Source organism: Colius striatus, chromosome 1 (genome assembly GCF_028858725.1).
Source record: "Colius striatus isolate bColStr4 chromosome 1, bColStr4.1.hap1, whole genome shotgun sequence".
In the NCBI taxonomy this organism is placed as follows: Eukaryota; Metazoa; Chordata; class Aves; order Coliiformes; family Coliidae; genus Colius; species Colius striatus.
Window position 1 is genome coordinate 78,166,740 of NC_084759.1, and position 288,358 is coordinate 78,455,097.

Consider the following 288,358-nt stretch of genomic DNA (forward strand, 5'->3'; position numbering starts at 1 on the left):
GAGGTCTCACCAGGGCAGAGTAGAGGGGGAGAAGAACCTCCCTTGACCTGCTGGCTAGATTCTTCTTGATGCATCCCAGGATGCCATTGGCCTTCTTGGCCACAAAGGCACATTACTGGCTCATGATTATTATCAGCCAGGACTCCCAGGTCTCTCTCTGCAGAGCTGTTCCCTAGCAGGTCAATCTCCAGCCTGTACTGGTGCCTGGGGTTGTTCCTCCTCAGATGTAAGACTCTGCACTTGTCCTTGTTGAACCTCATGAGGTTCCTCTCTGCCCAACTCTCAAGCCGGTCGAGATCCTGCTGAATGGCAGCACAGCCTTCTGGGGAATCAGCCAGTCCACCCAGTTTAGTGCCATCAGCCAACTGGCTGAGGGTACACTCTGTCCCCTCATCCAGGTCACTGATGAAGATGTTGAACAAGACTGGCCCCAGAACTGACCCCTGTGGAACACCACTTGCCACAGGCCTCCAATATGACTTTCTGCCGCTGATCTCCACCCTCTGGGTTCTGTCATTCAGCCCATTCTCTATCTACCTCACTGTCGACTCATCCAAGCCACTGCCTCAGCTTTCCTATGAGGATGTTACAGGAGACATTACAAGAGAAATTTCTCTTCTACTCTTTTTACAAGAAATTTAAAAGATCATCATCAATTCTTTTGATGTAAGTTGTGACAATACATTATACAACAACAGAGCAATACTTTCCTTAGTTTTATGAAATTTGTATTTCAGCTCAGAAGCTTAAGACTTCAGGAGGATGCCAGATTCCCAGATTTAACTAGTTCCTAGTAGTTTGAAATCTGTTTAATTGATAGACTCTAAATATATGAAGCCACTGCTCATATTTCTCCGTGAAGATTTGTAACTGGAGTCCATATTGCTTCTGAGCATCAGATTGATGTGCAAACAAAAGTCATATGGGAGAATGATATGGGTTATTGACTGCACTGCAGGGAATGCGAAGGCAGAAAGGAGTGCATTAGTGTTTACATACAACTGAGCTAAACAAGGATGCTAAATGCTCCCTACTAAGAAGTATTTGAACTATGACTTCTAACTAGCAATTTTCATTCTAGTCAGCATATTCTTTTTCTGTTTAACACAGATCACTGCTAAGGGCAAGCCTTATTTCTTTCCTGCTCATTTTACAAGTTGGTTAAATACCTGAAACATTTGAGCTGCTGGAGAAGCGCATTGAGGGGAAAAAAAATCAGGCAAAAAGTGTGAAACAGCTGCTTCGAATACTTTGAGATTGAAAATCAGAGTTACTTCTATGTGGAATTTTCCTCCCTTTGTAAAAGCTTTATAAAGTATTGCAAGGTCACTCAATTCATTGTCAAAGGTAAAATACAGCTGCCTAAGTACTAGTCTTTCATGAAAAGATGTCGAGAGCACTGGTTCAAAGAGAATGTTTGGAGCTTAGAAAGCATATTTTGAGAGATGAGTTTACTTGCTCCATCTCCTCTCTGTTGGTTTATTTTTATTGTTGGGAAGAACAAATGTGCTTATTTTACCTCAGTGTAGAAAACAGAGAACACTTGGACTTCATGCAAGGATCACTGTTCACACACACACACAATCATAAGGGCTGGAAGAGACCTCAAAAGATCATCCAGTCCAACCCCTCACCAGGTGTAAACAAGAGGAAAAACATCAGAGGAATGGATTTGGGCTTTGCCTCCCCTGACACTGGTTCAGCAGAAGACAACTGTAAGAATATACAGCACAAACCTCAGGGCCTGGGAAAAGGGAGAAGTGGGACTGGAAGCATGCTTGCATTTGAAAGCAATCTGCCACATCAAGCAGAAAGTGGGGAGGGAAATAGGAACGAGGAACCATACCTGCTAGAGGTACTTAGCGTGGTTCTTTAAACATATTGTGAAGATCGTGACCTTGGGAGAGTATCTCTTCTTCCTTGGGGAGTTTCCAGTTCACCTGGAAATTGTTCCCTGGGAATCACACTGGCAGAACTGGAGACAGAGGGGAGGGAAGGAAGAAGGAGGGTAATTCTTGCCTATTTCATGGGCACGGGATCTTTGTTGTATACTAGGTCAACAGAATCATAGAATCATAGAATCATAGAACGGTAGGGGTTGGAAGGGACCTTTAGAGATCATCTAGTCCAACCCCCCTGCAGAAGCAGATTCACCTAGATCAGGTTGGATAGGAACATGTCCAGGCGCGTCTTGAAGACCTCCAAGGAAGGAGACTCCACAACCCCTCTGGGCAGCCTGTGCCAGGGCTCCCTCATCCTCACAGTGAAATAGAAGAACTGAATCCCTTCAAGGAACTGCCATTTTGGTTTTCTCCTAAAAGCTGTAAAATCTAACTTAATCTCTCCATGAGTTTACTGATGGGGAGCAGCTTTGTTAGTAGCTTTAGATAATTGTCATATTATGGGAAATATGTAGAATCAAGTCTGATTCTCTCTTTGACAGGTTTCTGTCACTATATCCTAGTTCATATTTCAAGTGTGTCTTGGGAAATCACCAAGGACAAGTAGAAAAAAAGCATAAATCTTCACAGTTATTTCAACTTCTCTTTCTTTTTTCAACATTATCTTAATGACATTTGCCTTAATTTTGCCCTTAACTTTTATCTTAGTGTCTCTCAGTGGGTACAGGTTTTTATGCATATGAGTTATGTACAGGAGCATCAAATCAGATTGCTTGTGTTTGACAACTATACTACATCTCAGAAGGAGTCATCTCACTGAACTGGTCCTGGGGAGCCCCAGCTTTTCATGCTTCTTTCATTTGCTCATGTGGTTTATTTGAGTACTAGAATCTGTAGTTAATATATCCTTTGTCAACAGAAAATGAGGCAAGAAAAAGGGGAAAATTGCCTCCACATCACCAACTGATTGAAGGTGCTCAACCACAAACAGTAAAATCAAGTTGAATCTTCACCACTGGACAGCATGTATTTTGTAATTCATTATAACTAAAGATATGTGTAACTAAATATGTATTATATATATTATAATACAGTATTTTCATATACTACATATTAAAAGACTGTTATAATTACCAACACTTGATCTTGCTGATGGTAAGAAGAAAGAAAAATTGTGTAGACAGATTTTTCTCTCAGCCTCAGAATAGTGACTAGTCTGACTAGATTTGGTTGCACTCTAATCTTCACCAAACAGCAACCAACAGCACCTGCTTCCAGACATCAGAGCATCTCTTTGACTGGATAGATCACAAGAGGTTATGCTTTGTGTCTTGTCCAGGCACTACCTGCATCCCCAGTTCCTCTCTTGCACTGAATGACTGAGCATCCACAAGGTGTGGGAGATAAACGCAGCAGGGAAGGAAGCTTAAGATGATCTCATCCTAACCTCTTCTTCCTTAGATAACTATTGCAAATGCACGCCTCAAGGCAACACATTACTTTTGTTTTTCTAAATGTTTCTTGATTTTGGAGAACATGTTTTAGTATGCAACAATACTGATAACAGAATTCTGGTTGAATAAGCATAATTACAAAAAAAAAAAGAGTGAAAACTTAAATAATGGAAAAGCAGATTTATAATAGACATCATAAAGCTAAGAAAGCTTGTGCACTGGTGATAACATGAGCACTGACTGCATTTTGACATCTGATATATATTATTTAGCAGATTTAAGACGTAAAAAAATGTTTTCACAAAGCTCAGACCACAGCAGTAGCTATAGCAATATCCTTAATTACTTCTTTTGGCTTGTATTGTAGAATGTCCCTCTGGCCAAAAAGTAACCAAGTATATTTAAAAATGTGAAACATGGATGTAATGAAAGCTTTGAAAAATAAAAACATGTAAAATATGTAAAATATAAAATATGTACCAAAATTGGACATGATAACTTGTTTCATAGTCAATATAAATGTAGTTTGTTCATCTTATCTATCCTAACTGTATGTAAGAGTATACCACAGCACTAAACCCTTTTGAATTTGTGAATAATGTTTATCTGTAGAAAAATGCTGCCATTAAAACAAGCTTTTGAGCAGGAAGGTGGAATTTCCCCTTTGGATAACACTACAGAGGTACAAACCTGCCCATGTACCTCTTTTCATCATTGTCTGAATTAAGGAGTATAATTTCATTCAAAATTTTGGATTTAAAATTTGAATTTATTGTTGTAAATCACAAGTAATATCTCAAATTGTTTGAATCATGAATCGTTTGAACATTTTGGTTAAAAGAAAAGGATGTATTGTCCATTCTTGAGAAATACTGTAATTCATTTTTTTCTCCATTTTGGACAGAAATAATAAATTCTGACATTGCTTGGGCTTTTATTCTCAAATTTGACAAGCCTGGGATCAAAATACGTCCAGTCCAACTTCAGGAAAAGCTAGATGAGGCACTCTGAATTGTGCAGAGTACCTGTCAGTTACCAAGACAGTATGTTTTCAAAGGTGTATGTCCCAGAAGTGCTCAGGTTACCCAGACTTTCTAACTATTCCCAAGGAGATTCCTTGGATAGATATGCAAATCCAACCTTCATTGAAACCAATGGCTTCCTGGTTTCATGTTCTGAATCTGAAATAAGTGCACATAAAGCAACTGTGTGAATGGCATGGTGGTAGGGTTTCAGCAGCCATGACATAGAAGCACTAATATGTGGTTATGAGACTTATTGTAGTATGTTTAATGGAGAGAATTCACTGGGAGATCAGTTTGTGGTATGGACTGGCGATGAGCTAACAGGAAGGAGTGAGCTCAGGCTTAACCTTCTCATAAGCAGCATAAGTGAACTGAAGTTAAATATTTCCTGAAATCCGAAAAACTATGGTTAATACAGTGTTTCTTTTTCCTTTCCTTTCCTTTCCTTTCCTTTCCTTTCCTTTCCTTTCCTTTCCTTTCCTTTCCTTTCCTTTCCTTTCCTTTCCTTTCCTTTCCTTTTTTTCTTTCTTTCTGGTTTGATACCAAAACAGAGACTTTGCAGTACCACTAGAGATACACCAAGTTCACCAGTTAGTTTGCTTCTATGGGAAGAAGGTATAATATTAGAGCAGGAGTGGCCATCAGTGCAAACTCTAAGGAGTTGTTGGAAATTATTAGCCTGGGTGGGCACCAGCCAGGCTTCAGCAACTCCATAATGATGCTTCAAAGGCCCCCTTTGATAAGTATTTCTTGAGGAAACCAAATGCAACATGAATGTAACGTTCCTAGGGAGTCATTAAGGAAAAAGTCTTAATTGGCATTGTGATTAGGATGAATCTATAATACATAAACAACTAAAAAAGCATTTGAGAGAAGAGAAGAGAAGAGAAGAGAAGAGAAGAGAAGAGAAGAGAAGAGAAGAGAAGAGAAGAGAAGAGAAGAGAAGAGAAGAATCCAGAAGGAGAGCTCCCTGTGTCCTTCCATGTGCCATGAGCACTTGACTAACTCAGGGCAGAAGTGCTGGGGATGAAAAGTCGCTGACTGCTGCATTTCAGCCCAAGCCCCCACCAAATAGCCATCTCCACAGACAAGCTGACCTTCATTGCTATGGACTTCTTACCTTGCCACAGACAGTGTAAGTCTGCAAAGCCCTACAGGGAGATGCTTATTTGCTTTTTAAATACCCATAGTCTCAAAAAGTATTGTTTTCTCTGGCTTCCAGACTCCAAAAACATGTTTATGGGACAATGTGCATTGCAAGAATATTTTCAGAATAGATCAACATCTAAGCTCTTTCATAGAAATCAGAAACTGAGCAGGGGAGCATTATGTGGCTCCAAACTGCAAATTAGAGCCCTTGAGTTGAAGTCAAAGAAGCAGGAAGGAAGGAGTAGCCTGTGATAACAGGCTTCTGCAGTCCCTGTAGTCATGGGACTGGAGGTAAGCCTGCTGCAGTGTTTCCAGACTTGTGCCTGATACAACTCCACACACTCACTGCTGTTTATCTCAGCCTGAGCCATGGTGATGAGCTAAAGCACATGTGAAATGTGGCTGAATGAGCTGATACTAAACAGTATAAAACGTCAGTTCTCAGCAAGGGTAATAGCACTGCTGGGACATCATCTGTTGGGACACAGCCAGATAGCAGCAAATTGCAGGCCTAATAACAGAAAACACATGTAATATATGGCAGGTGTGATTAAGTTTCAGGGCAAATATCTGCCAATTATGATGGTAAGGACTGCTACACAGAGGACAGAGTAGAACAGAGCCAGCGTGAGTAGTGAAGAAGAATGTGACTTGCAAAGCTGAGGTGTATTTTAATCAGTGAGCCATCGCTATTCTTCAGTTCACTAAAGGAAAGAGACAGCTGAAGCTGCGGAAGGTGGCTCTGGAGAGGCATAGCTTCAGGAAAGCAAAGCCACTTGGCTTCTCACAACACAGGCTGCAATTTGGATTGTCAGGAATGCTGGCAGAGATTCCAGCTGTAAAATGAGCAGCAGGTGGGAACAACGTGAGCACGATGTTTTCCACACAGGGTTTCATCTTGTGACTCAACTCACCCCCTGGGAAGCCAAACATCATCCTAATCTGTGTTCATTGTTGCAGAAATAAATAATTGGCTGAAATTCCCATTTCTCTGTGAGGATAGGTTAATTGCAGGCCAGAACAAACCTCATGCCTGCTCGCTTGCAGGAAAGCACTCTCCGTGTCCTGAGCCGGTGTCCTGTGGCCAGCAAGTCCTTCTTCTGACCATGTGCTTCACACATCCCATACTCTAACCCTCAAAGTCACTGAGCATCTCCCCTAGGAGCCTCTTCCCTGTCTTTGCAACTCATGGGCAGCAGTGGTGGCAACAGTTGGGCATCCAAGGAACCTCAGGGTCTGGGAACTCCTTTGGGAATGGAGCAGTGTGAGCTGAGGCACTGCGAGGGAAAAGCAGAAAGATCTGCCGAAGGCAATGGCAGAGGGAGGGAGCACAGCAGAGGCCTCCATTCAAAGCAGCAGGAACCAAGGGAATTGCCTTTTTCTCAGTAGTAAAACCCTGCAAAAGGGTCTGTACTGTTTCAAGTGCTGCTGCAAAACACTCCAGCTAGAGCTGTTACCTTTGCTGTTACATAAACAAGAATACTCTCTTCTAGAGGGTAACATGGGTTGCCTCAGTAAATAGTTGCACTCTAATTTCCATCTGACAGTTGCACACCCTGACCACTGAGCAGCAATACTCTGTAATGTAAATTCCATTCCAGTAGGAATTTTCATCTGAAATAATCAAATCTGCATATGTTGACAGATGAATGTCTGACGTACTCAGCTTTATAAATCTGATTAAGCCCATTTTTCAAGGAATATTTTCAGAATTATGCAGTTGCACATCCTACAGCCACTATTTCCTGGATAATTTTTAAGACATGAAGCAGTTACATCACTTTCAAATTTGGAAATCACATATTCAATTAGAGATTAGACAAATACGGTGACTTTAGGCAACAAAACTACTGTCTTCTTGTCTTACCTTTAATTCAGCATCAGGGAGACTGATGAAGCAAGATGGGAAGGGAAGGGAAGGGAAGGGAAGGGAAGGGAAGGGAAGGGAAGGGAAGGGAAGGGAAGGGAAGGGAAGGGAAGGGAAGGGAAGGGAAGGGAAGGGAAGGGAAGGGAAGGGAAGGGAAGGGAAGGGAAGGGAAGGGAAGGGAAGGGAAGGGAAGGGAAGGGAAGGGAAGGGAAGGGAAGGGAAGGGCCATACACTGTGTACACAAATAACACTTTAAGTTGTGAAGGATTACTTATTTTACTTTCTTCTGACTATTTCAATAACTCACTTTAAGAATGTTTTATTTCTGATGTGTGCTTTCCATCTCTGTTGAAGATTCTTTCAACATCTATGGGCAGAAAAAAAAGGAATCTCAGGACACAAGCTAGCAGGAATTTTCCAAATAAGACTCCTTTGAAACATGCATATAGCTCATTTTAATCATATAGCTTGCACTTTAGCATCAACGTTCTCACAGTATTAACACCTTTATTCTATACAGACAGTGTTATGCAGGTAACAACTACTTGCTTTTGATTTGTTTGGAACCACTATTTAAATTGTCACAGGATTTTGGCTCAGTGATTTAAGGACTTGTAGATTCTCTGAAATACAGAAGAGTGAATTTAACAGAAGAATCACATCACAAATAAGTGTATTTAAAATAAAACCTTAAAAAATGCAAAACAAATAACATGAGAAGGAAATGTGTAGGAATAAATCCTTTATTTAATGGAGAAAGAATTTTTCTGCCCTTGGTTGTTGTGCAGCCCAATTGTCAGGGTGGCTAGACTATAAACCATGTGATGTAAGCATGCTGATTATGAACTAAATGCGACATTTTAGTTCACATCCCTTATATACAAGGATATATATTGACTTTGAGTGCACACAGAAATATATTAAAAAAATAACCCCACAGAGACATAACCTTACATTGTCTTTAAGACTTCCAGTTGTTGTCATACAAGAGCTACAGAGGCTTCAGCAGAACTCAGATATCCAAGCATGAAAGTGCTCAAGCAAATTTGACTCATAATATGTGGAAGTCAGAGGTTACAGTGTTTTACAGACTTCTGTTATTCTCCCATATTTGACAAGTGATCCTGAATCTGTTCAAAAAAATACATGGTTGGTTTCCTTCCCCCTTTCAGTATTAAGTGGGTTTTTCCGTTCTGAGTGACAGGTAATTTCTTTAGTAAACATGTAACATGGTAGAAAAAACAAGTAAAGTAGATAAACTGAAGTTTTTAATTCTAAATGAAGGATTTCTTTTTCTTTTTCTTCTTGTTGTGTTGGGCTTTCCACTACATGTCATCATCCATGAAAACTAAACAATGCTAGTATTTGAAAATGGCTTTCTATCAAGGTCAGTTTAAGAAATCAAGAAAAAGCCAAATGGAACACAAGTAAGAAATAATAACTGTTTCAATCTCTGCTTTTTTTGTATGCCTCATTTTGAAGGACTTCTAAGATGGATTAGAGAAAACTGATCCTCAAAAATGACTGAAGTATTTTATCTCCCAAACTAGTGTTGAGCTCTTCTTCAGACTGTCATGGATCCAATGGCTTACATATGGGAAAAGTTACAGTTACAGGTTCTTCTTGGTTTTGAAATAATCTGGACATGTCTGTGTACAGACAAACTTTGTGAAAGTTTAAAAAAAAAAGTAAAGCAGTCATCACAAGCCATTCAAGGAGCTGTGAGGCCACAGGGCAATTACTGAAAGCTCTTAAATCTGATTAAGTTCCCCACTTGCACCTATACCTTCTCTCTCTCCATTAGCACACACTCCAGAAACCCTCTTCTCTGCAGAAGTGCTGCTACTCTCTACCTCACTCCTGCAAGGACAACCCAGGTTTCATTACAGGCTTTGAGGCTGCTTTCATTCTTCCCTCTGAAGAGGACCTCTTTTGCTTACTTACAGAGGTGAAATAAGGAGACTCAACATGAGGCAGGTGATGGAGAAGTATTTTTTGCTCTATTTGGAGGAACCTTTCAGCTTTGTTTTTTCCACAGAAAGGGGTTTCTTGGGCCCTCCTGATATGACTGAAGCTGCTATCTTCTCATTCAATCAACTTATTACCAGTCTGGTGTTAATTGTACCTCCAGCTCCTGGTTATACAACCTGCAGCATGTAAAGCTGAAAATTGCCCAAGAGCTCTCAGAAAATTATCTGATATATTTGGAGGTATAGCTTTATTTTCTTCAACTGTTTTCTGAAAAGTGATTTTAAGCTCCAGCATTTGAATAGAAAATGAGTATCACATTAGTTCTTGAACAAAATCTAAGGCATTTAATATCCCATTATCTTTCTCAGTCAATAGAATCTCTTTTTTAAAACCTCCAGGAAGCAGTTCTTGTGTCTGAGTTTGGTGAGATATTTGTTAATGTATTGCCCTGTAACAGTTATAGCGACTGGAGAATTCATCTGACTTTTTGATGTTACTCTTCATGCTATCCCGTTAAAAAAGGGAACAGGATATAAATTAAATAAAACACTGTTTGAAGAGACCTAGTATAAATCTATCAAAAGAGATGTATTTCAAGTGTTTATGTCACTGGCATGAAATAGGAGTTAGATAAAGAAGCTTAACATTTCCCTTAAAAGATTTTCCAGTCTTTAGGATTTGAATGCTATAGAGAAAGTTCATACTGAAAAGCTATTTAAAGTAAAGACTAGGTTTCTTTAAGCAGAAGAAAATCAGAAGAGACGTTATGAAGTTCAATCTTTAAAACTTACTTTATATCAGTTTTAAGATATCCTTTACATTTCTTTCTGTTAAAAAGTAATACACTCTAACATATCTTTCTTGTAGTCAAGTTTTTCCTAGCCAAGTGATATTTATTTTCTTAGGATAAAACTTCATCCATTCCTGTGTCAGCTCCTTATCTGTTTAAGAGAAGGTGTCTGTTCCTATAAGGTAGCTGCTGACTGTTTTCCCTTTCAGAGAGCAGTTCATGGCTGATGCTCTTCCACAGGAGCTGTAGGTGATCCTCCCAGCCAGCATGCGATGTACAGCACCTTTGGCAACCCAGTAACTCTCAGGGGATGTGAGAAAAGAGGTAACTCCTACAGACAAATCAATGACCAATGTATCTGTATCAAAAGTTTGCATGTCTAAGCAACATTTTATATAATAAATTTGAAAAACCCAAATGTCCTAGATTTCTGAAGGATTCCCTGCAAAAGAGTATAAAACATTAAATCCCAAGAACACCTTTGAAAGATTTCTGTTAAAATTTTGTTTGCAAAGATTTACAGTTTACAAACTGAGCTCATAAAAGGGCAAATGGCAAAGCAAGCTAGAGCATAGAAAGGCTGAAGATACTTAGCAAGTACCTTAGCCTTAGCAAGTATTCTATGGCTAAGGGTGTCATTATTTTTTACTCTTGAGGTTTGTTTGTGGATGACAGAAAACATCCTGTAACCTATAACTCTTTTGATTAGTCTCTCATTTAATAAAATAAGTACCTAAAACAGAAAATGGAGGTAAAGAGTTTGTGATCTCCAGGCATGTATAAAAGCAATTGTTACTGGTTTTTAATACATAAACGAGTTTACAATGATTTAGCAAGGAAATGTTGTTTGTCAAGAACAATTTTATCAAACCAATCTAATTACCTTCTATGATAAGGTAAAAGACTTTGCAGAGAGGAGAGGAGGAAACTGGATGCTCCATATGACTTCACTTTTGAAAAGTTTTTGTGGTAGCTATGAACTGTGTGGATGAAAAATGAGTTGGAAAGCAACATTCAGGATAATAAGAATTCAGAATAATTCATTGTCAAAGAAACACCAGCGTTGAACAGGACTCTCTTTTAAATATGGTTTTGCCCAAGACTTTCCATAATAACTTAGCTGATAAGACAGTGCACTTAAGAAGTCTGCAGAGCACACTACTTTAGGCAAAGCTGAAGGCATATTTGAGTGCAGGATTGGACTTCTGAGTTGCCACCATGACCAATTGGGGAAACAGTCTGGAAAAATTGAAATGAAATTTAGGAGGACAAGCTAACTTACTTGTCCTACTAAGGCGGAAATTTCCTTCAAGGTGGAAATTATCACAAAGCCAAGACAAAGAGCTCCTGGACAGACTGCTTTTCTTCAAAATAAGATCTAGTGATGGCAGATTTCATCAACATTTTTAAATTCATCACTGGAGGGTTTTTTTTGACATCAATTTAGGCACACATTGGTTAGAAAGGGCATAAATGTAGCCGATACCATCTCTGACAGAAGAGTAAGTGGGACAATCTCTTGAAATCTCTTAAAAAATACCTATTTTTCCATAATTTCAGTATGAGAATGAAAACCAATATTAACTACTCTTGTTCAGTGCTGCAATTCTCTCTGTTGTACTTTCCTTTTTCACCTACTCTTCGCCTATCATCCTGGGAAGCTCAATGTAAGGAAGATACTTTCTTCCTTCTGCACTCTTTACTTTGGTGGCATGCTGTTTTGTCTTGATCTTCTCCAGCCTTTCACCCCTGCTGTGTCTTTCAAAGACCCTTCATCCAGAATAAATCTGCCTCTTTGTAGGGGCCTGGTGTGAAACAAAGAGCAACCTCACAACCGTGTGCATCTTCTGCTTAAGAACCAGTAAAACCAATCAGATGCTGCATGCCTTGGTTTTTTTTGGTTTTTTTCCCTTCATCTCTTGGCATTTTACAACCTCTAAGTGAGCTGTTAAATTACTGCCTTTTATGTGGTGCACTTGAACACCTAGGCAGCCTTAGAGAAGAAATTTTCAATGTGTTTACCTTTTCCTTTGAAGCTATGATATGCCTGACCTTGCTGCAGTCCAGAATGGGAAAAGTTGTGGAACAGTGAAACATGGTTGCTGAAAAAAGATGTAAAAAGAAATCTAGGTTTTGCAGAGAGATTGGCCTAGCCACTTTAGCTAATATGCATGCAACAGTCGTTTTTACTTCTGCTAAATAGTTATGGAGATTCAACATGCAGATGAATCGGGTCAAATTGAGGCTGCCAACAGGATTAGTGCATATTGTGGTCTAACAGTTAACGACTGTTACCACAAACAAGACACTGAATGGACTGTAAGGAATTAAAAATTAGATCCACTTTTGTACATTTACAACCAGTTTGCAGGCTTTTATACTAACCTGAACATGTAAGAAAAAATTATTCTTGCCTGATACAACTGATTTCATGTACCTTCAAAATGACACTTGGAGCATCACAATTTTTTTTTTGTTATTCCAGTCAAGGTATATTTTTTCATAGTGTGTAATGCTATTCCTGTGCATTTTCCATTTATCTAATAATATTAAAAAGCAGCACTTCAAGCTTGGCAAGATGATCACTGTGGACATTAGTGTCACCTTGATAAATAGATATTTCTGCAAGAGTTGAAATGTAGATGTTTTGTTTAGCAGAAAAGCTGGTAGCAGAAAAGCTGGCATTTAGCCTAAGGAGTCTTCCTTGCTTGACATGCTTAGTAGCTTCTAGCTCAAACACCATCACAGGAAAGTTTTTTGGATGCAGCTGAGACCAAAATTTGGCCCAGTTACAAAAAGTAGAAAAGATGATTACTCCCAGCAGGTTTTCATTCCTTACTAGAAGACGAATTGGCTCAACAGGCTGCAGAGACATTTCCAGGTTAAATCACAGCTGCTAAGTGGACTGCCTTAGACAGGAGTTTCTGTGTTTCAAATCTATATCAATAAAACAAATAGAAAACAGAGGAAGTGATCCAGAAAATTGTATCAATAGCTCAGTGTCTGAAGCAGCTGTTCAAAGGAAAAAGACAAAAGTATTTCCATTGACTATTTGCTTTTCAGGAGCCAGAAAAGAATGAATTAATCATAGGTTGGGTTTTTTTCAATATAATGTTGTGCATAAGGATGAATGAAAAAAATTATTGTAAAGGTTAATCTTAAGCAATGCCTGGGGCAAACCAAATGTTTAAAAATACAACAATAAAAGCATGTGAACATCTCTGAAGAATTTGTAGGTCTGCAGACAGAGGCTACATGAATGCCAATGGTAATTTTTATAGACTGTGACAACTTGATGGTCTCTAAGGGCCTCCCACTGGTCAAACAACAGAACTACATTGGTATCCTCTTAAAATAACACTCCCTTCACTTTGGAATTAGATGTGTGAGAGCTTTGACTTCTCATAGCAGACAAGGAGGGCTAAGACAAGACCTTAGGGAATGGAAAAGTTTCCCAAGATGATTCAGAAGAGATATTCTGATGGAATTAGGTGAAAGTAAGCATAATCTTCCAGCCATAAAACCATTTTCAATGCCAATTTAACCTCTTCGTTCTCCACAGAGTTCCCCAAGGACGGGTTACCTGTTTTTGCTGTATATTATTTTTCAAGTGAGTAACAATTTGCATAGAAAAAAATATTTTCAAAAAGAGACCTACATACTTGAGGAGGGGGCAGAGACATAGTGGACATGGAGAAAAAGTTATATTTAAACATCAGAAAAAACTATTTCACTGTGAGGGTGAGGGAGCCCTGGCACAGGCTGCCCAGAGAGGTTGTAGAGTCTCCTTCCTTGGAGGTCTTCAAGACCCGCCTGGACATGTTCCTATGCCACCTGATCTAGGTGACCCTGCTTCGGCAGGGGGGTTGGACTAGATGATCTCTAAAGGTCCCTTCCAACCCTACCATTGTATGAGTCTATGATTCTATGAATGAGGGAACATAATGAGAATAGAAGCTGGGATTCAAACTTGTCCTTAGCCTGTTCTTCAAGCTTTCCTCTCTAGGATGAGAAATAGTCTCTGTCTCGGTCTACAGCTGCAAGGTACTGAGTCAGTTTCATGAATACGGTCCTCCTTCCCATAGACTAAGAAATTTGAACGACAATTTGGTCTCATCTGTAAATTTACTGAGCATGCACTTAATCCCCCCATCCAGATTATTGATAAAGATAATATCATAGAATCCTTTTGGTTGGAAAAGACCTGTAATCACTTGATGATCTTAACACTGCCAAGTCCACCTGTAAATTGTGTCCTCAAGCACCTCATGTACACGTCTTTTAAATATCTCAAGAGATGGTGACTCTACCAACTTCTTGGGCAGCCTGTATCCCACACCTGAGCCGAAGGCTGTTGAGCTTTAGCTGCGTGTGTCCATTACTCCCAGTGAGTTCAGAGCCATTGTGCTTCCAGGCTCATTCTTTGTGTCACCTTCTTGCACACAGTAAAGATGGAGTGCGAACATCTGTCTGCTCTCTGTTAGGAACAGCTCACAAAATCACTTACCTACAACACTAAGCATGGGAGCAGTCCCACTCTGTTTTGGGCAGGGCATGCAGGGGGGTCCTGGCCATCCTCAAGTTATTTGTGTTGTTTTCCTTGGTGGGATCTCAGCAGTCCATTGCCATTTTCTAAGTGATGCCCAAGGGCTGACAGTACTATCATGAACACAACAGAGATGAAGTCACATCCAGAAAAAGTAATTCTATTTCCTAAGTTTTGATACCTCAAAATTTGCCTCTACTAGTTAGAAATATAGACACAATGTTCCTCTGCAAAGAGAAAGTCCTGACAGTCTAGCCCTGAGGCATTCTATCTGCTGAGCTGTATTTGTTCTTGAACACCACAGGTATCAAAGAGCAGACAGGAGCATCAGGTGGCTCTTTTCTCCCCTGAGTTCCAGAAGATTGTGATCAAAAGAATAATTACCAAATAAGTACCAAAAACAACACTATGTTTTCCTTTTTTCAGACCACTGTTAATTACTGTGTGAAATACACATCCCCTGTGTTCACCTCCTCTTGCAATTGAATCTAATATGATTCACATCCTGGCTGTGTCTGCTGCTCTCCAGTGACTATAAGGAAAGTTTAGGTTAGCAAAGTGAAATGTGCAGAAAAGTCCAAACTGAGACTGAGAGACACAATGAGAGAACAGATGTACTTGTAGGTCAAAATGGATGGATAGGAGACTGCCAAAACAGCCTTTGCAACTGAACAAGCTATGGGAAACAAGTCAAATGCTGTAAGTCACCTGCAAATATGGTTGAAAGAAATGGTAATAGCAACAAACACAATCAGCAGCTGCCACCAGGAACGTGTGTGCTGTATTTCATTAAATCACCTCACTTGAAGAAAGAAGCAGCTATTTGTGTGATCCTTAGGCATTGATACCAGACTTTAAAGTAAATGACCCACTTCCCCAAGTCCAGATATATGGTTGCCTAAATCAGGAAAACTCTAGTGTCTTCAAAAAAATCTCATCACTTTACAGTATTTGAAGATGTAGTCCCCAACTTCTGTCTCTCTGAGTTTGCCTCATGTGTCTATCATGAGAGTAGTTCAGAATTATGCTATCTATAGAAAACTCAGTCACATGTTATGAAGTGACTATATGTCTTTCAACTTGTTCTAGATACTAATAAAACATGTAGAGTCCTTGAAATTTAATCTGTTGTCATAATAGCATTGAAAATAATCAAAATGTGGAAATTGATTTCATAGTTTCAGCTCTCAATGACTGGATGAGAATAACGTTGTCTGTTACCTGGTAATGGACAGGTGAGATCATGCCTTTCATGTTGGCTGAGAAAAATGCTAAAGAAAATTATGTAGAAAAAAGAATGAAGGCTCAAATTCTCCTTTCAGAACCATCCCCTTTGTCTGCAGCCATCATTCATGTTGCTTTTCCCTCTGGCTTAGTCCTCAGTATCACAGGGACATCAAAACCACTGAATCACAGAATCTCAAGGGCTGAGATCTTCATGGTAGTCCTAGTCCACAGATAAGATTAGCAGAGTTAATCCTGCTCTTAGATCTATTTTTAAATAAGGCTAAATGAGAGCAAAAGTTCTTCAAAGAAGATGTAAAATTTCAGAGACCTAGGACTACCAAGAAGATTAAAGAACTGGAACAACTCTTTTACGAGGAAAGACTGCAAGACCTGGGGCTGTTCAGCCTAAAGAAGAGAAGACTGGGAGAGGACCTTATCAAATACCAAGAGGGCAGGTGTCGAGAGGATGGGGCGAGTGTTTTTTCTGTAATGCTGAGCAATGTGGTAATGTGCACAAGCTGGAACACAGGAAGTTCCACATAATCATGAGGGAAATTTCTTTCCTGTGAGGATGAGGGAGCCCTGGCACAGGCTGCCCTCAAAGGGTGTGGAGTCTCCTTCTCTGGAGGTTTTCAAAACCTGCCTGGACACGTTCCTGTGTGACCTGATCTAGGTGGACCTGCTTCTGCAGTGGGGTTGGACTAGATGGTCTCTAGAGGTCCCTTCCAACCCCTACCACTCTGTGATTCTCTGATTTTGAAATTCTGTGAAATATGCTCCCAGGCAGAGTGGACAGTACTCCTCTCCCAGGCAGGAATTCCTTCCCAAAGCCTTACAGCCTCCAATCAAGGCAACCTTGGGGACTGGCAGAGACAGCCTTCTCCAAGATGATCTGAAGCTAGGTAAGGAATACATCATGGAAATTATGCAAGTGGAAAAGTAAGAAGCTACTCAGCAAATGCCCTGGGAGGAGGCCTGCCAGCCTGAGCTAGCAAGAGAGCTTGTCCTGGTTGCTTGCAGGTTAATCAGTCAGTAGAGAATATATAATAGAGCAAAAATGTGAGACATTAAGTTTTCTGCAGTGAGATGTGCATTTTTATCTCCGTCTCTTCAGCCTAATCAAATGGCCATTGAATGTAATGGAAGGACTTGCATGCTCCCTCAGGGCCACTAAAGCAAAATCAACTTGACCTGCTTGCCATGCCAAGGACATCTCAGCTCACCACCCATGTGGGAGCCACTGTGGGTCTGGGGTTGCAGTCAGAATCTTGTAGCCAGGTACCAGGAGATTGATGCTGAAACAGCCATACTGTCTGTAGAAGATATTAGGAAAAGGCAGTGGCCAGGAGCCTGCCTCAGGGCTAGTGAGCATTGATGGGGATGTAGCACCTCTTCCAATAAACTGTTTTAGTGTGTTTAGAAGACATGCATTCTGCTACATTAATCTTTCAGTCTTCTCACTGCCAGTCTAGCTTGAAGGAGCTATTACACAGTCTACAAAGTTTAAAAGAATAAAAAAAGCTTATTTCCCCATGAAACAGTTTGAAGCAAAAACTTCTCAGAGGGTCTTTTCTGCAGCAGCCACACAGCCTAGACATAGGAGTCAGAAATGGAACTGAGGCCGTAGCTAAGAAACACATTTGCAAGAGAAGAAGTCAAAAATGTCCAGTTCCAGTTTTTGCTTTTTTTTGAAAAAATACCAGATTTCCCAGCCTGGAAAATAAGGCTGTCAGAGAAATAAACCAACTTTGGAGAACGGTCACTTGTCATAAACGCAACCTAAATAGCTTTGGCTCCTCCTACAGAGCCAGGGCAGAGGCATAACAAAACCTACACTTGGACTGATGGGGATCTGAGTGTTTCAGTCTACCACAAGTGCACCTCCCTGTAGAAACAATAACAAAGTCAGAGGTTTACCAGCATGAAAAATTCTCAAAGCCTGGCTCTGTGGTTGTGTATATTCAACCCCAGGAGAGGTAAGCCCCACAGCAGCGAGTGCTGTTCCTATCTCCACTTTTACATGTCACAATGATTTAACAGGCATGGGTAGATTATCAAAATAGATGAATAACTAGAACGATTGCTGTCACTTTCTGGTCAAAGTAGAAGTGGAGAAAAGCCTCTGTGGAATCTGCTATGTATTAGACTTCAAATTAGAGCAGTAGGAGTAATTCATTGAGAATAATTTAGCTGATGATTTAGCTACTTCCCCTGCTCACAAATCATTCACAAGCAGATTTTGAGTCTCTCTGCTCTGTCCCTCCAGTAATTTCTTCAGGTACACTAAGGCAATGCAAGTGTATATGCAGGTGTAAGGATCACAGGCGAAAGGTAAGAGCACCGACAAACCCCCAGCACCATTAATAGGCTTGCCTGCATCACACAGCAGAAAAGTCTATGGCAGAAGATCTCAAAGTAAAATGTTGTTGAACAGATTACTAAACCCAGGTGAAGGGGGGAGGGAAGCTCAACACTATCTCACTTTGTAGTTGTGCAAGGAAGAATACAAGTGGCAGGGAAGGATTGCAGCTGGCACTGTGGGAGAGAGAAGCCATACAATCAGAAAGCAGTAGGGGGTGGATAGGCTCACTGCAGCACAGGCTGATTCTGCCCTTGGGGATAAATCACTTGCTGATTTATAATCAAATGAACAGCTCAGTTCAGGATGGAGAGTGTGGCTGCTTTGATCAGGCATGTGAGGCTTTGCAAAGGCACTCATATTGTCCATGTGCATGGTCGTCTGTGGGGACTCTGCCCAGATTCACTGCCATGCCTGCACGTGGCCACTGCCTGTTTCACAGAGAGGCTGCCAGGATCAGGTTGTCATTTGTAGCAGTGATTTTCTGAGAAGAAATTTTGTCCCAAGAGGAGCCAGCGAGACTCAAAGACCTGCATGTAGTTACGCTAATAGAAGAAATCCTTAATGACCATTTTAAACAATAGCCAAGGCACAAAAGCCAGTGGAAAGTCAAATAAATACTGATGCCAGTGCCCTGAGCCTGCAGTTTTTGATATTAAGAGGTTGGTAACTCAGTGGTTAAAAACAAGCAAGATACCTAGGTTGTTGGTCACTTGGCCTTTATTAATACATCCAGAAGAAAAACAAATGTATCGAATTAGAGGCTTATCACCAAGAGGAACTTCAGCCCAGATCTTTGTGTTAATAACAAACAGGGACCTTTACATTGATGTCAAACAGCATTAGGAAAAGTATGACTTCTTAGGAAATCCTACAAACAAAGGCATCAGAAGAGGAAAACAATACAGGATCTGGCAGGTCAAGCCTCTCACTACATCTCTTGCAATGCAAACCTGGACACACCTCTGAGACACAGCAAAGCAGGGTATCTTACCAAAGAGCTGGGAGGAGAGCAGATGCCACAATTACTTATATGGTTGAAGTACTTCTGCAGCAGCTGTCTGGGTTTCTGGAAGACTATGCTGCAGGAGTGAGAGACCAACATACTGTTTCATCATTTTAATCCACAGTGTTGTGAACAGCATGTTTTTAAACATACAAAGTGGGGATATTTTTAGGTAGGTTTTTTTAGCACTTTAAATAAAACCTCTAGAAAATTTGGCACTTTTTGGTTTTCCTTGTTTCTGTCATTTGAGCAATGTTTTGTTCAGCTTTTTTTAGACTCACTAAATTTGAAGACTATGACACAAATTTCTGTATCTTTTTCAAAACAAAATCCAACTTGTCACTCTAACAGCAGAAACTTGTATGTGATTGAGAAATACAGACAGCACTGAACAAATACACATCCTATAATGAAAGGATAATGAAGGTATCTGAGTTTCTGGTAGGACAATTTACTTCAAATTCTCCAGTGCAATGAATGAATGCTTGTATAAAAGTGTCTCTTCTGTTCTCTCAGAGTTGTGCCTGACAGTAGCCTCTCATTTTAATCCAGGCAAAGGAAAATAATTTCTTCTTCTTAAATTCAGCTGCTGATTTCAAGTTTTCTAATAGCTTTGCAGATTGAGTGTCTGGAGTTTCTTTGTGCAGGATGAGAAGGTATTCCTGTGTGTGATGCTGCTTTAATCAGTAATGAAATTTATTCCTTCTAATAACACCACTTCTTCTTAAAAAGCTTACCTCTGCTGCACTGAGTCTAGGAGAAATTTCAAACTGTTAGTACCTATCTATAGAGAAAAGAATAATGTGTTTCATAACAAAGCTATTTCTCTTCCTAGTCATGTTTGTTGTGGAATAGGAAACAGTGCTCCTGTTTTCTACCAAGAATATTTCAAGCCATAATTTATAATAAAGCATGGAATTGATTCACCACTACTGTTGTTCCAGCCTACGCTGGAACAGTCAGCCTACGCTGTCTGTAACATAAAGCTATGTCTACATGGATACATTTTTAACTCAAAATCATTACTATAAATACAGAACAAACTGATTGCCAAAGAAGCTTATTCCCACGTTAATTGAACTATCACATGAAACTCTTACAGATAGAGCATTTAAAAAAGAGATCACAAAAATGTCAGTTCTCTACTGATTTGTTCCACCTCAGATTAGTTGTTAACATGGCTAATTGGCTGGCTAATTGATCCACTGCAATCCAGATAGAGCAGCAGGAAAGGGCATATTAGCAGTGCTCTGAAAAAAAAAAACAACAAGACCACTCCTCATATTGCAGCTAATCTATAGTTCTACATTTCAATTATCTACTCCAGTAATAGAAGGCGAGATCCTTGCTTGCATTCAGTAACAAACCACAAAACAGGCAGCTTTTCTGACTGTGGGACCATTTGACAGCAGCTATAAAACCATTCTAAAATGTGACATGAATTAAAAGATGCAGGTCTCACCTCCTTCAACATTGTTTAAAATAACGTAAGTTAAATATAATTTTCCAAATAGGAGGATGCCAAAGTTTATCAGCAAGGGTCCAGTACCAAAGAAGCTTTTTGGGAATGTCTGAAATCTGCTACGAATGCTGGTATTTTCAAAGTCTGATCAGAAATAGATTTAACCGAATGGTAAATGCAACATAATACATGAACTTTCCAGCACTTCAGGGAGGAACTCAACAAAATTAAATTAATGTACTAAAATTATAGATTTATTTATAATGTACCTGAAAGTATGCTGGTATTTCAGAAGATTAATGTTTTTTGTCTATTTTTTTCTAAAAAGACAATGCATTTGAGGTGTAGCAACTCTTTAGAGAATCCCTATTTTGATCTATTTATCTGTTTTCATCTTAGATGCCTAAACATCTTTACTAGTCAAATTTTTAATATTAGATGCTTTGACTTTTTACTACAGTAATTTTGGAAATTAAACAGAAAAACTCGGAAGATATTTGAATCTTTTCCTGGGTGTTTTGGTTTTTTTTATTGTTGTTGTCTCTGTGTGTTTTTTATAACTCTAGCAACAAAAGGAAGAGCTGCAAGAGAAGGCAATGAATTATTGTAAATATTTATCCAGTTACCTTCAACTTATCTCCTGATACCTTTTTTTGTTCACTTGTCATTGGAACTAAGCTACCTTTACGATCAATATTACTTTATATCTTCTATCCACAGCTGTCTTCCTGCTTCATCATACTTTCTACAACTAACTTGTTCCACAACAAACTACAGGGTCTCTGATGGCTTAAGGTTTGTGATGGGGCAGTCACTTCATGAAGTGAACTGCATAGTGTTAGAACTGCAGACTAGCTTTATTTTCCAACCAAGAGAAGCCTCTGAAAGATAAAAAGGACCTACCTCTTGACTCCACACTTTTCCCCAAGGCAGAGTTGGGCTGAGAGAGGCCTGTGCAATGCCAGGTATCTGGACTCATGAGCTGGCCATGCTGGGAGAAGACCATGGTGTCATTATGAAACCTGCAGTGCTTTACTGTACCTACAGCTATCTAAAAGACACAGCCCAGACAAGTTTTGCATTTGCAAGTATACATTTTATTAGATTAATTGAGAAACTGCAGAAGCTCTTGAGTGTGCAAAGCTAAATAAAAGTTGAGAAAACTGTTCAGAGTTTAATTGGATGTATATAAGCTGAATCCATTAAAAGCTGAGAAGTACGGATGTGAGGTCAGGGAGAGGTGGGATGGGTTCTGCCATGACAGTGGAAGTGCTGACAAGCCCCAATATGGGCACAGACTCGCTACAGCCAGCACAGTGCAAACCATGAGGAGTTGTAGACTTTGCTGAAAGGCAACACAGCTGCTTCACTGGTCTGTTTGGCAGCTAGGATCTGTGAGTCAGGAAAGGTGACCCTTAAACTGAGCATTGAGGTGAGTCAGGAGAGGTGACCCTCAAACGGAGCACTGAGGTCAAAGAGTTATTTGCTGGTGTTAACCTCCTTCTCTGTCAGTTTTCACTGTCAGGGGGCAGGAGGTTGTCATATGACAGAAATAAAAAACACAGTAGGCACAAAACCAGTGTCAAGGAGAGGCAGGTAAGATCTCATTTCCTTGGTTTTGAAAGCCTTGCTAGGAAGCAAGGTGCAAAAATACTTCCACTGCGTGGTACCCAGTAGAAATAAGGGATCTCAGAGGATCTGCTTTTTCAAGCATTGCTGTTAACAGATTCCTGTGGCTCATTTTTATTCCAAAGTGGAGGTTTTGTGGACTTCAGAGGAAGTAAAATAAAACCAGGTGAATGAGCTCTGGTAGTAATGATTTTTCAGCAGTGATAAACTACAGGGATAAAAGCATGAAAATTGGAAGAAATGCTTTGATGCATAGTAAGAGCCTACAAGCGGTGAGCATCATTTTGTACAGCTCACTGGAAAACTGTGTGGCAGCAGGTAGAAAAAGTCAGATGAAAATATAGTCTGGCTCACAGCCTGAGACATAAGAGGGCCAGGAAAACTGGTAAAATAACAAGAGTAATGATATATTGGTTTATAGCTTTAAGTATACTGATGTGACTACAGCTAGAAGCCTGTGGCCTTTAAAAATCTATGTCTGTTATCTCATAACCTCATCCAGCCACTGTGTCTTTTGGTAATTGTTGTCCTTTACTTGCTCTCAGTTCAATTGTGAGATATCAAGTTATACTCAAATGCTACAGCCTACATTTCATCCAAATTCAACATCTCTCCTGTCTACTGGGAACTTTAAATCCTTCCAGTGAGGCTAAAAACCTTCACAAAGCGTGCAAGTTGTTACTACACTAGAAATGGGGCCATGCACACCACAAGTTAAGACAGTACATCTACACGGCCAGAACAACAAGATCAGACGTAATGAAGAAAACAGAAAGGATCAGCAAATCTGGAGGACCATGTGCAAAATTAAAACTGGACAAGCTGAAAAAAATCTGAGGAGCAACTAGCAGAGGGAAGCAAAAAAATAGATTAAATCCATTCTCAAATATATGAAAAGAAGAATTCATGGTGGTAACTTGTGCTCAGGGTATTAGCAACCTCTCAGAAAGGATAAGGCAGCTGCACAGCTGTAAGGAATTCCTTACACTGGAAGAAACTGTGATGATTGTCATGCCTCCACTCCCTCTCAGAGATTCATCAAAAGATCTCACTGAAAGTGAAGTGAGAGAAATAAATGGTAGTTTGCACACCAAAAGAGGACTTCTGTGGGGCCTCTGTTATGACCTGTGATGTTCTACGTATCCATAAAGGACACGGATGAGGAAGTAAACAACAGGTAAGTAAACAACAATAAGAATTTCATCAAAGTAGTGAAAAGGAGAATATAATTGAAAAATATGAAGGTCTGTCAAGGTGAATGGGATGTGAAATGTGTATAGATAGATGCCATGAAGATGACACTCAGAGCAGCAGGCCATATACTCTGCAAGGCTCCTTGACAAAAGATGTTTCAGGTCATAGAATCATAGAATCAAAGAATCATAGAATGGTAGGGTTGGAAGCGACCTTTAGAGATCAACTGGTCCAACTCCTCAGCAGAAGCAGGTAACATAGGAGCATGTCCAAACAGATCTTGAAAGCCTCCAAGGAAGGAGATTCCACACTCTCCATGGGCAGCCTGTGCCAGGGCTCCGTCACCCTCACAGTGAAATAGTTCTTTCTTATGTTTAAATGGAACTTTTTGTGTTCCAGCTTCATCCCATTACCCTTTGTCCTATTGCTAGATACAATAGAAAAAGGAATGTCCCATCCTGCTGACACCTACCATTTAGATATTTGTAAATATTAATGAGATCCCTCCTCCAGGCTAAACACCCCCAGTTCCCACAGCCTTTCCTCATAAGGAAGATGCTCCAGTCCCCTGATCATCTTAGTGACTCTGCACTGGACTCTCTTCAGAAGTTCTCTGTCCTTCTTGAGCTTGGAAGCCCAAAATTGGACACAGGACTCCAGATGAGGCCTCACCACGGCAGAGTAGAGAGAGAGGAGAACCTCCTTCTACCTGCTGGACACACTCTTCTTGATGCAAGTTCTCTATTTCTGACATTTCAGTTATGAGCTCTCCTTAATAGGAATCTTTACTGAGTTTCCCATGAAGGTAGAACCTATCTATACCCAGGAAAGGCTGACATCGGTTCTACAGTTTTTAAAACAAAATGTTGTAGTGGTGTATTGCACACACCATTTGAAGACATGCTAAGAATGTCTCATCATCAGAAAAGTTTAACTCAAGTACTGAAGTTATGGTGGATTAGGATTTGACATTTTCTAGAACTGAAAAATCCTGTTTGGGAACTGAAGTCAGCTTTGTGTTTATGCTTCCCTACTGTTGGCAACTTCCAAGACAAAAAAAAAGAGAGAGGAAAATGGATACACAGGAAGGAAAAGCTAGAAGGGCCCTTTAGGCACTCTCGCAGAGCAAAAAGGAAAGTTTTTAGAAAGATTGTGAAGCTTAATAGAGCTGAATGCCAAAAGAAAGAAAGAAAAAATTAGTTAAAGTGAGAGTTAAAATACTATAGAGATGATAAATGTGATTCAAGGCCTAGAGAGAATGGATTGACTAATCCTAAAACAAGGTCAAGCCTATGTATTGTGAGTGTCGAAAATGAAGTGGTGAGCTGAGGGGAGGCACAGAATTGAGCACTGAGATGGAGAGTGAGACATAAAGGATGAGTCAGAACTAGAAAGAATAATAAATGCACTGAAGGTCAAGATAGATCAACAGAGATATCAAACTAGATGAGAAAAAAAAAATAAAGTGTTTAAATCTGGTTACCTGTAAAGCTGCAAATCCAGAATGGCTGTGGAAAGAAGGATTGTGATTTGTTTAACTGAGTAAAAGTCATCCATCCAACTTCAATGTGTGCATATAGGTGTGTGTCTGGATGCACTCACATGTCTGTAGGCTCACAGGAAGCAGAGGGCGTGAAAGGAAGACCCTTCTTGCTTCAACTCTGCCTTACATTTGTTCTATTAGTTTATCTTCTTATATTCTGGTCTTTGAGGAGGATGGGAATTATTCCTTTCCTGGAAGTCAAAGCCAAGTTGAAAGGATGTTTCATATTCAGGGTATGTAGAAGACAAGTACTACATTTTGGAACTTACCTCATCCCTAAGAGCATAGGAGTGAATGTAATTTTATTTGTATTTTCCTACTCTTTTCCACATATATCACATATAATCTCAGCCCTTAGGAATTTTTTAAGACATTCAGTTTACAAAGAAAAAGCAGCTACTGTTTTCAACTCTAAGTTTAATTAGGTGTTCTGCATATTGCTTGCTTATTATTGGATCACCATGATTATTTCTCAGTCATAGCACTTCACATTTAGTGGTAATATTACTGCATTTATGTTTTCTAGTTCGGAAAGACTTTGTAAGATCAGTAACTGTTGTAAAGCAATACTCAGAATTAGCAAAGGCAAGAAAAAGCAACTCCTCAAGCAGTGGTACAGTTAGTGTTTATGAAAATACCACAGAAGTCAGTGACGACTCAAAACATATTCATCTGAGATCATCCATTTGGCAGGTCTTAGTTTGAAAGCCCCTGAGAAGAATGTCTCTTGGCTATTGGGCAGGTTCCTGATCAGACTCTTCCTGTGGAGAGGAGGCTGGAAGCCTGGAAACACTGGAATCATAAGCATAAGGTTCAAAGTCACCCCAACAGCAACAACACTTCCACTGCCAAATGCAGACAATTGTAGTTAAGAGGCTTTGGTATTAACTGAGAAGAGCTAGTGCCATACAGAGATGTGTAATTCAGAGCAGAGCACCCAGAAAGCAGGCATGGCAGAGGCAGGTCCTTGGCAGAACCCATACTTGAGCCATCAGTGAGAAAATGACAAGAGCCCACTGAATGGGAAAATGGAGCAGCCCTTCCATGAGACTGGAAACTGCAGAACAGTTGCAGGTAACAAAGGCAAAGCTGGCTTTTTTTTACTCTGCAACCATAAGCAGTGACTGCCAGCCAGAAGGAAAACAGTTAAGTTATATGACAGCAGGGGACAATGAAGTGCTGGAAGCGTTAATCCTTTTTGGGAGGCTGACAGTTAACTGTAGAGCTGAGCTGAAATACTGAGTTCTGTGTAACACAGGGAATATGTGGGAAACGCATTTAATCAGAGGCCAACACAGAAAACAAGACTTCCTTGTTCAGAGACTGGATGGTGGCTGAATATCCTGCCTCTGAAGGAACAATCCAGAACAATAATGGGAAGTGATCACCCAAAGAATACCTGAGCAGTGAAAGAATATCTGAGCATCTCTCCTAATGAAACAGAGATGAAAAAAATCAGAAACTATTTAAGAGATTCGTGGCAGCAGAGCATATATAGAGTTTGGTGCTCTAGTCCACAGGGTCCCATGCACACACTGAAGTAAATGTCACATGATGAAGCAATTTGCAGCATTTGAAACAAAATTAATGAAGGACATCTACACCAAGAGGATGGGTGAAAACAGGCAGTAGGGCTGGCTCAGAGGAACTCCCCCTAACCAGAGCTACACTGGCCTGGGGAAGACCTTCAGTCTGAAGCAAAGAGAGAAGTGAGATACAAACCAAAGGCTGGTTGTGGCAACTTTAGTGGTGAAACTAGAACTGCAGGAAAAGTGAGGGATAAAAGCTACAGAGCTTGTGATAGGAAGCTGAGACCATAACATGTTGTGGAAATAAATCCAACATCAGGTTCAGGTTTGTACACCAGTTCTCCTGTTACAGATGCAAAATGGAGCAAGAAAATGAAAATATCTGCACTGGGAGGAAGAGCTTTCAGAGCAGCAGAGCTGACACATCCCACACACCTCATACTTCTTTTCCAGAAGGAAAGGAAGACCGTGTGACTGGAGTGGCAGAGTGCTTTGGGAGAGAGTGTGTACAAGGTACAATGTTTCATTGGAAATGCTACAAACCGAGCAGATTGTAGGGATCCAGGTACGTAGAAGCATTTCAGGGATTATTTTTTTTTTTTTAAGAGTCAAATAAAAAGAAAAACCATGAAGTAATGCAGTGAGTCACACTTGCCCATCTCTAGCCATGAGGAGGTGTGCCAGCAGGCAGAGGAGCCACATCTGTTCTGCATCTCCTCAGCCCTTGGAGTGTTAACACTGATGGCTTTCAGGAGGCTGGGTCTGTCACAGCCAGAGCTAGCTCAGACAGTGCAAAGCTGTCCATGAAATCCCCACGTTCATTCATCCCACACCATCCTCTGAAGTATATTAGTGGTCACTGCTATCAGCTTCTTCTATCACCCAAAGCAAATCACTATGCTAGTCCTCCTCGATGCAGTGTGGCAAAGTCCAGGTCATTGGAATTGCATCAGTCTTTGTGACTCTGTGTACAGTGCAGTTCAGAGAAGACTTCATACACTAAGTTTCCTTACTGCAAGTTTCCTTTCCTATCTTCAGCTTCCTGTATTACCAGCTCTATATCATGGAGTTGCCAGAAAAATTAAAAAAGAAAAAGAGAGAAAAGAAAGAAAGACTCCTGCTACTCTCATAACACGATTTTCTCTACTTGCTTGGTCCTTAAAAGCTCATGTGCAAGCCCATCTGCAAGCCTCTCCACCTCAGGGTGACTGTGCTCAAAACCTTCTCCCATCCAAGCATACAAACATCATCCCAAATAATCTACTTCCTCCCCTCAGGGCCAAATGAGATGCATTACCATTAAAAGAAAGATAAATACAGTTTATTAAGACATCTAAGTGTCCTTTCCCACCCCCCACCTGGAAACTCTTAGTATTAATCAGTTTTTTATTTATTTCAATTTACTTTCTTGGTGAAATATTAATGCCATATGTGTTTGTTGAGGGCATAAAAGCCAAGGCCAAGCAAAAGGAAATGTATTTCAATATTTACTTTGGAGGTGACAGAAAACTATTGGTGAAGACTTCTCTTCCAATTAATGTTATCATTGCTGTTGCAGTTGCTGGAATACGGTAGTGCTTTCACATGCTATAAAGCCTGAGTCTCTGACAGAGATGAATTAACACTTGTGATCAACTCTTAACATCCATTCCTTGTAAATTATTAGAATAAATGTGACAACGAAAAATGACAAGACCTTCACCAGGTAATGAAACTGTGAGTGATGAGCAGCCCATGATACCGCTTGTCACACCACTTTGATTGCTTTCTGGATGAATTAATAAAATTAGTAGGTAGCAAAAAAGCAGCAGGTGTCATGCTTAAATTACAACTAGGCATTTGATAACATGTCTCATAAATACTGTGTTCCAAAGTCACTTAGATTCATTTGGATGTGAGTGCTGTCCCAGGAGTCGCAAAGCAATTGCAAGGACACTAATAACCAAAGGAGGGGAAAAGTCAACCAAGGGAAAGTGTTTAATAAAGCACCAGAGGGAACCACCTTGGGCTTTATGATAAGCATGGCCCCACTGCATGATGTGGCCACTGGCACATATTTTCTGTTCTTGCCTTAGAAAAGGAGAAGGTGAAGTGAAGGAGGTGCCTCCCTCACTGTCTTAATCTGCCAGATGCAAAGGCTCTCAGGGATTAATTCAAGAGAGAAGATATATTCCTGGCCTTAAGCTTAAATTTTATCATACTTTGGTTTTAAATTTCCTTTGATTTTGCCACAAAGCATTTAGGTATGGTCTTACATTAAGAAATTGCTTTCATTGAATCATCAAATCGTTTAAGTTGCTTTCCTTTCACTCCTTTCTTTTTCAGAGCCTATGTCTGCACATATAATATTTCAAGGTGAATTGTAAAAGGGAAATTTAATTAAAGAGATATTTTATGAAAATTGGCTTTGATAGTATCCTCTAGCCTTACACAGGTAACATAGTTATACTCAACAAGGTTTAAATAATATGTACGATGTTTCAAAATCCTTTGAGTTCATACCAAGAGTAAAGCACTGGAGGTTATTTTAAAAGTATGATTAAAGGCCTTAGCATAAACATGAAGTTACAAAGTAGTTATCTTAAACATAGACACATGGCCAAAATTATATGCAAATGATATACAATAGACATAAGTTTATTTATAATCTACAACTTGCCCTTTTTGTAGAAGTCTAACTATTGATGGCTTGTACTAATAATCTTAACCTGTCCACATTTTTTTCTTTTTTCCCACCTACTAAATAATTGTAATTGTTTTTTAATAGTGGTTGCATGGGAAAAGGCCAGGACATAATAACACAGGTGATTCATATGTATCTGACATAGATTGATGTCAGATACATGTCTGAGAAGATTTCATAAATAGACCACTGAAAGTTTGATGCTTTGCAGCTAGTCCTGAATACTATTTACACCAATAGCCACTCTAAATATATTCTGATATATTTGCCCCCAATAGTAATCATGGAAGTCAAAATAAGCTGATAAAACAGCATACCTTATGCAATCTCAGAAATGCAGCTTAGAAATGCCATATTCTTCTCTTTTTTTACAACACATGACAGATATTAAATTATTTAACTGATTTGTGTGTCCTCAAATGCTCCTTTCTCATCACCAAAACTAGCTGTTGACTATAAACATTATTGCTATAGTATCTTTAATTCAGGAAAATTTTTAACTGCCTTCAGAAATATTGAATCTCCTTATTCACCTTTTTCTTCTTTAGCAAAGGAGCAAACACTCATCAAATAGTAATTGTTTAAATAAATTGTATAACTCATGGGTAGCTCTCCCACCAGAGCAAAGAATGCAAAACCTAGCTGCAGGGAAACACATTGTCATCCCTACAGATGCTCATTTCCTCCTATGACTTGGTTGGGGGACTTATGATGTTTGATTTCTTTGCTGTTTCTGCACCCATGCACAACACTGTCTAATATTGCCTTTCTGGTGAGGCATTCCTAAGATGGAGAAATCTTTCTGTGTTTAGTTTCCTCTATCTTTTCTCTGTAAGGCTGATTCTTTTTATAGTGCACAATAAAGCCAAACTTTCCTTCTTCTGAGGTGATCAAACTTTTCAATCACACTCTACAGTAAAACAGATCCTAAGGCAAAAATTTTGCTCATGAGCATGCAATGTGTTTCTTCATCTCTGCTTTGCATTTATACGAAGCAAAGTCTTAAACCTCTCATCCTGATTTACACAGCAAGCCATTGCTATTCACAGCAACTCTGCATAATCCATAGTCAGAGGACAAAAGCCGATTCAGAACATGGAAAGTTTGCTTTGCCTGTATCCCCTTCTCCTTTGTAGACCCAACATTATACCAATTCATAGTGGTATATGAGAACTCACAGATGAGTCAATATCATCTGAATAATATCCCTCAACATTTGTATGAAGTGTATGGTGTGTTCTTCCCTCTTCCCAGCAAAGCATCAGAGCAGAGCTGCCAGGGGTTTGGGTCATCAGGACCCTGTACACCCCCAAAAGGAAATGAGAAGGCTGTGCTGCCTAAGGACATCCTGCATTTTGAAGGCTTTCACCATGAGAAGTCCTCAGGATGGGTCTGTCTCCACCTATGAGGTCAAATGGGTCAACAACTGAGTTAGCAACATGGAGAGAACCTGGTCTCATGTGCAGAGTCCATGCAAGAGACTCAAATGTACAGGGGGCTCAAGGGCTTCAAATGGTCTCACCCATCACTCAATTGAATGTAAGATTCTCTCAATCCCCAGCAATGCATGGGTAATGTGAGGATAACTGTGAGCTTAAAAAAACAGGGATAAAATTGCCACTATGAGGCTAAAATACTTCTAAAACTTGCACCTTCCAACATGTGAAATATTTCTCCCTGAGACTGCTTTTATGATTTAGTTGATATTTGTGGAGTAGAAATCACTTGCTGCTGCTGTATTTCAGTGAATATGTCAGTAAAGTGTGCCAAGTACTCCTGAACCTTTAATAGGTTGTTTCTAGAAATAAAAGAGCATTTTGTGTCTTTGGAACATCACTGCAGTGTTTCATCAGAAGCAATTAAGTCTAAAGAAGTGCAATTATACTTTAGCAACGAATGAGGAAAATCTTCCTTGCCAGGACAAACTGAAAAATTCAGTGTAAAGAATAAAGCAAGGTGGGCTGGAGCAGTTAGAAGAAGCATCTTTCAGTGGAAAACAAACTCTAGAGAGTGGATAATCTCAAGATGTTTCTCTGTCTCAAAAATGTCTGTTTGAAGCCTCACTGCACAGTTGTGGGGTGCATGGATGTTTGGCAATGACCAAAGGACTAAAGCAGATGAACCTTTGCATGGTCTAAGAGGCAAACCCAGCACTAAGACTAATGTTGGATGCAACTCTCCCTGTGGCATTTCATCCTTATTTGATGGTACAGAACATTCACAAAGAGTTCTAGTTTCAAAAAGGTAGGAAATGTTGCACTGTCTTAATGTACATTTTTCTAGCATGCATAAAAGTTATTGTGATCAAAGCAGACTTGACTCATAGCTTTACACTACAGGAATAAGTTGGAATTTACTGGAACTGAGCAATACCAATAAAAAGCAACTGCCATATTAAGACTCTGTGATAGGGCTCATTTAGCATGCTGACTTTATTAAATCTGTCATAGTCTACATTATGCAACATGCAAGGAGAATTTTTCGGATTTTAAAGAAATGCTTTTAAAAAAGGAGAAATAATAAGATTAGAACATTTAAAAAGTGATGATTTTTTCACTTAAGAATCTTCTTTTAGGAGCTCTGGCAAACTGCAGAAATCCAAATGCTTTTGCAGACTCATTAGATTTAATTGTGCTTTTAACACATTCCTACCTTCACTGAAAAGCTCAGGTTTCCTACATTGAGAGAAAAATCTAGCTTCCAATTTTGATCAATTTTCTAACTCAGTAAAATCCTAGTTTTCAGAGTGAGATGGAGTCAAAACATCAATGGAAAGCTATGGCACGGAGCAATTACCTCATCAATTCATGCTTCAGCAGATGGTGCAAAAGGGGCAGAGAGATAGTCAGCAATGGAAGGGATATTTCTACACATTTCCATAGAAAAAACAGTTGGACTGGAGAGTGAGTTCACTAGTCACAGTACATCACAGAATCACAGGGTATTTATAGGTTTATAGGTCATGCTTGGGGACAAGCATATGGGTTTAAAAGTCATGCTTTGCTTGAAGGGTGCTATAGCCCTTCTCCACAGAGCTGAAAAAAGCAGGTGCAAACATCTACAATTCAAGGAGAAAAATCAAGCCACAGCAGCATTACAACCTTTTGCACATCAGCTTCAGGCTGACCCGGAGCCATGGGGAAGTCCATCACCTCTGGAAGAATCAAGAAGTACAACTGTCATGGGGGCAGAGACACCTGAAATTACCACACTGTATAGGCCTGTCTGGAGGAGTTCCTGGAGCACAGGAGACAGGTAGGGCTACAAAGCCAAAGTAGCATGTTACTAAAAGAGAGACTAACATCACATCAGAGGGCTGGTGACACTCTGGTTTTGGTTGGAGTAATGGGAATCCTAGATCCATGTCTGGGAACACTGGTGTAAAAACTGGAAAAGTTTTTCTTGAAGATGTAAGCAGAGCAGTAGGGAAGAAATGGTCAGTTTTCAGGCTACTTCTCTGATAGCCTGATGAGGAACCACTCAGGTGAAAGTCCCTGCACCAGTGGGCAGAGCCAGAAGGACAGGTGATGCCTGCTGAGCGCCAAAAGCAGTGGAAATCTTGTTTGGGTCAGCTGTTCTTACCAGGTGGTATTGCTTGGTCCAACAACTTGCAAATGTGACAGTGTTTGGTGCTAAACCAAAGGTCCCCCATCTCACACCTGGTGACACTCATTGTTTTCTGGATTTCATTCTGCTCACATTGGTTTCAAACCCACTGGCACAAATTAGCGCTTATGCATTCATTTCAAACCAGAACTGCTTCTGCCAACAACAGTGCAGAGTCAAGCAAAAATAAATATCATCAGCTGGGTGATGAATGTTCATCATGTTCATCTACTATTGTCAAAAAAATAACCAACATACTCATTCCTCATGTAGGGCAATCTACACCATGTGAAATAAAGTCCAGTCTAGAACAGGGGATAGTCTCACCTCAAGCAGGAGCAGGGGACGGAAGACCTCCAAACCCCGCTTACAACCTACTCATCTGATTTCATGACCATGGAGCCTCTGTTGCCTGTGCAGAGCTAGCAAGGTGACATGAGAAGTCCCCAGCCAGAGACAAGATTGCTGCAGGAGCAGCATGTTGTAGGGGTTATGGCCTGGGGAGGACAGTCACAAAATGACAGTCATTCAGACTGATAGGGATCTCGAGAGAGCTCTACTCCAACTCTCTGACCAAAACAGGATCAGTTCTCAAGTTAAACCAGATTGTCAGAGCTTACTCTAGTAAGCTTGAAAACTGCCAAGGATGGAGAATCTACAATCTTATGGAGCCCTCAGAAACAAAATCTATTGCACAAGGTGGTGGTCTAAACCATAGTCAAGAGCCATGGCTGGTACATCTCCAGTTTTGGGAACCATGTAAAAAGGTGTTGTGATACCCTCCATGCACAAGGCATGTGGGAGTGTCATACACTGTGTGCTGAAAATGCTATATGTAATGTGTTTTTTTCCCTACTTCTAGTTACGGTGCCATCTACATGTGTAAAAAATACAGTTCAGGGTTTGAAAAGCTACTTGACAATGTCATCCTTGCTTGTGCAAACCAGACTCCACAGACTTACAATGCATTACTAACTGGGCATAATGGGAGATGTTTTAGGGAAATAGGCAGCCACAATCTGAATTAGGGGCTTACACATAGGGCGTCATGGAATGAGGTCCATTTTAACCATCTGTGTCAGACATGGACTATCTATGTCTCCTGAGTTTTTCCTTCTCCTGCCCCAAATTCAATCTCTGAATTCCTAGAGAAATCATGTCTTGTCTTCTCCATTAGTATTTAACCAGTCTACAGAGAATGAAAGAACTACAACAGAAAAGGCATAAGAGCCTGCAAAGGCAACTGGGGCTGGCTTGGCAGAACCACCAGCCCAATGGGCTGTTGAGGCACAACAGACAGGGAAAAGAAACAACCAGCAACTTTTCTAAGAAAATTAAAACTTAAAACTCAACATTCAGATTTGGGGATTTTTTTTTTTTTTTAAATATGTGGGGCTTCCGAAGGGACCTGTACCATGGACAAATCAAGTATGTTGTCACAGTATCACACAACGAGCCAAGCTGGGAATAAACCAGCTGGTTAGATGACTGTAGAGTGGGTAACCTGGAAATAATATTCTCTCAAGGACTAGACAAGAAGAATGGACTGACCAACTCTACTGACATCCAATCTCACAGCTTATCCACAGGGGCATCCTTCTATATAAGCATAATGAAAAATCTGCTGCAGAGAAAATATGCCCATAAACCCACATTGATCTAAAGTTAATGTACTTGTGAAAAATTGCTGTCTGGGGGGCCAGTGTAAGTGCTATCAGCACACTGGGAACAAATACTGAGAAATTCATTCTGTTGGCATCTTGGAAAAGAGAAAATACATAAGAAATATGCTCTAGTGATATGCTTACAAACAAGCAGTGAGAAATCTCTCACATAGGTTCCTGACTGAATACCTGTTAAAAAAAAGTCAGCAAAGAATGAGAGTCCATGGAGTACTTGTTATATTGAATGTTAATGTCTCTAAAATGCCCTGAAAGCAGATAGACAAGAAATACATTACTCCTAATTCTTTTCCACATAGAAACACAGTTGCTTTGTTAAATGAACTGAGACTGTCACTCGAACATTCTCAAGCATGTTTGTGCTCTCCACTGAAATGCTCATTTGTAAGACACTCACAGCAATCCTCAGTCCCCTGTGACAGCCCTCCATCCCCTCCAAGCCAAAGGCACAGAAGTCCCTCAGAGAAGCTGGGCTGAGTCAGAGAGCAAAATCAAGTTAATAGGAGCAAAAACTTAGAGCCAGCAGAGCAGTCTAAGCTGGTAGCTATATAGACGTATCTTGCACTAGTTTCAGTGGAGTGCATCAAAATGAAATGGAGATCTTCTGAAGAAAAGAATATATATTGGAGGCAAGAGGAGAGTTAGAAAAAATGAAGGGACAAGAGGAAAGAAGAAAGAAAAAGGAAGGTGTTTGGGACTGGTTTGCTTTGGAATCCACTGCCATATCATGAACATTTTCTTTAAAACTTGAGCCTCTAACAATCCTTTTCTGAAGCCTGTGACCAAAACAGCATCACACCTTAAAGTATAAGATCTCTTTGCTGTGAAATTCTGGCAGAGTTTGCACATCCATAGAATCTAACTGGTGTGATAACTTGGGCATTTGTTTGCCTTTCAACACAGAAAATTCTTTGATACCTGATCAATAGATATTATTTTCTCCCCTTTACCTGACTTTCCATGCAACTTATTTGTAAATGATTCCTATTTCCTAGGTCATTACTTGCTGCTTTTTGCTAATGTAAGGCTGTAAGTTTTGCCTAACAAAAAATATTTGAAATGCAGCTCTAATTAGCACATATCTTCATTTTCTCAAAGCAGCAAAGATCTAAAACCCTTATGTAGAATAGCTATATGTATTAGATTCCTTAGTTTGGACAATGCTTTGAACACACTCAATTTACCTTTCATTTCATAGGTTTGCTCATGCCTGAGAAAGAAATAACTTGACAAAACATTTGCAGTCATTGCCAGCATAAGCAATGAACAGAAACATTTTGTTGATGAATGGAAGTTTTCAGATTATTTTTGGTGCCATGACATACTGCTGTATATAACCCAGCCTGGAAAATAACTGACAGCTTCTGGCAGCTCAGAGATAAGCAGTATCAGCCACCACAGAGTAGTGGATTGTTTCTCATGAGTAAAACAGACTCTGGCAGTAGATTTGAGAGAGAAAAACTGAAGTTTTTTTCTAACCATCATGCTATTAATACATTTTTAGTTTCTTTTGACACATATGCAGTCTTTGAATGACTATTGGCTTTTTTTCGGTACTGGTCTTTTCTATTGACACATGAGACATCACCATCCAGTGTATTTGGAGACTTGAATGAAAAGGTGGCTAGGAACAAAAATTAGTTCATAGAATCATAGAATCATAGAATGGTAGGGGTTGGAAGGGACCTTTAGAGATCATCTAGTCCAACCCCCTTGCAGAAGCAGGTTCACCTAAATCAGGTCACATAGGAACATGTCCAAATACATGAAGCAATTTATTGGGTCTAGTGGCTCTCTCCTGTGTCCATCACCTCGGGGTGAGCAGCAGCCCAGGGTGACAATGCAAGAGCTGCTCTGCCCAGCAAGCAGCTAATTTCCTACCACAGAGCCATTTCAGTATTTACTCTCACCCAGCATCGTCTTGCAGTACTCAGCATGGGGCCTGCTACAGCATGCAGAACAGTGCAAACCATCTGAAACTGCCAGGTTTGCACTATGTCCAAAGCTACATTCGATACTTGGCGCTATTTGTCAAGCGGCTGAAAGATATGGATCCGGGAGTCCTAGGTAACAAAATGATCCAATGTGACAAGACACCTGAAAGAAAATCCAGAACACTTTTCAGAGCAGACTGCATTCACAGTGTTGCTCATAGTAACAGCACATCAGTTGAGATGTCTTAAGAAGGGAGGAAAATGAGGACTGGCATCTGCACCCTCTTGTCTTAGTTTTTTGTCCTATTCTCCTTTAGTACACCGATGTCTCTCCACTGTTGCTATGTACTTGGTCCAGAGGAAGCCTCCGGCTCCTTTAAGTCACAAAAAATATTACAGACACAGTGTGTGTATAAGTCTGTCAGATGATATCAGCAATCACAGACATCCACTCATTTTAAAATGTTAAGTCAGGGGTAGAAAATCATTGCAATCACTCTTTTCTGGAGATGTTAGCTGTGGGTGACGAACATATTATATGTACCTTTGAAGGGAGACCACAACACTCTCTCATTATAAAGTATTTTCCTTCCAAATCTGATACTAAAACAAACAGAAAAGCCAATAGAAATTGCATAAGTATCTTTATACAACATAAATATGTAAAAGCCACAGAATCACACAGAAACACAGAATCTTAAGGGTTGGAAAGGTCCTCAAAAGATCATCTAGTCCAATTCCCCTGCCAGAGCAGGACCACCTAAAGTAGATCACACTGAAACTCTTCCAAGTGGATTTAGAATGTCCTCAGAGAAGGAGACTCCACAACCCATCTGGGCAGCCTGTTCCAGTGCCCCATCACCCTCACAGTGAAGAATTTTTTCCTTATGTTTCTTTGGAATCTCTTATGCTCTAGCTTGTACCCATTGCCTCTTATCTTGTCCTTGGACATCATTGAGAACAGCCTGGCTCCATCTTCCTGACACATGGCAGACTATCTTTTCATGTGTTGAAACTCACTGGATGGATGCTATCGGTCCCTAAGGAGAAAAGTCTTTCAGATGACATTCCAAGAGCATAATGATTTGAACCTTCACACTTTTAAATATTTCTTTTCACATGTCTTTCCATGTTGTGGGCACTTTCAGAGAGAGCGCTGTGGCAGTCCTCTCCCTAGCATGACATTTTTTAAATGCTTTGAGCCCACAAGAGGCAGCATGGCACAAAGCAGCTAAATCAAGTTAGCATCTTATCAGACACACAGACACAAGCTTGCTGCACACATTTTAAAGCTGCCAAGCTGTAGAGGCATAGACTGTGGCTGTACTCCACAGTCAGTTACACTTCAGCTACCTCTATGAAGGCCCTTGGGTTTGTGTTTCCATGTGGAGTTACCTAAGATACTGGGATGTGACCTAACCTTGAGGACTCTGCAAAGGGCAGCAACTCAACCCAGAGCTCAGCACCAGCATGGGCCCAGACAGAGATTGATGTCACATAGAGCAGCAGACACCTTACCATACCCACATGTCATCTTCCAGGAGAATCTGGACATAACCTGGCCTTCTTCCTTATCTTGAGCATTTTCTGTATTTTAAGCACATTGTTAATCCCAGAGTCATCTGAAAGTTGAGCACATTCACAAAGGCTTCCTTAAATAACAGTACACATAGGTAGTTGTTTCTGATCTTTTGGAAGACAAGCAGCTTGTCTGCCATGGCATCCTGGAAAGGGCTGAGTTCACATAAGTAACAGTGCAGTGAAAGGGCTGTAAAGACTAAAATGGATCTAGTTTGAGATAATATTATTACTTTGATACAGTACATGCAATTGTCTCTAGGGGAATGTTTTAATTAAAAGGGGAAAAAAAACCCTTTCTTTTCAACTTCAACTTCCTTCTACCTCTCATTAAATAAAATGCAGATGCTGCAGGATAATTAGTCTCATCGACCTTAGTAGTCTGTGCTCAAAGTGTTTGTGATAATATCCTGCTTTACTCTTTGTCTTTTTACTACCCATAGAGTACTGTGGAACATCAGGCCAATATTGAACTGTATAAGTGTAGGCAGCCTTGGGGGCTCATATCTTAATATATGTATTGACATCTGGTCCATCTTTAAATTTACCATATTGATTTACGTGCTAGCATTATGAAGAGCTCTCTCTTGCTACTGAATTGTGTGTTATTTGGGTGTACAAGGTCAGCAGTAGCTTCTACGAACCAATCCTTTGTGGTTTAAGACAGAAATAGATAGGAGGCAAATTTTGCTCCTCTTGAACGTAAACTGAAAATACTCTTTACAGAAAAAAAATAATAAATGGCCATTGTACACAAAAGAGGAAAAATTGTATGAGGGAAAATAGTGTGCAGAGTGGAGAATGTCATACGGAAATTAAAGGAAGGCAGAGCTGTATGGTTCTGAATGTGAACTTCAAAATAATCACATTTCATCCTCCAAAAATATCCTTCCAGGTAAAAGCAGTACATGAATACCTTTGACTTTCCAGACCACAAGTTCTGGAAAGAAAATAATGAGACAGAAAATATTCGATATTCATATGGAAGATCTCTGGCAAGTAACACTTGTGATTTCTTAGTATCTCCAAGTAAAAGAAACTGGTGATGAAGTACACAGTAAAGAGAGGTGCACTTCTTTTTATATATATATATCCTGTTTGGAATGTTTGGAGTTCCAAATTCCTTTGCCAGATGTATTGTTTTATTTCTTCCTTACACCAGGGCAGTTATGGTTTGAAAAAGATATTTTCAAAATTTATTAACTTTTTATTTGAGATTTTTGTTTGCTTGTTTTAAATTTAAGAACTGTTGAGATATCCCTAACTAATTTCCAAGTCCATTTTTCTTCTACTTTGAATTGTGTACTCTGACACTCCAAGCTTTTGCGTTGAAGTTTCTGATGAGGAATTACAGCAAACTCATTGGAGTATCTTGTTAATTGCTGTCTAGTTGCTTATCAGAGGCTATGACTTGGCAACTTTCATTGGAAAGCACTTTGTCATAATCTGACAAGACAAATTAATTAGTGTAAAACTCCACCATGCATTCATTACTGTTGTCATAACTGCTGCTACATTGATGAGGAGCACAGTGAGACCTATATGTGAGCATATAGCATTCAGTATTTAAACACCTGTGCCTTTTAACAAGGACATTAATATTAAAATGACTTCCTGATGTTGTCAAGGTATCATGTCCATCATTGCTGAAAGAACCAGCAATAGTGTTTATACATCTTCTCTGCATGTGTGCAAAGATTTTCTTTCCAGTACTTTAAAGATCCTTCAAGTGCTTTATGGTCTCTCTCTGTTTCTGTCAATGAGTGAGAGCATTGCTAATTTTCCTCAGTAAGCATTTATCCTCATTGTATAAATGTGAAAGGCTATGGATTAAGCAGGCAGACTCTGTTGCAGGACACTTTATAACACAACTGAAATAAGAACATTTTCATTTTAGAAAGCTAGGACTGTTGAGAGGATTAGAGATTGTTGTAACAATGAACTTCAATCTGAAAGTGGCTTTGGACAGGTAAGAAGGTTATGTGGGTAAAGAAACAGGACTGGAGCCATAGGAATCAATGTCTACAATTCATTTAATGCTCCTCTAGTCAAATCAGCTATGATAGCATATGTTTTAGGAGGAAGAGTAATGAGTATAGGACAGCTCACACTGCATTGTGCAGAGGCAAACAGAGGTCCTGACACTGACTTTGCTAAGTCAATAAGTAGATTCTTGCTGACTTCAGAGACCAGTAGATCAAACCCTTCTTGCCCTTTTCTACAAAGAATAGTTATTACTAACTTGCAGAAGAATCAAATTCCAAACAGGAATGTACGCTCTTGTTTTGTTCTTTGTCTGTTGCTTTTAGTGTCTAAGGCAGAAAGCAGACCTCCACCACAATGTTACCAGCAGTCATTGTTAACCCACTATGATTATGTTCCTGCATTTCAAGTGCACAGAGAAATATTGATTCTCTAAAAGATCCTTTTTTATTCTCTTATAATGCCACAGAAGAATAACCCATACCAGAAAGAAAATTGCAGGTTTTTCCATTCTGGCTGATCTACAGGCAAGTCAAAAGCAACACAAAAGAGTTGTGGTCCGTAATCCAGACTACTATTTTCCCTCTGTATACAGCAGAGAAGAAAAGTGTGAGTGGCTCTTTCCTGATCTTGCCCTTTAGCCACCTCACTCCTGAGAGTAGCCTTTTCTCCACTCCCTCCTGTGGGGGCTGTACAGCCTGCAAGATAGGTGTAAGATGAGTGTAGCAGCCACCGCAGCACAAGCAGAAAGTAGGTCTTGTTTAGGGTCTTACCAGGATCCAGGTTCCCAAAATCAAGAGGTCAAATCTTTACCTTATTCTGATGATAAAATTTCTCATAGTTTTCACTTTTTATTTTGTGTCATCCATGATGGTTATAAACAGCAACACAACTCAGATACAGCAGTTTGCAGTACCCTGAAGTCTGTATAAATCGCTGAGTGCAACTCTTCCTTCTGTACACTTAATTTACAAGTATTACCCAGCTGTTTAGTTTGTGTATGACACTCCAATTTCTGATAAAGATGTGATGTGATGAGATGATGCTAGGACTTCATAGAATCATAGAATGGTAGGGTTGGAAGGGACCTTTGAGATCATCTAGTCCAACCCCCCTGCAGAAGCAGGGTCACCTAGATCAGGTCGCATAGGAACGTGTCCAGGCGGGTCTTGAAGACCTCCAAGGAAGGAGACTCCACAACCCCTCTGGGCAGCCTGTGTCAGGACTCCCTCACCCTCACAGTGAAATAGTTTTTTCTTATATTTAAGTGGAACTTTTTGTGTTCCAGCTTCACCCCATTACCCCTTGTCCTGTTGCTAGCTACTATAGAAAAAAGGGATGTCCCAACCTCCTGACACCCACCCTTTAGATATTTATAAATGTTAATAAGATCACCCCTCAATCTCCTCTTCTCCAGACTAAACAGCCCCAGTTCCCACAGCCTTTCCTCATATGAAAGATGTTCCATTCCCCTGATAATCTTGGTGGCTCTGTGCTGGAAAATGGATTTTGAACTATGTCAAGGTGAGATGTCTGTGGGTGATAGGAAGTCCAGAAAGAAGGAAGAAAAGATACCCTTACTCAAGGAGCATAACGGAGTGTATGATGAAAATCTATCTCAGGAGCTGGAAAGTGCTACAATATAGTAGGGGTGCAAAAGATCAAAGGAAAGATGTACTCCTAACAAAAACTCATGGCATTCTCTTAACAAAGATAGTAAGAAGTTTTCAGTGTTCATAACAAATCAAAAGTCTAAGTAGAATCGAGCTCAGAGAAGGGAGTTTGGGTCAAGAGGTATATAGCATGGAATAAAAGACTTGGTACTTGTTACTTTCATAATAGTGTAAAGCTAAAAGAAAAGCAAGTGAAATAGGAGCTGCAATATCTTTTATTGCTTAAGTGTTGCCCTTTTGAACGCCGATATGCCCAGAAATCTTGTTTCTTTTTTTTGCAATACAACAAATTTGAAGCTCATTCTGGGTGAGGAAAATTGCTGGATTTTCACATGATTACATTAATCCATTAAACAGTTTGAGAGGAAAAGAACAGTTATCCCAGTGGAACAGAGCTAGATGCAAGCAAAAGAACCAAGTTGTAAGGTCTCTATGGGATAGAGATAGATTATCAGCACCTGCAGAAATTCGGTGTTTTCATGGTAACTGAGCTGCTTTGCTGATGAGTTGAATTTGACTTGCCACTTAGTACTCTGTTTGAAGACCAGAGAGGATATTTAATGATACAGAAAGGAATATTCTTAAACTAATTACACAAACCATAGTAATATGCAAAGTAGAAATGCACTAAAGTAGATCTGGCATATTATAGGAACAGCTGGTAAAATGGTGACTCCTGGATACATCACTTCTAAGTATCTCTAAATGAGGATTCGGGTCTGAATTTTCTAAAGAATATTAATGCTTAAAGAATCATCCAAACTAGTTTCAGGGATGTGTAGAAAATGAGCTTGCATTGACACCAACTGGAAGTGGGTGTGATAGCACCTCTGAAAAGGACATTGCTTGCTTATGAAATAGAATTCAATGCATTGGATGTCTGTCTCACACCTTTAGACATCGGAAGATCTACCAACATCTATCTTTCCTCAAGTCTCTTAAGTCGTATGTTGTACAAGAGGACATGCTCAGCTGAGGCTAGACCGGGATATCTCAAGTTATTCCTTATCCTCAGACACTTGCCAGACCTCTGTGGTTGCTTCAATGCCTTTTTAATGCCAACTAAAGATATTTTTGAGGTTGGAAATTAATATTTTGCTTGTGATTTCTTACTCATTTTAAGTAGGAAAAGCACATTGTGTTAAGTAAGTGTGTACTTAGGATACTCTCTTTGCATTGACAGTGCCTGTTAGAACTCTGTCTATCAAATGTGATGTGCTACTACAGTTTTATGGAAGAAATTTTAAAATATGTTCTTTGGACATTGGAAAGATTTTGTTTGCTTTTTATGGAGGTCAAGTAGAAGTTCAAATCAAACTAAAGGGCATCCTCACACCTATATGTTTTTTTGACTTCACATTAAGCATTAAACCCATTCTGTCTTTTTCCATTAGGTAACTGATGATTGTCAATAATATATTGAGCATTAACTAATGTTAAAATTAAACTCTCTATATTTTTTTTTAAAAAGTAACTCTGATTTTGTACAGAAAATGAATTAATTCTAAGCCATCCCGCTCTCTCGCAAACTATTTTGAGTGCATTTTCCCTTTGGATTAACTAGATGTAGAAGTGATAGTCAACTGAACAGACTACCAGGGAAAAACAAATATATCAGCAATAATGCATATGGTTTTAGACAAATGCTGCCAATAAACAGATACATTTATAACGAACCTGTCTTTCCATTCTTCTGAAATGAATTGGGTATTTAATATAGCATGTAGTTAGCAATGAAGCACCATTAGTCCTTACTTGCATAACTTAAAAAAATAGCTTTTTAAAGGTTTCTCTAAATTTCGGGGCTATGGGACAATATTTCTTCTTGAAGCATAACATTTCTCGCCATTTCCCGACTATCATAAGGCAAAAGGGAATCAAGAACGCTTAAGCAAACTGCAAGCCAAAGTACTGTAGAAAAACAGTGAATTGGTTGATTCTGTAAAGTTGAGTAAACAACCAATAGACTCTTTTTACGTAGCATCAGGATTAGATGGTTCACGAGAATAAATATCATATGTAGGAGAAGTCAAGAGAACTCTAGGCTAAGTTAAAAGACTAAAAAATGTCCGAGTACTATAAACTATGGTATATTTTAAGCAAGAATAATCTTTCTCATCAGCTTATGAACCCATTAAATTCTTTCTATCTCTGATTTCCAGTGAAAGGGTGCCAAGGTAGGTCATAAATTTCTTACACAGGGAGATCTTTCCAATAATGCAATCTACATTTTAAAGTCTGCTGAAATAGCTTTTATACTGTGGCTTTTCAACCCTTTGTGCTTACAGATAGCACAAGAACAAAAATCGTATTCCTTATGCTGCACAGAGCATTGTGCCTGCTTGTTTTCCCCACCCTCCTGTTTTTAGCCATTGTCACTGGAACACCAAAGGTAAGATAAATAATAAAAGAAAAATATTAAAATAATTATTTCAATGGCTAGAGAACTAGAAGATTTGGCTGGGAGCTTTAAAACTCTGAGTCTGATATTAAAATCCTCACATTAAAGACAGAGCAGCACCTAATTATTGCCAAATTAGATCAGCGGCCTTACAGGCTCTTTCTCAAGGGTAAGTTTGGCCTTAGCTGCTTCCTAGGCACCCGATTTTACTTGCTTTAATGTCAGTGAGATCAATGAAAGTTTTGCACTTACATTTGAATAGAATAGGCCAGAACATTTAAATCATTTAATTCAATACAGTTGCAGATTTTTGCATCATGGCCCTGATAAAATGCATTTCATTCTGTTAATTTTAGAAAAAAGGTTTTTCCCAGTTTCGATATTTCCTTTTTCACTTGTATTTAATCTATATAGTAAGAGATAAAAACTCAGGGTTTGGGTTTTTTAATGCCTAGAAAACACCGAGGTACACGTTACACAGAAGTTTAAAGTTAAATCTCCATGTCCCTCTTATGCAGGCATTTGCAGGGTTAAGTGTCCAGCAAATTCTTACTATCAAGTCAGCGATTTGGATTACAGCATAGTTTCAGAAACCATTTTATTGCCACTCAAGATGGAGTGCAAAACTGCAGCTTGAGTACAGCCGAGCAGCCAGAAAAGTTAGAAAAGCATTAAAGTACCTTTTTTTTAGGGCTGATATAAGCTTCTTTTTGTTCCAGTCCCGCAGCAGGCACAAGAATCAAGTCCAAAGACGTAGTCCCAAGTGTTAAACTTTCTCCAGGAACTGATCAGCAATAGTAAGGTCTGGTATATAATTTAAAGTTCATGACACTGAAACACTGCCTAGAGGCTCTACCCAGGAATCTGGGAAAGTCACACCAAGCTTTTTGGCACACAGAGAATTAAGTTTTCCATTTGCCAACACAATTCAGTTGGTTTACTATGCAAGATGTAATTAAAGGGTACCTCACCTGCTGTCCAAGGCAGCTCTGACAGGAATGTCTGTTATTTCAATTCTTTACAATGATACTTGGGTTCACTCCTGATTTGGGTGACAACCACTGGGCTTCTGGAAAGAATGCAGGCACATCTATCTGTGGCTCAAGATGGAAGAAGAGAACAGAAAAGCAAAGAATAAGATCAAACAAAGCCAAGTTCAGCAGAACTGGAATGAAGGAGTCTTTCCTTCTAGCATCTTACAGATCTTTCTGTCCCATACAAAACACATTTGCTGAACTTGCAGCAACTCTCTTCCAAAAGCATGTTGCCAAGTAGTCTCCCCTTTCCAAGTATTTCTCTTTTCCATTCTCTTCAAAGCATTAGAGAAACACACACAATAATTTTGAAGAACAATAAATGAAGTGAAAACTGTCAAGTTTACTGTGTAATTGCATTAAATCCAAGCAATTATGTGCAAGAATAATTTAATTTCTTTTACTGATTCATTCCAGAGTTAGAATTACACAGGATTAATGATAATTTTTCATACTTGGAATAATTAATGTGACTCAATTTATTTGTTTGGGGGATGATTAAGGCAGGAAAACACAAATCATTCAATAGTTAGATGATGAACAATTTAAAAGCATTTATTCTTGGCAGTATATGGCAGTATATGATGATACAGGGCTTTGTGCAAGATCAACACTACACACTAAAATCAGTGCCAAAGCACCTTTATGACATTTCAAGATAGTCCTCTCACTTTTTGCTCAAGGATTTAGTGCAGGTGCTAGAGGGTTGATTTCTCTTTGGTCATAGTTTTGCTCACCAGAAATAGAGCAAAGAGGTTTATAGCCTTTTTCTTGGACAGCTCCATATTCTTCCATTAGCCCTGTGGTTATTTTCGGGATGTTTTCCTGCTTCATATTTAGTGCTGCAAACAAAGCTCTCAGCTGTCGATGGATCGTAGAATCGTCATAGAATGGTAGGGGTTGGAAGGGATCTCCAGAGATCATCTAGTCCAACTCCTCTGTTCAAGCAGGTCCACCTAGATCAGGTTTCTTAGGAATGTGTCCAGGAGGAAGACCTTGAAGACCTCCAAGGAAGGAGACTCCACAACCCCTCTGGGCAGCCTGTTCCACTGCTCCCTCACACTCACAGTGAAATAGTTTTTTCTTATAATTAAATAGAACTTCTTGTGTTCCAACTTCATCCCATTACCCCTTGTCCTGTTGTTAGACAGTACAGAAAAAAAGGGATGTCCCAACCTCCTGACATCCATTATTTAGATATTTGTAAATATTGACAAGATCCCCCATTGGTCTCCTCTTTTCTAGATTAAATAGCCCCAGTTCCCGCAGCCTTTCCTCGTATGAAAGATGTTATTGAGCTGAGGACCACAGAACTGGACACAGTTCTCCAGATGAGGCCTCACCAGTGCAGAGTAGAGGGGTAGCAGAACCTTCCTTGACCTGCTGGCCACACTCTTCTTGATACATCCCAGGATGCCATTGGCCTTCTTGGTCACAATGGCACATTGCTGGCTCATGTTCAGTTTATTATCAACCAGGACTCCCATGATGTTCATTCCTAAGTAACAGTACAAAGAAAATGCATGGAGAGATTTGGGGTTCACTCTGCATGTGTATGAGGACCTGGGATATGTATTTAAGCAGAAAGATAGCCCTTTCCATCTCATGCTGTTAGAACTCTGTATAAGGCAACTGCCAGCCACCACTACACAGTTTCAGAGGAAAGGAGGGAAGTCCTTTTACAGGACCATCAAAAGAGCTTTTGCCACATGCTTTTCTTCAGAAATTGATTCTTAAATCAGTGGATATAAAGTTACCTAATAGACTTCTAATTTCTCAGGGAAAAAAGAGTTATTTGGAGGAACAAATGAGGCTAATGTAAAGAAGGAAAAACACAAAATAATTCTTTCAGAGCCAAAGTACATGATAAATGGCAACCATATTTGATTTGTCAGGACAATTAAATACATGACTGAGCAGTCCAGTAAGACAATGGGCAAATCATTCATACTATCCCAGTAGAATGGAGAAGAACAATAAATTTATGAATACTTACTTCACTTTCACACTTTCTAAGAGACAAAAACCCCACCAAAAAAAAGTAAATCCAAACGTAAGCTAGTTTCTGCTTGCATTAGAAGTGACATGTGTGAGATCTATTTCATACCCAATAACATTGATGTATTTTTTTAAAGCCTAGTACAGACTGCTCTTGTATGTGCAAATTTCCAAAAGCCACTCTTAAGTCTTCACATCCCCACCTATTATCCTCATTGTATTTTCCATATGAGGCTTTATTTCCTTCTTGACAAGATCATTTTTGCACTTCTTTTTTTCGTTTTTCAGAAAATTTTGTTTGAATATTCAAACTTTTTTTCCTCAACAAGAAAGAGGACAGAGAGCTAACAGCAATGTAGGAGGTATTTAAAGAGATGAACTCAAGGGAAAATGTGGGCAGGTAAAAAAGGAGCCTTGCAGTGTGCAGACACCTTTGAGAAGGAATTTTGAGCAACTTTCTGTGAGGCAAACCATATTAGCTGTTTGCATTTCTAAGTCACAAAGGTCAGAACAACACCAAGAAGCTTTTCTTTAAAGAAAACAAAACGGCAACACATTTGTCATTCATAAGTATGAAAGTGAACATGTAAGAAATTTAGCAACAGGTGTGTGAAATTAAATTACCCCACATTTTATCAAGCTGCAGCTTTTTCAAGGCCCTGTTGCCACAGAAATGACCTTTTGGGCAGTCACTTCTCCCTCGGAAATGTTACATTTACTTTCAGCTCCGTAAAGGCTTAATTTTTTTCAAGTATCTGAGTTGCAAAGGCTAGGAGTTTAATGTCAGAAGTGCCTTGAAGTGCTTCTGTGGGATGACACTTTAGACTTTCTCTGGGTTTAGTGGGACATCAGAAGGTTAGAATGTGTTGTGTCACTTCTACAAAGCAGTAAGTCACAGTGCACTGTTGTGGTGAGACTGGCACAGCTGTGTAGTTGGGGAAAGCAAACAGGAGAGGTGCCAGATCTGCAGACAGTCATGCAGATCACAGGAGAACAGATATTTATTTTTTTTAGATTTACTGTCAGAGAGACAGTGAAGTAAAGAGGTCTTCACTGAGCATACAGCATATTCCACTGTTTTATTTTCATCCTTCTTTATCCTTCCACCTGCCACTTTCAGAGTGAAAGGAGTTGGTTTTTTTTCTCCTGGGAAAGCAGATGTGAGAGTCAGATATTCCATGGTCATGTACTGTTCTAGACGTCCTCTACCTGTGCCCTCTGTCTCTTGTTTTCTTCCTCCTCTCAGGAAGGTCTGGACAAGGACAGAGTTTCAAGACAGTTATTGCCTTAAAAAAAAAAAAAAAGGACATAATTAAAATCTCCATCATTACCCTGATTGAGCTGAGAGTATCATTACAATGAACAGGATGATAATAGGTACCTTTAACATTTACATTAACAATAAAAGATAACTACCAATGACCATGTGTCTCAAATAGTATTAACAGAATGTACAGTTCAGTAATGAGCTAATTCAGTTGTTAATGAGAGTGAAGTACTGGTATAATTTAACAGGCAGATATTGGACAGATGTTTGCAAAGCACCGTTTCTTGGTCCACTCCTACCTGCACACAATGCACCCACCACCTCCATTGGCAGGGCTTAGGTGAAGAGCACACATCCAGTGGTGAGAGTAGATTCATAAGGACAACATATGGTGATGGCCCCATGGTGCTTTTCTGCATTTAAGACTTTTAAGGCATTTAAAGCCTTCTTGGGAAGTCAGATAGTCAGATAGCTGAAGCTGCAGTTATGGTCCAAAAAGTACTGAAATAATTTTCTGCTTCTAAATCTGTCTCATCCTGGGAGGGATGGAAAGAAATCCCTTCTGTCTGTGCTTTGGGCTCCTGCCCCAAAGGTGGCCACACAGGAATGAAACTAAGAAAGACATTTTGCTTTGCCCTGCCCGTAGTAACCTCTGGCACAGATCGTACTCAGCTATGCTGGCACATTGGTCTGCAGCAAAGACTGAATCTTTCACAACAGATCAGGTGCTGCTAGAGTCTGGTCCCACTTTACAGTCATGCCCACCATTCACATCTATCCATTTTCTGATGTGTCATGGTTTAGCAAGGAGCAGCTTTTGCTTGGTAACAGGGGGAGTGGGTTGCAGTGAAGACCCGGTAAAGAGTTCTCAGACTCTCCCCTGACTCCTGGGTTCAGACCCATCTCCGGCCTCATTGGGCCAATCTGACACCTCTGTGATCACTATTTAGGGATGGGAATTTGAAGTGCTTGAGAGGAGGTGTAAGAGTGATACAAGATGGAGGTGACTATGTGGACCCCACAGACAGAGAAGGAGGAAGGAAAAAGGAGCACCAAACCAGAGACCCCTCTGCAACCCATGGTGAGAACGCAGGCTGTGCTTCTGCAACCTATGGAGGACCATGGCAGGACTGAGAGCCACCAGCAGCTCCGTGTGAGTGCACCCGGACGGGAGAGAGACTGTGTGAGGAGATGGCCATGGCCCAGGCCGTGCTGGAGAGCCTGCACGCCGCAGAGCAGCCCCACACGAGAGGCAGAGAGGAGCTGCAGCCTTTGGGATGAACACACATTGGAGCAGCCCGTGCAGGGCTACCATGTGCGTGAGGAACCCCACAGAGGTGCAGGGAGGACTGGTGTGGAGCCCACCTGCCCTGAGGAGAGACAAAAGGCAGAAGCTACCAGGAATAGATTAACTGAAATCCCCATTCTCTGCCCCCCTGAGCAGTTCAATGGGGAGGAGGTAAAAACACCAGGATCAGGGCTCTGAGCCCAGGAAGAAGGGAGGGGTGGGGAGAAAGTGGTCTTAAAGGGCTGGTTGTGCTCTTCATCGTTGTACCACTCTGAGTTGTTTTGTGTTGGTTATGTTTTGGAGATTTATGGTTATGTTTTAGTTGGCGTTGTATTAAATTATTTTCTGTTTTCTTCCCCAAGCCAAGTAACCTGGTCTGTTTTGTCTGGGACCATAAATGGCAATTAAGCTCTCCCTGTTCTTTGGCAATCCTCAGGTCTTTGGTACTTGAGGCTAATCGTGGTCTTTTGTCCCCTGATGGGCCTAAACCATGACATGATGTCTCTGATTAGCCATCCAAAAAGGATGCCAGGTTAGGCCTAGCAAAAGAGCAACTCTTGTGAGAGGTGGTGAGAGTGGGAGAAGCTGCTTCCTCACTGGAGCTGCTTTCCATCCCACTTGGCACATTTGGGAGCTACTGAAGGACCAAAGCATCAGCTGGGCTGCCAAACATGGTGCTGACCAGCTCTTCTCCTGGGAAGCACCATCCACTCCTGCAAAACAGAGGCACTCAGTGAGGAGCTCAGTAGTGAACTTCTGAAGCTTTGTTTGTCCTCAAGAAAGTATTAATATTCAGTCAGGTGATCAAATCATAATCAGTGGTTGTGCAGTGAATCCCTAGGCCTCCACTGAGGACTATATGCAGTCCACTCTTTCAGGGATTGCTTCACAACCTCTGCCATCTGGGAACAATAGGGGCTTTTAAGAATAACAAGGAAAGAAACAGAAACAAATAGCAGAGAGAAAGTAACAAGGGAATGTGTCTGACAAAAGTTATGACAAAAGATCTGAAGGCTGTTTCAGTTGATGCCATGAAACCTTTATTGTCTGCTCTCTGTCACATTTCATAGCCAGTTTGCTCTGGTCAGTGGCTGCATAGCTCTTCTGAAGAACCACACCAAGTCATACAGTTGGCATCATATTTTTCTTTATGACTCTTCATAAAGGTCAGAACATCTCAAAAAGGCCACTGAAGAGCTAGAAAAGGTGCAGAGGGGTGCTGCAAGGATGATCATTGCTCTGTAAAGAGAACAGGACCATATGGAAAGAGACCAAGATCCTTCAAGTAGGAAAATTTATAGCAGAAGATAATTAGAATAAGAATTGGAGAAATGGGCAGTAAAGGAATAATTGGAGAACTGAGAGCCCTCAAATGAGACTATTACATAGCAGGCAGATCTGAAACAATCACAAGGCCAAATTACCCAATGTAATTAAACTATTGAGCTCATTACTGCATAAAATTAGGAACGTAAAATTTAAAAACAATCAGGCCAATTAGTAGAAAGAAAGGGTCTCATAACATAAACCCATACCTTCTAACTGAAGAAACTCCTAAGCAGCAGGCCGTGGGTGAGAGAGTTTACTGAGCAGCATGACTGTAAACATTCAATGCGCCTATTCTCTGCTTGAGTGCCTTTCCTATTACGAGGTGGTGTCTGCAGGAAGGGATGGAGTCTTGAGGCCACATGGGATCTGTAAACCCTTCAATGCATGTCATCAGTATGGCTCTAGACTGACCAAAGAGAGATAGAATTTCACTTCTGGAGTAGAACAATAGCCATAGGTCTGAACTGCCCTCCCCATACAACAAGACTTGGGGAGGGAAACCTGGGATCTAGCAAAGACGCAGGAGGATAGGTCATCTCCTATCATTATTCTCTTTGGCACGTGGTCCTGGGGAACAGTATCAGTCTGTAACAGCAAGCCCATTCACATCCACCCTGCCTCTCAGGAGGGATGAGAATGACCAGAACACCCAATCTAAAGGTCATATTGCAGGCAGGGTGTTGGTGGTACTTAATTAAATGGTACCTTCACATTTCTCAGAGCTGGAGTAAGATTTTCTCCACCTCTGACTCAGGACTCAGCACTGACAACACAATTGAGCCCCATACAACTGATGAGTACAAGTTATGTGATGTCACGACTGATGCAATGACATCCCTGGCTAATCACTTTTAACATATTCCAGACCACATCATTGTAATTCAAAACAAAATATAGCAAAATATTCAGCAGAAGGGAGGAATTAAATTGAGACGGATGGAGTAAAAACACGTCTTCATTGCAGGAGGTAAAGAAAATTCAAGTTCTTTCATTATGCTGCAATTAAAATGCAGTTTGTAGAGAAGGAAAACAGAGTATCGTTGAACAACTGTAAGGTAGGTGAGCTAATCACTAACTGATTCTGTTATTCTGCCATGTCCCAAAATTAAAGTGATTTCCCTCTAATTAGAATGAATTAAGGGTGTATTTCTCGATTACACCTTATATAATGATGTAGGGGATGGTGTTTCTGTTTACATTTCCTTTCTCCTTTTACAAAACATACCAGATAAGAAAATTAGGTAGCTGTTCCCATCAGCCATTTTGAAAACATTGTATACCACCCTCAAAATAGGCAACTGGTACATTTTGAAGCACAATCAGCTTTGATCCCATCACAAAGGGGTTTGATCTAATTGATACTCTACATATTACATCCATTTCATGAACGGATGGGTGTCTATGCATTCATGCCAAGAGGCAGTTTTGCTGAGGATGGAATTTAGATTTGGTTTCAGAAGGTGCTCATCTACCAGATTTTTCTTTTGACATCCCTGGTAATTATCCCAGCTCAGAATGTTTTACAAAATTCAGGAATCCTCTATGCACTCATTTCTGAAACAGTGCTGCCATTGTCTAGAAAAGGCAGACTCTGAATAGCAAGAGAAAAACACATCTGCTCTTGTACAGCCCTTTCCTTCCCATGTTGTACAGTGCACTGATGGCTTGTGGATACCCTTTTGTGCTTGTCCATGGAGCTGTGTTTTCCCACAGGGCAACACTGGTATTCCTCTAAAGGCTGCAGTGTGCTGTGGCCCAAATTGCAACGCCCCTGCTCCAGAAATAGCAGCTTGCCTCTGGGAGAGGTCAGCCATTGCTGACTGGTTCATGTCAGTTAGATCCACTGTGGACATTTCCAAAACTGTCTTCTCTGGTTGCTCATTACTTTTCTCATCTTCTGGACTCATTTCTCAAGAAGCTCTGCCTTATCTCCCCACAGACAGGAAACAGTGCCCGCATGGAGCTGTCACCCTGCATACCTTATAGTCCTGTAAAATCCTGTATGTGGGCAACATTTTCACAAACGGACAACAGGTCAGTTCTTAGACATCCTTATTTCAAAGCATGTGGCTCTAGTGAGGAATAAACTTGGGATCTGAGATACACCACAGTGCTATAGGCAATTTCTAAGAGGGCTTTTAGGAATATAAACACATACAGAGCAAGGGTCTTTGAGTCTAACAGCCTATTTCCAAAAGATACTCAAGAACAGAGTCTAAAAATCAGCCCTCTGCTCTTACAGATACTCACAGACTCTAGAAACCATCATTTTAAGTAGTTCTTGAGCTAGAGGTCACATACATGTTAGTGTATGCAGTATTTCTTTGGTCTATGAGCTCCCATAATTCCCCTTAACCTCATTGTTCTGTTTGGCTAGATCCATGAATCTTTTGACAGTGAAGTCCGGATTTTTGTTTGGTTTGGTTTGGTTTCTCATTTTGCTCATGTTTTGGCATGTAATTACAATGAACAGCCAAGATGTGGGGATGGCAGATTGTACTGGCAGGCTGGAGCTCAGCTGCAGAACCCCAGGACCGTTTCAGTCCAGACACATACTCCATCTCTGGGACCTGAGTCCATCTCATAAGCAAACATCCTGCTCTGCCATGGCTGACTACTCCTGATCTTCCTTTTCCCAGTTGTTATGGGGTAGCAGCAAGGGCAGCAAGTAGGGAAATAGAGTGAGCCCTGTGTGAGACAGGTGGGTAGTGCTTTCAGGAACAGCTGGGATTGATGTATGTGGTCCATGTGGCCTGAGCCAGAAATGTAACTGCCTGGGGAGGTCAAACATGTGGGGTCATTTACCAGAAAGTGAAAGCAGAGGCAAAATGCTCCATATTCTCCTCAAGACCTCTTCTCCAGAGTGCCTACAGAGTTCTACTCCTCTGCCCTCTCCAAGCCTTGCCTGTCCTATCCTGATGTTGACCAAGACCTGGACTCCTATTTTCCCCCAACAGCTTCATGGCCCTCCCAAGCAGCCTGTGTTGGCCTTAGGTCATGATGGGATGGAAGTGCAGGTGTGGATGGTGCTGGGACACATGGACGCATTTGCAGGAGATGGGACTATTCTGAGAGTCACTATTGATTTTGCTGCTTAGCCATAGTATAGTCAGTCCTGCTGTGACTGGCATGGCCACTGTGTGCTTTCCTCACACTCCTTTATGCTGTTTGCATGGTGTAGGGTCTGCTCATGCACTAGCTTTTTCTGCTTTTTCTGGTAATTCATTTTCCAGAGATGTCATTGCAGTACCATTCATGACCCTAAATGTCACTTAATTCTTTTAAAAATTAAAGATGGGCATAATTAATGCAAATTATCATCATATATATTAAGTATCATGAATTCTTTCCTAGCTGAAGACCACATTTCTCTTTAACTGTTGATGTGGATCCTAAGGTTATCATACAGCACCACAAAGGCAAGTACTCTTTTCATGAGACTAAACACCTGCTTTGGTAAGTGCTAAAAAAAAGATCACTTCTAAGACAGCGACAAGAAGTATTTTAATTTTTACATACTCCTAGTCTTAACCTGGGGTCGCTACAACTGGCAGAGTGCAGCAATAGACTTGTTTCACCAAAGTACATAGTCAGTTGCACTACTGTTGTTTTTATAGCTTGTAGTATGTGTTATTCAAAACATATGGACATAGGTAATTAACTAGATGGACAGACATGTAAAAGAAAGCACACAGTAAGTGGTTTGGAATTAGTGCCTGAGTAATGAAGTGAGGTATCCAGTATTATAATCTCTTTCTCCATATGTACTAGTGTATACTACCCCAGTCATGGATCAGAATTTCATTTGGTTAGATGATTTACTAGTGGAAAATTGAAAGAAAATCCCAGCCTTCAAGAGCAGTCCTCAAGTGTGTTCTTTTGGGGGAAAAAAAAAAAAAGTCTACTCTCCATTACCTGAACCACAACTTTGGCAACCATGTTTACCTGGAGTAATAGCAACCACCTCTGAAGCACCTCAGATCCAAGAGCTACATAGATAGTAGAAATCAACATGGCAATTCCATTAAAAATAATAATAGTCAATGTGTGGAGACTATAGTTGAAAGTAGCATATTGGACCTGTAAGAAAAGGAAAAGACAAAGACTGAATAAGAATCTGGGAGGACATTTGGACAATCATAGAATAAAAATAGCTAGATGTAGAAAGCCCCCAGAAAAAAAAAATGGAACTGGCAAAAGAAAGGTGTATTTTGAGATGGCAACAAAAGACTGAATTATGCTTGAGAGCTGAGTAGCTGAATGAAAATATCAAGGTCAATGGAATGGTAGACAATGGTGAGAGGAGAAAGTTAAAGGGAGCCTAGTCATTTCATAACTCAGCTATAAGGAAGAAAAAATGAAAGATACAGAGAAAGAAAGAAGGAAAGAAAAATATGAGAGCAAAACACAATTATTTTTTTACAACAGGTAGAGTTTGGTCTTGGAACACTGAGGAAGCTGAAGAGAGAACAGGAAACAGGGATAAACAGTACTACAGAAATCAAGAAACAGCAAGGTCTGCAAAACTAGAAGTATAGCAATCTGAAAGTCAGAGTATCCTTATTTTTCCCTGAGGCACAAGAACTATTTGATTTTGCAGTTGGTTTGAAATGCATATGAGATAAGATTTTGCAGGATGAGAAATGTTTCAGTTGCAGCTTGAGAAAAATACCTGTGTTTCTTAAAAAAATGTTAGAGAAAATATCATTGCTGGAGAGGCAAGTGGCAGTGAAAAGGGAAAGAGATCTGTATTTGTGATGATCATTATACATTTTGGAAACTAAAATTTATTCTTCGGGACATACGGGGAAATTAATGAAAAATAGTATAGATACAACATCAAAGACAAGTAATCGAAATTTGCCATTAAAAAAACTATTGTCTCATTGTGAACATTATTTCTGAGAAATACATAGCATAAAGGGATAATAAAAGAACGTTTTTTCTCTGAAACTCAAAAATATCTTCTAAAATAAGCTATAGAGAACTAGAGTAGAAGACAGATGCACGGATGTGCCTGCCTTGAAAATAAGAAATTCACTAAATGTTCAATTACTTTCAACCAGTAGTTTTAATACCTAAAGCACATTGTAGGCTATTTTCCTCTAGTATGAATTAATAGTGTTCTGCTCACTTTAACTGCAATTCCCAATCACTGTTTGAAATAGAAGAAGATGGGGCAGACCATGGTGTGACCATGGTTTCTACTGGAGAAAACCCTGCACCCTGTGTTTTAGAGTGCAGCTATCCCTCCAGATTCCTGGGAAATGTGTGAACTCAGGCTTCTACCCAAAGCAAAGCACTACTAATTTGCTGGTGGCCATCCCCCTATCTTTCAGGAGAAGAATCCTTAACCTGTATCACCTGTTGTATTCTGGTCTGAGCAAGCACTGGCAGATACTGCCTTCCAGAGAGGAGAGAGTTCCCTTAGAGTCATAGAATCATAGAATGGTAGGGATTGGAAGGGACTTTTAGAGATTATCTAGTCCAACCCCCTGCCTCCACAACCCCTCTGGGCAGCCTGTGCTGGGGCTCTCTCACCCTCACAGTAAAATAGTTTTTTCTTATATTTAAGTGGAACTTTTTATGTTCCAGCTGCATCCCATTACCCCTTGTCCTGTTGCTAGCTATAATAGAAAAAAGGCATGTCCCAACCTCCTGACATCCATCATTTAGATATTTGTAAATGTTAATAAGATCTCCCCTCAATCTCCTCTTCTCTAGACTAAACAGTCCCCTTCTTAATATAGCATGTGTAAAACAGTGAGAAAGACATAAATGATGGCTTTGAACATCTTACATTATGGTTTTGAATATCTTACATTCTGGAGCAATAGCTTCTATTTTTGTGGAAATATGGAAAATTCAGTAAGTGATGGCAGCCATGGTGTACAGAGATAAATGAATCGCAGGATGATGTTAAGTCTACAATCTTTGTCCTTACCTCAATCAAGAAAAGACCTCTCTCTGCTGCTTTCTGCAAGATGTTCCCAGGTGCAAGAATACAGTTCCCATCAGCCATCTCCTGTGGCTTTGATCAAGAGGATAAGAGTGACACCCTTGTCTTTGTGTCTGTGAGAAGCAGCACCCAAGCCACTCAGATTCTGTGGCTCCAGGACTTCCCTGCTGGACCTTTGTGGCAAGCACAAGCAACTAGTGACACCCAGCTCCATGTTTGTACAAATGGGTTAAAATAGAGCTGCACCAGGCAGCTGAATCTCTCCAGGACTGCTGCTAGTTGTCCAAGAGAAGTTATTTCTCTTCTTCAAGAGTCATAGTCCATCTGTAAGGTTCTGAGTCAGCCTCATCTTCTAAACTTACATAGAGCTTTGTAGCCCAGGGATTTCAAGAAGTTGATGAAATACCAGCAAGCCTGAAGCTGTAGATTCACCATGCCCCTTGTGGGCAGCCTGCTGCAAAATTGGATCAATCATTGCAAGAATTGCATTTACTAAGGAAAGGAATTTGGTACCATTGTTCAAATCCTGTTGTACAGTTTACTCCTGACTGCTTGGTTTCATAGCTTCTTTTCTTTTTCTGACCAGAGACAAATTCATACAAGTTCAGATCCTTCATTTTCTTCTATCAGAAAGGTGAATCATTGAATCTATTGTCTGCACTAATAGTGCCAAGTATTCACGCAGTCTCTGAATACACTCCAAAAAACATTCCTGAGTGCATTAATTGAGAAACAGAACAGCTTCCATCCTGTTCCATCTTTTATCTGATCACTACAATTCCAGGCGATTAATCAATAAGCCTGAAGTGAGAGGGAGCCATGCCATCACCTTGCAAGCCAGGAGGTCATCCCTTTGAGGGCATCATAGAATCATAGAATGGTGGGGATTGGAAGGGACCTTTAGAAATCATCTAGTCCAATCCCCCTGTGAAAGCAAGTTCACCTAGATCACTCCACATCCCTGTCATCTCTGGTGCCAGCAGTCACTTATCAGAAGGGCTGTGCAGATCTGAGAAGTCTGTCAATGTCATGTTGAGCATCCAATGTTATCTCTGGTTTATGTTGCTTGGGATAAAAGTCTTTGCCACCCTTTTGACAGACTGATGTCCTTAATTTACTACTGATGCTACCTAAACTTTCAGATAGTACTGACATTTTCATTATTGGCAAACTCATCTTTTATTCTGCACTTTGCCTCTCATGCAAGCTCCATAAGGCTTGTGTATTATTCTAAGTAATAGCAATGGAATACATTTTCTCACCTAGAGAAATCTTTTTATCTGCAGAGATCAAATAACAGAGTACTTGTACAGTAACAATTCAACTGAAGATTGAATTGACACATTCTCACACCATTCAAATGAGTAACAGGAAATGAACAGAAGGTAGACACGATTTCCCAGCTCTCTTTTTTTTTAATCTATGAAAAAGGAGTGGACAGAAAAGAAACCACAGCTCAGGAGGCAGGGATGTCCCTTTTTAACATTTTCCCCAGGCTCGAGTTTTAGAGATAGACAACAAAGACTTTTTCCTGCCTTTGCTGGTTTACAGACATATTTGAAACACAGTAATTGTCATCAACAGTTGAAGATGAAGTGAAAGCCTTTATCTTGACTATGGGAGAGCAATAATAATGGCAATAATGGCCCTTTTAAATTTTCTTTCTCCCATTCTTACATAAAGCTACACTCTTTCTGTCTTCAGTTGTTCTCCTATGAAATAGTCTTTCAGACCCAAACTTCAGATGCCTTCATATGCACGTGGGTGGCAGAGGGAAAAAAGTACAGCCTTGTAAACACAAATGACAGGATGTGAACACGAAACCTTGTCAGAATTCTGTAGTTATGCTAAGCTAAAGGAAAACTAGGGAAATTTGAATTCAGACAGCAAGGAATACAGTTCAACTTTCTGTTGCTTTTCTTGCAAATGATGATGTTGACTTATTTTTCACAGAACAATTTTTCCTGAAGAGCTGAAGAAGCAAAACTATCCAGTGGAAACACCTTAACTTGAAAAAATCTTTGTTTTGACATTTTCTGTTTAATTTTGTCATAAGAACATTTAATGTGCAGAGGTTAAAAATCTTCAGTGAAATGCTTCAGATTATTTTTTCTTCATAAGGAAAATCCATAATTTTAGCTTTTAACTAGACAAAAAAAGAGCACAATGCAAACTCTCTGCATTTCTCTTGGGTTGGATTTTACAGCCTCTCTCGAGAATTGTTGTAGGCTATATGAGTAAATTGCAAGATGTGCAGTGGTCAGTAAGAGAGGTCAAAGTATCACGTGCTGTCCTTGGCAGGTCTTGAGCTCAAGCACAAGCCCAAGTTGCAAACCCATAGCTTCTATTTCCATTCATTCTGCTGTTATCTATGGGTTGGGTGAGGATTTTTCCCCCCCTGCACCCCTCCTTGAAGATGGCAGCATCCTTCCTATTGTAATATTGCCCTGTTCCCAGCACTACGCTGATAAGATTTTGAACTGTTTTTTATAGAGGCTCTTTCATGTCTTTTGTCCCAGTTTGTCTTTCATATCGTTTGAACAAATAGAGTAGGAATTTGCCTGATATGCATAAGCTTTACAACCTTTTGTGAAATATTCAGCCTCCTATGGATTAAATGTCTTTGCTTTTCTTTACAGAAATCTCTACATCTGACTGAAAGTCTGCAAAGCCCAAATGTTTTGGGGGTTTTTTCCCCTATTTCATTTACAGAGAGCTATATGGCCTTCAGACAAATACAGAAGGATATTTTTCACATTGGGTCTTCCACAAGAAGGCAAATTGATTGATAACAAATATGGGAAAGCAGAAAAAGTACAACAGTGTGAGAAAAATCATTCATCCCAACAGACTCGAACCACTAGGGAACATATTTGTATTTGCAATGTGATTAGCAGCTTGCAGGGAGAGAAGGGAACACAATATACTCCCTCTTCTAAGAGGAAAATGCACTTCTTTTTTCACAGCACCACAACTGATGTGCTAGTGTCAAAACTGACACATCTGTCTTGACATAAAATTTCTGCTGGATGAAAATAACTGTTTCATAGATACTACCGTGAAAGAGACACTGAATGTCAATGAGCACCAAATTCTAATGTATTTCATATGACAGGCAGGGAGTGCCCCACTTCAGAGATCAAATATTTACTGTAGCACATTGAAAATAGAGATGCAGTGCACCCAAACTGAAACTAAGCCTCAAAAATAAATACCCTATGCAACTTGAGTGAGCTAAAGCAATGCACCTTATGTGCAAAGCCAGAATGTGTTACTAGTCATTAGACTACAGTTGTGAAAGTCCAATCAAAGAGTCATTACCAGACCAGATCTGACGATACTTAAAGTTACTGTTCAAATTCTGTAGTTATTACAGCAAAAGCCTAATTAATAATACAGACAAAATTGTGCCGTGTGAACTCTGTCATATCCATCCTTCCTGTGGTACATTGCTGACCTTTCCCTTGTCCTTCTGGTTCCTAAGGTCAGTGGCACCAGTCTTCCCCGGGGTTTTGACATGTCTTCAGCATCCTGCCTCTGCCTTCCCTGGGGAGAATATGACATTGACAATGGAGGTTATGGTTACATACTAGCTAACACAGACTGCTTATCTGCCTTTTCCTCATTCATCTCATTTCTCCTTAGATCTATTTACTCTGTACATATCCTGGATGCTCATTTCCCCTGTATTATCCCTAAAACCTGTTTTATCCAGGTCCCAAGACTTAATACGTTCCTATAGTCACTAGCAATTGACCCCTTTGGACTTAAATATATAGATCTTGACCCACTGTTGCAATCTTGTGCCCACACTTTCAAGGCCTCTCTCATTTCATTCTTGTGCTTTTTGGAACCCTTTTTGTCGTCTTTGTTTTCTTCAATGGTCTTCATGCTCTATTTTCCTCCTAATATAACTGATATTTAACAACATATATATATATATAATGCTCTAGGAGCATTAATAGTTCACTCTATCTGCTACAGGGCAGCTAGATGGATAATTATATACAGATAGAATGGTCTGTTAAGTATCTCTGATGAATATTCCTTATAGTAATATCACTGGCATGTTATCAAAACAGCTTTCCAGCATTTGTGATGCAGAGTCAGTGCAACCTGACTGGGGCAGGAGGCTTGTGCAGTGCACAGCTTCCTTGTGACTACTGAGCTTGAGTTGTGCATCGCTACATCTGTAGATCTGTAGAGACCAGTAATTGCCCTCATTCACACAACTTCTGAATTACCAGTTTCTACTCCTTGATGTGGGTTTTCAGAGGGGCATTGAAAATGGAGTTGGTGCAAATGGATTGCTGGAGGCTGTATTCAGCCCACTTAATAGGATGGTAGTAGGGCTAGGAAGTCCCTTTAGGGATGTTAGGTGCCTGAATGAGCAATGAGGTACCAGTGGGTCATTCAAAGCTTTTTAAAGGTCCTTTGGTTCTTATGTCAGGTATATAATCTGGAGTCCGATGGTATCCTTTGTGACCTAACAGGCTTTATTTAGGAAGACAGCAAGCAATTCAGAGCACTTAATGTCCAGTACTTAGACTCAAGCTCTCTGTACAGACACTGGAGAGAGGCAAACAATGCTCACCTTTAGAAAAGGCAAGAAGGAAGATCCAGCTGTTGGCCCCATCTCTGTCTTTGGAACAGCTACAGAGGCCTGTCCAGGTATGTAAAGAAAATGAAGGATTAGCCTCCTTTCTTGCAGATGTCCAGTATGAAAAGTATTTGGATAACAGTTTTGTCTCTTCAGAAAAGTTGGGCAATTTTACAAAAATGTAACTAAGATGAAACACTGAGCAAAGAATAAGTGATGGGATCAAAGCTTTATGATTCCATCTAGTGTGCATACTACACGTTACCATACAGATTAACATAATTTTCCAAAGGCTGTATCTTTTAATCTAGTCCAAACATTCAAAAATTCAGTTTCCAGATAAACTACTGAGAACTGGATATTGCTATATAATTTCCATCTTGAAACACACAGTTGTGTGACACGCATATTTATCTAGTTAACCTACATGTATGTACATATATGCAATGAAATTCTCTCTGGTGGGTTGACCACAGCCAGCAGCCAAACACCCACTCAGCTGCTCACTTGCTCTGTTTTCATGCAGGATAACCAGAAAATAAAAGGAACACAAGACCCATAGATTGAGATAATGGCAGCTGCAATAAAAATTGTCTACAGAAGAAGCAAAATACATAGTTTACTTGTCCAGCAGCTTCCTTGAAAGCAGAGCCTTAGCACTTGTTATGATTCCTTGGGAAGACAAACATCATAACCACAAATGTAATCCCCTTCCTTCTCCTTTTCTTGAGCTGTTCTTTCTAAGCATAACATTCGGTATAGTATATCTATTTTGTCAGTTAGGTCAGCTGTCCCAGCTGTGACCCACCCAACCTCCTCCTCACTCTCAGCCTACGTGTTGAAGGGCAGAGTGGGAGAGAGTCTCGACACTCCATGTACTGTTCAACAATAGCCAGATTTTCCTTGCAATATGTCACACCCTTAGTACCTTCGCTTAGTCCAAAAGATTATTAGAGATTTTATTAGAGAATTTAGAGGGCTTCTCCTGGTAAGTCCTCATGATGAATTTCACACTTGAATACTGGATCTGACACCCTGCTGGTGCAGCCTTGGAATGGGTCTGGACAGGGTGTTTGTTCTTCTGAGTCCTTAATTTGGTTCTCACCTTCTCATGTGGAGAAGGGTCTCTGATGAGACAATGGCCTAGGATGGACCAAGTTGGGCCCAAGAGTAGCTGAGACAAAGTGGGTATTGGGCTGCCCGTTATCATTGGCTCTCCCTGGTCCCTTGTGAGTGCACAGATTAGCTTTTATTACATAATCTAACAGATTAAAATTTCCAAGTTACTTCTAAATGGTTCTGGCAACAGCTCTAGGAAGACATTGAGCATGGATTTAACATACACGAGCATGCACTCTGGTGAACAGAACAATCGTGTTTCCACTGCTCTCTTGCAGCCTACATAACTAACATTTGGAAGACAGGTTGAGGTCTGTCAGAAAACGTCTGGTTGGTCTTGCAGCCAAGGGTTTATTCAATTTAGCCATTGAATAATGACAGCTTTTTTCTGGTAGCATGAAAAACTTCACCTCACCAGCTGCAGACGATTTCAGTTTGTCCATTTGTGTGCCACCCAGCAGGCTACAAACTGATAACTGATATCACCTTTCTTCATCTTCTGCCCAGCCTTGATAGTCAGTCTCTGGGATTCTTCATGCTGATCCCCGTCTGTGGAAGAGACAAGCTATATAAGCCAGAGATAACTCTAGTTCACAGGACCTCTTCATTGGAATGTCATATGGCAAGCAAAAGCAAATCTTTAACACATAATCCTCTTTCTACTGCAGCTGTCTCCATTTAACTGAGAGCTGTATGTCCTCATCTGTTCCCATGAAGGAAAATTAAAATAAGAAATTAATTAATTACATTGAGAAGTCTGAGGAAGAGAGGAGTTATGTTTCCAAAAATAATCTTCTTTCATCTCCCAGCTTTCTGTCAAGCACTTGTAACATTAAGATGACCAAGACACCTCAGACTGTCCCTCTGCTCTTTAACCTCCGCTGAGTGTGTGCATATTTAAAGTTTCTCTCACATTTTCTATTAGACGGAAATGTAAAAGAGATCAATTTTCTTGAAAACTCAGCCTACTGCCTTTTGCATTGCTGCCTTTACAGGTAATTCACTGAGATTAAAGCACAGACACAATTTAATGACAATGAACAATATGATATCTGAGAAACTAAATTAAGAGCAAATTATGCAGATAATAACTTTTTTAAACCACACTTTGAAAAAAAAAATTGTACGGATTTCTCATTATATCTTAAAGATGTTTCTACTTGGATGTTACCCCTATGTGGACCATAAAGTTTTCAGAAAAAACAACAAAAATGTTAAACTCTTCTTTTTAACTATCTTTATCTATAGTTTTCTCAGATGTGTGAGTTTCAGAAGGTAGGAGGCTTAGGAGAGCAATCTTTTGTGCTATTTTTTTTTTTTTGTATTGGGAGAATCAAATCTGAACAGTGTCTAATAGAACAGAAGACCATCATTTAGGTGAAAAGACAGGAGTTTTGCCTCTATTTTCCAACAAGATCTCTTCACCAGCTTCTACTGTCAGTGCAAAACAGAAGCTTTGAAGAGTATTTTAATCACACAGTGAGAGTTAGACATCTGGACATTCAGTGTGCCTTGCAAAATGTCCCTTCCAGTCTCCAAGATATTCATAATGAAGGATAAGGTAAAGTGATAGAGTGAGAAAAGGGAACATGTGGTTCATTACATGCACCATCCTGCTTTGTACGAATGTCCATACTAGCACAGACCAAAGCTTGAATTTTGTACTATGGACATTCTTTAACATCTAAGTAATTAGTGATCCTCAACATGATTTAATGTTGTTTATAAAAGTGTTCCATACATTCATACTGCATGATAATATGTTGATCTCAGAGGTTCTATGTGAGCCACAGTCACAACAGCTCAGAAAAACAGTACCCAGGTAACTCTTCTTGACAGAGAATTGTCGCAGTAACAAGTTGTTACAAGTTGGCAAGGCAAACCATAATACTACCTGCACTCAGGCAGTGAAAGATGGCAGAAGTTACTTTAAGAAGCTCAAGTTTAGAGTTGAGTTAGAAACATTTCCCTTGTCCAATGTGAACCTTGGAGGTGCATCATTGCAAATCTGAATGCAAAGTCAGATTGCCAAGTGGGATGCCATACTCCTTCTCAAGGTGGACTGATCTAAATCAAATATTTTGTGGAGATCTTTTAGAAATGTTTGTTTCTTTCTTTTTTCTCCAACCTTATTTTGCTTGTAACTGTGAACACAAAATCCTCAGTCTCAACTTTCTTTTAAATAGCATAGTATTTGATAGCCAGCCTTCAGAAACACTAAACCAGTGCCAGGGTTCCTGGAAGAAGTACTGGAGAGGAAAAAAAAAGCTTCAATTACAGAACCTCAGGTTTTTTTAAAGAGTCAAAGTCTAAAGCTATTGATAGAAAATTGGGATTATTTGGTCAATGAATTCCATTAACTTCAGGTACTTCATGGAAGTGACCAAGTTAGGATCTCCCCGTCCTTAACTTGGACAACAGGAACTGTCAAGGAGGGAAGCTGGCACAAGATGAGGACAGCTGCCACACTGTCGTGGTTTGGCCCAGCTAGCACAACAGCACCACGACAGTTTCTTGCTCGATGCCCCCATTCACCCCCACCCTCGTTAAGATGGCGGAGGACCCAGTGAAATGGGAGTAAAAAGATAAGCAAGATTGTTGTGGATTGAGACAAGGGCAGGGAGGGCTCACTGCCAGTTATGGTTCTGGGCAAAACAGACTCCAGTACTCAACTTAGAGAGGAAAGTAGGAAAGTTTATTCTACAAGAAACAGAACGGAATAAAAGCAAAAAGGGAGTAGGATGATGAGAAAATTACAACCAGCACTTTAAGATCTCCCTCCCCCATCCCTCCTTTCTTCCCGGGCCCAGCTCACTGCTCCCGATATCTCTACCTCCTCCCCCCGCAACAGCTCAGGGGGGCAGGGAGTGGGGGATGTGGTCAGTCTCTCACAGATGGGCTTTGCCGCTTCTGTCTTCTCAGATGAGGATGACTCCTGGCATTCTTCCTCTGCTCCAACACGGGGTTCCTCCCCTGGAACACAGTCCTTAACAAACTTCTCTGGTGTGGGTTGTTCCCAGCAGCTGCGGCTTCTGCCGATACAGGTTCCCTCACACGGGACACAGTCCTTGGTGAATATCTCTGGCGTGGATTCTTCACCGCGGTTGCAGTTTCTGCAGTTGCAAGGTCCCTCTCTTGGGACAAGGCCTCTTCTGGGCATAAGTTTAATGAGCTGCTTTGTCGTGGGTTCCTCCCCACAGTTGCAGCTGTGGATATTGGGTCCCTTCCTCGGGACAGGGCCTGCTCCGGCCATAGTGATAAAGGGCCCCTCCTTCGGGACAAGGCCTCCTCCGGCCAAAATCACTGTCCCTGGCTCGGGGCCTTTAATGAAGTGAATCGCTGCCCCTGGTCCGGGGTCAGCTTTAGCAAAATGAGTTTCTGCCCCTGATGCGGGCTCATTATCAGAATGAGTCTGTACCACTGATGCGGGGTCTTTAAAGAAATGAAAATAAATCTCAGCTTCACCAGTTCTCTCCATAGAATGCAGGGGAGTCTCTGCTACAGTACACCTCCTCCCTTTCATCACTGACCTTGGAGTCCGCATGGTTGTTTCTCTCACCGTTCCTACTCCTTGCACCACCACCAGCCAGAAGAAGAGAGAAGAAGGGGCAGAAGAAGGAAAGAAGATGGAGGAAGACACCTCCCCTTCCGGCTTCTTCTTAAAAAGTGATCGTGGAGGCGTCTAATTGGCTCAGCCCCAGAAGTGAGCCTTTTCTGAGCTGGGGAGAGTTGTGAGCAACTTCTTGCAGGAGCCATCTTTGCAGCCCCTTCCCCCATACCAGAAAAGGCTGTCATGTCAAACCATGACACACACTCATACAGCAGCCTCTGCTATGCATACTGGAAGCTCTTCTAGGTACAGTCCAGGCTTTCTGAGAATGATGGCCAAGCTGAGGTGACACAAAGTGGGCAAGGATGCTTCCCTTGCCACAGTGGCCAATGTGGAGACATAGTTTCAGAAGCATGCAAGGATGCTTCCATGGCTTGTAGCAAGGAAAGATTGAGTAGACATCAGCTTTGGACCAGGTTAGAGCTCTGCAATCATGCTGCAAAACAGCTTCTTCTGAGAAGTTTCAGTCCTAGCACCAGGCCAAAGCTACAACAGCTGAGACTAGGAGTAGTGTTTGGCTTATTTTTTTCTCATCATAGAATAATAACAACATAAATATGATTAGAAAAGTCATAGTCAATACACAAAAGGTGACTACAGTGTATTGTTTTGGTAAAAACACAATAACTACCTTGGTTGTTACAGAGTGCCTTGGTATTCATGATGTATCTCAAGGTTCACTAATAAATTCTTTACCTTTCATAAATTTTGAACAGTATTTTCACTGCCCTCAACATTACACAGTTATAACTTTCACAAATATAATTTTGTTCTTCAACCTGTTCTTATGTTTCTTTTCTTTAGAAAAGACTGACAATTGCACTCAAATTAGCCTATGTGATTTATGGGTTTTTTTTTATTCTTGAGAAAATTTTGTTCTGGCTAGTCCAAAGGATTTGTGTAGGCTGAACAAAAATGTCAGTGAAGTTATCAAAAAGTATTCTACTCACTGCAATGAAAATGGCTGCAAGCATATTAAACACGTTCCATTACGTCTTCTTCATTTACAGTATGGTGATCGAGAAAGGGAACTAATTTCATATCCCTTCAAGCCTTCCCTGTCACTAAGCAGTTGATAATGTTTGATTCCCTTCTCCTTGGGTGATTAATTTTTACTGCCAGTAGAGAAATGTAATTTCCTTCATTCTGGTGTAGTTCCAGGCTATACCTTGTCTCCCAAACACGTCAAGAGCATCAAAACTACCTATTGCAGGAATTTTAACGTACATATACTTTAAAATTGTATATTACATTCAGCAACTCCTTCTCCCCTAAAGCAACAAATCCAGCCTTTGTGAGCTAGTATTATATGAAAAATAAGCTGTCCATTCAAATGCAGAATATTCCTTTGCAGAATTGAACTTTTTTGCCCATTCAAAATCCATTTTCAGGCTATAATACCAGAAGTCAAATTATGTTGAGGAAGAGTATTGTACTAGCATTCTTGGAACTCTATCTCATTATTGCACCCTGCCTATATAAGATGAACACTTTTCTTTATACACAAGTGTCAACCTATATTGATGAGATTCTCCCTCTGCTAATAGTTAGTGTGAAATTGTTCAACAGACTGCACAGAAATGCATAGTCCGTTCTGTAATGAGCCATTCAACATCCACATGAAAAGCTAGCAAGGAAACGACTTTCTCCAAAAGCTGAAATTGCATGTTTTGATACAATGATGGTATTGTATTCTAAATTAGAGAGTTCTCAAAGACTTTGAGCACGGCAGCAGATGCAAAACCCTGTGTGTGTGGTACCTTACTTTTCTGGTATGATGTGAAGGCCAACATTTGAAATTGCTTGTTAACTTTTTTGCTTACAGAAAAATCAGGTGAAACTGTTCAAGACGGTACAAGGTCTATTTACAGTGCTCGAGTTCAGAGTTTGCTCATTTTTTACCTCAGAGCACCATTGTCTTCAATTGATTGTCCCTATTTTGCTTAGCTATTGTAACAGATTGGGCCACTTTCATGGGAAACCACTTGGAAAGACTGCTATGGACCACCTACAAAACAGAAATTCAAAAGGCCATCTGTTCCCTGTCCCAAGTGGTGGAGATATGCCCCTTTGAGACATCTTTATGTAAATTGTAGGAGGAATAGAGAGGCTTAATTTCTGTCAGTGTTCCTTAGCAGTTATGTGTTCATTCACATTGAAGGAAAACCATATAATTTCTCTTAATGGAAAACTCAAAATGTTTCTGCTAATCCATAGGGTGAAAAATACTTATTGACATGAAGAAATTGTAGATCTAAAATTACAGCTTTTAATTGAAAACTGTCATTGATATAAGTATGTTACTGGAAAGGGAAATAAGCTTTGTGATACTAGAAGTAGTGGGCTGTTATTTACTAATGTTTTTATATATACAAAGTATACACCCATTAGCAAGACACTTCAGTAAATAAGTAGGGTATAATTGTAGTTAACAATTATTGCAACTGAGTCAGTACTGCATAAAAGCTCTTCTCATTTGCACTCAAACATGCCAACTTTCCCCTTTAAACTCACCGCTTATGCCTACATGTGAAAAAATAAGCTCTGGTTTTTTTATATGATTTGCCTTTCTACATTATCTGCAGAATACAAGAATAGCAGCAGGGCTGAAACTCATCAGCATGACTCAGAGAGCTAAGAATAATGTGATGAGAACCCACATGCAGAGATGCTAAGTGTTTCTCTGCAAAAAGCCTCCCCAGTGCTAATAACATCTCTGCTCACTGTCTTCCTCTCTTGCTTTCCATACATATATATATCTACTATATACATACGGTGGAAGCAAACATATCACCAAACCAGTGGCCTCAGTGAAGTCAATCATAATACTCCTGGTGAGTTAAATAGTTTGCCTCAGGTCTTGAAGTCAATGTGGCTGTGTAAAATTACATCTAAACTGCAGGCCTGAGCATAGCATGAGGTGTTTGGATTTTGATTTACCCTGGAGGAAAACCCTGAAAAGTCAGCATGTCAGAAGTTTGACATAGTCTCCATATATCATCAGTGTCCTGGTTGAGACATGAAGGAAATGCCCTCACTGCAGTGATTCATGCCCAGCTCGCATTCTCAGAGTACTGCAGCCCAGCCTTTAACCAGATTTGCTGTTCTAGTAGGCACAGGATCCCACTGTGTCAGCCCACCTTGTAACCTGGTTTATTGCTAGACTCATCTAAAGGAAAAGCTAAATCATATTTACTGTCACAGAAGACAAGGGTAATGTAATTTATTTATGAGAACAAAGTTAACAACAAAAAAAAGAAAAAAGGAGAAGAAAATCTAATGATAACAGGCACCTGAAGTGTTTCTCTGTCCTCATCTGCTTTGTCAAGACTTGCTTGCAGATGCTGCTGATCATATGCCATGGATGAATTCTCACAAGCCTCTTCCCCTGCTCACAGTTTCCTGTTAATGAGCTTTCTTAAGAAAAAAATAAAGCACACACAAAAAAACCACCCAAACCTTTAAATAGTAATAACCTTCAAAATTTAGCCTATCTCCCCAGTATCCCCCTTTTTAATTATTAATATCAGAGTTTGCATTGTATTTCAGCTTTGTTTCTTTTTTTTTCCCTCTTGCCAGTCTGTGCAGACAGGTCCCTTAAGGCCAATTTGATGTTTCACTACTGCTGTGCCAGCTGCCCAGAGCAGCTATGCAGAGCCCAGCTGATGTTTACCCATTGAGGTAAATGCAGTAAAGTAAGTCATTTTACTGAACTTTCACATTTCCACTACCACTTCATTCAGATTTGTGGTTTATTGCAAAACTTCAAGCATTATGCATTTATTGTTCTTTAAGATATAATAGCATTTACAAACATCCAGTTCAGTAGGGCTTCCACCCATATAACAGTGCCCAAACACACTGTATAACAGGGACAGACAGCAGAGTGGAGGCGAGAGCTATGAACTTATTGTCTTGCGCTCTGTGCAATCTGATCTGGGTAAGCATTTTGCTCAGGGTGAGACTGAAGAGGCTCAGAGGAGCATAAATGAGCCCAGAAAAAAAAAAACCAAAAAAAACCAACCCATGATTGCACTTGGCAGTGTGCTTTGACATTAATTGCCAGGGGTGCCTGTGCCCTTCAGATCCTTACATGCCCCTGCAAAATCCAGCTCTGAAAATGGAGAGCTTTAGCACAGAGTCTTAATCCTCATTTCACAATGTTGTCAGTAAAATCTTGTCCTCAAGCACCCAGTGGCACTATGGGAGGTCACATTGCTCCTCTGTACCCAAAGATAAAACACACTCGTTCTGATTCAGAGATGCTCACAGCCCAGCCAAGTACCTGGATGCCCTCCCCTCCACACTGCTTTCCTGCTCTCAGTGCTGACCAGGAAAACACAGCAGATCAAAATCCAATCCTTACTGCAGGCAGCATGTGTTTCTCTAATTAGGGCATCTTCCTGACATATCTAATTTTAAGTGCTATGGCAACAGGAGGTATGAACATTAACAAATCGAATGGGATGGGAGAGGGAGGCTCTGAAACACATTACTCAAGTGGACTGTGCAAAATGATGCAAAAGCTACTGAGTGTAGAATTGATGTGATAAGTGATGTGCAACAAGTACAAATATATTGTGCCTAGAGATTAGGGTAAGAGGTGTAAAGACTTACCAGATGAATCCTGTGTAAGTTGTCTCCCATATAAGTACCTTGACATCTTGAAGTACAGATGCATTGGTTGAAGTAACCAGCATTTGTTATCTGCCTCAAACCTAAGCAACTGTTCTTCAATGTAAGAATGTCTTTAAAGCAAATTCAGGGCAGTGCAGCAGTGTTAAAGTGGTTTCAGTTTCTCATGGTCACAGTGCTTTCCTGAAGGAGCTGTAATGTCTGGCTATCTTCATCTGCCAGGACCAGTGTCACTCCAGTCTTCAAAAAGGGCAAGTAGGACAACCCAGGAAACTACAGGCTGGTCAGCGTTACCTCCATCCCTGGAAAGGTGATGGGACAATTCATCCTGAAAGTCATCACTAAACATAATGAAGGAAAAGGTGGTTATCAGGGGGACACAACACAGATTCACAAAGGAAAATCCAGCTTGACCAACCTGATAGCCTTCTATGAGAGTATAACTGGCTGGCTAGATGAGGGGAGAGCAGCAGATGTCATCTACCTTGACTACAGCAAGGCTTTTGACACTGTCTTCCATAACATCCTCATAGGAAAGCTCAGGCAGTGTAGGTTGAATGAGTAGACAGTGATGTGGAACAAGAACTGTCTGAATGAAAGAGCTCAAAAGATGGGGATCAGCAGAGGAAAGTCAAGTTGGAGGCCTGTGGCCAGTGGGATTTCAGAAGGATGGGTTCTGGGGCCAGTCTTGTTCAACATCTTCATCAACGACCTGAAGAAGGGGACAGAGTGTACCCTCAGCAAGTTGGCTGATGACATGAAACTGGGAGGACTGGCTGATTCCCCAGAAAGCTGTGCTGCCATTCAGCAGGATCTCAACCGGCTTGAGAGTTGGGCAGAGAGGAACCTCATGAGGTTCAACAAGGACAAGTGCAGTGTCCTGCATGTGGGAAGGAACAACCCCCTGCACCAGTACAGGCTGGGGGTCAAACTGCTGAAGAGCAGCTCTGCAGAGAGAGACCTGGGAGTCCTGGTTGATAATAAACTGAACATGAGCAATGTGCCCTCGTGGCCAAGAAGGCCAATGGCATCCTGGGATACATCAAGAAGAGTGTGGCCAGCAGATCAAGGAAGATTCTCCTTCTCCTCACTTTCTGCCCTGGTGAGGCCTCATCTGGAGTCCTATGTCCAGTTCTGGGCTCCTCAGCTCAAGAGGGACAGGGAAGTGTTGGAAAGAGTCCAGTTCAGGGCCACCAAGATGATCAGGGGACTGGAGCATCTTCCTTACAAGGAAAGGCTGCAGGAACTGGGGCTATTTAGCTAGAGAAGAGGAGACTGTAGAGGGGATCTCATTAATATTTACAAGTATCTAAATGGTGGATGTCAGGAGGTTGGAATACCACTTTTTGCTATAGTATCTAGTGACAAGACAAGTGGTAATGGGATGAAACTGGAACACAAAAAGTTCCATTTAAGCATAAGGAAAAACTGTTTCACTGTGAGGGTGAGGGAGCCCTGGCACAGGCTGCCCAGGGAGGGTGTGGAGTCTCCTTCTCTGGAGACTTTCAAACTTAGAGTTCATCTGGTCACGTTTCCAAGTGACCTGATCTATGATCTGTTTTGATAGGGGAGTTGGACTATACGATCTTTAGAGATCCCTTCTAACACCTACTTTTGTATGATTTTACGAAAAGGAGAAATTTTGCTGTTTAGAGGTTTAAATTCATACAGCATATCTATGAAAGACAATGCTTTAGTACTTTCAAACGTGTTCAAACATGTTCAGTTTTCTTTTCCAAGTATATGAATCCTGTACTTAGACGGTTCACTACATGTAGCTTTCTAAATCCCTTTTAACAAACAGAAATAACTTTATTTTTAGTTCACAGTGTACCCAGTTTTATCAGCAGAATACTGTGTCTTTCAAAGTTGAATCATAAACACATGCTGAAAATAAACTCTGCTTAGTAAGAGTGAGGGAGACCTGGCACAGGCTGCCCAGGGAGAGAGTGGCATCTCCTTCTCTGGAGGTCTTCAAAATCTGCCTGGACATGTTCCTGTGTGACCTGATCTAGGCAGACTTGCTTTGGCAGGGGGCTTGGACTAGATGATTTTTCCAACCCCTACTATTCTGTGATTCTGTGATTAGTTTGCTAGCTCTACTTGCTGGGACATTCTTGCCTACTTTTCTAAGTCTAAGCACTAAGCTTGGAATTACAGTGATCTACAGTCCTCTGGAGGTCATGAACTTGAACTCTCCAGAGTTGGAAAGCTGTCATGAGAAACCTGGGCCCCTAGAGATGACCACTAAAATAGCTTTTTGTGAAGCAAGTTATGCATATAGTTTACCTATTCCTGCTCTCAGATTCAAAGAGTTTATTCCCCAAGCATGAGCATCAATAACCATCCACGTATGTACAGATGTAGGAGGAAAGCTTGATCTAGCTGAAGAAGCTAGACCTGTGGCTGAAGAGGAAGAAAGGTATAGGGAAAGAACATGGTCAGAAAAACAACTTGGCTTTCCAATTGTACCTGTGCCCTGCAAGGCTTTGTAATGTCTCAAAAGGGAAAAGCAGCAGGTTCTTACTTTCCCTCACATTTTTCCCTAGGATTTTTTAGACTACTGACCTGCATCAATCTCTGTTCAGTTCTGCCACTTTTGGCCCTTAATTCATCCTTTTTATAACAGATTTTGACTTTGGCAATTACCGATTTCTCCACAATTCCCAAAACAGTATATAGAGTCTCTTGGAAGCTTCAGGGTACAAGAGCAACTGGACACAAGGTTTAGAAGTGAGATGAGGAGCAGTTTCTAAGAGGTTGTGAAGAAGAACTGAGAGTTTTTAAATCAACAAAGGAAAAGCCTTTCTTATTCCACTAGCTGCTTTCTGATCTCAGTTGTTCCTGACTGCCCACGAAGTTGATAAAATTACTTTTTGCTCTGCAGTTCACTCGCTCTCACTTGGTAAAGTCCTTCATCACGCTGTAGCTACCTTCACCAAGCAAACTCAGCCCCATGCCATCATCCTGTAACCTGCTTTCCCCAAGCCTAACAGGCACGAGTCCTCTGTGACAGGAGCAAGGGGAAATCAAACCTCTTGCAGCTTGAAGCTCAAAGTGAAAAGGCTATTTCCAGGCTTTCTCCAACATCCCTCCTACTTCAAGCTAAACTTCTCATTTGATGCACTCCAGCTTCCAACAACCCATTTCCCCAGGCAGTGGCTGGAGGAGCTGGTAAATCTGGCCTCAAGCTGCAGTCTCACTCTCACCTCAAGGCCCACAGGCTCCCAGCAATCACTAGAGCATCTGATGGCTGCTTACAGTTGGATAACGGTTCACATGGCAGCACCTCCTCTTTCCTATTTTTAAACAATACTCCAATTTCTGAATGCTGCTTGAGAAGCAGAGCAAGGCCCTCAGAATGGAGAGAGAACATCTCCTGAGCTGGCAGTGTGGGAAGACATGGGCTCAGGGCAACCTCACTGAACCACAATGTTGCATCAGCAAGGATGACCAGATGATCCCTGCTTGAGGAGTCGGGGTCAGAAAATCCATTTGCCTGTTTTACAGAGACTTGGCCTCAGGAAAGGGAGCAGTGCTTTAAACATCCAAGATCTGTGGGGAGAAACAGGACCAGCCTGTGGGAGTGTCCATGGCGCTAGGGTGAGGAGAGAGTACTGGCAATGTGCTGTGCCTCAGGAGAGGGTAGAAGTGCATAATAAGATATGAGAGCCAAGAGATTTGATAATATATCTTCCAGCTATGAAAAATGACAATGATGGCAGGTATTGTATTGATAAAATAGCCATTCTCTGGAAAAGTATGAAGGCTTTTCACTGGAAGGAAGCTAAAAGAGACCTAGAGAAGATTTTCTGCTCTCTGTTAATCTCTGCATGGTTTATGGTAGTTTCTGTTCAAGTCTGTTTTCCCCATAGTTTTAAAACTTCTCCTGCAGAACTCTAGCTACAGTTCACCCTTCTTTTGAAAAGATAAATGGGTTCAAAAATTCTTTTCAAATATTATAATTTTCTATTAGGACTGTTAGGGACCAGTCAGAAAATCCATGTAGACATAAACTTTGGTTACATAAACAGCAGACACAGCTCTTTTGCAGTTGTGTATCTATACATAATAATTCATATTATGCAGGTTTCTCAAATCAAACTACCCATGAGAGGGAATGGAGAAATTATTTTCTCTACTGAATGCATTTTTTTCACTTATTTTGGCATACAGAAAGTAAATATCTTAATATGAATCATTTGTTCTAAATAAACACAGAAATTGACTTCTTTTCTACATCTTGAAAATACTATTCATTATCATCAGATCCTGCCACCTCATACAAATTAATTCATTATTTTATAAGTAGACAGAGTCAATGGATTTAGATAACACCCTGATATGTAATGGATGAGTTCAGCGTTGCAGACACCTTTGAGTTAAATAGCTGTACCAAACTACTCCAGCCTGACTGAAGAGGTTTTTAGTGAAATGTCACAAAAACATGTGATGAATTATTGCCCATCAAAACTGTAAGTTGCTTTGCTGATTTTCACTAACTTGAATTACATTGGTGCAGCTGTGATGTTTACAAAAGCACAAAAAATAATCTTTGTTTTTCGTTAGTAAGAAGGAGGTTGGGCTTGGTTACATGCATCAAATACTCATACTCATGTCTCAGGTTTGTTCCAAACTTTCTTTTCAAAAAATCCTAAAGGTTCTGAGATTTTCTTGCACTATTAAAAGGTATGAAGTCTCCCAGATTTTACTCTGAAATGGAAAGCAAAGGGAAGGAGCAGAGGAAATAAACCTTCTCTTCCTACTCCTTCCTGCCATTCCCCAGAGCTCTCCCCATCTCCCCTGAAGTTTAAAAACCAGATGCAGCTGCTGCAGTGGTGGAGGAGGGTAGGGACAGATATGGTGTCTGAGGAGGCTTTGATATCTCCTTGACTTTATTCCACTTACACCCTTTGTCATGCAGCACTAGTGGGTGTATACTTTCTGGCCTCTCCAATGCAGCCAAGGAACAGTTGAGGATTCACAGGTCCAGCTCCTGCTTCCTATGATGGTGGTTCTGAGAGCAGAAGGACAGGGCAGGGATGCTCTGAGTTGTCAGCATGTTGGATTTCACATGGGCAGGAGTTCAGGGGTTTGCCTAGTGGTGGTGGTCCTCACAACCACTCGGAATTTCTCCATTGTCCCCATTTCTGGGAGCAGGAAGAGAGAATCAACCCATCTGAGACATTTCTGATGTCACTGGCCAAGTCTGTAAAGGGAAATATTCTTCCACTGGTAAATCCTGACTGCATCTGCTATAATGTAACATGGCACAGAATAAAAGGTATGCTCCTGGACAGTGTAGAAGGGAAAATAAGGTGAAACTTGTGTGTACTGCAAGACATCTCCTGTGGAAATCCAGGCCATGACTGTGGATTCAAGGTGCACCAAATAGACCTTTAGCTAGTACACTGGAAATATTTTCCTAACATCAGCAATCCCTGTTTCCAAATCCTCTGCCAATTTTTCTCCTATGAAGCCTGAAATTTAGCTACTACAGAGCAACACAGAGGCTCTCACAGCTGCAGGCTGGAGGGTTTTTTATTTATACTTAGGCCCTATTATCAGTAGTCATATAGAAAAAAAGTAATCTTTTCTTTCTGCAGGGCAAGGGTGCACTGCTGGGTGTGACACAGGCCAGGTGCAGTCCTTTTGCAGAGAAGCAAATTTGAGTTGAATCAAATGGAGTGAGTGAAAATCACATAAGACACTCCACACCACAAGAGTTGGTCACTTCTCTTGAGTAGGGCAAAGAGTACACTAAGACTAAGTGCAAGTTCTACCTTACCGCTGTTGGCTCAGTTTGGCCTGACTAGTGTCATTTGAAGCAATTGCTCCACAGTAGCCCAGGGAGAATCCATTAGGTTCACCAGGAACTGGTGAAGTGTCATGAATCAGATCCACATTCATTAAACTTCACTGGTCCTTTCTAAAGCAGTGTTTGCTGTCACCCTGTCCTGACCCCTAACAGTCAAAATTCTGTAGAAAGCCTCCTGTGGTTATCCATCTTTAAAATGTTACATTTCTCTCACTTCCACTGGTAAAATAAAACATCTGAGAGCTGTTAGTACTACGAGTGTGGGAAATGTGAATACCTTTTGTCAGCAGCACAGCAACAAACTGACAATGACTTGGCTTTGATTTGGAAGGGATGGCAATTGTATCAGTGAAAGTAAGTAGATGTTTCAATTTTTACCTGTAGCAAGATTTATTCTGATGAGTTAAAGTCCGTTCTGACACCTATGTACACACACACACATGTGCACACATGCAACACAAACCCCTGCCCACATATTAGCATATTGGAACATTTTGTCTTTGGGTTTACAAACAGCGCATCCATGCATCGACATGCATTATGTAATATAGAGAATTAAACATAAAAACATCTGTACTGGCATTACACAAGAACAGGTACTGATACTGTAAACAGTTGAGCAAGAAACTAATTCCCCTTGTAGGAGCAGACAGGGTTCTGTTTTTTTCTCTTGATGTCATATCTGGCTCTTTTTAGGGTCCTATACATTCAATTCACTTGGAGCCCTTTCATTCCAAGAGTGGGTGTCACACAACTTGCCACACAGCTGTTGTCAATTAATAACAAAGGCACATTATAATAAAACAAATAGCCTATTAATCCACATCCTGGTTTATTTTCACATCTCACTTTTGAGAAAGCTATCGGGCAGCTGCTCTGTGACTTTAAACTAGTCCGTATTAATTTCCTACGGGGTGTGCCCGGACACTGAAATGCATTATGTATTACACACATCAACACAAAGGAGCCTTCTTCTTTCTTTTTCTTTCACAATAGGTTGGATCTGATGGTTATGTAAAAAGCAGTAATTATTCAGAAAACAGCCCATGTTCCCTTGGTAATGGCACCTCATTAATTTTGCTGAAACCTCCTTAAATTATAGCAATGAATTCTGCTGTCAGGTTTTGGCTTGGATTTTTTTGTTTGTTTGTTTCTCCCTTTCATGAGCAAATTGTCTTGTGTCATAGAAGAGTAAGACAGGAATGTTTCTGCTGTGTTTCAGTAGAAAAATTGCCCATCAGATAAGATAGCAGTGAGAGAGAAGAGCTGTGATGGATAGTATACAGTGAAATCGTGCTTGCTAACAGCTGTAAAGAAAGTATTACTTTGACAAAAAAAAAATCAAGAAGTAGTTCCAGCAGTGATCGAGCCCAGTTTCCAATGGGTTTGTCTCACAGGCAGCTGAATTGCATGAAGGCTGCAGCATGAACTCACCATGTTAGTAGACAGGAGAGAACCCTCTGAGGAGAAAGAAACAATATGAAATTTGAAGAAAACGGCCATTAGCCAGGTGGTGGGGAGGGGTGTGTTAGTAGTGGTAAATGCTAGATAGTCTCCTTAGGAGCCAATCATTGACAGAGGAGAGGATTCTTCACTTGTTACTGACTCTGTGCCTTGTGCAGTTGGAAAGCAGTCATCAAACACAATTCACCAGAGGCCTTGAAGACAACCAATACATCCCTTAGGTTTCCATGTGGATGCTCTGGCAACTAGTATGATTTTAGCTTAGAATGGAATATCTTTGCTTCATTAAGGAAATGAGTGGGAATGCAGTGTCCTTGAAGCCTTCACCAGTCTGTAAAATCTGGTAAAAGCTGAACCACAAGTCTGAAACTTACCGAGAAGGGAGTTAATGGTGGACATATGTGTGCAGTAATGGAGAGTGAACTTAGTCTCTTTGGCAACCAGGCTAATAAGGAGGCATGCTGCCATCATTGTCACTTTTCTGGTTCCCACAGCTATCTGATAATAGTGTCACCAAGCTGATGACCTCCACATAAAAGTCTACATGTATCCCTCTCTGCAGGTCCAGGCCTTTAATAGATGTAATTATTTCCAATGACAAACACCAGAGCAATAACCTTCTACTATCTAAAATGAAGCATTACATAACTTTTTGCATCGAAAACTGCTCCAAGTCAATGGGTAAAAGGAGTGATCGACATCAGGACAAGACACTGTTGGCAGGTACATTGTTAGAGATCGATTTACTTGTGTACTGAAACACTCAATGAAAATGTAGCTCAGTGTATGTAGCCAGTGTTTACAGTGCAGCATAGGAGCAGGAGGTCACAGAGACTCCTTTCTCCTCATGCATGGAGATGGAGCAAGCAACTACTGACCCAGTGATGTTGAACTCAGCCCCATTGCTTTTGAAAACATAATTAATTCAGTCTTTATTCCCACTTTCAAAAGTCTATGAAGAGGCTTCTTCAAAGGCTGAGAAGATATTCAAAGCTATTTTAACTACATTTTCAAAATATTGGCTAGATAACTAACTGCTTATAAATACTCCACAAATCCCAGATGTGTGTGAAATTTTGTCCCGTATTGCTCTTTGCAAAGTTATAAAGAGGGTTTCCTTTGGTTTGTGTTTGAGAGGAGGGGAATTGTTATTGTGGAGCCTCCTATACAAACTTACATTGATTGTCAAGTGTTTCTAACGCATGTCTTTTTATTCTCTGTACTACTGGCTGCAGTAACAGGAACAGCTAATTGGGTTAATACATTGGGTTTGCCTTGCTACACGTACAGAAGCATACAGATTCAACTGCCAGTTCTCAAGTTTGCAGTTTGCAACTTCAGTTAATTATCAGTATGTTTCTGATACGTATATTTTTCCAATCCTTTCTTAATTTTACCTCATTGAACCTTGTAACTCCTGGTGAGGAAAGGTCCCAAAGAGTTCCAAGAATCAATTGTATCACAAGTTTCCCTCACCTCAAGTTCCATCCCAGCTTTTACCCTGTCTCTTTCTCTTAATTGAAAGTGTTTATGAATGCTTTATTACTCATGTATGCTGTGCTTTTCCACCTCTTGTGGTCTGCAAGCTGCAGCTACACAATGTCACTGTGTTATTTCATTATGGCTTATTCATTCCTTTCATAAATTGCATGCTTGTGATATGTTTTCCCAAACACTGTTCAACAAATATGACTGCTAAAGAATCTTAACACAGTAAATAATTAGTAAGAGTGCAAAAACAAGTATTAAAATATTATCTGGGAAAAAAAAGAAAACAGAATCTGTGTAGATTAATTAACTGGCAGTTACCAAATACCAGTATGTGGTATTTCTAAAAAAGGCCAGTGAGAAGTTTGGAGAACAGTAGGGAAATCCCTGGGCTAGTTCTGCTTTATAAGGCACTGCTAGAAGTGTACTGCTCATTGTAACAAATTCCCCTGTACAGCCAGGTCTTCACTTTCAAACTCTGACATTTAGAAATACTGAGTATATACAGACTGTCAACTAGAGGTAGGAGTTCTCAGTGACTGTAAAAAAAACCACAGTGTTTTCCAAATTAAATCCCCAAGTGGGAAAAATATCAGTCAATGTCTTTCTTTCTTACTATCTGTTTCAAACTATTCTCCTACTTCATTTTATTTGGTTTACCTGGCAAGGCTTTGGTAGCAGGTGGGCTGCTGTGGGAAGAGGTTGCCTCCATGTTGGACAGAGCCAGTTCCAGATGGCTCCAAAACAGACCCTCTGCTGCCCAAAGTTGAGCCCATTGGCAACATTGGTGGTGTCTCTGTGGTAACTTATTTGAGAAAGGGTAAGAAATGCAGCAACTGGAACAAAGAAATGGGAAAATGTGAGAAAAACATCCCTGCAGGCACCAAGGCCAGTGCAGGAGGGAGATGAGGAAGTGTTCCAGGCACCAGAGTAGAGATTCCCTTGCAGCCCATGGTGAAGCAGGTTGTGCCACTGCAGCCATGGAGAACATGGGACAGCAGAGATCCACCTGCAGCCCAGAGAGGACTCCATGCTGGAGAGGGTGGATGTGTCCTGAAGAGAGCTGCAGCCTGTGGAAAGGAGCCCACACAGGAGCATGTTTTCTGACAGGACCTGTGAGATTATGGTGACCACAGGTGAATCATGCTGGAGCAGTCTATTCTCAAAGGATTGCACCCTGTGGAAAAGATCCACGCTGGAGAAGTCTGTGAAGGTCTCTATCCCATGGGAGAGACTCCACAGCACACTCCACAGGGTAAAGCATCAGTTCATCACAAGTTGTCTCTGCCACTATCCTCATTCCCAGTCCCCCTGCACCTCTCAGGAGGCAGAAGAGTGAGACGTGAACTTGAGCTTGGGAAAAAGGTGTCTAGGGGGAGAGAAGGCAGTTTGAATTTTATTTTGTTCCTCATTATCTTAGTCTATTGCAATTAATTGACAATAAATTAAGTTAATTTCTCTGAGCCAAGTCTGTTTTGTCCATGACGTCAATTGGTAAGCCATCTCACTTTCCTTATCTTGACCCATGAATTTTCTTCATAGTTTCTCTCCCTGTCCTGTTGATGAAGGGGATTGGTGGGCACCTGGCAGCCAGACAAGGTAAGCTCACTACATTAATTTATATAATGTTTACTCTTTTTCAGAGATCCCTCTGTTAGTCTCCCTACTTGATACACTTTATTTTCTCTCTTTTCTCTTGCAATGTTTCTTATGTAAATACATAATCACTCATGTTTTTGCTAAGCTTTAGTTATTTAAATTGCTTGCTTTTTATTCACAAGATGTGCCACTTAATAATTTTATTTTGTTTTACTTGACTTTTCTAAGTCCATATTCAGTCTTTGATAGTGCAACACATTATTCATTCAGGTCCTGACGTACACATAGTACTTCCAACAAATGCAACAATAGTCTGCCCTCTAACAAGCTTACGGTTTAAGTAATAGATGGCAGAAGAAGCCTGAGCTGGGGGCAATCAGGAAATGATAAGATTTGTGCAGTATACACTTGAGAATGAATTGACCACGGGATATATATAGATCATCACACCCTTGGTGGCACGTAGCCACGTAATCAAGGTTTGATAAAGGCTTCAAGACATCAAAGCAATGAGGTTTTAGAACAGCTTCTTGTTAGAGTTGTGGAGACAAAAAAAATAAGTAACTCTTAATCTGGAGCCTGGTGTGTTTCTGAAAAAAAACTGTGTGATGCTGTTGCCTGTAACATCAGAAGACTGGAATTTATTTTAATTATTTATTTTACTGTTTTCCACGGTATCTTTGTATTTGCTTGTTGTGAAACGGGAAGGGGATAGTGTGTAGGTTTACAGGTGAATGTCAAAGCTGCATGCACGAAGGATAGCAGGCAGGGAGCAGCACTTTGTGGTTGGATGATGAATTGCTAGCACAAGATCTAGTGAGACAGCAGGCTCATTAAATGGCCTTCCAGTGGCTTTCCCTTCTGTTCCCTTGGTAGCTCCTGTTCATGCTCAAGAGATGAAAGTGTTGGGTCTATTGCACAAGAGATGTTGTGCGTCAGGCATATTATTGCTGTGGATCCTCCACTCACAGACTAATCCAAAGGTGGCTCCCAACATGCTGTGAATGTGGCACCAGCTCTGCTGACTTGACTAATCACATAAAAATAAACCATAAGCTGCTTTCCAAATAAGCAGTGGCTCTAGCTTTTAAAGAGCTAATAAAGGCAGAGAGGAGAAGGAGAGTTGTCTGCTAGGTGAGGAAAAGAAAACAATCTCACAATTGACTGTGATCTGTTCTTCAGAAATAGTTTCCAGTCCATCTGCAAACAGAATATTTCATAAGAAATGGCACTGCTGCTAGAGTGGCTAGATGTTTTAAGAAAAAATTAAATGGTTTATTTTATTATATGGGGATAAAGCATTTGCATAGGTGAAGCGTAAACACCATGTTCTCTACAGCTCTCAGAACACTGCTGCAAGGTTAAGGTATTGTCTTGTTTCCCCTGTGCACTGATTACTTTTTGCCTACACACAAATACACAGATAAACAGTCTGTCAGCTTGCTGTACTTGCTGGGTTTTCCCTGATTTGAAATAGTCTTTTCCTATTGGAGAAAATACTTTTATATCACTACTGGTAACTTCCCAAATATTGGTAGCATTTGGGAAGCAATGTCAGGGAATGGTTTATTCAGCCTGTATGTTTCTGCCATCGATCATATGTAGAGTCTATATCTTGTTTAGAATACAGCTGTGTTTCCTGACTATCTAGAAAAATAGATGTTTGAATGAAGAAGGCTAACTTAGGGGAAAGGTGGGGTGTGATTGCAGCCTTTAAATTTTGTAATGGATTCCAAGTAGAAAGAGTTTTTTCTACAGTGACAGATGACAGGGAAATCCAGGAGCTTCTGTTCAGCATCAGCTTAGTGGTTTTGGAAACTCAGATCCCAGGAGCCATACTTGCATGCAGACAGATTTCTTATTCCCTAGTTTCCACTATGACTAAGCTACCTCCACTGGATGTTTCTTTTCTGCCATTGCAGAGAAGCCAGGCAACGTTGTTTTGTTAGAATTTTTCAAGTACCTCTAGGCGCTCTGGCACATAATCCTACAAAACTTTCTTCAGCTTCTTCATTCTCTGCCTACTTCACTCTCCTTTGCAAGTCCCCTTTTGCTACATGACTGCTTAAACCTTGGCACAGGAAAGGTACGTACCATTTCTGCAATTGCTGTCTGCCACCCTGCCCTTCCATCCATACCTACTCATGGAAGTTTGTTAGCTAGTTATACTGTCTAGCATGAGGTAAGGATGGTCTTTTGGCAGCACCCAGTATGCAGGGAACATGCTCTGTGCCTGCATCCCCGAGCAGGACAGCAACACAAAAACATTGACAAAACAATACTTGAAATAGAAATGGACTCAACCACAAACACTCTCAAGAACTCCTCTCCCCTCTCTGTTGTTGTGTGAATAGGAGTTTGATCTCTCTCCATGCATTGTCTTCACCAAATATCTTCTGCAGCACACTGAGAGGGTCAGTGGGCCTGGCTTCAAACCAAAGCAGTTGCCTTTAAGAGCATTCCTCTCTGAATGTATATCTTGAACGTAAACACAAAAGGAACATATCCACTGTGATTTTCTTGAAGAGTTTTGTTATTTAATTTCATCCTGTTTTGACTTGCTCTCAATCCTAGGATTCTTTCTGTCAATAAAGATGTACCTGAGAGAGTGGAGAGTGTTTATTCCTCATCTCTGTAGATCTATTTCACCTTGTTCCATCTGTTTCAGGACAAGCATCACTAGGAGTGCTGGGGAAACAGTACACTGAACTTTCTGAAGCAACACAGGTGCGAAAAAAATCCTGGGTTTAAAGCATGGAGTGTCACAATCACGGTCCTGGTGAGGGAAAAGAGAATTCAGCAGTGCTGAGGCCCTCAAAGACACTTCTCACTTGAATTTGGGGGTTGACATCCACAGCCTCTCCAGAAGACCACTGATGGTTGCAAGCATGGTGAGCTGTTGCATAGGCCTCTTAATTCTTGAGGAGAAGTATTCAAAGGCTCTTGCATAGAGATGTAACACTAACAATTTCTAACTGAAATTATCATGAATATTTTGCATCTAAAACATATTTCACACTTGAATTTAAAAACAATGGAACAAAGGGTTTAGATGCTGTTAGCCAAGAAGAGACCAAAACATGTGCTAAAACTGAGTTTCTTTAGCACCTTCTCTGAGCCTTCAAATCTCTTTTCACTTAGTAATAATTTGGCATATTAGGAAAAACTGATTCACACGGTTACTCTAGGCAACTAAAGAAGCATTACCATGTTTTCACATTTTTTATATCCCTGGCTTTCACTTACTGAAGCATCTTAAACCACACGTAATTCATGGTACTGATAACATCTGTAGTTTCCTTGGGAATACTTCACTTCTCAGAAATTAAAATTCATTATCACTAATGAGCTATTCTGATTTCAGATTGCCATTTCCGATGCTAAATATAAAAATAATTACCAGCACATACGACCCACATAATAGAGCAATTTTATCATCATTCCCAGAAGTAACATCAATACTTCTGTTGTTTCTTGTAAATGAAAAGCCTTTACCATAATGACCCTCTGATACTCAAGTAGAAGCCATTACATAGATACAAAGGAAGTAAATAATGGCATCAGTGATCTAGCAACATTTTCTACTTTAAAGAGCAAGAAATAAATACAAAAGGATGGTTATTGAAGCTCTTATGTACAGTTAAATAATGCAGCTTTTGTTGTTGTTTCCAAACTCATGGAACAAAATACCCAAAATATGCATTTAAGACACTGAAAACTGCAGCACCACCAGGTAGTGAAAAGAAGGTGATGTTACTTGTAAATCTCAATAAATAAAATGACTTTTCATTTCATCACACCAATATCTCACTTTGGTGTTTGCAAGAGGCCTTTTAAAATACAATCAGCAGATTCATCAACAAGCTGTATTTCAGGGATAATTTTGTCGAGTACAAATCCCTCATTTTTTCAGCAGTAGGCAAATCTTTCTGTTAGCTTCACCATCCATCTTATGATTTGGCCCTATCAGCCCTGTATGCTCTAGATTGGATTTCCTATGTTTGATATAGAATATCACAAGATATCTAAGAAGAGAGTCACACAAGTAAATAAACATACATGGGCTCTCATTTTACCTAGTACTCATAGTTAAGACTATTTAAATAACTGCTGCATTCTTACATAACCTGTTCCTATTCTGTAATGGCATTGAGTATCCCTGCATATGTCCAGACTCTGTAGCACATCCCTGTATAGCCTCATATACGTCTTAAAAGTTAGATTTTTAGACAAGTAATATTGAAGAGATTAAGAACAGTGATTGATTACATAAGTTTATCAGGAACATTTCTTCGTTAGTACTTCTTAATGAAAAACTTTTTTGTACAAACAGTTCTGTTTTAATCTAATAGGAAGGTCTCTCAAAATAAATTATCATACTGGATATCTGATGAGATCAATACTTAGACATTCATTATGTCCCCTTTTACCATTCCCATTTCATACTCATTTGAAAGATATGAGAACTTAGTGGATTTTTACCCAAATTCTTCTCCTTTTCCTGAGGAAAAGACCATTGGAAGAGATGGATTAAGAGAAGAAGAGAGGAAGAATCTTTTTGGATCATCAGATCTAGTCTTCTGTCATCTCTGTTGGTGAAGGATCTGGAGAACAACTCTGATGAGGAGTGGCTGAGGGAGCTGGGGTTGTGTAGGAGGCTGAGAGGACATATGACCACTCGGTAACAGGTGGGGGTCAGTCTCTTCTCCCAAGTAATAAGTGATAGGACAAGAGGAAATGGTCTCAAGTTGCACCAAGGGAACTCTGGAATTTAGGAGGAACTTTTTCAATGAGAGGGTTGGTAAACACTGGCACAGGCTGCCCAGGGAGGGCTGTTGGAGTTACACTTAGATGAGGTGCTGAGGGACATGGTTTAGTGGTAGGCTTGGCAGGAGTTAGACTTAGTGATTAATGGTTGGATTTAACCTTAAAGGTCTTTTCCAACCAAAATAGTTCTATGATTCTACAAACATTGGGTTCACTTCCACTTTGGAACTATTGTTTTCTGGTTTTATTTCAAGTCATTTTTTAATCAGTATTTAGGTCTATTAAATGGAGTGAGGTCCTTCAGTTAACAGCCAGAGAAAGCGTTTTCCTTTCTTCTGATCCTCCCCTCTCTCTTGCTCCCGTTCTTAGTCGTCTTCAGAAAGAATGGATCATCACAACTATGTGCAGTGCTTTTGCTGGGAGCTTACCAGTGGTTCACACAGGGTAAAAAAGACTTTTCCAGTCTCTGATGGAAGTGATCTGTCTGATCCAGCTAAAGGCCTTTCTGCAGCTGCCTCTCAACTTGTTCACCCTGCAGCTTGCTTAATATAACAAGGTCTCATTTCTTTCTCCTTTGCTTCCAGCAGATGAGTTCCAGCAGGAATTTTTTGCTACTTAGCAACCTTGTAATCTTGACTTTTATTATTTCTCTGTTGTGTCAAGATTAAGGTCATCCTGTTGTTCCAGTACTGTTCCTACCACCCAGCTGTTACCACCAAGAGTTTATCAGCATATTGTTACTTTTTTTGCCAAACTGACATTTCTAAGTGAATCCCACATTCAGTCCCTAAGCAATTCAGACCTCCTCTTTCTTCCACTTGATTAGTTCCCCTCCTCTGCAAGCCTCTTGCCATCCGCTTATTGGCTATTTCCTTAGCTTTCATATATTAACTAATACACAAAACTCCAGACTGATTAATCATTTCCAGTGAGAAAATGATTTACTGAAGCCCAGACAGATTGGAGCTATTTCACTTCCCTTGTATCAAAAATTAATTGACTCATGAGAGATAAGTATTAGGTTAGGCTGACAAAATCTACTGTCAGGAGATGATAAATCTCTGTCGTATTTTATACCATGCCCCATCTATTTCCTTGCCTTTAATTATTCTTTCAGATTTCTGGGATGAATATTGACTAACTTTCTAGTTTGACTGTATTTGGCATTTTGAGTTCAGATTTGTTTATGAGAATCAGTGTATTCTATTAACACGTTCCAAATTACTGAGTTCACATGAAAAATACGGTAACATTTAATTATTTGTAAGGCTATTTTTCAATTATGTATCTACATCTCTTTGGGAATCCACACTGCTGAAGAAAATTTTTTGCATTTGCTTGAAAGTTCATTACAAACCCCAGATGAGTGTCATTTTTCTGACTTTGGTCATAATCCTGTCAATTTCCAAATTGACATTTTTTTTATTGTTCTACCTCTTCTATTTTTGCCTATCAGTATGACAAGCAGCTGTCTCTCTACACAGATTCTAAAGAGACTCTAGGTGGCTCAGATGTGGCAAGTCTTTATCAGCATTTCAGATGTCTGAAGCCAGGAGAAATGAAAAGCAGCCTGAGATTCTTTCAGAATGCATAACTAATTCAGAAGTCATGGACTTGACACATAATACAAGGCTCTGAGGCCTCTGTTGCAAAAATCATATATATGATGGTAATGGTCCTATTGGATTTTTTTGTAGGTAAATTAATGAGGAAGATTGTCACTAACCACATCTAGGAAAATTGTGCCCCACTGTTATCACCATGATTCTTCATTCTATGCCCGAGAAGGCAGTTTCCTCATTCATATGGCAATTCTTAACATGTTTTAACTTGGAGAAGTATTCAAATATTAATGTACTCAAATGCATTACTACAAGCCAGCATGGAGATAAACACTGGGGAAAAAAAGCCAAAGATGGATGTGTGTGAAATAATTCCACAGCACACAATACAGGAGTATATTTGTTTTAGTAGAAGTAGTAGAAGAATCTCTCTCATTGCCATTCTTACTAGCATCTCTGTAATCACCTGAAGTGTTTAGTTTCACAAGTATTTCTAGCATAGTAGGAGAAATAGAGGATTTGACCTAGTGACTAGATTTAAGAGAAATTAGAGAGACAAAGGAAGAAGACGGAGGTTTTAAACATAGGATGTTGCCAGGGTTACAGGAATTTGCTCGTGCAATGCTCTCCAGCACACTTGAACTATTCCAGGGCTGTTTCCTGGGCCCATACACTGAAACAAATGCATTTGCACAGGTCTTGAGAATGTAATTTACAGACAGCAGGAAATAGAAGATGCTGTGTTCAACATTGCTTTCAGCTCATTTTTGTTCCTTATTTCTTATCTAAACAAATATTCTGTGTCCAAAAGAGAAAGAATGAGGTGGCCTTGGTTTGAGTAAGCTTATTTGGATTGTCAAGATGTTTTGGTACAATTCCTGGAATAGTATCATTTGAGTAGACCTTTAATATTTCATAATGGGCTTCACAGTAGTGCCAAAGAGTTTCAGAAAAGCAAACCTACTTTTTAAGATTGTATTGACACATATTTCACCTTAACATCGTCTGACCAAAACGACGTTGGTGAATCCTGCCACTGTCACCAAGCTGCCCCTGCTCAGACCCTGCAGGACAGCACCTCTGTGGAAAGGGCAAACTAAACCCAAACTCCAAAGGCAGCAGGGCTGAAAACTCAGGACAAAGAAAGCACAATCCCTGTGGGAGCTGCAATGAGAATGAGTTTTCCCATCTCTGGTTCCTCTAGGACACTCTGATTTTACAGGCTGAGGATCAGTCCAACCAGGCACAGCCTGGCTGAACCCTGCCTACACTTTTGCTGCAGCTCTTCTTTCAGGCTATCCTCTGTGCAGAAAGGATTATGGTATTATATGCAGTAGTTAGCTTTCCATGCCAGCAGAGAGTCATCTTCTGCCTGTAAAGGTCCTTCTCTTGCCAGATGACACCCACCATACCATAGCAACTAACAATTGCACTCTGTAAGGTCCTCTGGGGATTCATAGGGCCCATCAGAACACAGCAGTATATGAAGCTGGATTTCATCACAGAAATATCCAGGTATCTCTCTGAATGCTGATTGCTACAGATTCTTACCACACTACAGGGTGTTTGAAATTAATCTTGGTTTCCATGAACACTCTGTACAGTACTCCTTTTTTTCTAAGAACATGCCACTCCTGGTCCTTACTTCATTTTTCACCAATAGTCACCACTAATTACCCAGTGGATTGTTGCAGGAGGCTGTGAGGACTAATTGCTTTTGACATCAAACAATTTTTTAAAAAGATCTTTGCAAAGGAAAGGTGGAGATGTGGATTGTCTGAGGCCCATATGGATAAAGCCAAAGGACCTGTTAGACCCCTAAGCAAAGTTTAAGCTAGAATGATCTCATGGCTATGTTTTCATTAACAAAATGCACCCTACCAAAGGGTTAACATTACTTGAGCAAGTCTTACCTGAGTTTTTGTGAGAACACTTAGTGCACTTCCCAGTACACCTTAGGCTTTGAAGTACTCTGCCCTCATGAAGAATGGGGGCAGAGGCAGGAATGGGTTCAGGCTGCTAATGAGTAGTCTGCCATCCTGAATGCTTTATGGTGTTACACAAATGTAACAGCCACAATGCTGTTCAGGCATGTATTCACAAATAAATGCAGAGTGCTTGGAATAGAGGCATTACACCCTGTCTTGCATCACAGAGCACAGCCCAGCCCAGACCAGCCTTTTGTACAACCCAGGCCCAGAGCCTCTCAATTCCTAACTCCACAAGCATCTCCTAGCACTCAGCAATAGAAAAGAGGAGCAGAAGGCGAGCTATTCTTTCCCCAGCTGTCCCTAAAAGCAGCATTCCTGGCTTCCAAACCTGCCTTAGAAAGGAGCAGTATTCCAGCAGAGCACAGAGGAAGGTCTCTGAATCTCTGGAGGAGGAGGAAAGGAGGGGAAAGATTATGCTGGAGTGAACAGCTGGGGCAGGAGAAGAGAACTTGTGTGACCTTGAACAGCAATATTCACTGTGGAGACACGTTCCAGGCTTGTCACCTCTCCTTTGTTCCAGCAGAACACTCAATGTACCAATTCTCCTCTAATCAGCATCACCCTTTGTGAGCAACACAGGAAGTTTCCCATTTTGTAGATACAGCAAAATAGCACCTTGATTGAATTTCCTCCCTGGAGAGAGGCAGAGGGAGAAAGACTTTCTTCCACCTCTGCTCCTACACTAAAAGCCCCTTAGTGCAGCACTATCTACAATACTCAGAAACAAATTTAGCTCGGTGCCTCCAGAAATGAAAAACAGGCCAATCAGGAATAGCATAAAATCTATGCTGTTGCTGCTTTAAAACATCCTTTGACTGACAGCTCTTAAACCCAGCATCAGAAGAGGCATGTCCAGGCACTGAGTGACTTAAGGTGCACAAGTGACTTAAGGTGATGAGGTTACAAAACCTAGACTCCTCCATTTCGTTTGTTCCAAAGTTTACCTCAGTAGTCTTTGACTCACTAAGTAACTCTGAACACTCACTACAGCTAAGTTGTCTTTTTTAACTGAGAGTCTAGCACTGTATGAGCCTCAGTACTGGTAATACCATGGCTAAAATACCTTCATTGGATATGGGTGGTATATGCCTGCAAGACAATAGATATAACTTTGCAGGCAGTTCCCTGTGGGAGTGTTGCAACGTTGTTACTTAAACATTTGTCTTAGCTACCACAGAGAGGTATTCAGATATAAAAAGACAGCAGCAGTTTTTAGGAAGTTTGTTGTGTGTTCTTATAGTCCTTCAAGCATCATAAGTGAAGTTGTGTACAAAAAAAGAAGAAAACAGGCAAGTAGGTAGTGGTCCTGGCAATGGCATAGTCATTTACTCTAACAGAACTAAATTATAGGAGTCACACAACAAATCTTTCTACAACCAGCCCAAAAAATCAATACCAAGGATTAATCATAGCAAATTTAGTAGTGCTGTCTTTTGTGAAGGCAGCTCGACATTTCCTATTAGAAGACTTGCTTTTGAGCTAATTATTCCTTGCACAACTTGCAAAAAAAAAGTCCTGCTCTGGACTGAAATTTTCCATGTAAGATATCTAATTTTGATTAATTCTTTTGGAAAATTTTATCAAGAAGAGTTCAGCCATTTTCAAGAATGAAAATAGTAAATAGGCTACTGCTTGGCCTTGTTACTTTCCAAGACTTTCTTTCCACCTTCTTGCCATTTGCTTTGGAGGAGGTGTTTTGAAATGCAGTAGAAAGTGGAAGCTAGCATCCGGAGCCAGGCTTGCACCTCCACATAGGGTCTAGGCAAGCTCAGCTGAGCTTCACGGTCCTCAGATACTCCACAGATGCTCTGGAAAGTTTGATAGATGCAATGCCCAGAGGCCCAGCCCTCCCTGAGGGTACTGCACTCAAGTCCCTCACCTACACAACTCAAGGACTACTCAAGGACTACTCAACATACAAGAGGGGTTGGAAGCTCCCCTGAATTGATGTTCTCAGCCATTCTGGACCTACCTGGGATAAGAAAACAATTTGTACTTAACTGTAGCTTTGGTGGCAACCACGAAACCTGAAGGAGAATCCAGTCCCACTTTGGATAAGGAAGGGATGCAACTCAAAACAAAGAAAGAAAAAGGTTGGTCAGCTACAGTGGATTCAGGCTTAGGCCTGAGAAAGGAAGAGAAGGAGCCTTGTGTCAAAAGGAGCAAAAGGATCACGTTGAGACAAGCATCCAGGCAACGGCCAAAGTCCGTACTTTGTGGAGGCCTGGCACATATCAACATCCTCTCCAAGGTGATTTCCATGAGGAGAAAGATCCCTGGGTGCAAGCCAGAAAGACATTTCCCTGCAGTAAAAGAGGAGTCGACTCATTAATGAGGAAAGCCAGGCCAAGGGGAAGAAAGAGGACTGGAAAGAAGGCGAAGATATGGCACATCACCAGGCAAGAGAGAATGCTGCTGTGAGTGGGAGAAAAAAGACAAATGGTTCTTATAAAGTCAAAGTAGACTTTGATGATCTGTTCTAACCATCTTCTCAAGCCACTGGGAAAGAAGGAATACAAACATTTTATTATCTGACTTGCCATGGGTTTGGACTTGGTAGTTTTTTTTCATTTCTCATCCAAGAAATTCAATCTCCAAAAATTTTCTACTCACTTGCTTGGTTGGGAACTTGGAGGCTAATGTAACTGTGGTCAGATGTGCTCTGCAGAAACAACTTTCTATCCAAACTTTATCATTTCACTGCTGGAGGTGAACACTTCTCCATCTGATTCAGGAAAATCGATTGTCAGAGTTCTCCTTAACCAGTTCTGTGCCAGCTGCTAGGTTGACTCAGTGGAAGGCCATGGCTTACTTTGCCCTGATGTGGACAAAGAGGCCTCATATTTCCTCCACCTGGGGGAGCAATTGCCTCTGAAATCATCACAGGTATTCCAGCAGGAATCATCTGCCTCCAGCCTCAATTTCAGCTGTGCAAATGCTCACCTCCAATGTTATGTCCCAGAGAACCTGTTTGCCGCCACACTTCAGCCCACATAACGCTGAAAAAAACAAGTGAAGACAACCCAGATGCTGCTGTACCTCAGCAGCTGACAAACATTTGGGTTGGAGGTATTGGCAAGGTGGCATACAAATGCCTATAGATGAGCAGAGTAATCTCACCCTTTCTTCATATTTGGGTTTCCTACAGTGTCTGTCGTGGAAGAAGGCTGGCCTATTCCCTGTATCTCCTCTGCTGTGAATCTGAAAATACATGACAAGTAAAGGCAATTGAAAGATGCATCGGGTCACACTTTGGGAAAAAATTACATGAAATTGCATGGTTTTGTCAAAAAAGGCCAGACATAGGTAAACCATCTAAATGAGGCACATGGAGGGGCAAATCTATCTCTGATTTTCAAGTCAAAATTATTTGACTTTGTCATTCTTAACAAGCAGGTGGCATTGTACTATACCAAATCAGATATATAAAGTTGTGACTGATGAGAAGATCAGCCAGGGGTCTAACCTGGCATTCCTGCTATTTTGCTTCATCAGACAGAGACACAGATGTGACTGCTACCTGTCTATACCAGTCATGGAGACAGGCAGGGTGCCTTTGTAAGTATTACATCATCTACCTTCAGCTTCACAATCAGCACTGGTGGGAAAGGAGCTATGAAACAACTGGAAACACTCTTAACTCTTAGGATTCCAATTCTTTCTTTTCAAAATTGGTTGAAAACCTCAAATCTTGTTTCAATCTACACCAGATATCAGGTATTTTGATTTTTTCAGGGCAGATTTTGAACTGACTTGTATTTTGAGGGAAAACTACAGTGCAAGGACTGTCCCCCATCCACCTTCAGAAAGCTGTTGTTGTGGTTCCAGCCACAGCAAAGGACTAATCCCTTTTCAGGCAGGTATAAGGAGAGAGAGAGAGAAGAACAGAGACTCACTTTCTTCATCTCAAGTCACAATACTTAATGATGCCAGCAGTCCAGTGGTCAAGTCTGGCCAGGAACCCCTCATTTAAGTTGTTCCATGGAGAAGGAAACTCAGGAGGTAAAAGCCCAGGCAGGCATCACACCTATGATACTCTTCCCTTGGCAGACATGTCTGGCTTTAGGCAGAGTATGAGCATCCCCAAGGAGAAGTACTAATAACACTTCTTCCCCTGCATTAATTTATTAGAGAATTGCTGCCAGTTTTTTATTTGGGATACTGTTACAATTCTTTGATACAATCAAAAAAATCACTGAGAGGAGTTGGCCTGAATTACCCATTACAGAGATTACGAGAAAAGAAACGATAAAACAATGATTACGGCATAACCCACTACCGTGATACTTTGTGGTGCTCAAATTCTCCTCAGCCTTCTTTTTATTTTAGTTGTTGCAACTTATCTCCATGTGGCCTTCTATGGTTCCTTGCTTCCTTGCATCCAAAAGGCACAATATTTAACCTCAGAACTGTGTTAGGCTTTTTCCTCCATGAACAGTTTCCAAAAGAAAGATAAATACAACAAATTGCCAACTTTTTTATGTCAGTGCATAAACTTACCCTCTGGCTTATCATACTTCCAGTCCCACACTTCTCCTATTCATGTAAGAATCAAATAGATAATATTCTTGTTTTCATACAATGTGTCTTTCTGGTCTTATTCCAATGGGCATTTATTGTCATCGTTGTAGAAATAAAACATGCAGCTGTTCATAACAAGAACATGATATTTTAGCAAAAAACCCCTCATTGGGCTCATATTCCTCTGTTCCCTCCAGTCCTAGTCTTCTACTAAGTACTAGTCTTCTACTAAGTACTAGTCTTATCCTAGGGATAAGAATACAAACAATTTGGTGATTTGAAGGACAATACAACCTTGTCAAACCTCAAGTTCTTAAATTGCATACCAGTTGATGCCTTGAGAAGTCCTTCCTTGCATCTGTCTTGATGCTGATTCTCTCCAGAGCTCTTGTTTGCTGTCAACAAGACAGCCATGTGGTCTTCACCACCACCTGGAAGCCAGCAAATGAAATCAGGGCAAGTATTTCTGGAGAGAGTCCAGCGCAGGGCCACCAAGATGATCAGGGGACTGGAGCATCTTCCTTATGAGGCAAGGCTGCGGGAACTGGGGCTGTTCAGCCTAGAAAAGAGAAGACTGAGGAGGGATCTCACTAATATTTCCAAATATCTAAATGGTGGGTGTCAGGAGGTTGGGGCATCACTTTTTTCTGTTGTATCTAGTGATTGCACAAGGGCTAATGGGATGAAGCTGGAACACAAGAAGTTCCACTTAAATATAAGGAAAAAACTATTTTCCTATGAGGGTGAGGGAGCTCTGGCACAGGCTGCCCAGGGAGGGTGGGGAGTCTCCTTCCTTGGAGGTCTTCAAAACCTGCCTGGACACATTCCTATGTGACCTGGCCTAGGTTGATCTGATCTCTAAAGGTCCCTTCCAACCCCTACCATTCTATGATTCCATGATTTTATGATTTGGATATTTAAACAGCACACACTCTCTAACCCTAAACCCTATGAATAATGAGGAAGATTAAATGCCATAGCTCTCACAGCCTCATGCCTATGGCATCATGAACTATTTCACTTTGACAAGCTGCATTAGTACTTCTGTGTCTCTAGAGGCTAAAGCCAGCCTTGATCTAAAGACCCTGTAACTGCTTTGGTGACATCCATGCACAGATTTTCACACTGTGCTAACTCTTTGAAATATCCGGTTCCATTTACATGAAAGAGGAGATCTGGCCTCTTAATGAGTATATCATAGAGAGACTAGAGAATGTCTAATGAAATCCATGCTGGGATATTTCATTATCTTGCCAGCAACAAAGCCATCAAAACAAAGCCATTTATTATCTTTCCTATTGGGGAAGAAAACAAGGGATCTACATCATTTAGATTATCTCATGGTCCTCCCTGGTCAAAAATGATAGTGGCATAACAAACACTCAAGAAATCAATGTATATTATTCATTTGTTTCCCTCCACAGTAAGAAAACAGTGCCTTAGAAATAAGAATAAGCTTGAGGGCTCAGCTGCATAAAAATCGTCTATTTTACAGATCATTGCGTTGTTAAGTAACATTACAGTGTAATACGGGCTTTGGGATGCAGCTTTACAGAGGGTAGACTAGCACTTGCAGATTTTTTTTTAATGACTCATTCTCCCAAATACATTACACACAACCAAATTCAATATTTAAATTTCTAGATCTGCACTCAATGGAAACGATTACGAGCACACATGACAGCAGGCTGCTTCTAGACTCCAATTCTGAAAACATAATTGTTTCTAAAGTGAAACAATTGCTTGTCTCTGTTGTCTATCTTGTTAAAATAGATTATAAGGTCTTTATGGTAAGAGCTCTGTCACGTTAACATGCCATAAGGCTGTGATCATAATAAGAGGTTTGGGACATTAAAAAAAAATACAGTGATAGTAATAACAACTGCTCTATTGTTTCATAAAAAACAGACTTCGATGACTGCACCATTTTCCTCCCATCTCTTCCTCAGTCTGTCAGTGACCTTTTCAGAGCTTTTGGGAAATTTCCAATCAAGTGTAAGAAAGAAAGAGGGCTGTCAGAAATGTTAAGTTCCTTCAAACTTTGTAGAAACATAATAGAAATAACTAGATAAAAGGCAGGTATTACTGCTAAAAAGCACCAGGAAGCTGCATCAGCTAGATGCAGGCTGGGCTAACCTGCACTGCAACCAAGGCAAGCCTTAGCAGGAGCTGTTGTGGCCTGGAGTTACAGGCAACTGCTCTGGGGCTTAGTCCCTCACCTCTGATGGTAAAGAGACTACTCAAACAAGGCCCATCATGCTCCAAAACAAACACCTGCCACAGCTGTCTAGAACACTTGGAACAAACAAAAAATAGCACCTCAGCTATTGCAATGTTTATTAGACGTGTTCTGCTTAAGCAGCAGAAGAAAATGTGCTACTGAGGTATTCTCCCGGGCTATATCTTTCTGGACCTCCTTTGTTTTCCCTGGTATTTACTGCAAGACAAATTATATATATGCAACTCCTATTCTTGCTTTATTCTTCCATATAAATATTTGTTTAGAGAGCACTATATTGTGCTTATAAACCACACTAGCTTTTGAAGACTTGTTTTTCAGGTCACCCTTTAAAAAAAAAAACCTAGCCACATCCAAGGGAGTACCCATTGTCAACCACGAGATCCTAACATGCAGAGTGTGTCCAGTCCGAAATGGATAGCTCTCAGCTTTCTATGCTTAAAACAGAGGAGACAGGGGAACCTTTTCCACATCAGAATCACCCTTGGTTGCATGTGGAAGACACTCAGCATAGACACTGTATTTAATGATGATTACACCAGATGTAGATCAAGGCAGCTGTGAAATAAGTTCATTTAGTATTTGGATTCAAGAAGGTTAGGATTTTACATCTAATGCTTTTTCACAGGTTTTATTTCAGTTCATCCAGGAAAAGATTCCAATTGCCTTGGCTCTGGGAAGCAATCTGAAGACGAAATATATGGCTTAGAGGCAACACTTGAAATCAAAGAGAAATTCAGAAGAATGTGTCACAATGATTTTGCCCATCTCCAGATGACTAAACAGCATCTAAAAGAGCAGCAGCATATCTTTTACTTACAGACTGGAGTTTCCTACACAGAAATGGCAAAATAAAACCTCTGTTGGTAGCAAATAAAATCAGACCATGTGAAAGCAAGAATGTTCCAGGTTCTCCCTAACAAGGAATCCCCTTACAAAGAATATGACCAGAAAACATAATTTTTTAAAAGCTCATTTGCAATAAGATTTTTTTATTTAGCAAAAGAAATTAAAACTAGGAAGAAAATAGAGATATTTCTTTTCATGAGCAGAGGGAAGATTCTGGATTGTGCTCTGGAGTTGGATTCTTGATAAACAAACTCATTATTAAATAGTTATTTGTTCAAGAAACTCAAATGGTTATCCTTGTAGTTATGCCTCAGCTCTGTATTGCTACATAGAATAAAAGATAGAAGGTCATTCTCCAAAGTTGGAGTTTCATTTTCAGATTCACCATAATGCACAAATCCTTAATTATAGGTCAGGAGTGGAAGATCCTTTGTGGTAATTTAGCTTTAATGTAATTAAGTTTTTAATGCCACTGTAAAATAATTTTTCCCTACCATTTTCAGCTTAGCTGAAAGGAGAGGGCAAAATGTTGCCTTTGGGCATATTGATGTCTGTCGCAAAGAAAGATGAATGAACTTCATTTGGTATTTGAAGTTTTAAATTCGCATTTGAATCCAGAGGAGCTGTATCTGACTCTGAAGCTGTTATCTGAAATGTATCTCAGCTTAGGTCATAATGTATGAAATCACGATCCTTCTTAAACAAAGTTTTCATCTCACCAAATATTTACTTTTCATTCACAAAACTTTCCAAAGGACATCCCTCTGGGTAAAATGAGACACTAACAAATTCATTCACCTATGGTCTTGTTGTGAGGAATATAATCCCTGCTCTCAATAGTCATTTCTAGATTCCAGCAAGAAAGCATATCCTCCAGATATATTATCATATATCTGTCCTACAAACTACAATACAGGTCAGGAATACTAAAGCTACCTTTAGAAAGCATCTCTCAAAAGCTGCACAGACATGGTAATAAGAAGCAGTATATACAGTGATACTGGGAATGAATTACCATTTTCACAGAAACTGTGGACCAAAAGGTATCATTTTCTTCACTGTAGGTTGCAGTTTTACAAAGCAATACAACGAAGAGACGAGGCCAATCTGAGAAATGTGAAACAAAGCATACTAGACATCCAGTTGCAGATTCATCACAGACGCCTTCAAACTCATTTTAGAGGGAATTACAGCTAAAAGCCACTGGGTAAAAGAAATTAGAAACAACATATAAATAAGCCCTCAGACCGAGCCAGCTGAAAATCTGCAATGAGGAGTGACAAAACTCAGCAAGAATATTTTGCCAAATGTAATGCTCATCTGTTAAATCATACAGGCTTGTTCTTTTAAAGTTCTCCTCTACTCAGCGATGGTGAGAGCTGAGAAACCTGAAGAGCCTGACAGGAGATAAATTAGGAAAAAGATAGCATAATAGGCTATATTACAATGCAGTCTTTTGGGAAGCAAAGACTCTCTAAGTCAAATATTTGAACACTCTATGAGGAAGAATATGAAGTAAAAGAATGTTTTCTGTATTTGGGTATTTTTATCATTAAAAGGAGACTAAGCAGGGTGTCCTCCTCTATTCTGTTGTGAGTCAAAAATAAAGAAGAGTATGGCCAACCTCATGCTGAAAATAGCACCCATAGACTTCACTTCACATCACTGAGGCAGTTCTTCAAACCAATCTAACCTGAGCAACAGAAAACAAACTCAGCTCTAATACCCAGCACATTTTCTCAGTTTCAGATGTGAAAAATGTCTTTGCTTTTCAGTGTAAAGTATCACTGAACCTTCATGTCTCCAACCCAGAACAGCCATTCTGTTGAAAATACCTATGGACAACATTTACTGGCAGATTCTTAGCAGACCATAAATTAAGGATTAATACTCAGTGATTATTTTTGTGGTATATTATAAGTCAAATAATTTTCAGGACCAAAAAAAAACCAAACCCAAACAAACAAATAAAAACTCATCTAATCTTCAACTGCAATAACAAGTGCAAATATTTAGCTTACTAAGGGAGTATCACAGAAATATGAATGAGAAAATTATCACAGATCTGTTTATGGGTTTTACAATTAAGTACCTAAAAATTTTCAAAAACCTTCTGATTACTTCTTTAAAGAATAAAAACAAGCTAACAGAGTATCACAGACCACTGGAGAGAGAGAGAAGTACAGCAGAAAAATATTGCTAAATTGTTACAGAATTGTTGTCAGAGTAACAACAGGTAAAGTGAGGTATGATTTGTGGGGAAAAGTAGTACTTTAATTAGATCAAATTATGGTGTTGGGAAAACCAATTTTAGGTACACAAGCGCTCCTTCAGATGACCCAAAAACTTGTAAAAACTCTTCTAGACAAATATTTTCATTTCATGAAGACTGTTACATTTGCCTTCAAATGTGCTTCTCCTCTCTAATTTCACAGTGTTAACTAATGTGTTCAAGAAGCAAGGTATTAGCTCAGACAGCAGTAGACACCTGCCCTTTTATCAGGTTCATGCTGCTGAACGCTGCAGTAAATATTATCCCAATTTTTGTGAGTCTGTACAGTAGAAACAAAATGTCACAAATTATGACCTCTGTAAATTAAGGCTCCTTACTGTTAAAGAGCAGGCAAGCACAGCAGATAACAGTCTTTTATCCCTTTCATACTTACATATTCCTCTGCCTCACACAAGCTGATGACCAATGGATGTTGAAGACATCATCTTAGAAAAAGTAGTTTCAGAGAACTGCCACCAACAAATTTTATTTTGGACCTAGATTTTTACTCTACATCGTCATACCTTAAGCTATGCACAGGCTATTGGTTAAACTTTTACATTACAGGTATAATCTCATTCCTAATTCAATTAATTATGCAAGTAGCAAATCTTTTAATTCATGCCCCACAGGAGGACCGATTCTCGCAACACTGTGCTGCTGTCTTATTTCATGTAGCCAGCACAGCTTTGTATCTTTAATTAGTGGGAGAGAGAAGTTTGTAGGTCAAAACCTTCCTTTCTTAAATCTTGTGTAAAAGTGAAAGAAGCTCCCAAAAGTGAAGTCCTTGTAAGAATATACATGCAATTTTGGCAATAATCATGAAGTCAGCAGGGAGGTACCACACACAGAAATAACTCTTAAGTTGGGAATCTGCTTTATACTCAACTACAAACTAGCAGTGGCCAAACTTTGTAAAAGATGTCACCTTATGCTCCCAAGACTAAACACAAGAGAAGTAGATTTGCCAGCCACAAGCCTTAGAAGTTAATATTTTGACTGTTCAAAACTCTGGATGCCTATTCAATTTCTCAAACCTTGAGACTCAACCACAGCATATTAACAGGTATGTTAACAGGAGTTTAAGCTCTTCCAGGGAGTGTTTGCACTGCAACTACGCTGAGAACAGTTTTCTTTTATGTTTACAAGCTTCCTGTAATTCCTTTTGGAATAAACTAAATTAAAATCCTGGGAAGGACAGATGAAGGAGTAGCACGTCCAGCAGAGGAAAAGATAATAAGCACTCCTCAAGCCTTAGGCTGGCAGTAGCAGAAGCAGAATCTGGCACAGGCTCTTATGAATCACCAGGGATAATAACTGGATGGACAAAAAAGCAGTGATGCAGCAAGTTCCAGCCATTAGAGAGAAAAAAAGAGGGCCGTCACTTCTTCCTGATGAATCTGTGCCACCCCAGAGAACTGACTTCAAGACTTATTTGGCCAAGGAGAGAAAGCAAGAGGGGTTCTTTGACCTATTTATAATGTCACTGGTTTAGCAAATGGGTTTATTGTGCTCTGGCTCTTTTCCCCACTATTTCTGTCTTTTGCTCAATGACTACTTAAAATATATACACAGTCTAAAGACCCGGGCTCAGGTGCTATCCCTGCCTCCTTCCCTCTCAAGGAACCTGCTGCTACCTCAAACATAGAATCACATACTTGCTCTTCCCCCCATGCAGGTCCATGGGGAGGAGGTTCAGGTTGCCCTAATGTTGTTAAGACAGCAATGAACACTGGCACTGAGAACCGATTCTAACTTTGTTGAGTGGCAGCAGGCCCCAAAAGAGAGGGGACGTGGCCACCTCTGAAACTCAGGAGGAAATTGCATTCAGAGAAAACTCATCTGAGTACCCATACTGGGAAGACACTGGTACAGGGCCCTGGCAAGAAATGCAAGGGCTTGACTAACATGGAGATGGTTTGAGGCACACAGGAAGGATGTGAAACATTCTGGGAACGCTTAGGCTACCCTGGGGTGAGTCTGTTTATGTGAGCCCCCAAAAACCTGGACACTTGTTAAATTTAGCTGATTAGAAACAATGAGATGATGGTAGTGACTAATCCTCAGTTTGGCATCTATAGATCGGCAGTATCTATGCATCTGACCAAGCACAGATATCAGAACCATTTGGGCCAGTCTCTTAAGATTCATGACAAGAATGGATTCATGCAATCTGCTAAGGATGACTGAAAAGCACCTGTTTTTTCTGATGATTATAAAAGGAGACAGTGGTAAGTAGCTCATATATAGGCACTGACATTTAGCTAAACTGACAGTGTGCAAGCGCTTAGATGAGCATGGTTCACCCACTCTAAAACAGAATCGCGGTGCTGCATTTTGTATAGTGCCCTACCACTCAAGTGGAACACTTGGTAAGTTCAAAGAGGACCCAGATCAGCCCATCCAGTGTGACTCAAGCACTGTGCTGCCTGGTTTCTGGTTCCATGTGGGAATACAGCCACAACAAATGAGAGCAGGATGTCTCTGTGGAAGTTTGAGGAAGATTTCAGCAAAAAATCCGCTGATAGGAAGGTGAACACAAGGCCCATATAGGATAGGAACAATGTTTGGACTCACAGGAACACTCAGTGATTTGAAAGCCTTCTATTGGCACCTATTCATTAGATGCCTGTTGGAGATACTCACAGCAGTGTGCTTCCCCAGGTGCATTCAGAACTGAGTCACGGCAGCATTTGGAATGAATCTTCAGTATTATTTCCTCCAAAAGGAAAGCAAGTCTGGTGCACAACAATTGCCATGAGAAAAGAGTCACATGTAGTAGAGGGTTTGCTTCCAAACTGCACCGTATCTCCTAATTGCTAATCTAGATTTAGGCAGAAAAGCACATTCTAAAAGTGGAAAAAGTGATATTCAAACTGAAAGACATTTGAAGTGTTATCTTTATTTCTCAGATTGACTCTGTGAAATCAGGAGTTTATTGAAGCTGTTATTAGATAAGGTTATGTTATGCAGAAGCTCAGAGCAGACTATCCTAACTATTCCTCTAAATTCATGGAGTTTTAGATTATGCTTTAATCCAAGACTTGATTATCCAAACTATGCTTACTGTTAACTTCACTAGTAGCCTCCAACTGTAAATTTCTTAAATTATTAACAGAGAGCCTACAGAGGCAGAAAAGACAGGCTTATATCTCCAGGAGGACTCCTGAAATCCTGGTTGTTGTCTACACTTCAGGAATAACTGGTTTTCTAGGCTCTGATCCAAAGCTATGAGAGCATGTTACCAGGAGTCCAATAAGGAAACCAATTTTCTCAACTGAACTAGGATGCTACAAGCAGAGAGAATATTTCATATACAAACAAACTATCAAAGTGTAAAGATTAAAGTACACAGTTTTTATGAGAGGAATGACAGTTTAACAGACATTATTCTACAAGCAGGTCAGCTAGATCAGACCAGGATGTTAGATCCTGCAATCCATGGGGAATTTAAAGGAGAGAATAACCAGACAGTACTGAAGATGTCTCACTTATATACGAATAAATAACCTCTGTACTCTGTGAAAATTTAATTCCCCTTGAAAAAAAAATCCCACATTGTTCAAAAAATAATAAAAAGAAAATATGCTTACGGATGAAAGCAAGAAAATCAACCTGCTTGGAAAATGAACATTTCCAGAATTGCTATTCAGAATGAACTTCCAACTCAGCCAACACAGACAATGTTGGGGTTTTTTTTTAATAACTAGTAGATGCTTATGAAAATATTCTGAGCCATTTTAGGGGAATTATACAAATATGATCCTCCTACATAGTAGAAAGTATTCAGATTCTTTTAGATGAGCCCTTAATTCATTTTACCCTGTCAGCACTGGTAATTAACAAATCAGATACAGCTGAATATCTGAAAAATCTAGACACCACTGAGAACCTGATACAGAGTGGGATATCTTGAGATACTAAATTACCTGCCATCAAAAATATAAAGGCTGCTAATCGAGAAAATGAGTGAAATCCTTGAACAAAGCACTGACCGTATCAACAGTGGCAACAGGGTGGACTGGTAAGAGAGATTTTGTCTGGAAATTACCACAGAGCTAGCAGCTACCAATTCATTATGCTGGCAGGGAGAAACTAAGTCCTATGTGGGATAAAATGCTGAGGTACAACAACATATCACGACTCTCATGGAAATGTTCAAATGATCATAATATTTATTCAGTGAGTCCCACCAGGATGCTAAGGAGGCTACATCCTCTCCCAAAAGCAGTTATTCTGATTTCTCCTTTGACCCACCATACTCCCTTTCTCAGAAAATTTCAGTCACCTCACATTTGTAAACAGTGAAGCCATGGGAAATGAGTTTCAGCCAGTCTCACAAAGGTTTCCACAGCCCCTGTTCACTTCCATGTGCCAAGCTGGCTTCACTGACAGCTGGATCCAAGATGACTCAGAAGTCCTATCTGCTGTAATTACACTCCCTACTGTCACCAAGACACACACAGAATCCAGGAGAACCTTTCATTTGCATCGCTATGGTAACTGTAACATAGCTCCTATGAGGAGGTTAGCTCAGGTTGGTAAGTTACTTGTTGCTCTTACACTTGATCCTCCCTTAACCTCCTCCATATACTTTTGGGCAGCAAGTCCCTACCCTTGTGATAATTGCCAATCTGCCTTTTCCTTCCTGAAAGCTTCTTTTAGCTTGGAGCTGCAACTCCTCCTTATGCAAGTTCTTGCAGAAAAATCAGTCTCTACTTTCAAGCTGTTGCTCAAATCATCCAGTGTCTTCCTGGCAAGCTAGGGCCCAAATGCCTGAAAAGAAATTCAGAACTGTGCCTGAATCCCATGAATCTCAGGTGACAGTAAGTCCTTTTCAGTATCATCCTGTAACCAACAAAGTCACACTTTGTGTTGTAGGAATATGGCATCACTTCAGTGTCTTCAGAAAAACAGCAAGCTAGTTCACGATCTGGTCCATCCTCTCACAAGTACTCCCTAATGAGGAATAGTCTGGTTGGCCAAGCAAATCCTCCTCAGTGTCTCAGGAAAACTTAGATATATGGCTTTCCATTAGGTTCAGCCTTTGCAGGCATTATATTAGCACATGAAGGTTATGTCTCCAAGCTGCTAAATAAACTAGGAAAGAAATCTCAGCTTCAGGGTAGTACATGTTTATGTTGAGCAGTTGGTAATGGACTTCACATGCAAAGCTGACAGTGCAACAGGAACATATACTGCTGAGATGTAATAATGACTAGAGATATTCAGTAAGATACAACTCTATCCACGGAGTTAAATGCAATACCTACCCCACAGCCACATCCAAACTTGGATGTTGCTCCCATTGTTTACAAACAAGGATAACCTCTGGTCCAACTCAACCAAGCTACCAATCTGAGAGAGAAATGTAAGCATACCTGGTGTATCAGCACAGGACCACTTTCTGGAGGAGGTAGGCATAGACTTTAAATGTTATCCTCTGACACATCCACTGTATCTTCAGTTAGCTTTTCTCGGACACAGCGGTTTAGCAACCTAGGCTAGTGAACTACACAGGCCCACAAAACACACCCAGGAAGAGGTACATGATCATACACTCTGCCAAAATACAGCACAGCTTTGTTCCAGGGTACCTAGCACTCTCTTCCAGGCACCTTTATGAGAGTTAACATGAGGAACAGTGAGTATTTCTGAGAGTTAGCACCAGGGACCTTTCCCCACAGTCAGCCTGAGTGTGGCCCCTTTCCTTGGAGGTAAGCAAGTTTCAGAGAATGACAGAATAGGTGAGATTGCCAGGCACCTCTGGAGATTGTCACCTGGCTGAGAGCAGAGTCAGCTACAGTTAAGTTGCTCAGTGTCCAGTTAGATTTTAAGCGTCTCCAATGGTTGAAACTCCATCACCTTTCTGATCAACTTGTTCCAGTGTTCAGTCACCTGCCCCATAACAAAGTTCTCTCTTATCTTTAAGGAGAATTTCCCATGTTTCAGTTTCTGCCCATCGCCTATTCTTCTGCCACCGGGCACTACTGAGAAGAGTCTCTGCCTTTTTTACTTCTCTCACGTCAGGTGTTTATAAACATTGAGCCATCTCTTCTCCAGACTAAACAACATCAGCCTCTTATCATATGCTGGGTGATCCACCTCCATGGTTTTTCACTGGACTCAGTCCATTACATCCATATGAGTTTAGCTGTATGGAAGCAATCTCAGTCATTGAAGTAGGGCTCAAAAGGGAGTATTGTCCCTGTTCTAATTTACTATTACAAAGAGCCCTTGAGCCTAAGCAATGGTCAACTGAGCCAACGTAGGATGGAAAATACAGATTTCTGATCTTGCTGTACTCTGAGTACATGATAAAGGTGAGTTTTAACTGGTGGTACTGACTTAGATAGTTCAGTACATTAGGTCACCTCCTCAACAGTTCATGCTTCCCAAGGAGGAAGAACAGATCCAAGTCTATCAAAATATGATCACAAAACATACAGATGCAGATTGATGCTCTCAGAGTAAATACATCTTTCTTTCTACATCTCTTTTATTAAATACTCCATTTTGGAATGAAAGGACCAAAGCAAATTGGTTTATTTCATTGTAATCCCTTACAAGAATCCAAATTACATCATTGACGTGCCAATGAAAAAGAAAGTAATCTTGCTGTGTTAAAATGTGGTGTGTGTTTCTGTATTAGCAGAACAGTCCTTACTTTAACAGCTCAAGAGATCTCAAATAATGCAAAAGCGTGCTTCACAAGCACTTTGTTCAGAAGATGATGGATAGATCATTTTCTATCTATCACAGAGATGTCCTCTACCCATGCTTATGAATTATTTATTCAGTCTTTGCACTGCGTAAGGTTTGGCTTTTTAACATCCTTCTCTCTCTTTAGTGAGAGAAGCCTAACTATAGGTTGGTTGTGACAATTACACTTACTTTCATAGAATGGTTGAGGTTAGGAGGGTCTTCTTTAGGTCATCTGGTCCACACTTACTGCTCAAGCAGGGTCATCTAGAGCCAGTTGCCCCGGACCTTGATCCAGGTAAATTTGAGGTCTCCTAAGATGGAAACGCCATAATTTCCCTGGGCAATCTCTGTTAGTGCATGGTTAGAGATGGAGCCTACCATTTCAGTTTATGTTCATTGTCTCTGGTCCTGTCACTGGATACCTTTGAGAAGGGCCTCACTCCATCCTCTTTGCACTCTCCTTTCAGGTATTTATACACATGGATGAGATCTAACCCCCTTCCCCTCTGAGCCTTCTCTAGGCTGGACAGTGTTATCTCTGGCAGGCAGGTGTTCAGCCATCTTAAGGAAACCACCACTTCACCACACGTAACTGTGACTCGGGAAGACAAGTGTCATATTTCCAGACATCCTCCCTTCCTTCTTCTTCCCTCCAGCTGTCTATGCTGAGCATGATGTTCTATGGTACCTGTTCAATATCTACAGATGTCCCTTTGGTCCCAGTTGGGGTCAGCTGGCCTGGATGTGTTCCCTCACAGCTTCTCATGCCCTCTCACAGCCCACTCGCTGGTGAGCTGGAGTGAGGAGCAGAAAAGGCCTTTATAGCACGCAAATGCTGCTCAGCAATAACAAAAGCATCCCCATGTTATTGGCACTCTTTCCTGCCCAAAACTAAAACAGTCCTATAATGATTACTGTGAAGAAAATTTACTCTCTCCCAGCCAAAATCAATATGTTCTCAGCCTTTCCCCACATCTAGTCCTTCAACCACCTTAGTGATATTCACTGGACTCCCTTGAGTATGCCCATGTATCTCTTGTACTGATTGACTGAATGAAGGGGAAGGATCACCGAATGCAGCCCAGGATTTAGCTGGAAAAGGCTCATTTGCCTTCTTCCGTTTTGGAAATGGCATGTTGCTGCTTCTGGCAGCTCAAATAGGAAATGGATCCCGAGTGGCAGTGATGTGTTTGTCTCCAGGATACTGCTTTGTGTAGCACAGTTGGCAGGAAGAGGATTTGTAAGGACACTGGAACATCAAGGTGCTGTTTCCAGCTTCCCTCCAGGATGCATGTCTTTTTGTCCCGTCGGTTACTTTTGATGCATCATGTAGACAATACAACTGGGATGTAACTAAAAGAAAAACTCCTTCTGTGACACCACAGTCCACGATTGGCACAATGATTCTTTAACACAGCATCTAAGCACTTCTGAATAATCCAATTTAATACATTTGAAAATACATTTTGCACATTACAGACAATCTTAGGAAATGCTTCACCTTCCACAAACCAGTGACCAATGTCTCTCATTGGAAAGGACATACAGTGACACCAATTCTGTCGACACCTGCTATTTCTAAGGCACGCATTTGCAATTCACTTCAGATAAACATCACCGTAGGAATATGTTTTATGTTTCATTACCATTTAAGCTTCTTTTCATGAAGAGATAAATTGGCTGTGTAACCTGAGATCTTCTAAAGCAATGCAAAGCTTTTAAACTTACGGTTCTACAAGGCTGTAATAAGGGACATGGTGCTTTCTGGTTTTGTACAGGTACAAAATACCTTCAGATGAATTAAAAAGACATTTTGCCCAAAACCAAAACGAAACACAAAGCTCAAAACTTAGAAATTTTCTTTATGGGAAAGGATGCCCCAGGCATTTGGAGCCCACTAGTTCCATAGCTCAGGTTCATCTTCTGTGACAGGTCTGATGATGCCACACTGCTAAGGGGCTGCAGTTCTGGCTCTGCAGGGGTGCCTGCAATTGTTGTGCAGTAGAATAACTTATGATTTCTAAATTAAAATACATCACTCTATTCCATTGGGGGATGAGTGTCGTGACCATGCAGTGGATAAGGGAAAACAACAGTGAACCTTAATTCACCTTTATATTAATTTACTGACATGAACTGGGTGTCGCACAGCTGGAGCCCAGATAATGTTCCAGGTTTATGACTGGTTCTTCTACAACTTTCATACAAGTGTTCAAATTACATTTTAACATAAGTGTATTTACCGTCTCTCTTACAAAATAAAAATACAGAACTGCCTTCTAGTATCTCTTCTGTAATTTTGTAGGTCAAAACTGTGTTCAATACTATCAAACCTTCAGGAGAAATAGAGCAAATAACTTTGAACTTTTGTAAAGTGAAATCACTTATAAAACCAAAGCAAAAAGACATGTATTCAAAATCAATTATTATAATCACAAAGAACTGAAATACAGCAACAATTTCTCATTTGTACACATTGCACAGCAAAAGAGTAAAAAAATATGTATATACAACAAGCTTAACAGGGTAACATGAAAGAGGTCTCTATTGCTTATGGGTAAGACAACCTTCTCTTAGATATTGTAAAGCATTCCCTCTCATTCACAAGAATTAATGCATTTTATCTTCCTGTTCTAGGGCAAACTGAAAATAGACAAAAACCTTCCTTCAAATCAAGAACAGTTGTCAACTATGTATTCACCTGAGACCACTCTGGAATATAAGACAAGATCAATAATGATTAACAACTAAGTTTAGCACAACCATTTTGTCATTTTTAAAGAGAAACAGTATTTATACAGAATAGTTTTTGCTATAGCAGAGTAAAGTTGTCATCTGTAAAGAGAGTTATTGAAAACAGTATAGGAGGAGGCACTATGAGAACCATAAGCAGCTTACTCTTCTACTTTCTTCTGGTCAATATTATCTCATTTCCAACTTTCTGTAACATAAAAGAGGGAGAGGAAGGAAGAATAAATGGGGGAGAAAATTAATGATTGAAAATATTTCTTCTGTAACTTGGTTTATTTCATGCTTATGTCAGTTTCTCTTAAATCCATTGACTGACTTAAAAGTAGTCCTATGATAAACACTACAAGTAGATGCATTTCATCTAGGTCAAAGCATAAAGGAAAATCACAAAGCTAAGTTTGGTTCACATGCATATCCAGCTCTGATTAACAGGTAGACTTAACCCCAAGATAAAAATACATGAGCCAAAACTTTTATCCTTCTTTTCTATCTGGAATTAGGTATTTAATCCTTTCTAGAATAATTCTGTTAATACAATTGGTATCCACTAGTGACATGTTCAAACAAAATCAGCTTGACTACTTAAAAGCACCACAAAAGTACATTGATCCAAGCAGTGCAATTAAACCAACAAAGTTGCACCTGCAATGGTAAACAGAGAAGCATCATTCATAAATTCCATTGAGGAAAGCAAAAGCCAAAGCTAAAGAGGCTGTCCTATACTATGTGTTGGTCTCAAGAAACAGAGCCATAGTGATGCTTGTAGATAGGAAAGATCCAGGAAGGATCCAGGCAAGAAAGAAAAGGAACATTTTGTCTACTTATTCTTTGGTCACTCTAACCCATGAATCAGTACTGTGTCTGTATGTCCCAGGTCACGAAATCACTTAATGTTCTCTTCTCCACTCTCACAATTTGGGGATGTATTATTACCTTTAATATGTGGTACATGAGAAGGAAAAAGAAACAGATTAAAAATCACAGAAGAAACCTATTCTGCAACTAAGGACTAAACTCCAGTTTCTAGTGCCTCATGCCAGTATTTTCATCAAGGGACCATCAGGAAAAAATGCATCATTCACATCGAGTCTTAATCATCTGTTTGGCACAGCTGCTTAGTGATTACACCATGTGTGAGGAATAAAATCAGATTAGAAAGTTGTGTCCTGCTTGCAGAAAGACATAAACACTGAAAAGCAGGAATGTATACATGGATCAGAGTAGCATACCAGCCACAACTCTGATGAATTTGTGTAGGCACAACAACATAACATAGAGATTCAAAACCAGATCCAACACAGATCAGGTATCTCACAGGAAACAGAAGGAAATCTGTGCTTACCATGTTTACAGGTGAATATATAACCAAACCCACATTGCTTTGGCAAAGCCTATAGCAAATAAAGCTATGATTTTATAAAACTTGCTTGTATTTTTACCACTCTGCAGATCAAATCCAAGTATTTATCTTGGAATGTCTTCATTGTATCAACGCATCAAAGGTAATTACAGGTGAATATTAATGCAAAATAAAATTCACATCAACACTGTGCACTCAAAATGATCCAACCTTGCAAAGTGAAGTAACACAAAAAAAAGAGAAAACATCATTTTGAAACTTATTTTCACTGTATCTTCAAACACAATTTGATTTTTGTACAGCATCCTACATATAAGCTGTACCCAAACCACCTAGCAGACTTAAATACCACCGTTGCAGAGTTAAGCAGCAGAAGAGGAAAACAATTAAGTGCTGCAGACAAGGAAGAAAACAAGCTCTCAGATGGGATTTGAAACCAAATGGAGAATCAAGATAAATTTGTCTCCTGTTTTAAGCCTAGAAGAAATAAACGTCATAAAGCAGTATCAAAATTATTCCGTTTACCTCACCAGCATCATCCATTTCTGTCATCTCATACAATCATTTCAGCTTGCTTCTGAATTAGGAAACTCTTTTTCTGGAGAGCTATCATCACTGAGGTCACTGTAGCTGTCACTGTTAAAAGCAATACACAGTCAGAAGGATCTAAAACAAATCATTTATGTCAAACCCTCCAACCCAGATGATGCATATGACCAACACTTTCCCCAAATGCAACCCACTTCCAGAAAATTACATTAAGCTCATGCTCAGTTTTGGTATTTTAGAACACCTTCCTCCACAAGAATGGGCTTAAGTTTGGACTCTAATACCTGATGAGAAAAAAAATATTCCTCATGATAAACAGTCTGTTCAATTTCTTTTTGCTTGGTCCCTCTACATTCATTCTACAGCTTGCTGGTGCTGTGTGCCTATGATCATGATTAACAGCATGGAGAATAATAGGTATTCGGAGCAAGACCAAAAGAAATCTCTCCTTTAATATAAAGAAAATTATTGTTTTGACCAAAGAAAAAGACAACTTTACCTACTCAGAATGATTGAATTTATACTTAAATTATAATTCTTGCTCTTCCAGTTAGAACATAAATAATTTTAATTGCATCAAACAATATCTTGATGGCTTTTTCCTGAGGTTTTGTTCCCTTCTGCTGTTTCCTGAGAGAAGCAGACTGGTTTTCACAGAACAAATTGCCATGCAAGTGATTGTTTTATAAGTGGCTAGAACATGGAAACAGTGAAGAGCAGAAATCACCACAGCAACTGAGAGAAAGAAGTGCCCACAAACCACATTTTAGGTCGGCTGTGATGTCTATTGGATCCAACAAGTTTATCTTAAGTCTAAGTGCACCTCCTCTGAAGACTCTCCAGCACCATCCTCTCCCTACTACTACAGTCTGTTTTCCAGATACTTGAATTTCCCAAGACCAGTAGCCAGCAAAGGGATCCCAGGAAATTGACAAGTATGTTTGAGCAGCAATAATTCTGGTCAGTTCTGTGATACTTCAGAGCACAGGTTATGGTTAATGCAGTGTGACCCTCATTTGTGTGGGGACATCAGTGTCAGCCTCAGGTACTAATCCTGCTCCAGCCACTGCACTCCTGTTTTGTCACATCTCTTATCCCATACACATTCATCCTCTAGCCAGCAGGACCTCAGTCATGTCACACTCCTCATCTCTGGGCTTATGCCCAGGTGTCTCTGACTGAGACATCAAACATACAGCCAGCCCATGGCCCATCCAGACACAATCTCATCTGTAAATCCCCAGTGACTGCCTGCTGTTCAATGTTTCAAGTGGAACTGTGAAATCTCACAGCTGGAGATCTTTGATCTAGGCTGCAATGTGGAACAGTGAACAAATTGCACTCAGCTATACTGGTGCTTGTTACTGAGAGCTGCTTTGTAGCCTGAATTTCACCTTCTCTTCTTTGCCAAAATAGAGAGTAGGAGAGAAGAAATAGCACCAAGAGTCATCTCATTTAATTTCTCCCTTTAACTGTTAGGAAAGCCTCCTACAGTTACAGCAAACTGTTGTACTAAATCCTGTATAAAATGGCCTTGACATTCCCACTTTTCTAACTTTAAGACTTTGCCTGCAGCACTCTGCCCTTTCTTTGCATGACACTCTTGTTGTTGATGTGGTTATACAGGGTGCTGTCATATTGGGCTAGTGAGAAATGCTCAATTGGATCATTTCACCAGCTGGCAAACAATTACACAGGTCAAGTGAGGAAAGTGTTGTTAACAGTACAAACAATCATGCCAGACGCACACAGACAAACACAACATCACTGACATTGTACTTACTTCTTTCTGAAAGTACCCATGGAAACATGGAATAAAAATTCAGCATTATTAAAACAGGTTTGCATTGTCACATCACAGCACAACAGTGAAAATTGTCCATAGAACAGAAGGTAAAACTGTGACTGCAGAGAGCTGCATAATCTTGTGATAGCTTTGGTTTAAGCCCAAATCCTTCAGAGAAATTTTGTTTTAATCCACTTTTTCTGCTGCCCAGTGAGAGTCAAAGCCCAAAAAACATATGCCAGAGATCTCTATACAACATAGTATGGGAGACAGATGTTTTAAGTGTCTCAGGGACTAATGAGGAATCACAGAATCATAGAATGGCAGGGGTTGGAAGGGATCTTTAGAGATCATCTAGTCTGACCCCCCTGCAGAAGCAGGTCCACCTAGATCAGGTCACATAGGAACATGTTCAAGGCAGGTCTTGAAGACCTCCAAGGAAGGAGCCTCCACAACCCCTCTGGGCAGCCTGTGCCAGGGCTCCCTCACCCTCACAGTGAAATAGTTTTTTCTTATAATTAAGTGGAACTTTTTGTGTTCCAGCTTCATCCCATTACCCCTTATCCTGTTGCTAGCTACCATAGAAAAAAGGGATGCCCCAAACTCCTGACACCCACCATTTAGATATTTAGACAGAGAACTGTCCAGCTTCATCTCTTGATGAAGCGATATCCAAACGGCCCTCTCATCATCCACAACTCACCCCCAACTCAATGACAGGTTTTAGAGACATTCACCCACAGAAGCAGTGACACAACACAGGGTGCTTTCAGCATTTCATTGACTCACCACCCCAACTTTTCAGGCATGTTTCCAGTTTGCAGAAGCTGAGGGTCACTTGCAGAGCCACTAGCCCAGAGACTAAAACACTTACTCAGATAACAACAATTTTGTTCCTGTTCCCACATTGCCCAATTTAGTTCAAGACTCCTCATCCCAGAGAAGGGCTCTTGACATCACATTCTTGTCTTCTGCGGTAGCACTTCATGGTCTCCCCTGCTTTAGGGCTGTTCTTATTGGGTGTAAGTCAGTTTCATCTCTGACAAGCAAGCCACAGTGGCAAGAAAGTTAGGGTTAGACTCAGGTAACTGTCTGTCTCACAGTTTCAGTTGCTTGCATGATATCTCTAAGTACTCCCACAAGCCATGGTATCATGGTATCAAGAACGGCTTGGGCTCCAAGGAAACCTCAACATCTTCAAGAGTTAAGCTGCCAGCAGGCTTGAAAGCAACCACGGACTTTTTTGGCATATCTGCACCTGGATATTGTAGCTTCAAACCAGTGCTGATGGCCAGTTTGTAAGACTTACTGTGATATTAACTGTATTCAACTGATGAACAATCTGAACTAAAACTTCAGGCAGTATTAAGCACAAATGAGTCATCATCTCTCTTCAGCATAAATGTGTACTTCCTTCCAAATTAAACTGAATTGGTACACAGATATTAAACATAAAAACCAAATGGATATTTTGTGCCCACAGTTACTAATATTATGTAACCTTACTGAAATGTGCTGGCTACAAAAGTAGTCGTGAGAAATCAAATAAGCCCAGCTTCTCCTTCATGAAATTCTTTCTTACACTGAGCCCTCAACTGAAAAAATATGGTTGTATTTCCTTCAACAAGTTTTCTCTGTTTGTGTACAAATTAACAAGTAATCATCTTGAGCAAGAACCTGACACCCACTTCATCTTGTTTGTAATGACTCTTACAAGAGTGGATTCCAACAAAAAGGAGCTAGTGAGCAGATCTAAGGCCACCACGGCAGTTCTATACCTTTTTTTTTTTCTTCCATGGTATTTGGAGTATAAATATGTGGCCAAGATAAGAACAAAATTCAAGAGTATGTAGTGCCACTAGATCTAATTAAGTCACTTCAGTCTTCAGGATGAAGCATTTTGGTCACTTTGATCCTTACGCCTGACCTACCTGTATCTAATGGAAATATATTCACTGCAAAGTGGAATATCAACCAGTTCCTAGGTAGTATTGTAATTTGCAGTGAACTGTAACATATTTCTTGACTGGGGCAAGGAAAACATCCTCTGGTGAAAATTTAAATTACAGGATTTGTTTTGTTTTAAAATTCACCCATCCTCAGTTCCCTGTCTTTTCAAGTTGTAAACAATAAAAAGAGCTTCCCCCTAGGTGTGCTCCATTATTACCAAACTATTTGCCATTTCAGATATCTCTGTCCTGCTGACACAGTCATCACCATCCCTCTGCTATGCATCAGTCTAAAGCACAGAAGAGAGACAAAATGGGAAGATTCCCTCTTGGTTTAGTACAGAAGGCAGCTGATAGACAAAATCACACGGCAAGAAACTAGAACACATCACCTCAGCAACCAAATCGCAGCTAGCAAACCACTAGGCTCAAGATCAATATTAAACCTATACTACTCAAACAGCTACTCAAAAGCACCAAACTGCAAGCTTTCAGAGCTTTTATTAAGAAACACGTACAACTGTAAAATAGGTAGTTCTTGAATGTTCTGCCTGTTCCATTTGAAAAATGCAGATGAAGTGAAAGTTTCAGAGTAGCTTTTTCCAGCCTTTTTTAATGTATCATTGACCAAAAAAAAGAGTCCTTTTCCAGAAATGTAAGCAATTTAAAACAATTATTAGAGTAATGCTATTCCTTGCAAAGGCAGGAGCTAAGCTAAGCTCATTTCTTCCTCAACACAAACTAAAGATAAATGTAATTACATTTGGTACAAGTCACATCTGTTTAAAACAAGCAATCGTTAGAGCTTTCAAGAACTTAGCAAAAATAAATCTGTTAATTACTGTTATTTATTTCCCCCACATAAAGTTGAATAATTAAAATGACTATAGTCATTAAAATGTTTAAAATAAATGCATATTTGATTGTGCAAGTTACAATTGCAGTGACCCATATTTCTCAGGGCAGATTTTTATGATCATTATCGTTGTAATGATATCATTTACTATAATCACAAATCTTGTAGGATCCTCTGCTTCCATGAAACATCATTTCATTAAAGAATCCCTCAGAACACACCTAAGACTCCGCAGTTCCAATCTGCCAGACATCTACACTTACATGTCTGGATTTAGGATAATGGTTTCGTTGAGACTCAACATTACAAAAAAATACAGCCAAGATGTCAGAATGTATTTGTGTTATAAAAACCCCTCATCTGAGTCTCATAAATGGAATTCAACTCATATAGCTTTAGACATTTTCATCTGATCTAGTTACCTCCAGCTTACCTCCAGAGAGAAAGAGGTAGTTGTAGGGCGCTATGCTTCTGACCCTCTCAACCATTATGATAAGCTATTTGGCTCCTTTGAAGTGCATATTCACCTAGCAATCACAGAAAAAGACTTGGGGTGTGTAGCTTAAAAGAGTCTTCACTGTAAACATTAAAATGACAAACTTCCATAACTAACCATTACTAAGTACCACTATGGTTGAGAAGGAATTTCCTTTAAAATGTCTTCCACAGTTTTCTGAAAAAGCTCTGAGGGTGTCTACAAGTATTAGTTGTCCTGACCATCCTCACCTGGAGCCTCTACCGATGGGCCCAGGAGCCTGGGCTCCTAATCCTTGCCTGAGCTATGTCACAGGCATACCTGTACCCATCTCTGTAGTTCTGTAGTCATCTGTTGACTGGATTCCCTAGACTGACCTCAGATCTAACTCATCTTTTGTACTTCTGCACTAGACTATCTGTAGGACATGGTAACTGTTACTGGAGCCACGCCACTTGCCTTTTTTGGCAACTGTAGTACTGACTCAGAAGAGTGAGGACACTGCTCAGTACAGTTGTCACGTCTGGCTCTTGGACAGTCTTTTGTGGAGTAGCCCCTCTCTTGCTGTTCCCTTTATGTTCTTCAAATCACAAAATTTCCTTTGCTTTCCTCTCTAAAGTCTGGATTTGGCCAATGGCAGAAATACGACACTGTGCCAGATGTGTTCTTGGTTGGGGATGAATATCAGTGGGAATCAGAGAGATCATACCTTCATACCTTCATGAAGGCATGAAGGTATTCAAAGAAGGTTCATACCTTCTTTGTCCTTCATACACCATAATACGTCACAAAGGCTGTTTCATGGTCTGTTTATAGGTGCTTGCCCAAACTGCCTTACACAGATGATTTCGGAGATAGTTGGACCATGTTAGTGCAGTAATCAGCCTCTGGGCACATCATCTGAGGTTTTATTCGTTATGCACTGTTTCTTCTGTCCTCTGGCCACTTTTGTTCCTTTTCTCTGAATGCAACTCATAAGCCACCTTTAATTAATAACCTGCCTAGAACTTAACAGAGTACTCCGTGCCTAGATGGCACTAGATTGGTGCCTCACATCAGCATATTCACTAACAACTTGCAAAAATTTCTTTTGGCTGTAGTTCTAGTTGCCCACACTTTCTCATCTAGAAACATCTTTCACTTCCTACATTTCCTCCCTTCTGCCAGACATTCGTGTTTTAATTATTTATCTTTGCGTCTTACCCTCTTCCTCTGAAGGGACACATGATATCATTATTTTCAGCCCAGGTGTCTAAATTCCTTATATATTTTTAGGTTATTTCTTTCTTAGGAATAGTGCTTTCAGCTCTTATTTAAATGATAGTATTTGCAAATATTATTAATGCACTGTAGCCTACTCTTGCAGGCCATTAATAAAGATTGGTTGAAGAGAAAGAAGAAATAAAGTCTGCTGATGTTAAACATGCTATGAGTGGAGAAAAAAACCAACATGGCTTTATTGCACGTCAGTGGTTTTGCAAACCATATGGCCTTGTTCACAGCCAGTTTTTATTCCTTTTTCCAAATGAAACACTGTAAGACTCAGTAGAAGTCAACTTTACTCTTCATTCACTAGTTTTCTATTAAAACCTTTTGCTTTCTCTAAAAAGCAATACATTTGTGGGTATTGTACTGTTTCTTAGAGTGGTTCTGGTTTTCTCTGTCCTTCAAAATGAAACATGCAAAGTGGCAGGCCCACACCTTTCTCAGCTCCATATGAAATGTCAGCTTCAGTATTACCATGGAAAGATTTGGAAAAAGGTCACAATTTATAAACCATTCATAAGGAAATGAAGTACATGGCTTTGTCTGATGGTTAGGCACTCATGCCATAATGCACCGGAGGCTGAAACCACCAAGGTAACTTAGGATGACCAACTACCACTTCAAGGAACTAAGTAATAACTCATCACTGAGTAACTCCCATTTTTTGCACAGCTCTTGACTGTCTCTGTAGACATCAAAGCTTCTGGGAACTAAGTTTACCCCAGAGGATACATTCCAGTCTCAAACTAGGTATGGCTATGCCTATGTGTAAGCATTCTCAGACTGTGTACCAGAGTCATCCTCTCAAAAAATAAAGAGGTTTATTCACTTTTATTTATTTAGGGCACTGTCCTGGGAGGTGTGATGCATCTTTAAACTTACTGTTTGCTTTGCTTAGAAGCTCAGGCTTCTGTCCAGGGGTCAGGTGTTCTAAATTTGCATCCTAATTGTGGGGCTGTTAATTGTTCCAGGGTAATGATTTCCTGTTAAGAACCTCATGCTGAAATACATATTTCTTTTTTTCTCAGGACTTCAACATTGATTCTCTTCCTAGTGTTTTTAATAGCGTAGCTCAGGTAATCTGCTCAATTTGGTGGCCTCCACAATTTATCTTTCTGGTTTGCTCTCAACAGTGTGACTACAGTTCATGTAGGCAATGTTGGATGAGGCATGTAGAAAATCCTCTCAGATTTGTTTCAGTCTTGTTATGACATGCCTTAGCTTTACTGTTCAATGAAATCACTAGCGCTCTGCAGTTTAAAGGTTTAAATTAGAAACTCTTCCCACTCAGCAGGTGGGTATGTTAATATGAGTGGGTGTGCTGTAATTAGCATTGAAATTCTCTCTTGAACATTCTTCCATATAAAATGCTCCTATTTTAGCCTCAAAAGGTTTTTCTCTTCCAGTGGTGTTTCTCAAGACAAAGGAGTTTGATTGCTGTGTAAAACTAGTTTAAAATTGTGGGTTTACATACAAAGTTTTGGGGTAAGATTTCTTTTAAACATTTGCTAAATGTTTTAAGTATTGGTTTGAGTTTATTGTATGAACATGAAGAAAAAGAGCTGGGTATACTTTTTATTGATTAATTCAAATAAGCGTGACATATTCAGTAACTGTTGAAACAAAGTCAAAGTTAGAAAACATATTCGCTACAATGCCAAGGGATTTGGATTTCAATTAGCAGGACACATGCAATTCACTCGTTCAAAAAAAGTATTTTTTCTTTATCTCAAAGAGACAAATCAATATAATTATGTGAGAATACCATAAAAGAAAGGATATGGGGACCTGGGAAATATAATGAACTGTGAGGCAGAGAGGAAAAGACTGAAGATGGCCGCACTTGAAGACTCCCTCCTGACAAGCATCACAAAAATTTGACCTGTGGAATGCACTGGCACAAATTTTGAAGGATAGATAATGTCATGACTGCTAATACCAATGACAATCTCAGATAACAGGAGTATTTCAATCAAGCTGTAGTTTGTGGATCATTAAGAAATTTTCTCTGTAGGTGCATCAACGCATAATCAGCCAGGGTGAGCAAAGGTGAAGTGAATTTATGAAAGACAACTGCTACCCATAAGAAGCAGAGTAGCAAAATATACTGCCCTGGTCTGGCTTGGCTATTTTCCATTACTACTGAAACCTCAATAATTTTTTTATTTCTTGCTTAAGAACCACATTTTAATAGAAAGCAATGCTCAAAAAAGACCCAAAACAAAACACAACAACAAACCACAAAACCAGTAGGTTTGGTGCTATGTTCAGGGGAAAACTAAATATGCCAGAGCTGGATCTGTTCTGTGTTATTAGTCAGTCATTCTGTGACCTTTTTTTCATATTTTTGTTATTGTACTTGTTGTTCCTTCTGACCTTTTTATTATTGTTATTGTAATGAAATTGTAACTGTTAATATCATTGAAATAAACAAGAATGAGTTAACATTGGCTACAAAATATTGCTACAGCCAATAAACTAAAAAGTCAGTGTTCAAGGGAAATGGGACAAAGCATTTTAGTTTGGCTGAAACATCCAGTTTTGATCTAGAGCCAAACCTTTCCACAAGTCTAAAGACATCCCAGCTGTTTTGTTCTAGGCCTATCTCTGGTACACGGTATTAATTATTTAGCTACTGCAAAATAAAATCACTGAGGTTTTTTTGTTGCTACCATCATTCAAGCACAACTAGGTAAGCATTTCACTTCATCGTTTGATCCTCTAGCAAATCTCTTTCCCTGTGAAACTATTGGTAATGAAAGTTAACACAGGAGGCCACTAATGTCATAGGAATTTACTAAAGGTGTTTTATTACTTTCTAGTTGTAATGTATGTTAGCCTTAATAGCCTCTGAAAAGAAGAAAGCCAAGACCTATGCTTACTATATCCAGATACTTTTACACCAGGGTTTACATGTCAGGCATGCACTGGAACAAGTGAATCAATATATAAAGAACTCCTTTTCCTCTTCTGGATTTACAAATTGAAAGGTGGGATAGTTCCTCCAAAAATGGGACTGTCAAAGTGCAGGCAGGTAAGTAAGAAAGATTACCTTGGAGACAATTTACATCCACGTTGCAGGTATGCATTGAGTGTCCCAGTTGCTGCAAGCAACAGTCCAAGGTATGGAGGTGAGGGTTTCATAGGTCTTGAGGAAAACTCTGGGTGGAACTGAACTCCCACAAAATATGGGTGATCTACAAGATAGATGTACAAGAAAATTATAAGATGTAGGAAGAAGATGGTAGAGCAATTGCTAGGAAAAAAATTATTGAAGCTTTCACACAGGAGTCCAAAAGCCAGATCAGCATGTGTGAATTTAAGGGTGAGGCAGCAGAAACCTTAACTTTTTCCATGAAAAGCAATTGACAACAGAGGCAGAAGGTTAGTCAGTCAAATTAAGAAAAAATCATCCTGTGATTCAACCTTAACATGCACAATGATGTAATTAAAAGATGAATAATAAACCTGTACCAACATGTAAGCTGGGGGTAGGTGGGAACAACCCCAAAGTCTACATTTATCACATGATTTTTGTTTCCAAGATATATTTATACATATATATTCAGAACATTCACCCATACATATCTGGGGAAAAAAATAAAACAGTTCTCAAAAGACCAAACATTACCACACAGTAACTATTTACATACTAAGAAATGGATTTGAAAGCAATGTACAGAGAAAACTGGGGAAAACAAGCTTCAAATAATTGGGCCAGGAAGGGATATTAAGTCCTGTCTGCTGTTATTGAATGCAGCTACTTTGTGCAGTCTCATGTGCAAAGGGTCAAGCATCTGTCATAACACACCCTAGGTCTTTTTGATCCCACTAGAAAGTTCTTCTGATACTCTCTCATTTTGCTTAGAAATCTTTTCCTAATTCACAGGCCATCGTTGTTACAGCCAATTTAAATCCACTTCTTATGGCGCTCCTCATTCCTGCTCTTTGGCCTGTGTGAGTAAGGATGACAATATCAATGTCATTCAGCTCTGCCTGCTAAACTACACATGCCACGCTGCTTCACCTTCTCTTAAATCTTCACCACCCTGTTTCCCAATCAAAGTACCTTTTTACTACTGCTTGTGCTTCCCTTCTGATTGCTTCAGAAGGAAAAGGAAGGGAAAACGTTCTCATGGGTTTCTGCTGTGCACCTGTTCCTTCTCTGAATATTGTTTTAAAGGACATTAACATTAACCACTTCTAGTGCCAGGACACTAGATGAAATTAACCACAGAAGAGCTGGTTTGACAATTTCCAAAGTAATCCAAACATTTGAGGAATTTATCTGCAGTACATAATAAGAGATAACAAGAAAGCTGGAGTTTTCTTCTGTGAAGATAACCTATACGATCTGGTACACTGCTCTTCTCTCCACGACTATGTCTTGAAGAGAATCTGAATCCTAAAATTATCCCATCACTTCTTCCTCTCCACTGTGCAATTTAGTTCTTTAAAGCTGTAAAACAAGACAAAGCTTCAAATATTTCCTGTGGGGATATTTTGCTTAAAAGCTTTGCCTAAGCTATCTGGTGTACTGTTATTTCTGTGCTTCTGCTCCAGCCCACTCTCCTCCCTCTGATGACTGTTTTTCTTTAGTAATCAAGCCTCCTTGGAGTCCATTGTTAAATAATTCCAGGTTTTACCGCTGCTTTTATTCTTTTCCGAGTAACATGCAATTTAAAAATTCTGCCTGATTTACTTCACGATGCTCTCTATAGTATTTGTTTCATGCAGGAGAGATAAAATAGCCTCCCAGTACTAGGATGTGTAACAAAGGTTATCTCTCAGGAATAAACTATGCAAAGAACACCATTAAAATTAGTAGTTTATGAATTCAAATATATCCTTTGCTCTCAGATTGTTCTCTATGGTGACGTTATAAGTAAGTGTCTAAATTCAAACCTTGGTTCAAAATTACAGCACTGTTCTTCAACAAATATATGGAATATATGAAATGAATTCTCAGAAGCATCATGTCACAAATAGCACTCCACAGGAGGGTAACATTCTTATGATAAATTTATGTTTCTGTGCATGGAGTGGATGTTAAGCAATGGCAATTAGGGGCCACATAAGAAAAAAAAAGAAATCTTCTAAGGTAGCCTGCATCTTCAGGTGCCTGATACTCATCTAGCCAACAGTCACTTAACAGCAAAAGTTTGAATCAAAGAATTAAATAAAATCAAAGGGACTGTTTCTAAGAGCTACTTTGTGTAGCATAAACATATGCAGGTTGGTTCCTTTTTATTTCAGAATCTTTTAGAAAAGATATGTCTCACTCGGTAAACTAGTCCAAATTTACCCAGTATCAAACCCTTATTTATCTGAATCACTTCTGTGAAAGAAATGAGCTTTCTTTCTATTTGATTTTCATACTTTTTATATGATTCTAAACAGAAGGTAACAGAAGGAGACACAAACTGATTGGGAGGTGCTTTGGGAGGTCTCTAGTCCCACCCTCCTGCTCAAAGCAAGTTGAAAATTAAACCAGGTTGCTGACAGCTTTGTCTAGTCAAGTCTTGTAGCTTTCTGTCTGCAAGGATGGAGATTTCACAGCCTCTCTAGGTAATCTATTTCTGTGATGTTTCATACTTTGGCTATATTGCATTTATATAGGCTTCATATACTCAGGCAAACTGAACATACAGCAGTTATTGAAGTCTGACTAACAATATTTGAGGGTGGCTAATGAGCAGGCCAATGTCATCATGAGGCTGACTTTTATCTTTAAAAGTCAAAGGTGATCATGAGAGGGCCCTGATGACTGGAAAAAGGCAGTCACAATGTCCTTCAAGAAAAACATAAAGAAGGATACAAGGAACTACAGGACAGTCAGCCTAACCTCAGTTCATGGTAAGCCTATGAAACAAATCCACCCTCAGGGGATTTCTACACACATGGAGAACAGGAAGACAATTGGGCACAACAAGCTTGCACACTATCAGTCTTTGGATGCAAGGAGAGCAGCAGCCTTCCTTTATCCTGCTTTAGCAAGGCTTTTAGTATGGTTTCCCAGAGTCCCAGCTGAGAGCTATAGACTATGGATAGACTACAAAGTGTGTTAAAAAATGGCTGGACTGTTGGGCTCAGAAAGTATTGGTGAGTGGCTTAAGTTCTACCAATAGCGTACTTGGAGGGACTCAAAACTTGACTGATACGGCTCTCCACAAGGTAGCCTGTATTTGAAGGTAGCCTTGCATTGAAACAGAAGGTTGGACTAGATGACTGCTCAAACCACTCTACAATTCTACACAACCAAATGTACGTATGTAGACTTAAGACTTTTTGGAAAAGAAGTATGTCTCTACACAACAATGAAATATATGTACAATCCTTAAGAAGTTTAAGACTCCTCCTAACATCCGCTGAATCTTTGCCCATTGTGATACACAGGTGGAGTCAGCAGTATCCCCTCAACATGATCTTGGCTATGTCAGCTAAGTATTGTGGCTACATGCCAGTTAACAATGTGTATGTGGTTTTAATAGGTTCAGAAAGTACTACAGACAAGTAAGGCACTCACTCTCCAGTTCAATAATTTCCATTCTGTTCCCTTCCGTATCATGGCCAACAAATTTCAAACCTTTCTCTTCAAAGCAGTGAGTCAATTCTGGGTTCACCTGAAACATTGAAAGTAGTAATAATAATTGCAGTTCTATTTATTCTTTTATTTCACAAAGAGTATTAGCTAATTGCAATGCTTTTAGTATGTTTAGAAGAACAAAGAGAATTGAGAACAGAATTGGGAACTTTTGCTTTCTTATTTTAACTCTCCGGTATAAATTTGTAAAAGTGGGTATTCTGACATAATAAGAAATTAAACAGTAATTTTTAAACTTACTACTTAATATTTAAGATTAAAGTCAGAGCCCCTTCTGCTTGTTGTCCTCCTGATTATGAGCAGTTTTCATGCCTCATTTTTTAAATGCGACACTACGGCAGGTATAAAGACTGACCTCCTCTTTAAGCCCTGCATTTCAGTGGTTATGACACAACCTGTGTTTCAGCTCCTCCTTCAAACTGAGGAGCTCTGCAGTGAACTATACCAGTTATCATTCCCGTCATGATGTTCTAAACACACAGTTAATACTCAGGCTCTGAGCACCTTTACCACCATCACAATCTCCTCCCAGCTTTTTAAGGAAACTTTACATTGTCTGAAACAGTTTGTAGCATGCACACATATCATAGCTCAGGCCCCTATGAAGATACTGGAGTTGAGCCCCTTCTGAACTAACTCTGAGATAACTCTAGGAATGACGGGATTTTGAATGTACACAGACATCTTTGTTCACATGTTTCCAAACAGAAGAATGGATCTATATAAGAAGCTTACAGAGTTGGATGGTAGGAAGTGAATGATCTGAATTAGCCTCCAGGTTGTAGATGCCTCAAGTCTACCTACATTTTGACTGAACTACCTGAACATAATCTGAGCCTTTAAACAAGCTAAATCAGCCAAGGAGCAATGCAATTAAGGATTGTAAGGCTTTGTCCTTCAAATATTTCACAGGCAGTCAAATCAGGTAATCTCTGATGTCAGTCTCTCATTTTGCTAAGACACTGCACCTTCTCTACCACAGAAACAATATACCATTCCTCTCTATTGAACGCTTGCAAGAACACCTTCTTCCACACTGTGTCTAGTTTCAGGACAAGAAAGAGACTGACAAAGTGTTGTGTGTCCACAGGAGGTCCAGTCAGGGTGGTTAGGGGGCTGGAATACATGCAACATAGAGACTCAATGAGCTGGATTTTTTCAGCCCAGAGAAGAGAAGGCAGAGTGGATCTTGTTGCTGTCTTCACCTACCTAATAGGATGTTATAAACAAGACTGAGCTGGACTCTGCTCAGAAGTGCACAGCACAAGATTGAGATAAAAGATAAACTGCCCAAGGCACTGTGCTATCAGACATAAGGGAAAAGAAGAGTCACAACAAAGTGGTTAAGCACTGGAACAGATTGTCAAAAGATGTTGCAGAATCTCTCTCTTCAGAGAGATTCAAACCTCAGTAGGACAAAATCCTGAACAGTCTGATCTAATTTTGAAGTTACCTAAACATCAAATGGGGAGCTGGACCAGAAGACTTACAAAGGTTCCTTTTGATCTCAATTATATTACCTAACCATTACCGAATTTTGGATTATGTTTATGCAAGAAATAATCCATTAGCATTAAGGAGAATCATGCTTACCAAGAGAAATACAACTTGCTTAAGGTTTAACTTTCGAGTACAAAGTATATTAGCAGTGCTTACCTCATATCGATGTCTGTGTCGCTCCTCTACAAATGTTTCATCACCATAAAGTTTCCCTGAATATATAACAAAAAAGAAAGTAATGCTAATGTGTTGCTTTAATAGTTGTTACAACTATTTCTTGTAACTCAAATCTCACAGAAATTTCACAAATTAAACATAACAGAACATTAACCATCTCACTCCAGCTTTCTGTTTTTCTGAGTGATGACTAGTTTCTTTAATTTACTGCTACCTGAATTTATTCAGGACTTAATACTCGACATGGCTTGATCAGAAATAGCTTAGGTAGACTACAATCTGAAGGTTACACTGAAACTAATTTAAATTATAAAGCCCAAAATAAACTAAAAAGTGTTGAGTGAACACACAAGATAAAATCCCTTCAGGGTTTTAGAACAGTTGTATGCAAAGGTGCAGTGAACGAAGCCTTTTAGTAGCATCTGTTCCATTTTAATAGGTTATGCACGGCAGCTGGCATAGTACCTCCAGTGACAAACAGAGAATATTGTTTTTCTGTTTGCCCAATCTCATTACCCAAATGACTCTTGCAGTCCCCTGAACCTAATCAGGAACATTCTACGTGCCAGAACAACAAGGAGTACATTAGAGGTATGCAGTAAACCAGAATTAAATCATATATCTATCTCAGTCACGGCTTGAATTTTGCTCTCAATTTATCCTAGCACCATTAGGATTACTATCTCACTTAGGGGTGGGTATAAGAATCACACTGCCAAGAAGATCTCAAAAATTGTAAAGTGATAGTACTGCCGTTTAACAAAAAGTGGTACGTGTGTTAATTTTAAGGAACCACCTTTTCAAAATCATAATTTCCAATCAAACTGTGAAACATTAGAAACAGCAATCGGATTTCACGAATAAGCTACCAGAGCTTTCTATGAGTCTTTGATAAACATGGCCATCTAAACAACTCATAATACCAGTCAGGAGTTACAATACACATTAATTTTTATTAACATTTCTGACAACTGCTTAGGTCACAGAATCTTAAGGGTCGCAAAGGACCATTGTGATATGCATCTCTATATCACACCTAAGTCACGTATCACTCAGGTCAGTCAGATCACCAGCATGGACATTGTCAAAGGAGTCCGATTTTTTTCATTAAATGTGCACTTGTATTACAATTTGGTCTCCTGTTGAAGTAGACATCATTTTTAAAAGTTCAGAAGAATCCCGAGGATACTTTCAACACTGGTAAACATAATAATAACTCATATCAATGTCAAGGGCAAGGCAATATAACAAATAGGTCCATATCTAATTGATGGACAAGAAACCAAGTTTTTACAAATCTGCAGTGTCATATTACTAGAGTGTAACAGGCTGATTAACAGAAGACAAGGATTACGTCAATGTTAAAGTACATACAGATCAAATGGAATCATTTTTTTCTATATTCTGGTTGCTTTTATCTTGCTTTTCTATTTTGCCTTTTGAAGCACCCTGTTACAGCAAATCACCTTCCTCCAACAAATAATTTGCACTCCCAAAACAAGACTGTTTCCAGGGCTGGGCTAGGCCTAGGGCAGTGCTGGATCAGAAACTGTAGTTAGGCAGGCTCTGGATATAATTAGGATACAAACTAGCAAACACTGTCAAAACAAAGACGAGGACTGAGGCAGCAAGGCCAGAAAAGCTTACCGAGTAGAACAAGAAAAGCCCGAATTCACACGTTCTCTCATTTCATTCATAAAGAAAATAGGAAGAAAAGGCTTTAATTGCTTATTTAAAGCATAAGACCCTAACTGACCTTTTCACTGGGACTTCCAAGGTGTCTGTCATTCTTTATATTTTGATCCTGGGTAAATGTATATGGGAACAGAATAGGACCAGAGTGAATAAGCTCAGCGAAGCTGTCAATCAGCTGCTTACTTGAGGTTATAGCCCTTTAACAAAACATGCTTTGGCATTTTTGCTTTGCCATGTAACAGAGTTTCTATCAAAAAAACAAGTCACAACAGCAGAAATGTAACTTACTTAACACAGAATTTTGTGTTTTGAAAACAGTTTTTCTCTTCCCCAGTCTCATTGTTCCACCCATATCTCCAGGATTGTGCTCTGGCATGTCAATAACCTGTGGAGAAAAACTGTTTAAACATTGTTTCATCCAACAAAAAGGAAAAAAAATGCAACCACTATAATACAGGTTGCAGAGATTTATAAACGGTGACATTATTTAATCTTCCTCCAAGTATTCCCAATTATGACTTCTCTTTTGTCTTCTTAGTGCTTTGTCCTCAGTATTAGGATTGTAATAGACTGAAGATATTACCTAACTGGTGTGAAACTTTTTTTCATTTAATGTTTAAATCAACAATAGCAATTTATTAATTCTGTAATTTGAGGGTGAAAAAAATCCTTCTTTTAAAACAGATACTGACAGAGACCAGCTCTTTCCAGGACGATGAAGGACAGGCGGACCACTGCTCTTGAGTGGATTAAAACATTAACAGTAGGATAATTTTGCCAAAATCTATTCTTGTTGCTATAGAAGCACTGATAAAACTGATAAATTCATACATTAAAAAAATCACCAAGCAATAGAGACACTATCTCTGAAAAAGCAAGTCCCTGAACCACCCAATGAGAGAGGCTGAAAGATTATCCTGGTAAATATTCCTGTACATTAGGCCCTTTCTTATACTGTTCTTTATACCCTATATTCCTCCTTATACTACCAGGCAGAAAGAGCTGTCTTACCAAGACAGCAGAAGTCTTTTTTTTCTGGGAAGTGGGGAGAGGAGATGGGTATGGAGCATCAGAGTGAAGAGACAGCATTTATAACAAGACTGTAATCTAATGTCGTAAAAGCAGAGTAGTAAAGAGGTGGCTCCAACATACATTTTCTATTTCAGATTATATATGCAACTAATTCATCACAGGCAGAAAATGGCAAAACATTCCCCCTTAATTTATCTTTACTAAAGTGTTTCTCAGATTGCCTGAGAATCCACAAAAACACTGGGTTGCCTTGTATGAAGAGGATGCTACTTCATGTAATATTTAAAGAGAGAATATACAAATACTGGGTTTGACGACTGAAGCGAAAGACGGCTGCTATGTGGGTCAAGTGGAATCCAGGATGCTGAGATTCGAGGGACGTGAGAAACCAAATCTTAGTGGAAGGAGTACATTTGCTTTTGCTCAGTTGGAAAAATCCTGCTGGGTCTTGCAATTGTGTTTAAAAGAAGTCTGTCTCAGTGAGGTGAAACAGTTCAAAACACATGCTCTGAAACTATGACCCACATACTTGTATTCACGTATACATAGTCAGTGAGGAATGTAATTGATAAAGAAAGGTTCTAAAAATACAAATATTAATAATCTGGAATTGGATTTTTATTAACCTTAATTTGCCCTCTGGGAGTAATGAAAACAATTTCTGATGATACACTTCATAAAGTGAACTTATTCAATTTAGAAGGGATGGTGGAAAGTGCTTAGCCTTTGGCCTTCTGCCAATGTATTTCAGCTGTGCAATTATCTCTGCATAACCTTATACCTTCAAAACATTATTTATAAGCTATATCCTCATTATAAAATGTCACACACAGGAGTTGTGATCAAACCAGTGAGATATTACAAATCCTCTAATTACCTTTCAAATCATGAAAGTGAGGACTATGCAGCACATTCAGCTAAGAAAAAACCCCATAAACTCAATTTAAAGAAAAAAATAAAAATCATTCATTGAATCCTTATTACTTAAAAAAAAAAATTATGAGATTGTCTGCTTTGACTTTATTTCCTTCCATTTATTTTCATTTTTTTCCTGAAGTAGTGGCCACCAAAAAACCCCACAGGTCATCAAAAAGGAGTTAGAATGTATATAGCAGACTGGGTGTCTATGTCACTCTGACCCTCTGAAATCAAACGCAAAATGTCCATGAGACATTTGTTACCTGCCTACATCTATAATAAAGTTGTTCTGATTCTTGTCACAAGGAGATGAAAAGGAAACTAGCAGCTGTCAAGTACTTCAAGTACATGATTCTCTTCAAGATTTCACTTTAAGAGCTGTTTAATGAATATTTGATTTGCAGCTGACAAGAAAAACAGTGAGGGGTTTTTTTTGCTCATTTGTTTGAGTTTGCCTAGGTTTGAAGGCTTAGGTCAATATTAGACATTTCTTCATTTTCAAAAGTGTATGAAGCACCTAAATACCTAACCTCATTTTCATCCTAAAAATTCAGAGCAGGATGTTTTGGTCAAACTTTGCTAACTGAATGACAGCAATATCCAGGTGCTTGGGGTTCCCTCTATCCTCAGAAAAAAGATAGATTTCACTATTCTCACTTTTCGGTATTTGCTATACTAAGACATTCTTCTCTACCACAACATTTTGAGCGTAATGCCATAAATAGAAGGAAACATGAGGATGCAATGAGTGGGATGGTAACTTCTTGAAGAACATTGCTCAGTTCTTAAATGTCTCAATTAAAACACTGCCTCTAAATGAAGTGCAATCCATAGCAGATTTCACTAATTGACTGTGCGTAAATGTGCTCTCCAGGAAGAGTCAAAAACATTCGGTTAAAAAATAGATGGTCTCCTGTTCATTAAAGAGAACATATCAGTTTAAACAGGTTATGGTCACACCCTCAGCTCTTTGTACTTTCAGCAGGTGAAAAGAAACATCAGATTCTCAGAAGTCCCACTAAAACTCTAGATAATGGCCTTGGATGCCAAGGTGTGAAAGCGTAACTTTCTCTGCTCTGTTAAGGGTGTCTGCCATCCTTTGGGTCAGAACTCAACATGGGACTGCAAGTCCAACAAAGATTCCATTTTTCACCAATTAATCTTTGTCTTCTATAAGGCCTGCTTCTTTCTCTCAACAGTTAGGTTAATGTGGTCAGGGACACACATTTGGAAGAGAATCCAACCCTTAAAACTTTCACTAATGTCTGCTAAGTCTTAAATTCAAGTGTTTAAGAAACAGGGCATGATAGAACTGTTCAATCTTATTTCTACCTGTCACAGATTTACTGTCAATATGACAGCTGTATTGAGTTTCAATATCAAGCAGCTTTGTGTGTGTGAGTGTGTGTGTGTGTGTGTTTTATTATTGCTATGCTAGCTCTCCAACTGCCCTAAGATTTTTAGGTTTATAGATAGTAAGAAAATAGACAAGGCTTCAAATAATAATTTTTGTAGTAGTACGACGTAATACCTATGAAATACCCTCTCAGAGCTATTCTGACACTAAATCTTCCTTTTTGATATGCTTTGTGGCTCTGATCAACTTCAGCAACTATCACAGCACAATCCTCAATGTTTACATGTTAGTTGAGCTTCTCTGCAACAAAGTCTGTGCAAGAAGCTTTTGAAAGCTAAGTGTCACTGCTGCCCTATAGCCCAAGGATGGTAATAAACATCAGAAAAGCAACTCAAATTATGGAAAATTTTTCCATATTTTACAGAATTCATTTGATCAGATAAAAGACAAACCTTCAAGTGGTAGTTATGTTGAACAACTGTACAACTGAATAGATTCTTCAAAGAGCTTATGCTTCCTACCACAGAATAAATCAGCTCTTACTATGCATTAGTTCTTTGAAGAGCAGAGAACAGCACAGAACAACAGGCACCACAAGCAACAAAAAAGCATTAGTAGGGAGGATATAAGAAGAGAATAAGGTATTAATTGGGTCAGTCTTACCCAAATCTCTGAAAACTGCCAACACTACAGGAATTTTTCAGAGATCACGTATTATACACCAGAGAGCCAACATGAAATAAATAATGAATCATACTGACATAACACGAAGCGCATTCTGGATATAAAACAGCCTAATCGGCATTAAATCATGCAACTGATGAATAGTGACTTTAACTACCTGTGAATTGCAATCTTTTTTCAGGAATCTACTACTTGGATTGTTTCATTGTTGTCAGGAAACATATAAAAGCTAATGAGAAAATCTCTCAAGCCATACATTCAACCAGAAAGCAATGAAGGCCCAGAAAACCTAACACCTATCATTTTAGTAATCAAGTCAGGGCCATTAAGTTTGTGTTTGTTTTCCCTTACATCCTGCAATGCCCTTTGGAGAAATACATCTACTTTGGTCACTTTGGGCATAGTAGGTGAAGGCACAGACGTGACATCGGTTTGGAGGTTAGGGGTTTTTTGGGGGCTGGTGGGGTTCGGTGGGAAGGCATGGAGGGAGAGAAGAGAGCATTACTTGATTTGAACAACTCGCAAGTTAGCTTTGAAAGCAGGTTTTTAGGCTTTTTGCCTTTACTCTGCACTTGTCTGATAAGGAAATGATTTGTCATTGCTGAAAGAAACTGCTATACGTGTAAGTGCTGATAAAAACATCAGAAGAAGCCCCAACTCTAAAGATTAATTGAACACTGAAAAGAGGCTGCAAGACACTCAGAATACGAGAGGCAGGTAGAGGGAAAGCTGACAGGAACAGCGAATAGAGTGACAGGTACTGACGAATATTAATCCCTGCTGAACATAGTTATGAAAAAAACCCAGCAGCACAAAATGACAAGGACTCGACCCAGACTAGAGGAACACATTCTTTTACTGCCTCTTCCAACACATCTCTGCAGGATTTGTCAGTACTTGCTATATTTGTTCTCATCTGTTTCAATCACAAGTTCATCAGTAAACAGATCCAGTCACCTACAAATAGGATGTCAATACTAATATTTTAGGAACAATAGTAAAAATATTTTAAAGAAAAAAATGTCAGTTGTATCACTAAGAGTGGTACTGACAGCTTCCAACTTAAAAAGTAAAGATACTCTTTCCTCATTAATTCAAAACCAGGGTTTTAATATTTTCAGTTACGTAAAAAAAAGTGCAAGAATCACATATCTGACAGAACCCCTTACCTTCTTGTTCCCCAAAGATATCCTAGTTCCAAGCAAATCTCATCATTGCCTACCTATCTAAAGCACTCTGCCCTCAAGAATAGAACTAGCTGCCACAAGGCGCTGGCAGATTTCAGACTATTAGGTGTTCCATTATTCTGACTGAAGTAATGTTTGTTTTCAAAGAGATGACTACCATTATGTATAAGATCAAAGCAGAAATCATCAACAGCTAATCCATGCAGCAACACAGTGATATGAATAACCAGCTTGAAAAACCCTGTGCTGCACTCTCTTCATTAAACTACAAAACAATGCCCAAATATTCCAACAAATACCAGTTTAAATGTCTTAAGCTCTTAAATTCCCATAGTATGTTCCTGTCAACCATTTTCCAGTTTAAGCAATCTGTTTTTTTTTTTTCAGAGATTTTTTAGTTTCTTATTTTAGAATTTGGTAGTTGCCCTAGAGCACTTATTTCATTAAAACATAAAGACTCTCTAAGAAGGATTTTGCCTGAATAAGTACAAATTCTGGTACAGAATGGTTTATAACATTTTTTTTTTAGAAAAAGTCATAAAGGGTGTACCTTCTTTTTCTAATAGTGCTTACTCACTCATCTACATAGTGCAGTGAACTGAGAAAGTTAATGGAGATGTTGATATGCAAAACCTATATAGATATTGCTTAATAGTGTTTTAGAACTCTTTCCAGTTATTACAACCACGTGTCAGCTTAAGGACTCAATCAAGCAGAAGTTTTCAGATTGTTCGTGTTAGCAAAAGAAACAAATAGTGCTATAGAAATATACTGGAGTGTCAGTCAAGTCATGCCAGGAAATGCAGGATTTGCCACATACTTGAATATTTAAAATAAGTGGAAGAGTGTTCTCGAGCTTTGCACTGGTGCAGCTCACATTAATGACCAAATCCTAATTTAATTTTGCAAAGACCAGCATGTCTCTAACTTGTCTTCCTACCACACAAGTCTACTGAAAAATCAGAACATTGTTACTGCCTTTGAAATGTACTTCTCCAACTGAAATTGCAGTTAGTGAAATTTGCCCTTACCAAATTAACTTAAATCCACATGAGGTACATCAGAAGGAAGGCATGAAGCAAGTCTGTGTCTCTGAGTATTCTAAAGCAGAAGAAAGACCCTAGAGGGGGAGAGAGAGCCTGGTGTTCTCTTCATCTAGCACTCAAGACACAAAGACGAGACAGATCGAATCACAGTCCCAGATTGTTTAAACCATAGTATGCCTCATGGTGTCTTTATTTTATCCTACAGGTAACTTCCATGGAAGACTCAGTCACATTAGCTAAGCTATGCAAAGTAGCCTAGATAACATGAGATTGACATGTTTTACGCTTAAAATTGTCCACAATGTTCTGTACTTCTTCCACCCTGAGTTATGCATGAGCAACCATCCATTTCATTTCTTATTCACTAACTAGGTAGCGTTAGTCAGAACCATTATCAGGTATCTCTGCCTTCAGCTAGACAGAAGGAAAATAATTTACTTCAAGTGATCACTAATCCAGACCTTCACTGAGGATAATTTCTGCTATGAGCTTTCAGACAATGTTCAGTAACATGATCGGAACTATCCTAGTGTCATGGTTTAGGCCCATCCAGGGACAAAAGACCACAATCAGACCTAAGTACCACAGACTTCGGATCTGGTGAAGGACAGGGAGGGCTTAATTGCTGCTTATGGTCCTGGACAAACATGTAAGCCTACTTAACTTGGGGAAGAAAACAGAAAATAATTTAATTCACCACCAATCAAAAAACCATAAAACTCCAAAACATAACAAACAGAAAACATCAGAGTGGTACAGTGATGAAGAGCACAACCAGCCCTTTCAGACCACCTTCCCCACACCCCTCCTCTCTTCCCCGTCTCACAGCCTTGATCCCAGTGTCTATCTCCTCCCCCTCTGAACAGCTCAGAGGGGCAGGGAATGGGAGTTTCAGTCAGTCCTTTCCTGATGGCTTCTAACATTTGTCTCTCTTCAAGGCAGGCGGACTCCTTGTCGGTCCTGCTCCTTTGCAGGGTCCCTCACAGGCCAGACAGACTTGCACATGCCGCTCTGATGTGCACTCATCCCAAAGGCTGCAGCTCCTCCCTGCCTTCTGCGCATCTCTGTGGTGTGCAGGTTCTCCAGCACAGCCTGTGTCATGGCCTCCTCATCACACAGTTTCCTGCCCATCCAGGCACACTCACCTGGAGCTGCTGGTGGCTCTCAGTCCTGCCATTGCCCTCCATGGGTTGCAGGGGTACAGCCTGCATTCTTGTCACGGGTTGCAGAAGGGTTTCTGGTCTGTTGCTCCTCCTTCCCTCCTCCTTCTCTGACTGGGAGGTCCACATAGTCATCTCCATCTTGTACCATTCTTCCACCTCCTCTCACTTCAAATTTCCATCCTTAAATAGTGATTGCAGAGGCATCAGATTGGCCCAGCCGGGCCAGAGGTGGGTCTGAACCTCAGAGCCACAGGAAAGTCCAAGGAAAGTCCAAGAACATTTCACCAGGCCTGCACTACAACCCCTTCCCCCTGCTACCCAGCAAAAACAACTCTTCACAAAGCCATGACACCTAGCATTTCTTTATGAAATTCTGTTCCTATGCCAGAAAAATCAATATACTCACAGAGAAGATGAGGAAAACTAGCATCTGTTTTCCATTCTATTTCCTTAACGTAATTACACCACTCCCACACTTGGAGTAAGACTGCTTGGATTCCAACCACTGATCCATCTCACAGAATGGTGTCACCAATCAGTCCAACATCCTGTCCACCTTCCAAATCTGCCTAGTGGTGGTTTGTACTTCATGATCAGAGACGCAGAAAATTACTCATTTCTTTTAAAAAGGAAATGAGTAGGCAGCCAGTAGAAAATTACAGATTGCTCTATTTTCATTTTTATTCTAGTTGCAAGGTACTTTTGTTTTGTAAAACTTCCCAGTTAACTTCAGAGTGGAGAAGAAAGGTCCTGGATCAGTTGAAAGACTTATTTTGAGTAACCTCTCTCAAATGCTAATCTGAAGAGCAAATCATCAGCATTTGTTACTAATTATGTTTTGTAGGCCCTCCTCCTTTTTCAGGCCTGCCAAGAGAGGTACAGAATCGTGTTTGCCACAAATTTATTGAAATTGTGTGTGCACATGCTAAAATACAACAGTTGTTGCAATGGAAATCAAATATATGTGGACTTTTACTTTTATTTCTTTGAGATGGAAAAGCATCCAAACAAAAGGATAGCTATTTGAATAGGAAAAAAAATAATGAAATGGTGGAATACTGTACTTTGAAATTGAAAAAGAGACTGTTTTCAATTAAGAGCTCTACTCTCAAAAGAAAGAAGTGTAAATGCTATCTAGAGCTCGAAATCCACATCAGTCATATCCTAAACATAGCTATTTTTAGTGGTTTAACTTATGGTTTAAGAGAAATGGCTTTATAATACCTGCAGTTCAGCCTGATAAATCATTTTTATGTTATCTGACAACACATGCTTCACTGAGATTGGCAACTTCATGCAGTTAAAGAAGATTTCACCAACTAGCTTTAGTTACTGTATATTTGTAAAGTATTAAATTGATGTTTTAAACCAAAGGGGAAAAAAATACGATCACATTGCTTGATACAGCCACTATAAAATATCTTATTTAGAATTTAGCGTAAATAAATGGAACAGAAATAAAGGATTCTAGCTCCATAAGGATTTCTGTACTACACATATGTAGGAATCAGCCCAGTACACCGTTCTTTCCAATTAGGATATCATGCTTCATATTATGCCTGAAGATCTGTGGCAGGCCATGAGTTTAATAACTGATTGATTATCTTTCAAATCAGACATCAGAATTTAAAATCTATCATTTCTACATGAAAAGAGAACTCTCTGCTAGCTGAGCTAAATTAGCTTCTATGATACTTGATCATTTTATGAAGATCAGCTGGATAGATAGAAAATTAATATGTTTATTCAGAAAAAAATCCCTAATGTTAAACTCTAAATTGTAAAAACAAAAAAAAAAACCCCACAAACATAATCCAATCCAAGATCCCAAGTAAAGGCAAAGTAAGACACTGCTGAGCAAACATGTTAAACTACCTTATGGTATTTTGCAGGTCGTGTATCTTTGAAATTAAAAAAAAAAGTTTGAAGTTGTAGACAACTTCAGACAGTTGTGAAAGTAAATGTTACTCTGCTCACACTGCCAAAATCTTGTGCCAATCTAATTTCTTAACAAGCATCTCAGTTGAGTCCACTCTGCGAAACCACACAAATCAACCAGCTCATGACAACTGTAACCTTTAATTGAAGCAATTTGTCCTGATAAGCAAGTCTATTTTCTTTTCAACTCTTCTTTTACATTTAAGCTGTAACTTTGGAGAAACTAAGATAGATGTAGATAATGAAGGCTAGAGTAGTTCTCATACTAATTTACAGTATAGTCATGCTTCTTTCCACCTTCCATCCCCTTCTTTTCTTCGTTTTCATTTTTGCATTTTAAAACATCATCTCACAAAAGATCACAACCAGGAACAACACAGTGCATGCGAAAGTTTTCACTGTGAGGGTGACGGAGCAGTGGCACAGGCTGCCCAGAGGGGTTGTGGAGTCTCCTTCCCTGGAGGTCTTCACGACCCGCCTGGACATGTTCCTATGCGACCTGATCTAGGTGACCCTGCTTCTGCAGGGGGGTTGGACTAGATGATCTCTAAAAGTCCCTTCCAACCCCTACCATTCTATGATTCTATTCTAAAGTAACTTATCTATCTACTATATAAATATTTCAAAGTATTTTATATGCATCTTTGTATTGCCCTTCTCACTTCTTCTTTGGAAGCTCCTGGTTTGGCTTAACTCCTCTTTAAATGTCATGCCAGTTCCCTCACTTCTACTATCTGGTAACATTCTGTTCCTCACAGTAAACCATACTAAATGAAAGGATTTATAGAACCAAAGTTGACCACCACATTACTTAGTGGTCTTCACATTTCATTTACTAATTTGACACATTCTAGTAATGATAGCCTTATGGACTGGTGGCAGAACAGACATACTATAACAAGGAATGTTGAGGCAGAAAGCCTCTGGCACAACCACTTCAATTTTAACTACCACTTTTTGTCTTCCATGGCATGGCCAAGACTATAAAAGTACCTTGGCTTATTTGGTCTTTCATGCCTGTAACTTTTCCTAAGTTACAGAATAATCTGTATGCTGGATAAATTATTAGGCATACAGAATGCACATCTAGTCCTCTGGAATGCTCTCCAGCAACAGGTAATGGGATCGTCTTTCCCTCATGAAGTCAACAGCAGTAGCAGAGATTATTTCCATCAGTTGTTATGCTCCCTCCAACACATACATCATGATATTTCTTATTTCAGCTGGACAACTGGAAGAACTAAATCAAGTGCTGGATATCATATAATGGTAATCAAGGCAATGACTTTCAATTCTACAATTTCCTAAAAATACTCTATATTAGAACACAACAAAAAAAAAGAAAAGGCAACACAGGCAGACAATTACAAGGATACAAGTCTAACCAGTTATCTTGCAAAAAAGTACTTTGGCATTTTCATTACTGTCTTTCCAACATCAATACACATCTCATCAGCTTCAGAAAACCAAAAAGAATGACATATATTCATATCATAGCAGAGACTAATTACCTTAATTACCCTTGCCAGCCATTTCAGGGATGCTTTACATCACATGTTCTACATTTCATTTAAATAGTTTCCTGCTTCCACTCAGAAAAGCTTCAGCTGGCCAAAGATCATCTTGCCTGGAAGAATGTTATTTCTGGTAGAACAGTCATGACCTAAAGTCCAAATGCATTTCATTTCAAGTAGAAAGCACGATGTCTTCCTTCTGAACAGGAGCCTTCCTGTCTCGTTTTATCTGTCTTCTCCAAAAACCTAACAAATATCACTGTCTAGATCTTAATTTAATTCTGCACTCCTTGTGATCCTCCCTCTAGCACATTAACCCCTTCAACATCAAACAACAAGAATTATTTGGAATTTTCTTTCCTTAATTGTTCATACAGGTACCTGGCATCAAGTTCAGACTGTGTTTAAAAAGCCAAGTGGCTAGATCAGTCGTATCCATGCAACCTACATGGGTAGCGCTCAAGTGTTAATCACTTCCTCTCCCAACAAAGCACCAGTAAGCACCAGTAGGATGCTTGGATTCAATTACAAGGTCCACAGTTAATGTGATAGCACAGACATACCTGTGCAGTTCTTTTTTTGCTAAGAGATCATAAAACCAGAACTGCAAATCTACATATTTGTTTTTAGAGACAAATATGATACACACTTTCAAAGTACAATCAGATAGGAAGACATACACACAAGAAGTAAGAAAAGAGAAGCCCAGAGGATGTGTGTGTGCGCATGAGGAGAACCATTAGCAAAAAGGCCAGAGAAGAGGAGAAATGGACCTTCAGATCATTTCTTATTTAGCAACAAGATGGTGGACAATTACAGGAAATCTTTTACCAATATTGTTTCTAAGAAAGTAACATCTATAGGATAGTGTCACCTTTATAGCACCACAAATCAAGTAGGCATTTATTTAATTAGCATGACATCACAAGAACACACCCAGCATAATTCAGACATCCTCTGTGAAAAGTGTGGGTGGCAGTTACAGATCAATTCAACAGATAATGCAGTGATCCACACAAATGCTACAACTGCTTACCAGGCAACAAGCAAAAGATATTGCCACATAGCGAAAGCTCTAGGCCATATCACCAACTGGCACAGTATCACACAACGTGTAGCTAACACAACAGTGGGCTCTCATACAAAGCACCACACAACAGCTACAACCTCACAGAGGCAAAATAATCAGTTGTTTAATGGTGCCCACACAAAAATCATTTTTATCCTTCACCTGCACCTCTAATAGTTTATGTTTTTAATGGCAGAATGAAGACTCAGAAAGCACAAGAAACAACTTCTATTTAAAAAGCATAGGTCTACAGAGAACCACTGTCAAATCCACTGCAAATGCAGTTCCGTTGTTCAGTGTGTAACTTCACAGTATGGAATATCTTATCACATTCAAGTCAAGAATGGGATACAAATAAACACAGAAATAAGAAAACATAAAACTATATTTAATCATAAAGTCTTCCTTTTGAGGGAACCTTTTTATTACTCTTCTACCTTGCTTCTAACAGATAATTTGATGAGGGGCTGAGTATTTATTTAAAATATAACTTTGGCTAATAGTTTTCTTTATTTTTAATTACAATTACATAGTTCTGAAAATAATGGATAGAGCATTCACACCTCATTAAATAAACCTTAGTTGTCACTCCTGGATATGTACAAGGCTGTTACGAACCGCAGCTGCTGCACAGACCTTTTCCTTGCAGGTAACAAGCCCCTTCACAAAGGCAACTGTGTTTCATTGCCTCCATTTGGTATGAGAAAATAAGGCAGATCAAGCAATTTGTTTAAACTAGTAGAACCAGGATTTCTGTGACATTTAATCTTGTTTCTACACATCAGAAACAAGGCAGCTAACAATACAGAAACTCCCACATTCCCAGGTGAGCTTTTAACAAGGCCAGTGCCTTAATGCAATTCAGTCAGTTATCTAGGTAGGCGAAACTGCTAAGGAGATGTCATTCATAATATTCAGGGTGATTTCATGTAGTTCTCACCATATGAACTGCACTACACAAGTTATCTACTTCATATTTCCTATTTTTTTTTTAAATACACAATTTCTGCAAACTTGTTTGTGTGGGTATTTTTAGGAGGCCAGAAGAGTGGATGAGGTCCTTTGCAGGCATTATATTCAGTGACATAGTCACAATATTAAGGGACTTTTTTTCATTGATCACTGTGGCACTTTTAACTTGCCAAACAGGGTAACTGTTAGGAACTAGTTTACCACAGTGCTTCTGGGTGAGTTAGTCCCTGTGTGTGAGAATTACCTCACATAACTCCAGCTGCATAAATTTCAGATAGGTAATTTAAGGGAGTCACCTGAGTGTTCCTCTCTATAGTGAGCAGAGCATATCCAGATCCAAAACATTCCAGATGCAGAATTACATCAAAACATGTGGCAGCCTGAAACCCTCATATAAGCCACAAGGCAACCAGTGCTGTTCTGCCCTAACATGTATAAATGGTTTTGTCAATGGCCCTTCCACATCCATACTTTGTCAACACTATATATACACCACTCGTGGAGCATCCATAGCTCATACTGAAGGGACACCCTACTCAAACACACTGCAGCGTTACCAACACAGAGTTGGGCATACAGCCCTCCATAAAATAAATGTTCTCTGCTTGTTAAATCAAACACTGACAAATACTCACCTATTTCCACACTTCATCCAGAAGACTGTTCTGAACATAGCATAAACCTCCCTAATCTGATTTACAATTAGTTACACATAATTCCTTATGTAAGTACTGGAAAGTTCGAATACTTCCTGAAAATGTAGCATACAATAAAACCTTACGAAAGGAAAAATGTGGTAAATTAACACCAAAAAGGTATCTTTCACAAAAACTAAATCAGATGGAGATAAAGAAACACAAATACTTTTAACTTAAATATACAAACACCAAATAACTATTCAAGAAGTATTTGAGAAGGATCTTGTAAAAGGTATTGATAACTAAGAACAAATCATTGTCATTCATTTGCATTTAAGGGGAAAATGTTGGTGTTGTAAAGTTAATCAACTATGAGAACTAAAAAAAAAAAAAAAAACACAAAACTCATGCTCAAAGAAGCTATGACTGTGGCATTAAAAAAAAAGTGATCATTTTGCTTGTGTGCATTATCAAGGAGTTTCAAAGACACGCTCTAGCTAAAAATCTTCTTCATGGGAGACTCTGATGCACTCATCTCAAATTGAACTGTTAAAAGAAGCGCTTACAAAACAGACAAAATGCTGTAAGAAATCACTGGAAATGTGGTATTCACTCAATTTTGAGGGAACTGAAGGGTGAAATAGTTGATCTAGCAACTGTGCTGAATAACCTCTCAGCAGCCTTGTCCCCAAAGACTCCAAAGCGGCAAATGGAGACACAAAGATCTATAGTTTGAAACACCTGATGTCCATTCAGGCAACCTAGCAAAACCTTGAATGAAAACATAGAAGTAGGGGGCACCTGGGCAGCTCTGCAGGTTATGATACTGCCAACAAAGATTTTGTAAAGGCAGGTTTGTCTGTCTGCCACCTAGCTATTGAAGTTCTTTAGAGGAAAAGCGGATAAGGGAGATTTGCTAATAATCAAAGTCCACTTTGATTTCTAACAGATGTTAGAAAGACATGTAAGGCATGTCATCTAAGACTCTTATAAAAAACTAAACAGCTACAGGATTCACACATAAAAAATACAGTAAAAAGTACAAGGGTAGAAGAAAATGTAATTTTTCACAGTGGAGGAAAGTTTGTAGTAGAGCTGAACAAGACTCTGGGAATAGTACATTCAACTTATTTGATAAAAAGAAATAAGAATGACCAGTAAGTGACCGCCTGCTGATGACACCTAATTTACTGAAGGTAATAAAGACGAGGGCTTACTACAAAGAACTACAGGGGGATCTTCAAAAACTTAGTGATCAAAATATCAGGTAAAACTCAGCAGAATCATATACAAAGCCACGCACAGGGGATAAAACGAGCTTAGTTTCTCACCACAGTTACAGGCTTTGAGCTCATCTCAGCCCCTCAGGAACAAGACCTTTAGACTACAAGAAATAGTTCAATGAAGATGTCAGTTCAACTCAGTAACCGTCACAGCTAAACAACATCACAAGCAATTACAAAAGGAAGGCAGACCACAATAGAGGGGATTATTGTTACACTTCTTATGTGTGTGCTGGCCACAGTTTATGCCATGTAGGTTAGGTTTTTCAGTCTTGCCTTGAAAACATCTGAGCTATAAATTGTAAGAAATTAGAAAATATATTGTGGAAGCATTGCTGTACACCTGTTCTATATTTTTCCACAGATACACTCATACACGACAAGGCAGACGGGTGATGAACCAAATAGGCCTTTAATGTAGACAGAGCTGTGCTCTGACCCAGTGTGCTCTTCTTAAGTAAAGGTAATACCATGAAACGCACTGGAGAACAACACACACATTGCCTACCTGTGATATAACCACAGGTGTGCTTAGTCCACAGATACACTTCATCAGCTCAACCTGGGTTCCAAGAGGAAAACGGGGTTCTCTCCTTTTAGTTCATTAACTCAAATAAAGGTCCTCTCCTTGTCACTCAAATTTCAGGTTTTGCTGAGTTTGCAAGGACATGATGGAATGGAGAAGAAATTAACTAATTTCAATGACAAAATACTTTTCATATTTTTTTTCAGTTGTTGGCTTAAGTATTGGCTCTCTAATTCCCCTGAGGAAGACAGAGACAATTAAAAGGTGTCTCATTACTTAAGTTCCAGCTCAGAGAACACAGGTAAAGAGCAGTTAGGTCAGGTGAGGAGATGTTAACACAAATATATTCACAGCATAATAGTGCTAATGATACTGAAGTTCAAAAACAGTAATTTATTTGCTTTTAAAGAGTTCATTTCTGTACACCATCACTTACAATTTCACATTCACAGTGAGAGAAACAGCAAGACTCTAATTACCTCTACTTAAAATGGATTATTCTGAGAAAGTTTAGAATATTTTTCTGTCACAAGATAAAAAAGTTTTGTACAAAGTCAAGCTGTGCAAGAAATGATGGTTGCCAATCTATGTTGTTTGCAGGCACAGCGTGTCTGCTCTGATTTGTCAAAACTTATTTTTCAGCTTAGAGATTGTGCAATATTGAGGCTTTGGTACTTTTCCCAGGCTCTTGGGCAACTGTTGGGCCTCCTTCTCATTAGTGAAGACCAATATTAACAATTTTATGGCAATTTCCTATCCCCATGCAAGCTCTCAGTAATTAGCCAGGACAAATGATAATCCCAATGGAAGCCACAGCTAATTAAACCTACATTATATATTAGCCACAATGCAATGATCACCAAGTATATTTATTCATATATTTTCATTATTTCCAAATGCATAATTCCAGATTCTTCATAGCTAGATATTAGGGATTTTTAATCTTAGGAGGTAATGGGCAATAGAATGTGAGTGTTCAGAGGGGATGGGAAAAATCAGCCTTAGTAATGTCTCAGTGGAAAACCAATGTTTCTCCTTTTTTGATGTTCTGGAAGTTCTGATACACAAAGGCCACATAGCATGCACAGGTCTGTTCCAAAGCAATGCCAGCCTTAAGGCTGCACTTCAAACGGCACCTCGTGCATATTCTTACAAGCTATAGACACTTAAAACTTGCTTATAAAGTCTTCACCACTCTTGGTTAGCAATCCCAAGAAACTTCTTAAAGTTGTAATTTGCTACAGCTTAGCTGTGATCTTCTGTGTGTTACAGGAAAGAAAGAAAAGCAAAAAGCATACCCTTTCTGTGAGAAGGCAAGACTGCCATTAACCTAAAATAAATGAAACTGCCTTCAAGGTTGAATGTTAAATTCAACATAATTCATAGATGGGTTTCTTTACTAGCACAACTGAAAAACGAGTAATGACTGACAGACAATTTGTTAATTTCAGTTTATAACAAAATGCAAATCTACTTCTTTGAAGTTCTGTTTTACAGTTGCTTCTAAACAGCTCATTTGATGCATTTGTGTAAACTGAGAACTTCTGAACTACTAATGCTGTTACTCCTTGTGAATTCACTATAATTTGGCTTTGGTTTAGTAATCACGATAGGTAATTAGAAAATCTAAAATTAAGTTAGGTACGCAAACATCTTGACTACATTTTTTATTAAGCAGCAATAGGTTCATTCCTTTCAGTAAGTCATAATCACATATAAAGTATTTAGATAACCCATTGTTCTATACTGTTAGTTAGAGAACAGCTACTCTTCTCATAAACTTGATTAGTCCCCTCTGATTTCATCTGGTTCTCCCTCATGTTGCAAGGTAACTCTTGACTTGGTCAAAAGAGGACACGGGGGGAGACTTCTCTAGCTGCCTTTTGCTCTCATTGTCCAAATTGTTGTATCAGAGAGAGCTGAAACAAAGTTTTTCATGGTAATTTAGTTAAAGAACATGTTGACCGTCTTCCTTTGGAAAGAATTTTGAGAGTATCTATTATATATACAAACCAACACATCAAAGTGCTAACAGAAGAGGGGTTTGTATGCCAAAGGTAATGCAGTTACTTCGTAACATCACTTTTGCTATGTCTCACATAGATAATGAAACATATCCATGAATAACATTAACAATCTGATTTTAAATGGCATGGCATACTTGCAGACTTCTGACCGGGAATTTGCAACTACTGGAGCTTAAGTAAAGCATATAAATAATTCTCTGAAAGAGAGAAATCATCATAGAGTTCCAAGGTTCTTACCACTATGCTATTTATTTCTCTGTCTCCGTATTTGAGTCTGGCCAGGCCAGCAAGGCTGATTTAGTTGTTTTAACAGAGTGCTGAAGGTAAAGAAATAATTGAACTGAGAGATTCAGAGGTTGCTACCAAAGAAGTCTTGCAAAATTATCTCCATTTCTTTCTCCCTAAGAGCATCTCTCATGATTTGCTGCTGCTTTTCTCAAACTTCCTTGGTCCTGTAGTAGTAAACAGTCATTACCTAGCACAAGCACCTTTACTTGGTACTGTCTCAGTAACTCCCTTCTATGTCACCAGCAAGTTCAGCAAAGCTGGGACAAGGTCACAGGGACCTAGAGGGTCATTGCAGCACAGTTCTTATAAAAGACCTCAGCGCCTGATTTCTAGGGACTTGAAGGCCAATAGTCCCTACCCAGTGTACAAACACATCCACACAAAAGTGCTCACTGGTCAAAAATTCAGAAGACTCATTCTCCCAGCTCCTATTCTTTAGATGGACAAGCCAGAACCCAGGATTCCTCGTCTTTGCCTCATGTACACAAAGACATTCAAGAGCATCATATCACATCATCATACCATCTCAAGCTGTAGGCTTGCTTTAAAAGAAAGTGTCACCGATTCTCATTTTATCAGGTCTCTTTCTACCAAATCATATTAAGTAGATTGTAAGAATATATAATGGAAGAGGCCCTTCCAGGACCAAGATAACCAGATGTGTAATTTCTGACTCACTAGTACAATTATTACATTGATAGGCAGTAGTCCTGGACTTGCATCAAAAGAGATTAAAGGTATTTCTAGGCAAGAAAAATCTAGGCAAAAGAGTTTCTTACTAGTATTTTCACACTGGGATTTAAGAATCTCAGTGCCAAGTAATTTCTACACTATGTGCCCATATAGTTTATTAGGTGAACCTTTAGACCTCTTTTGAACAGCCCATCTGGTTTGCATTGTTGACAGAAACAACAATGCTTTGAAAACAAACTACAGACCTCTATTCTATCTCTCCTGATCAATTTCATTTTCAGAGTGAAGAAGAGTTCTTAGATACAGCTGAGACATCTAGACAGTGCAGGCATCTTCAAGGTCAAAGGACAGCTGACAGAATATCTAATCTTATCATAGAAACAATGAATTTGCTAATGCTCTGTGTACAACATTAACTTACTTATACTTACTTTGCTGTATGTGAAACTCAGCCAGACATCACTCCTCTATAAATCTGCATGTGCTATGCTGGAATAGACATTTATGCATTTTTGATGACTTAAGCATTCCAAAAAAATAAATCCAAATTTATGAAGGATCAAAAAGTTTAGGGCTTTAGTAACTACATGAACTGAAATGTCATCTGTGGCAGTACTGATCCTATTGTACTGCTGCATGAGCCAAGGTTCAGAAAGTGGAACAATAAAAATTCTCGAAACACATCCTCCCTCAAAACTGTCTCATGTAACATAAAATATCTACATCACAGGAAGTTTCAGTGATATAATAGCTTGTCTACCAGATGTGTACATTTGACAGCAAAAGTTGACACATATAGCTACAATTAATAACACATCATCAATTTAAACCTGACTACAAACAATGTCTCATCCTAATAATTCCTTCTGCAGAAGCCGCACCCAGTCCTGTTTAGGGAGACACCTTCAATGTCTCATTAGGTGTAAGGTAGGGCCTAGAAGAAACTCTTGTCAGGATAACCCATTTAGTTCAAGTTTAATTTGTGAGATGAGACACCCCTTTTACACGTCATCACTGGAGGTTTTACAAACAATGGCAATTTTAACATAAGGAATGTATCACCTGTGACACATAAAGGGTTTTACAACCCATCCTCAAGTTCTGTCTAACAGTTCCATACCTCAAAGCAATGTCAGGTTCTCTGCAATGGCTGTAGCACAGTTTGCTGAACTTCTCATCCATAATTATTTGATCTTTTTCAGAAAATTTGTTAACTGGATGTTCTCTCCCCTTTGTCTCCTCCTAGCCTGACAGTAAGAACCTATGGCACTGAAAACAGTGAAAAGCTCTCACAGCTCTCCTAGAGAGTTAGTTCTCACATCTGTCAACAAATACCTTGAGAAAGGTCTCGTGTAGTAGATCGACTATTAATATCACAACTTTAAAGCCTTTTCCTTTTTGCAGACAGTGCAAGAATGTCTGAGGATGATTGCTGCTGCAGGACTGACTCTATGCAGAACTCTAGCCAAAATGAACTCACAACAGCGTACCAAAAGACATCTGCATTTCCACTGCTTTCCTTTTATTATTTGAAAATTATCTACAGTACAGCTATTTCAAAAAATGTATTCCTACTGATCTATTATTGTACATATCTCATATTCCAGATGCAGCATGGGGATTGGTAGTCTGTAACAGGCATACATACATGTACATTCTTTATACTACCGTTGTACAAAAATACTGCTCTGCTTCTTTACTTAATAAGAAAACACACCTGACACCCATGCAAGATCTCTTTGCAGACCAGATAAGGAAACATGTTTCACAGAGGTCCTAGTAGAGATCAGTTTACTTAAACTGTCTCATCATCTTTTCCACTTACAATTCAGAAAGTAACCAAGGTTAACAAAGTGCTTTGATCTAGTGAGTGATGTCTGGAAGCTAGAGATGATGCACAAGTAGCATACAAGTAGAAATAAGTGAATACTCAGCACAAAATGACCTCCCATTCCTTCTTTCCAAACGCACAACATCTAAAAACACATTTTCTCACTTATAGCCAACTTCACCTTGCACAGTAGACATTTCTATACCGTGGTCGGGCTGTAATATAAAGCTTGAGATAAAACCTTGAGTAAACCTGAAGATTCCTCAACTAGCTTTAAAGTAGTTGGGCTCACAAACAAATAACAGTGGTGATGCTACAAGAAAATACACCGAAGAAGGTGGAAAAATACTGGAGGATTAGGGCGTTAACCCATCAGCAGGGGATTAAAGAGGATGACTGAGATAGTTGCTGACAGCCTCACCCCTGTGGAAGGTGCTCTGTCCCTTCCAACAGTGTCAGTGAATGGCACAGAAATCTACTTGTAGACCAACCCAGTTTTTAGTCCAGCATGTTATGGTAAACAAGGAGTACAAATTCACATACCATTCAGCCATCAATGGTGGCAGGAAGAATATGACAAAGGCAAAAGAGACAGCACTCTGAGTTATTATCCCACTTAATCCATCATTAACTGTGCATGAAGAACATGCAATCATGATGCCAGAAGCTTCACCACTCCTACCACTAGCAGGGATGCCTGAACCTCAGTCATCTCTGCAGCTTATATTCTCTTACCCTCCAATACAAGTGGAATTGCTTACTCAAAATATGCCAGCAAACCAACTTTCAGTGAATAATGAATCTGTCAACACCGTCACTGAAAGAAAATGACACACAATCATCTCAAGGACTTGTGTGTGATGTGCATCCCTAAACAGACTTACACACGTCCATCAGCCTAGTTCTTTTTTTGCTAATGGCTTTGTATCTAAGCTACAATAAAAATGTCAATTCCAAAAGGATACGGTGTTTACTAATATGATTTCTCTAGCTCAGGGCAAATCCAACTGAATTATGTCATAAACTGTCGGAACGTATGTTCATACATTCAGGAAAGAGCAACAAACTGCTGTAACCAAAGCTGAACTGCTGCTTCTGCACTAGCAGTCAGTCTGCATAGACGTCAAAGCTTAGTACCAAGTGCTACTCTTCTTCCTCTACTTTTGTTGAAATTGTTGGTCAGCAACCAGAATTCCTTACCCCTGGGTATCATTCTGCCATCCCTGGGTTGTGCTGGACAAACAGTACCTATTTCAGAGTAGCACTTCTTCCTTACAAAGAGGTTTTCTGGCAAAGACGGTGTACTATAGTCTGTCAAACTGATTCTGTTGCTGATTCTGATAGAGTTCAGAGATGCCACACAAATTATTGAAGGCGGGCACTGCAGTCCAAATGAGGACAAAATCAAGAGAGAAAACTACAGATCCCAACTCTGACACTTTTTCATTCAGATAGCCTCTAACGGATTAGAGTGCTTTGTGAATAAAGCTGATCTGAGAAGACCAGATTCATTCCCAGATTTGGCACTAGTGCAACTCCTGAGCAAGTCACCTAAATTTCCAGATACTGGTCTCTCACTTCCACGGAAAGACGTTTCAGTAAAACTGGTTATGTTATTTTGCAATTAGGTGGTGTTCTTCAATGAACCCTTAATACATGGATAATGTGCTGAATCCCTTGAGTTGTAAACCCTCAAAATGCAATTCTTCTTCCATAATACTAAGCATCTCAGTACTGCAGGGAGGTGTCTTTGGTGAAAGTCAAGTCATTTGAATACTTAAAGAAATGTTTCTCAAATATTGTAACATCAATAATACACATCAGAGACACTTCCTGACACTGTTTCCAAAAGGAATAAATCAGTAAGCATGGTGAGGCTACCACAGACAGAAGTCATAGACAAGAAGAATTAGCAGATGTGGTGCAGAAGCCTTAGCAGATCATCTGCTACTACTAAAATTTCACCATCTACCAAAAGTGGAAAACATGATGGAAGGAGAAAGAAACTGATGCTTGGGTTTCCTGTTGTTTGCAGAAAGAATAGAAAGAGAAAAGGACTTATGATTATCTTAGTGTCATGAATGACAATAGAGTTCATGTCCCTCCTTGGTATAGGGGACTTGTCCTAACCCCTTTCAGTGAATTCTACATCAAGACTCTCATTGCTACCACCATTTCACCATAGCAGCAGTAAATGTTCTGCTAGTGATGACAGCAGTAGCTCCCGACTTTCTGTTGAGCCAAGCACAGTAGAAAGCTCATTTCCAGCTTCAGCGCTCAATTGTGTTGGACAAAGTTCTTCAATGCCAAGATTTTGTGCTGAGTTGGAAATCAGTGTATTTGACCTCATGTCAAGAAACTTGACAAAGTCTTCTGCTACTAGAGGTCTGTAGCCTACCACCTCCCTGTAAAATGACATACAGGTTGTTAGAATCATGGAATCATAGAATGGTAGGGTTGGAAAGGACCTTTAGAGATCATCTAGTCCAACCCCCCTGCAGAAGCAGGTCAACCTAGATCAGGTCACATAGGAACATGTCCAGGCGGGTCTTGAAGACTTCCAAGGAAGGAGACTCATGAACTCTATTGTCGTTCAAGACACTAAGATAATCATAAGTCCATTTCTCTTCCTCTTCTTTCTGCAAACAACAGGAAACCCAACCATCAGTTTCTCCTTCCATCCTGTTTTCCACTTTTGGTAGATGGTGAAATTTTAGTAGTAGTGCACGATCAGATTATCTGCTAAGGCTTCTGCACCACATCTGCTAATTCTTCTTGCCTATGGCTTCTGTCTGTGGTAGCCTCACCATGAGAAACATTTCTTTAAGTATTCAAATGACCTGAGGTTCTCTTCATCAATGAAGTGCTTCAGGCATCATTTAAATCTGCAATGCCATGAGCACCCAGAATGGTGAACAAGCTGTACAGCTTTGGACAGAGCATCTCAAGCAGGATGGGAATCTATTGGAGAAAGTCAAGAAACAATGAATAAATGCAAGAAGCAGGACTCCCAAAGGTAGACTAAACTACCAACTATTTAAACAAACAAACAAACCAAAAAGAGAAAACAAGGGACTTCTCCAATATGTTAAAGACCATTTCAAGAAGAAAGACAATATGCTTGTTCTCCCTGTCTGTGGAGAGAGAAGCAAAGGGCTTAAGTGCAGCAAGGCATAGGGACATATAGTAATATTGTCTAATAGTAAGATAAGGAACCACAATGACCAGACCAGATAAGGAGGTTGTGGAGTCTTCACTTTTAAGGCACTTAAGAAATTGTTAAGCAGATATCCAACATAAATACCGGTGATCCCACTCTAGACTAAAGGGAAGAATGAATCATATGATCTCTGGATGCCACTTCTAACACTATCCTCTCTGACACTTTGGGAAGTGAGTGTAAGCACATGCAAGCAGGCTGCTAATGTAAGGTATATATCTACATGATTCATCCAGCAAAGCTTGCCTAATCTTTTCAGGAAACCTCCTACTTACCTGTCATGGAACCCTAGACCCATACACCTCCAGTTCTAAAAGTATCCCATCCGATCCCTCAATTTCCTACAGACCCACAAAGCTCTTGGCTCAGTTATAAGCAACACAATGATGATTGATTCTCAGTAAGTGATGCGTGAAAGATCCAGTGAGTCTGGAGCTAAGTACTAAGTAAAATGCCAACAGTAGACGTCAGGCAGATTAGAAACCACAGCCAGAGCCAGTTGTAAATCCAGCAGTGTTGGGTCATGAAGCATCAACCACAGACTGGATATCACTCAGAATTGCTCCACAGATCATCATTGGAACATGACTTCAGAACCTGCATAACACAATACTCAGTTATGAAGGTGTTCCCAAGAAGCAACCACTTTTCAGAACCTTAGATTTGTCTTTCCCATTTAGAATGCTTCAGTCTTCTTCCATTCACATCATGGAATGCTTTGATTCTTAGTAGCAGCAACAAAAATTTTATCCCAGAGGAAATTTACCATTCTCCCATGCTATTAAGTAGCACAAAATTTGGAGAATTGGCTGTGACATTGGTGATTATCAGCTCACACAAAGAGCAAGTAGCTTCTTCATATTTTATGTATTTATCTGGATCTTTTAAAAAACACATTTATATTTACCACTTTCCAAAAGTCCATTATAACATCAAATGCTATACATAACACCATAGGAGCCTTTTTCAGATTTGTTTGGGTGTGGTACCTCTTTAAGTGTAAAATGCACAACTTTAAGAGAGAAAACCTCTCCAGGATGGCCTATAAAGACCAAGTAAGCCTACAACAAGTTCAGTGCTCTATATTTTTTATTCTGAGATCAAAAACAAAAATACTCATTTCTACTGCTTAAGTATCCTATTCCTTTGACTACTGAAAACACAATAGAACTAGTGCACTGACTCAATGACAAATGCTAGTTTCATAATTAGGGTGGAGCATGCAAGCAACTATAAAGGTTGCTCCAATCTGAGACTCTCACTTCTGTTGGATACACTTGAAAGCTCTGAATCTTGAGTGAGGTAAGCATAACCAAAACTTATTGGGTGTTTCAAATCTAACTTAGAGTTGTTGGGTTTTTTCTTTGGTGAGTTGCTTCCGTCTTACTGAAAAAAAAAACCCCAAACAACTGTTTTCATCTAGGTTAAGAATTAATCATTTCACATGGTTAGTAAACTAATGAACAGAGTGTCAGATGTATTTCAAAATTCTGACGCACAGGATTGTTATTGTCTGCATTTTTTGTAGTTATTCTTCGAGAAAACATCAGAGAAACATGGAATATTTACTCGGTGATAACCTTCTGAGACAATTTACTGAGTATGCTATAACGGAGGGTAGTAATCATTTCCTGACCATTGATGGGCTGAAAAGCCTACTTCAGAATAGGTTTGCACAGTACCTGAAGGTAAGTGTCACTGTTATTCATTGTGCTTCCTATGAAATGAATAGGAAAAAAGAAATAGAGGTAATGATGTTGTAAGGCTAATTATTATGTGCTCAAATGTTTTCACTGATTCCATAAACAATCCTTATTTAAGAATTGGCTTAAAAAATTTAATTCACATTAATGAACATTAGATCTAAACAGGTATTTGAGTAGGGAATTTATAACAAAGGTCTGTGAAATAAAACACAAAAATCTAAGATGCTATTTTGTTTGGGTTTCCTCATGTCAGCCAAATTTCACCTAAAAGATTGCATTTGAGTCACAGAATAATTTTAGTTTCAGTCTAAATAATAAATCTTGTATTTAGAAAATACATACAAAAATCTATAAATAAAGTAGATTGGTAGGATAAATTTTAAATTAAGATATATCAGAGAATTTCTATCTAGATTAAATACTCAGCATCACAAATTAAAAAGTTCACCATTCCAGAAAGATTCCAAGTAAAGAGATGTCACCAAGACAGAGAAAGAAATACCCATTTCCTGTAGCTGGAAAAAAATTTAGGTTCTGATTTCATATCTATTCTCTGACAGACCTTTCCTAAACTGTATTAGGACTCAATTTAAATTCTGCTTCTAGATAAATCCATACTTACTGTGTTTTGGATATCTGACAAAAGCAATTTTTGTTAAAGGTCTGAAAGAAGTTACACCTCTATAGAAAAATCCGGTGTTTTGAGAACTACAGCAATTCAATTTAGACACTTCATTACTATTAACAAGTTAATATAAAACAAGCAAACAAAATAAAACCCATAAATAAACTAACTCACAAAACAAAAAGTTTTTTTCCCCTTAAAAAACATGTCATAAATTAATTGCCAAAAATTAATAAGAAATGTGATGGCAAATTCAGAAATATATATTTTTTTTTAATATTAACTGTACACAATTTAGCATTTAATCTGTTTGCAAAAATATATAGCACCACAATAAATCAACATAAAAGCAGGACAGGACATTGCAAAACATGCACAGTCAAAATATATGAAGAAAGAAAATCTTTTCAAAATATAAATTATAAATCAAAACTGGTTTTATATTATTTAACTAGTCTGATCAGGGATGTTAATAGAATATTCAGTGCACCAGGATGTTACACACAGTCGTACTGGATAAAACAAATAAAAAGAGGTAATCATCTAAACTAGATTTAATACATTAGCAAGAAATTTTTAACAGTGAATAAAATGTTACTAGTAAAGAGGAGGAAACAGGAGGGAAAGACACTTTCAGGTCCTAGCCCAAAGCCTAATGAAAGTAGCAAAACATTTTGAAACAGTATATGCAGGGCCCAAATTAGTATAAAATAAAGCAGTAGGTGGTGTGCATATTCTTAGATGACTATGTACATGCTGCAGCTATTCTACCTCCTCCTGTTTGCTAAATTCCAAATTCACCTGCAAGACTGAAGTAACCTGAATAACACCTGATACTTCCCAAATGGTTATCATATCTTTGTTAACATTTTTGGCAGGCAACAGCAGGCACTGTATTTCTAGTTTGACCAGTAAAACTGGTCAATACAATACTACCAGTAACACTTTTAAGTAATACTGTTATTGACTGCGTCACTTCTTGGCAATATTCCTCATAGGAAAACAGTCATGAAAATCTATTTATCTCATTCTCTCTTTTTTTTTCTTCTCCTATAAAAACAGGATTCATTCTCAATTGATAACATAATTAAATCGATGGACAAAAATAATGACGGACGTGTCAGCTTTGAAGAGTTTGTGATTCTTATAAAAAAGATAACAGGACAGTAAGGTATCTGCAAGAATGAATATCACTGCTTTGAAGCAAAAGAGCCTGACATTCGTGTACATTATATGTACACCTAAGCCCACAGATTTGTCATTATTTTAAAACATACAAAATAAAGGTCTGACATATAACAAAGTGTGTCTTGTCCTGTGTTCCCTGCACATTTTCTAGCCACACTTTCCCACTATGCTGCCTCATCATTAGTACAGAACTAGCTGTTTCTATTTCACGCTACATTTGAGAAAGTCTCATTTAACAAGGCTATTTTACTGGAGCTATTATTAGGACCTCTAGAGCAACCCAAACCAAATGGTTTCTAAAACACACAAAAGGAAAGATGTATCATTCCATTTGAGGAATGTCCCCTAGCATATCCTATCCAAAACTTCTCCAATTTCAGTTTCATCACTCACTTTAGATGTCACTTCATACAGTACAGAGCTCACATTTATAAGGCATAAATTACTTCTTTTCAGTAACAAAGGAACAATGTCAAGTGTGATGACTGTATATTATATTTTCATTTTAAATCACATTTACATAAGTACAATTTTTTTAATGAGTGTTGTAAATGGGAATACAGAAGCATGTATAGAGAGCAAGATATTTCTGTTGCAATTAAAACTTCATTACATTTATTTTGCGCAGTTTTAACCTTTTCACTGCATGATTCCCTGTGACATATGTATTTTCACACATGTAATTCATGGGCATTGTTACCTGCTTTAAGAGGATATTAGTGAAAAAAGAAGAGAAATGAGAAGAATGGGAATTTTGAAGACAAGTAATTCAGTGGATTAGGCACTAATCTTACTAAAGAACTTGGATATTTGGATAGAATTTCAATACCAACATCATCCATTATCCTGATAAATCAGTTAGATCTCAGTGTTACTTAAGGACTTAAAGACCGAACTTAATCGCAAAGCCTACCAAGTGCACTCAAGATCTCATACTGCAGTGGTTTCTAGCCCTGAATTTCCCTTCCAGGAAATAAGGAACAAAATACACCACACCAGTGACACATGAATAAAAGTCTCAGAAACCATATTTTAAAACAATATGAATGTTTTAACAGGCTCCAGGGCCATTATTTTACACAAACACCTCACTTGTTAAAATGTGTTATGTTTCATGGAAGAAAATAAAGTCATAATATTAACTAATTTCTTCTGGTATATGAGAATAATATATTCTAAATATGCTTTGATTTTAAAACCAAATATATCCCTCGCACATTTGCTAACTAAGATACATTAGGTACTTTACATATATAAGCAAAATCAGAGAATTTTAAGAGGTGTTTTTGCATGGGTGTGACATCTGTTCCTTTTTATTTCTTAGACAAGCTCAGACATTTTTAAGCTCAGTCAGGTTACTGATACCCTGAATAGGAAAATGGGCATCAAGAAATAAGCATGTTATAAGAGCGTCACCTATTGGCAAAACCTATTTCTGCACTATTTCTTCATTTATAGAAAATGCATTTATTTTAGCCAGTACAATACCTGAAGTTTCATGATCCTAGACAAGATGCAGTAGGTCATGAAAAACGACCATTAGAATTAAAATTGGTGCTTTTTTGATTTTTTTTTTAAAAAGCATTACAATTATCTCCGGAAAGTCTTCTCTTTTTTTCTAGAACAGTATTACATATAGTTGCAAAAAAGGCAAATAATGTAATTAAAGGGCTCATCTAAAAAATAAGTCCAAGTTTAATTGTAGAAGATGATGAGGGAAAAGGAACAAAACAAATAATTCATTCGTGATCCAATGAATCCAGTTCATGAGCAGTTCACAGACTATACAGTTTCCCTTTAAAAGAGTTAATTTAAAAATTATCATTTGCAACAGAAAACTCATACCAAGTATTACTCTCAAAGAAATCCATTATTTTTCTGAACAGTTATCTTCCTGCAAAAGACAATAACGATTTCTCTATCATTATCATCCTAAAGGCTAGAAATTAAAGCAGAAAGCTTAAGAATATATAACAGGAACACGACCTGCAAATAATCAATCAAGATATGATCAGGAACTTGAGGGACTGTTATCAGTGCTTAAGTACCTCCTTCATTTTCCCTACTGAAATCAAACGTGTGTTAAAGAGGAATTAAAGTCAAAACTTCACAGTAGTATTTTGATAGCGTAAATTATATGGTCTGCTGAATACAGGTAATTGCCATATTAGTGGTTTGGCTGGTTTTTTTGTTCAAAGTACACGTTTTTAGTTCAAGCCTAAATGCAAGTATCTAATGGTAACTTCAGATCTCTCAAACACAGCTTATATATAAATCACTACTGTTAATATTTTTAAATAGTAGATCTCATTTCCTATAAGTTTTCATTACATAGATAGTCAGCTTTAGGAATTTTTTCCTTAAATTATTTTAATAATGTAAAACAGCCAAAAATGTGGTTTTAAGTCATTAACATCCAATTCTTTGTATGCAGACTACCATTTTTTCCAAGGTATTTGAAAGCTTAACTCTACAACACTTGCAAGCAATTTACATGTTAATATACTTGCCACCAGTATTCCTCAAAATAAGCAACACAGTTCTACAGGATTTCCCTCCTATAGAAAGTTACTCGTGGGTGGTTTTGCAGAATCCAGGTTGAGCAACATTGTTGTAATGACAGTCAGTAGAAACATGAAAAATGAAACAGATATTCAGCACTGCAGGCAACTCTCAACATTTACACATTCAGTTGTGCATTTGTTACTGCTCAAAAAGAACAAAGGCACAATTGCCTCATCACATAAAAATCTTTAACGATGCTCAAAACTTTTTATTAATGCAGACACTGCTCTTTCATAGTACAATAACTTGTGTTATTTATTTGACAGTTGCCAGTAACATAATTTCTCATTATTTCTGACACCTCTTTCTCCTTTGGAAGCTTCATTCTGAGTACAGGATTACTTTACGATCTCAATTTTCATTTCTAATGAAAAAGTTTAAATATCCATAGATGCCAACAAAAGGGAACCAAAGTAGAACAAGATGTTTTATATGTACTTTAGAAGAAACAATCACCTTTGGTGAGTACAGTCCTGAGTATTCGAATGCTTAGCAAATTAAGAAAGGATGCAAGTTGCTGCATATTTTATGGTTGTCCCTGAGTCCCTCTGTCAACTACATATTTTAACTTCTTAGGTTTTTTTCTCAGAAACAACAGGAAATAGAGCTACTGCCTCACCAGCGCCTTTCTTCTCCCTCTTCATTTTCCAAAGGAGCAGGAACCAAAGAAAACTACACTGCTTTAGTACTAAATTGGCACTTGGTTGAATTACACAGTGACATCACAAGATATTATCAGTACCTCTACGGTGTTTCCAATTAACTTTCTTAGATAATAAAACATCTACATCAGTTTAGTAGTTCACAGGCTTCACCATTTGCTTCTCTTCCTAATGACCTTGCTGACTTGTTATTATATAGAATATCTAAACAGTTTTTAGCACAAGATGGACTCTGCTAAGAGAGATTATTTAGCAGTTATAATTACTGATAGTGTGAATTTTCCCTATGGAATGATTTACATTGTTTCTCACTCAGAACTGAGATAATACTAAGATGCTGAATTATGACTGATAATAACCAATTTCAGAACTTTAATACAGCTTACAAAAAAAGAATATCCATTATATGTACTGCAAACATACTGCTTCAGCTATAAACACTTTATTAATCTTCCATGATACATACATTCACTCCACCTTCTTAATTTTACGTCCAAATCATTCTCTCTAACAAATATACCTTACCTGCCACTGAACACAAACTGCAAATCATTCAGTTAATTACTTAGGGCATAACATTTTCTCATAGATACATTGTACTAATACACACTACAATTTATTTAGAAGCAGCTGCTGGTAGAGTTGCAGCACATAAACATCCATGTTTCTGACTTCAGCTAGGTGTGGAGCTCTGCATCCAAGACAGCTACTGTGAAAAACCTTTAGAATAATGGGGAGAAAGTGGCAGTTCCAAAGCACAATTTCTCCTGACCACCTAACTGCATCTTGAAAGATACCTAGCTGAAATGCAGTCATCAGAAGTTAAATAAAACGGGTGTCAAAAAAACCCTAGAAACTAAGATGCCCCAGAATCAGTCCTCCATACTGACCTTCTTGCTCCCCAAAAAATTTACAGTAAGCTTTCAACATCTTCCATGTTTTACAACATATTGCTGTTATTAAATTGATTCCTCTAGTAAAAGGGTATGACTTAGCACACATTCAAGAAATGTAAAGGAGGAGACCTGTTACCACAGCAAGCCCACAAATTTGATGTCAAATGCAAAGTTTACCTTTATTCATCTGGGGACATTTCAAAATGTCACCAAGTTTTGTCACCAAGTTTCACATTGAAACTCTGAAGGTCTCAAATTTTACCTCCAAAAATTCCAACTAGATTCTCTCTCCTATGAATATAAAACAACTTTGACAAAACCTCCTATTTGCACATTTCAGATAAAAATACATAAAAACAAGCAAAACCATATTTTACTTACAAATCTCAACAAAATTTTGAAGGAAATTGATACAGAAGCAGTAGGTCTATGAGCAATCCATTTTATTTGTCACTAGAATTGATGTTTACATTTTACACCAAGATACTAGTTTATTTCTCACACGTATTCCTGGTTTTCTTTCCTGTCCTTTTTTCTCTCTCACTCAACATTTTTAAGTTTTGCCATTATGATAAACATGATAACACAATCTCTTTAACTAGGAGTTACCTAGAAAAACTGCACTCTAAAATTCTACCATTGGCATATGAAGCAGAGTCCTGTCATATCTACAGTATTAGAATTTTTCTCAAAAGGAGGACTATGAGATGCATGGGGGAGAAGGGGTGTTGTGGTTATTTATACCATTTATATAAAGGAAAGACAGGAAATTTTCAACAAGTTTCCATACAATCATCTTCTCTTTTTTTCTGTAATAGCTTTGTGTTACACTTTCCAGATTCATTGTACATTTTATTGTCTATTAAAGACAATCTAATAATTATTGTTTACTCCCAGCATCAGCCTACAGCAGAGGAAAATATTACAAAATTACAAATTAAAAGCTAAGACAAATCATAGAAGTGAGCAAGTGAAGGCAAGGGACTATTAGAAGAAAATATCTTTTTAAACAATACTGAATAGGGACAGTAGATTAGCCTTCATGTCCTACCATGTAAAAATATAGAATGATCTTAACTTACACAGAAGTAACTTCCCTTTTAGCAAAAGATGTATGCTCATAGAATCATAGATTTCATAGAATCATAAAATGGTAGGGGTTGGAAGGGACTGCTAGAGATCATATAGTCCAGACCTTTGCTGGTTCACCTCCGTTAGGTCACAGAGGAACATGTCCAGGCAGGTTTGAAAATCTCCAAAGAAGGAGACTCTACAACCTCCCCGGGCACCTTGTGCCAGGGCTCCCTCACTCTCACAGTAAAGAAGTCTTTCCTTTTTTAAGTGGAACTTTCTGTATTCCAGCTTATGTCCATTACACGTAGTCCTTTCACTGGACACTACAGAAAAGTGTCATCCTATCCTCCTGACATCCACCCTTCAGGTACTTTTAAGTGTTAATGAGGTCTCCTCTTAGTCTTCTCTCCTCCAGGCTAAACAGCCCCAGGAGGCTTCTTGGCTCCTCATAAGAAAGATCTCCAGTCCTCTGATCACCTTGGTGGCCCTGCACTGGACTCTCTCTAGAAGTTCCCTATCTCTCTTGAGCTGGGGAGCTCAGAACTGTTCACAAAACATATGCAGGAAAAAAGAAAAATCAGTACTTACAACAGGGTTTTTTGTGTCTGAGTCAAATTCTGTAGAATTTGCATCTGAAACAAAGTTCAAAACAAACACAGTACATTTCCATTGTTCTACATATACTAGGGCTTGTCTACATTTAAGCTACTATCTTAAATGTCAAAACTCATACTGCATCACTTTCAAAGCAACCACAGGAATCATATAACCCCAGTCACACACACATTCCCTTTCCTACTTCCCAAAGCATTTTCCTCTCAGCTCTTAGTGGTAGAAATTCATTGGCAAGCTAAATATCTTTGTATTACTACTGCAATGACTACGATTTGGCAACTCCAACTAATGAAAGCAATTGAGAAAAACACTTTTCCTCTTTTACTCTGCAACACCTGCACACTCCAGAAAGAGATCTCAGAGGTGAACTGTAAGAACACTCACACTCATTAGATCAAGAAGCAGGTTTCAATAAATCTGCATAATAAGGGTTCCTAATCCCTTGTTCAGAAAGGTAGCACAGGGTGGCTTAGATGAAAATGATCATGTTGCAAAAGCTAAGTACCTAGCGATCACAGGTCCTACATAACAGTTCCAATTACCGATATACATTTCACACAAATTAACATTTCTTCTAAGCAGATCATATTCCCACTAGCATATCGAGCCTACCTTTCCAATTCAAACAGTTTCTTGCAAATTCCACAACTGCTAATTGCATTCCCAGGCAAACTCCTAGAAGAGAAAACAAAAATCCTAGAACTTAACAGAGAACAGGACTGACAAAGTACTTGCTGTTTTGCCTTAAACTTGACTGCTTAGAAACCTTGGTACCCAGTGTACATAGACAGACTTACCAAAAACCTGAAACAAAAATGCTCTTCAATGTTAAACTCACTCTTCAAACTTGGCACACTGTAAATACTTGTGACACAATTACGTGCTTTAAGCATTTTCAAATTCTCTTTTTTCTTCCCATCTATCTTACCAATAATTAAAGACAAAAGGAAGCTGAAAGCCTAACCATATCCAGACACAAATGTTGCTTTGGCAACTAGTCAAAGTAGTCTGTTACAAAATTCTTAAAAATGTGGTTATCAAAGCTTCAGAGGCACTTCCACAAACAGCCCTCAGTTTATAAGCCAGATGGCATCTTTAGATTTTGCCATAATGAAATATACCAGTAAATCAACAAATATTATTTGATATAGCAAATGTTTCCAAAGATATCCATGCTTCCTGCACAATGATTAATATCTATAATGATGTTGATTTAATTACAGTGAGAAGCAAAGACTGTCCAAACCGAATGTGAATACAGCAAATAAAACCTTTGGAGTGGGGTAGCCTTTTTTTTTTCATTCCTATAGAGCAGATGTAGTATATGACTATGGCTCCTGGCGTTATTCACAAGGCAAATATTCTCAACAGCACATGCACTTCCCTAGGACGGGATCCTTTCCCAGTGTGTGTTTATTGGCCTTTTTTTTTAATCAAATCAATCAGTTTGCTATACACCTTCAAAATACAATATTTTTTTACTCTGACGATCTTACCAAGAAAAGGTTTTTTCTTTGTTCTTGCCCAGGAAATAGCTTGGAGTTTCCCTTCAGTTCCGCGAATTCCAAAGCCTCCTGGGACCAGAATGCCACTGTAATGACAGCCACACATAAAGCAACAAATATATAGAATCAAGCCAGTGTAGGAAAGCAACAAATATATAGAATCAAGCCAGTGTAGGAAGTCCATACAAATCAAATACAGATTTTTGAGGTTATAACAAAGCAAGCACAATGAATGAAAGGCATGTTGTGTACGATCATGCATAACAGAGAATTTAGCTCTAAATTTGGAGATGTGTCTCATCTTCCCATTCCAATTCTCCTCTGACAAATTTCATGCTTCACAATAAAATTCCCTATGCTTAAATATGTATCATTTAAACAAAATATCTACATACTCACAATTCTAGGATCTTAACATTAAAACTTTTTCTACTAAGTAATCCTAAAGAAATTAAATACATTTTGACAACAAACAACATCCCTTTACAAATATAAACTGAAATCCTGATAATGGTTCTTAACACACGTTTGCAGTCTCACCAGCATTTACTAAGCTTGTACGTAACTACCCTTCACTATCTTTAACTGATCTGCACAGTAAAGAAAGTCTAGCTACCCAAAAAAACCCAAAAACCCAACAACCAAACAACCACTATTTATCTAAAGAGAGTTTGAGGATATGACTCTATGATTCCATTATATAGGTTGATATCATAATTTTCTACGTCTGCAGCTTGCCACCAAACATACACACTTATCCCTTTACATAACAAAAGTTTGGATGCATGGAGAAATTATTTACTGAAGCATTTTTCATCACATGAAACAAGTACCACGGTCTGCATGTGGGATCTAGAATACCTGATGCCACTTACTCTGCTTTGCAAAGTTTGTGCCATGCCTGATGGTATTTCACCGAGTTCTCCACTTCTGTAGAATGCTCAAGTTCTGTAGAATCTATATACTAACAAAGAAAAATATGCAAGTCATTTCTTCCACAGAAAGAGCATTATACACTTTATAATCAACTTTTAAAAGCATTAGGACAAATTACTATTATTTTCCAATGAGCCTGAAACAACTTCATTATGGCCCAGTATTTGCTCTAGGTGCAGCAATCCAATCCCCTTTCTTTGCCTGTAGCTCCAAAGTTCTGCCTGCCTCCAGTCCTCATTTTGCTATCCTCCAGGTAAGCAGACTAGCTAGAATACTTCAGTAACTGTGTATCCAGGTTTTTTTTCCTATGGAAATCAGGCCGCCAATGAAGGGGTGGTGCTGATCTTATCCTGATACCCAAACAAGATATGGCCAGGGTGTTGATTTTCCTAGCTTTTAGGCATCATGGTTTATCTAATCTGAGTAAACCTGCACTGTGTAGCCTATAAGAAAGGGGGCCATCATGATATCATCAGCTGTAGAGAGGCAGACTCATTATCTACCTCTTACTAGAAAAATTGAGTTAGAATCTCTACTGCCATGAATAAGCATGGCTCCTCAGGTACCACTAAAACAAATGAGTCAGCTATGTACCGCACTGTGGACACAAAAGATCAGACTTGGATTCTTGGTTTTGTCTGTCTTTTTCTCAGAATAACATAATAGTATGCTGCTGAAACAGCAGAACTCATCTGTCTGCAGAGAAGTGAAACCGACAAAAGATTGCTGAAAGTTTTCCAGATAGGACTGTCTCCTGGCAAACATTTTCTACTTTTCCTGTGCTCCAGAAGGCATTAAAAAAATACAACAGAAAAATAGCTTATGAACGTTGTTGGTTTATACTAGTAGGACAGTACAGGATCAATGAAAAGGACTCTTTATCATGCTTGGAGGTTGGAAAGAAAAACTAATTACAGTTGAAGTTAATTATGGTTTCTTTGCCAAACATATTGAACGAGAACATTCATCACTTCAAGCAGCATCAACATTTCATCATTCAGATACATGGATGCTAGGCTATGAGCTGGATGTCACATGCAAAATTAAACAGTTCCTTCAGAACACGGGATTATAAGGAGAGCCTTTGGACAACAATGCTAAAAATGAGGTTAGCAGATGCAGGTAACAGACGAGGTTTCTACTGCATTTAATATTTCAGCACTGCACTGGAGTTCCAGCAATCAATGTACAAGATTGTTGATGTAAAAGCCCCATTGAACTTAAGACTAGCTGCACATAAAGCTAACCACTCATTTGCAGACTTGGTGCCTTTCACGTTTTTGCTAAAGGCAACATTATTTTACATATCATTAAATGTTCCTACTATGAGGCAACCAGTATAACACATTATTTGGCATGACAGATTCACATAGGTCAGAAAGGGCCTTGGGAGGTCTTCAGACAAATCTTCTGCTCAAAGCAGGTCAAAATAGAGCATGCTGCTCAGCAACATTTCCAGTCAGGATCTGAAAATCTCCAGGGACTAATTCTGGCTGTTCCCATTTTTCCTTCATAATCTTCCCAGGGAATGAGGTGAGGCTGACCATCTGACATTTCCCCAGACTCTCTTTTTTTTTTGCTTTTTTGAAGATTGGTGTGACATTTGCTCTTTTCTGGTCATAAAATCATAGAATCATTTAGGTTAGAAAAGACCTTTAAGATCACTGAGTCCAACCATTAACCCATCACTGCCACGACCATGACTACACCATGTCCCTAAGCGCCACATCTACATGTCTTTTGAATATCTCCATGGATGGTGACTCAACCACTTCCCTGGGAAGCCTGTTCCAATGCTTCCCTTTCAGTGAAGAAAATTTTCTTGATATCCAACCTAAACCTCCCTTGGCACAACCTGAGGCCGTTCCCTCTCATCCTATCACTTTTTATTTTGGAGAAGAGACCAAGCCCCACATCACAACAACCTTGTTTCAGGTAATTGTAGAGAACAAACATGTGTCCCCTCAGCCTGCCTTTCTCCAGGCTTAACAACCCCAGCTCCCTCAGTTGCTCCTCATAAGACCTATGCTCTAAATCCTTCACCAGATTCATTGCCCTTCTTCAGACACTCTCTAGCACCAAAATATCCCTCTTGTAGTGACAGACCTGTGGTGGTGCAGGCCCCCACTCTCTAGAGTTGCTCTCTTGGTGCCAGCCAACATCAGGTTCTTTTCTTAATCATCTGTGTAGGGATTTGAGACACCCTAACATTCTGTTATCTCAGCTACCACTGCAGTGAGTCAAGACAATCTAGTACTCTATTGTCCTAGTTGCAAGTATAGTGAGTTACAACAATTAGGGACTCTCTAACTGTATTTGAACTGTTGTCTGAGAAACGAACCACCAACTCCAGTTGCCTGGCTCATAGCCCATTCTGGGAGATCTAAAGACTTACCTGGTACCACTATGGCAAAAATAATTACAGACCAAAGTCAATCATCTTGCAATCCTACAAATAGTGGTCCTAAAATGAGACCATTTGAGCTCTCTCAGACTGCAGCAGGCTGTGCTCACAATTCTCCTCCTGACCTGGGACAACTCTCAGGGCAAGAGATCGCGATGATTTCCCAGACTATCTGCTGGCTGATGCTGACAAAGGGCTAATTGCTGTCTGCTGACAAATTCTGATGATGGAAAACAGTAAGTAATTCACCACAACTGGGTTTTGCACAGATTCTGATTCAGAGTTAAGGATTAAAGATTTGAAATTTGAAGGTTATTTGGTTTCACAACTGGCCAAAAGGAGAGAAACTTGACTTAACCTCTATACCCACGTGTACGTGTGTGTGTGACTCAGAAGCTTTATTCTAAGTCTTATATAAACCTTATTATTAAATTATTGTGTTGATTGTAGCAAATTATTTAATCACTTTGATAATTAACTGATTATTAAGTATTGCTAAAAGATTCTATTTACCCTCTGTATTAATTCCATTAGACAGAAACCCTGTTGACCAGTCTGGTATTAGATTTGGATCTAGTTGCACCTTGACTCCTTTCTGAGAAGGAATGCAGACAGCAAGGGGTTCCATTCTGAACTTCACAACTCAACAAGACAGTCTCCTTTAATCTTTTCTTTCCTCTCCAATCTCTGTACAGATCACTTCATTACAATTCCAGCATGACTTCCCCTTGCATATTTCTCCCCTGTACTAAGTAGTAGAGCAAACCCTGACATGGAACTCTGTTAAGCCACCTTTTACAAATTCATATTAATACCACTTTTGCTAATAACTTTGATGGTGTTTTCTTCAAATGATCTAACAACTAAACCACTTATCTGCAACAAGGCCCAAAACTGAATATGCTATTTGAGGTGTGGCCTCACCAGCATCGAGTATAGGAGGATAATCACTTCCCTGATCCTGTTGGCCACATTGTTTTTGACACAAACCAGGATGCCATTGGCTTTTTTAGCCACCTGGGCACACTGCTGGCTCATGCTCAGCCAGCTGTCAACCAACATGCCAGATTCTTTTCCACCAGGCAGCCTTCCAGTCACTCTGTCCCAGGCCTGAAGTGTTGCCTACAGTTTTCACGACCTAAGTGCAGGACCCAGCACTTGGCCTTGTTGAAATTCATACAATTAGCCCCAGCCCATCAAGCCATCCTGCCCAGGGCCCTCTGCAGAAGTTTCCTACCATCAAGCATATCAACACTCTCATACAACCTGGTGTCATCTACAAACTTACTGAGGGTGCATACAATTCCTTCATCCAGATCATTGATAAAGATGTTAAACAGAACAGGTCCCAGCACTGAACCCTGTGGAACATCACTGGTGACCATCTGCCAATCGGATTTAACTCTATTCCCCACCACTCTCTGGGCTCAGCCATCCAGACTATTTTCCACCCAGGGAGGCGTACACCCATCCAAGCCCTGGGCAGCCAGTTTCTCCAGGAGAATGCTGTGGAAAACAGTGTCAAAGGCTTTAGTAAAGGCAGACAACACGCAGAGCCCTTCCCCTCCTACAGTAAGCGAGTCACCTTTTTATAGAAGCAGATCAGGTTAGTCAAGCAGAACCTGCCCTTCATAAACCCATGCTGACTGGTCTGATCGCCTGGCTGTCCTGTATATGCTACATGACAGTACTCAAGATGATCTGCTCCACAGCCTTTTCTGGCACCAAGGTCAGGCTGACAGGCCTGTAGTTTCCTGGATCCTCTTTTTGGCCCTTGTAGATGGGCATCACAAGACCAACTGGTCTTACTATTAAATACTAAAGCAAAGGAGGTATTAAGTACCTCAGCCTTTTCCTCATCCTTTATCACTATGTTTCCCTCCACATCCAATAAAGGATGGAGATTCTCCTTAGCCTTCCTTTAGTTGCTATTGTATTCATAGAAACATTTTCTATTATCTTTCATGGCAGTGGTCAAATTAAGTTCTAGCTGGGCTTTGGCCCTTCTCATTTTCTCCCTGTATAAGCTCACAACATCCTTGTAGACTTCCTGAGTAGCCTATCTCATCTTCCAAAGGTCATAAATTCTCTCTTCTTTCCCAGCCAAAGCTCTCTGTTCAGCTAGGTCAGAATTCTTATTTGTCAGCTCATCTTCTGGCACACGGAAACAGTCTGTTCCTGTGCCTTAAAGATTTGCTTCTTGAAACACGTCCAGCCTTCCTGGACTCCTTTGCCCTTCAGAACCACCTCCCAAGGGACTATGTCATCCTAAATAGGTCAACGTCTGCCCTGCAGAAGTCCAAGATAGCAGTTCTGCTTGTCCCTCTCCTTACTTCTCTAAGAATCAAAAAATCTCTTATTTCATGATCATTGTGCCTAACATGGCCTCCTATCATCACATCACCTGCAAGTCTCTGTTCACAAATACCAGTGCACATTCCTTTGTTGGCTCCCTCACCAACTGTGTTGAGAAATTATCTTTCACACAGTCCAGGAACATCCTGGATTGTTTCCTCTCAAGTGTATTGTATTTCCAGCAGATATCTGGTAAGTTCATGCCCTCCATGAGAAATGCAAGACCTCCTCCAGCTGCTTATAGACTATTTTGTCTGCTTCTTCATCCTAGCTGAGCGGACTACAACAGACTGCCACCATGATATCTGCCTTGTTGGCTTTCCCTCTTATTATTACCCATAAACAATCAACCCTACTGTTGCCACCATCAAGCTCTAGTCAGTCAAAAGATTTCCTAACGTATAGGGCTACCCCATCACTTCTCCTCCCTTGCCCATCCCTTCTGAAGAGTTTATAGCCATCCACTTCAGCACTCTAGTTGCATAAGTCATCCCACCATGTTTCCATGATGGCAACTACATCCTAATTTTCCTGCTGCACAATGTCTTCCAGCTCCTCCTGTTTGCTACCCACGCTGTTTAAAGCTCTTTCAGTGAGTCCTGCTAACTCCTGGGCAAAGATCCTTTTGCCCCTTTGAGACAGGTTTACCCTATCTGTTCCCAGCAGGCCTGATGTCATGTAGACTGCCTCATGACCAAAAACCCCAAAATTTCACCAGTGACACCAGGCTTAGAGCCAGATATGGATCTGCTACCTCTTCCTGTTACCTCCCTCATCATTCTCTGCAAATGGAAGGATAAAAAACATTACTTGTGCACCTGGTCCCTGAATCAGTCATCCTGAGGCCTTGAAGTCTCTCTTAAATGCCCTGAGACTTCCAGTTGTAACTTCATCACTGCCTACCTGAAAAATCAATAACCGATAGTAATCTCAGGGGCATACCAAAGTAGGAAGCTTTCTCTTCACATCTTTAACCAAGGCTACAGGGAGACAGTAGATTCCCCTCCTGTTCCCCTCAAGAGAGTGTTCTATGACAATGATTTGTCTTTTTTTCTTCATGGAAGCAGATTTGATATAAAGTATAGGCCAACTTAACCTCTGTGAGACCTCTAAGATAAATGAGCCATCATCATTGTTTGGTTCCACTTGCAGAGCCCTATTATGCAAGGGCCCTTGGGAAGGTGGGGCAGTCACAGAGGAGACACACCTGCTGCCCCAGGCAGGAAACTGTTGCCATTGCCCCCTATCCCTTGAGTCATTGTGTTCAGCCAGGTGGAGAGAGGATAGAGAATCCTCTGTATCATGTACCTTGCCCGCATGGTGTGCCTGTCCCAGGGAGGGGAGGGTGTGATTGCAGTAGCCTATTTCTCTCTCTCCCTTGCACTCCCTGATCCTTCTCAACTTAAGTCAGCTCCTCCCTGAGTTCTGTCATTAAGCAGAGAAACTCCTCAGCCTGGGTGCAGCTCTCACAAGTGTACTCACTGCTGCCAGGTACTGGTGCAAGAGCAGGACAGAACCTGCAGCCTGGCACCCAGGTGGCAGTGTGTTCCCACCACAGTTCTATCTGGGTAGCTGTGTCAATCACAGTGGGTGCAGAACTTAAAGAGACCATGGCTTTGCTGAGTGGATACCATTGTTCCCTGGGTCAAGCTTCCTGCACAGCCTGCCATGTCATGCACTGGATGCTAGTGCTCCTCAGGGGCTTCTTTTATATAGGGGCCAGGGGCCTTGGCCACCGCTGCTCCTGGCCTTGCCCAGGTGTCATCAATCTTGGTGTTGTGAGCTGGAGGCTCGTGGAAGTTCTCTCAGCACCCCTTGAGGTTCCCCTGGTTCAGGAAACCCTCTGTGCACCACCCTAAAGCACTCCACTGTAGATCATGGTGGCACTGGAATGGTTCCCCTCAGAGACCGCAAGAACTTCCCCCAAATGCCATGACCCTTCAAAACTGATGAGAGTGGCCTCACAATGACACCAGCCAGCTTCCTCAGCACTCTGGGATGCATTTTGTCTGGTCCTATGGACTTGTGTATGCCCAGCTGGTCTGAATACTTCCAGTCTCTATGTGTATGTTTATTACAGAGAAAAGCTTATACATTTTCAACAGATTTTTGTTTTTCTTCCACAATACCTCCTCCCCTTTCACTTGAAGGAAAAAAAGACATCTTTAGTCTTAAAACATGAGCTATTTCTTTCCTAAGCTGAGTTTCTGGTGGTTTGGGGGTTTGCTTGGTTTGGTGGTTTTTTTTTATTTATTTTCCATGATACCTACCGATTTGCTTCTTAGTCACATAAACACGTAAAGTTTACTAGAATTCTGCTTAGCCCTTATAACCTCAGTTATACTTTTTAGTAGTGAACCTGATGCATAAATGCCTTACTACACAGAAAAATATTTCCTCTTGTTAAACGCAAAGTTATTTTGTTTTTTTCAGTGGTTCCCTAGCTGTTTTATGTGATAGCAAGTAGTTCGCTATCTCTATACTACTCAACATTTGGCACACCTTACAGAGAACAAGAGTAAAGGGATACTAAGATAAGCAGTTTCTGGGCTTTTTTCCCTTTTCTCTTTATAGGAAGGGCCCTTCACCACAACCCACTTCTCTCTTCTTCACCAGAAGTCCTATAGAAAACAAATAGTTCAGATTCACTTTTACGTGTGCATGTCTGCATGCCTCCCCTGCTTAAAATAGTTCTGGTGTGACATCAACAATAACAAACAAAAGATGAAGTTGTTGCAGCTGACTGATGGGCTTGACCAGCAGTAGAATGATGATGTAAGAAAACAAGGTGATTTCAGAGCCCACAATAGGACAAGCCACAGTGAAAAGTACATTTTACATCATCATGAGCTGCTGCAACTACTTCACCATCAGAAAAAAGCAGTGATGTGAGGGTACAAAACAGAATTGGTTGTCTTGGTACAGGATTAGTCACCTTCTCCACTAAGACACTAAAATCACCTCAGGTGATACATATCCAGTGACCTGTGTTCTCAAGCAAACAAAATAGGTTACTGAGTTTCCAATATCATAGAATCGTCATAGAATGGTAGGAGTTGGAAGGGACCTTTAGAGATCATCCAGTCTAACCCCCCTGCAGAAGCAGGTCCATCTAGATCAGGTCACACAGGAACATGTCCAGGTGGGTCTTGAAGACCTCCAAGGAAGGAGACTCCACAACCCCTCTGGGCAGCCTTTGCCAGGGCTCCCTCATCCTCACAGTGAAATAGTTTTTTCTTATATTTAAGTGGAATTTTTTGTGTTCCAGCTTCATCCCATTACCCCTTGTCCTGTTGCTAGCTACTATAGAAAAAAGGGATGTCCCAGCCTCCTGACACCCACCCTTTAGATATTTAAAAATGTTAATAAGATCTCCCCTCAGTCTCCTCTTCTCCAGGCTAAACAGCCCCAGTTCCCGCAGCCTTTCCTCGTATGAGAAACTCCTGCTTCAGTACTCAATGTTCATGGTTTAGGGAACTCATCTTCTCCCAAAAGATTTTGGAAATATCACTGAAAACAGAACTCCCACATATTCATTATTCTGTGCTTCATTAAAGAAGTACGTATACATCTCTGGTTATTCTAGGTGCTTCCATTGCTTCCTTCTGGGGTAGATGGATTGAGACAACAGAATGGTGGCTCTGTCTTTGACCTGCTGCCTTTAACAACCGGTTAAGCCATCTGGGATATTAGTGACCTTCCTTATCAAAACATGGTTAGTTCCAGTGAAAAGTTTTCTAGAGCTAAGTAGAAACAGCCTGCTTTCCTTGCACAAGCATTACCTAAGCAATTCATGCATAGCTTTTGACTCACTGAAACTTTCACTCTAATAACTTCTACTTCTTATACCACAAAAGCAGGAATGATCAAAGATACTTTGCAAGGATTTACTGGTTTGCTACTGCAAATTGCTAAAATGTCCTCTGTACCCATCAAGTGATAATAATACATCTTTCCACACTGCTTCTCTGCCCCAGAATTGTCATCCTTAGCAACAAAGCTCAGGAAATGGAAACTGATAGTTCCTCCTGTGAGAAAGCTGATAATAGTTTTTCCACCAGTAGTTCAACTTTCTATTCTCATTAAAATGTGACAAATTAGATCCCTAAACAGTCCTTTATTCAAGGAACTTTTGTCTTGCAGAAGCTAAGTTTATGGCCCAATTCTGATATCATTAGAATCCTACAGAAGATAAAATGGATGGTCTCAGAATACTATCTGAAATGAAGAGCCACAGCTTCTGGCATTGGAATTTAAAAAGAAACTAAACTGCTTTCCAGTTCACCTTTTTTTTCCCCCTGTCTTTAAGCTCATCTCATTAACATGATAAGTGGTATCATGAGAACAAGGGAAACCTATCTTTGATACTAAATACACATTTGGAGGTAAAGTCTGCTTTTCATTAGACTTGGTTTTGGGTAATTGCAGCACTCCATTCAGGTAAGTTTAATTCCAAATAAAATAATTAAATCTGTAAACACTTTAAAAAAATGAGAAGCTTGACTAGTCTCTATTTATCTGCTTGACTCATTTTCTAATTTCCACATGAATTAACACTGCCTCACATGAGGTGAAGTAGTATATTCAAAGTATTCCTGAAAGCAAAATCCAGAAATATCCTCACCATTAAATCCAGCTTGTGATTAATTGCCAGCGCAGAGTGTTCCAAAGCCTTGAAAACAGAAGCATAGCAATCACTTAGTTTTGTGTACTTGCCAACGAGAGCTATGGAACACACCTTCAGCAACCGTTCATATCTGGCAAAAAAACACAAGTTTTTCAAGTTATTACACCAATTTGCACAAAGAAAACATTTTAACAGTGTTTCCTTTTCCTTTAGCTTCACAAAACACCTTCTAAAATCTCAAAACTGACAATGTTTCCAAATTCAGACCACTCACAGCTCTTGACCGGCAGCACACTACTGACCCCAACCCAGTTTGGTGACTTCACAGCAGCTAAAAATCTAACTTGAATTAAAAGCTTCTAGAAAAAGCAACAGGAGTTAGAATACCTGTCAGCCATTTTCTTCCATTTCATTAGAAGATCACTTGGCTGGTCATCAATAGGTAAATTTAACCTCTGTTTAAAATATTTAATGATGCCTTGCTCCTCCAACAGGATTGGTACTCGGTAAGTGGATGAAACATCATGGATAAATATCACCTAAAAGAAATAGCATAACATAAAAGAATTACCTAAAAATTTTTCATAGAACACTTACGTTCTATTTTTGTATACTTACATATATTTTGTATTCTACCTTCATTCTCATTTTTTAACACTTTTCTTTTGAATTAGAAGCACAGCACAGCTCATATTTAAGGTTCCACCACAGAAGATAAAAATACATTTCATTTCATGACTCCATCACACATAAATAGCTTGTCAATCCTACCAATGCAGCAGTTTTAATATAAACATCTGGCCCCACAAGCAGTCATGCTTGCTCAGATTTCTTTCTCCCTCTCACAAAAACTTCAAGAATATTAACTGAGAAAGCAAGAACACAAATGGAACCTAACAAAACAGTCTCAATTAGGTTGCAATGAAGTCTCCCAAAAGAATTTTGTTTAGTGCACTGGGTTATGTAATTAATTAATTAGTATAATCTGTTCAAGGCCATTTAGTTAATAACACATTTATAAACCTCATTCAAGCTGATAGCAGTTAAGTTCATTCTACTTGGTTCACATACGACCATAGAGTTCAAAATATTGAGCATGAGTGTTCTCTTCCTTGATACACACAGCAAGTAAAGGACACTCAGTTATCCTTGAGTTATTTCTGTTTATCACATAAACATGTACACATGAATGCTGCCCCATTCATTTCTTAAATGCCCATTCAACAGCAAAAAGATGAAGTTAACCACAACCCCCCTACAGTAGGAAAAAGACTTTTCCAATTGTTCCTCCAAACTCGGCAGCTACCATCCTAAAAATTTAACATTAAGAAATAATCACTAAGTGTTCCAGGTTACAGCCATGCTGTCTGTGGAGACTGTTTTAATCCTGAACAAGCTAAACACAATCCCAGGCATCAGTACAAACTGAAGGCCATCCATCTGGAAAGCAGCTTGTAAGAAAAAGACCTAGGTGGCCTGGTGGACATCAAGTTGAACATGAGCCAATCAATGGTATACTGAGGAGAAGTCTTGTCAGCAGGTTGAGGGAGGTGTTTCTTTACCTCACTCAGAGTGTTGTTAAACACTGAGATAAGCTTCCCAAGGAGCTGGTGGAGTCACTGTCCCTGGAGATATTTACAAGATGCACAGATAAGACACTTAGGGACATGTTCTAGTGGTGGGCAGTGTTAGGTTAGTAGTTGGACTTGACCATTTTTTCCAACTAAAATGACTCTATGAACAGCAGGAAACACTTCTTCACCTTGAGGGTGGCCAAGCCCTGGTACAGGCTGCCCAAGGAGATTGTGGAGTCTCCATCCTTGAAGATATTCAAAAGCTGTCTGAATAACAGTCCTAGGCAACTGGTTCTAGGTGGTCCTGCTTCAGCAGGGAGGTTGGACCAGATGACCTCCATTCCAACCTCAACTATTCTGTGACTCTACAAAAGCAAATATATGGGAAAGGTGGACTGAGGACATTGATCCCCTTGAGACTGCAAACCGGTGTTCTAGGCAAAAAATAAATTGTAGCTTCTCTACTGCCATTTCCCATAGCTCCAGGAAGAAGACTGCTGATACATCTAATCCTTCAGATCACAAGAAATCCAGGATCATTCCAAGAAATAAATAGACATGTGGACAGTGTTTTCTGAAATCCAGAAGTGCTTCATTAATTTTAAGATACACAGAGGGCTTAAGAGTGGCTTTGCAGAATTCTGATGAATACAGTTATGAAATGGGAAATACAAAATAAGAAGTAAGGTTGCCACACAGCATGGTACTTAGCAGCATCCCAGTTCAGTCCGCTGGGACTAACTGCACCTACATTGCACAGTGCAGCACCATGGATAGACATTTAAGCTAGAGAGAAGAGCACAAGAAGAGTGCAGCACTCTGCCCAGGACCTCAGACTCAGTTTCTCATGAAAGCTGTGACTGGAGCAACTATTGAGCTTCTACCCTAAAAGGCAGATCTTTGACAAATAAAGAAAACAGTGCCATGAAGACAGCTCCCTCCCTGCCAGGGGACTCTTGGGGAAGTTCACTTGGGCATGGGATTCTTCTTCCACTTAGAAAGGTGTAACAACTGCAGTTGGAATCTGAGCATGTACATACTTAAGCATGCCCTGATACTGCCAGAAAAGGATATGCTATTTTTATTTGATTGAACTTCCAGTTATCTCTCTCTGGCTGAGAAGGAAGCACAAATGCACTTCTGAAAGATTTTCCAGAAACTAGCTCAAGAGTATGGTCAGACACTAAAATGGAATGAAAGGAGCAGGAAGTAATGACCACACTACCCTCTGTGTCCTCATTTGAAATCTTACTCTAAAAGGTTTTCTGACACACCTGTAAAGAAAAAGGTCAACGTTGACAATACTTGAAATACAATATAAATGTTGGCATCCACTATCTCTACTATTATTCATTACATTAAAGGGTAAAATGCTCTCACTTGCAAAAATATTAAAGATCATTTATCAAAATTAATATTTCAATAGCAATTAATCGCAAACTATTAAGGCTAAAATAACACATGAAGGATATGTAACTACACAGTAGATACTCTAAATATCTTAAAGGGCATGAGTAGCCTATTATACCTTATCACAGTCAGAGTGTTTATGTGGCTGTGATGATCTGTGGACATAAGCAGCTCTAACCATGCTTTGTTGATCCATTTATTATAACTACCTGAGATGATTTATGGACAATAAATAATCATAGTCAGAAACTAAATAGTTTTCACAACTATGTATAGCAATTACCCATACACACAAAATCTATTCCTTTTACTAACTTCTTATGTAACATGCATTTAAATTTTTAATGACAGTTTGACATAAAACTTATTATATACACTGACAATATTTTAGAGTGTTACAGTGTACATGACAGCAAGATAAAAATTGTAAAAACAATTACATATTCATGAAACAGCCTGGAGTTGAAAACAGAAATGCACAGAAATATTTCTATGCTTTTCCACATATTTAAATAATGACAAATAAAATATTAAAGTACTGACCTGCTCAGGTTCCACATGGCAAAACATGGAAATCTTTTCCTTCACTGCCATTTCTATAGGTTTTGCACTTCTGCAGACAATCTGTCATAACAGAAGGAAAAAACTTAAATATTTGCTACACAAACCAATAGAAGATCTTCAATACTACTAATGGAGAAATTAATCTTCTTTAGAAGCATAGCACAAACAAATACACCTTTTTTCCTCTTCTCCTCCTTTGGACTTCTACAATATATCATAGTTCACAAATATCTGCTAGCGAGGTAGCAGTAAATCAGTCACCTGCCCATACAGACCCACTTTTATTAATCTTTCTTTGACATTCTCTGTAATATTGCTTCCCTATGTTCTCCGCTCTTGTAGCTACTATTCTAATACTCTTCACCTAAAGTCTACCATCTCTGTAAGCATGAATATTACCATGAATCAAAAGGAATACTGTAATCTTATCAGCTAAATTTCAAGCAATAACATGTAGCTTATATGCATGTTTTCTAGTATTCCAGTGTTTCCTCACCTATTCATAATTAATTTGTACATCAGGATAAAAAGAAGGAGGCTGGAGATAAGAAAACTATTTAATAATTTTGTGAGTTTTTTTCCTGATACAATTGTTCTCCTATTATTTTGCTGATAAATACAAAAATCAGAAATTTTAGACAAATTTGATAATTTTTACCAAGAAAGAAAATAAGCATAGGTTTTGGTGTTTGTTGCAAGAGGCTTTTTTTGCATTACATAACTTCAAGCAACTAGCTCCAAACGCAGAACTGCTCTATCAACGTGCCTATTGATTATTCAGCCTACTACCTTAAATCATACTTTCAGGACTCAACAAAAAGTAGGATGATCCTGCCAAAAGATTATTCCCCATTATTTCTCATTGTTTCCCCAACAGCAAATGCAACTACTTGATGCATTAAGCCCCTATTTGTTCAGAAACTTGCAGCTGATAGTTGTTAAACTTGCTAGAACACAGCTTAGCTATGCTGGTATTAATGAAGTCTACTTAACTTTCCCTCCCCTCGCAAGAAATCCTAGACACAGAAAAACAATGCCAAGCATAACAGAATATTAGTGTATATTCAATAATAAAAAATAACTATGAAACAATTTGTACATAGAATCATAGAATGGTAGGGGTTGGAAGGGACCTTTAGAGATCATCTAGTCCAACCCCCCTGCAGAAGCAGGGTCACCTAGATCAGGTGGCATAGGAACATGTCCAGGTGGGTCTTGAAGATCTCCAAGGAAGGAGACTCCACAACCCCTCTGGGCAGCCTGTGCACTGCTCCATCACCCTCACAGTGAAATAGTTTTTTCTTACATTTTCTTCAATTAAACACAACTTATACTAAAAAATTGGGTACTGTTTGAAGCTAGAATTCATAAACCTTAATGGTATGAGCACACGATCAAATCCACTTTGAAATCTATCATCCATCCTTCTGAGACTAATTTAAAGTTAATGCAGTCACAGAAATCACAAACATCAGAACCAGCATGAAAATACAGAACTACAATAACTGTAATAACAAATAAGACGAGTAACAATTCAATTGAAAAAGGCAGCATGGACAAGCATGTAATCAATTTTCAAAATGTTGTAACAGTCCATTAAATCTGCAGATACAGCGAATTCATTAAGTGCTTAGAACACCCTATGGAGAACAGAAAGGCTCCTGTACATACACAGCTGAGACTGGCCCAGCACGACACCTCAGGGAAGCCTGGGACCAGATAGTGAAGCAGCAGGTATTAAGAACAGGTCTAGCCAAGTTTAGATCAGGCATCCTGGCAGCACAGCTTAACAAGAAAGCCCTCATAACTGCTGTCCTAGAAGCTTCCCCATGTGCTGTCTTGGCCTTGGGCCCTTGCATAAGAGAGCAACCATTTATAGATGTTCTTGAAGCAGCGTCCAAGCAACCTTATAACACGCCACGAGGCTACGCTCAGTGTGTAATCTCACTATGCTTCAGTGGTCAACAGAAGCAGGTTTTTAAAAAAAAAAAAAAAAAAAAAGTACTGTGCTTTGGACAGTCCCAGAACTGCCCCAGGCAAGAACTCAAGATGTGAGAAAGTGACTAGATTAGTCTGTTTCCCTTTTATTACACACACACACACAGACACACTTAACAGGCTTTTAAAAATTAATCATTTAAAAAAAAAAAAAAAAAGTCCAGGCACTGGCAATTATCTGAAAGGCCTTCTAAAATCACATACAGCTTTTCATATGCAATTAGCATCTCATGAGGGATTTTGAAATTTAGGCCCTGAAGCTTGGAATATAAAGCAGCATTGCATTAATAAAAGTCTTTCCTTCCACAAGATGATTACAGTTACCAGGTCACAACAATTTTACGCTATCTAACACATCCTTCACATGTCCTATTTCTAAAACCACTGGTTTTGCAAAATGCAAGAGTTAAAATAAAATCAGAAATAAGTCCAGTACAAAATTTAGTTCTGTGACTATCCTTTTAAGAATAATTTTTCCTTTCTGAGGATACAAACATTATACAGAAGCAGGAACTATTCTCATTACTCTTTCATTTCTGAGATGGGCTAGAAAGCCTTTTCTCCTAGTAGACTTTTATGAGAATGGAAAGTGCTCAACAACTTCCAGAATCAAGTCAGGAAAATAGTCTTTGACTTAACAAGCAGCCTCATACAAAAGAGCCAAATCAGTTCCTGAAGTAGACCTAGAAATAAAGTATTTTCTACCACATGCAGCTCAGGAAGTGTCATGGTTTAGGCCCATCAGGGAACAAAAAGACCATGATCAGCCTCAAGTGACAAAGAACAGGAAGAGCTTAATTGCCGCTTAAGGTTCAGGACAAAACAGACCAGGCTACTCAGCTTGGGGAAGAAAACAGCAAATAATTTAATGCAACACCAACTAAAACATAACCATAAAACAACAAACATAACACAGAGTGGCATAATGATGAAGAGTCCAACCAGCCCTTTAAGAACATCTTCTCCCCACACCTCCCCTCTTCCCGGGATCAGTCCTGATCCCAGTGTTTTTACCTCCTCCCCTGCCCAGGGTGGACAAGGAGTGGGGGTTTCAGTCAGTCTATTCCTGATAGCTTCTGCCATTTGTCTCTCCTCAGGGCAGGTGGGCTCCACACCAGTCTTCCCTCCAAGTCTGTGGGGTACCTCACACACACGGCAGCCCTGCACGAGCAGCTCCAATGTGCACTTATTCCAAAGGCTGCAGCTCCTCTCTGCCTCCTGTGTGAGTCTGCTCTGCAGCTCGCAGGCTCTCCAGCACGGCCTGCACCATGGCCGCCTCCTCACACAGTCTCTCACCTATCTGGGTGCACTCACACAGAGCTGCTGGTGGCTCTCAGCCCTGCCATGGCCCTGCATGGGTTGCAGGGGTACAGCTTGCATTCTCACCATGGCTTGCACAGGGGTCTCTGGTCTGGTGCTCCTCCTTCCTTTCTCCTTCTGTGACTGCAGGGTCCGCGTGGTCGCCTCCATCTTGTATCACTCTTACACCTCCTGCCAACACTTCAGATTCCCATCCCTAAATAGTGATTGCAGAGGTGCCAGATTGGCCCAGCCGGACCAGAGGTGGGTCTGAACCCAGGAGCCGGGGCAGAGTCCAAAAACTCTTTACCGGGTCTTCACTGCAATCCGCTCCCCCTGTTACCAAGCAAAAGCTGCTCCTTGCTAAACCATGACAGGAAGACAGGACCATAACTTTGAACTGAGGTTGTATTAGCATCAGAAACCTGACTTCACTGCTGTCAACACTTGACCAAGCAGATGAACAACAATGACAGATAGGTATCACAACAGGGAACTATTGCCTACTAATGTCTCCTCTCTGCTCTGAAGGAGAAGTCTTAGGGAGACAAATGTTATATGCAGGGAATCACCACAAAGTCATTACTAGACACTGAAGAGAAAGAATGAACAAGCTGAATATTTCTTATCTTTTGCCAGCTGGTATAAGGTGAAACTTTCTGGCTTTAGGTTCACTATAGTATGTGGTACAAGACGTGATTAAGAGCAGATCTGTGGAGAAGAAATTGGAAGTTTTGGTGGATGAAAAGCTGGACATGAGATGACAATGTCCACTTGCAGCCCAGAAAGCCAACTGTACCCTGGGCTGCATCAAGAGAAGCATTGCCAGCAGGTCATGCCCCTCTACTCTCATGAGATCCTCCTGGAGCACTGCATCCGGCTCTGGAGTCCTCAGTGCAGGAAAGACATAGACCTCTTATAGAGCAAGTCCAGAGGAGTGTCACAATGATGACAAGAGGGCTGGAGCACCTCTTCTATGAAGACAGGCTGAGAGAATTGGGGTTGTTCAGCCTGAAGAAAAGGCTCTGGGAAGACATTATTGCAGCCTTCCAGTGCTTAAAGTGGGTTTAAAAGAAAGATGGGGACAAATTTTTTGCAGGGTCTGTTGCAATAGGACAAATGATAGTGGTTAGATTCAGACTAGATATAAAGAAGAATTTTTTTACAGTGAGGGTGGAGAAACACTGGTACAGATTGTGGTACAGAGAAGTGGCAAAAGTCCCATCCCTGGAAACATTCAAAGTCAGGTTGGATGAGGCTTTGAGCAACCTGATCTTACTGAAGATGTCCCTGCTCACTGCAGGGAGAGGAGACTAGATGGGCTTTAAAGGTCCCTGTCAACCCAAACTATTTCACTGTGAGGGTGATGGAGCAGTAGAACAGGCTGCCCAGAGGGGTTGTGGAGTCTCCTTCCTTGGAGGTCTTCAAGACCCGCCTGGACGTGTTCCTATGCAACCTGATCTAGGTGAATCTGTTTCTGCAGGGGGGTTGGACTAGATGATCTCTAAAGGTCCCTTCCAACCCCTACCATTCTGTGATTCTATGACTCTATGAAAGAAATTGAGGAACCTTACTCTGAAGATCCAACCATACATTTAATATTTTTGAACAGGAATATTTTTAAAGATTGTACTTCAAAGGTTGGATTGCTGTTTCTAAGTCATGCATAAAAGAAATTTGTGAGAATGTTAGAAGTGAGAAGGATTCTAGGTCTTCCTACAAAGTGAACAGAGACTTTAGATTATTTTTAGCAGTGCAGAATGATTTTTCTGCAAAGATTCCTTTAGAAGGAAAACATAGCTACAATCTCAACATACTGCAGGGAGTTAGTTGAATTAAGTTGAGTTTGAGTAATTTGATTTCTTTTAGTGAAGCAGTGCAGCACATATTTTGCATTTCTTCTAAAATTGTTGTCTCTCATGAGAGATTAAGACTTATTCTTTGAACACAAGTTACACAACGACACTTCTAGATGACCTATAAATAAAAATCTGGTTTTTATTGACTCACCAAATCTGGAGACAAGCCTAGACCCCTCAGTGCTCGAACACTGTTCTGTGTCGGTTTTGTCTTCTGTTCACCAGTTGCATTAGGCTGAAAAGACACATTTTGAAAGCTCAAATAGCAACTAACATCTACTAATAGAGCAGTTGCAGGTTAAAACAGAAAAGTCGTTCCAAGTAATAATACTTGCAGGAGATAAACATATACAAACAGAGCCACAATATGCCAGAAACAGAAATGGCACGACTGTTGTTATTTATATAAGAAATTCTGTGAAAAAACCACATGGCCCTAATTCAGGACAGGTTTATTTTGGTTTCCATTTTCAAAGAAAAAGTTTCAATATAATTGACTCAGGTAGAAGAATATTACAAAAGTTGCAGTTTGCTAATAAATGGAGAATGTTCAACAGCACAAAGCCTCCAGTGACTATGCTTAGAAATAAGATTTAGTAAATAATTGTTCTCAAATATGCAGAATCAATCCTACCAACTGCTGATCAATCCTCTAACCTACAGCTGCAGTGGTTAATAATTCTCTTTTTATCTGTGCAAGGTACAATCACACCATTACCAAATTTTGCTTACCAAAATCTCCCCAGTGAATATTTACCTCTTAAAATAACAAGAAAACCTATTTGTGAAGTAAAATTTAGAGTTCAAATGGAAAAATACTTTTAGCACTATACAAAAAAAAAAAAGTTGTAGTGCTCTTGACTAGAAGACCACTGCACATTGAGGAGTTAGTGATACATATCAGAGTTAACCTGAGGAGGCCCAGGCCTTTGCTGCACACATCCACTGGAGCTCTTTGCAACAGAGAAGCCTACAGGCTGCTCCCATACAGCATCAGCAATTATATCACCCGCACAGCTTTGCCTCTATCTAAGGATGCATCAAGAATTTCTCCTCAGGAGAACATCCTCGTTGTTTGACAGTAAAAATGATACAGATGTTTCCTTATAAGAAAATTATCTACTAGCTCAAATGACCAAAAGCAGAGGATCTCTTCTATGGATGTGGTCTGCCCAGCATGGTGCATGGCAGAGCCATCCAATGCTACATTACTCAGGGTTCCCATCACCTAAAGAGATGCAAGGTCATTTATATCCTCCTCTCCTTATAGTGCTAGCTCTAACAAATAAAATTTTGAACACTACCTTAGGGACTATGAGTGCCTTTCTTACCAGTATCATATTGCATCAGTACCTTCTGCTGAAAAGCACAACTATATTTAGCCTTTAGTTTTCTAGATAAATTAGTTTTGATAGGCATTTGGGGGGGTTTTTTGGTAATTTAGAACATTAAAACAGATTCTCATATCAATAATTACCATGGCTTTTAGTTACTTGAGTGAGGCTGGGTTTCACATTTCTATCTCTAAAACACTCCCGCATAAAAAAAAAATAATGGGAGAAGTAAAAAAATATAAAGCCCAATGCAGAGTATGTTCTATTTTATTAATTTTAATAACTTACCTGTGGTACTAGACTAACATGGATATTACAGAAGTTCTCTCTTTTTGCTTTGAATTGAAACTGTCTAAAAGCTTCAACAAATGGCATTCCTTCAATGTCTCCAATGGTTCCACCCAGCTGAAAAAGAAAGTCTGGATCTGTCAGTGGCAGAAAGCAAAAACAGAAGAAAAAAGAGTCTTTTTCTTACATATGCAACAATATTTCTAAAATTTGTATCTTAAAAAAAAAACCCTTGACAATTTAAACGTGCAGGCATGCTCTGCAAAGAGCCCTCATCTATTCTGTGCATTTTGTTTCTTGTGGAAAACATAAAAAAATTTTCCAGTTTTGTCATACTCACTTTAAACCAAACACATAAGCTTCCCATGGGAAAATGTGTAGTGCTACTGAATAACAAACACAATGTTTCACACTGCCTACAAAGTGGTGAGAAAGTAATCAATACTTAAGCTGATTTGAAGGGGTTTATATAGGAAAAAAACTTTATTTTCCTGTCTATCAGATTAACAAATAGTTGTGATCAACATGACACAAACATTTACCAACATTATCATAACTCTCCAACATTAACAAATGTCTCATTGACAACATGAAATAGTTGTGGACTATTTATATGGACAACATACAAAAGCCTTGAACTAGTCATTACAAAAAAAAATCTGAAAAACTAAGTTCATGATAAAACTTACTTATAAAGGCAGAAATTAGATGTCATCCAAAGGCACTAAGAGCTGTAGTAAACGAGGCACTGAACAAAGCAGCGTTTAGAACGCTAAGTAGCTGTATTTCAGAACGATCTTTCTCTGCCACCCAGTGGCTTTTGACAGAATTGCATTTTGTGGTCACCTAATATCACAAAAACTTCTGACAACTACATTTGCATGTGACACACATATTCCTAATTCCTTCCGAATTTTGGCATGGAAAAACACTACAATTATCCTCCAAGTTCTGAAGAAAAATATCTTTACCAAACTGAAGCCATAACAAAAAAAAAAAAAAAAAACATCCACAAGAATAAATTAAAAAGCCAAGTTACATGGTGGAAACAGAAAATTAAGCTTTAAGTTAAAGGACTGACAAGACCATCAGTTGTTAATGTTCTTGTGCAACTTCTGATTTACTGGTTTTATACCTGTTTTACATCAGGTGATTTACATTTTTTAAACATGAATAAAACTATTGTGCTGAACGTCAGCAGGTTAAGTGATGAAGAAAGTTGCCTCCAAAGATTTTAAAAATAATAATATAAAGTGGGAAACTGACCTAAACTGTGTTTAAACACATTCCTTTAAATATGACCACAAGGAACAAAATGAGTATCTGAAGAAACTAGAAAGATATGGGTTCTCCTACTGACCAAAGATTTCAAGTATAACACCAGTTTCCTCAACACCATCAACAATGTAAAGCTTAGGAATAGACAGTTCACAAGACAGTACCTAGTTGCTTTAATTTTATAAATTGACAAACTCTTAAGCAACTCAGCTTCAGCAGTATTCTAGACTGAGAAATTTAGTCAAGTAAACAGAAGCTGTAGGTTTAAGATCACATCTATCATTCTCAGAACAAACCAAAACATACAAAACATGTCTTTGCATTGTTGCTCTCTATAAAACATCAGTCTGACCTTTTCCAAATAAAAACAAGAGAAAGCAAGGTAGTTCTTTGTGTTCACTGTAGATATATGTCCTAAAGGTTCTATACTTGCCTCAATCACACAAATTTGTGGCTCTTTTCTGTCATCATCCACCGGAACTTTTGCCTGATTCATTACCCATTCCTGAACTGCATCAGTGATGTGTGGAACAACTACAAGGAAAAAACAAAGACGGCAAGTGTATCTTTACTTTAGGCCCATATATGAGATTTTGCATTCAAAAGAGGGGAAATGAGTAGAAAGTCAAAAGGAAGCTACTAGCTCCTTTTTCAATTTCTCCTTTCCTTGAACCCAGAAGTCCAATGTGGCAAGAATTGGCCCATATCTCTCAAGAAAGTGAAAGGAATAACGTGATGATGCAGCAAGGAGCAGCTTGTTCTAGTTGATCACTCTTTTATGAAGACTGAAATTTAAAACATTATAGAATTGAAAATATTACCTTGAACAGTTTTTCCCAAGTAATCACCATGTCTTTCTTTATTAATGACATGCTGATATATCTTTCCAGTCGTGATATTGTTATCTTTATAGAGATTGATGTCCAAAAATCTCTCATAATTTCCCAAATCTAAGTCAACTTCTCCACCATCATTCAATACGAAAACTTCACCTGAAAAAAAAAGTAAAAACGGACAGAAAAGTAATAAAATAATCAAAAATTATTTAACACACAGGATTACCACAAACTTACCTAAAAATTGAAGAATTTTTTAAAAAATTATATATCACAACAACATATCAATAAAGCACATGTTGCAACTCCGCCTGTATTGTCATTCTGTGTGACTTAATATCCAAGTCATTACTTTTACATTGAATGTCTACCCCTCAGTCATGTAGTTTTGCAAATAAATTTGTTATATTGCCAAAATATTTAAGCGACTTAAAAACATTTAACAAGCATTTCAACAGCACACTGCAATCCTTGACTAGAAGAAAATCACCTCAAGGAATCAGTAACAAATAAAACACTAATTTACATGTGAGAGCCAAAAATTGTGCCTTTATAAGCATGAATTATTATGCATGTTCAAAGTGTTTCACTTCAAAATAGATCCAAACAACAAGAATGTATTAATCAAGGCTTGGATCAGGAGTAAAGTTATGATAAAAACAAATGCTTCTTCAAACACCATGACTGTTTCTTATTCGGTTGTTTCACCTTGTATATTTGGTTCATTATGCCCACAGCAAAGGTTATTTCTGAGCTTGAATAATCTAATTAAAATATCCTTCAAGTTCAGACTGTTTTTAGACCTTTAAAAAGTCTCTAAATTCTGAATCTAGTCCATTTCAGAAGCAACTAAAGTTGCAAGTTCTTAAGGTAAGGTGGGAAAGCTCTTCAGAAAAAAAAAATAAAATATGTTACCACAACCCGATGAATTGACGGCTCAGCAAGCTACAGGACTGAAGCATGAGGGGTAAAGAAAAAAAAGCAATTCCCCTGAAAGTATAGTGTGGAAATATATAGCTGTGGAAATATATATCCCACCAACATACAACACTTCAATGAACACATTAACAAAAACACCACAATGTGTGCAACAGAATGGAAGATGGGGTAATGGGATGAAGCTGGAACACAAGAAGTTCCACTTAAATATAAGAAAAAACTATTTCACTGTCAGGGTGACATAGCAGTGGCACAGGCTGCCCAGAGGGGTTGTGGAGGCTCCTTCCTTGGAGGTCAAGACCCACCTGGACATGTTCCTATGCGACCTGATCTAGGTGAACCTGCTTCTGCAGGGGGCTTGGACTAGATGATCTCTAAAGGTCCCTTCCAACCCCTACTATTCTATGACTCTATGATTTAAGCCTGATCCTGTGAGGCACCAAGTGAGTCCTCTGTACTAAGTTAACATTTAAGACAGAAGATGCAATGTGGAACCAACATTTCTCATAAGCAGGTCTTGAAGAAGAAAAAAAAAATTTTTTAAATCCTCTTTAGTTAACTGGAAATCACTAAATTGAAATCCTTTGTCTCAATCACATTTCTGCCCAAATATTAACAAGAGAGGCTTGTCATTCTGGAGTGTGTGAATTTCCACTTACCACTCAGCAAGCCAGCACTTCTTCACAAGCAGTAAGAAACTATTAAGTGACCAGGGACAAAAAGAAGAAAAAAAACACAAAAACCTGTGGGAATTACATGCCATAGTGAATCCCTGTATCTGATCCATGGGAGGAATACATCCTCACAATCTCAAGTTACGGCAGGAGTCTTACCACCAATAAAAGTAGAACTTCCCTTGTCTACTGCAAGGGATTAGCTAAATTTGGCTTTTTGAGAGTCTGACATGCTGTGCTCTTCCTCCACTTCTAAAGCAAAGTAGTGTTTTTTCTAGTTCAGGAGATACACACATCCATCTCTAGTTCCAAAAAAAGTTGGTTTACATTAAAATTAAAGCAGACAAGACCCAACAAATGAAAATAATTAGAGGTGTCTATTGGCTGAAGGTACTCTGGGACTTTGAAAACCATTGTTTTTAATAAATGTATGAGTAACAAGACAGACAGCTGAAGGAGCACTCAACACTATAAACATATGTCAGACTGTCCTGTAGCTCAGCAGCAGTGCAGTCAATACAATCAACGTAGCTCAGAGAACAATCCAACCAAAGTAAGCATCCTCTTTAGAAAGGTATCATTAGTTGGCTTTCTAAGTTTCACTAATGGTTTTGACTAGATCATCACCGACTAACGTGAAAACTTTATGTATCTGTCATGAAGGCACACCAAAAGGCACTGACACCTGACAACATCATTCACGGGCAACTGTTGAGGACTGAAGTGTCAAGTAAGTTTGATAGTACTATTCCAATTTTATTTTTTAAATCAAGTTTAACTGAAGATAGCCTTAACCAAACAAGGCCTACAGCTAGGATTTTCCAAACAAGGTGGTATTTTATAGAAAGGAGACCTTTATTCATTAAAAGTATCTTCAACAACAGGCTTCTCCTCTAATTAAGAGTAGACAATGCCCTTGAGTACATGTAGTAAAGAACAAATATGCATTACAAAACAGACCATAAAATGACTACATAATGCCATAATATTATTTTTTTAAATCACCAAACAAATAAACACAAAAAAAAAACCAACCAAAACACCATATTACTGTGAATACAAATATTTATACAAAAAGGAACAGCATTGCCCTTCATACCATGTTCATATGGTGAAAAGGTTCCAGCATCTATGTTTATGTAAGGATCAATTTTGATGGCAGTGACACGTAGACCACACGATTTCAGTATGGTGCCAATGCTGCTTGCAATGATCCCTTTGCCAATGCCCGAGATGACACCACCGGTTACCAGGATGTACTTCATTGGAAAAATCAATACAAGCACACTGATCTCAAGCCGGAAGTCTAAAACGACAAAGATGAACGGCTGATGAATGTAAATCCATGTCACAGGGAAAAAGAAAGGTCTCAGTATGCAAAGAATCTAAGTTGAAATGACCTTCAGAAAGAGACGACAAAAATGACTATTTGGGAATCTGACAGTAGGATTCACCTCTCCCAGGTTATACACCAATACGTGAGCTAAGCACTCAAATCCACCCTGCAGTCAGTGGAACAGCAAATACTATCTTGACATGTTACCTCGTGGAGATGCCAAGGAGACAGGAAAGCCAGCTAGCTTTTACATGCACAAGGAGGCAAGAAGAAACTCGCCCTGGAGTCTTTCTAAATTAAAGTAGTTAATAATTTCACATGTGCTTTGAGAAGGTAGCTCAAAGACTGTTCATTGATACACTAGCCAGAACACTCACATTCTCTATCCAATAGCTTTACCTTAAAAAATAGTGACTGTAGCTTCAAATACCCATTAAAATCAGAATGTTTTACCATTCACTCAGTTTTTCAGCAGCTTTCACTTCTCCAGCTCACAGTGTATTAGGTAGCTCACCAAAAGTCTTACACTATCCTACAGATCAATAGAGTATGAGACCAGGGAAGAAAAACAGAACCAGAACATCCTCATTCATACTGCAATACTTTACTACTTAAGAGCCTAGAGTCCTCTCTTCACACACCTACCTCCCTCTCCAAGTAATTATTGCAAGACAAAAATCAGAAAACAAATTATTTTTCATCTCTGGATTACGACACAGAGTACAAGGTGGTGCTGTTCTCAATAGAAAACAATATTGCATCTGGTTTCAGATTTAGAGAAACACCTGAGGTTATGACACTCAGCAGCATCATGCACTCAGAATAGCAACCCTGACTAGAGTAAGGCTGAGACCTATAGCATGGGCAACTTGTCAGAGACTCTGCTTCCCCGACTGGACCACGAAATTAATGATCCTTGACAAGAAGGAACTGTGAGTACTAGCAAACACTGTACCCTGAAGACAGAAACATAATAATTAATGCATATTACAGTACCGAAGCCTTGATCAGACATGTCATATTTCACAGTGTTCTACAACAGCACTAGCATAAGGATCAACAGCTTTTCACATACAGAAACTTCCTCTCTTGAAAATATCTTTATAAGAAGCCTGAATAATTAAAACAGAGGGGAAAAAAAAAAAGGACCTGCTGTCAACCGAGATTCAAATCACATACTAGGTAAATCATATGATTGGGGGGGGAAATAGCATTATGGATGCAAATAGGTCTATGCCACTGAGTATGAATGGTAAGAGATTCAGATACATCAAAAAAAGAATGATGAGGAGACCCCAACTAAAAACTCTTCATCAATCGTCTTGTTGCTATCATCTGCTGTTTGCATCAACTGCTGTTGATGTTGCCCCTGCTTGTCTCCTACTTCATCTGGCGCTCACACAAGCATAGATTTCGCCACCATTCCGAAATTTTGCCACTGCTTTGCACTCCATATGAAAGAGGATGATGTGGTGTATCTCTCATCGACAGCTATGTTGACCTTACATTCGGGAAGCTGCAGAGGCTCATCACTGGAATAATTTTCAGACAATGACAGCATAGCTCACCCCTGAGCAAAAATTCTAGGGTCAAGAAAATTCTTCTTTACTTAAGCTTCATCCACAACAAGATGGAACATCACGTGATCTAACGGCACTCGGTATAAATCAAAGCCATAGGGTTCTTCAGCCGCTGGGAGTAGGTGGCAGCAAGTAAATGAACATTGTAACTCTTTCCCTTATCATCCGGAAGTCACGTAAACAATGCTTGGATCTTCAGGGAACTGAGTTCAAGAATGTGACAAGGCTTGTTATCAATGTTCTTCTATTTCTTCATAACAGGAATTAACAAACCATTATTTCCTTGTCCATATGGACAAAGGGAAGACCATGGCCATCAAAAGTATTTAATTTAGGAGAAAAAGATCATCAGGAATTAACTTTTCACTGGTGTTTAATTTTAATATGTCCTTTTTTTAATAACATAGATTTTAAGAGTTGGAGCCTCCCTCTTCCATCAGCTAATTTAGTTGTTAGCATCAGCATTTCATAAACATCTGAGCCATTTTTAAAGACAATTTCGGGGAGGGGTGTGAAAAGGGGGCGGGGCGCGAATTATTTCAGCAATAGGTATAAATCCTGAGTACGAGACCCTTGAACCCTATCACATTGCTTACAGACACCAAAATTAAAAGCTCGCCCTGACTTTAGTCAGAAGTGCGATCTCCCCGCACCTTAAGGAAAGGCAATGTTTACTTGCAAGACGAAGTACTCCAGGTAGTTTGGAAAGTCATGTGTAAAAGGAGCGGGGGACTGGAAAACAGCACGAGCAGAGCAGAACACGAAATAACTCCCTTTAGCCTGATCCAAGGGAGCTTTCTGCCTTCGCGAGGGAATTCGGAGGGCTCTGCACTACCGCAGGACGGCAGAGGCAACCGAGCCCGGCAGACGGACTCTCCCTGCCCGGCCCTGCTCCAACTACCGGGCGGCCCTGCCCGCAGGGCTGCGGGGCGGGCGGAAGGCGAAGCGGAACACGAGCGCAGGCAGGGAGCTGCCTCCTCCCGAGCGACCACAAGCCGCCGGCCTGTGACTTGCCACCTCCGCCCCGCCACCCCCCTCCGCGACGCTTTTTTCTTGTTTGAAAGGCGGATACTCCCTCTAAGCACCCCAAGAGCGAAGACGAAGTGCTGCCACTGCCCGGTAACCGCCGTGGGGTCGCCGCCGGGAATTACCAAGCTGAAGCGAAGCCCCGGCGTGGGGGGAAGAGGAGAAGGCGGCACCTCCCCGAGGCAGGCCAAGCAGCGCCGCCCGGTCCCGAGCCGCAGGTGGAACGCCTGCAAGCAGCCCGGCCCGCCGCTTCCCCCTCACGCCGGATTCCGCCGGCCGCGGGGTGGCGCCCTTCCCTGCGCGCTCCCGGCGGGCAGAGGAACGGGGCCGGGAACGCGCCCGCTCCGGCGGGACAGGTGCCCCCACGCACGCACGCACACGCGCGCGCGCCCCGCCCCGCCACCAGCGGCGCGCCTCACTGCTCGCTCCCCCGCTCCGAACGGTGGCGCGCGGAGAGAGGCCGGAGCGCCGCCCTTTCCCCGCCCGCCACGGGCGGACGTGACGCACGCGGAAGGAGCGGTCAGGCCGGGCTTCCGTGTACAGAGGGGCTCAGGCCTTGGCGTCGGGAGTGATCGTTAAGGGTAGAACGCGGCGGCCACCGCCGCTCCTGCGCCATGTTGCGCGGCTTGGGTACCTGGCTGGGGCTGGAGGTGGAGCGGGCGGGCGAGGAGAAGCTGCTGTCAGCCGAGGAGAGGAGGAGCTCCGCGGAGGAGGAGGCGGCAGCCGCGGCTGGAATAGAGGAGCCGGTCGTGCAGAGCTCGGAGCAGACGGACTCAGAGGCGCTCCTCAGCCAGGCCAAGGGACTCGGCAGTGAGTGTCCTGCCCGCGCCCGCCAACGCTGGCGGGGAGAGCGAGGCGGAGGCGGCTCAGTGCCGCCAACGCCGGAGTACACCCACACCCTACCGGCAAGCGCCCTTCGCGCCGCCCCTGTGGCTCCCTGCGGCCCAAGCGCTCCCCCTCCTTCCCCTCAGCTCCCCTGCGGGACCCGGGGCCGCCGTGGGTAGCCGTGGGGCTCCTATCGCTCCCGCATACATGCGAGGAGAAAGCTTGAGTAAAAGACTCGCCTCGCATGTTGGAGAGGAGTGTGCGGAGAATGCTGCCAGGGGTCTGGGTTTTAGAAGCAGAAAACGTAGTCTTAGCAGCAAAACCTTCTTCGTGTAGTGAAAGAGGCAATTGGAAGAAGGAAGGTAGACCAGGTTAACACGTGTTCAGAGGAAAGTAATGGGCTGTGATGATTTTGTTGAACTCCTGTGCAATGAGGCAAGACCGTAACTGGCTATAAGTAAGAATTCCACTTTTAGAATCTATAGTAGATTCTAAATTAAAAGTGCAACTTCATACTTCCTAAAGCAGCAGTTTTTTACTGGATCGGTTTCATCTTTCAGAGGTTATGTTAGGAGAGTTCTGTTCTTTGCTCTGGGCTATCTGAGCTGCAGCAGTTTATCAGTGTAGTTTGGCCAAATACTTGTCTGGCTGTTGTAAACTGATCCTAATCTGGTAGTCACTGTGTTCAGGAAGGAAAAAAAGATTTGAATTTCAGTGGGAGAATAAATATTGACTGATATAGATATAAAGTTCCATAGTATATTTTTTTCTGGAAGTGAGAATTTAATCCCTTCCAACCCCTACCATTCTACCATTCTATGATTGTGATGCCAGACGTGATTGTGGTGGAAAGGCTTTTTTAAAAGGATTTGGATGTCATGTTGTCACATGTGAAAACTGTAGAAACACCTGCATGACTAACAACCAGGGCAGCAATGTGGAAAGACTCCCCTAGCTTATAAAAGAACTTAATAGGTAAAGTTGAAACCTTACATACATTAATTTTGGCTCATTATCACATCATTGCAAAGGTTAGGAGAGTTTGTCAATGGGAACTAATAATAGAAATATTTTTAATACATCCTCTTAATATAGACATAGATTTCTAAGAGGGAGGGAAAGTTTCTTTCTGAGGAAAATAACTTTGAAAGTTGAAGTGCTTCTTTTCCACCACTAATTCTCTTCTTCTAAGACTAAGTACCGCCTCTTATTGAGATTTTAGAAGTACCTTAGTATAGAATAATATTTATGCTCAAGGGAATTACAAAATATTTTGCTTTTCGCTGGTTCCAGGGTTGGCCAAAACTACTTTTCCCAAGAATACCAAAACATTGCTGGACAGCACATGTTTCATCACCTTCTGCACCTAAACCAATTGCATATGGGAAGGTTTCCAGGGTTACACAAAACAAGCAATAAAAGCTGGTAGGGAGGAAACAATCCAGTAGACTACTTCCTCTGCTGTCATAAGGGTGATAGTATATGTGTCTAGATCTAAACTGTAGAAAATATGCGGATTTTTTTACACAATGTGAAGCATGTGATAGGTCATAAGACCTGAAAAAAGGTATGAAAGTTGCTAGCAAGTATTTGAAGGAAGTTTGGTTGCTACTATTCTGTGACTTATAAATGGAAATTCCATATGAAGAAGTGGCTTGCTTAAGGACTGGCTGGACCTCTGCATATTTCAGTATTGGTTTGGTGATGTAAAGAGAATATTCTATAGTCAGTTTTATTTCAGTCAACTTTCCAAAAGGTGACATGAATGTTCCAAAGTAACTTACTCTGCCAGTGGCTGACAACTGTGTTTTAAGACAACTCACACCTGTTTTTTTTTCCTTTGCACAGTAAGGTTATTTCTTACATTTCTAACACATAAGGAAACTGGATTTTGTTTTTTGTGAGGTCTTGAGAGGTAAGGTAGTTTTTTGTTTGTTTGAAACAGAATTGATGGCTTTTTTGAAAGTTCCTTGTATAAAAGTCAAAATTGATTTTCTGGAGTAACTAAAATGTTCTTAACCATCCCACTTGCTTTCCACTCTTACTAACACCTCAAATATAACTTTGATAGTTACTATGCAGTTTAGATCCACTATTACTACTTCTAATGTCAGAATTAGAATAAACTCTTTCAGTGGAAAGGGACCTACAACAGTAATTTAGTCCAACTGCCAGACCAATTCAGGGCTGACCAAAAGTTAAAGCATGTTGTTAAGGGCATTGTCCAAATGGCTTTTAAACACTGCCAGGCTTGGAGCATTGACCAATCTGGAAAGCCTCTTCCAGGATTCGATCACCCTCTCAAGAAATTAATGCTTCGTAACGCACCTCCCTTGGTGCAGCTTTGAACCATTCCTATGTGTCCTAGCACTGAATCCATGAAGGAGAGCTTAGCATCTCCCTCTCAACTTCCCCTCCTCAGGAAACTGTAGAGAACAATGAGGTCACCCCTCAGCCTCCTTTGCTCCAAACTGGACAAGCCCAGAATCCTAGCTGCTCTTCATAGGACATGCCTTGCAGCCCTTCACCGGCTTTGTTGCCATCCTCTGAATGAATTTAAGGACCTTCACATCCTTAAGTTGTGTGGCCCAGAACTGCCCACAGTACTCCAGGTGAGGCCACACCAATGCTGAATACAGCAGGATAATCCCCTCTTTTGAGTGGCTTGGTATGCTGTGTTTGATTCACCCCTTGGCTGCCTGGGCACACTGATGAGTCCTATTGAGCCTTCTGTAGACCAGCACCTCTAGATCCATTTCTGCAGGGCTGCACTCCAGCCACTCCTTTCCTAATTTATGCTTGTGCATGGCATTAATCCATCCCAGGTTCAGAATCCAGGATTTATTCTTGGTAAATTTTATTCCATTGATATTGCCCAATGCTCCCATCTATCTAGATCCCTCTGCAGTTGTTATATTATTACATTTACTGTGGGTCTTAGAATATTTTATCATTTTATGTATCATAACTGTGATATGATAGTCATAGCACAACTGTTCAAATGTAATAACATGCTTGTGACATGTCACTATCTGAGAAATAAACAATACCAATGTTGTTTTAAGATTTTTTTGTCAATAAACTTTAATGTTTCTGAAGGTTTGTGATACACATCTTGCTACTTGCAAGTTTGTTCTCCTTAATTAAAAATGAACAGTACAGTGCAACTGGCCATGCTATGTCATTCTTTCCCAGACACCTTTCTTCACTTCAGCACTGCTGATACAAAAAATGCTAGTTAATCTTTGGAAATATTTGTTATTGCTGTCCTGACATATTCAGGAAAAGAAAGCAAACAGGACCACAGTGCTTCTCGTAGAGCTAAAAAGAGGAAGACAATGCAAAACAGAAAAATGCAAACATCAAGAGCAATCTTCTATCTTTGAAGTTCCTAGACTTTTGAAGGAGTCTCAAGTGTTACTTGCCTGATTTTTTTTTGTGTGTGTGTGTATCCATGTGCTGCCTTACTTCATGAGACTTTACTATGCATGTTGATTTTCTTCTAAAAAAAACCATTTCTGTTTTAGTACTGCTGCTAAAGTTGCTTTATTGCTTTTTGTCTCCAAAATACCTAAAGGAAATTAGGAAAGATAGATTGCTTCAGAAAATTTGCTGGAAAGCAATATTTCAGGGCCATTAGGAATGTTTGATTTCGTAAACAAGGTTTGTGTAAAGTTCTATTTATAGAAAGCTGAATCATCACTAAAGAATATGAAATAGAAAAGGATAAACAGGATATGAGGAGTTCTTCATAGGTCAGAAGGTGTATTAAATTACTTCAAAAGAAGCTTTCAAGTAGGTATACAAATGCTGAAAGAGGAAAATAAATCTAGAAAGAACGGGATGTAAAGAGATCTTTTTTTCAGGTTTTTCTTTTCTTGTCTGTGAAAGGTTACCTCTTAAATTATGCTACTGCTGCTACAAAAAAGATATCTGAATCCGTTGCCGAAACAGCACAGACGATAAAGAAGTCTGTAGAAGAAGGAAAAATCGACAGTATTATTGATAAGGTATTGTATTCCTAAGTACTTGACCTGAAAGATCTGTTTGCTTGCTGGTTTTGCAACTGTGGCAAAGTTGACATATGATAACATTTCTTTAAGCTGGCTTTAGGAATTGTATATATGAAAAGCAGGTATCTCCTGTCATTATAAATGCCATGACTGATAACGTTTATTCAGCTTAGACAAGGCAAAAAATGGTCACTCTGCTTTACTCAGTACTGCATCTCTTCCTTCAGGATGTGGATATGCTGGAGAAAGACCGTAAGAAAATATAAAAAATGTTGACATAAGAGGAAAGGTTGGAAGAATTGGTAGAGACAGGCAGTTGGGGGATGTCTGGGAAACATGAGGGTTGGACTTTTTCTTACAGTATATTTACGTGTAAAGAGGAATACTGTAGCTTGCATCTTAAATCCATCTCTGAAGCAAGATTCAAGTCAACTTTGTGGTTATTGTATACTAAATCTCTAGAGCTATACAAGTATAGTTTCATAATACCTAGTGAGTTAATGAAACTGCTTACTAGTGTCCTTTTCCCGACCTCAACCCTGCCAGTTATTTCTTTCCCTTCCTGTTCCTGGCTGTCAGCTCTAGTTGCTTAATTTCTGCCAGCAAAGTATTCTTCCAGTGCTTTTAAGTCATGAACTTGACAGACAGGAGAGATGAAGGAAAAAAAAAAAAGATAAAAGCAAACCCAACCCAACAATGACTGCTCTGTAGTGTTCTGCATTTGTTAGTGAGGGTAGCTTGGAAGGAGAAGGGAAAGGGAACTGACAAAACCAACCCAGTTATACTGGGACAGTGCATCCAGAAGTGTCAGACATGGGAGATGCAACCCTCTTCCTGCTGTCTCTGAGAGACTCCTTTAAGGGAGATAAAGCATTGCCTTCTGGTTTGATTTTTATTAAATACAACAAAATTCAGTTTCTTGGTATAATTAATAGTGTTCACGTTGTCTTCTAAATTAATCATCAAATTAATTTTGTCTCCAGATTTTAACTTTTTAGTGACAATTCTTAATATACAATCGTGGAGTTATATTTCTTACCGCAAAAAATTTGTATAACTTACACGAATGAACGACAGTGACATACTTCTATAACAGGCGCTACTTCTCTTACTGATATTAAACTTAAATGCTGGCTTGTTGAAGAAAAAAAAATAGGAATTTATCAAGATTTAACTTGAAGACTTGCATGCTTTTTGGCAACTTACTAAGCTGTAGACCTCACTGCATAAAATCTGTGTTTTGTGATTGGTTCAAGTATTCGTTCCTAGTTTCATGGGATTTTGTCTGCTTTGGACTGCAGAACAATATTTTCATTGTTACTTTTTAATTATGGCACCTTCAGAGACAATTATCCCATTTTTAATTCTAAATTCAATATAGGATATTTCTGAACATAAGTTTTTGAAAATTTGTCAACAATATAAGTGGAGAAATTAATTTATTTCAGCTAAGCAGATATTGTGAAAATCATACTTGGTTTAGTTAACAATTTTACAAATCTGATTTATTGTTCAATTTCTTGAACAGCTCTTGAAACTTTTTAAGACCAAAGGTATCTTAAACGGTTTTTTTAAAGCATTAAGCACTTAAAATAAGTAAATATGTGGTTTGCATTTAATCTGGTAAGGCAGTAAGTGTGCATGCATCATATGCTGGTGTTCAAGTTATCAGCTAGAATTTTCCTTCTTTTTTTTCATCCCCTGAACTTGATAAAACTATAAATATCATTTTGAAAGCATACACAATAGATTAAACTTCTAAAGAAAATGTAAATGTTTCAATAAAGAGGAATATGTGATTTACATGTGACACCTTTAACTTTTAAAAAAGGGCCACCAGAGATATAAGACTATGATCCCGCAATATATTTGAAAGCACTTTCTAAATGAACATGAAACAAGAGGAATAACCTTTTTTTTTTAATTGTGATTCCTTAATTTTTATTTTAGACAATTATTGGAGATTTTCAGAAGGAACAGAAAAAATTTGTCCAAGAGCAGCAAACAAAAAAGTCAGGTATTGTATGCTTTTTTTGATAATGCAGAATGTTACATAAGCTCAGACTTGTTGGAAGATGGATAATTGAGCTATATCTAACCTCAATCTATCAAAACTCGGTTTAATGTTTTATTTATGGCAGAACTTAAAATATATTGTGGAATACCGAGATGACATTTTTAAGTGAGGTTAGTGTTACATTATCTCTCTGGTTTAGATTTTCTTTTTTAACCAAACTAATCTTTATGAAATTAACTCAAAGACCACTGTGCTATCAAAGCTGTTATCTTCTTATTGTTTTGAATTGCAAGCCTTTATGTTTATTGAAAACAGGCATGGTGATTACTCTTCTCTTGAGCTTTAGTAATCGTCACATTTTCGTAATGAAATGGAAAAACGTGTTTAGGGTTTGCTCTATAGTATTTAATTAGTTTTTCTGTAGGAGTTGCTCTGTTTACATTAAAGGCATGATTGCTCTTTTGCTTTCCCATAAATTATTTGCCTTATAATTATCTGTGATGTAATTCCTTTGAGCTATCCACCTATCTACCATTGACATTAGTGGATCTATTTGAAACTTAAAAATATGCAAAATTTTTGGTTTGTGTTGTGTTTCATCATTGGCTTTTATCTCTTTTAATGTGTTACCTGTATGCAGTAATTTCTTACAGTTTGAGTAATTAGTGGCTCTATTGTTAGTCTTGAAAATGAGCTGATTTTAAATGGATCATGATAAAATCTTTAATTCTGTAGTTATATGTTAGTCTGGTTTCTTCTTGCAAGACTGCTTATGTGATTGCATTGTCTGTATTTCTGTCTTTTTGTTTACCAACTTTGGCATCTGTTAGTATATTTCTCTAAGTTTCATGAAAATAGGTAGCTAGCTTAGTGGAAAAAAAGGAATAACAGCTGGCCTAACTGAAAGAAACATTAGCATCAGATGTGAATCCATGTGGGTGGAAGATCTTGCTGATGTTGGGTGCATGGGCAAATAAGCATTGTTAATTTAAGTGTACAATAATTATTTGTTAAGTGTTACAGGTGCATCATAATGTCCCTTTAGGCTGAATTTGCATTGGCAATGAAGAGAGTAATATATTTCTGTACATCGACAATAGTCTGTTTTCCTTTGTGTGCAGCCTACAGAACTATTTTAGAAGTATCTATGTAAATCAGCCAAACTTGAATATGCGTATTCAGTGCATAACAGGTTGTAATTTGTAACAAATGTATAACTGTCTTCTCCAGCACTAAGGAATTGGTGTCTTCTGAGTGTTAGAGAACTAATGCAATAGCAAATTATTTTGAAAATTTCATTTAGATAAAGTTTACACATTTAAAATTAATCTGGAAATTTCTATTTGCAGGCATCTTAACCAGTTGTGTAGCACTACATAGTAACTAAACTGAGACACCAAGTTCTAACTGCTGCACACTGGAAAGAAATCCCCACAGTTTCAGTTTTACAGTAACAGAAATCAGGAACTATTTAATTTTTTTTTTTTTACCTCCAATAAGCAAAGACCCATTCCTAAGAGTTTCTCTCTTATGCCATGATCTTAGTTTAGGAAAAAGGGACACTGAACTGTCTTACTGATATAAGTCTGCTTATTTTTGTACCATTATATGTTACTTTATATAAGGTGGGTTTTGGTTGTTTTTCTTTTTTAAAAAAAAGTAATACATGTGCAATTATTTTCCTCTTTTCAATAACAGAAGCAGCAGTGCCTCCCTGGGTAGACAGCAATGAAGAAGAGACAATTCAACAACAAATACTGGCCTTATCAGCAGTAAGTATTTTGTTTCCTGGAAGATTTAAAATTTTTCTGTTGGTGAGGTTAAAACTGGTTTGTTTTGGGGTTTTTTTTCCCAAAGTAAGTTTGTCTGGCAGCATTAAATTAAGTATTTTCAATATACTTCTTTTAATGTGGCTGTCACTGCACAGATCATATGCAAGGGTAAATGGCTCAAATTGATACTGAAAGAGCTAAAGTGGATCCCTAATGTAATTTTTTGGTTTTAGAAAGGATTTACAGTGGTATGATAGAATTATGCGGGAAGTGGGATTGCTTTCTTTTTATTGTGTGAGACATATGATATCCCCTGCAATCCTTTAATGATTGTAAATGTGTTCTTCAAAGGATAAACGAAATTTTCTACGGGATCCTCCAGCAGGTGTGCAGTTTAATTTTGACTTTGATCAAATGTACCCTGTTGCAATGGTGATGTTACAAGAAGATCAACTTCTCAATAGGATGAGGTTTGATCTCGTTCCCAAACAGTAAGTAATTTCTGCTGGTGTGTATTGTTATACTTTTAATATGACTAAATATCCATAAATTGTTCTTTTTTTTTTTTAACTTCTTCAATTCTTTATGTACTTACCCTGTATTCTGTGTCTGCTAATTTTAAGTGTTTGGAATATTGCGTATTCATTGTGGTTTAGTAGTTGGAGGCAAGAGCAGAAGTATATCTGTTAGAACTAATAAAGATCCGATGACTTAAGTATGGGACAAGCTTTTTCTGTGTCGTGTGCTGAATTAATTGAAAATCCGTTTCCCAAGCAAAGGTAAATGAAAGCAATAAAAATGTTCATATCTGTTAATGCAACTAACACGTTCAAAAAAGATTAGAGATAGTTAGAGACTCCTTGGAGAACTGGTAAAAAAATGCATCACAAAACAACACTAGTGCAAGTGAGAAAAACTGATTTTGAATAGGCAATAGGAAAAACTCTTGCAACTGCCATCCTTCTAGTGAAGCTAACAAAAAGATCCATAGGATTTTTGTCCCAGCAGTTATGGCTTATTCCAGTGTGGCTTCCTAATCCCAGTATTATTTCAGTGCTGCTGTTCCTTGTCCAGTCCCAGACTCTGCTCCTAAAGCTTGTTTCACAGGTGAACATTTTTTTTAAGTAGGAGTTGCCAACATGAGTATCCTTGTCTAAAAACCTTACCGGCTTCTCATTTAATTTACCTTCTTCCCTCCTGTTCTTCACTGCTGTCAGTCCTTAAAGCTTTGCCCATATTCTGAGTCTTCATCAGATCTGTCTCTGCAGCCTCTAGTCAAGCTAACCTTGCCTAATTTACTCCTTGCTTAATAGGTTTTTTTTTTTCCTGCTCTTAGTCACAACAGTAACAGTTTGTTTGAATGATTGAGACAGTAATTTCACTCCCTTATCTATTTATTTCTTGACCTACACACCTTCCTCCCCACACTTCTGACTTCTGTTCTCTGTGGGTGTTTTCTGGCTTGCTGGAGGATTATTGAGGGAAAATGTTACCTAAGAAATACGATAGTCTCCCACTTACCAGAGCTCGTTGTTTCCAAGATGGCAGCTTCTAGTTACTGAAGATCCTGTGGACATGCTGAAAAATGTGCAAATAGTGAAATAGTTCTGCTGCAATCTAGGAGTGACTTCTGCTTGTAAATTGAAGATGTTCCAGCTCCCCCTCAGGTTGAAGGAAGATGTAGATGAATGTAGTTTCACAATGATAGAATGTTGGTTTTGGAGAGGAAGTGAAGAGAGCGAGGTTACTTGGCTTGTATGGTTTGGTATGTAATTTGTAAAGAGAGATGGAACAGCATAGTATTTTCCATATTACATGTTTCTGCATACTGCAAAACTTTTTCTAAAAACATTATTGCTACTATGTGTTTAAGTCCATGATAGCTGTCTTGTAAGATATTGAGACTTTCACAATGATGTTTATTTTCAAACTGTCTTAATATCACAAATTTCTTTTTTGTTTTTACTTAAATAGCAGCTATTATCTACTCCTTGCCTCTGCAATTTTATTTCATTGCTACGTGGTAAAAGGAACCATATTTCCAAATGTAGTAACCAAAATCTGTTTGTTCTCTTTAGCATAAAGGAGGAAGTGTTCTGGAGAAATTATTTCTATAGAGTGTCCCTAATTAAACAGTCTGCACAACTCACAGCACTTGCAGCTCAACAGCAAGCAGCAGACAAAGAAGAAAACAAAGGCAGAGAGGAGGATAGTCCACTGAAAGGTATGGAAAGAATTTGTTTTAACACAGCTCATTAAGTTCATGTCGTGGATACTGACTGTATACATCATGTGATATAAAATTTTTAACCTGGATTTCCTATTAAATCGGGGCCTCTCTCACCACACTTGGTGTGTTTGAGGGAAGAGGGGACTCCTAGTGCTTTTAGTCCATTTTCCAATTTCAGACAACTTTGTCATAAGAGTGAAAATCTCAGATGAAATTTTGTACTTGGCTTCTAACAGCTCAAGAACACTAGTGTGCTTTTTTGTCTTGTTGGAAAGATGTAGGAGGTACCTTTTGATTCACCTGAAGACAGCAGGTACTAGCCAACCCAGACAGCTAGCATATGGTTTGCTCTTGGCTTTTGCTTAGGCTTCAGACCAAACAGAAGTTAGTGATTTCAATAACAGAAATCAGTTTCTGATTTCACCTTTCTTATCTTTCTACAGACTTTCTCACAGCTCTTGTGCAGAACTTGGTAATTTTCTGCACAGTCTGAGCTAAGTTTACTCAGCTGGGCCTTGGCTTCTTGGACACAGGCAGAAGAACCTTGGGATGAAGGGGAGGTTACAAGGGGAATTACAGAGCCAGGCTTGCATGTTGCATAGCAGATACTACAGAAGGACTGTAGTAGTTTTCTCAAGTTTGGGGGTTTTTTTTCTAGGTGTGTCTTTGTCAGTTTGTGTCATTTTGTTTCTTGCAGGTTCTGTTCAGACTGTGTGTGTATTAGCATAGGCAAGGTCCGTGTCTAGAATCATGGAATTGTAGAATAGTAGGGGTTGGAAGGGACTTTTAGAGATCATCTAGTCCAATCCCCCTGCTGAAGCAGGTCCACCTAGATCAGGTCACACAGGAACGTGTCCAGGCAGGTTTTGAAAACCTCTAGAGGAGACTCCACACCCTCCCAGGGCAGCCTGTGCCAGGGCTCTCTCACTTGAACGGGAAAGAAGTTTTTCTTTATGTTTAGGTGGAACTTACGATGTTCCAGCTTTTGTCCGTTACCCCAAGTCCTATCACTGGACACTACAAAAAGTGTTGCTCCGTCCTCTTTACATACATCTTTCAAATACTTGTAAGTATTAATGAGGTCACCCCTCAGTCTCCTCCAGGCTGAACAGCCCCAGATCCCACAGCCTTTTCTCATAAGGAAGATGCTCCAGTCCTCTGATCATCTTGATGGTCCTGTGCTGGACTCTCTCCAGAAGTTTCCTGTCCCTCTTGAGCTGCAGAGCCCAGAACTGGACACAGTACTCCAGATGAGACCTCACCAGGGCAGAGTACAGGGGGAGCAGAACCTGCCTTGACCTGCTGATCACACTCTTCTTGATGCATCCCAGAATGGCATTGGCCTTCTTGGCCACAAAGGCACATTGCTGGCTCATGTTTATTTTATTATCAACCAGATTGAATAAAGTAGTTTGAATTAAAGTTCTAACAGTGTTGACAGGTCAAGTCAGTCCAGAATCCAGGAGGCACTATTCTGACTTCTTTTATCCAGGACAGCCTGCTGTCTTAATGGGCTATATATACAGTCAAACATTGCAGCATGTCCCCACATTGAACAGCATGCTGTCAGTCATAGAAACACTTCTCATGCTATTTCAGGCTTCGTAAGCTTAAAAAAAAAAAAAAAAAAAAAAAAAAAACAAAAACCACAAAAATCATGGCCTTACTGGAGCATGTTAAAGTGGAGCACAGAGGAGATAAAGGCCAAATCTATGCAAAGTGACCAAAGGCTATATACCTTCCTGAGCATGCTAGCGAATTAATTACCGCCAGCACACACCAGTGGGCTGTAGGGAATGGAGTTTCCTCCCTGGGAAGAATCACAAAGATGATACAGAAATAGTCCATCCTTTTTTTTTTTTAATTTACTATAATGATATAATTGTTTTGCTCAGTATTGGTCAGAAGACTGCTTTAAGCAAAGGAGTACAGAACTTATGTTTGGGGTTTTTTTCTGTATCTTCAGTTTAAAGTATGTGCAGATTAAGAAGTGAAGTTGAGAATTACACAATAGTGAATCTTCCTACTGGTTTTTTTGTAGTTCTGTAAGCATATTCCCGTCTCTCTGTAGAAACAGAAGAGCAACAGAGGAAATGTGGTTGTTTGGAGAAAGTTTTGTGGAGGCTTTTAATCTTTTATTCCCTTGTGTAAAAGAACTGCTCTTAAATGTCTTACACTCTTTCATTTTAACAGAAAGCTTTTGTCTTTACCTTTCAGTGGAGACTGTTTAGGCTCATTTCCTACTTACCTCTTCATATCATACCACTTCTACATTGCCACCATATTCAGCTGCCACTTTTGTCACTTTCTACAATAAAATTTTGTTTACTCTTACCCTGTACAGTTGCCATCAACTCAGGAAATCACTGTGATTGTCATGATTTTGTAAATGTTTGACTCTAACGGGCATCTAAAAGTATTTGTCTAATTTTGTTTCTTGGATTTATCATTGTGGTTTTGGGGTTTTTTTTAATCTTGTGGGGGTTTTTGTTCCTCTGAGTTTTTATTACACCAACTGATAGGATTATGTTATAGACTGTTAAGAGTAGTAACTGTTGTCTTCTCTGGTTTATGTAATGCCTCCCAATAAATCTTTGAGTATTGGTTCCCTCCCCTTGCGGGTGCATTTAGTCCTTTATATAGAAGAAAAGGTTGTATTTGGAAAGATTAGAAACATAGATTCTGTCAAAAGATATTTTCTTCACTGTTGTTCATAAGCATATTCTCTGTGAAGTCTGTTTACTGTCAGTGTGCTTCCCCTTTCCACTGAGCTTTTTCATTTCTGTTCCTGCATATCACTGCTTGAGTAAATAAACCAATAGCAGAAAAAAAAGAAAGCTGCTAGTGTTGTGGCTGATTTGTCAAGTCAAATAGAACGTACTCTATCATTTAATTAGAGTACTGAAGGTTTCTTCTGTGAAAGCTAAATATCTAGTTAAATGGGCAGCCTTATACTGCCCTAGGAACTTAACAGTTTAACCTCTTTATTTTTCTTTAACTGTACAGTACTCTTACATCTGCCTCCTCCTTATCCCTTGTTTTCACAAAGTTAAATTTGCATAGTTGGTGTGAAAGGAAAAAAGAAATGACAAATGGAAGATATTCCATGTTCTAATGTAGATATTATCTAAGATTTATACAAAAATGCCAAGTTCTAAGTCCTTCTGCAGGTATTGGTAACTGTTTACGTGGGAATTAAGTTACCTCAGAGACAGAGAGTACAGCTGCAGTGGAGGAGATGATGCCAGGCCAGTAGATCCAGAACAGTGTTAATGGTACATAAGTCACATCAGACTGGTGCATGGCTCAGTGCAGAGCTGCTGTGTGGCTTCTCCATGAGAGCAGCAGATGGAGCTTGAGGCACCTCCCACTGTGCTTTGGGTACTCAGTGCTGAGTGTGTGCCCCATGCCTCCTTGAGCATGAGGTGCTGGAGCCTCTTTGGCTGTGGTGCTGAGTACAGGAACAGATCCTCCAAACACTGGTAAGGGAGAGAGACATAGGACAGACAGAGCACTAATCATTGAGTAGATGAGCTGCATAAGCAGTGATAGCTACCAGTTAAGGAGTTATTTTAATTAGAACTGAACTTAACTTTAAAAATTAAACCTGGAAAAAATTTCCCTCATCAGAAATTGATGAGTAAGCAGGACAGGTACACCTGGACACACTGCAGTTAGTAGAGCTGCAAGCTCAGAGCTTCTTTGCATGTTTAAACAAACAGAACTGCTAAGCAAGCACTCCATCACTACCACAATCTGCCCAGTATGTTGTTAATTCTTGCAGCCACCAGGCTCTTCATCATGACTTCTCAACCTTGTTAGTTGCATGAGAAGGAAAGCTGGGATGTTGCTTTACATGCTAAGAAAAAGATCTATCCTTGCTTGTTAACAATCATTGTTTTCCTAGTACCATGCTGCTAAATATACAGTGAGTTTTGTTAGGAAATTGGAAACAGCTTCTAGGGTTAAATATGTTTTTCTGTTCTTTGCTTGTGTGGAAGAAGACAAGACTGCATAGCACTCTTGTGTGCAGATGTGGTCTTTACTAACTAATGCCCATGTTATTAGTAGTACCCATCCAGGGGAGTTTAGGAACTTCTGTGATAGGCAGTAGCTGGATTTCATGACCAAGTCTACACCTGTGTAACTTTAAAGATCTTGTGACATGTGATGCAATCTGTTAAGTGTTTTCCCAAATGTTTTAACATAGTTCTTTGGATCATTTTGTGAGCATAGGGGTTCATGTGATTTAACTCAGGAATCAGGATGATTATAAAGTTTGCTAAATTTGTGTTATTTAAGAACAGAAAATTGCTTCTCTTCCAGTTTATTGGAGATGCTTCATCTATGCCACAATTCAGCTTCTAACTGCCAGCATTCCTTCAAACTTAAAATACACTGTTTCCTTGTACATTAAATAGCTATGCAGATTAACTGAGATCTTTATATATTTAAATGTAGCCTATAATTGTTTTCTCTCTATAGAAACAGTACGGCCAAAGACACCACCTGTTACAATAAAGCCTCAAATGAAATCTCAAGAGGTAAAAATGCTGTTACCTTCTTTTCTAGTATTTAGTACGCGAAACTGTTACTTACTCAAGAGGATGCATAATTACCTATTAAGTTGTGCTATGGAGCCTTAATAATATAATATCTGGCAGTCCTAACCTGCACGATTCTGCTGTGATACTAATCTTTAGTGCATAAACTTTTAACTCATTTTCAAAACAGTAGTTAATCTGAAGAATACTATGCTGCACGTTATAATAAAACATGGTTTTACTCCGGAGAATGACGTGTTTTGAGTGTGAGGTTTGCATTGTATTTAGATATTAATACCTTCATAAAAATATGTATGTTTGCCATGTTCTGTCCAACTCTTCAGTAGCTGTCAGATTGCAGGAAGTATAAATGATGCATTGCAATAGCACCATTATTTTACTGCAATAAGTGTTTTGCCTGATACTGCAAAAATCTTTAACCTAGATACTTAATGACCCTCCTTCATTTCCAGATTGTAAAATCAGTGCCAAAGAACACTTGGCAGAAGTAGGGGTGTGCAGTCATTTGCCAATAATATCTACTGGATTGAGTTAAGCTAGAAAGACTTTCAAAGAACATACTTCTCAATCTTAGTTGTGTGTAGAAAACTTAATTAATTGTGATCAAAATTTAACATTAGTCTTAGGTACTGTTCTAAAGTACTTCCGAGTTTATTGTTGTTTCTAAAGATTAAAAGAACAAAATGGAAGTTAAGAGAACACAAAAAGGAGCCTAGAATGAAAAGCAAATAATTTTTAATACAAGTACTTAACATAGTTGTCTATACAACAATATTCTTAAAGGAAAATAGACCATGAAGAAAAATAGTTGTCAGAATAATGCGTTTGGTTTGGTTATTTGCTGACTCTAAATGGCAGCCAGTCACATGAGTGGAAGTATGTATTGGTGACACTTTTTTCCCCTTTTTGGATAAGCTTATACAAAACTGTCTTACTGCAGGACGAGGAAGAGATTTCCACAAGTCCAGGTGTATCAGAATTTGTGAGTGACGCTTTTGGTGCGTGTAATCTGAATCAGGAAGACCTAAGAAAAGAAATGGAACAACTAGTACTAGACAAAAAGAAGGAAGAGACTTCAGTAGTAGAAGGTAAAGCTATTATTACCTGCTGTGTCTTAAATACAATTCTAAGATAACATCAGTTTTGATTGGGTTTTTTTAAGTTGCAATTTGATTTAGGAAAGTAGATTCGTGAATGTTTTTCAAAGTGTGTGAAACAATCTGCAATTAAATATTGCAGAAATTAATGATAATTCTCAGCATGGTCAAACCACATCTTATACAGAATGTTACCTGTGAGGAGTTAAAAGATCCACCTAAAAATTGTTAGGTTCATTGGATTTTAAGAAAGTGACAGTGGAGTATTTTCCTGTCTAACTCCTCCTTTCCCTACCTTCCTTCATAGATCCTTACATTACTTGATTGGACTAGATGATCTCTAAATGTCCCTTCCCACTGCTACCATTATATGATTCTATGATACCTATATGAAGTTCTCTTTAATTGAAATCCCTGTAAAGTATTTGGAAGCCAAGCTATGTTTTCTTCTTGTGACACCAGCTAAAAAGGCACTATTTTGCACCAGACTTCAGTTTGCAAGTGCCTCTGCTGTAAAAGGTTTACCTGCATTTGGAACAGTTAAAATTTAACAAATAGCTTCAAGAATGCTGAGAAGAAACAAAGTGACACTTGAAATTATTCAGAAGAACTAATATCAGCGTAAAAAGCATAAAACCAAAATGTGATAATGTGATTCTGGACATACATAATAAATTACTATGAAGACACTTGTATGTGTAGATGCTTATCACAATAGAATTTGTAGAATTCATCTTACAACATGTTTAGGACATTGCTGAATCCTTGTTTTCTGTTATTTTTTTCTAATACATAGCCAAGTTTGAGGAATACTGATAAGTTATATAAGTTCCTTGCATCTTGCTTTTTGATGCAAGTGTTTCAGTAAGCCACTAATATGTAGTTTGTTCAGAGAAATCTCAGCCAGCCATAGTGATTTGGACTATGGAATTACACGCCTTCATATCTAGGCTGAAGTACTAACCAACATGCAACACATCAAACACCCATCTCCTCCCCAATACTCTTGAATATGATAGGTAGAGCTAATTAAAACAGAGATTAACAACACAGGAATGCCTTCTGACTCATTTTTTTGCCCTGAAGTATGAAATGTGATTACCTTTAACCCTGATTAAATGAGCTTGCCTAACTACAAATGTCAGTGAGGAGAATACTTACTTCTTTTTTTTAAATTATCCCCAGTGTTTGATTTTGATCTTTTTTTTTTTTTCATAACAGCATACCCAAATAACTTGGGAATTTCATTTTTTTCTGGAGATTTAAAAGTATAAAGGGAGATTCAGTTGGTAGTAGACTAAAAGTCTGTACGAAATAAGCTTGCAAAGGGAGGCTTGTTAAGACTTAAGTTTCATATTTGCTTTTTATGTCTTTATTATAGTATGCACATAGGAATATAGAGTTGTATATTAACTAATTCCTATTTGTTGTCATTAAGAAATTTCTAATCTTGACATTTCTTTTAGTTTTTATGGAGAATTTTCCATAAATTTGGGGGGATATGAGAGAGTCAGTGCAAATTCAGCTAGTTTTATATAAATAAGCAACATTCTGTATTACCAAGTTACTTCTTACACATCATTTATCTCTTGTAGAAGAAACTGCTGATTGGGAAAAGGAATTACAACAAGAGCTTCAAGAGTATGAAGTGGTGACAGAATCAGAAAAGCGTGATGAAAACTGGGATAAAGAAATAGAAGAAATGTTGCAAGAAGAAAACTGAACATTTTCACAAAATCACTGTAAACCTAAGCTTTTTCTGAGGACTGACATGGATTTCTGCTTTCATATTTTGCTTATAAAAGATCTTCAAAAGACATAAAAGAATCTAAAATCATTATAATTCCATATGGGAATACAACCAGTATTTCTGTTCTTTATATGAGCAGTTTCTGAACTTGTACATTCTTCAAAAGAAAAAAAAAATGAGCAGACAGACACCGCAGGTTATATGTCATGATTAAAAGTGATAACATTGTTACATGAAACAACAGTTCAGTTTGAAGCATTTTTAGGTGGTGCAGAAGCTCCACAAAGAGATTTCTAAATCTAAGAATCTCTTTTTTTTTTTTCCTATAGCCTTCTGTTTGGATATAAAATTGGGTGTTGTAAGTAACTTAGTCCTTGGAAATTACTCTGTCTTCATATTTGCACTCTGATCCCTGTATAATCTGTAAATGTGTACTATTTTTAATGTACTTGTAGCTAATAACTTTCATATGTATTTAACTTCCTTTATGTATGTAGCCAAAGAATGTATAGAAAACCTTACTGAAAAAAGACTAATTCAGACTCCAAAAGAAGTACTGATTAATTATTGATCAAGTATCTTTAACTGGCAAACATTTAAGCATCTAAATAAGAAGAGAGTTATTAACTCATTGAATTAAACCATTAAATCATCATATTAAGATACTGCCTTTTGCCACAGAGAAATGGTTTAATGCATTCTTTCTTCAGAAGACTGTTTCCATTTAATTTTGGTGAGCAAGTGCAAATAAAATGTTTCGCTTTAAGCACTGAAACATTTATGTAAAAACTTTGGCTGGTTTGGACATCTTTATTAAATACTGTAGATATGTATCAAATTGACTCATTTTATTTGGAGAGGGGGCAGCATGAGTGGCAAACGTACTTCAGACTTGGATAGATTTCAAAAATACACTTTGTCACAGTGCTTAAGGCATGGGATTTAAATTTCACAAAACAGGTTTTTTTGAAAGGGTTTTTTTTAATTCTTGTTAGGCATGTGGATGTTTCCTGTAGTTTTACCATTAAGTCAGTGCCTTTATGTATGTAAATGAAAATTTTATGTTCTATTTGTCATGTATTTCATAAACTTCTGTGCTAAAACATTCATGAAATTCCAAAAGTGAAGGAAAATGGGTAAAAAGAAGTAGGTAGGAGCCATTAAGCACAATTGAATTATAGCATGTTACATACAGTGAGCTCTGTCTTAATGACATAATTCTGCAGAAGACTTTTGTAAAGAGACTGAAAAGATTATAGCTGTAATTATTCCGTCAGTGTTCATCCCGTGGGAATTGAAAAGAGCTAAGTAGTTTTAACTGCTATTACTGTAAAAAAAGGAGTGTTTAAAATTATTTCTATTAGCAACTTGGACAGAAAGCCCTCCTGTATTTCTCATTATGGAAAATGAATTGTTTTGAACCTGCATACATTTGGCTTCTCAGATTAGTTTCTGTATTACCATACACTTTCTCAACTACAAATCGTCTTAGGCACGATCTGTATTTTTGTGGTGTTTTCTGCTGTTAGATAACAGATCCAAGTTAAGTTGTGGTAAATGAGGTACTTGAGGAGCTTTTTATATTTGGGATTAATTAAAAAGCCACAAAAGTTCAGTCTGTAATGCTCATAAAAATCAGACTATTCAGAGCTTAATGTTTACTCTTGATGAATGCAACGGCTCATAGATTTAAGCTGCAGACATTAGGATCCGTCTTCTGTACAGACAGATGGCATGACACCTGGAAAAGATGAGTAGTCCTATTCTGGTAGGGGCAAATATTCCCTGGATGACTAAGAGCTCAAAATCACTGCTCCAAATGTCCACTTTCTTAAAGAACAGTCTGGTTGTTCTTAGTTTTCACATATGATGGACTTATTTGCATGGTGCTTGTACGTCAAGCCTCATCTTTCTTTTCATGTATGTGTAGCCTATATCATGGTTATAAATACTAAACTCCATCATCCATCGGGACTCCTGCATATAAAACGGTAGTTTTCTAAGTCTCATGAAAAGCAAGTATGTCTTAAAAAAAACCCACTATTTAAATTTGCATTTGAAAAGGCAATGTAGCAAGGCTAAATCTGACTTGACTTCTGATATTTGAAGTCTCTTATAGAAAATTAATATTTTTTTTTCAAATTTGCACTTCTGGCTTTAACCTGGAAAGCTGAAATAAGTTTTATGTAATCCTGCAGTTTTGGGGACTGGCCCATGCCTTTCATTTAGGTTAGTGCTATAAGTGCCTAGGTTTTTACTGTGCATAGTAAGGGGGAAGGTGTTTGCATTCCACTTGTCACACAAGGTCAGCACACATAGACCTCTTAATGTTCCTGTAGGCTTTTGTAGTTCAAATATGTGATAATAATGTGTTTCATAAGGAAGTATGCTGGTGTTTTCTTAACAACATCATTCCAAGTACTAGAATGCTGTAGATGCTAAAATCCAGCAAAACTAAATTAGTATGAAATCAGTGACAAAACCAAAAGAAACCAAGAATGGATGTATTATCAACTCATGAAGACAATGTAACAGAAAACACAGTTGTTAAAAACAGGAAAAGCCAAAAAAGGAAAATTATTGTTAACAAGTTTTCTTATAAGAAACTAAACTCACAGATTTTGGAGTTGACCTTTGAGAAGCAGGGACAAGGTTGCCCAGGAGTCATTTAGTTCAGTTTAGAATAGTGATAACAGTTTTCTTCTGAGCTACCAACATCTCCAGTTACTCTATGGACTGAAGCATCCTCTTCAACTGTTAGTTTACTAGAGCAGTTGGTATGAGTTAATATGTGTACAGATTTTTTGGATTCAGTAATTCATTTAGAGGAAGACGAAAGATCATAAAACTCTGGAATTAAAAAAGTGTAGCAAAATACTCCCTCCGTTTTTATTTGATTGATTGCAGCTGTTTTTTAAACAAAGTTAACCAAAGCTTTCAATTTCCTAAATTGTTTCAGTAAACTTTTAATTTCTTTAGTTTGTCCCTTCAGTCATGTCATTAAGTGGTTTTTCTTTTCCTCCTCACTGTTTGGTTGTCTTGGTGTTTGTTTGATGAGGTCATAGCATGTAGTACCACAGCACAGGATGTCAATTTTAACCTTGCATCTTTAAAGAATAACCCCATGTACTGCAGCATATCACCTGACCATGAAATACATCCTTGAACTCACATATTATTGACTTTTACTTTGCAATAGCTATTACATAAGAGGAAATGAAGTGTTGCTTCTAGTGTGCTGACAAGTAATAGCAGCCACACCGGGCCCTGGGTCCATATGCTGTGTCTAGAGTCTACTTGTACAACTACAGTGTCAAGAACCACACTGATAAAGGTCTGGATTTCGACTCAGGAGAAGTTCAGATGGATGTATTGTCTGGTCTGATACTAGATGTCTCAGTAAATGCTGACTGATGTAGCAACAGTAAGCACAGTAGTCTGTAGCCTTAAATTATGTTATCCATTTTCTCAATATAGCCCAGTGTTGCCTATATATGTATATATACACACACACACATATGAACACCATGTATATATATAAACCCACATCTATTAGTTGCCCATATATATGCACATATGAAGAAAATGCATATCTATAAACCCACATCTATTAGTGTGTCTCAATTCAAAAGATCATAATGTACTCTTCAGCTTTTACTTTTGACTAGATACCACTGCAGGAGGAAAAGCAACCAAAATAATTATCATTGGTTTGTCACCCTATCATTTTTAATGAGACAGGATTCTAGAAATTATCTTGAAGAATGAATCACTTGCATCTCTTCTTAAAACACTGGTTTTCATTATGGCACAGGTTGGGAATTTCTTCCTTTGCTATTTATTAGGGATTCATGAATCCATGACAAACCTTTCTGGATACGCTTGGGAGGTACAGTTAATCCAAAACTACATGGACAGGAAGGTCATTTTATTTCACAAAAGGCAAAAGAAAAAACACAGTTAAGGGTTATATGTAAAATTAGAATAAAGTTTTGACATCTGCTTTGACACATGATGCTCTAAAGAAAACCATGTTTAGTGTGAAGGAGTTTTTAATTATGCACGCACAAAACTTTAATTCTGCAGTTGCTTTTATTTATTTGTTCTCTTAGGTATGGCTTCCATATTAAAATGTGAAGGTTTCAGAGCTGCTGCTTCTCTGCATTTCTTGTCCTTCCCCAAGGAGAAATGAAAACAATTTACCTCACAGTCAAATAATGGCCAGAGAATAGATTGAATACACCCAGTTTCTTGTCCTACTTATTTCCGAAGTGTTTTAATGCTGGCTGTGTGCTCTTATGTGACTTTGATGCCTGCAATTTAAACATCAAACAGTTTTGCTTTTGCTGTATCATCACTGCTTTGCATCCTGTACCATGTGTAACAAGACTTTCAAGCCCATCATGTGTTGGGTGGATGAAAAGTGCTACTGTAAGAGCATTACTGGGGCGGAGAGGAGCCTCTGCAGACATTTAGTGTGGATGTGGAAACAACAATCTCTCTTGGTGAGATGCAGTGTCAAAGAATTACCGGGAATGTGAATGAAAGAGCTTGAAAACATTGCCTAAGCAGACAAAAACACTGGTGCATAGGAACATTGTTATCGGACTCACTTCAAGTCTCTCTGGCTACGGATATACTAGTCAACTGACGTGTCTGAGCTCATGTTAAAAACTAAATGCCTATAAACAGACTCCTAAAAATGTTTGCCCTGAGCCAGCCTGCAATTTCCATCAGCTCCTGGCCACTGAGTTATTCTCAGCAGTGCTGGTGAGCCACCTAGTTTTGTAGGCCGAGCACCGAGGAATACAGTATGTAACGGTCTGCATCCCCTTGATTTGTCGGCCAGAGAACAATCACCATCAAATTTAACTCACAGCCACGTGCCTAGACCCTAGAGTGTCCTGTTTCCAGTCCTGGACACAGACAGTGCTAGGGGAAGCAGCACTGGGTTCATCGAATCCTACTGTCTGCCTCCTCACCATGAGCTAAAGCTCACCTTTGAGACCCTGGTGGCTGGCATCCAAATTCTCTTTCAAGGGACATTTGCATGAACTTGTAACTGCTGTTATTCTTATCCATACATACAGAATTAGAGAATCACAGAATCTTAAGAGGTCTCCTCCAAGTTGAAGAGCTCCAGCTGCCTCAGCCTTTCATCATAAGGGAGATGCTCCACTCCATCATCTTGGTGGCCCTGCGCTGAACTACAGCAGCTCCCTGTCCTTGAACTGAGGGACCCCAAACTGGACACAATATTCCAGATGTGGTCTCACAAGGGCAGAGTAGAGGGGGAGGAGAACCTCTCTTGACCTACTGCCCATAGCCCTTCTAAGACAACCCAGGATGCCATTGGCCACCTTGGCCACAAGGGCACATTGATGGCTCATGCTCATCCTGCTGTCCACCCAGGTCCCTTTTCCTTACACTCTAAGAGTTCATTCCCCAATCTGTACTGGATCTGTACATTTGCTTTCCTCCAGTTCTCAGGCACCTCTCCTGTTCTCCCCAATTTACTAAAGATGATGGAGGTCAAGCAATGACTTCCGCCAGTCATACAAATGTATGGTTCCTTTTTGAATCTTGTTCATTACTTCATTGGTATTGTGGGGTAATTAACTTCTTAATGTGTGAAGCGGGAAAATCTTTCTACTGGTTTTGACTGCACCACCTTGTAATTTAGCTGAATGGCTTGTGACACAGGCAAACAGAAGAACCCGACTTTGTCTTCTTTTCATCATGTCTCATGTGCTACTTTCCTGAGCCAAGCAATTTCAGACTTTCCACTCTGGTCATATTTTTCTGGGGGCATTCTTCTATATACCCATTAATTTGTGACAGCTTTTCTTAGAGCTCACTTACCCTCAGAGTTCATTTGCTGGGAGAGAGACATGACACGTGCAACAAGTATGTAGGAGAATGCACCACCCAGCTGATACATGCTGGTTTAACTTTCAGGGTTACCGCTCATTCCATTCCATGTGTACCCTGCCATCTTGTTTGGTTTTATTTTTAGCTTTATGTTCAGCCAGTATATGCTTGCAGTATTGTCCACATTAGGTCCCAAGCAACTTCCCTAGTAGCTGTCACTGAATTTTAGGATCCTGTGAAGTAGAAGAGTGTCAATTTGCATTAGGGTTTAGGTTGGTTTGTATTTTTCTGTTTTTCTCTACTGCTTTCCTTGTCACTTTTGATTGCTCATTCTGTGAAAAGTAACATTGGAAGATTTACAGTTCCTCCTCAGTACCAGAGAAAAGTGTTCCAAAAACAATTCTGCTAGTCCAAAGCTTCTGGAAAATGTCAATGAAAGCAATTATTATAGTATTCATGAGAAAAAGGACAAAATTCATTTTGGTGCTGCATTTCAATAGTTTCCTGACTGCACTGCATGTTGCAACAATGCTGGGAGAAACACTATCTTTATTTCATAGTTTCTCAATTGTCATTGTTTACAGTTTTAAACATCTTGTTCTGGTTGTCACCTTACTGTTTAAAAAAATAATGAAGCAACCCATTTCCCATGAGGTTGCCAAGAAGCCCCACCTCAATGAGGGCAGTGAAGTACCCAAGAGAGGTGTCAAACTGGCCACTTATGTATACAGTTCCTGAGATTAAACTACTCTTAAGTATAGTAATAACCACAGAACTTGGATGTAGTTTGTAAAAACATCACCCTGAAAATTTATAAAAGTGGATAATGAAATATTTTTACTGATAGATGCTTAGTTACAGCCTAAACAATAATAATAGTAACAAAGAATTAATTTTCCTAAAATTTCAGCTTCTTGACTGTAAAAACACGAGACCACAACTTTGGTTCCAAATAATTAAGCAGCTTCTTGGCAATGGCCATTTGGATGGAATATCTACTTGGCTGCTCCTAGTGTATCACCCATGACTGCTCCTCCCTCACATGAGCACACTCCAATAAGGTCATTAACAGGGCACAACTGCGAATTTGTTCTCTTCTCCCGTCAGTACATGTTTTTACTTGCAGGAGTGGAATATGAGTTTCCAAAACTGCTGACATACACTTTGCTGCTAAGTCCATTTTTTATGGAAAACATTTCACAAAAACACAGAGAGACATAGTGAGAGAACCACAAATGTAACTGAAAATACTGAACGTATATTTTTTTTTCACTTAATTTCACATTTGCGTTCTTCAGAAGACAAGAGCACAGCAAACAATCAGCACATCAGAGATCTGTGAGTTGAGTTTGGAAGCTGATGGTACCTCTCTCACTCCACCTCCATCAGGAATCTTCAAAAACACCTCAACTTCTGTAAAAACTAGGAAGCAGTATCTTTCTTCATAAAACAGTTACAATTGATCTGTGTCACTATCAGCAGAAAAGGATCTGCCAGTGCAAGTGTGAAAAGCACTACTGCTGGAAGTATATTCTCTAACATCTGGTAGTTTTTAAAGAAAATTTTGTCCCCCTTGACAGAATAGCCTCATGCTTGCCTCTGCTGCATGAGGTAGGATAACCCCTATGGCATATAAACTTACCAAAACAGGCCTTACAATTACATTTACTACAGTAGAGGCTCACAGCCAGCCAAGAACCCTATGAGGTTTTTTTTCATTCTCTCCCGAAGTAGCTCCTATTTGTAATTAATCTTCCTTGTGCCTCTCTAAGGGAGAGCACAAGAACAGTCTATGTTTTGCTACATATATATATGTATACACTTTCAAATAATGCTTGGGAGAAATGAAAAATAATCGCAAAGCCCTATTTAAGGACAGCATGAGCCACTTGGGATCAACCAGGGCATATTCGCATGGATTTCTTGCTACTCTCAAGTAGAGGTGATGCATGGCAAAAATCATAAAGTGTCAAAATTCTACTAGGGCTGAGGTATGGCTCCTTTTTTTCGTCTTTTTTCCAAGAATTCTACCAGTATTATCTGTGTTTGTAAACAGACAAGCATTATTTTCGGGGAGAAAAACTCTATCTAAAGATTGGGATGGTACCCAGAAACGTAAAATTGTTTTTCATCTTGAAATTAGCAGTTGAATAGTTCTGGTAAGTACAAATTTGGGACGTAAAGACAAACTAATTTAAGCTGCCACATAGAAGCTACTTTAGAGTCAACACAAATATGCACTCCGCTTATTCTCTCTGAAGTAGCTATGCTTTTAGAGAGGTTTTGAGGGATAGTTTTCTTCAGTGACTCTATAGAAGAACATAAAGGTTTCCCTCGTATTATGCAGACGTTACATTTATTTCCCGGAAAAGCAGGAACGTATGTGTGTGCGGGGTGTTTGCTTGCTTCAGTTTTAAGTTATCCTACGGCAGTCCACCAGCACACCAAGGCCCCACACGTGCACGTTCAACGGACTGCGTGTGTGCCTCAGCAGCTGCCTCCTTCCCCCCAGCATGTCATCACTTTTCCTTCCGTAGAAGCGATTCTTGAAGCCATAGCAGCCTTCCCACTAGCAGCGGCCGTGTGGAGAGGCGAAGGGCTGGCTGAGGTAAGGGGGCTACAGCACTTCGCCACCTTCATGACGATAAGGGCGATTTCTGGAGCTGCGCCGGCCTAAGGCACAGCTCATCCCGAGCAGCCCTTGGCCTCGGCTACACTTGCGAAGCAATGCCTAGCACAACTTCCTTGCGCAACTCCGCTTCCCGACTGCCGTCCTACTTTTTGCCGCAGGAGATGCCGCTCACGCCGACCGCAGCCGCCACCGTGGAGCCGGGTACGGCACGGCACGGCACGGCGCCGCGCTGAGCTGACTGCATCTTCAAAGCTGTGACTAACGCGGTAATTAGGTTCAAAGGGAGAGGGATAAAGTTGCAAGCAAGGAGGGACCACGGCCTCGGCCGGCGCCTGGCCGCTGTAACGCCGCACCCCGCGCCCCCCGGCACCGGCCCGCGGGACTACTGCTCCCGGCATGCCCTGCGCCGCTCAAGCCCGAGGGCGGAGCAGCCGCGCGGAGTACGGCGGGGCCGGCCGGCTGCATCGGGGCGCGGAGGGCGCCGGGAAGCGCAGTCCGCCTCCCGTCCGGCACATAACCCGCCAGCGGCTCCGACTCCGTTGCCTCCGCTGCCCCCAACGCCTCGGCAGCGCTCGGGGCAGCGGCGCCGCCAGTCTCCCACGTGGGGCGGAGCGCTGCGCGGCCATTGGCCGCCGGCGAGAGAAGAGGCGGGCGCGCGGGGCGAGCTTCCGGTGTCCCTCGGCTCGGCAGCTTGTTTGGATGCTGCCGTCACATCATGGCGACGCGCGGAGCGGAGGCAGCGCGCGGGGGAGGCAGCAGCAGCAGTAGCGGCGGCAGCAGCGCGGCGGCGGGACAGAGCCGGCGCCAGAGCCAGAGCGGCGAGGAGGCGGCGGCAGCGGCTAGGAGCGGCAGCCCGGAGGTGAGGGCGGCGCGTTGCCGGCCCCGGCGGGGAAGGCGCTCCTCCTCCCCTCATCGCCCCGCCGGCTTGTGGCGCCTCGTTCCCCGCCTCTCTCGTCCCCACGCGGCCTCCGCGCTCCGCGGCCGGCCAGCCCGGGCACTCCTGGCTGGGGCAGGCAGTGCCCCCGCTGCCTTCCCCGCTCTCGGGACGCCGCGCCGGTCAGGCCAGGCTCCGCTTCGCTTCCTCCGGGACCGGACCCGTCGCCGCAGCCGCGGGTGTATGTCGAGGAAGGCAAGGGAAGGGGAGGGGGCGGCCAGGGCATCGCCTGGCGGGACCGGGAGCAGCCCCTTGCCGCCTGGTCTCCGAGGGGCGCGGGGCGATCGCAGCGCTGCGCGCGCGGTGGGCCCCTGGGGGCGGCGGCACGTGGCGGGGCCCAGTGGGGGCGGGGTGGAGGGGGCCGGGGGCGGCTGTGCTACCGCGCGGGCCGGGGGCCGGGCGGCCTCCACGGGGTACTACGCTGGGCTGCCCTGACGGTCCCCCGCCTGCAGCGGGACTGCGGCCCCGGCACTTGGCGGTACGAGCGGTGTGGTGGAGGTGCGAGGCGCGCCTGGCAGGGGCCGAGGCTTTGCCTCCGTGCGGCGGGAGGCGGGGGCGGCGGGAGCGTTTCCTTACTCTTTGAAACAGGTAAAAATAGACGTTTTTCTTTCTTCGCCTTCTCTACTGAAGCGACATTGACTGCAAAGGCCTCCTCGATGACTTTGTGGTAGTTTCTAGTTATATGTCCACGTAGGAAAAGCTTAAAATACATCTACTGGGACACCAAACAGCAAAGACTTGAAAGCCGTAAGCCAGCTTCTGCACGTAATACCACCAACACAGTGCTCTATGATGCAACTGCCTTGGTAATCTAATGTGCCACTTTTGTATCTCGTACTGTGTCTTCACTTAAATTCAGGGAGCTGGGTTAGGTTTTTTTGTTGTAATTTTTTTTTCTTCCTGTGGTACAAAGGATAACACCGTCCCAGAAGTAGTAACTTTCTGGTGGTGTTTGTTGATTTTGCCCGTTGAAAAGAGGTTTTAGGAGTTATGGGGCTAATTTTCCTTGATGAAAAAGCATCATATTCTATGTTTTCTGATGTCCTTGAATAGAAAACAGATTGTAAGTAACTTTAGTGTCTGTGATTATATATCCTTTTTTCAAAAGTCAACTGAAAAAAAAAATACAATCAAAGAAAAAACCCACACAAACAAGCACGTTTTACTTTCAACTTTTTTTGTGAATTAAAAATCCTTCAGCAATTTCTTGCAGGTTCCTATCTCAAATTGGAAGGGACTCATAACAGATGGAGTCCAACTTCTAGCAAAACTTTTGAAATCCCTCTGATTTTATTGCTTCCCCAGACAGTGGGATTCTAAGCATGTAAGAAACTTGCATTTTTGGCACAAAGAGCCTCTTTATGGCTAACACAGGGGATTTCCTTCCCCAGCCTAGTATACCAGAGCTTTTTATATTTTTAGTTTCCTTGTAAGCTCTTTGCATTGGGAATTCAGAACTTGTCTACCCTGCTTTTTCCAGAAATGTACTGTGGATGATTAGAAAAACGATTAGTTTTATAGTAAAGAGGAACTGAAACCTCATGGGTGGAAGTGATTCATGCTATATTAAATGTTTTCTTAATTAGCACCTGTCTCAGATGCTTCAATTAAAAAAGGGCTGGTGAAATGTGCAGTGCTTTTCCATGCAGAGCAGGTTTCCATGTAAGTGTTAGGTTTTTCACTGCATTTTTTTTCTGGAATGTTGAGTGAAAAAAAATTATACCTGCTTTCGATGTTGTAAGGCCTCTGAAAGGGCAAGATGCGTGGAAAGGGTAACAGGAAGAAAAGTAAGGACCGTAAGCAGGGGTTATGTGAGAGTGCAAGTATCTCAGCCAATATCAAAGACTTAAGGCAGTATTAATAGTGGAATTCTATTAACATCGACTCTGTATTGACTTTTATAGAAATAAAATGCACCTTTCCAAACTATTTCTTAATCATCTTCCTGCTGTGCTGGGACTTCTAACCTTGCAGTGCTGTGAAACTAACGACGAGCAATACTGCAGATGCCCTAGTCTAGTGTTTTGAAAGGAGATAAATGACTACATAGAATGTAGTTTTAAATGTAATGACAGAAGAAGGTGAAATGTTTGTTTGAAATGACACTCTGATCTCACAATTAAGAACTTAGTTCACCGGGGAAGCCACCTTAGAGATCGTCAGGTTTTCAGAAAGGTATAATTAGATTACATCATCATTCAGGTCAAGTGAGCACAGTATAGAGAAGTATTGTGTGGAGAAATAACCTTAATAAGCTAGTCCTCTGGTCACACACACCTGAATCATTGTGCCTAGACCAATGGATGAAGGTGCACTTGCTCCGAAATTCAAACCCTAATTTTGTGGTGTCCCAGAATGCCAGTTTTATGGAGGAAACATGAATAAAATTACTACCAAGATGGACTGATTTTTTTTTTTTCTTCAGTGCAAAACAATTGTGTTAAAATAAGTTTTCTTGAGCATCTGCACAGAGGAAAAGTATGTTGTACACATCTTTTCCAAGTCAGTTTGTCTGTTAGCAGCTAAAAGTAAATAGCTGAGATGCAGGAAGTCTGAAATTTATTACAAACCATAAACATTTATGGTAAATTGTTTTGCCATGACATTTTTTTTAATGATGGATCAGAATAAGGATTATAAGGCTTTTATGTCCAGTTGCATGTGTGACAGGTTTAAAAATGGAATCTATTGAACAATGTTACTCATGTTTTTTTCTGAAGCCTTCATGCTCAGCAAATGATTAGGTATTTGCTTGTATATTTAGGTTGTACAGTTGTGAAAAATCTGGTTTATGTGTATATGTTTGTTCTAAAGTGTCCAGGATTTTTTTTTTTTTAAGTATTAGCAGTTCTGAAGACTAAGGAAGATTGTAAGAGTCTTTTCTTGGTACAGGCCAACTGCTGCTATGGGGAATGTAGGAGATGTTTTGATAGAATCGTGCTAGTGCTTTTTTAGGGTAATTTGCTGACATACATGAGAAAAAAGGATATTGATACAGCTACTAATTATGGACTCTTAAAAGTACAGAGAGGTGTTTTCAGGTGTTTTAGGTAAAGATTATATGCATGCACAGGAACATATAATGTAGGGACTTCAGTACACATAGTACTAATAATATGCACAGTATATTTTAGGTAGTACTGTATGTTACAAACTTCTGTAGGTATTAGAACAAGTAAAGTAAGTCTTTTCATGATACATTTTGTCATGGTAGGATAAGGTCTACCTAGCTATCTGTTTTGTCCTTCTGTGCAGTGTATGCTACTGAAGCGGTTCTGTTGGGGATAAAGTTGGCTTAGGCTCCTGTGATCATGGCCAGTTTCATAAATACATGAGAGTACAAGCCAGCCCTAACCTTTTAGGTATAAAATAAGGTAGAGTTTTCCTGATGTGCACCTTTTTTGCTCAAGGTACAAGTTGAAAGAACAGACCAGAAGACTTGAATGAAAACTTTTGGGGTGGGCAGGACTGGTGTTACCAGTAATTTTTCTCCAGGCGTCATCAAGTGGTTTTTTTGGCCTGCAACTTGAAGATTTTATGTTTATTCCAAAGTGTCAATGTCTTGTAATAGCTGGTTTCACAGGTACATAGGTGGCAAGTTTCTTACTTTGTAATGGTAGAGTTTTGGATTTTGATAAAGAATTTTATGATTTTACTAAGTTTCTTCCTATCTGTGCAACATGTTCATTTTGTGTCCCGCTGAAAATCTTTCTAGGTATGTAGCAATCTAATTCTGGTCTGTTGGATTATAAGCCACCTGTCATTAAAGTTGGTTAGAAGCTGGAGGTTGGAGGCCATCTGAAAGCTGAGAGAGTGTGGTAGCAGCTAGAAAAGGTAGCAGTGATTTCAGTAGATCTTTGGTGGGATGGTTTTTTGTTTTTATTCAGTCAGTACTGAATCAGCACTATTATACAATGTGCTCTTGGAAGGGCTCTATTCTGGCTGGAATGTTAAACTGAAAAGTTAACTTGTCTGATGAGCATGCATTTGGAAAGGTAGAGGTAATAGTTCGGGTGTTTCTGACCATTTGTCTCGGTTGGAGGAGTGCAATTTCAGTGTATGGTTTAGTACTTAATATTCTCAATGTGATGTTTATTGCAATACTCCTGACTTGAAGCTTGATGCAGATCAAATATCAAACTATCTGTAGCTGAGAATATCTGTATTTAAGAATAAAATTGAATGTAAGAAGGCTGTTCAGACTTCAGACTCACTATGTTTTTAATACCTAAAATGATAACTAATGTAGAAAATTATTTTAGTCATAATCAAGGGATAATTTATCTGCTAGTATTCATAGTCTCTATTGGACAATAACAGACTTCTCTGTTTCAAGTGAAAACCCAACACTTTTTAATCTAGGTTAAATACATTAGCATTTTAGTATGTCATGTTACTGCTGTCGGTTTTACTAGAACTTATGGACTGCAAATTAATAGACTTCAACTAGGGGATTTTTGTAGTTGATTTTTTTTTTTTATATGCTCTCAGGTTGTTCTAGCTGCTGATAGAAGTACTTCTTTGAATACTGTGTATTAACCTGTGGTCACAGATTGTATTTAAGCTAAGAAAATTGGATATTATTACAAAAAGTGTCTGCTGTCAACATTGAGCTTTGATCTTTCAGGCAGCATGCTTTCTTGTCAGTAAGCTTGGGTTTGTTCCATGTTCACTGAAAAGCCAAAGGAAGGTTGGCAAGTTCTGTAGGTTTTTTTCACTATTGCCATTATTTTCAAATATGTTTGAGATGTACAAGACACTTGTACATAAACCTTCTTCTTCAGTTCAGTGTCCTGATAGGTTATTCCTACCTTCTCTGTTTAGACGTTTTGAGACTGAGTCTGAAGTTCTGAAAAATCCTTGTGGGTTTTTTGACCAGGGATAGAGAATACTCAGAGTTGAGAAATTATTACTGTCAGTAAAGAATTGGAGTGACACCTAATTTGACTTCTACAAAAAGCTCTGCTGAATTAATGAGGTGTTGATGTTCACACTGTGAAAATTCCAGATGCTTTGGAATATGCATGTTAGTTGCCAGCTCTGAACTGGCAGATGTTAAGATTACTGTGCTGGTTTGCTAGTTGAGGTCGGCATCTCATGACTTACTGGTCACACGTGTGCCCTTGCCAGTAGTTTGAGTTTTATTTTTTTCCCCAGAAATGGCAGAATTTTCACAGATGAAAACCCATGAAAATTTCTGGGTTGTCTTAATTTGAAGCAGTTCTTCTTACGAACATCATCTTGCTGGTGGTATTTCAGTACCTCAGTAGTCAGTCTTACCTTAACCACAGGTACATGGTTATTTTTTGTTTCGTTCCTTCTGCTCTGGCTGTGATTAGTCTGACTTTTTTTCCTTCTTAGTGACTCTCATGCTTTGGCTTCTTTCCAACCATCGTACTAGCACTTCTGTTTGGCAGGATTGCCTGTTGCTGTGCAGTGAACTGGGTTGAGGTATCTAGCTACAAACTGTGTTAGAACAAGTTGTGTGAATGTTGTTGCTAGCATAGCAGAGACGAGTATGTAAAAGGGGATTGAAATGATAGCAAGAGAGTTGTTTGGACACTGCTGCCGCCATTCAATGCATAACCACAGCCAGTCAGGCCTTCTCAGCTGCTTATTGAATTCCTGGCAATTTTGTGCTCTGCTTTAAAAAATAAAATGTTGACTCTGTTTATAGATTTGATAAAGTCTGAAAATACTGTGCCAAACCAGAAACTGAGTTTAAAGCAGACTTTCCCTGCCTTTTGCCAGGCTTCTTAGACACAAGTATCTGAATTGCAAGTTCATGTTCTATGCAGTAGAAAAAACGATCAGTGTAATGTGGCACAGTATCTTCAGCTTCTCTGAATTGTGTTTTTTAGGAAAGATTTGTGCCATGGTTTCAACCATTGGTAACTACCCAGAGATGGTGCTGTTTTCGCATCTCTTGTGTTTTTGAAGAATCATCTTGTTTATTTAGCTGACCCTAAACTTAGAGCGGTAGGTCTTTCCCATACCACTGAAAGCTCCACAGCTTAAGGGGGGAAAAAAAAAAGCATTTTACAGCTCTAAAGTAAAATAGTAAATTTTGAGATTGGTTATTTGTTATGGGAATTCTATTACTGTATTACCTTTGCAGGCATTTATAAATACGTTGTCTGACATGACTGATAAAATTGCAGTGCATTTGTATTTGTCCATAAAGCACATGCATCATTTCCACACTTGTAAAGGGCAGCGCATAGTGAATCTTCTTGACCAGTCAAAAGTTTCTCCTTAACATCTGTATAGATTATTTGCAGTTAAAAAGCTTATTGTCTTTTGTAAAACATACTGTATGAGTTCACCTTTTCAAGAATGAATCTGCCTTAAGGTCTAAAGCAAGGGATTTGCTTTAAGTATGGGGAACTAAGCTGTTACTTTTTTTTTTCCATTTTAACACATATTTGCTTAATGATTTTTAAATAACTATTCCAAGTCTGCTGAACAAATTGGGAGTTGAAATATATCTCGCAACATATTATTAGTGTTGGCTGCGTTCCTTTGATGTTGGCTAATTGCTTTTGAAGAGGAGAACTGTCCATCTGTGCAGAATATAAAACCCAATGCAAACTCCTGGCTTTAAGAATGAGCACATTTTGTAATATTAAAATATAAAATAATCTGAAATTACTTTGTGCTTAAACAGCATAACTCTGCATATAAACAAGTTCCACTTTATATAATTCCTTCTGACTTTCAGGAAATGTGCTTTCAGTTCCCTGAAAATAAATCTGTGAGAGTGATTGTTTTACTTCAGCAGAGAAGTGAGTTCAACTCTGCTTATTGTACTTTTAACTGTATCTGCACCTTGTGTAGTAGGATTGCAAATGGACAGCAAAAAATACCCAGTCACCTCCAAGTGTTTTCCTGAATCCAAGCCTCTGTAGCATAACAAAACAAACTAACCAAAAAACCACCCAAGCAAACACCCTCGAAGTTCTTATCAGCCTTAAATGTTTCTAGAAATTGAGAATGTTGTTCCTGGTGACCGAGAGAAGTCTGGTAGCTGCTTAATAAGCTGTAGTGTGATATCATTAGGTGTTCTGCTCCAAAGTACAGACATATTGCTGGACTGTTAAAACAACTGGTGATGTTTAACTTTTTGGTTAAATGATTAAACATTTTGGGGTTTTGGAAAACTTTTGAGAAAGTTCTGTTTAATTGAGAAGAAGCAACGTAGTTTAAAAAGCATAGATAGTAGGACTCCAAATCTGAAGCTAGTTAACATGAATCTTTTTAATGATTTTGTAGATGTGAATTGTAACATTTTGAAAATGAATGTGCTCCTGGTCCTGTGTGTCATTCTTGTCATAACAGACTTTTTCCAGTCATGAGCTGACAAATGTATTTGGCATTTTAACCTCTTGCCCTATGTGTGTTACTGAAACAATGTGTTGCTGTGACTAGACTTCTAGCAGATTAAAGTTTTCCCCCTTTTTCTGGAGATGTCTTCAGCTATTTTAAAGCAGACATCTTCCAGTTTTCTGAAACTAACATGGAATAAAGGTGTTTTAATAGTGATGCCCTCCTGTCTCAGTTTCTGTATCTTACTTTCCAAATAACAACACACAAAACTAGTTAAATGGTGACTGAATTTTGGATTTATTATACTTGGTGTTGAGTTGTGAGGGGTTTTTTTTTTAGGAGAAATGTTTTCATTTAAGATTGTGTGCTTTAACATGATGTTATAACCAACTCTGGACCTTTAAGAACAGATTTCCATGTGACCATTTAATTACTAGAGTATAAGCATTTTTTTTCAGTGATGAAACATGAAAGTTGTTTAACAGTGGAGCAGGTAATATTTCAGGTTGTTCTGTGCTGTTTTTTTTAATGACTTTTAGGCTCATTCTTTGTACAGTTATTGACATATACTTGTCCTAACAAGAGTATTCAACGTGAATAATGGTGGAATTTTACTCATTCATGCAAAAGAAAAGTGGAAGTTTTTATTTTAAGTACAGTTGCTTGACTGCTTGCTTCTGCTTCTTCCTTTCCCTTTTGAAGTTGTCTGGTGATGCAATGGAAGAAGCCGGATCTCAGGAGATGGGAACGAATAACCAAGATCAGCTGGTGAACAGCAAGTGCAATGAATTGTCTGATAGAGCATTGCAGCATGTGCAGTCCAACTGTTATGGCCTGGAAAACACGGGCACGCTGGAAGAAGCTGAGTATATCACAAAGAGCAGAAAGCATTCAGAGTCCACGTGCTGCTCTCAAGAATCTCGTGAGGAGACTCCTGGGAGAGAAGAAGCCCGTACTGATCCACCTGATGGCCAACAAGATCCAGAGAGTGAAAAACACAAAGAGAAAACTTTGGGTATGTTCTCTTTGACATTTTAAGTTTTAAGTGGCTTTAGTATTTTCGTAAAATAGCTACCTGTTTCTCTGTCTTAAGCTTCCTTTGTAGCCAAAAGTTGTCATCTTTAACAGAGTATTCTGAGAAAATGAGTACTTCTGCTTAGGAAAAGACAGTTAATGCCTATGTAAGGATCCTTCTACTGGTAATGCTATTTTTACAGGAACTTTAATAATAATAATAATAATAATGATGTGGTAATCACTAACCTGCTTTTTTTAGCTTTCTGGTTGTTGCATTAACTTTTAAATTTGGGATTGCAGTGTTCAATGCCACCAAAGCACTGCTGATATTTAAAATTTCAAAATGCTTATTAAAAACACTTGTGAGAATATCTTTTATTAGCAAAGCTTAACCTTTTAAATTTTACTCATTCAGATGTTTCTTTTTATCTATGCTATTACAAATTATAGAAGAAAAAAAATGTAAGATTAAAGTAACTTTTGCTATTCAAATTTTCTAATGTCACATAGGCAAAACAAATTTCTTTTTACTGTGACTTCCCATTTGTGATCCATTAGGATTATGCAGCTATGAAAAGAGAGAAAAACTTAATTCGTACTAATTTCTCATGATCCTGTATCTTACTTGTAAAGACAAGCTGCTTCTCTGGGATCTTTTTTTCTCAGTGTGGTTGTCTTTCATCCAATTCATAGGAAAAGAAGTGCTGTTATTAATGCAAGCCTTGAACACACTTTCTACTCCAGAGGAAAAGCTGGCTGCTTTGTGCAAGAAGTATGCTGATCTGGTAAGTAATTTGTAAAGACAGCAGGAGTTATTCATGTGTTAATATTAACTGTGGAACGCAGGAACTTCTAATACAGGACAGTTAACAATTTTAAAAGTTTCATGGTGTTGGTAAGGTGAAAAAACCTTATTAACCACTCAGGCTTATTATGAGTATTGCTATTGAGTATTAAAAACCTTAAAACCACTCAGGCTTATTATGAGTATTACTTCAGCCAAACTTGTATGTAGTCATTTCACTTCTACATGACTGCCTAAATCCAGAGAAAAAATAGATTATGATAACTTCTTGATAACTTGGTGCTGAAACATAACATTAGGATTAACAGAAAAGCCGAGGGTTTCTTTTGGGACTAATTATTTTCTTAGGTTTTGTCTGTTGATAATGCTTTTGTGCTAGCATTTTACAATTTATACCCTTTTGGATAAAGGGAAAGAACATCCTGTGATAGTGAGATTTGGGAAAGTAAAAGCCCTCAGTTATACTTCTCAGTGATGGGTTCTCGTTTTAGGGGTTCTTTCTGGACAGGTAGGGGAAGTTGGAAAGATCTAGATTTAATTTTGTTTTGTGCTTTCTCATCATGTGAAGGGATGGGTAGATAAATATACATTTCTCCAGTGATAAAACAAAAAGGCAAAATATCAGCAGTGGTTGATGATAAAGTATGTTCCCACCCCAAGTAGGAGAAATGATAATTTATTTCCTAAATTAAATTATGGCAAAATCAGGGGGAAAAGGGGCTTAAATAAGTTGACTTTTCAGAAGGGGCCTGGAGACAAAAATACTCCACTTGTTTGTCTTGAAACAAACAAGAATGGAGAGACTGGAAATGCTGTGTCTGTATGTTTTCCTGTAGATACAAAATAAATGCAAAACTGAAGAGAAGATTTAATAGCTTGAAAAAAGTGTAAGATTTGTCTTTTGTAGATGTTGAATGTATTATATGTGGAAGTGTTTCTGAAAATGACATCATAGCTGCACAACATGACATAACTCTTCTGAACTAAATTTATTTTTCCTTTGAGATTAATAATGTCTCCAGAGCTTTGAACTTGAGCTAGCAGGTACCCTTTTTGCTTACAGGGACAATGTTAGTTAATTAAGAACAGACTTAGATTAGTTCTGTTCAGGAAATCCTAAGCCCTCCTTGGAGGTCTGTTATATTTTTGCTTTATTTTCCTTGCTCTCTCACATGCACCTGCTTGTTCCCATGAGTGAATTTTCTTCAAAACTAGCAGCTTCTCTTAAGAAGTCAGTTTCATTTAAATGAGAAACAGTAATACTTCTACAGTGCAACTTAAGGATGGGGGAGCCCACTTAAAAATGAGCTTTGATATTGTGAGAGAAAAGTTCTTATGAGCAGTTGCTTGTGCATGTGATGCTTTTTTCTATTTGAGCTAACAGCTCCCATGTCAAATTGCAGTGATGGTGATGATGGCCTAGGAGGAGCTAGGTTGGCATGAGTTCCTCACTTCTGAAGAAAGAAAATAGCCTGCACCATCTTCACTTCAAGTTTTCTTTTTGAAGCAAAGCTCTCAAAGCAATTAAAGAACAGTTAGACCAAATGAATTGTAATTTCCTTCAGGAAGCTTGGCCATCAGGAGAGACATGTTCATGTTATGTGTTTGGATTTTTTTTTTTTCCCTTCCCAGGAGTGGATCCATAGTGTATGGGACTGGACAGTTCTTAGATAGTTGCCATCCTTGAGAACCAGTTACTTTCCTGGTGATGCTCAGAACTGCTGGGAAGTTGGGTGGGAGTCTGTCTGGATATAACAGTAACTCCATTTTAGCTGATTGAGCCTCAGAGGTACTCTCTTCCCCTTAAAAAGTTGGATCTGGTTGTGTTCCTTTTAAGATGCATTCTTTTCTTCATGATAGTGGTGGTGAACCACTGGCATAGGTGAGGTGTCAGCTTTAATGCCAGCAGAGGTTTGAACTGTTTATGACAGTGCACCTACAATGCTTTTTTTCTTTTTTTAAAGATTCATCATCTTTAAAGCTCACTGTCAGGTTTTTCAGTGGTGTCTCATGAAAAGGACTGTACAATAAAGGTAGGAATGCCTCTCTCCTGGCAAAAGATCTTCCACAATTATTTTTTTTTTCCTAATTTGGAATCTATCAGGAGATCAATTTGTGATGCAGGAACATTTGCATCCTTGGTGATGTCTCACACTGGCATACTTTTACAGGCATGAGGTTTCACAGGTATACAAACAGCACAGCTAATTGAAGTGTGTTTTCTGACCAGCCAGGGAGAGGATTTTTTATGTTTGGATATCAGAACATTTCATTAACATTTGTTTTCTCTGAACGAGATTCAATACACATTTAATGTACTGTTGTCATGAAGGTCCTTAACTTTATTTATTCTTTCTTCTGTGCTCCAGCATTATTTTGAGCTCTTTCAGAAAACCAGCATGGTGATATTCTTTGTCATGGTAACGTTCCTTGTTGCCATCCTTCTTTTTCTGTGATGTCTCGAGGTTGAGGCGCTATCTAATAAGGAGCAGTGTTACACTTAAAAACGTTGTTACCTTGTTTACAACAGAACAGACTCTAAATAATATGGTTTCTTGGGGAGCCCCAAAATCATGTGTAATGGAACTTGCTCTCAACTAGATAATGCAAGAAACTTCACTGGACATTCAGAGAATAGATCCTGAAGTCAGCGCTGTATACAAAGTTTAATGCTGTCATCTGCCATCTAAACGGCCTAAAGGAAATAGGGGAAAATTTTTGTTTTAAGTGGTAGAGACTACAGATCTCTTAAGCCATGAAAGCATGGGCTGTGCAGCTTTAATAGTATTTTACTTGATTTGTCAGGACTGCTGGTTTTATCTGTTCCTTTCTGAAATACTGTAGCATTTTACAGACCCTTACCAATTTCTGCTTCCTTTGGTAGGAGCTCCTGCTGACCAAAAAGGACTCTGTACAAGTTCTGTGGGTTTTTCTTTTTGATAGTGAAACCAATATCTGTTGGAGAAACAGCTGTGTGTGTACCCTACTGATAAGAGTAGCAAATGTTGTGACTTGTTGAAAAGCTGATCTCAGTTGGCTTTTAACTGTACCTGCCACATACTCCTTTTTTCAGAGCTAGTCCTACCCCTGTAGCTGAGTGCAAGCTGATAGCCCATTGTCAACTGGTCCATGGTCCCTATTCCTCAAAGGCACATATTTAAGTTGGAATCTGTATATTTTTGTCTTCTGTCCTTACACATTTAGAATTGTCTGTAGGATGATGGGAGTTTAAGACAACCTGGGAGTCTTTATGAAATTATTTGACTTCCTTGCATTAATCTGAAATATTTAAAAGTTTTTTTCAGTCTGCTCATCTAGATACATAGAGTTTCACTTCTGCTTATTTAATAAATATACTCTCTAATGTTAGTTGGAGGAGAGCCGGAATGTTCAAAAGCAGATGAAGATACTACAAAAGAAGCAAGCACAAGTTGTGAAGGAGAAAGTCCACTTGCAGAGTGAGCATAGCAAGGCCATTTTGGCACGTAGCAAACTGGAATCTCTCTGTCGGGAGCTTCAGCGTCATAACAAGACTTTGAAGGTTAGTTTACATAAATTGCAGTGCCATTGGTGGTGGAAATCTTACTTAATGATTACTGCATAAAATCAGAACTGCTGCTTTTTACTTACAACTTTGCCCCTTACCCATACCTGTAGAAGATGAGTGACTTGTGGCTTAAGTGTACCTTATTTAATGGTAAAGAGTATAAGGAAAGGTCAACTCAATTTTTTCCTTTCAAACTGTTTCGTAGCTCCTAGTACTTTGCAGTATGTGATCTTTATGTATTTGTTTCTGGGAGTAGTGCTGATTATTAGAAATAACAGAATGTAACAAATGAGAGTGAAATGGAAGAGAGCAAAGGGGTTCTTACCTGTGATCACTGTAAGAAATTTCACAATAGTATCAGTGCTGCTCTTAACATCTGAGTAATTCTTACACTTCCAAAGGTATTCATGTATCATCTTACAATACCAGTCTCTGAGTAATGTTGGTAGTAAGGATGAGATTCTCTCAAAGTATTGGAATTTCTAGATTCTTCATTCCATGCACTTCATAGAAGTAGTCACCATGTTGTGATTGTGGCTTAAATTAACTCTACTAGAATGTGAAGCTGTCCAGAAATTATTACTTGTGTTTCTGACTCAAACCATACACGTCTTACAAAAGGAAGAAAACATGCAGCAAGCACGAGAAGAAGAAGAAAGACGGAAAGAAGCAACTGCCCACTTCCAGATTACGCTGAACGAAATTCAGGCTCAACTGGAACAGCACGATATACATAATGCCAAGCTCCGTCAGGAAAACATTGAATTGGGAGAAAAACTGAAGAAACTCATTGAGCAGTATGCATTGCGAGAAGAGGTGCTTACTTTATGCTTCTAATGGGATGCCGTTAGCTCCTTAACTATATGGATCAGATAATTATTTAATGGGGAGAAAAAACCCCTAATACTTTGCAGTCATTGTATGGGGGTAGGGGTTTCTTTTTACTTCAGTATTGTAAAAGATTTAAGTAGCTCTTTTGCCCCCACTGTCTGTCTTTCCTGTCTGATTTTGCTTATCTAAATTCCAGATGCATTGAAAAAAATCTTTCAGAGTGAAAGCAGTTGAACAGAAATAAATTGACAAGAGACTGTGAAACCTCTTTCTGTAGAGGTATTCAGAACTCAATTGGGCAAGGTGTGAGCAACTTGATCATGCTTCAAAGTTGACCCTAGTGACTTCCAAAGGTTATTTCCAACAGAAATATATATTAACATTTGAAGTTCTTCTAAATTATAATGGGAGTGCATAAAAGAGCTATTCTGTGTCTTATTTGTTTTGCTTCATTAAGGGTGAGGGGTTTGGGGAAGCTCCTTTTTTTTTTTGTATGTAACTGCTCTTATTGGCATAGAATCAAAGTAAGCTATCACACTTCAAGAATATATTTGGACTGGTGTCATGGAAATGACCGTATTGTAGGGCTAACTGAGCTAGCTTTATTTGGCACCAGTGTGTCAGCTAGGCAGTCTTACGCTACAGTAGTGGAAACCAGCCAATTCTTTTTGTCAAAGAGAGAACATTCAAGTTCTACAGCTAAGATTAGCCTGCTGGCTCTTAGTTGGCACACGAGGTTTGGAGTACAATTTCTCAACTATGTTTTTTGTTATTTTTATTTAGTGTGGGGTTTTTTTTATTGTTTTAAGTGTGAATCAGTTAGAAATCTCTTTATTAGACTAGGTCCCCACCTTTTGCCACCATGGAATATTTGTACCTACCATGAGATAATGTGGGGAAGGGAAGAGAAGAGGTAGGAAGCTGCCCTGCGCTACTTCATGATTGGAAGTAAGACTGCAAGATTCAGTTACTTGTGAGATTTGATCAGCTAAATAAGCTATTGTTGCAGACTTTACTCATTTTGAACTTTCTTTAGTTACAAATACTAGAGCTCTTAGGAATAACAAATAACAATAAGGATTAGAGGTAGAGAAACCAGCTTGAAGAAAGAATGTGGACTGTTTGTTACAGGATTTTTTTAGATGTCTGTTGTGTGAAGTAACTGACAGTATTGTACCAATTTAATAAAATCTACATCTGGCTTCTGTGAAAGACAATCAAAGTGTAGTGATAGTGTATGGAGGTAAAGGGGGGAGGGGGAAAGGTGTGTTAAACAGTCTTTTGCATGAAACTTCTGAATAATAGTTATCTTCCATATGTGTACACCTACCTTAATTCACTAGTGAACTATTTGACTAATAAGTTATTTCTTTCTTCCTTTAGCATATTGATAAAGTGTTCAAGCATAAAGAACTGCAGCAGCAACTTGTGGATGCCAAACTTCAGCAAACTACCCAACTTATTAAAGAAGCAGAGGAAAAACATCAGCGAGAAAGGGAGTTTGTAAGTGAATTCTGGGTGTATTAAGAGAAATACCAAAACCACCAAATCAGATTTTTCATATTTAAAGCAGTAAATTGGAGGGAGTGTCTCTTGAAAGTTGGGATAGATTTCAGCAAGACTGAGATTTAAGTTCTGGATATGTATGATATTAATGTCTGTATTTACAGGCAAGTAATGCTACTGTTTGCATTTCCTCAGCATGTGGGCTAGGTATCATTTAGATTTTTCTTAGACTGGGAAATGTCCTGAGCTGAAACACCAAACATACTTTCTTGCAGTCAGGAGTTGTAGCTTCTGGTTTTATTCTATGAGAGATAACAAATGAAGAATAAAGCATATGCTGTTCTAAACTATCTGTCTGCAAAACTGCCTGATGTTTTAATTGCATGTCAATAATCAGCAAATGACTTGCGGTCTTTCAAGAAATTTGCTTCCAATTAAAAAAACTTGGGTGAAGGGTTTTTTTAATGCTCCTTATGTCACTTCTAGGCAAAATCTTATTTATCTGTACAATCTTAAAGTGATACTAGAATCATAAGCTGATGAAAATATGTTGAAAGATGAACCAACAAAATGATATCAAGTTGAAGCAAAATTGAATTAGTCTGTAAAGGTGACATTAGTGACTGGAAAAGTGGAGGTGGAAAATAAATTAGAAAGGTTACAAAACAGTTATAAATTACATACAGTTCGTTAGTGAACTACTTATATAAATTATGCAGTTAAAACCTGCTGCAGAAATAGAAAGTGACTCATGCTACCAATTAGAAAAATGTCTCAATAAAAAAATTCTGCATGCCAGCACATGCTTTAAATCATATTTACGAAAGTATAGTAATAAAAAAAGCCCATGTGAGAAAATACGATTGAATTGCCCTTAGGCAATGTTAACATTTGTTCGTATTTCATCATGGATCAGGTTAGACAATTCTTAGGAATACTTTCTTCATTATGTGGCTCTCTGCTTTGTTTTTTAGCTGCTAAAAGAAGCTACTGAGTCCAGGCACAAATGTGAACAGATGAAGCAACAGGAAGCTCAGCTGAAGCAGCAGGTATATTTTTATTTAATGGAGTGGTACTCAATTGGAGTTCTTCTGGAAAGGAAATAACAAGAGATTAGTGATTGTAGCAAATATAATGCAGCATGAGAAAAAACTACATGGTATCATTCATCAGGTGCAATATCTTACTTTGGAAAAGTACTTGATTTTTTTTTTTTTTAGTTAAGGCTTAATTTTAATTTGCAGTAAGTAATTGTTCAGTAGTGGTGTGCGGTATAAATTGTACAGACTTGGCATTTTGTACTTGCTGTTTAATACAACTGTAGGGTACTGTTACTGGAAGGCAATTAACATTGAATTGCTGGAGTTAGTATCATTTTAAATTAAGTGTTAAAATCCTAGAATATATGAAAACTTGATCTGTTTTTTATGGTGGCTACTTTACCATTGCTCAGCTTCTGTTGAAACTGTTGTTTCAAAGGTATTTTTGTTGGTTTGTTTTTTTATAGCTGTTTAGGAGCACAGATATCCATACGACGATAAAGAGTTGGGTGGGAATTTTTACCAAGACAGGTTTTAGGATTTGTGCCTTAGTGTTGCCGTGGCATCCTGTTGTGGAGGGCTGGAAGCAAGCAATGTCACATTTGTCCCCGTAGTTATTCAGATTTAGTAACCTGAACATCTCTGTTCACAAAAACCAGCTGTCTTCAAATTGTTTTCTTGTTGTAAAGGCTATAGCAAAGTCCTCTCTTGAGAGTGAAGAGGTGGTCTCCTGTTTTATGTTGTAGTTGTGGATCACCTGCAGTCATTGGCCACACATGAGCTCAGCTTATAAGGCAAAGGAAAGCAGTAGGTTCAGCTAATGTCATAGCATCCGAGAAGCAGTAACTATTCCTTTCACTGTATATTTCTTACTGCGTCAGTTTTTTGAGGTTTTGTATCAAGTCTCCTTGCAAGCTTCATTTTCTCTCCTTTTTCACACTAACTTTTATCTAATTCCTGTTCAGGCTTTTCAATGGTTACAATTAAAGTTTGCATATATATGTGTAGTTAAATGTAATCACACACACAGTCTCCGTTGGGCTTGAACTCATTAGTGTCCAGATTCTCCCCAATAGGTTTTTGCTATGCTTACTCATTTATTATTTTTTTTCAAATTGGTTTGTGTGTAATTGAAATCCCACTGCTTCTTTTGTTATACATTTTAGTAGTAACAATGTGTATAGTGTTTGGTTTCCTGGGACTGACAGATATTTCTATTCTTTGTAGAACAACATGAGCTACAAAGTTCAGTCACAATAATGGCAGAGAATCATGGTGTACTGTTGATAAGCCAGGCCAAACAAAAGTTCCTCTGCTGTTAAGAGCAAAACATGGTATTTCTGTGCTCTGAATTATGTTGTCATGCAACCTCAAATGTAAGACGTGAGACAACTGATTCCTCTTCAGTTGGAGGGAGAAGTTCCTAGTAAATGGTCATGTATTCTTAAAACATCAAATCACACGCCAATAGTCTTCAGAGTTTTCAATAAAAACCATAACCTGACTCTCTTTTTTTTTCTCAACTGTATTAATGAACATACTTTGCAGTTCCTTCTTGATGATTGACCTTGGGGTGCAGGGCAAGACAATTTTCTGTCATTGAAGCAAAAATGAGGTAGTGATGAACTGTCCTCAGTATTTTGTTAAACATAATTTCCCTTTCATTTGGATATATTTCTGTTCTACCAACATGGAACTCTCTTTTAATGTGTAATTTGAATAGCATGCTTTCAGACAAGTTCTTCATGCTCCTTGGATGGAAATTGTAAGCTAGTATAAAAAAAGACAAATTTGTCTTCTACATTTTTTAGTTTAATTTTGCCTTATACTTTATTTGTATACAGCTATTCAGATTAATGTTCCTGCCTGTCTTCCAACAGCTTTCTCTTTACATGGATAAGTTTGAAGAATTCCAGACCACCATGGCAAAAAGCAACGAACTGTTTACAACCTTCAGGCAAGAAATGGAGAAGGTACTTAGAGGATTACTTAGCTACATAAAAAAGTCAGATAAAAATGCAAGCTGTTAGTGAGATGCATTTTAGACTTTATAACTGTTTGCCTTCTGAAAAGATAAGGAATATTTTGACATGTAATTCAGATGACAAGATGGTATAAGAATGTCGTATTATGGAAGAAAGGATGTCATTTGATTTTTTAAAATGTTGTTTTCATGTGCTTGTACAGTATGTAAATCCCAATTCAGTATTTTATCTGAGACGTACAATACTTTTCAAGTCTTTTTGACTGTGCTTACATTTCAAAACTTCTTTTCCTGGAGCTCATTAGTTTTACTTGAACATTGCCAGTCTGTTTCTTTTAAAAATCTTTTTTTTTTTTCTCTGAATTCAGAATCTCTTATTTCTGTGGTTGATTCTGTGCAGAAAGACTTTTCTGTAAAATGCCTTGTAAAGTAATACCAAGAAGTTGAATCGCTCATGTAAACCTACCCACTTTGCAACACAAGCCTCAAAATTAAGTCTTTTATTTCTTCTGTAGATGACAAAGAAGATTAAGAAACTGGAAAAGGAAACCATAGTGTGGCGTACAAAATGGGAAAACAATAACAAGGCTCTTCTGCAAATGGCTGAAGAGGTAATTATCTTTTAAGCAGCAGTATTGCTAAACTAGAGTCTGTGTCCTGGAGAACTCTGTCTTATTTCCAACTGTCTGAAAAATTGTACAAAGTAACCCCTTCTTGGATTGTATGCCTTGTGTGTTCTGTTGTGTAAATGGTACTGTTCTCCTCAGACATTGAAAATAAAGAGCTGCTGTGTAAACTCATGACACACAAAAAAAGAGCCTCATCTTTCCTTGCTTACTGTTTAATTGATGATATTCAGCTTGTATGATTTCATACATGTTATGAATTGCCTGTGTTTTAATATGCTGAGCAAAGTTGAATTAGTGCTGTAAGAGAAGTCTTAGAAATAACACGAGGCTGACATGAAGGAAATAACCCGTGTATAAGGCACCAATTAACTTTCCTGCATTGCTGCTGCTTTTGGGGTTGCAAAGTGTCATTACTGAGCTCTTCTTTTGCTGGACCGTGGTTAAAGCAGTCTTTATACTGACTATAGGCATAGAGTTCTAGCTCAAGTGTATTAGGTATGACCTTACCAACCCATACTGCTAGCTCATTCAAGTTCTGCTGTTGCACAGTGTATCTTTTTCTGTTTTCGAAGGAGGTAGCACTTTCTGATCTGGTTCTGCTGCTGGAGTGTACGTTTCCCACTTGTATGCCCCCTTGTGCTCTATAGTTGCTATTATTTGGGTTGTAATTGACTGCTTTATGGGATTTCTTATCAGGATACTCAGCCCTTGCTTACATTTAAGGTTATGAAGTGATATAGTTGTTATTGCTTGTTTCTAAAGGTGTCTTGTTGCCACTCTAGTTTAGATAAATCACCTGAAATGTAGTTGCCGAGTATGCTGGGGAAACCTGCTCTAGTGCAGCTGGAGCTTGACCTGCTGGATTAATTAAGAGTTAATATTCAGGATAAAAAGTGGTTGTTCTTTTCATTTAAGAAAAAAAAAATGGATCACAGAGCTTTTATTTTCTTTTGTCCTTCAGAAAACAGTAAGAGATAAAGAATACAAGGGCTTTCAAATAAAACTGGAGCGCTTGGAGAAGCTGTGCAGGGCCCTTCAGACAGAAAGGAACGAGCTGAATGAGAAGGTGGAGGTCCTTAAGGAGCAGATTTCTCTCAGAGAAGCAGATGTGGATCTAGCTGTGCAGGCGTTGCAGTCCTGCACACTCAATTCCCATGAGGAGCTGGGAACTCCCACTGACGTGGAACCGGGAATCCAGCCCCACGTGGAGTCGTGTGTGGCGAACAGCTCCGAAAAGACTGTCTCAACAAGTCCTGTTCCTGGCACTGAATCTGTAGACTAAAATGAAGTGTAAACACTGTATTGAGAGATATATTTTGTGTATAACTTTCTCTGTTGGTGGTAACTATTTGGTTTTGTGGTGAAAATTTTCTTACTTTTTCTACCATATCTGTATTTTCTTAGAACTACTGGACTTATGTGGTACAGGAAGCTGCATAGCAGCTTTAAATAGCTTAAACTATAAATTTTCCACAACTGTGTTGCACATCTGCCTCATTTTTTTAAAAGAAAATATTTTTCCATAAAAGAATGCATGTGCGTTTCCTCCCCACAACACGAATCACTGTTGTGGAAGGCCGTGTACAGATACAACATCGTTTTGGGGAAATTTGTGACAGTGGGTCACTTTATTTTTTTTTGGTTTTAAAGAACAGCATTCTGGTTTTGTTCATGGATTTGCCACTCAGTATACTAAACATTACCAACTTTTTTTTTTGAGTAAATTGATCTACGTAAAGATATCTGATGGCCAGTAAAAGAAAAAGTCAGCTTTCCCTTATAGTATGTTTTCATAGCTATGAATGAAAAAGCAAAGGTCCAGCGTATAGTAAAAGATACATTTAAAGGGTTTTATGTACTTTGTGGTATGGAAAAAAAAAAAACAAACCAGCTTGGAAATCCATTAATTTGCAGCTGGTGAAACAGGGTGTACAACTTTTTGCAGACTTCTCAGGGTCGTGTTTGTAGAGGTTAGTTGGGACTATCTGCCCTACCTGTGAACGTGTTTAAATTACAAATGTGTGAGAAAGAGTGTGCAGCGATGTTTACCGAGTGGAGTTGTGCAGTTGCGTAGCCTCTCGCACAGGTGTTGGTCACGTTCTTCTCTCTTAGCTGCAGTGTGTCCAGCACATCGTTATCCTGACTAGAGAAATGCATGACTGCCTGGACAAATCTCTGGATTATCTGAAGGGCTGGATAATAGACGTTTACTGATGAAGGTGCGGAAGACATGATTTTGTGGCATGCAGGCTTTCTCTAATAGCATGGTATGCAATGTATTTAAGTGTTAGTTAAGTGTGTGCTGGTTATAACTGAACATATGTAGATTCATATACTTTTCCTGAAGTACAATGTGGAATTTCTTGCACACGCAACCTCAAAGCTGTACCAGCTGGCAGAGTGCCTTCCCAGTTAGGTTGTCTGGTAAAGATGGTACTTCAGATTTTTATACTAACGTACCACAAGCAAAGCTCCCTTGTTTACCTTTAAACCATGTAGTCCTTTCCTAGAAAATTTGATATCCACATTTCGACTTCTTCCCCTGAAAGAAACTAGGACCACCATTTTGTTTGTGTTTTTTTTTGGCAAGGCAAGGTATGAAGTAACTGCAAGCTGCCCTTAACTTCAGTTCCCATGCTTTTACATTTACTTTCTAGTTTTGGTTGCTGTCATTTTAAGAAATGCAAACGTGTGTAGCCTTCTTTGGTACTTAAAGTTCTTTGCACTTAACTTGGGAGGGAATTTCTGAATCAAGCACATCTCTTGCTGAGCTTCCCACCCTTGTTGCCCGTGACAGTGTAGTGGCTAAATTACTTGAATGTTCAGGCTGCACTGACCTCCTGATCCTTTTCCTGTAGTATTGTACATTGAAACAATGTAGCTGTCTCTGAAAGAGAGTAAGGTTCCACAAGGCTTGACAGGTGTGTTTTTTTAGCTCATGCCACTGGGAGGAACTGTACAAAACTGACATTTCTGGAATGGTGGAGGCCAAGGGGAAGTTGGCCATCGTTCTCTTCCTCTTGTGCAGATTTTGTGATTGTGGTCCAAGCACAACGCAGGAGTGAAAACAAGGTAGCAGTGACCAGCCAGGCAAGTGAGACACAGAGCTTTGAAATTGTTTTTTTTCATGCTAACCACATGGCTTAAAAAAAAAAAAAACCAAACTGGAAAGAAGTATTTCAGACTTGCTTTTCAAATGACTTGCTTTATGGAATCGAAGTGTTTAAAATATAGTTGTTGCAAGACCTGGTTTTCAGCTAACACTAAGCATGAAGTAATTTTCCTGAGGAAAAGTGAAAAACTTTGATGCATCGTACCCTTGGCAAGGTAGGACATGCAGTTTTCTATTTTTACAACTTATTATTTGGACATTTGTATCTAGCAATTCTTTCTATAGTGCTTGTTCTATATGGAGGCAAGAGTGAATTTTTTGGACCCTGCTGCAAGAATATTTTCAAGGGCTTTTAGAGAAGACAGATGTATAGATCAGCAATACAAAGATATCTATCTGTTACTGACTTACATGTAAAGGAAGCAGAATGCCCCAAGGTGAAAGGCTTTTAAAAAGGGGCGATCTTTTCTCTTTCCTACCCTTAATATACCCATATCATGTCAACTTATCTGGCCACGGTGAGCTATACTTTGCTTTCTGAAACCTGTTAATACAGTTTCATGCATTGCTTAAAGAGTGGTGTTTGGGCAGGGGGGAGAGAACAACTAACACAAAAAAATAACAGGCCACAAACAAACCCAACAAATTCATCCAAGGGATAAGCTCAGCACCCTTAACTAATCTGCCATACAGCAGGCTATTGCACTGCCAGTCTGCAGCCAAATGGGCTCCAGGAGGGTTTGTAACTAACCTTGTATTAATGCCTTTCTCCCCGCTACCATAAGCTGTTCAGCCTGGGCTGGAAACTGACATAACCTGAAGTAAGTGTGTCTGATTATCAGAACTCCGGGGCCTGATTGACCATTTCACCATGATTAAGCTGCGAAAAGCTAAATTCTGTGTGATGGAAGACCCAAGTGTGTGTGTATATGTACACAAGTAAGTTAGGGCTGTATCTCTAACGTTTTTGTCCTTCCTTTCATTACACCTGGTTACGTTACAGTTCAATTCTCAGGTGTTGCAGAAAATCTACCTCTTTGGACTGTAGATGGAAATAACTGTGAAAAAAGTGATGCAGAAATCTAGTTTGTGCTAAACACACTGCTTTATTTTTACAACCCATGTCTGCTTTCATGAGGAAAAAAAAATGATAAATGAACAGGCAGTCTTTGTTTTGCTTTTCAAAAACATTTTGTAGAGATTTTTCACTAATGTGAATCTGAAATTTTATCTACTCGATTCTGTATAGATTAAGTAAATAAGTATGCTTAATATATTGGACTCTGAGTTTTTCTTTAACATCGTATTCATGTCTTCTGTCTGGACCTACTGAACTCACTGTACTTGTTTGAGGAGTCAAGCATGAGAATTAAAAGCTGTGAAACATTGAGTTCAAGTGTGCTGTCCCGAGTGCAACACCATAAGAAAGGTGCAGGGCAAGGGTGGTGGCAGGGGCTGGTGGTGTGGGGTTCCTCCATCCTGTGGCACAGCAGGGCCTCTCAGCCAGGGACTGTACCTGCTGCCCTCGCCCAGCAGCCTGTGGTTGAGGGAGCAGAGATGGAAGTAGGGCAGAGGCAGGAGAGGCCACTGAGGGCAGCAGCTGTGCCTGAACCTTTGGCTGCCTGCTCTGCCTTGGGCCTTCTCTCACCAAAAATTTATCAACTGTAGCTAGTTGGGTGCAGTGTAACAAAACAACAGGGTTTTGTATTAATTGGGTTGTCTAGTAATTTCATCAAGTGCTTCCCTTTCTGTCATCTGGTGGGTTGTTTGTTACCAATGCACAGCTGGACATACGCTGGAACACAAAGTACCACTTGAACACAAGGAGAAGCTTCTTTGCTGTGAGGGTGAGGGAGTCCTGGCACAGGCTGCCCAGAGAGGGTGTGGGGTCATCTTTTCTGGAGATTTCCAAACCTTCCTGGACACCTTCCTAAGTGACTTGAGCTAGGTGAACCTGCTCTAGCAGGGGAGTTGGACTAGGTGATCTTTAGCGGTCCCTTCCAACCCCAACCATTCTGTGATTTCCTCCCAGGTTCCTGGTAATGCTATGTGTTCTGTTGGCCTTTTTTTTTTTTTTTGGGGGGGGGGGGTGGGGTGCAGGTGGTGGAGGGCACATGGCCTAATATGTGCCAACTTCTCTGAACTTAAAAGAACTTATTTGGAGTTCAGTTTTCCTTTATGTATACTTTTTTCTAGGTAGCCCATAGAATTATTTTACAAGAATATGCTCTGACGTGCTCTGTGGCTCTCTGAGGACAGCATTCATTATAGAAAGTTGTTTGCAAGATACCATTTTATAAAAGCTGAGCAACGTGGCTCCTACCCCTGAGCTTTTTCTAGAGCTGTGCCAAGCATTTTGGATGTCTGAGTATGTTGCCTGGTCTCACTTGCTGTCCTTGCTGTACTTGTTTGCTCCTTCAAAGTATTCCCTCACATCTGAGCCTTGCCTCCACACAAGGTGCTGCCTCTGCCCCTGTGTAACCACCTCTTACTACTTCCACACTTCCTTACAGCGTGTACTGATAGAGAAGTGGATCTGCCCAGTTTCATAGACTCATAGAATGGTAAAACTCATCAGCGATAGATAAATTTGGTTCTATGTCACAGGTAGTAGCTGGGGCATTCTGCCTTTTTTTTTCTGCAGGTGCTAAGTCTCCCCTTTGGACTCACAGGCACATGTGTACATAGACAACTGAGCCATACTTTTCTTGTGAAGGGTAGCTCTCATGTGAGAACCTCTTTCACCAACTGCATTCCAACCCTTTCAGTCCATCTGTTAGGGCTTCATCTCCCTAGCAAGTGTGTTTGGTGTACTTGCTTTTAGGCCTTTTGTAACTTATTCCTCAGGTATTTTTTTGCTCCTTTCTGACATGATATTTTTTTTTAACAGTTAGCTTTTAATTATCCACCTTTTGTCTTCTTGTTTAGACACATCTTGAAGGAAGGATACATCTTTTTCTAACAGCCTAACAGTCTCATGTAATTACGCCAGCTTTTATTTGTTTTGTTGACTCTGGCACTCATTTAGCCTGAACTTCTAAGTAATTTAAGAATGGTGCTGCCTGTGAAAACTGTAATTTTCTTTTAAATTGTTACCTTCTAGCCTTGAGGTTCACATTATTTTGGATTTCTTGCTCAAACAAGGATCTGCGGTGTGCTATCATAGGGAGTGAGGCACTTGAGCCTTGAAGCAGGCTGCCTGCATAATTCAAGGCTGTGCCAAGAATAGTGCTCCTAAAGCTCTACTTTAAGAAAGTAATCTCTTACAGCATCTAAAAATTTAAATGCCCTAAATAATTCTATGATTCCAAATAAGTGCCTCAGTTTTGCCACGTACAAGACATGTTACTGGTATGTAATCCGTGTCATTTGTTGGGGTGGTTTCGTTGGGTTGTTTTTCCCAGCCATGAGTGTTCATATAAAAGCATTTCATCTTAATCATGTTGCCTGTTTTATAAATCCTGCTCATCAAGGCTTTTGCTGGGTTTGGCGCTTCTGTTGTTAGAAAGGTTACTGAATGTCCTAACTCTTTCTTGCTGTGATACATTTTTTTTTTTCAGGGTTGATGTTTGAAGCAGAGAATGAGCCTCTAAAAGGACAAAAAGCAGTTACACAACTCTGAAATGCCAGGTTAGTGTTTATTACATGTGTTTGGCTGTGCCTGGAGTCGAGGAGGTTCTGTGTTTGAAATTCACAGGATGGAAACTGATGTTGAGAACATGAAGAATCTACCACATTGGACTTTCTAGTGGCTGGAAGACAAAAAGGTCAAACTGGGTATTGAGCAAATACTTCTTGTTCTCTGTAGAGAGTTTACACTTTGTTCAGCTACTTCAGTGCTGAAGCAAAAAGGTACAGTGTGCACACCAATAATAACAAAGTGTAGTATGGATAAGGGCATAAACCACAGGGCTGTGTAGCAAAAATTGTCTGGTATCAAACAGTTGATACTCTTAAGGATCTTGCATGTTGCCTGAAAAGCAAATGCAGTTTGTATACACAGTAAAAGGAAAACCTTGACATTGTTTTTTGCTTCACTGAAGCAGAATGCAGGAATGCTGTGTGCTCGCTTAGTTTTGTTGTTGTGTAGGTATCAGACTTCTAAAAGGTTTCAGTATCACTTCAGTAACCATTTGCAACTCCTCCCAGAGATATTTATGGTTTTCAAGTTTACATTCAGAGGAGCTCGTGATGTAAACCATCAGGTTCTTAGAGAAGAAAAAAGGGGGAACAAAAAACTTGTGATGTACACTAGTAACCTGCCTTGGCTTTATTAGTAATAAGCCACCACTACATCACTGGAAATGTGCACGTAAGTGCTGTTTCCAGTTACCAGCTGCTCTTTGGAAGTGCTCAGGAGTGGTCTGAGGAGATAGCATGGCCCAAGATTTTATCACATAACTTTTGGAGACACGGGTCTATAAAAATAAAATAGCTGGTTTAAAACACAGTTTGTGGTTCCACTGCTATTCATACATATTTTCAGTATGGAAGCAAATGAATTTAGATTTCCTTGGTGCAGGCTGAAAGCCTTAGAGAAGATGCCCTTTATAATGAAAAACTGTATCAAAGATGTAGGTGTTGAGAACAAATGAGGAAGCCACCTTTAACTCAGCAGTTCACTTTAAATTACCTTTTGTAGTTTTTTTTGTGGCTGCACTTCTGGAAACAACTAGTACAAAAAGGTAGGTCTCTCTACACAGCTCCCTTGAAAAGAAAGGTCACTGGATAGAAAGCTGCTTGTTTTTTCTTCTCTCCAATATGTATTAACCTACAGGAGTAACTTAGTGGAGTCCCTCAGGGGTCAGTGCTGGGACCAGTACTGGTCAATATATTCATTAACAACTTTGATGAGGGAACAGAGGGCACTGTCAGCAAGTTTGCTGATGATACTAAACTGGAGGAAGTGGCTGACACTCCAGAAGGCTGTGCTGCCATTCAAAAAGACCTGGACAGGCTGGAGGGTTTGGCAGGGAGAAATATAATGGAATTCAACAAGGGCAAGTGTAGAGTCTTGCATCTGGGAAAGAATAACCCCATGTACCAGTACAGGCTGGAGAATCAACTGTTAAAAGAGTAATGTAGGGGAAAGCGACCTGGGGGTCCTTGTGGACAGTGGGATGAACATGAGCCATCAATGTGCCCTCGTGGCCAAGGCGGCCAGTGGCATCCTGGAGTGTATTAGAAGGGCTGTGGGCAGAAGGTCAAGAGAGATTCTCCTCCCCTCTACTCTGCCCTTGTGAGACCACACGTGGAATATTGTGTCCAGTTCTGGGCCCCTCAGTTCAAGAAGGACAGGGAGCTGCTGGAGAGAGTTCAGCACAGGGCCACCAAGATGATGGAGTGGAGCATCTCCCTTATGAAGAAAGGCTGAGGGAGCTGGAGCTCTTTAGCTTGGAGGAGACTGAGGGGTGACCTCATTCATGTTTACAAATATGTAGAGGGTGGGTGTCAGGAGGATGGAGCCAGGCTCTTCTCGATATCCAATGATAGGACAAGGGGCAACAGGTATAAACTGGTACATAAGAGGTTCCAAAGAAACACAAGGAAAAACTTCTTCACTGAGGGTGAGGGGGCACTAGAACAGGCTGCCCAGATGGGTTGTGGAGTCTCCTTCTCTGGGGACATTCCAAATCTACCGGACAAGTTCCTGTGTGACCCACTCTAGACGGTCCTGCTCTGGCAGTGGGATTGGACTAGATGATCATTCAAGGTCCCTTCCAGCCCTTAAGATCCTGTGATGGAATTGTGTTCCACAAGTACTGTGTAAGTACACCTAAAGTAATTGTTGTTTAATGTAACAAATATTTTGCTGTAGCCATTGTTCAGGTTAATTATTTTATGACTTTCCTCTTTTTAAGCTTCAAATTCCATTTACTACTAACATCAGAACATAAGTAGTATCTGCTTCCTATGGAGGTCACCAGTTTTTAAAATCAAAATATTAAGGCACTTAGACAAATAGGCTTAAATGCCATGACCTTCCAATGTTTCACAAACATTCTACTTGGGTAATAAATGTATTTAAAAAATGCCTTGCAAATTAAAAACCATCATGATCCTAGCAGCACGTTCTCATGCAAACCTTTTCATTACTAAGCTGACAAGATGTAAGCTGAGTCTTAAATGCTGTCCCTGTGACCTGGCTGTGGGACAAGGTGTCCTTGAGCTGCCTAAATAAGGCTTGTGCAAGGATGGCACGACTGAAGGAAACTGTGTCTGTGTGTACACCTATATTATGGAAGATAATTCAGACTCGGAGAGGGGAGAGAAGGAGAAGGCAGTACAGGGGTTATATACTGCAGCACTTGGAACTACAAGTATATTAAAGATAATGAAATTACACTCTCATTTTGTTCCATAATTAATTACCCCATCCCTCTGCCTTTCAGCTGAACGAGAGTGAGTACTGTGTGCTTGCTGAAGCCCCTGGCAGCTGCCTCTTCCAGGCTCTAGAGAAACGTTTCAGGGCTTTGTGGGACGTCGAAGGTATCCCACCAGTGAGTGACTCAGAGCTCCAGCTTCCAGTCCTTGCCATTTCAGGAAAAGAAATCAGGAATGCTGAGACAACCACTTACTTTAAAAGTTAGAGAGGTCTGTTCAACAGCATTGTATTGTTGATAAAATGTCTTGGTAGTACGCTGCTAATGGGACATGACAGCTGCAACAACTTTAACTTCATCCAGTTAGCTGGGACACAAAACAAGGTCATTCCAAACCCAAATGGCTTGAGGCTTTTATGAGTGAACCAGTGGCAGTCTGTCTGGCTCTTGCCAGACATGGTAGTGCTTTGGCAGGCGTTCTGCCTTCTGCAGGAGACCCTGTTTCCCACAGGAATTAATTCAGAGAAGCTGAAGTAGAGGCTACAGGCCCGGTATATCATGAGGGCTTCTAACATTGTCACCAGCTTCCTGAGGGGGCTCGAGATGTTTCTGGAGCTGGTTAGCAAGCTGGCCAGACAAGGACAGAAACTACTAGCCCTGCAGCAGCAGTGGCTGTCTCAGGCCAGATTGCTCCCTTTGGCAGCAGACACAACCCCCACTGCGTATCTGTTGGTAAAACCACGCTTGGATAACATTTGTCTCCATTTCCTGGACGTGGCATGTTAGTGTTTTTACTCCCAGGAAGACCAACCAGAAGGAAGCATGCTTAATGTGGTAGTGGCCTAGCTGTTCTTCAGATGCTGTTACCTTCCATGCTGTGTAGCACATCTACAGCTGCCACCTACCTCTTAAATGCTGACAGCATCTCAGTCTTCCACAGGAATGTTCAAATGAGTTTGCACCCACCTCCATCACTTGTAGAGGAACTACTCTGGAAAAAGGTAAAGGAGACATGTCTCTGTATGATGACTGTGTGCCTACAAAGTGTCTGTGGGGAGGTCCTGCTAACAGCAGGCAGGGAATTAAAACCAAAGTAGCATAAAAGGAATGAGCAGAGGGCTACAATTAGTAGCTGACCACTCCTTCCAACCCCTGTCTAGTTGGTAAGGCAGCCAGAAGGACGAAGTAAACCCCATAACCATAACATACACAGAAAGCTAAAATCATGGATTACAAGGGTGAGCTGGCACTGTCCATGTTGGTGCAAAGCAGCCAGGAGGTCTCTGTGAAGTAAGTGCTGAAGAATACCAGGCATGGGAGGGGTCATGTATCAGCCCACAACTGTATCTCGTGCCTGGAAGAGCCACCAGCTGTGCTCTCAGGGAAGCACTTTTGTTTTTCCATTGACCTCTTTATTTCTTATTTTTCAAGAACTGCCTATGTCAGAATGAACATCCAAAAGAAGTAGGACATGGTCCAACACCATCTCCGAATTCAGTCTGTTTAATGCTTATCAAGTTCCCCTCAGCTATCACTGTGGAGCCCTTCCTGTGAGGCAAGTCAGAGAAAATTGTTGGCCTGTTTACACCTACCAAGGCTTTGACAGATGTTGACTCATTCAGTGCAATGACTGACAACCAAATAGTAAAGCAGGAAAGTGAGCAATACCTTTGCTTTATAGCTTCATCTCTGTTCCCTCACAGCACCAGCACCAGAACAATCTGCTGCAGACCACACGGTGCGTGCTGGACCAATGTTGGTCCTCTCAGTGACGTACAGGTGAGCTCCATCCTGAAGAACAAAATGCTGAACCACTGACCTCTGGAGTCAAGTCCCAGCTAGCATGTGCCATCTCTGTCCTGGGAAGAGCTAACTTCAGCTGTATATTCAATACTACAGTACAGAGACATTTCCCAGTTGTCTCAGGAAATGAATTATCTCCCTCATCAAAACTATCTTTTGTTCATTCCCACCCCAATCCCAAGTACCAACACTTTTAACAATGGGATGTAACATTATGCTCATCTACTTGACCTCTGCAGTCCTAGTAGGACTAGTCTACTAGACCTATGTTAGTCTACGTGACCTAGTGTCCAGCATTCCACATTCCTGCATAGAACCTAAGAGGCCAAATCAAAACTCTTATCTGGTTAATGCTGACTTGTTAAAGATGGAAATATTTACTTCAAATAGAGTCATTTTGGTTGGAAGAAACTCTGGAGTCCAGCTGTTAACCCAGCACTGCCCTGTCCACCACTAAACCATGTACCACAGCACCTCATCTATGTCTTCTGAATATCTCCAGAGATGATGACTCTACCACTCCCCTAAGCAGGCTGTTCCAATGCTTGACAACCCTTTTGGGGAAGAAAATTTTCCTGATATCCACTCTAAACCTTCCCTGGCCCAAGTTGAGGCCATTTCTTCTTGTTCTATCGCTTGTTACTTGGGAAAAGAGGCTGACCGTCACCTCACTACAGCCTTCTTTCAGGTAGTTGTAGAGAATGAGCATGTCTCCTCTCAGTGTCCTATTCTCCAGACTAAACATCCCCAGCTCCCTCAGTTGCTCCTCATCAGACTTCTTCTCCAGACCCTTCACCAGCTTCATTGCCTATCTCTGGACACTCTACAGCATCTCAATATCTCTCTTGTAGTGAGGGGCCCAAAACTGAACACAGTACTCATGTTATGGCCTCACGAGGGCTGAGAATGGAAGAAAAATAAAATACAGCTTTCCATTTGTGAACAACTAGCAGTTCAGCATCCACACAGCTGCTCACTCACAGCTCCTGTAGCAGGGCAGGCAAGAGAACGGGAAGGAAATCTTGTGGGTAGAGATGAAACACAGTTTAATAGGTGGGTGGAAGGGGAAATATAAAGAGCACAAAAGCTCAGTGACTGGCTCCCTCCTAGAAGCAGACCAATCCACTGCCAGCCACCAAGCCATGGCCACCAGAGGAGGCTTCCTTCTTCTTCCTCTACTTTTGTTTTATTACTGAGCATGACCTAGGGTAAGGAATATCTCCTTTGGCCATGTCAGGTCAGCTGTCCCAGCTGTGTCCCCTCCTCCTCAGCCCCTGCGGTGTGCATGCACTGCCCAGCAACAGCCAACAGACCAGTGTGTTATTGATGTAACTGCAAAACACAGCAGCTCCTCTGCTCCTCAGATGGAAGCCACCTCCATCCTGGCCAGACCCCCTACAGCCCTAAGGCAGACAGCTGCAGCCCAGCAGCCTACTGATTGACTGTGAACAGACAAGAGCAAGACACACAGCAGGGAAAGCAACATTTTCAACATCCAAAACAATCACATTTTCAGTATTGGTCACCAAACTTTTCTATTTGTCAGCTTGAGCAGAAAGATCAACACAGCCAACAATTCACTTAATTAAGGCTTGTCTTATGTAACTAAAAGCTTTAACTCCAGTTGGTCACTGACTTAGCTGTGTCTGACTGACAGCTCCCAAGGTGACCCATAAGTTGTCAGCAGAACTATGATAAATACAGAGATACTTTATTCCCATGGTGTCCAAGTGCCCCAGCTTTTTGGTCAGGCCCAGGTTTAGGAGCAAACTGTGTTTGCTTGGTATTCATGTATTGCAGACACCTACCTGACCACCTCACACTGTCTTCAAAGCTAGAGGAGGTCTCTAACAGACATAGGCACCACTAGTCCAGAGGCCACACTGACATCATGGCACCCAGAAGAAGAGATGAAAGGACACTCCTCCAAAAACACCAAACCCCCCCCAGCCAAATCGCAACTCAGATGGTACTTGAGTCTCCTCAAGCCTTGTACTTGAGGTTTACAGGAATCAGACTGGTCCCTCCCCTGTATCCCCTAAACCTCCTACCACTGGTGATCTGTTCTGAGCTTTTTGCACCAAGACAACTCTCACCTCCCCAGACCTTCAGTTCTTTATAACTCCTCTCGGAATTAAGAACTACACATCTTTATAACCACACAGAAATGACACCATTCACCTTATGCCAAGGGCCAGTAAGTAATCACAGCCAATGTTTTATTTAATACTTTTTATTTATGCAAAGCCAATCCAAAAGTGTTGTGTAAAAGTGAAAAGTTCTTTTTACATATTAATAAAAACAGGTTTGGGTTTTTTTTTGCACAGAGTTTCTGTGTGGGAAGGAGTGAGGATTTGACCTTTGTTTTATTTACAGGAACCCACTAAGCTTGTTTAAAAATATAGACAGAGGTACTAAGTCACAATTGCTGTACAGTAAACGATAGCCCACAGTGCCCAACACAAGCCTTTTGTGCCCGATTAAGAATATTCTTGTTTTGATGCAATGCTTCTGCCCAGTGCTTGGTTTTGAGGTTTATTTGGTTTTGGTTTTTTTAGAGACTTCTTTTTTAGAAAAATGTATACAATAGTCAAATTATATTACTATGTCACATCCAGTATTTCCTTAAGGAAGAAAACTTATGTTCCTTGGCCCTCCAGTTCGGCTGCTGCTATATCTGGTTCTTCATCATTGTAAATGTTTTCTGCCTAGAGACACAAAATAGCACACAATTCTTTTTAAGCAGTCTGCTACACTTGATACATAAAAAAACACAATACCAAGTAGGCACAGATATCATTCCTCTCCTTACAGGGACCCTTTCCCTGCCTTTTCTTAAAAGGCAGCCAAATTTAGGAATGTTCACACAGTGACTAGACCTCAGCAGTTGTCTTCTCGTGTTGTTTCGTGTCAGCAGGGTAAGTCTTGGCCACTTCACTCCTTACTCTGAACATGTTGGTATGTGGACTTGGCTCAAACTCAGTCCAAACACAGAAAACAAGGACAGGTATTAAAAACTGAGAGCCTGACTCCAGGCTCACATTTACATCTGTTAGGCTTTTTATCGGAAGTTATTCCCAAGTGATTTTATTCCAAATGTATCAGGTAACTGATAAAATTCCTGTAATGTAGAAGAACAGGAACTAACTGGAAAGTTAAAGGCATATGGGGGCTGGTAGGGAAGAGTGAGTCTTGCCTAGTACTGGATCTAAGTTTGCAACTACTACATTTATTCTTACTGTCAACTCATACCTAAGACATGGAGCCAATCAGCTAGCAGGTGCAGTCATTTCAGTTGGTTTAGTCATTCTTTAGTTTCGGAAGCCTTACTCTCCAATCAGTGTACGCAGTACAGAGGAACAGACAACCCTCAGTCACTGAAGGCATGAGCTGCCCTCAGAAGAACAAGCCACTGCAGCTTCATTCACACCACAATCTTCAGAGCAACTCAAGAGCGGCTGTGACACTCACCATTTGCCAGATCTGCATGATATTGTCCTCTGACACGGAGCAGATCACCCAAGGCTCATTAGGATTCCAGCTGAAGTCTGAAATTTTAGCAGTGTGTCCTCCATGGATGAACTGTTAAAAAAAACCCACAAGCTTCAGTCAGTAAGTTATTTCCTTTCTAGAAGGATATATGCCCAAGGCTCAGAGTTGAACTGGTCAGGCTGGTGACTACACAGCAGAGGAAAACCCACTACCAGGGCCCCTGGACACGGACATACAGGTGAGGTGTGTGTTTGAAGCAGCGCAGCCCCCTCACCACTGGTGAGCACAGCTGCCACTGCCAAGACTGTGGTTTGTATTACCATGGCAACAACTGACTGACATCCTCCACGCAGGCTGGGTGGTGACATCCAGGCCTGTTTTATACCCATTACCTCCTCTGATTACATGAGCACTTACAGTTACACAGGAAAGGGGAAGGAAACCAAACTATCAATATTTTTAATTGCTTGTTTCCTGAGGAAGCAGAAGAATTGTACTTTCTACACCACTACGGTCAGCTATATGGGACCCAACTGGTTCAGTGCAAGATAAACTATCTGAGGCCTTGGCTTTACACACATTCACTTCTAAGAGAATACCAACAAGCTCATGGCCAAACTGTAAACAGGTTCAACAGTAAAGATCTGTAAATCCCATCCAGAACACCTTGCAAAGAAATCACTGCCTCCAGCATGGAAGAGAGGGAGCCTACTTACTGCAAGTTAGAGCTACAGACTGAACCCCGAGAAGGTGAAGAGATTTAAGAAGGGCTGCAGTTGCAGTAACACAGCTGTAAGGCATCATGCTGCCATACAGCACGGCAGCACACCAAAACCTGAGGGGAAGCATACCAGCAGTTCAGGAGGCCCATCTTCTGCATCCTCTGCAGACTGCTCTTCTCCAATTTTACTGTAAGAAAGTAGTTGATACTTTTTATTAATAGTGAAAAACATCCTATATTAGCTTAAATTAGCAGTTCCTAGCTCCCAGTATTTGCTTTTGCTGTTGTTTTTTCTCTCTGTCAAATAGCTGTAGGCCTCAGGTACAAAACACAGAATCATAGAATCACTGCGTTTGGAAAAGAACTTTAAGATCACCGAGTCCAACCACCAGCCTCACACTGCCAGGCCCATCACTAAACCATGTCCCTCAGCATGTCATCTTTGATTACCTCTAGGGATGGTGACTCTACCACCTCCCTGGGCAGCCCGTTCCAATGCTTAACAACCCTTTCAGTGAAAAAAGTTCAGCTGTTCAGCTGTGAACATCCAACTGTTTGTTGCTAACACTACTGGAATAGAATCTAACTTGTTGGCCACACGGAGGCAGAAATCACTTTCTGCAAAAGACAACAAAATCTCTATTCTGTCAGCAAGAAATCCTCACAGAGAAGTAACATTAGAATATTACACACACACTGTGCTGCTTCTGCTGTGTACCTGAAAGGCCAGTCCAAGTTAAGATGGCCAGGAAGGCACATATCAGGTCTACACACCAGGTCTACCAAATATCATAGGTCTGCAGCCTTTTTATTTTAGCTAGCATCTGTTCATATACACTAAAAGAAAGGAAATGCTCTTCACCTCAGATCCCACACATTAAGCCGACGATCAGTACCACTTGAGGCGAGAATAGTTTCATTATGAGGAGACCAGTGAACCTATTGAAAGAAAACAACTTGACTGCAGCACAGTTACTGATTTCTAAAGCCCATCCTGAATAACCACCACCAGCACCTGGATGACCAGACTCAACACACCAGTTTCTTAATGTCCTATACCTCAAATAGAGTGCTTTAAAGCCCCAAGATTTCTCAGACTCAAAAGCCAACAGTATTTCACTGGTATAGATTCACCATACCATGAAATTTTATTGTCTAAAATTCACTATTTAGTGTTTAACAGACTTATGGTGGTTGGTCACCACAGGAAAATTTGCAAGTTTTTGTCCTAGGCAGTACTCTTACAGCTTTTGTCACAGGTTGTGAGAAAAGTTCACTCACTTGAAAAATTTCATCTTTATGAGACTCGAAGGAATGGAGTTTCAGTTTTAAATTTCGAAGGTCCCACAGAGCCACTGTCTGGAAAAAGCAACAAGAGATCATTTTTATTATAATGGCTATAGAGCTGCAATCTAAAAGACTTATAAACTGGAAGTATGCACAAGTGAATACCTTGTCAGCAGAGCCAGTTGCTAGAATGAACTCACTGTAAGGGTTGAAGGACAGGCAGTTGACCTCTGCTGTATGGGCATCTACAGAATGACTTGGCTTGGATGTAGTATTGGATCTTGTGTCCCAGCTGTTGCAATGAAGGGGTTGGGGCAGAGCAAGGGGCAGCAAGGAAAGGGAGAGAGTGAACATACACCAGTTTTCACAGGAGGTTCTTTTTCACTCCACTTACACATCACTCTTAAAGAGACTACATTATCACTAAACCTAAGCCTGAAGCTACAGTTTTGATTCACAGCCTCTCAAAATTTTGTGTCTGCTGTACACAAGCAGTTCCCACCAGGACACTGATACAAGTATTAATTAAGTCTTATATTACATTAACACATTAATTAACACACAGATTTTGGTGACTCTGCAGCACTGCTACAGTTGATTGCACTCGAGAGCTACATGAGACCATTCCAGAACTCAGGTATATTTTTAAGCTAAGTGCTCTGGACTGGGCCATTGACAGCACACAGCAAGCATTACCCAGAAACTGCTTAACTACAACGTACATCATAAGCTTCTGATCATCAGCCACAGATCCAAACAGAGACTCGTGGAGCAGATGCCACGCCACATCTTCTACTACTGCAGAGTGTCCAGTGAAAATTGCTTTTGCATCAACAATTTTGCCTTCTTTTGGTCCAGCACTTACATCCCATAAACACACGGTCTGTAAATAAGAGTCATATTTTATTGTTATGCAGAATTCAATGGTGTTACTCTCTTCATAACTCAATTTAAAATCCCACATGACACTCCTGCTCCTGAAACAGTTCCTCTGTTTCTGAAAAAAAAAACCCACCCCACTTAATATGTTATAAGTTAAAAATCATCTGAGTTACCAACCAGTTTTCCTCAAATTCAAGGCACAAGGATTATTTGATAAGGTCACAAAAGCAACTTACAAAAAGCATCACTATTTCAATAGCTTGTGTTTCACTTTTAAAGCCCACGCAGAAATTTGATAAGTTTAGGTGCAACTGATCTTTGAGGCTCTTACTACTTTATGATCTAGTTTAACGGGTTGTTCCACAACTATTTCTTCCAGCAGACAACTATAAAAACATTCTGTTCTCACTCCACTGAGAATGTTACAAAGAACTGGTTGTTTATTACAGCCAGAAGTTAACTGACAGCCTTTAGAAATACGACCACAATATGAGATCTTCCCCACATAACAACATACAGCTGTACTAGCTCAGTTTTTCTCTAATTATCTGTTACAGCATAAATTAGGGGAGAGGTTGTGTGGTTGGTGTTTAATAGAAGATGTGGTTTTTACATGATCATCTGACGCACTGAGAAGATGTCCACTCAGATTTGAGTTCCATGATAAGCCATAGCCTTCTTTCTGGTGCCCTCTTAATCTAAGGTCAGGATTACACTCTCCGCTTGGGTCTGAAAGAGAGGAAATTCCATTTATTTGGCTTCAGCTTGTAAGTCAATGATCTGTAAGAGCATTATTGCCACCTAAGATTATGGTATTTCTGGTGGACAACAAACTAACCATGAGCCAGCAATGTGCCCTTGTGGCCAAGAAGGCCAATGACATTCTGGGATTCATCAAGAAGAGTGTGGCCAGCAGGTCAAGGGAGGTTCTGCTCCCTCTCTACTCTGCCCTGCTGAGGTCTCATCTGGAGTCCTGTGACCAGTTCTGGGCTGACTCAGCTCAAGAGGGACAGGGAACTTCTGGAGAGAGTCCAGTGCAGGGCCAGCAAGATGATCAGGGGACTGGAGCATCTTCCTTGTTTAGTCTAGAGGAGACTGAGGGGGAATCTTATTAATACAAGTACTTGAAAGGTGTATGTCAGGAGGTTGGGGCATGCCTTTTTTCTGTTGTCTCAAGTGACAGGACAAAAGGTAATGGACAAAAGCTGGAACACAAAAAGTTTCAGTTAAGGAAAAGCTGCTTTCCTATGAGGGTGAACCCTGGCACAGGCTACCCAGGGAGGGTGTGGAGTCTCCTCTGGAGGCTTTCAAAACCCACCTGGACTTGTTCCTGTGTCACCTGATCTAGGTGGACCTGCCTTAGCAGGGGGTTGGACTAGATGATCTCCAAAGATCCCTTCCAATCCCCACCATTCTGTGATCAGCCTCATAGGAGAACACTGCTTCTATGGGGATTCACTTATGATACTGAGCACAATCAGGCACTTAAGAGCCATCGAAGACACAGGCCTTCTGATTTGGATTCCAGAGCCTATCACTTCCTCCTCATTGCGCTTCAATACAACTTCTCCTTTAATGACAAGAGGTATTTTGCTAACTCGGAGCAATGTGACCCACCTGGTTTTGAAGGATGTTTTGTGTAGTCAAATACCAACACATCGGCAGAGGGGGTTTTTGTAGCAATGATGCAGGGATTCTGCGGCATGTAACGAGCACGGTTGACTTCACCTTCGTGGTTAATTTTAATCTCTATTTCAATTTTGCCAGTCACGGATCCAAAGCCACCAAACTCTACATTTGTCAGAAAAAGGGCAGTTTATCATATCAACTAGGTTAAACTAGGGTTTCCTGCATCTCCCTCACTCCAAGTGGTGGTAAAACACCTTATTACAACACAATAAAGATCATGAAAGAGTAGCACCACAGTGTCCAACAGTATTAACACTATTTATTTTGAATCCTCTGCGATAGAAACAGAAGCACTGAAAGAGTTTGTATTTGAGGTAGATGGATATCAGTTTTCACAACTGCCAGAGCTGGTAGAAATGCTAGTAGGGATCGTGTAACGTTACTTAGATTGTTCTGAACTAAGAAGTTTCCTCTTTTTAGTCACTATTGATGATCTAGAACTAGCATGAACTGACAAATATACATCAACTTTAGTACTTAAAGTTCGAATACCATTAGACAGGACAGTTATTAGTGCTACTGCTGAAATACAATCTTAGGAACACATCCACTACCCACCTCCTTTCTCACTGTCATACTGGGAAGTATCAAACTGATCGTCATTGGGAATCTGGACTCTTGCAACAACCAGGTGGTTCTGTTCATCAGATGTGTGTGTTCCCAAAACCAGCCAGTGAAGAGCATAATCCTTTCCTTCTGGCCTGTTTGGAATAATAAACACATGGAATAAAATTAAGCTCTCAGTTCCAGAAGTTTGATACTGATAACAGCCAAGATCCAGACTTCTTCAGAGAGCTAGAAAGAGAGAGACTCGGGTAAGAGTTCCTTGTCTTTGTCACAAGAAACTCGTGCAATAAAGTGAAGTGACTCAAGCAAGCCAAAGATAGAACCAGCAAGGCTAGGTTGACAACACAGGCCAGGAAACATCGTCACTGTGGCTTGAAAGGGACAACTACCATTTGCATGGTCGTTAAAGGTGATGCTAATACCTATCTCTGTCTTTATTTTCCCTAGCAGTGATTTAGAAAACAATCAATACCACTTTCTATAAAACACAAATACTGAGGACAAGTGGCAACCTGCTTTAGTTACTTAAGAGGCTTTTACCAGTTACTCTCTTCAGCAGCTCGTTTATAAACACTGCACAAAACCCATCCAACTAGAATAAAGTTTCTCTTCTGGTGGTGAAATGCAATGCTCAGAAGTGAAAAGTTGGATGGACAGCGCCATTTACCTCTGAAAGGAAGAATCTGAACAGTCAAAACCAAGCAAATCCTGCATTCTTGAAAGCAACAAACTAATTACACTGTCTGAATCCAAGCAAATGGGAACCACTAGGGCAGTCATAAGCCACCCCAGCCAAGGCATAATCACACATTTTGAAGGAGAAAGAAAACACAAAGCAAAACAAAACAACCCCCCCCCACACACAATGCACACGCACTTACTTGCATCAGGAACAGGTGTCCCATCATGTCAGGTGCCATACAAAGAGAGAGTCCTTGCCTTAAATGGCTTACATATTTTGACACTGGATAATTGGAAATACCAGGGTTTAAACTGAACATTAAGTCAATCTGCAAAATATGAGGCAAGCAGAAGTGTTCCTCATAAGGGCTTCACACCCTCACATCCCCACTTCATTCTCTCCATGCCACGATTCATTAGCTTGCATCTCTCAACATCTTCCCCCAACATTCTCCTATATAAAATTAAGCGATCATCCAACCACCAAGGATAACGTCACATACGTAACGGGGGTTTTTCAACAGGAAAGAGATCATCCTCTTATTATTGCATGAACTTTACACATCAGCTGTTTTAAAACCTAGCTGTATCCAGTTTGCAACAACACGAGGGACCCAGTCCTTGTCCGCTAGCTCAGCAGAAGCCCAGAGTGGTTACAGCAACAATTTAGGTTCTACAGTAGCAGCTGGCACATGAACAGAAGCTATCCCCATCTTCAAAATTCTTGAGGAAATTAACCAGCGAGCTCAAAATTTTCATGGGGACGTAGAAGAATGGGAAAAATAAGATTTAAAATTGGAGCAAGATATTATAGCTTCTAGAGAACAGTAATCTGTGGTGCACATGAGGAAAACCAGTCTTGCATGAAAAGCTAATTTAGTACACTGATTTCTCTGGTCAGAATTAACTATAGGAGAGTGTTAGGTCTCTCGTGTATGAATAAATTGAGAAAGATTTCTCTCCTCACATCTTCTGCTAGGCCAAGTTAGAGTTCTGTAAAGCATCAAGTTGTGACTTTTTTTTTCTTCAAAGTTGCTGCATACCCAAAGGATTTTTAAAGCTGTAAGTAAAATAAAGTGTTACAAGCTCACAAGGAGGAGCCTAACTCAAATTATTCTTGTCTTGCCTAGTTTTTATCCTCGTTACTTCACAGTCGTGGCTAACAGAGATAGAAAGAGCAGTAAAATGAGCAGTTGCACACAGCCTCAGCTCTTGCTTTGCAAACTCAGCAGATCAGCAGCTGAGCTCTGTGTCTACCTGGCACCTTGCAGACCTCTCTTCCCTTCTCTTACCTGGTCACATCAGGTAACCACTGCACGGTGAGGCTGGGCCATTCCAGAGCGTGTGTCATCACCAGGTCGTACAAGAACGGGGTGTTTTTCTTCCAGATCTTGTACTCCTCGCTGATGACGCGCTCCTCCACCGTGTCCTCCAGCACTGCGGGAAGGGAGAGACGTGAACCAAGGCCCCGCCGCTAACCCGGGGCGCGGAGAGAGCGGAAGGGGGGCACAGCTACGGGCCAGAGCTCTCTCCAGGAGGGAGCGGAGTAGGAGCGGGGGTCCCGAAGCGTCCTCAGGGGCAGGCGGCGGGAGGACAACTGCAACCGCCTCGCACACTCTTAGCACCACGTCCGAAGCTTCTTGGAGAGGAAGCCCGGATCCCCTCGCCCCTCCCTCCTCGGGTAACACGCGCCCGCACCCCCACTGCCCCGCCGCGGAGAGACACGAGCAGGGAGGAGGGGAAGGTCTCGTACCTTCCTTGCTCGCCATTTTGGGTGTGTGCGCGCCCACTGGCGAGGCGCAGCGGAGGACGCGACGGCTAACTGTGCCGAAGGGCGGCAGGGGAGGCGATGGAGAAGAGGAAGGCGCCGGCGTCAGCGAGGGTCTCTCCGGTGAGGGCCTCAACGTCGCCGCCGCCCCGCCACGCGCGCGCGCGGACGGGCCCCGCCGCCTTCCAACGCGCGCCTCGCGCAGCCGCGCACGCGCCGCCGGCGGGGCCCCGCCCACAGCGGCGCCCACCGCCCACAGCGGCAGCCAATGGCGGCGGGGCGGGAGCGGCGCGCGGGGCGGCCGCTGCGGGGCGGGGCCGCGGGAGCAGCCGGGGCGCTCCAATCAGCCGCTGGCGCGCCCTCGGCCCGCCCGGCCTTGCCGGGGCCGCCGCCGTGGGGCTGGTAAGGGTGGGGGGAGGTGTAGGCGCCGTAGGGTTTTCGCCGTCCCGGGAGCGCCTGGGCTCGGCCCCGTGGGGGCTGGTGCTGCAGCCCCGGGTTTACGAGGAGGAGGCAGGCAGCCGGCGGAGCGCGCTGCTTGCGGGATGAGGGGAGGCGGGCTGGGCCGGGCCGGGCCGTGCAGCCGCCGCGAGGTGGGGCTGTGGGTAAAGCTGCGGCTCTGAAGGCGGCGGAGCGGGAGGGAGTCCAGCTCGTGCCGCGGGGGCGCAGGCATGGGGTGCCGTGTCGACGTAGGTAGTGGTTTGGCAAGCGTGATGAGCCAGAATCCCGGCGTCCGCGCCGCGAGGGGCCGCTACACAAGCTGTCCGGAGCCGCTCCTGCCACAGCCGGGCTCGTGCCTGTTTTCTCGGGACAGTACCCCGCGGCCACACGGGGCCCTGGAGGCAGCCGCCCTCGCCGCAGACAGCAGCGGCACTTCCCGACCCCAGTAGGAGCACGATGCTACGGACATGGTGTGGTCACAAGCACTCCCCTCGGTACTGCTGTGCAAGATCGGAGTACTGAGACGCTGAGTGTAATTTACACTCTTCTTCCCTGCACAAGGATAAAATGAAAGATTCTAGTGATGTTAAATAAAACCCGAAACACTCAGGAGTGGGTGAAGAAACAGAAACATTCTTCTGGCCCTCTGCTTTAAGCTATTCTAAGTGTTACTGCTGCTCTAAGCTCGATTTAACAAACAGGGCAGCAGTCATGGCACATTGGAAGTAGAAATTGGGAAGCTTAATTATTATTTAAGCAATTTATAAGTTTTCATGACCAGAACCCAGGGCACATTCAGAAAGGAGGGACAGTGTAGTCAGCGAGGGTGCTGAAGATAACAATGTTGCTTAATTCTCTAGACGTTCACGTTTAAATGATTTGTTAGTTGCAATTAGGGCCTGGGAGACACTGAACTGCACTACTGAATCCTCAGCCACGTAATATTACCAGAGTTTTACATTCTATTGCTGTCCAATGGGGTCAGTGGTATTGGCTGACTACTGTGGAGAAAGACTTGGCTTCCTTTAAGCAGTCACATGCAAACGGGACGTGTGGCTTTGCCACCAGGCCCACCTAACCTTTCCATTCTCCTCTTTCAGCTATGATAACCGAAAGACCGTTTAAATTGACTGCTTTCTGTTCAGCTTAAATGAACAGTGCTTGCCGCAGCTAACAGCTTTAAGCAGGGCAGATCTTTCTGGCAGCTAATAACCCTTTCCAGCAGAACAGTGAAAACAGAGGTAGTTAGGAATTGGGGTAGATTCTAATGAATAACCCCTAATGATTCAAAAGAACCTTCTACTTCCAAATTGCATGGGTTTTCTTACCATTTTCTGACTTACAGTCTTAAGATGAATCAGATAGATGAATCCCATATCACTGAGGCATTGAATCCCAGAAGGAGAGGAAATTGTCTCTGTAGTGGAGCTGGCACTCTTCATGAACTGAGCCTTCTATGGCCTGGACTCCAGTCTTTCAAACAAGGAATCCAGTTTTGGAAAATGTTTATGTCTAGGAGAAGCTGGAGAGTCAAAGGCTGCTAATAGCAGCCAAAGGTTGTACAATGGGAATCAGTGAAGTAGGCAGCCAGCTTCTAGAACAGGAAGCCCTCCCTCATGAACTGTCTCTTTCTTTGGCTAGTGCTGAAAACCAGAAATCTTTTGATGAATTATAAAAACCTATCAATCTTTTAAAATGTACACGAATTGGAATTCAAGCTATGAGTGTCTTCCATATTCCAACCGAGAATCTTCTTAAGCTACTTGGAAGCTGCAAAATAACCCACTACATAGTACAGGAGTGAGTGTGTTAATGCAAACACAGAGTCTTGATTATACAAGATGTGTTAGTAGCTTGCTGTTGGCAACACTTACTAGTTGTTTTGCTATTTGCTGCCAAGTATGTGTCTGCTCCTGCAAAGTGCTGAGGCCTTCCTAAAACTCTGGAGAGTGAAGGCTAAACCTTTCAGAGTCTGTGCCTTGTTACAGAGCGTTGATCATTTCAACCCCAGATACTGGATAAAGGAAGTCTCTGTCAGGCTTCCTGGCTTTAAGTGGCCTCTTTTAGCTCTCATTGAAGGGTGATTATGTGGCCCCTTGAAAGATTAAACCTGTTTGTGCCTTTTGCTGTAAACAGCAGTATGTGTTAACACAGCTTATGTGGAATATGATGGGGAAAACGTGAATTAGTTTTGGAAAATTATTAACAAAATCGATGATGTCATAGAGGGCTTGACTGAACTGTAAGTGAAGAGAGGAATTGCTCCCCAATCCTCCACAAGTTTTTGCAGACTGTCTAAGATCTGCAGAAGTTGGATGCCAAGACTAGTACTAGCTTTGGCAAACAAAACCTGTTACGCCTAGATATCAAAATAGTTGGTAAGTGACCAACACAGTTTTCATTAGTGATTATACTTACACACAACCACATTATCTTTTAATTTTCATCCATGCACCAAAAATCCTATTATCAAATGTTCTTCTCCCATTGAGATTGTCATGGGAGAGACAATTTATAAACAATAACAGCTATCAAAACCTATATCATCAACTTGTAGGTTGGTTATTTGCAATTCATCATCATGGTCATACCTGTGATCACACATCTAAAACATATGAGGAAAGACTACAGGAACCGGGGCTGTTTAGTCTAGAGGAGAGAAGACTGAGGGGGGATCTCATTAATATTTAAAAACATCTAAATGGTGTCAGTCAGGAGGCTGAGGCATCAGTTTTTTCTGTTGTAACTAGTGACAGGACAAGGGGTAATGTGAAGAAGCTCGAACACAAAAAGTTCCATTTAAACATACAGAAAATCTATTTCAGTGTTCAGGTGAGGGAGCCCTGGCACAGGCTGTCCAGGAAGGGTGTGGAGTCTCCTTCCTTGGAGGTTTTCAAAACTCACCTGGACATGTTTCTGTGCAACCTGATCTAGGTGGACCTGCTTTGGCAGGGAGGTTGGACTAGATGACCTCTAAAGGTCCCTTCCAACCCCTACCATTCTGTGCTATGATAGAAATCCTTTGATTCCCACACTTTGTAAGGAAATTCATTAGCTGAGACCATTGTTCATAATTTTCAGTGTATATAAAATGTATGACAAATTAGTTTTAAAGTAAAAGAGTCACTTGAATCATCAGCTTTATCAAGCTATACTTCTTTCAGACCTAAGCCTGAAATACTGCATTTTCATCTGTTAAAAAAAAAAGAGAAGTATCTTGCATCCTCAATTGTATGTGCTGCCTCATGTTTCAAATTGTCAGATATACTTAGGAAGAATTATAGGCATTTATTAATTTTCAACTTGAAGACATGGATGCTGATTTATTAGTCTGCAAAGAGTTGGCTGGCTTGCCAATGCTCATGTGTCATACATTATGCAGAGCTGAGGGATGTTCATAGCACAACTCAGCAGGTAGGTGTAGGTATCGCTGTGAATGACCATCTTGGTCAGAAAACCGTTTAAGGAAAATCAAGTTTGCACAAAACCTCAAAATTGTCCATTGGAAAGGTAAAGCCTCAGCACTCATTGTTCTCTAATACATTTGCTGTCATTGCATAGTCTCAGTAGCCTGTGCATCAAACATGCACATAAGAAAAGCACACCTCAGTTTAATTGATGCAAAGATCCATTCACAATTTCTTGAAATACGACAGTGTTTATTTTCCCCACTGCTCATCCAACATCTCTTTTTATTTACCCAGCAATTATTATCTCCCCAGTATAAATCACAGCTAACCAATACCCTGCTGTCACAGCAAGATCTTGAGCTATCGCAGTATAGCAGTGTCTTGTGCATTCTTGTTCAGTGTGATGTGCAGTTTGGGATTTGTCTAAGGGCAGCATGTCTCTGGTGGTTCACTTCTCAAATAGGCTTGGCTGTATTTTATCCTGACGTGCAATGGATGTGCACTGCATAGCTATGTGCAAACAATAACTTTTGCTTTGCAATAAATAAAGTGCATTTGTAGGGAGGTAGTACTTAGTGGAACTTGAGTGGGACTCACTGAGATTGTATCCTGCATTGTAGACAAATACTCCTCTTGCACCTTCAGGGTGAGATTGTTCCCACTACTGGGATGCTGTAGTGGGAACTTGTGACCTGCATATTTGGGTAAGTAGCACCTGTTGTCACGCTTTCAGCTAACGCTTGTAGGTTGTGTTGAACTTCACGCTGCAAACGAGAAGCAATCCTACAGCAGTCTTGTGCATTCCTTCATTATTCAGGAATATGCAGTGGTTCATCTTTGATGTAGAGTATATTTGTGTTGGAACCTACAAACTAAGCTTGTTCTCATATAATAAGCTCCCCTTTCCCCTCCCAAAATAACATAAACACTGCACTAAGCCCAGACTAATAAATCCAACCCAGATGAACAGAAAAGCAACAGATGTGCAAATTTGTACAACAGTCTTTTTTCCTAGAAGTATAAATGCTTAAATGAGTGCCAACAGGAAGGTTTTTGCTAAAATGGAAGGAGGCATCTGACTTGGGAAGCTCACAGCGTTTGTGTCCATGGAGTTCCTTGTTGTTTGTTGCCCTAGTCTTCCTCCTTGTGAACTCAGAGGAACTTGGGAAGCAGGAATGGGGTAGTTCCAAGCCTGTGCCTGGGTCACAGGAGTCAGAGAAGATTCTAACCTAGAAGCTGCTGTTTCCAGTTATATGGAAAGGAATCAAGGCAACTGCTACATTGTGAAGCACAGGGAAGTCTAAGCCTTCCACACCAAAGAAGGTGAAAGGGAGATGTTTATTTTAAATCCATTTCCTCTTCATCTTCTACTGTGGGGCTTAAAAGCCTTTGCAAGTCTTTAATGAAGGAAAGTGAACTCTGCTCTTGCCTTCTAATGTCTCTCCCTACTTGAGCTGCCTGGCCTTCTTTTTCAGAGACTTCTCCGAGGTCACCATATGGTTTCTTTCTTTGTTCTTCACTCTTACTCATGTGAGACTTGAAGCAATTAATAAATGCATTATCTTCAAGGTTCTGGATGTTTCAGAGGTAAATCCACTGAGACAGGAACCTTGCCAAGCTGTTTTAGGTCTCTGATCAGTTTATGTTGTAATGAAGGTTTTTGTTTGCTCTGTTTGATTTACTCAGTCATTATGGCAGAGCGCCCTCAGGTGCAGTCTTCAGAAGCTCTAGAGAACATGAATTTTACATCCTCTCTTCTTTCCAGGTGTTTTGAATACTGAGAAACAAAGTACTGCATAGAGTATGTAGTAATAGATAGGTGTTACGTCAGACAGCTTTACAGCTTTTTACTTTGTCAGGAGGAGACTGGGGCCAGATTAACTATGGATTCAGTTATCTGTTTTTCAGTTATGGATTCAGATCTTCTACCAGCCTGGGGATAGGTAGACAGAAGAGCCTCTATGACTGGGTTGGTGCCTGTTTACATCTCTGCAGCCAGTTTTAAAACTGGTGGGTTTAGGAGTATCCAGTAAATGAACTTGCTGCTGTTTACACTAATTCTTCCCAGTGATGTCTGCAACTAAAGAGGCACAGCCACATGCTTAGAAATAGGAGGAAAGAAAGACAGCAGCACTGCTCTCTCAGGTCTGAACTGTACTTTAACATGTTCTGCAATTACTAGTCTGTCTTACATTCCCCGTGGGCCAGTTCAAAGTTCATCACGCTGATAATGTCATTTTGCAATACATTTCAGGATATGTTTTTGTGAACAGCTTAAGCCAGTCTAAGCCTATAATAATGCTAAAAGGAGTAGATCTGGTCTCCCCTCTTGCAAGCCACTCTTCTGCCCCAGCCCCTGCGTCAGCACTAACATTCACATGGTCAATGGGAACCTGAATCGGGTCTTCATTCTAGCTGGTTTCTTTTTTTTAGCAGAGTTGTTTTTCAGCCCAATGATCCAGCTGAGCATCCTCACTGCCTGTCTTGCCACTCTTAAATGGTGGGGAGCACATAGCCAAGGGCAAGACCAGGGATGGCTCCATTCAGACTCTGTCTTTGGATTCATTTGCAGCAATCGTGAGATTGCACCATAGGCCACACAAGTCAACAGTGTCAGCACTTCACTGCCATGTTTGCAGTGCTCAGTTCCCTGAATAGCCAGCTAGCCGTATTGTCTCTCTGCCTCTTGTCCATCTTCTGCACACGAGGAAACTAAGAATGAAGGTGAAAATCCCACTCACATGCTTTCATTTGCTGGTGTGGGAGGAAAGCTTTAACATTTATGCTTAGTTACTGGTAGAAATGGGATATATAACTAGGGCTTCACTGGGAGATAACAGCTAAATTTGAGTATAGGGACTCGCAGTATCATGGCATACTACTGAGACCTTACTTGACACACATTTAAAATATCCTTTAATGACTTTTTTTAAAGGAAAAAGGTTTTAATAAAATTGCTGCTTCGCTGAGAGGCAGAACAACTGGATCAAATTAAACTAAACCTGAATTTTAAAAGCATCTTGTGATTTGAGATCTTGCAGAGAGCCTCTTTAAAAGGTGTCTGAGAATGAGCATCCATGAGCTGAGGAAATCCGTAACACTTGCAGCTTTAGAAAAACCTAACATTTTATATTTGAACTATTTCTCCATACAGCTGGAAATCTAATGTAAACAGAGCCTAAGCCACTTGGCCAAAGTAATTTAGGGAATCAGAACTGCTGACTGCTAATCTTAGCTCAAGTTTCTAGCCACATCCCCAGAATGCTAATGTTTGGCTTTATTGTTTTGTGTTTTTCCTTTAGTCTCTGCTGGGAGGTACATTGGGGGAATAGCAGAGCAGTGACAACTGTTAACATGACACCTCTGCCCTCTTTCTTAAGAAGGACTTGCTTTTTTTTCTGAAGCTTAGGGAGACAAGTATACACTATATGATAACATGTTTCTGTGTGAGAAGTCATTTTTGGCTATCTCTCACTTAAAAAAAATAAAACCATAGAAGATTAAGGAGATTGTGAATACCCTGGTTTCATTTTTTGGAAGAGCGACAGAGATGCAGTACATTGGGTGCCAGGATGGCTTTGTTATTAGTTGTATGTTATCATTACATAGAATCCTAGAATGGTAGGATTGGAAAGGACTTTTAGAGATCATCTAGTCCAACCTCCCTGCCAAAGTATGTCCACCTAGATCAGGTTACATAGGAGCATGTCCCATTGGGTCTTGAAGACCTCCAAGGAAGGAGACTCCACACTCTTCCTGGGCAGCCTGTGCCAGGGCTCCCTCACCCTCACAGTGAAATAGTTTTTTTCTCATGTTTAAATTGAACCTTTTCTGTTCCAGATTTAGTCCATTACCCCTTGTTCTGTTGCTAGATACCATAGAAAAAGGGATGCCCCAGCCTCCTGACACCTACCATTTAGATATTTGTAAATATGAATAAGATTCCCCCTCAGTCTTTTCTTTTCCAGGCTGAACAGCCCCAGTTCCAACAGCCTTTCCTCACATGAAAGATGCTTCAGTCCCCTGATCATCTTGGTGGCACTGCTCTGGACTCTCTCCAGCAGTTCTCCGTCCTTCTTGAGCTGAGGAGCCCAGAGCTGGACACAGTGCTCCTGATGAGGCCTCACCAGGGCAGAGTAGAGAGGGCAAAGAACCTCCCTTGACTTGCTGGCCACACTCTTCTTGATGCATCCCAGAATGGCATTGGCCTTCCTGGCCATGAGGGCACATTGCTGGCTCATGTTTAGTTTACATACCATAGTGAGAGGTCAGCACCTCATTCTGTTCATGTTGTGCAGACACCATAGGAAGATGTCACTTGTTGACCTGAAGATCTAGTTTAGTCTTAGATTTTGAGAATCAAGACAACTAGATACAGGAAGATGGGACTGTACAAAGTGACAATTGTTGGTGAGCAAAATAAGCACTTCTCATGGTTGCAACCTCCCTGGTAACAGAGATAATAAAGAGAATTTGAAAGAAACACAAAGTAGCTTTGTGACTGCTTATGGGAGACCTGTGCCCAGGTGAAGCAAGCAAGTAGGGAAAAAAAGGGGTAGGTAACTTTTCTGATATTTTGGGATCTTATTTAAGTTTAGGTTACCTCCCAAAAGAGTTGGTTCAGAACTCTGATTCTAAGTCATCTGTGTTTAACATTAGCATTTTAGTTTGGATCAGGAGTGAATTTTTAAAGCAACCTTCTGATTGTCCCTACTTTACACTGCAGTCTGGTTACAGAGCACAAATGAATTGGCTTCTTTTTGACTGAAGCTAAATCAGCAATATGTTTCATCTGCCAGTGAGGGAATCAGACATACAGAAACAGACAAGAGAGAAAGTAATTTTTACCTCCTCCACCCCCAATATCCTTAGCATGGAGTCAAGGTCCTCAAAACCAATTGCTTCACTCCATTTACTGTTATTGCACGGTACTACTTGCTGGTGTAGACATAAATTATTTTGTTTCTTTCATATTTTTTTTGTTGAAAGGAATATGTATCTTTTTGATAGACTTTCAGGTGCTCTTTGCTTATATTTCTTATATACGCTGAGAGCATCTGTAATGCCTCAGTAGCGTTTGCTCAGGCAGTGTGATACGCTTTGCTTAGCATTTGCAATGAAATTAAGGACAAAGTTTCTATAATGACAGTAAGCATCTTCTAAACTAGAATGGCATATTGAAGGTAAATCTCAAATGAATACTCAGCATTTTGGCTGAGTGGCACATATGGAAAAAAACCAAAGATAATGAGGTTCAGAAATTCTGTCTCAGGGGATTTTGACTTGAAATGTGAGAATTTAAAAAAACATGTTACAGGTTTTAAGAGAACATTTGGAAATACTTTTCCTTCATTCCCATGTGTGGCCATAGAGTCATTCATCAGTCTCTCCTCCCCATTTACTTGGCTCCAAAATGGAAATATCTAGGGGCACTATACTGTTGATCTTGTATGTGTTTTATTAAAGGCCAGCACGTTTTCAGATCCTACAGAGCAGTTCAGAAGAGAAATATTCTGGTAATACGTGGAAGACAAAGAGGTGAAGTGGTGGGCAGAAATGTGGAAACATTCTCCTGTCTCCATACACTCAGGGAGTGGGAAGGGAAGAATTTACCACAAGTTGTTAAGGGGTAATGTAGCACACTCTTACAGTCAACCACAGGGAAAATGTGGGCCCCAGAGAGGTGAAAGCTACTTCTTCCCTCAGTCTTTACTTGGAGTGGTACAGCTACCACAGCCTTTCCTGTAGTACTGTGTCTTGAAGCTTATATGTATGCAATGGATATGTATGGATTATATGGAAGCTTATATGAAGCTTATATGTATGCGATGCTGGTCAGAGAGGGTGGTCACAGAAGAATCCCAGTTTCACCAGGACTAAACTCCTAGAAGAATTAAGGGCAAAAAAAATTCATCACTTATCACCACAAATCCCACATATGTTTATTGACCAATGCCTTCACAATACAATATAAATAAATTGCAACATAGGCACTTAATAGTAAGGCAAAAAAAAAAGTCATGGTAAAATTAAAAGCATAAACTCCCAAGACGGGATAAAACATGAGTAAAACTCATGTTACAAGTGTCAGGTCACACTTTTAATTAATTTTTAGGACTCCAAAAATGTGCTGTGAAGACAATAAAGCTATTTTCATAGAATACAATCCTCAAAATACATGATATTTGAGTAGTATTCTAAGCAACTGACTATGGCATTAAAGATGTTGTTCATGTAGCAATACAAAATAAAGTGTGTAAAGTCCTGTTCCTAGCAGGATAGGGCAGCATGTGGCAGTATGCCATGACACCATTTTTATTTCAGACATCAGCTTGCCCTTTTTTGTCTGGGACAACAGCATCTTGCAGGAAGCCTAAAGAAGTGCCATAGTTACTATCTCAGAGCAAAGCAAGCAATTGGTTGCTGCCACTGAAGTCTTGCACATGCTGGGCAGCAAGCTGCTTTGAGAGTTGCTGCCATATAGGAAGGGGCAACACTACTCAGGATTCTCATTTCTTTGTGTTTAGGATTCAGTAAGACCTTTATATTGCCTACTAGGTGATCTTTCTGCATAAGACATACACTTCCAATGGATCTTTGACCAGACTCCCGCTATCTGGGTCATGTTTGATCACTTCAGAAATTCTAACTAACAGAGAACTTGTATTAAAAGGAAAGGAAAAAAAAACCCAAACCCTTTTGCTGCAGTTGTTGCTGCTGAGCTAAGAGAAAAGAAAAAGAGGAAGAAACTCCTTACAAATGTTACTGAATATGCTGCATAGCAACTAATATTTGGTTTATTGTATAGAGTAATGCTGACATACACATAAGAGTTACAGCATGCCAAAACCTCTTTTTTTTAATGGGAAAATGAAGGTTAGAGGCACTCAGAGTATGTCTGTTCTTGCAGCTCAGTGAAGACATAGCGAACCAAGCTTTACACCATCAAATGCTTCTGGAGTGAGCAATATGAACTGTCTGGATTTGTGTGTGTGTGTGAGAGCATGCGTTGCTTTCCACCAAAATTGTCCATTTCTCCCTAAAAAGACGCAGATGTAGAAATAATGGGGAAAGGAATGTGAAAGAAACACAACTGCCATAGCTAAAAGATGCTGCTTCTTGTGATGTCCTGAGGTATGGTTTATTTGTTGAAGGGTGAACTGTGGGAGAATGTGTGCCATTTTGCTCAAGAAAAAGACAAATCCATGAAATAAGTCCATAACACAAAATTGCACAAGATAGCAGTGATTCCTACCACCAAGCAAGCAGAGGGAGGAAAACAGTGTAGCAGAAAGACGAGGCAAGAAACCAGTGTAATCAGTGAGTTTTTCCCAGGCATCTTTTTCGGTAGCTTTCAGACCTTGTAGCAGGCACTAACAGTACTGGGAGTCTGACGTTAAAGCAAATGATATCCACTGCAAATGTTGTCTATCAGGCTGTCAACAATTGATACAGTTAGTTCATTTTCTCTCGTTCTTCTACTCTACATCCCTTTCAGTAAGGACTTCTCCCTCTCCGTCTGGCAGGGCATTTAGGTACATCCAGGGACCTTCTATCCTTCAGCACCTTTAATTAGACATTAAGAGGTGTTCTTTTACTTAGAGACAGGCAGATGAAGTTGCTCCATGTTTTGACAAAGCAAAGACAAATTAAATGAATAATTAGCTTTAAAATGTGAAACTTATACTTCCCATGAGCTAAGTAAATCAGGTGCAATCTTTTAGTCTTAAATATAAAATATAATATCAGTAATAATATCACCAGAATCAGTACTGTGACAGTGTCCTCTCTGTCCATTCCGGACCACTGAATGACACCAAGTGCCTCTATTTCCTCTAACCAAACTTACTTGTGCATTATTTTACTGAATATTGCTTTTAAGTTCCTGTTCACATGAGAGTGGTTATCTCTAGTTGTACTGAAACTTTTGATTCAAGTGTTCTGATTTAGGAGAACCATAAAGCTCACAGGGATTCATGTCCACAGCTGCTTGTACAGCCTGTTTGCCATACACAACTGTATGCCAATATCACCCAAACTGGTCACAGCCATTCAAGATACTGATTTGCAAGGGACTAAGAGAATTACCAGAGCCAGCTCTTACTCTGCATAAGCAATTGTGCTGTACATTTTCATCCAGATGTATCAGATCTCATTTTCAAAACCATAACCTAAGTTTATCTTGCTATTTATATTGGAAAATCTCCATTCCCCCACAATTACCCAAAGCTGAAATTACTGAACAAAGGGTTGTGAGGACAAAATCAGAATTTCTGAGCCATTCTGCTCAAGAGAACACCATAAGCATTGAGTAAGTCCATAACATAGTATTACACAACAGGAGATACACAGTCCTTGTAGGTTGTTAGTAAAACAAAAGTCAGTACAAGAACTCAGGCAGGCATAACGTGATACTAATTTACAATCTGCTAAGTAGGTTGATTTATCCACTCATACTCTCATGCCCATGTACTTGCAAGCATTATGACATGCATCCTCAGGCAATTTTGCCAGGATCACCTATATATCATATGGATGGCAACAGCTAATGGCTTTCAAGTCTTCACTACATCTCTTGGGTTTTTCTTCATTGTTGGCAATAAATCTGGTTTAGATAGCTTTTTATACTCTTTAAGAGTCAACAGTTATTGCAGGACAATCCTTTTGCCTCGTTTATTTTATCCTCTATAAATTTTCAACACGGTTGCTGCCCATTCTGTTTGCTTCTTCTTTTCACTTATCTTTACAATTATGGTCTGTCTTAATGCTGAGATTACAGGAAGAGGAATGGCTCTTCCACTGGGATGTAGCTTTGCTCTGTTGTTTCTTCTGGCACTTTTGCATGCAACTTTCCAACTAGGCCAATTCTAGTATACCTCTTACATAGCTTTATACAGTGCAATGGCAAAAAATGTTTTTCCACTATTCATTGTAAAGAAGCTCAACTTACTAGAGTACTGAGAAGCCAGAGTTATGGCCCCAGAAATCTTTGCGCTTTACGCCACAGTTTTTCTCAAGTACATTACTTCAAGTGACGTTATTTGATCATAAATAATTATCATTCAGCAATGAAGTCAACTGGATCATTCACAGAATCACAGAATCTCAAGGGTTGGAAGGGACCTTGAAAGGTCATCTAGTCCATCCCTACTGTCAGAGCATGACCACCTAGAGTAGGTCACATAGGAACTTGTCGAGATGGGTTTTGATACTTTCCTTTGTCCCTACTCCTGCTTTCTAACACGTACACCTCCAAATATCACAAAGAAGAAGGTGGGAAATGTCTCACAGATTGTACAGAGATAGAAAGGTTATATAAATAAGTAATACTTTTAATTAGTGTAACTGGGAAAAAAAAAAAAGACAAGCATTCAAGCTCAAAGTTCTTTCAGCACACACAAAACCACTTTAATGATGATTAACATAAGCCTTGCAAATACTTCTGTATTCCAAACTGTTTCTTTTTGCTGCATATATTCAATGGTGCAGATATACTATGTCAGGCCAGCTGCAGAATAAAGTTAAACTTTTCACACCTTTTTCTAGGTTGTCCATTTTTAGTGGATGTGAAGAAATTTTGATAATGTCCTTTTAAAATCCATACTTCATTATTTTCTCCTAACATTAAGCACCCTAGGTTTTGACGCTTTTTCAGTTACTATAGGACACTGAGCATCTCAACGCTCAATATTTCTGAAAATAAAGAGTATTCAGTTCAAATTCCAACAGATTTTAGTCACAAGATAGACATTGCCCATACAAAAGAGACCTGTTTCTGAAAAGTTTGGGATTTTTTTTCATTCCTTTGCCTGATGGAAAATATTTTGTCATCTGAAATATGGAATTTGTCATCCTGGCTTGAATGAGTCTAGTAGACCTCTGTCTTCATCAAATGTTCATCTAGCCAAGTCACGAAGGTATGTGGAGACAAAGGGAGTAGTTTTTCTGTCATGACTATTACAAATTATTGGTTTGTTTTATTAGATTTATTAAGGCAGTTTGCAACCCATTAATAGTCACTAATGTTACATAGCACTTAAAAAAATGTTGGTGCAGTAACTAAGTTGGTGATGAGGTGCAAAGTTTAACTCTGCATTTATTTCCTTGGATTTTGCAAAATTGTAGCTTAGGTCTTTTATATGCATTCAGTAAAGAAATAGTTGCACCAATATAAGTTGTTATTGTTTGTTATTGTCCTACCACAGGTGAACATAACTGCATTTTACACATCCTTCCCTGTGGAATCAGTAAAGCAAAAATGCTCCTTCGGCCAGTTTGATGTGAAATCTAGTTTTCTTGTAACAGAACTCTAATTATTGTGAGAAGCAGTTGATGCTGAGCTTCCAGATTTTGTACAATATTGGCTTAGAAACACTTCAGCATTACTTGTAAGAGGTTTGGAAAAGATAATTGGGTCTGGGCAGGGAGGGGAATAAGGATTGGCAACATCTTAAATCACTGCAACTGTTTCTTAAATGAAAAAGCACACAAACTTTGGAATTCTAGTCAACCATCACAGTAATTACTGTATCACAGCTTACTGTCATCCTTTACAAACCCCTTAGAAGCACTGATAAGAGTGTTTGGAATAGACAGGCTGCTCACTTACACCCCTCCAAGAAGTACGGCCATTAATCACTCAGGAGACAGTTGGGTTTTCCACTGTATTGCATAAGAGATAGTATTTGATTTTTACCTTGAAATGCAGCTTTCAAAGTGTTGGATTAGAAAATATGCATTAAAGAAGAATTCAAGGCTAGAAGTTTACTGATTACAAAATTTAACAAGTGCTGGTTTTTTGTTCAATAAATTGTCAGTTCTTGATGAATGGTAGAAAAGGGTGTTAAAGCCTCTCTAGGATTTAATACATTGCACTTAATAGCATGCTAAAGCCACAAAACACTTGTGGTTTAACTCCAGCCAGGAGTTAAACCACAGTTAAACCACTGAGGGAAGCACCACCCAGCCACTCACTGAGCTTCCCTCAGTGGAATTGGAGAGAATTGGAAGAGTAAAAGTGAGAAAACCCACGAGCTGAGATACAGGTGAAGCAAAAGCTGCATATGCAAGCAAGGCAAACCAAGGAATTAATTTGACCCCATGAATCAGTACAGGCTGGGGGTCAAACTGCTGAAGAGCAGCTCTGCAGAGAGAGACCTGGGAGTCCTGATTGATAATAAGTTCAACATGAGCCAGCAATGTGCCCTCGTGGTCAAGAAGGCCAATGGCATCCTGGGATGCATCAAGAAGAGTGTGGCCAGCAGGTCAAGGGAGGTTCTGCTCCCCCTCTACTCTGCTCTGGTGAGGCCTCATCTGGAGTCTTGTGACTGGTTCTGGGCTCCTCGGCTCAAGAGGGACAGGGAACTGCTGGAGAGTGTTCAGTGCAGGGCCACCAACGTGATCAGGGGACTGGAACATCTTCCTTATAAGGAACGGCTGTGGGATCTGGGAAGTTTTCAAAACCCACCTGAACTTGTTCCTGTGTGACGTGATCTAGGTGGACCTGCCTTAGCAGGGGGTTGGACTAGATCTGTAAAGATCCCTTCAACCCCCACCATTCTGTGACTCTGTGACCAGCCTCATAGGAGAACACTTCTTCTATGGAGGTTCACTTATGATATTGATCACAATCAGGCACTTAAGAGCCATCGAAGACACAGGCCTTCTGATTTGGATTCTAGAGCCCATCACCTCCTGTGGCCACCAGGTCAAAGGAGGTTCTTCTCCCCCTCTACTCTGCCCTGGTGAGGCCTCATCTGTAGTACTGTGTCCAATTCTGGGCTCCCCAGCTCAAGAGGGACAGAGAACTTCTGGAGAGAGTCCAGTGCAGGGCCACCAAGATGATCAGGGGACTGGAGCATCTTTCATATGAGGAAAGGCTACAGGAACTGGGGCTGTTTAGTCTGGAGAAGAGGAGACTGAGGGGAGATCTTATTAACATTTACAAATATCTAAAGGATGAGTGTCAGGAGGTTGGGACATCCCTTTTTTCTATAGTAGCTAGCAACAGGACAAGGGGTAATGGGATGAAGCTGAAACACAAAAAGTTCCATTTAAACATAAGAAAAAACTATTTCACTGTGGGGGTGAGGGAGCCCTGGCACAGGCTGCCCAGAGGGGTTGTGGAGTCTCCCTCTTTGGATGTCTTCAAGACCAACCTGGACATATTCCTATGCAACCTGATCTAGGTGACCCTGCTTCTGCAGGGATGTTGGACTAGATGATCTCTAAAGGTCCCTTCCAACCCTTACCATTCCATGATTCTACGATTCTAATTCCCCACCTCCCATGGGCAGGCAGATGTTCAGCCATGTCCAGGACAGCAGGGCTCCATTGCATATAATGATGACATGGGAAGACATAAGTGATCACTCCAAATGTCCCCCTTTCATCTGTCTTCCCCCAGCTTTATATGCCAAACATGAAGTCATATGGCACAGGGTATCACTTTGGTCAATTTGAGTCAGCTGTACTGGTTGTGTCCACTCCCAAATTCTTTTGCCTGCCCAGCCCACTCACTGGCAGGGCAGGGTGAGAAGCAGAAAAGGCCTTGACACTATGCAAACACTGCTCACCAATAACAAAACCAGCTCTGTATTATCAACACTGTTTCCAGCACAAATCCAAAACGTAGCCCCATACCAGCTGCTATGAAGAAAATTAGCTCTACCTCAGTGAAAACCAGTACAAACAGCTTAACAGAAATGTAGCTACAAGCGAAAACATTTGACAACAAAAAGGCAACAAAACCACAATGTTTTGAGCTTGAGTGAAAATAGAGGTGCTATATTTCCCATTCAGTACTACATACGCACAACATAAAATCCACAGAAAACTAAGGAGGAAAATTCTCCCCAAAAATATAGCAGATAACTTCCACTGTATTTTTAGCTTGGGAACATTGCCAGACAGCATCACTTAGCAGCCTCCCATAGTGTTCTTTGCTTCAGTCAGACTATCTTGAAAACCCAAGGAATGACTTTGCACTGATGCTTGTACTAAGGAAGCTGAAGGAAGTTTTCCACCCTTGCTTAGTGCAGTCAGTGGTACTAAGAGCTGTATTTGTCAACAGCTTGGATTGCTTTTGGTATCATGTCAGGTAACCTTGCTCCTGAAGTTTCTACTGGCAGCACTGTCTGTGCTAAATCTGCTAACAATGCTGCAGCTGAATCACAGAGCAAAATTCTTTGCAGTGCACCAAACTCAAGCTGACCCAAAATAGCAGTGATGCCCTGTCATCACAAAGTGTCTGCAAACAGAAGAGCTATCACTAAAGTTGGCAAAAATCTACCCAGCATAAACAGCTGTGCTTCTTGTACCTAGCTGGGGCAGACAGCAAAATTTTCTTTTCAAAAGGCTGCAGTTGTTTGGAATACACACAAGTGCACATCATCAAGGGTGGAAATAGGAAAAAATATTCACTGTGAGATTTTTGGTGGTGCTATAGTCACAGTATTCAGCCTTCCTTCACCAGCTATGGGAGCATGATCGGGCCACACAACTCATGACATCCCTACCCTGAAGGCAAAGACATAAATATCACTTAAGTAGATAGACTGAAGTTAGCTGGAGGCTAGCCAGAGAGACTGTAGAAGTTGTTGCCACATAGGTCTCTGGGGGCTGCAGAGGTCATTTAAAAATCCAGGTAAACATTTGTAGCTGGCCACACTGAGCCACATCTTTCTCCAAACCATCTGCTCAGAAATTCACCCCAGACTGTCTCTGCAAGCTGCAGTCACATACTGATAGCAGTATGAACACATATTCTATTTTACTCAGTACTTTTAGTGGTCAAAGTCTCTGTGTTGATTGGCAATCAGAAAGCTTTTGTTACTGAGGGACTCTATAGACACAGGATTATTCTAAATTGATGTGTGGAATAAGACTGCCTTTTTCTACATTAGTATATTCAACTTTGCTGGTGGGTAATACAACACAAGCAAGACATTAGTAATTCTGTAGTAGTCATCACTCCCACATAGAGTTCCTGTAAAAAAACAGCCTGCACATTCTCACCTTGATTTAGTCCAGACTCATTTGCAGCTTCCCTGGTTGGAAGAAGGAAGCTCACTGTCAGTTCTCACCCAGCTCCCTGAGAGCTGAAATATGTTTCTGGGTCCAAGCAGGCAGATATTTTGGAGGAAAGCAGCAGGCTCCCATCTCATTTCAGATCCCTGCATCCTTCTTCCATCTTCAGAGAAAGACCCTGTTCTTCCATTCTTGTCCTGTGCTAGCCTGAGACAGATTTGCCCTCCTGCTTTGCATCAATCAGCGGTATCTCTCACCATGCTGCCAGTGAGAGAGCAGCAAGGATGATAAATGCCTCTGGTTTATGCTCTGCCTTGGGCATGGATAGAGGGGAGGAACAAGAATGCCAAGGATCTGTCTGGATCCTCACAAAGACCTGCTCAGGTAGGTGCTCACAACTCCCAGCTCAGGAGCTGCACCCCTCCAGGGCACTGGCAAGGCCTCCCCAGGTGCTTCCAGCTAGCACTTGGGAGGGCATCCAGCATCACCTCATACACAAAACTGATAAAATACCTCATGTTCTGCAGTATGTGATTTTAGCCATCCGTGGAAACATGCGGAATCTGTTCTTTTTCACTGGCCGTAAGCATTTGTAATCTACATACCTGCTGAAGTTTTGTTCCCTTTCATTACTTTCCAGAGTGTCGAACTCAAGTGATTTTTATATTGGAATGATCTAAATAAACAAAAAGTTGCAAAATTATACTGACATTAATTTCCACCTTGCCACAAACTGTCATTATCTGGGATCTCAGGTGGAAACAACTTTGCCTTCCTCCCAAACCCCTCTCACCGCCTTCGACAGGGGGCAATTTTATTTCATGAAGACAGTCATACTTCAGTATAAAGGTGTCAAGTGAATTATTCATGAGCTCCTTTATCTCCAAACAGTTTCCAGCTGCTCTATCTCATTGTAAAATTGTAAAAGAAAATTAAAGTTTTTTTGTGGAAGTGCAGCTGTTGCTTTGAAAAGCATCTGTTTACCAACTAATACTGGGAGATGGTAACATCCTCAGCTTCTGCTGTCAAGTGGCAGAAGACCAATAGAACCGGGCAGATACACTGGAGAGAAACAAGCGTAAGTGATAACATCAGCACTGTGAGGCAATCAATATTCAGATATTTTTAGGTGCCTCATTTTCTGCAATTAATGTCTTGAGCACTATTTGAAAAAATGGAGCAGCTGAGTTTTTTTCCCCTCTGTATTCTCCTTTCTTTAACATATGCCTGTTCTTTGCTGTGAGGTATTTCATGATAGATCAGCCCTGCCATTAGCGCGGTGTGTTGGTTTATGTCTTTACTCAACGAGGAAACCAATACAGTCAGCACAGCTACACATGAGCACAGCAGTCTTTGCTGTTCATCTCACTTCAGAGGCGAGATCCACATACGCCGATGCATTTACAAAGCAGAATTCACTGCAGCAACTGTGGGCCTTCTTCTTACTTCACTGGTTATGGAGGTATTTAAATTTGCACAGGTGTGCAAAAGTATTGAAAAAAAACCCCCAAACTTCCCTTTTTCTTGCTGGTATTTTATTATTGTGGACGTATAAGTAAGCTATATTTAGAAATATGGCTACAAAATTACCATAACCTTAGGAATCAAAAGTCAGACCTGACTACATATAAGCAGCTTGCTGAACTTATTCTAGCACTCTGGAGGTTTGTGAGAGCAGATACACTGCAAGCTTTTGCCCTTTATTTCACCAGCTACATCCTTCTACCTTTCTGGAGAGTGTTCTGGTTTAAAAGATAGACTACTACAATTTATACTTTCACCTCATCTTCCCTACAATCTCATTGTTAAGTATTTTCTAATAATCATTTAATCATAAAGAAAGTGCACTTCTGTGCCTATGCATATTTTTACAGAGTAAGGTTGTGTCTACCTAATAGCAGATAATCCAGTTTCCATTACTACCTAGAAAATATAGCTGAATATTACATAATTCATGTTTACCTTTCATTTATCAGCCTTTGTGCCCATAACAGGACAGAAACAACATTGTGTAGGAAATCTTACTTGTGACATTTCCCAGTTTTGGGGCATCATATTTTTTAATCTCGATATTTTTGTGCAGGATGCTTTAACTACAACAGTCCCTAATACAATGGCATCTATCCTCAGATACCATCTTCAGTTATCAAACCAAAGTAATCTTTACAAATATGATCCTAATCTTAAAAGCTCAAACATAAAGATAAGAAAATACATAATCATAAAAAAAATTACTCTCTTCAGAGCAGAAGTAGATTGCAATTGCTCCTAATTAATTCTGGTGCTGCTGAGATTGGTATCTGGTTTTAATATAGCTGCCTTGCCAACTGGATGCTAATTTCTTCCTCCTGAGCATGAAGATTTTTCTGTTTTAATTTAACTGTTAACATAGGATTTGCCTAATAGCTGCTATGGCAGCTGTAGTGTTTTTTCTCACTGTTACATAGGATACTAAATTTCACAGATGATCAGAAGATGCTACAAGCGAGTGTTTTTTGAATTTGAGCAATACCCATCTGCCTGTCTTGTATGACAGAACTTCAGGAAAGGAAAGAGGGATTGACAGGCTGATTCTTTTCCATCAGTAATCACTGGACTGCAGAAAGCAAGACAAACTGCATGAATTTACCAAGGAAGAAAAAAATGTTTCAGTAATGGTATTAGGAGATTGCTGAGCAGTGGCTTGAGTGACTGCACCAAGTAAAAGGTAATGCCACTGCCTTTAGGTCTTCAGAAGAGAAGAATCTTTTTGACTAAAGCTTTCTGCCAGTGTTGTGAAGGTCAAGAATAATGCTCTCACTGGGGACAGCCTGTGGTATTCCTTCAGCCCCCTGTGAGCACTCAAATATCTGGACAAAAGAGAAATATGGGAAACCACTCTTTGGAAACTACTTCTCACTTTTTTTTTTAATTAGGAATGCTGATAACTAAATTACTTTCCATTTGCATATCTCTGCTGAGTTTTCTCAGAATAAGATATTAGGATTTTTCTGAATCTATAGCCTCATCAAGGATTACTAGAGCTGACATTTAAAAAATTCACAAAAGAGAATCTGTCTTTCTTGTGAACATCAGCAGCTCTAAACATTTCTCATGCGGTTTTGATTTATAAGTACTCCAAGCAGCAGATTGCCTCTGAACATCTGTTCACTGAATGTCCCGGAGAGACTGGTTTTGTACTGCAAATTTCGAGCATCTCCAATGTTACCATGAAATATCAGCACCTTTGCTCCTCCTTGCTGTAATGTTTTTGAGGTAGATAACTTAGAAGAAATGTATTTGTCTGAAAACTGATAAACTCCTACATATTTTTAAAATTACTACAGATTATTTTTTAAGTGCCTCCATATTTTTAATATCTTGAAGGATTTTGTAAAACTCATATCCAGTCATCCTGCTCAGATATTCTTCTAATCTTTCTCCTTTCCTTGTGTTTGATTTTCTTTCCATGGTATTTCTTACAACTGGAAAAGTTGTTTGACTTTTTAGAAGATGACTTTTCATTTAAATGTCTGCTAAGGATGCACTCTTCCATTAAAGCTTCAATGACTCACTTATTGCAAATCCTTGAAGTGTTTTGTATTGTGCAGTAAATTTTTAGGTCATTATCTTGCACATGCTTAATTTTGCAACTGTGTATAGCCTTGTATAAATTCAGTGCTCTTTCATGGATTTTAAAGGTAAATGTGTGCAAATTGATCTGAGTATGAGATTACCTGACCATGTTTACACAGCAAGAGCTGGCACAAGAAAGACTCAGCTATGCTGCAAAACATAGTAAATTTCCCCCCAAAACTCGGTATTGCCATTTTCTGAGTTTTGATTGTAGATCTTCATACTTTTAAAAACATTTCATGTTGTTTTATCCAAATGGTGTAAGTTACTAAATGTGACATTGACCGCATAAGGTTTTCTAGAAATGAATACACTCTCCTGGAACTATATTAGGATATAGACTTCATTAAAATGTATCTTGTTTACCTTGAATGACCAAAACAAAAATAAATTAACAATCAAAAAAGAAAAAATGGAAAAAAACAACAAACAGGACCTCTCTGAGCAATTCTTTCCCCTTCAGATCAACTACACTGTGAGTAAGTACCCTCATTAAATTAAAACCAATACACCAGAAATGTTCCTCCCTTAAATCATCCACAATTTTAGAGAAAGCAAGACAAATGTCTGTTATTTAAACTACATGGAAACTACCACTGTGTTAAAAAATACAACTGTTCAAAAATGCTTGTTCTCTTGCTAAAAAAAGAGGGTACATATTCACTATAAACCCAGGGATTCCAGTAGCAAGGGCTTCACTTTTGAGCCATCCTGATTTGAAAAGGTTCTTCTGTGGCTTCATCAGATCCCTTTGCTGCATCCAAAAGGCTACAAGACATGAGCACGTGAACACTGTTTCACTGGTTCATGTTTAAAAACAAAGCTCCCAGACATTTCTAGGAGTTTTAGTTTTAAGAACAACAATCATTTGTAAAACCTTTTGTCTCTAGCTGTGCTTTTCTTAGGACAGACTAATCCTGGGTTTCACTGCAGTGCTATTGCACTCAAACAGGGCTCATTACAATATTGGCTATGAGCAGAATTGAGAGTGTGGTAGGAAATATCTGTAGAACATCTAAGTGACCAAGCATAAGAGAGTAGCTACACATCCTGTGTCCCGGCTTCAAGAGTCTCTGTAGTGTCAGGGCCAGGAGTGGTTTCATGTCCCACGCCCAGAGGAATAAACACGAAAAGCTGCATCTATTGTGTTGTCTGCAGCACTGTGTGGCAAGACAAGACACAAGTACATCCACTCAGATCCAGACAGGCAGGCATGAGCTCTTCAGTGCTGTGCTCAGAGCTGACACAGAGAGCAGACAGAATGGTTGCACCAGTGCATCTCAGAACCTTCCTGCTCAACACTGCCTTGTGTCCAGCTAACCCAAGGCAAAGGCAAGGCACTCAAACTTGGCCTACACCTCTATGCGTAGACATCCTCTCCTCTCCTCTCCTCTCCTCTCCTCTCCTCTCCTCTCCTCTCCTCTCCTCTCCTCTCCTCTCCTCTCCTCTCCTCTCCTCTCCTCTCCTCTCCTCTCCTCTCCTCTCCTCTCCTCTCCTCTCCTCTCCTCTCCTCTCCTCTCCTCTCCTCTCCTCTCCCCTCCCCTCCCCTCCCCTCCCCTCCCTTCTTCTATCTTTCTGCCTTTCTTTCTCTCTCTCTCCTTTTCTTCTGATGGAACACTTGCAAAGAGAGGGAAGACAAGGAAAAGTATCTTGTTGGGAGAGATTCAGCAAGGGAAGACAGGGAATACAGTGGTAAGTCACTGGCAAGGAGAATGAGAGGAATGTTAGGAAAAGTCCCAGGTCACTCACAGCCAGGGCAGGGAACACTGGCATTAGTCAAAGGAAAGAGATGAAATTGGACAGAGGTAGCTTGGGAGACGCTCTTTACTCCTTTTATATGAAAGATGCTTCTAGAACCTGATCTCTGTTTTTCACTGTGCCACTGATCATCCTTCTATCTAGAGCTGTCTTTGTAGGTATTGTGTTCCTATGCTTCTCTATGGGAAGCTTCTCCCATGTGCAAGCTACTCCTGATGCACATCTATGTGGCACTCTGCTGAGAAATACTGGAAATCCTGCAGCTAGCACTAAAGAGCTGGTGTGTACCACAGCCCAGCTCAGTGCTGTTCACAGACAGCAGTTTGGACTTCAGAAGGGTAATGTAGCCATTAGCTTCCACCTGAGTTTGGCAGCTTATGTACCTTGAGCAGCTGTACCACTTTGATTTGCAAATTAGCAGGGTCCATCATACATCATGGGATCTCTGTATTTAACAGTATTGTGGGGCCTGGTTATCTACACAGAAAACTGAAATAATCTCTGAACCATGTAATCAAATCTGGCATTTCACCAACTTATTTACTCTTAGTCACTGTCATCACACGTAAAGCTGCTCCAAAGTCAGACAGGAATAATCTCCTGATTGTTATTCCTACACTGACTTTATTTGCTCCCCATTACCCTTTCAGAGTGTCTGAATGCCCAACAATTGTTCATCTTTCACAAGAGCTTGCCTGTATCTCACAAGACTGCCATGTGTTTAGAAAATATTTTCTCTGTACTGCAAACAAAAAATATCTTCAGGGTTTCATGGCAAATGTGGCAAAGGTAGGAGCAGAAATAGATTTTTCTGAGTCTTGCTAAGGTATACTCCTCAGTCAGAAGACTGTAATTTATTTTCCTTACACGCACCTTCCTTTTCCACCATGATTAGATTTAATATCTAATCTCTATACTGAGTATGTCAGCTGTCAACTGCCTGGAATATTTACACAAAGGGTAAAAGTGAAGAACATCTACAAATGACAAAGCAAATAGTATTCTAACAATATTTAGTCTTTGCTAGTCAACACTGGCAATAAGGGCACATGTAACCACAAGTATAAGACTTTATATAATAATCAATATGATGTTGGCTGAATAACAAAAAACGTTCATATGCACAGGCTAGCCTTTGTTTCAGGCATGATCCCTTTCCTATTTTCAATTCTGGCTTTAGATACCTCAAAAGCAAATCTTTAAAGGACTTTAAGCCCATTGAGTTGCAAAGGATACAAGCCACTTCTTTTCTCACACCGCTGTAAACAAATGATAACTTTGGTGAAGTTGCTCTGGCACCAGCAAAGGCCAATGAGTGAGGAGGCAGGCAGACAGTACTCTCTAAGGAGGTGATCAGCCAGCCCTCTTCCCTCCTGAAGTCTGCAAAAAGGAAACAAAGATTGAAGAGGGATCTGGGAAGAGCATCTTGCTTTGTGTTGCAAGAGGCTCCAAGGGGAGGGCAACTCCCATGGACATCCCATAAACCATCTCGTGCTCTGTCTTTTTTGTAGCCCAGGTCAACCTTTCTAATGTGTGAAATCTCTTGTGTTCACCTCTGCAACTCTGCCTTCTACATGAAAGAGGGGCAATAATTGACCTCTGTGGTACCTTCCCCCACTTGCTGACTGCCAACCTTGAAAAGGCTGGTGATGATGTTTGTGCTTGTAGTGACATTGAGTCCAACTGTAGTCTGTGTTATTTCTCCTGCACAGTCTCCTGTTTGTGGCTTCAGGGGCTCTGACAGTCAGTGGCTTGTCCATGCTGTAGGAGGACTTTACCAGAAAATGAGAAGACCTTCTCCTGTGCTGCTGAGAAACAATGCCCCAACCAAACTGACACTACTCAGATTTCCCAGGTTTCTTTTAAAGTCATATTGCAACTATCCTTTGTGAGCTTGGAGGGGTGGGAGAAGGGAAAGGAGGTTCCCACATAATGATGTAGTGGCTGTGTCACCCAGCCTGTCCCTGTGCCAGGCACAGCTGCCCCACTCCAGACAAACCCTGACTTGTGATAGAGGTTATGGTGAGGTAGAGAGGCCACAGCATGGTTCTATGAGTGATGGAGATGCAGCTCTGTCTGCTGGGAAATTTGAGCCAGCTTTATATTTCTCCATCTTTGCATATGAGATCTAGGAGTTGGGAGGTTGCTATCACATTGCAGGCCAGGCTGCAGTTACAGCAGCTTTTGCATAATGAGTGATGCAGTGGAAGTACAGCCCTGCTCAGACTGATGCTGAATGAAAAGCTCTGTCACATGCAGGTTACAAGCTCTACAGCATGGTGCATGCTCCTGCATAAAATGTCTGTCATGATACTTTCTGCAATTGCAATGACATTGTTGGAGCTGCATTTGTTCTGGGAAAACCAGTTGTGAATAGAATTTATTGTTGGTGTATCACCACTGCCTGTGCAAACAGCAGAAGCCATAATGTACTGTAGCTGATTTGTTTGTGTTTTATATTGAGTTTATGAATTAACTAGAGGGCAAGGTGGACCATTTGCCACGTAACTAAGAAAATGGTGTAAGGATATACCATTTGCCTAAAAGGGAAAGGTCAAAACTGCATATGAAACATAAGACTGCAGTAGCAGCATTGAAAGCCCTTTTGAGTCCAAAGGTTATTCTAGAACTGAACACTTCTTAGAATTGTTTTCCAAGTTTGAAGGCAAAACTTTTGAGAAGCATATTAGCAGAAGGAGATAGAGAAGAGTGAACATGCAGTGATTTTTTTACTTGTTAGGTTTTCAAATGCAAAATACGCATTTTGCTTTGCAGTAATGGTTTCATTGTAATGATTAATGCCTGCTTTTCTGTGGTTATTTTGCACTTAAGAGTGTAGATGCCAGTAACAGTTTGTTAAGAAAAACTTTACCAAGCACTAAGAAATTTTCTTTACTTATAATCTGTACCCTTTTAATATCCCTTTCTACCTGGCATGCATCTCCTTGTCCTCAAGAATACACATAACTTTCAGGATATATTGCAGTATCTTTTTCACAGATCACTCTTTTCTCTTTCTTTCTTTCTTTCTTTCTTTCTTTCTTTCTTTCTTTCTTTCTTTCTTTCTTTCTTTCTCTCTTTCTTTCTCTCTTTCTTTCTTTCTCTCTTTCTCTCTTTCTTTCTTTCTTTCTCTCTTTCTCCCTTTCTCCCTTTCTTTCTTTCTTTCTTTCTTTCTTTCTTTCTTTCTTTCTCTCTCTCTTTCTCCCTTTCTCCCTTTCTTTCTTTCTTTCTTTCTTTCTTTCTTTCTTTCTTTCTTTCTTTCTTTCTTTCTCCCTTTCTTTCTTTCTCCCTTTCTTTCTTTCTCCCTTTCTTTCTCCCTTTCTTTCTTTCTCCCTTTCTTTCTTTCTTTCTCCCTTTCTTTCTCCCTTTCTTTCTTTCTCCCTTTCTTTCTTTCTTTCTCCCTTTCTTTCTCCCTTTCTTTCTTTCTCCCTTTCTTTCTTTCTTTCTCTCTTTCTTTCTTTCTCTCTTTCTCCCTTTCTTTCTTTCTCCCTTTCTCTCCCTTCACCCTTCTTCTCCTTCTCCCTTTCTCTCTTTTCCTTTCTTGTGTGTGTCTTCCAGGATCATGTAAATATTCCCTTTGCAACAATTATTAGTGCAGGCTTTCAACCATGCTTATGATGTGACCTCTAGGAACCATTGCCCTGCAGTATGGTAAGATTGGATGCATTCTGTTGGAAACTGGGTGTTTGGATAGTTGCTGAAGGCTTTGAGAAATTTCTAAGTGAAAGCAGAAATGACAAAATAACAACATTAGAAAATGCTTGGTTTGTTGAGTTATTTTTTGCATCTGTGGAATATAAAAGTGGATAATCTTTAAAAAAATTAAACTACAAAATAGCAAATGTGCACCCAAAAGACCTTTTTTTTTTTTTTCATTTTCACACAAAGCCATTATTTTAAAAGAAATAAACTACCAGGAGCTTCGATGGAAATTAATGGAACTGAGGCTGTTGTTTCTTGGAAAGTTACTTAAAAAGTAGCATACTATTTTTGGCCTTGCTTTTGCACAGATGTGTGCACAGGCTTAGCCTTGTGCCACAAAAGCTCACACTACATGCACAGATCTTTGTAAACCGACTTTGTAACAAGACTCTTCTAACAACAATCAGTTGTGATATTGTTATGTTACAAAACTTTCCTGCAACTAAGAAGCTGTAAATCAAAACAATTCAAGTATTTATTGCCTGCTGGATTGAAATTTGACTTACGAAAGTATGGTTTAGCTCTGTGTGGGGTCCTCCTTTCCTCCCCACCCAAATAATAAATATATGGATATTTGTCAAGTATTTTATGACACCAACTGTTATTCTCTGTTGGTTGCTTACAGAGAAAACATCAGGGATTGCATCTTCTACAATCTGCTCAGAAAGAGCAGTTTACACTTATGATGCTATCTAACTTTTGAAAATTGTTCAGAGATAAAAACCAGCTATTTCTTTGGGGTTTTTCATGCATTAGAGGTAATAACAATCTGGAAAACATGGAATGAAATTTTACAGTTCATTAACCATTTCTTCTGTTTTTCTTAGAGATGGAACATTTTCATGCAAGAAAAATGCAAAGAATAAGAGTATTTGAACACTGAATTGATACATCAAACTACCAGTTTGTCAAATATATACCAAGCATGCCGGATGCCATGGCTGAGAACCCCATCCCACCAGTTGCTTGTCATCAAAGTCTTCATTCATTTTGCAAGAATAAATAGAAAGAATTGTCAGCAGGAAAAATGAGTGAGATTCACTCAAACAGATTAGGGAAAAGTTAAGTCACAGTTTTCCCGTTAACCATTTGCCTGTGTTTCCAAAGTGTCACTCGGTGATATGTGAGGTGTTTTCTTTATCAATGGGAAGCAGCTGCAGGCCAGATCTCATGCCTTTTGGAACAGGGCAAATTTGACATGATCTAAATCCTAGGAGCTTACAGGGAAATAACATACAAATAAATTAAGAAATAACGTACAAATGTGAGTGATTGGTCTTTGGTTGTACTACTCAAATAAAAATAGTTCCCAGGATCCTCTAAATACTAAAATATTGGGAAGGATTTTCTACTGGTGATTATGTATTACACGTTATATTGTACATGGCAATTTATGCTGATGATATCATCCTGAAGAAAGATACACCTATCATACATATTGCTACTAGTCTTACTAGCTTGGCTTTGGAAGTAGTATGAATTCTTTTGTTTTTACTACAGCTTTGGTCTCCCTCCCACACGTTATCACACAATGGTTTGCAGGACTGCTGTTGGCTGTGTTTAGAGTAAGTCATTGCATTATTATTTGGGTGGGGAGGGAAAGAGGAAAGGAGGACCACACACAGTTCTAAACCACACTTTGATAAGTCAGATCTCAATCCAGTTTACATTACTGAATTTATTTTTTCTTTCCAACAAACAATAAATACTTCAATTGTTTTGATTTACTGATGTGTTTCTTATTTATAGGGAAGATTTGTAACCTGTAATGACATCACAGCTTCCCTGTAAACAGGAAGGTTGAATCTTTCTTCCTATGATACTTGGATGGCTTCTGTTGTCATGAAGTGTTTCTCAGTCTGAACTAATGCACCCTCACAAGAACTTTAAAGCCCACAGGGACCATCAATGTCACTGCAAAAGGTGCACTAGACTGTATAGAAAGTGTCTCTGGAACCCAGGGTGGATTAAAGCTCCACATAGGCATTAGGTTCAGCAGAGTAAGTCAACGTGGCTGGCAATGCTAAGTGGATGCCTGCAACTCACAGCTGACAGGCAGACACTTTAGCAGCCCACTTACTCTCCAAAGATGTGCTCAGGCCCACAGAGTGTTCAGCTCTCGCCTATTATACCTGTAAGCTCATACTTACTTTGCAGAAATAAGAGGCATGGATTTCTCTGCCTCCTCCCTCAGCTTCTGGCAGCTCACTTCTTTAGTGTCTTAGAGATGACGTTTGAGGTTACAATACTGGGATAGACTGGTTTTGAACACAATGAATGTGATGTTTCTGATGAGAGTGGGATACATGGATAAAAGAATGCAAGCTTTACAGGTCACAGAATCATAGAATGGTAGGGTTAGAAGAGAACCTTAGAGATCATCTAGTCCAATCCCCCTGCAAGAAGCAGGTCCATCTAGATCAGGTTGCATAGGAACATGTCCAGGTGGGTTTTGAAGACCTCCAAGGAAGGAGACTCCACAACCCCTCTGGGCAGCCTGTGCCAGGGCTCCCTCACCCCCACAGTGAAATAGTTTTTTCTTATGTTTAAGTGGAACTTTTTGTGTTCCAGCTTCATCCCATTACCCCTTGTCCTGTTGCTAGCTACTATAGAAAAAAGGGATGTCCAAACCTCCTGACACTCACCCTTTAGATATTTGTAAATGTTAATAAGATCTCCCCTCAGTCTCCTCTTCTCCAGACTAAACAGCCCCAGTTCCTGTAGCCTTTCCTCATATGAAAGATGTTCCAGTCCCCTGATCATCTTGGTGGCCCTGCACTGGACTCTCTCCAGAAGTTCTCTGCCCCTCTTGAGCTGAGGAGCCCAGAACTGACACAGGACTCCAGATGAGGCCTCACCAGGGCAGAGTAGAGGGGGA

At 39.9% G+C, this 288,358-nt stretch overlaps 4 protein-coding genes across 9 annotated transcripts; 2 read left to right on the forward strand and 2 right to left on the reverse strand.

The window, feature by feature from the left end:
* Window positions 1-106,667: 106,667 nt before the first annotated feature.
* On the reverse strand, window positions 106,668-190,222 carry CTPS2 (CTP synthase 2). 3 transcript variants are annotated; one of them, XM_061999106.1, is made up of 19 exons: window positions 189,939-190,222; window positions 186,971-187,177; window positions 184,244-184,414; window positions 183,856-183,956; window positions 182,145-182,261; window positions 180,674-180,757; window positions 175,346-175,426; window positions 172,206-172,357; window positions 171,816-171,948; window positions 162,372-162,460; window positions 161,488-161,582; window positions 160,604-160,666; window positions 159,965-160,008; window positions 127,563-127,659; window positions 125,559-125,614; window positions 123,825-123,921; window positions 120,351-120,495; window positions 110,948-111,053; window positions 106,668-109,247 (listed from the first exon to the last, which is right to left on the reverse strand). In XM_061999106.1, exons 2-18 carry the CDS (start codon window positions 187,134-187,136, stop codon window positions 110,984-110,986), a joined length of 1,761 nt encoding a protein of 586 aa, XP_061855090.1. In that variant the 5' UTR covers window positions 187,137-187,177; window positions 189,939-190,222; the 3' UTR covers window positions 106,668-109,247; window positions 110,948-110,983. The 3 variants fall into 3 exon arrangements, with proteins under 3 accessions (XP_061855090.1, XP_061855080.1, XP_061855099.1); XM_061999096.1 differs by having other exon boundaries at window positions 110,943-111,053; XM_061999115.1 differs by having other exon boundaries at window positions 110,943-111,053; window positions 189,873-190,222.
* A 49-nt stretch (window positions 190,223-190,271) lies between these two features.
* SYAP1 (synapse associated protein 1) lies at window positions 190,272-208,920 on the forward strand. Its single transcript, XM_061999129.1, has 9 exons — window positions 190,272-190,623; window positions 194,530-194,648; window positions 196,602-196,668; window positions 198,367-198,440; window positions 198,792-198,931; window positions 200,519-200,664; window positions 205,156-205,214; window positions 206,176-206,323; window positions 207,928-208,920. The coding sequence occupies exons 1-9, from the start codon at window positions 190,428-190,430 to the stop codon at window positions 208,053-208,055; spliced, it is 1,077 nt and encodes a 358-aa protein (XP_061855113.1). The 5' UTR covers window positions 190,272-190,427; the 3' UTR covers window positions 208,056-208,920.
* A 7,565-nt stretch (window positions 208,921-216,485) lies between these two features.
* On the forward strand, window positions 216,486-242,965 carry TXLNG (taxilin gamma). 4 transcript variants are annotated; one of them, XM_061999170.1, is made up of 10 exons: window positions 216,486-216,561; window positions 225,548-225,860; window positions 226,556-226,647; window positions 230,038-230,208; window positions 230,836-231,030; window positions 232,429-232,548; window positions 233,526-233,600; window positions 235,472-235,564; window positions 236,091-236,186; window positions 237,166-240,553. In XM_061999170.1, the coding sequence occupies exons 2-10, from the start codon at window positions 225,563-225,565 to the stop codon at window positions 237,484-237,486; spliced, it is 1,461 nt and encodes a 486-aa protein (XP_061855154.1). In that variant the 5' UTR covers window positions 216,486-216,561; window positions 225,548-225,562; the 3' UTR covers window positions 237,487-240,553. The 4 variants fall into 4 exon arrangements, with proteins under 4 accessions (XP_061855154.1, XP_061855137.1, XP_061855127.1 ...); XM_061999153.1 differs by lacking the exons at window positions 216,486-216,561; window positions 237,166-240,553 and adding exons at window positions 217,230-217,444; window positions 242,877-242,965; XM_061999143.1 differs by lacking the exon at window positions 216,486-216,561 and adding an exon at window positions 217,233-217,444.
* A 6,694-nt stretch (window positions 242,966-249,659) lies between these two features.
* On the reverse strand, window positions 249,660-258,721 carry RBBP7 (RB binding protein 7, chromatin remodeling factor). Its single transcript, XM_061999184.1, has 12 exons — window positions 258,515-258,721; window positions 258,054-258,198; window positions 256,072-256,214; window positions 255,442-255,615; window positions 254,438-254,553; window positions 253,665-253,825; window positions 253,108-253,234; window positions 252,937-253,014; window positions 252,518-252,594; window positions 251,786-251,843; window positions 250,914-251,024; window positions 249,660-250,150 (listed from the first exon to the last, which is right to left on the reverse strand). Exons 1-12 carry the CDS (start codon window positions 258,528-258,530, stop codon window positions 250,082-250,084), a joined length of 1,275 nt encoding a protein of 424 aa, XP_061855168.1. The 5' UTR covers window positions 258,531-258,721; the 3' UTR covers window positions 249,660-250,081.
* Window positions 258,722-288,358: the final 29,637 nt, after the last annotated feature.

What these genes read in the sequence shown, in the direction of transcription:
- CTPS2 (XM_061999106.1), bottom strand. Translation starts at nt 187,136, where the DNA reads ATGAAGTACATCCTGGTAACCGGTGGTGTCATCTCGGGCATTGGCAAA. An exon ending in ATGTTAGTCTAGTACCACAG is followed by an intron (nt 180,758 to 182,144) that starts GTAAGTTATTAA and finishes GTGTCTTTTCAG; the next exon opens with CCTAATGCAACTGGTGAACA. An exon ending in AAACTGTTTGAATTGGAAAG is followed by an intron (nt 160,009 to 160,603) that starts GTAGGCTCGATA and finishes ACTTTGTTTCAG; the next exon opens with ATGCAAATTCTACAGAATTT.
- SYAP1 (XM_061999129.1), top strand. Translation starts at nt 190,428, where the DNA reads ATGTTGCGCGGCTTGGGTACCTGGCTGGGGCTGGAGGTGGAGCGGGCG. An exon ending in AAATACTGGCCTTATCAGCA is followed by an intron (nt 198,441 to 198,791) that starts GTAAGTATTTTG and finishes TGTTCTTCAAAG; the next exon opens with GATAAACGAAATTTTCTACG. An exon ending in TTTGATCTCGTTCCCAAACA is followed by an intron (nt 198,932 to 200,518) that starts GTAAGTAATTTC and finishes TGTTCTCTTTAG; the next exon opens with CATAAAGGAGGAAGTGTTCT.
- TXLNG (XM_061999143.1), top strand. Translation starts at nt 217,301, where the DNA reads ATGGCGACGCGCGGAGCGGAGGCAGCGCGCGGGGGAGGCAGCAGCAGC. An exon ending in GCAAGAAGTATGCTGATCTG is followed by an intron (nt 226,648 to 230,037) that starts GTAAGTAATTTG and finishes CTCTAATGTTAG; the next exon opens with TTGGAGGAGAGCCGGAATGT. An exon ending in TCAGGCAAGAAATGGAGAAG is followed by an intron (nt 235,565 to 236,090) that starts GTACTTAGAGGA and finishes TTTCTTCTGTAG; the next exon opens with ATGACAAAGAAGATTAAGAA.
- RBBP7 (XM_061999184.1), bottom strand. An exon ending in GATGATCAGAAGCTTATGAT is followed by an intron (nt 253,235 to 253,664) that starts GTACGTTGTAGT and finishes TCATTGCAACAG; the next exon opens with CTGGGACACAAGATCCAATA. An exon ending in TCATGCAGATCTGGCAAATG is followed by an intron (nt 250,151 to 250,913) that starts GTGAGTGTCACA and finishes TTGTGTCTCTAG; the next exon opens with GCAGAAAACATTTACAATGA.